Source organism: Nycticebus coucang, chromosome 5 (assembly GCF_027406575.1).
Source record: "Nycticebus coucang isolate mNycCou1 chromosome 5, mNycCou1.pri, whole genome shotgun sequence".
In the NCBI taxonomy this organism is placed as follows: Eukaryota; Metazoa; Chordata; class Mammalia; order Primates; family Lorisidae; genus Nycticebus; species Nycticebus coucang.
This window is the reverse complement of record NC_069784.1, coordinates 140,741,344-141,027,683: the sequence shown is the minus strand read 5'-3', so window position 1 is coordinate 141,027,683 and position 286,340 is coordinate 140,741,344. Positions and strand designations below refer to the sequence as shown.

The following is a 286,340-nucleotide window of genomic DNA, read 5'->3' as shown; positions in this document are numbered from 1 at the left end:
AGTAGGAGCAGGCGAGGAAGGTGGGTGGCTGCACATACATTGGTTCTGTGCTAAGAAGAGGAAAACAAGCAAAGTGAGCTTTGTTTATGAACTGACTGCCATGAACTTCACAGTTTCCACAAGTACCACAATGGATGCATGACCCTTTCCAGAGTGCTGTGTTTATTTCCAGCAGCTCGATGCAAAACAGGGAGCAAAGCTGGTGCCACTCTCTCTCCTCTAGGGCAGAGTGAAGTGGAGACCACGGTCAGAGCCCCTGGTTACTCCCACTTTTCTCAGAATAGGAAACATGAAATTCTCAGTTTCTCCTGCTCAGCTAAGGGACAATGACTAAGTTCTTACTCAGGTGGATCATTGATAAGCTTTAAGAAGGAAAAATATAAAAAACAGTTAAATATTCTTGAATGTCTTCATTTACTATATAAACATAGATTATATATATATTACATATATTCATCACAATACTGTCGAAAACAATGGTAAAATGGTTAGAAAATAATCATATTCTTTCACCCTCTCCATAGCTATTGAACAAATACTTTTCAAGTAAATGTAATTATTATTTTGATAATAAAAGTAGTTTTCCTTATGTTCTTTTTGCAGATCATAAATTAAATTGTTTTTTCTTCTTTGAGTAATAGTTAAACCTTGGTTATAACTTGTTCCTTTTCTTTTGGATTTAAATATTTTAGAAGTCAAACCACACCCTTCTAAAGCATGGTCTAAGGTAGTGCTAGATCTGGGGCTGAACCTCAAGATTTTAAATGGAAGGTGCTATACACAGAGATAAAATTAAACTCCATTTCACCAATGCATCAGCATTTGAAGCCTCTCCTCTCCTTTTTCTCTAAAGTTCTGCTCAAATTTCATCTGTATAATGCTTTCTTTTTTCATCAGTTTTAGGAATTTAGAAACTAAAGTCTCAAAGACATAAAAAATATGTACTACTTAAATGCCTTTAGTAGAGAAAAGGGGGATTTGATTTCCTGTGGTCAATAGTCAGCTCTATTCTACACACCCAGGGGATTTTGCCTGGACTTCAGGTATGTACCAGACCACACTTTTAAGTCACTTGGGTTTCACCATCACTGTTTGTGACCCATGAAAAATGCAGCTCTCTGCTTCAGGGTGACTGTCAATAAGAGGAGGCTGGGCTGAGCAAACCATTCAAATCCTGAGCATTTATATGAATTTTCCAGTTAATGTCTTAACTTCCTACCAAAATCTTACAGGAGATTCCAAGAGCTGTCATTATTATCAATTAAAATGGACAATTAAAAAATTGATGTTCTGATAATTTTTAAATGAGCTTTCAAGTCTCCTGGCTTTTAGTCTAACAGACACTTCTTCAGCTACCCTGAGTGTGTTTCAGCAGCCACCTTACAATGTCTTCCCTCCTTGCTCATCAGCACAGGTTATGAGCCAGAGGGAACTAAAAAAAGAAGCAACCACATCAGTTATTTGCCTCAAAATCAAACCAAATATTTGTTTGAGGCTCCAAATATTTAGATAATCTACCCACTAATTTTTATTTTTCTTCATGTCTTGCACATCCTTTTGAGAGCAAAATGCCTTTTCCTCTACTTTATTTGTTGATTTAAATGTCTTATGTAAAAGGAAACAGTAACAGACGGATTTTTTAAATTTTAATGAGAACACTGTTGGGCGTAGTGAAAGACTTTCTTACCTTCTCCAATTTTTTGTTCATGGTGAAAAATATTTCATGAGTGACACATCAATATTTAAAAAATAAAACCACACTGCTTGTGGCTCCTTCTTTAAAAAAAAAAAAAAAAACAGAAAAGCCAAGTGAAAAGTGAGTATAAATTCTTATTTTTACATTTAAAAAAATCAAAGGTATTATATTGGGATTGAACTGCTATGTTTTTCCTTCTTTCCAGAGAAGTAGCATACGTGTTTGTGGATAAGTAACATCCCCCCACCAGGTGAGCAGAGTGGACAGATGGACACTGAACGTTCTTTACTGCCTCCCACTCACGCCAGTGAACCAGTGGGCACCATGGCAGGAGGAGAGATTTTGACAAGGCAGCGACATTGCAGGGTCCCCACTAACTCACCTAAAAAACTGCCCCCTGATGAAAGGATTTTCGGCAAACCTGCAGAAACATGATGAGCACTCGTAGGAGCAGGGTACATTTCAGTTATTTCCAGTATACAACAGGCATCCATGGTACCAGTAAAATGGGACCACACAGCAGCAGGACGCATTGTGTCTCCAGGACGCTCACAGCTAAGGAGCCCACAGCAGGGACTCTTTGATCTTAAGGGGGTAATCAAGGAAGTTCCAAGATAATAACCACAAGGTTAGCCAGCATAGTCATCTACAAAAATAATGCTTAAAAGAGCCTTCTAGAAAGAGCTGGATGACATCAGGACCAGCAGCAGACAGACACCAGCACTGCACACACTGCCTCACATGTGTCTGTGCATAGCGGGCAAGTCGCAGTTTATTTCTACACCCAAGACGCACGGGGGTCACAGAGATTCAGGACCCTCAACACAGCCACTGGCCAGAGCACCAACTCAAAAAAATACCCCAAACCCCGCTGGGGCTCAAGGTCCTAAAGGTCGGGGCATGTGGAAGAGCACCAAGACGCACACCCAGCCTGCCGGGCAGAGGCAGGATGGTGGGCACTCCCCACGGGGACACAATGACGGGGGTTAGGCCACTGCCCAGTAGCATCCGGCTCAGAAGCACCAGGTGGAGGTGTCCACTTGGGGAGGGAGAAGGGGCAGGTCACAAACACGGGGGGGTGGGTAACGTCACTCGGCTGTGTCCCATCAATTCCTAACCTCAGGGTTGAGTCTTCTTCTGTCCCCATCAGCTGATCCTATTGGCCTGCTGGAAGCAACATCCAGAATGACCACTGGCTGCAGGTTGTGCTGGGAAGACAGCACAGAAGGTGACTTGCACAACAAAGTTGCACTACCCTGCTGTGAGGTCCAGCGGCCACCCTTGGATTTATGTCAGTTCATGCACAGAATAAGGGGACCCCCGGGGCTGTCTCCTCACTGAGACCTCAGGGCAACATGGGCCTGTGCCATGGCCATTGCCATTCAGGAGAGACAAGAAAAAGACAGGTCTGGTTTCTCCTCTTCTTCAGCCCACAGTCCTTCTTACCCACATCCAGCCTTCAGGCAGACAGTGGAGCGCTCTCCCTCAGGCTATAGCTTCCCTCCAAGCCCTGAGCTGTGAGTCTGGACTCTAGCTACACAGGTCAGGCCAGGAGAGAAGGGAGGGTCGGGGAGGGTGGAAGGGAGGTTGCTCAGAGTCTCTTAGGGACAGACGTTGCTCCCGACAGGTGGCAGCTGGAAAATAAAGGAGGAAGCAAACCAGAAATCCCACTACGCTGGGCATCTTCAGAGTCTGAGTCCCCTCCTTAAAATAACTGCTACTGTGAACTTTTCAGAACCATTGGGTGGCTAATTAGTTTTTATTGTAATAGTAGGAGAAGCAGGTGACAAAGAATCTCTGCTTGGGAAATGTCAGTCAGTCTTGGAAACTTCTGGGCCTATCGGCAAACTTCTCAGTACACCCAGATTGAATAAGGACCCTGCTAGGTCAGTTCAGCAAGAACCTCCCCCAACCCAGTACCTAGTTGGATCCCTCGGCCTCACCATCCCAGGTCCGATCACCCCACCTGCCTTCAGCCGCATGGCCTAGGGAGGACCTGTCACCCATCACCCCTGACTCCCCTCTTAGCCTCCGTCCTCCCCCCACCCCCGTCCTCCGGTTATGAGCTCCCACTCCCTGCTGCCCCCCCCCCACCCTGCGGGCCCTGTGGCAGTGGCAGCAGATCCTGTGCCTGCTATGATGGTCTGAATAGTGTCTGCCATACTCAGCTTTACAGAGCTTCTCCCATTCTACATTTTTAATATTATTTATGTATATTTGTCGATTATGAACTATAGTTAGGCAACAAAAATAAATGAGGGAAGGAAGGCAAAGAAGGAAAGAGGCTTCTCATATGAAAGCAAAGAGACAAAGGAAACCCACCCAGCTCTGCCAGTCTCTGAACTGCTCTGTGCCAGGGGCTGGGCCACAAAGCTTCCCTCAGAATTCCAGTTTCCTCCTGGGGAGTCATGGAAATCACCCCAACTCCACTGTCCAGAGCATGGGGTGGTGAGAATTACTTGAGAGCGTCTTTCTCCCGCTACATGGACTATAAACACATGGATGGGGACAAGTCGTGGGATACACACAAGTGGTGGCCCAGTGGGCTCCAGCAGCCTTGTGACCTGCCTCTCACCCATTCATCGGGATGTGAGGGCCGGGGCTGCTGTGCTCGCCTGGCCTCCGTCAGGAAGCTCATCCCTCTGCCCCAGCAAGGAGTCCTTAGCAGCTTTTGGCCAGTGTTTATTTCCCTCCTCCTATTTATGTTTGTAATGAAGCTATTTCGAGAATGCTAACAAAATGGCAAGATTGGGGGGTGTTTCTTGCACCACCAAAAAGACCTGTTCTGCACTTAGTGCACAGATTTACTTCAGGAAGCTCCTATGCAGTGTTTCACTCATGGGTTTTAATTGTAATTCTGAGCTTAGAAGTTATAGCAACATGAAGATCAAGTGAGATTTTAAAGAACTCCTTCTCAAAGATAACGTAAAATGATACAGAAACAAATGATCATAATAGCTTCCTGCCCACTGTCTTTGTCCACTTGCTCCCTTCACCGGGTTCCCTGCCTAGAACTGCAGGGGCCTCTGAGGCAGAGATGGGGGCTGCGAACCACATGCAGGAACTGGAGGCGTGGGCTATTTAGATTAGCTTTCACCATGTGTGGGTCTTTAGTCATTTCTACACTTCTCCCACCATATTTGCTGAACATAATAGAGTCGTGTTAATCTGTTCTACTGAGTTCGTCCAACAGGGCTGTGTGCAGATGACAAAAATTAATTGTTTCAACCAATTTCTATGAAAATAAATTAAAACCAAAGTAGACAGAATTGACGAGTCTACTTACAATTATTTTAGAACCTTCTTGTCTGTTTGTTTCTGCTTTACAAAGCCAAACGCTTGGTTTGTATTTAGGATTAAAGACTCATGCGAATGTGCACTGTGTAGACACTACCTGGAAAACAGTAATTCTGCCCAACACAGGCCATACTGTAGGTGTTCTCCTGCCAGTTAAATGTGCCAATTCCCTGACACAAAGAACATCAGACGAAACACACGTTTTCAGAGTGTATCACTTAGAACAACTACCCTCTTCAGAAGAGAGGCTGCCTTGGGGTGCTTCACTTCATTTATCTTGCCGAGACGCTCACACACATTTGCCTTTGCTGGTTTTGATTTTATGTGAAGCTTTCTGTTTCATACACAGGGTCTGCCTTTGGAAGAATAACCAGAGAGAATGGGATTTCTGAACCTTTTTTAAAACTAAGGTTATACTTACTAGATCATCCAGGTACTTTGTGTAAAGAAACAAAATTTCTGCACTACATAAATATGCTTCTGGAAAAACATACTGTGTTATTTTATTTTTTACAGGTGAACTTAAAATGTTTCTACTCCTAGAATATTAAAGTGTTTGCATAGCACAATAACTAAGAAAATGCCAGGAAGGCTATGTTAACCAGTGTGATGAAAATGTGTCAAATGGTCAGTGTATGGTGCCCCATGATCACATTAATGTATACAGCTATGATTTAATATAAAAAAAGAAAGAAAACTTGCAGATACTATGTTGCTCAAGTTAACATGTTTTGTTCTGATACCAGAAAGCACACACTAACCTTCCTTTCCAAAGGACTATTAAATTACTAAATTTGTAATTAAATAATGTATTATATACTGTTTAGTCTTTTCAATATTGGTAAAAATCTTAATTAAATATCATTCTATTTAAGTAAAAGCACTCAGAGCAGCTGTTCTAGTAACTTAAAAACTACCTATGAAATTTTAATTCAAATTCCAGACAACAGAGTAGTATCTACTTTTTCATGATGTGGATATTTGGAAATCTGGGAGAAAAAGAATGTAATTTGATTCAGCACTGACTAAAAAGCCTGAGAAAAGAGTAAGAGGCCTCAAGACTACAGAAGATGAGAAAATTGCCATTCTCAACAGATCATACAAAGTGCAAAACTCCCTATAAAAAATTTTGTAAACATTCTTTATAAGAAAACAGTAACAGCTGTAGAATTTCTTTCTTCAAAAATTGTAAATGTTTATATTTCATAATAGAAGAGAAAATTAGATAATTCAAAAATATAAAATTCTGATTTCCTAATATAAGAGAACACTTTATTATTCAAAAACTTGTCACAAAGTTTGTTGAGGGAAAAGAAAAGACTATGAAATAATAATAGTTAATCACTCCAATATAATTACCATAAGGGCCACTGGCTATGTGGTCCATGTACCCCCCAATAAACAAGAGTGGAAGGAAAAGAAATTACATTTTCTGAAGACCATTCATGTCCTGACATTTACATACATTTCTTCAATTAATTTTCAAGCCAAAATGAAACTCAGTGATGTCTAGCAACAAGCTCATATTAGTTAATAAATGGCAGACCCAGAATTCACAATCAATGTCCCAAATTCAAATTCACCAACTTGAATATGTACATGATATGAGTGGTCTATGACAAAAATGAAGCAAAGAAATGCTTAATTTATTTGATGTAAAAATCATTATCAATGCAGAATGTATCCTTCCTCCTTTCTGCCTTTTTCCCCCCAGTGAAATAATGATGTTAGTAGATTGGGATAAATTCCTTTCTAATGTTTGCTTGGCAGATAAATAATACATATATAAAATTAGCGATCATATGTTGGTCTTCAAATGAGAAAATTATGAGTCCCTGAAATCTCAAAGTTAAGGAACCATTGTTACCTACCATCTCTTGTACCCTAATGATTTTTCTAGTTATCAAATACAAGCATTATAATTATTATTTTCATGGTATTATTTGAGGGAATAAAGCAGACTAAGTATATACACTTCTATAATATAAGTCAGAAACTTAAAAATGCCCCCTACCCTCCTTGAATATGAAATAATTTTCAGAATTCTCTAGAGAAAGCCCTAAAAACCACTTAATTGGCTTCAAATCAACGTCACAGTTTTTACAAGAATAAATACAGCTGAAAAAGTAACTTTCCCGGTAGAATCATTTTGTCCGTTTATAAAGATGAAAATGCAACTACTGAAGTTCTAATCAGAGACTCAAGATACTAATACACTGATTTCTGCAGGATTACTAATCCTTTACTACATCCTTTCAAGGGCCTACATTTGTCGCTAAAGGCAATTTTGATTAGTCTTTGAATCAGAACTTGACGGGCTCTGTAATACTGATGTTTCCCCTCGTCTTTCCGCATAGTCTGTCATCAGGACAACACAAGTCCGTCTGTAGCGCCACAGTCCCTTCCTCAGTGGCCCGGGAGGGCTGTTTTTCCATTTTGCATGGGTTGTTTTGCCTCCTAATCAGCGGAAACAATGATAAAGGCCCTGAGAAGGTCTGGGAGGCTAATGTGAAAGACAGTTTTAGGATTATCCAGGAAATGGTAAGGAGCTGCAGAAGAGCTGGTATGTGTCACACTGACTCAGGCCTGTGTCCCCAAGAGCTCCCCTGGGCTGGGCTCTGGGGCTTTGGAAGGGGCCTGGGGGTCCAGGAACTTGCTCAGCTCTCAAGTTTTTCTCTGCCTTTTGGAGAGGCAGACTTTGGTCTCTGTAAATCATCAAAACTTGAAATCTCCCGCCTATTGCAAAGATTTCAAGTTTTCCAAGAATACAACTTATAAATTGTTTTACTCCCATTTACCCACGTCTAAAAGATGGAAAAGTTAATTTAAATTTTATTTTTGTTTATTTCGAAAACATGCTCATCTTCTTCGTTCAGTCACATCAATTTTGTTTTTGGCCTCTGGAATGTAGGTTGAACTGGAAAATATTTGTGGTTTAGACAAATACAGTCTTATTGGAATAATAAACAGTTCATCAGGAGTACGTGGTGAACTTTAAGTAGTTTTTCACTGAGATTTTTACCTACTTGAAGTTTTCCCTTCTCACCTGCTTAGTAGTCAAGGTCCCTCGTGCGGGCTCCCCGGGTCTGCGCTCTTGGGCGAGGTGGAGGCTCTGCAAGTCCTGCCAGAGAACGCACGTCCTGCCGGGAGAATGCGCACGTCCTGCCGGGAGAATGCGCACGTCCTGCTGGGAAAAACGCGCGTGTCCTGCTGGGAGAAGCGCGCGTGTCCTGCTGGGAAAAACGCACACGTCCTGCCGGAACGGGCACGCCCCTGAGTCGCCTCCTTAGCCGTGGGGCTCTACTTCCTGTGTGCGCAGGGACCAGATCTTTGTCTTTCAGTGCACTGCAGTGGAACCCCCAGATTTCTCTGAGGGTGAAAGCTGCACTTGGGGGTCCCTGCCTTGGTGGACAGAGAGGCTGGAGCGGGGAAAGGATGCCTGGGAGAGGTGGGAATCTCCTAGCTCTGGACACAGCCTCTGAAACCTCTTACTCCCCGGGTAGATTTGCTCAGCCTCCCCCTTGGGTGCGAGGGCTGCGCTCCACGTTAGGTCTGACTGCCGGAGCGCCCTGGGGAGGGTGTGGAGCCCAGAGGGAGGTGGCAGGAAGAAGGGGCTGGGAACCGGGAACTGCGTGGGAGGGCCGTGGTGGGTGCAGCCTGGTGCTCCCGCCCTGAGGGGCAGAAGCTGCAGCTGTGGCCAGTATCTGAATAACACGAAGGTGCACACGGGCCGCGTCCCTTCTCCTCTCTAGGTCCCCATCAGCTCCCGGTGCCTGTTTTCATCAGCTCAGCACTGCTCCTTCACAGGGCCCAGCCATTCTCAAAAAGCCATGCTCAGAGCTGGACAAGGGCAGCAGGAAAGTAGGAGGACAGTCTGGCCTCCCAGAGAAGAAAGTTAAAGGGACTTGGCAGCAAACATGGGTTTTAGGAAACTGGTGACTCAGTTCATCCAGTCTGACCTGTTTTCCACAAAATGCAGTTCTCAGCCTGTGACACACGTGGAGTAATGGTCACAGTCACAGAGCAGTGCACACAGCAAGGGGCACGGACATCACAAGACCACAGTCACCACCACACAGTACCTGGAACACAGCAGGTGGCAAGTACTGTTGACAAGTAAAGAGAAATGGGCCTTGTGGTAACTAGGGTGACCTGTGACCAACAGGAGATAGACGAGAATAGTGAGGACCTCAGGGAACCGAGGAAAAACTCTTAACAGATAAATTATGGGGGGACCTGGATGAAAATATGCTTTTTACCTTGACAGACTAGATCCCCCATCACATCACACATCTCACTGGTCTCAGAGCTTTAAAAACCAGGCATCTGACAGGAGCAAACCTTCCAGGACTGGCCAATCACAGGGACATGGACCCTTGGGCTGGCCCTGGCCCCGGCCCCGGCCCCGGCCCCGGCCCCGGCCCCAGCAGTCACCCCCTCTGCTGCCTGCTTTCATCAAGTTTAATGATATTTGATATGCCGATTTTGTTTAGCTGACAGGTGTGTACAGGGTCCTTTGAACCCAGGAAGGACACATCTAGCTCTGGGTCAAGCATGCATTTGGTTTCAGTAACTTTTCTTTCTATTTCTTGATTGAATCTTTGGGGCTTAGGTCCCCACCCCAGCCTGGCTCAGGGCACCAGTCGCCTTGGAACCTCCACTTTCCAATCACAGTCCACAGTCACTTTCACTGACTACAAAGGAAAAAATATTAAGGGAGAGGGAGGAGAAAGTGCCTACCAAGATGCATGTGTTTGCCTTTATTTAAATCTTAATGGCTGAGAAAGGGCAATTATAGGAACAGCAGGGAACAAGCTTTTCTTTAACTGTTCCCATGTTCCCTAAGAGGCTCTTGCTGCACACGTGGGCCTGATACTCCCCACAGAGGCGCAGAAACTGCTGGAACCTGGGGTGGTCTAAACCTTGGCGTCATGTCCCCCAGCACGGGGAGGAGGGCACTGCCTGTGTGGCTCACGGGGACAATCTGGGGTTTGTGTGGTGTGGTCTGGCTCACAAATGAGCATTTCCTTTAATCAAGCACAGGAATGCTGTCCACCGAGCATCACTGCTCCCAGGGGCTGGCCTGTGTGTGGGGGCTGGGTAATCTTTCCAGGGCTCGGCATGCCAGCACTGTCCTGTCCCCCCAGCTCCTCTGCATCCCAGCCCTTCCCTTCCTTTTAATATAGTCTTTCACCCTGGTGGGTACCAGCTTCCTCCCTCTGAGGCTGTAGGTGGCCCCTTGAAGCTCTACTATCTCACACCTGGCTTCCTTCCCACAGCAGGCCGCTCACAGGGGTGCATGATTGTGGCCAACTTGTGGAGGCGGGGCAGCCTGGTGTGGGGAGGAGTTCTTGCTGTCACAGAGCCTCTGGAGGGCCCTTTCCAGAGGGCGCTGCAAACCCTCAAATCACAGACAGGAAGGACAGGCGAGTCAGTTGGGCCTCTTGCCACAGCTCTCAGCCTTGGGTGGAGTCACCTTGACTGGCTACCGAGTGGCACCCTCCTTCCCGTGATGCTACCAGGTGTGTCCCAGCCCTGTGAGTCTCGGAGTGGGCAGCTAGTGGTCTCTGGAGGAAAGAGCTTTCTGGGAAGACTGTTACTCGCCAGCTTGAAGAGGTGGGAAGCACAGAATTCCAGGCAACTTTATGTCCTTCTTACGAAGAAAAATATCTATACAAAGGCTTTTGGCAGAATATAAGTAATGACCTACCTTTCAGGAAAGAGCCTGACAAAAATAACAATAATAATAATGGTAAAACAGAAAGAACAACCGTCTTCAGAGCTTGAAAGCCTGATTTGACTTAGGTGCGATATTAGCAAATAACGAGAGAAGGTGGTTGAAGGGCAAGGGTCTGGGCACCACAGCAGCTCAGATGCTCGAGACAGCGTGAGCTGCAGAAATGGTCAAATGTGACCAGTAGCTCCGCAGTCCCAGGGATGTTTCCACCCCTCTCAGCTGCACCTGTGCTGTGAAATCTGGACGGGTTCAGGGAGAGGCATAGAAGCCTGCAGTACCCTGGTTAAGATGCACAATTTGTGATGAAAACACACGCCTTTGTTGAAGACTGTATTCCTTCAGTGTATCTTGATGACGAAGCCTAGTTTATTCTACGGAACCTGTGGCAGGAAGGAAGTGCTGAGATTCTGGACAGTGCAATAATAAATACCCACTACAATGGCAGTTCAGGGACCAACAGACGTCCCCTCCTCAGGGAGAACCTGGAGAGGTGCTGGCCAGCTGAGCCCTTCTTAAAACACCAAAGTCACCTGCAGGAGTCTCCTCACCAAACCCCAGACCAGACCCCAGCACCTGTGTGCAGCGGGCAGCTCACACTGGGCTCTTACTGATAGTTGAAATTGAAATTGTCACAAGCAGGAAAGGGGGAGCTGGGAAGGGGGCTCTGAAGGTGGCTGGGACACCTGCAGGGAGTATCACAGGGCCCGTGGAGCAGGGCCACACGGTGTGGGCTGCTGCCCGAGCACCTCCCACCTCCTTCTCCTCCAGGGCTGAGCACCCTTGTGCTCTCTTTGCCTCCTGAAGTTCGCCACGTGGTGGGTGGTGTCACTGTGAAGACCCTGTTCTCCGGCTCAGTGTGGTTAAATAACCTCAGTCATATAAGTATATGCAGAAAAAGCCTGAAAGAAAATACATCAAAATTTTAACAGTTGTTCTCTCTGAGTGGCAGAAGTGTGAGTTATTCAAATTTCTTCCATAAACTCTCCCGTGACCTCGCAATAGGCCAGTAAACACTGCGGCAGGCTAAGAACAAAGCATTTTGTGGCCTTCATCCCCAAACAGACAGACCTGCTCCATCTATAAATATGATTCCTGAGATCAATTGGGGGTGGAAAGTCCACAGACAAGAGTAAGCTTGGTTGTTCCAACCACGCTCAGCCTTTAATCAGGCGGGAGGAGGATGAGAGCTGCTCTAGATGAAAAGCAGGGATGAGGGGCTTCTGCCCAGCCACTGCTCAGCCCAGCTGAAATGTCCAAGGGCAAGACCAGAGCGATAGGAATGTCTGCCTCAGGCACCAGCCACTTTGTCAACTTCCCATCACATGACTCATCTGGTAGAAAATCACAGACAAGGTTCAAAGAGTACTGTGTCCACAGGGACAAACCTTTCTTGCACCAGGAAATTCCGAATTCTTCCTTTTACACACATTTGTCTTCACATTCTCTGTTCAGAACCAGATTCTATCAGAATAAAGAATGATGTGATTTCAGTAAAGGGAACATTCCAAGACGGATTACTCAGGAACTGTCTCTTGCCTGCCCTTCCGCACACCAGACAAGCCCAGGGCCTCCCTCGGGCCCGCGCCTGCTACACCTCACCTTCACTCCGAAGACGGCCCCTGATGCTTCCTTTGCCCCCACATCTGGGCGGAGGTTCAGGCGTCCCTTTCTCTTTCTGCAATTAGCCCTTTGAGGCAGGCACCAGTCTGCACTGGTCCTTGTCAGCCTCAGACCCCGCCAGAGGTCTGCCGAGGTGAAGGGGCTTCAGGAATTCATGGAGACATAATTGGATTCCTTCTTTCCTGGAATCTAATCTCAGACAACAGTTGTGCTTCATACACCATATCTCCCAACCTAAAATCAAAACTGTTTAATTAAAATAGACATTTGGGAAGTGTATTCCACATGTAAGACGCCAGGTCAGGAACCACCAGCTGCACAAAAGTGAGACCCCCAGTACCCAGCTGACATCCCAACAGTCTAACTTCGGACTTCCTCATAGCCTCACCCAGAAGAAAGAGCCTCTTCATTATGGGGTAGCCACAGGTCAGACTACCTTGCTCACAACGTAAAACTCAGTGAAAAACCCAGAATCTAAAATTGTATGTACAGAATAACCTCAGTCATATAAATATATGCAGAAAAAGCCTGAAAGAAAATACAGCAAAATTTTAACAGTTGTTCTCTCTGAGTGGCAGAAGTGTGAGTTATTTAAATTTCTTCCATAAACTCTCCCGTATTCCCTCAATTCTTGCCAGTAAACATGAACTGGATCTGTACTGAATACAGGGCAGGAGGCATTATTATTCTGGAAGCCACACACAAGGTGGTGGGAACTCACCCAGCACAATTTGGCTTTTTGATGACACTCTGCACTGGCATCTTGTGACTGTCCCGATTGACAGACTCCAAATCTGCCCCGTAGAAGAGAAGCTGAGAAAAAGAAGAAAGAACAGGCCTCTGGGTCCATCTTGAAACACTTTATCATTTAAGTTTTAACTATCACTTGAGCAAATGAGTCTGGGGCAGGTCAGTGCCAGGTACATGGGGCAGATGTGCCTCTGTGCCTTCCCGAATGTCACCAGCCCCCACCCTGCTGCTGGTGCCCTGGTTTGGACGTGGTTCCCTGCTGCCAGGAAGCCCAGAGCTTTCAGGTCCCTGCTTTGGTGCCGGTCCACTGGGTCCACCCTGTCGCCCACTCTGGGCTTCCTGGCCTTCTGGTCAGAGGGTGGGGGCGCAGCACACCCGCCCCCTCTGCTGACCTGGACTGTCCTACAGTCGTGCATCCGAGTGGGTCTCCTTCTCCCCTTGAGGGGTTGCTGTGGGAGGCCTGGGGCACCAGCAGGTGTGCTGCCCTGTATCAGCACTCAGGGACCCGCCACCGCGAGTGCTGTTGTCCTAACAAACTGTGTAGAAGTATTCACATGATAGACCCTGTCAGAAGAAGGGACGGACAGGTGATTTCACAAGGGATGTGTGAGCTTAGTTTCTCTAGGGGTCCAACCTCACCATCTGTGTTCACATGACTTTTCTGCAGGACACTGGGGTTACGAGAGCGGTTAGCATCAGTGCACCCCAAGGCAAATGCTGGGGTCGTCTGTGATATAGGGAGAGTCTCAGCCAGACCAGGAGCCACACCCCTGTCCTGACCTGCCACACAGTGCCCTCTGCCCCCCACCCCAGAGCCCTCCACCAGCTGAAGCCCTGAGAACAGGCCTACTGGGGATAGGGGTGGGCCCGGGCCAGGTGGGGGCACTGCAGTGGCCCCTCCATGCTGCCCAGGGCTCTCGGATAGGACCTGCATGCCCACAGCTCTGGTCATCGCAAAAGCTGTCAAGGGCTAGGGACACAGACACTGACCAGCTCTGATAGCATATTGTCAAGACTGTTTTTGTCTGAGAACATGACCTAAGCCCTAAAGCCATGGCTCATATATCCCCTCATCACCCACTTCCCCCCTGTCCCCACTGCCCTCATACTGTCCCCACTGCCCCCGCTGACCCCACACTGTCCCCACTGTCCCCACTGCCTCCCACACTGGTCCCAACTGTGCCCCACACTGTCCCCACTGCCCCCCACCCCCATGCCAGTTCCTTGGCCTGCACATGGGACCCAGGCTTGCTGACTGGTGCCTACACTACCTCATATGAAAGAGTAAGTCGTCTGTCTTAGCCAGGTGACCCCACGAAAGCCACATGCCCAACCAGGGCCAGGTGCCCTCCTGCCCACGCTGCCAGCCCACACCATGCCCCCAGCTCTGGCCTCCTGGCTGACCCCTGTGCCCTTGGCTCCACCCATTCTCACCCCTGGGCCTCTGCTGAGCCATAGCAGAGTCCTCAGAGCCTGGGCCTGTGGCCCTCTGTCAGCCCTGGGCATCCCACAGGCCCTGATGGCCTGGCACAGGTCAGGCCGACACCAGCCTCAGGACTTTGCACATGCCACCTGGGTGAAAGGGCATCTGCCTCACAGCTGTGGACAGCTTGGTGTGCCCCTCTGACAGGCCGTCCTGACCCACGAGTGCCCCCAGGTCCCCCTCCCTGCATCTGGCATATTTTGAGTGCACCTTCAGGGGACTGTCTGACCACCAGCCACCTGGCATGGAATCCTCTGGAGGGAGAGCAGTGCTCTGTCCCCAGTGGAGTCACCAGGACACCAGGCTGGGATCAGAGGGCTGGACCCAGGGACGCCACCACCAGGCAGAATTCTGCCCTTATCCTCACACTTGGTGCCAAGCAGAAAAAGTGACAATGATGGGAAATGGTTCCCAGAACCAAAAGGCACTTGATATTTTATTATTAATGACCAGTATAAAATTTTCTTTTTCTTTTTTTTTTTTTTTGAGACAGAGTCTCACTGTGTTGCCCTGGTTAGAGTGCCATGGCATCACAGCTCACAGCAACCTCCAACTCTTAGGCTTCAGTGATTCTCTTGTCTCAGCCTCCCAAGTAGCTGGGACTACAGATGCCCTCCACAATGCCCGGCTATTTTTTTGTTATAGTTGTCATTGTTGTTTGGTGGTCCCAGGCTGGATTTGAATTCGCCAGCTCCGGTGTATGTGGCTGGTGCCCTCGCAGCTTGAGCTACAGGCGCTGAGCCAGACCAGTATAAAATTTTCATTCTTTGTGAAGGCAACATGTTTAAAAACAAAGAACCTGCCAGATAGACTGCTTACTTTTTTTCAATGTCCAAATATCCCATGGATGTTGGTCAAAGCTGCCACTCAGTACCTGAACGCTGACACAGCAGAGTATTCAGAAGGACGTTCCTTTTGTGCTAGTTCTCTTTCTAAAGTTTAATGTCAAATTTTGTAATTATTAGGAGCCATTTACTTGCTAGATTCAATGTCCCATCTAAGCAAGTTCACTAAATTTCAAGCTTTCCCAGCCCATGGGATGGCTTTAAAGTGAACCTGGCGCCTCTGAAGAGACATAGCTTTTTCCTAGACAAAGTTTTATGGTTTCATTTTGTAACATTTAACTACATGTTTGATGAAGAAACCACAAAACCTCATGAACCCACATGCAGCAACGTCAGATGGAATACACCGATTCTGTTCTGGGCTTCAATGCTGCCATATGACTTTAGTCAAAACCATACAAATTAAGACAAAAGCTAAACTGGCGACCAAATGAGCAATGTGGAGCCCACACCAGCCAATGTGTGGGGCTCTTCAGGCCGTTTCTTGGAGGACCTTCCACGCACATCACTATGGCTGGGTCCAGGAAGTGACTATCCTCAGGGCTGTCATGCTGACCCACGGTCACAGGCTTTGCTTTGACACTGCAGGAAAATTGTGGTTTAATACATATTCCGAGAAATACGGAAACCCAGCAGGCAGGAATCCCGGATGTAGCCAGGGTCCCCTCCAGCACAGGCATGCAGTAGCTGGAACCTCTGAGAGATGTGCCTAGCACAGCTACCCGCAAAGCCCCATGCGTCAGGGCCAACAGCCCAGCCAGCAGCAAAGGAACCCAAAGGAACCCAGCATTGTTTTCAAGATGTTGGGGTTGGTCACTTTCCAAATGTAGTAGCTTTGTTGAAAAGGCCACTTTGGTTTTTAAGCCTTGACTCATCCATGCCTGTGAGGAGATAGGACTTGGGTGCAGAGTTCGGTCTCCAGGCAGTCCAGCCCCTGGTGCACTCTGTGCACGTGGCCTTCAAACACCTGGGTCCACAGCTATTAGAAAAGCAGTGACCAGCAAGCACGCACCAGCACCTGTGAATCCTGCATATCTTCACGGCACCCAGAGAGAGGAAGGTGGACTTGAGACACACATTACCTATGAGGAAGAGAGCAGGTGTCCCCATGGCCAGGAAGGCGGCCTGGGAAGGAATGCAGCTGGGTAACAGTTAGTGGAAGGAGACAACCGTTCAACTCTGGTGCCTGGACTGTCACTCGAGAGGCTCCTTACTGCTTCCTAAGGCTCCTTCCACCTTCGCCAACCTCAGCCCTGTGAAGAGCTCCTGAAGATCCCATATCCTGATGAGATTAAAATGGGAGCTCTTCCCACAAACATCAGCCTACATCCCTGTCCCTCCCTCCCTTGCGCCCACCTGACCTCTGCTTCTGGGGCTCCTGCCTCAGACTCCTCCTCTGATGCTCTGGGAGGGTGGGAGGGGGACAGATAGGAGGGCAGGGAGGAGAAAAGCTGCAAACAAGCCATGCCATGTGCTGTCGATCTGTGCTACCGCGGCCTCAACCCTGTCATGAACTTGGACATGTGGGGCCACAGACGGGCCCTCAGCGCACAAAGATGAGAGTGGCAGTTCCTTGGTGCCAGCCCGAGCAGAATGCAGGGAGCCCTGCTCCGGACCAGAAGTAGCTACACAGCCACTTTATTTTGGGGCAGGGAAACCAGGCCTTAGGAGAGACCCAGGAGGCACACAGACAGAAAATCAAGCAAAAGCTGCTACAGGGTGTCTGTGGGCCTGGTGCCCAGGACGGCCGCAACACCCTGGGGAGCAGATTGAGGGGCCTGTTTGGGACTAAGAAGGCAGGGCCCCTAGCCTGGCCTCAGGGGACTTGGCATTGCCCTCTTCCTGGGGCATCAGACGCACAAATGGCTTCTGTGTAGCATTCCGCAACAGGGGCTACTTTTCTTAAATCGAGCATAGGCTGTGGGCCAGCTGAGGTAAGCACCTGCTCTGTCCTTCCCGTGACCTTGCACATGACCCATCTGGATAGAGAGATGAAAAACCACCATTACAGACTGCACACAGGGGCCCAGTGGGTCCCAACCCCGCATTCTTCCTACTGCCTCAGGTGCCCCCGCGCCAGTGAGATCCCCGTTCTCTCTCCCCAGCATCTTCCGCTCTTATCTCTGCCACCCCCAGGCATTTCTCCGGACACTGTAACCCGAGTTCCAGTGGGTGAACACACCAGAACATTGCCCGTCACCACCGGCCTTGCTGCCCTCAGACCTCCTTTTCTTGCCAAGTTTCACTTCACCACCCAGTCTCCTTGGTTCCCCCGGAGCCTTTATTTACTTCTGATTTTTGACCTGACTGTGCTTGTTTTCTTAAAATAGCATAAATACATTTGTTTATGACCCAACACCAAGTTCAGACTTTCAAGTAATGATGACAAGTACACATCCACTGTCCTAATAATGTCAAAAAAGAAAACTCAAAGAACCAGACCCAAGGTAACGTCACCTCACGGGTGCAGAAGTGAGGCAGGTGTAGCAGTAACTGTACCCTTTGCCTATGACCTACATGTGTCCTGAGTGTCCTTCCTCAGAGCCCTACCTGAACAGCCACGACTTCCTCCTTATAACAGAAATATCAAATCATAATACAGATGGAGAGCCATGGAGTAAACAGACAAACAGCCACAGTGGGTGAAAATAGAGGAAGATTGAAGTAACTGATATTATGGTGAATTTGAATCATGGCTGTAGCAGGAATTCTTGCTAAATTTATATTAGGATATGATTACATCAGACATTAAAACATTAAAAAAGAAATTTATTTATTTATTTATTTTGAGACAGTCTCTGCCACCCTGGGTAGAGCACTGTGGCCTCCTAGCTCACAGCAACTTCAAATTCTTGGGCTCAAGTGATCCTCCTGTCTCAGCCTCTTGAATAGTTGGGACTACAGGCGCCTGCCACAACACCCAACTAGCTTTTTTTTTTTTCTATTTTTAGTAGAAATAGGGTCTTACTTTTGCTCAGACTGTTCTTCAACTATTGAGCTCAAGCAATCCACCTGCCTTAGTCTCTCAAGTGCTAGGATTACAGGTGTGAGCCACCACAGCCAGCAAAAATAAAGAGAATACTGAATGTGGGTTTTTTTTATAAGTCAACCTTTTAATAAACACAAATAATAACTGTGCCTATACTGTTCTGGGGACCCACAGGGACTTTGGAGATGGCAAAGATTTAACCTTCCGGTCAGCCTGGGGGGAGGCTTTGTTATAAGGATCAAACTCAGCTTCCGGAAGGTGTAAGTGTGCTGGGAGCTGTCCTTGGCCCATGTCCCTGCCGCATCCTTGCCCTTGGTCCTCAGCAGCCAAGTGTCTCAGGTTCCCAGCTTGCCCTCATCATCTCCTAACAGCATTAATGCACTTAGTTATTGAGTCACAGGCTTGACGAACGAAAAGGCAATTCTAGAAAAGCATAAAGCTTGAGAAGTTTTATTGCAATGACTTCATTGATTCTGGTTAAAATTATCCTGACCATTATAATATCTTGAGGCAACACAGAAAAGTATCCCTTGCTCAATCCACTACCCAGACATAACCGAGAGTATAGGTAATAACCACCCGACACAGGGCAGGACCTCAAAAATCTTTTTACTTTGTGCCCCTAGGGACATCTTAATTTTCTTCTCTTAATTTTCCCTCATCCTATTTTCCAATGACTTAAGGGTAAAGCTAGGGGAAATATGTTTTTATCCCAAGAACTATTGATATCTTCTTGTACCTGTCTGTTTCATTCCAGTTAGCTCATCTCTGGGGCTGAGATGGGATCCTGTCCAAGGGGAAAGGTGAGTGACACCACATGTGGGCACTTGGGAGCAAACATACCAGCCAGTGGCTAAGTCTCACTTCTTTCCCAGAAGCTAAACACATTCTGTTCCTAAAATTGCTGTCCTGGAGGGTAAAAAAAGGGTTGAGATCTGTCATTTTTCTTCCTAGAATTCAAACCCCAGGAGATTTTATTCCATCAGGGGACAGACTGGGAGGATCAAACACCACCTGGGGCTTGCACCCCGTAATAAACCTCAGCTGCCCCTCTGCTGTCCTGATACATATGTTGGACAAATCTGTGAGATTGTCTGCCCCACAGTCTGCATCACAACGCAAGGCATTAATGCTCCATGAGGAGACGGTGACACCCCTGTGAGCAATGCAGACATCCACAGAGACTGTACCTACCTATCTCTCACCTGCACATTTGGGTACTTTTCAGATGACAAATACAGGAGACTCTCTACATGAGTTCCCTGTGCAAATGTGACAGAAACAAACTTGAAAGTTACACGGTCTACCCTTAAGAAAAATTACCACTTCTCATCTCAGAGAGCAAATCAGGAAGTCCAAATATAAACACTCTTGCAACAATCGGCAGGCTCAGAAAGACCCACAAACCCCTTTCCCAGAGCTATACAGAGTCATTCCCAACTGTGGCTTGAAGGTTCAAGGCTCCACAGATAGATGTGGGAGGAGAAGGGCCACAAAGCCACAGCCTCTGAAGACTCCTGTCAGGGAGCTCCAGGAATCCTCACTGCTCGGGAGCTTGGGCACGGCACATTTGCACACGTCTGGACAGGGTCCACAGGGCCTGGGCGTGTGTTACCACCCAGCTCTGTGGTGACTGGCAGAGCCCCCAGGCTGTGTAATTAAGAACAAAAGACCCCGCTTTGCCCCCAGGAAGTTTCAAGAACAGGCTGGCTGACAGATTTCCTGAACTGCCACACCTGGGCTTGTCCATACTCAGGTAACTGTGCAGGATGGAAGGCGTCCAGGTGACCCCTAGAGCTTGGATACCACCAGGCAGCTACATTTCTCATTTGAGAATGTGTCCACCATTACTGTCCTGCTGAGGAAGGGGTTGAGTCTCCATGCCACACCCCCAGCCCTGGGAATTCCCTGACCCGGGTGCAGTTTTGCTGCTCAAACTGGTCTGTGTGGGCACTCTGAGTAAATGTCCTCAACTCAGTCATCAAGGTGTGGAGAGGCCAAAAATCCCAGGGCTGCTGGAATCCTGCGTCCCCTCCAATAGGATGTGGCCTTCATGGGGGTTACCTGACCATACATATGATGGCTTACTACAGACAAATTACTTAGTGGGAGAAGCGGGACTAGATAAACTACCCACACATTTTATTTTCTGTACAATCCACTTAACTTGGGCTTTGTTGTAACCATTTTTAAGTGAAAAAACATACAGGTGAAAAATGTCTTGTAAAAAAACAGTTTGATTCAGACCCACAAAGAAAGTATTCTATAAATAAAGAATTTTGCAAAAAGATGCAATTATTTATTAAAGTTTATATTAATAATGGAGTCTTTACAAGATCTCTAAATATCCCTGGGGGCTCCAGACTGGGGGGTAGATGGGGTACCAGCCTACAAAGGGGACTATGAAACACCAGGCCAGCCTGCCCTCCAAGATAAGAATCCGTGCCTCCCGATGCCTCCAGCAAGCATAGTAACATTCCATAGCACACCTGTGGCATGAAATGTGATCTGAGGGACGGAAGCCAGGGCCCTGAGACAGTTGGGACCAGTTGCCAGCCCTGGGCTCAGGGATTACACCTGCCACAGGCTCAGCCCCAGGACAATGAGGGTCATTGAAATTGTTCTCATCAGCAGCAGATAAGTTCCCGCAGGACCTGCAAACCCATGGTTTTGACTTAGGGCACATTTCAGTCAGATTCTTGTTAGATGTGTCAGCCACATTGGACTAATCTTCAGAAAGAGAGGTCACCGGGATACAAGTCTGTTTCTGATAGTTGTGAGATTCAGTCAAGTCTTCTACATGCACTTGGTAAACTCTATTTCATTAATAACCAATACCTCAATGTTTCCCCCACTTTCCCATTAGTTTGTAAGTGTTCTAGACGTGTCCATATAATCCTATGAGTTTACATGACGTAGAAGGCTTAAGAAACGAATAAGCAAAATACAGAGAAGACATTCAGAACAGGGGCCTTTGGGAGGAGTAAGCTGAACACTCATTCATCACTGACGGGGCATGGTGGCTACTGAGTCACATGTTCTTTTGAAGCAACATCTACAATAAAAGGAATGTATTTGTTGCCTGTGAGGCCAACTAAGAAATGACAAAGGGGAAATGTTTTCTCCCACCCACATCCTGCAGCGCGGATCCATAAATTGCATCTTGAGAAAAGAAGGCAGCATGTTTTGTGCCCCAAATAGAGGAGTATCAGTTTTCCATTTCTCTGACTGTGACACTGATCCCACCTATAGGGATGTACTCCAAATATGTGATAATTTTAAATATCGTATTAAAAGTTACTCAAGTCAGAGCCTCACTCAAAACCTAAGCTCCACCTCCTGCGACGGACAAGGGGAAGGAGCTGGGGGCTGTGAGCAGGGAGCCCAGGTGCCCTCTGAGCCCTGGAGGAGCAGGGGCAGGAATGAAGACAGCAGATGCTCTGGGCTGGGCTCACCTGCCGCACCCCCAGGGCGAAGGCTGCAATACCCCTGTGCAGCTGCCACCCAGGGGCTTGGTGGAGGGGGTACAAAGGACACTGCAATAATCTCGTAAAGCTCAACTCACAAAACTTGATACATGCTCACCTTTACTCGACGTTTACAGAAATTGACAAATGGATCTGGAGAGGATGTTGAAGTATGCACAGTTAAGACCTCCAAAGAGCTTCAATGGGAAGAACATCTGTACAGCTACGTAGGTGACCGTGAGACTAGGATGTGAGTCAGCGTCCAGTGCTGACCATTCAGGTGCAAAATATCCTCTCAGAAAGTGGTGGAGCAATATTTCATGGTACTGAGGAAAAATGACACTTAGTCTAGAATTCTGTACCTGCTTAAAATATCTTTTAATAGAGAGGGCTATATAAAAACATTTTTAATGTAGGAAAAGCTGAATTTGCTACTTGCAAACCACTGATGAAAGAATTATCAATGTGTGTCCCTCATCAAGAAAACTTAACCCACAGAAATAAGTGGGACACAAGAGCAAATGCTGTGAAAATGCTGAAACCTCTCAGCACAGCTAATTTTGTGTGTTTTATTTGTAACAGTGGGAAATGGGGATACACAGGTGGCTTTGAGACTAGGACATGCAATTTAGAGGATAACTAATGTGTTCTATCACACTCTGAGAACAGGGCAGGGACAGCAAATAACTCAGGACACTGTCAGACACTGTGAAATTAAATGTCAGGCAAAAACTGCTCAGATAACCTGCAACAGGGCAAGAACATTCTCCATAAACATCCAAGCTAACCAACCACAAGAGAAATGAGCTGAGGAAGTGGAACCTTACCACTCCAACGAAGCCAGGAGACAGGAAAGGAGAGTGAGGGAAGGACAAAACGCAAAGTGAAATCATTCTAGTCGCACCACAGCCACAGAAAATGCACCTGCTACAAGGTCGAGCCCTGGATTAAAATCAACAACCAACTACATGCTGTCCCTGAAGGAAAAAAAGCATTTGAGACTAAGAGGTAGAGAAGTTAACAACAAAACTCTGACATGGAAATATTAGTATAGGATAAAGTGAAGTCTGAGGGCAAAACGTTAAGCAGGCACAGAGGGTGCCATGGGTTGAATCACACCCTCCCACCCCACCTTCCCCTGCATTTCTTTCTTTTTTTTTTTTAATTAAATCGTAGCTGTGTACAATAATGCAATCATAAGATACAATGTGCTGGTTTTATATAAAGTTCGAAATATTTTCATCGAACTGGTTAACATAGTCTTCATGGCATTTTCATAATTATTGTGTTCAGACTTTTATATTCCACATTTAGTAAATTTCATCTATACCCTTCTAAGATGCACCGTAGGTGTGGACCCACTAATTACCCTCCCTTCACTCATCCTCCTCTCTTCCCTCCTCTCTCTTGCCCCTTTCCCCATATTCTTGTGCTGAGATTGGTTTATAGCTCTCATATGAAAGCTATAAATTAGTTTCATATTAGGGCTGAGTACATTGGGTACTTTTTCTTCCATTCTTGAGATACCTTGCTAAGAAGAATATTTTCCAGCTCCATCCATGTAAACATGAAAGAGGTAACATACCATGCTCATGCTGGGAAAAAAACAACATTGTCAAAAGAACCAAGAGATGAACCCAGCTACTTGCCATTATTTGATCTTTGACAAGCCAATTAAAAACATTCAATGGGGAAAAGATTCCCTATTTAACAAATGGTGCTGGGTGAACTGGCTGGCGACCTGTAGACGACTGAAACTGGACCCACACCTTTCACCTTTAACTAAGATAGACTCTCACTGGATTAAAATTTAAACTTAAGACATGAAACTATAAAAATACTAGAAGAAAGTACAGGGAAAACTCTTGAAGGAATCAGCCTGGACGAATATTTTATGAGGAGGTCTCCTTGGGCAATTGAAGCAGCATCAAAAATACACTACTGGGACCTGATGAAACTCAAAAGCTTCCTCACACCCAAGAACACAGTAAGTAAAGCAAGCAGACAGTCCTCAGAAATGGAAGAAGATATTTGCAGGATATGTCTCCAACAAAGGTTTACTAACCAAAATCCACAGAGAACTCAAACGTATTAGCAAGGAAAGAACAAGTGATCCCATCTCAGGCTGGGCAAGAGACTTGAAGAGAAACTTCTCTGAAGAAGACAGGTGCACCACCTACAGACACATGAAAAAATGCTCATCATCCTTAATCATCAGAGAAATGCAAATCAAAACTACTTTGAGATATCATCTAACTCCAGTAATATTAGCCCACATCACAAAATCCCCAAACCAGAGATGTTGGCGTGGATGTGAAGAAAGGGGAACACTTCCACACTGCTGGTGGAAATGCAAATTAATACGTTCCTTTTGGAAAGATGTTTGGGGAATACTTAGAGATCTAAAAATAGATCTGCCATTTGATCCTATAATTCCTCTGCTAGGTGTATATCCAGAAAACCAAAAATCACATTATAGCAAAGATATTTGTATCAGAATGTTTATTGCAGCCCAATTCATAATTGCTAAGTCATGGAAAAAGCCCAAGTGCCCATCAACCCCTGAATGGATCAGTCTCATTTATAACCCTAGACACCTCAGAACAGGGTAGTATTTTAATGTTCTATTTCTTTATTTGGGAATAGGGTTTTTACAGAGGAAATCGAGCTAAAATGAGGGCATGAGAGTGCCCTGATCCAACAGGACAGGGTCTTGTAAGAAGGGGCACCATGTGTGGACAGGGGCCCCCGGGCTAGAGCCCCCCATTGAGCCCACAGCCACCTTCCAAGGAGCCAGACCCTGCCGCACCCTGGTTCTTGCTCCTGGCCTCCAGATCTGTGAGGGATAAACACCTGCTGGTGCAGGTGGTCCACTTAGTGGTGCCTTGTTCCTACAGCCCTAGGGAGTCACCAGAATTAGCACAGAACATTCTGGTCAGTAATGTAGCCTCAGAGTGTGTAAAAGCCAGGCTGATAGGCTGCAAAGGGGGGATGTGAGCTACGGAGGAAATCTCAATACAACATGCACAAACCAGAAATCGCGAATTAACACCAACCCTAAAGAGACAGTTACAGATTTCATACTCAGGGGCCAGATTCAGAGAAGGGCTCAGCCCTGCCTAAGCAGCTCTGCTTCTCTGCTGTGTTTAAACACCCAGAATGCAGTGCTGTCATGAAGAGGGTGAAGGGGGTCCCAGCGACAGGCGCTTCTAAGAAAGGAGACTTTTAAGTATCCCAAGCCACTTACAGGCTGCCTCTGCAGTGGAGAAACCTGGAGTCTCATCTTCTGCAAGTGGCAGGTGCCAATGTCACTGCATGTGGCTCGGACACCATGTCCCTCTGACAGGATGCCCTGAGGATGCGGGGGGTGGCGGGGGAGGAAGTCCAGTCCATCACACTCCTGCAGCTGTGGAGACACCGGAACCTAAGCATGAGCACATCTGAGGCATCGCTGTGACCTTGTCTCCCCAGGACCAGCCTGAGTGCCTCCGAGGCGCCTGACACTGCTCATGTCTTTGTCTGGGGTTGGCAGACACAGCTGAGCTCATGTCAGAGTCATGTAAGGAAAAAAAGGAAAGAACCAGGAATTGTTGCAGATATGCACGTGGAAGTACATGACATCGTGGTCGCTGGGCAGAACAGGACGAGGGATAAGAGAGGGCTGCTGCCCCTCTGGGAGTGGAGGGTGGGTTTCAACTGTCCTCCAGGGCCTGTTCCCAGAGCCACCTGCAGAGCCCACGCCGGGCCTGTGTGAGACGGCACCATCGTATCTGCTGATCACTCAGGTGTGCTGGGATGCAGAGGCATTTTCTTTGCTTTATTAGACCTGGGGCACCATGTCTGAAACATGCCCAAGAGGCTGTCCAAAGGCAAAATCACAGCACATTTGTGACAGACAGAATTGCGTTTGATTTATAATTCACAGACCGTGGCAGCCTCTATGCCACAAAATAGAATGGGTGCTCTCAATGGACAGTGGCAGACCAGTGGGTTAGGGGAGGGTGAAGGTCATGGTTAGGGTGAGGGGTTAGGTGTAGGGCTGGGGTAGGAAGAAAAAACAAGGGGGTCACAGCTGAGTGACTGACATGGTTACTTCTGGTTAAGTTGTTGTTAAGGTTGTAGCCGAGGCAGCTTCCTTATCAGGCTGATTTACTTAACTAGAATCTCCTGTTTTCAGAAACAATCTGTCCTGTTAGGGGCTCCAACTGCTTCCTCCACGTTTCAATTGACGATGTGGCTTTTCGTAAGAGTAGCCCCAGTTTAGTTGGTCTCGTATGCTGGAACCTGGTGCAGGAGCTCTGTCCAAAATGACAGCTTTTTGTAATTTGTTTTTTAATTTCAAAACATTACACAGGTACAAAGTTTTTGAATGTATGGATTAATTTTGTTATATTTGAGTCAGGGCTGTTAAGTGTGCCCGTCACCCAGAGCACCTTGTGCTCCTGAGGAAGGTTTTTGCCCACTCTGTCCTCCCCTCTGCTTGCTGTCCACTGAGGTTTTCTTTCCTCTGTGCACACGTGTACTCACCCGTCAGTACTGATTTAATAGCACACATGGGACTTGTTTTTCCATTCTTGAGATGTTTCACTTAGGATAAGGGTCTCCAGTTCCATCCAGATTATTACAGAAGGCTGTGTGATTCCATACACACATCCACCGTATTTTGTTAATGCACTCATGAATTGATGGACATTGGCTTCTCGTAATTTTTAACAAGGCGCAGAAGAAAGAATGACTTGTGAGTTTCAGATGCGTAAGTGAGAGAAAGAGCCAGGTAAGGCCAATGTGGTAAAAAGCTAACAACAGAACATGGTTATGTGGGAATTCTATGCACTATTCTTTCCATTTTTCTTCAAATTAGAGATTATTTCAAAATAAAAAGTAAAGTAAAATGCAATGTAATATAAAAAGATGATATAGTATACACATTAAGATTAATGTAAAAGGAAACAAAACTCAGCCACAAAAAGTCTTCACAAACTTCAAAGCTAGTACGTGTTTGTCACCGGGAGTGACGTCATATTGGAAATTATCATTAACATGACGCTATCAATGGTTTAGAAACTAAAAGAAAAAACCTCCCACATTCCTAGGGTAATCATTGGTTAAAGAAGAAATTACAGAATGAATTGCAAAGTGTTCATAGCTGAGTGTTGATGAGAACGCTGCTACCGAGATTGTGAAGGGCAAACAGAAGGCGAGGCGAGGAAAGCACGCACCCCTCGATACGTCTGCTAGGAGAGGGAGGCCCCCAAACCAGTGAGCTTGACGCCCACCCCCCAGACTGTGTTGGAACCACAGGTGCTTCCCGTCTCCTGTCTGACTGGCTGGTCACCGAGGTCCTGGCAGAAGCAGCACTCCCATCGGTCCCTCTATGCCTACGGGGCGCTCGTGGGCCCCGGCTCTGCGCAGCTTTGCAGACCCCAGCTCCAGCTGAGCGGTTGCTCCTCTTTACCCAGCTCTGCTGTGGTGGTTGTTTCCCTTGCTGGACACAGCATTTTGTAAGATGATTTCTCTCTTTGCCTCGGTTCCTGGGCCATGTGCACGCGTGGCTTTCTCTGCAGCTCGGTTCCTTCTGTGGCCATCTGTGCACCAACTCCACCTTGAGTGTTATCTTGTTTCTTCAAAATTCATGTCCAAGTTGTACTGACTTTCTAACTTATTTACTTTTATCCTCTTTTACTAGTTGTGTTTTGTAAACCATGAAACAGTTTTATATGGGGCTGCCGTTGACTTAGGGAAAAATGTGACTGGAGAAAAAAAGGAAAAGTACCCCATAATATTTATTAAACCTAAATTAGCCACACTGATTTGTCAGGAAATGATAAAAGAGCCTGCCTCGTTATTTCTCATTCTTCAGTTATCAGCCCCTTTAATCATGACCTCTGAGAATCTTAATATAATTCTTCTAAGTACAAATACAGAAAGTCTTCAAAAGGTAGCATGTGTGTCCACAAATCAAATTCTGGTGATTCTTTTTGGCCCATGTTAAGCCACATTAACCTGTAGATAATTTTTAAGCACTTTCTAAGCACTGCTTTATTTGCACGGCCTAAATAGAGTTGAAGAAATGTAGTAACTATTTTTCTTCCTAAATGTCTTCATTATGTTTTAGATATTTTGAATTTAGGAAGTCTTTGAACATGTGATTAGGCAGCATCTCTCTGCTCCTTAATCTTTAAATTCATGTGGATTTCAAAGGAAATTGTGTTTCATATGTTTTTAATTCCTTTATTCTTACTGAAATTTATCTAAATGTTACTTTGGGATAGTTATCTAATGCCCTACAATTTCTGAACTTTTAACTATTTTCCCAAAGTCAGAACCTTATGTTTGGAAAAATAATTAGCACTGAACCCTACATATTTCACCTCTGACCTCATGGGTTTTGTACACAGGTAAAGGCCATTCTCTACCAATATTGAGGATTTGATATCTGACGACGTTTCCTGTGGCCATAGGTGAGGGGAGGGCATGCGGGCTTCCCGACATTCAGAGGAATTGGAGTGAAGGGAAACTTCAGGTGGTCTCCCTGGGCCCAGATGGCCATGGTGTGGCCCCCGGGCACTGGGCACAGGGCACCTGCAGGGAATCACTGCCCATCACATGCTCAACTATGTTGGAAGGAGACCCTGTTCCTCCAGAAGTGAGAGCCTGGGTTGGACTGAGGCTGGGACAACATGATGAGGACTCGAGGGGGACTCTCCTTTTTCTCTTCTCCGACAAGACACTTTACAATTTTCTTCCCAAGTACAAATAAGAGCAGCAGAGCCCATGTGCTGGAGAGCCCCTTCTCCAGCCCCCGCTAGACTTCCTTGGGGAAGACTGGGTGTAGAAGCCGAAACAAAGGTGCAAGAAAAGGTGTGTGGAAGTGCCTCACACAGAAACAGGCCCTTGCTCTTTCCCGCTTCACATTTTACTTCAAGTAAAGAATGTGGTGAAAGTGTTCCTCTGACCTCCAGGGCCTCTGCCCTTCCGCCCTGCAGTCCCCCCCAGGAGCCTTGTGTGCTTTTAGGTGAGAAGTGAAACAGCCCGGAGGCACCACAGAAGCCACATCTCGAGTGGGACCTGGGGTCCCAGGGTGTGGGATCCACGTTAAACGAGACACCCAGAGGCAGAGGGATTCAGGAAGAAAGATGTAGATGCATGTCTCAGATTCCTCAGTTAGTAACAAATAAACGTATGAGCCCTGAGTCTCCTCATTTGAAAAGTGCAGATAATACACCTGCCCATCTTGCTCCAGGGCTGAATTGGATCATAGTACATGAGAAAGGAAGGAACGCACCCAAGGGGTCTGCATGCGCCGAGTCATCTCACACTCAGTGCTGCCCCAATGCCACGGCCCCCTGCCCAACACATCCATGCTGACTCAGGTAGGAGCTGAGGCCACTTCCAGTGGGCTGCAGGTCCCAGAGGGGCCCGAGTCAGCTTCCATAGCAGCGGGTGGTACACTGTCTACATTGGGTCACCTGACATAAACCCTCTCATTTATCCATTGAGAAGGTCCTGGCTCAGAGGCACTGTGCTCAGTCCAGAACAAAAGAAAGTTGAGATGATGAAGCTGGGGGCAGCAGCTGCTTTGCCCAGGATCAGAGGAGAGGCCTCCTTTGCTCTTGTGCTGGTGTCGACTGCCACTGTCGGGGCAGCAAGGAGGGAGGACAGGAGAGGCACAGCCACTGCCCAGAGGTCCACGCCCTGCTCTCCACAGTCCACTGATCTGATGGACCCTGCTGGACATAGTCCCCTTTACCTACATGTCCTTGGACCCCCGGAAGCCCTTTGGCCCCAGGGAGGAAGTGCTGACCCCCTGTGGGGCCACGAGAACCCCCACAGGAAGCTCTGCCTCCACTATGACGATTGCCCTGTGCTAAGCCTGAGGCCACATGGCTAATTGTATGGTCTGCATCAAAGTCCAGTCTGTGTGGTGAGAAGTAGCTCGGGAGTGAACACAGCATTGCAGTGTGACCTTTCGTACCCACAGAGTTTCCAAAAGACCGTCAGAATTCTTGTCCTGGAGCAAGCTCAGTGAGCAAGGTCCAGGCTGGTGTTGGGGGGACCAGCCAGTGACCTCTGGGAAGAGTGAGACACGGTCTTCTCATGAGATAAGACACTGCCGTGTGGGGGCTGAGCAGCTGGTATGTGCAGGCCACTGATGATGGTTCATTTCAACTCCCCCAAGACCCTGCCCCCAAGAGTCATTCTTTCAGCATTTAGTGCTTCTGAAAATCCCTGTAGTCACATCAGAGCTGAAGCTGGGAAGACCCTGGGCCATGCGGCCACCTGGGCGAAGCTCTCACTTTTCCAGGAGCAACCACACAGCTGTCCAAGTGAGTGTGGAGTACGTGGCCACCTGTCACATGCTACAAGCCACTTCATTTCTGGAACAGGGGCAGCTGGAGCACATTCTGTGAGGGTCGTCTCCATGCACAGTGGGCTGTGGCCACAGGTTTCCCTCAGGGAGGTTCTTAGTCTAGTGAGTTGGGTCAAGGCTCACACATGGGGCACATGCTCATGCCCAGCTGGAAGGGAATCCTCGGGACGTTAGGATTCTGACACATCAGTGTCACACCTGCAGTGAAGACACCTGGGATCCTGCAAAGCATCCAAAGGCATTGCTCCCTCAGACCCTCAACTGGGGACTTGGAGGAAGCCAAGGGCAAGAAATAGGAGGCCAAGAGTTTCCCCGTAGAGGGTGCCCCCCCCTCCTGAGCCTTCTCTGACACCCCAGGGGGAGCTTGTCCAGGCAGGACGCACCCCCAGGAAAGAATGAAGCAGCAGAGCTGAAGCCACAGGGACAGCAGCCCGAGTCATCCTAGAAGGCCTCCTCTCCTGAGCTGTGAGTGCCCCACGCACCAGCTGGGAGCCACCGTCATGAACCCCAGGATAGGGAAAGCCTTCAAGCCATGGAGTAAGTCACAGGGCCTAAGCCTCATGCAGATGGCCAGAGTTTGGGCAGGGCCACTCACTGAGGCACAGTTAACATGCCACTGACTGACTTCTCCATCACCCACAGGCTTCTCTGCCCAGCATCCCATCCCCACAGCCTCCATAGAGGAAGACTCACTTATTACAAGTCCAACGTAATTACAAGGTGCAGAACACCTAGAAACGGCCATCCTCCTGGCCCTGGACACTGGTCTCATTAGAGGTCTGCAGTAGGGGCCATGCAGCTCAGGTACCACCCATTGCTGAGGGGTCCCGACACCCTCACCTGTAAAACAGATGCTTCGTCTCCACAGTGTCATTGACCTCTCTGGATCTGCCACTGATGCAGGAGAAATAGAATGTGGAGGGTGTCAGGGAGCCAACTAGTTAATCACAGACGTCAGGGTGGGTTTGGCGAGCCCTGTCTTTCTATGCCCACAGGGCTTGTGCAGAATCTGCTCCGCATCTGGCCAGGTATCACATGAGTGTGCTGGTGGTATGCTGGCTGCTCTGGGGTACCCAGATTTTGGCCAAACAGCAGTCAAGAAGTTGTTATGAAGGTATTTTAAATGAGATGAACACCTGTACTGTTAGAGGTTGGGTAAAGCAAATCATCCTCCATACTGTGGGTGGACCTCATCCGGCCAGCTGCAGACCTGAAGGAGCACAAGGCTGAGCCCTGGGGGAAAGGGAGCTCTGCCTTCAGACAGCCTTTGGATTTAAGATGGCAGCCTTTACTCACACCTGGGTCGCCAGCCACCAGCCTGTCCTGCAGGGAAACTGACAGGCCCCACACTGGGCATGGGGACTAGTGGGTGCTCACAGGGACCAGAATCCCAAGGGCAGCTTCCCCAGTAGGCCCAGGGTCATGTGGGGACATGGAGCAGTGCCAATCACCAACCCATGAGGGTCCAGTGCCTAGGATCCTGTGAGCAGAAATTGTTCACTTTGAAATGGGAATAACGTCACACACAAGAATAGTGATGGGTTCCATGCAGCACAAGAAGGGAATCAAAATTTAGGGCAAGACTTAGGCTTTGTCCAACACTCCCTGATGGTCGTTGTAAGTGAACACCATATGAGGTTACAACTGGCCAGGGGAGCTGCGGGTTCTGCATCCTTGGAGGATGACGGGTTCTGCAATATTAGTATCCTCTTCCACTATCTTATAGCCACAGGAGGGGGTGGAAAACGGACCCACCTCACCAGCCAGGTTGGCAACTCAGCCAGTTGTAAGTGCTGACAGGAGCCTGCGGTGCATGGTAGCGGGTGGCAACCCTGGCCACATTCCCTCCAAAGGCCATGGTAAGTCACTCAATCATGTCTATCTACTCTTTTAATTCTGGACACACTTTTCTGCTGAGTCTATAATTTAACTAGACATAACTATACATGACACTTAATCACGTTTATTCGAACCCTGGCTTAAGTACATGAGCGATCCAAGACATTCTTTGTGGATAAATATCGAATACCAGAACAGAAGAGGGGATAAAATTACCTAACAGGCCCTTCCCATTACTAATTTCTTTCATCTATTTGAAAGAAAACTAGTTGTGACATTCACTCTTGCCACTTGACGGGGACACCACGCCCCGTGCGTGGAAAGCAGGAAGCGGCTGTCTTGCGGCCCTGCGGGCCTCTGCCTGCCGCCTCCCTGTCTCTGTGCAATGTCGGCAGCAGGGAGACACGTGTCTCTTTCATCTCTGGGTCTGTAGCAGGACACGGTGATTTCAGAAGAGCAGTTAAACATGAAAACAGACCTCAGAAAAAGACGCATCCACCTCCGTGTGCTAACTCAAGCCTCATGGCCCCCATTTTACATGCGTGATTGATGCCAGCCACAAGCCAAGCCCCACATAAAACATTTGCAGCTGTGATGAACACCGCTCTACATTTGCATGTTTTAAAGAATTCCCGGGCAGCAAAATGTGGAGCTCATTTTCTTTTAACCCTTTTCCTTTGTGAGCCCACAGTGTGCTGGGTGGCTTTTGATGTGACCCATGAGGACGCGTGCACTTTGGCCAACCCATGCTGGCCTTCGGCGTGGCGCTCCCTGGTTCTGGTTGGAGGGTCAGTGAGAGTGGAAATCCTGACACAGCAGCAGGTCAGCCTGGATTTGGATTCAGGTTCTGCCTTTGAGCAAACCGTGCAGCTTACAGAGGCACAGTGGTCTCCTAACACTCAGACCCCTGCACAGCAAATCCACTCACCAGGTGGGCAATGCATGATCTGGTGAGCAGGCAGGGCCTGTAGACAACAGCAGCTGTTTCCCTCCGGTTACCCTGTCCCTTATTTCTGCCAACTGTGGTCTAGCCACATCCACCTGTTCCCTGGGCCCCACTGGCCCAGCCTCAGTCTCCAGATGCAGAGGCTGAAGCCTTAGCCCCCTGAGCACTGGGATTCCAGAGATGGGTGGGGCTGCTCAGGAAGTGAAAGCTGCATCTTCGAGTTTTGATATCAGCTTTGCAGGAAGGCAAGGATTTGATATGGGCAGAGAAAAAAATGTCAACCCAGATAAATATCTTGCTACTAGAGTCAGAGTCTTGGGTGGCATAATAGGTCATTGGAATGTAGCCATTCAATGCTCAAGAAAGCTTCTATAAAGCTTCTAGTTCTCTGATGGTAGCTTTTTGATTTTAAAAAGGAGGGTTATACAAGAAACTTCTGCTTTAATTTAAAAAATAAAGATTCTTTTTTGTTTTGTTTTTAGCTACGATGAACCAACAACTTTTGACAACTACCAAAAAAAATTAATGTGATCCCTTTGCTACTTTCTTTACTGTCCATGAGTTTGTGGAATAAATTAACTAAAATTTACTCATTCTATCAGCCAAATCATCAAAAGATCTATAGGAAGTGAAATAAAAATATTAAAGCCATACTATATAAAACTTCCAAAGGGAAATTCATCTCTGCTGTGGCTCAGATTTCTTTATTCTATTGAAATCTGCTGGTGATTTGAAAACGGATGTTAATTTCTCCTCCCACTTTTTCATTGAAGTTACCCAGCCTGCCTGTGAATCTGTCTCAGGACCCACCAGGAGCTGGTCTTAGGCACATGGCGTGTCCGCATGTGGGGGATTGGAGCGTCTGATAAGAAGAGGGCAGTTGGGTTCCCAGGACAGTGGGAAGGGCTGTGGTGGTGTCTATTCCAGGTCTGGCAGCACCGTCATTTATACGATGTTCAGTTCTCTTCATTGTCCATCCCTCCATTACCATCACTATTCTCTGGACACCATTCACCTGCCTCCCTCCATTCTTATCCCAAGTTCACCACATGTTTCTCTGTTCACACTCAAAAGCTCCATGGAGAAAACCTGCCAAGGACAGTCTCGTGTCCTCCCAAATTCATGTGGTGAAGCCGAACATCCATGTGATGGGCATTGGGAGATGACTAGTTCAGGTAAGGTCATGTGGGCCCTGACCTTGTAAAAGGAGACTGCAGAGGGCTGCCTCTGTCCCCACCATGTGAGGCCACAGGAGACAGTGCCACTGGCAAGCCAGGGAGAGCCCTCCTGCCCCCCAGAGCTGCCCCTGACAGCACTGGGCCCTCAGACTGCAGCCTCCAGAACTGGGGAAGCATTCCTATTGTCAGAGCAACCCTCGGCATTCTGTTGTGGCAGCCGGAGCAGACTGAGACAGAACCTAACCAAGGGCAGAGGGTGGCGTGTCCCTTCAGGCAGGGCTCCTTATAAAAGCACGTCAGTGTCCTAATGTTCAAAGTGGCAAGGCAGGTATGATGTGGCTGCTGGTTAAATCCATGGTGTGTGTCTAAAGGCACCAGTGACCCTGAGGGAGTGTGGGCATCCTCTGAAGCCATCCCTCGGTGGGACACTGGACGCCTGGCTGGAGCTGGTGGTGCTCCAATCCAGCCGTGCCAGTCCCTTCTCCAGGGGTGACAGGTGAGCAAGAGGAGGGACATCCCTATCCCAGGTAGAGGCTGCACGTGTAGGGTGGCTGTGCATTCCCACAGTAGCACTTGAAATCAGATAGACACACCTGACCCTCTTGGAGGTCACTCAGTCTCTACATGAGAGAATGGTCGAAGCCAGCTGACAGCCCTCCCAGCACAAACCCAGGCACACTCTACTTTTTCTGGTACATCATGAATTACAGCCAGTGCTGGAAGAACCCTGTGCCCACGGCTGTCACTGTTACTTGTGAGTCTCCTGTTCTTGTCTGCCTTAGAACATGCACCCCGAAACGTTGATAGAAGCAGAGAAGTCATTCCTTCTCTGGAGTTGAGGATGTTCGGAAGTGAAATACTAAGACATGGGTATGTTGTTCTTTTCTTGTTTTAACTGGAATGTTTGATTTTCTTAAAAAGACAGTGTAAACCCCTGGTGTCTATCCAGCCGTGTTCAGGCGTCCCTGCGGCATGCTGCGAGCCTCCACACGTCCGTCCAGGTCTCAGGCTCCTGGTAGGGAAGGTTCTGCGTCTATCTCCTCCTGTAATTTCCAGATAGCTGGTCCTGCGCTGGAGCAGCAGACAGCCAGAGTCTGGTGATGTACGCAGACCCTGCCCCTCGCCAAGTGGGTTTGCGGGCTGTCAACCCCAAAAGAAGCTTCAGCCCACAGAAGATGTATCTCAGAATCATCTAGAATATTCAGTGCATGTTTCTCTGTTTCTGAATGAAATGGACACATGCATTGGTGGTCAAAGACAGATACTCACAGGGCCTATGCCAACAGCTTCAGGAGTTACGTGTCTACTTACATAATAAGGAGACCAAAGACCTGCAGAAATAACCCAGAATGGCACAGGCAGTGGCTGGAGAAACAGTCAGTTGCTGACACAGCCCAGGAAGGGGACTTGGAAGCCCTGGGATGCTGGTGGACAGAGGCACTGGGGACAGAGGCACAGATCCCTGGGCTCCCAGGAAGAGGGGGACAGGTGAAGGTCACCAGCTGCACGGGACCACCTTGGGCACAGCCACTGGTATCCTAAGGATGGACCCTGACGATCTCATTTTCTAGGGAAACACCTGAAATCCAGAGAGGCTAAATAAAGTGCAAGGTCACAGACTAGTAGAGCACAGGGCTGAACTCACCCCAGGTCAGCATTAAACCTGCACCAAGGGTCCTGCACAGCCTCCCTTCTTCATAAAAATGCTGTCATTCACTCGTCCACTCACTGGCTTTCAATACACGTGACTTGACCTTAGTAGGTACCCATATTGCTCTGCTAGAAGTGAAGAAAATGTTTAAAAGAGGAAAATTGTGTGACTGCAAACGGTAGAGAAAGAACAGAAATAGACCCAGTGTCCTCACACGCCCAGGAATGCTGGCAGTGGCCCCTGGGAAGTCCTGTGAGTGGGTCCATCCTGCCAGCAGCACTTATAAGTGCTTCTCATAAGAGAAAACTTCTGGAAGGAAACCACTTTGATTGATTGGAAATGCATCCAAATTATAATCAAATAAGAACACTTTGGGCTCACTGCCAGAGGATATTAATCTACAGGGCTTTTCAGCACCCTAAAAGTAACCAGCTGGGATTGTTAAAAGGTCTTCCTTTCCAAGTTTTATGTAAATGAATGATTTGCCTTTTAATAGTCAATCTGCATTTCATCAAGAAGATAGAACACAGCCTTCATGCCTTCCTCTGCAAAGGAGCCAGCCAGTAAAACTCAAATTTGTTAGGATTTAACAAAAACATAAGTTCTTCTACAATTTTTTCTAGGCATGACATTCCAAAGAACATGAAGAATAGTGTGCCCCCCACCTCTGTGTCACAACGAGAATGCGAAAAAGAGAAAACTCAAGAGGTAAGAGTTTGTATTGACTGAGAGATGTGGTGGCGCAAGACAATGGGACGTGCCCACGAGGAGGGAATACATGAATCAGGAGGGGTTCTTGGTGGGAACTGTGAGGTGTGGGTAGTTCTGTGGTGAGTCTGAGGGTCTGAAACGGATGGCCATTGTGACTTAACTTAATGACAATGTTTGTAAAGATGTATGATCAGTGGTATCTAGAGGTACCTGTCCTTTGCAGATGCACTCAGCATTGGGGCTCTCAAACTTAGAAGAACTGGTAAAACGATGTTTATTCATATCAAAACTCACAAAGGACACTCAGAGTCCCCATAATGACTAAGAAACAGGACCTGTCTCCTCCTCCTCATCGGAAAGCCACTAAGACAGGCCAAAAGAACAAAAACACCAAGTTCTAGGAATGATTAATTTAGGATAGAAACAACGGCTCCATTGCTCAAAATCTAGATGAAAGAATAATGCAAGTGATGGGCAAAGTGAAGCCTGCTGAGGCCTGGTGAGGAGGGCGTGTGAGCCGGGGCATGGGCGGCTGGCTCCCAGCAGTGTGGCGGCCACTCCTTCCACAGTAGGAATTCCACTACTGGAAGAGTTTCCTTACTGATCTTTCCAATGATCTTCTGTTACTGTTGTTGTTGTTGTTGTTGTTGTTGTTATTTTTATTATCTTGCCTAGAACATGTCTTGATAATGGTAATTAATGACAGGATATAATTTTCTCAATGTCACATTTAGTAATAGATACATGTTTCAGATAAACATATTTAGAAAAGTCAAAAATAATTATCACTAAATCTAGGGAGTGGGCAGAGGAGATACAATAAACCACAGGTTAACAATCTGCAGGGAGGATTATTTTCATCCATCCATTGGAACTGTGGTTTCTGAAATCCTCTTTCATGCGATTATTAGGTGCTATGGGGAATAGAAAATGCTGGAGTGGAGGCTCTGCGTAGGGAGGGTCTCACCCGGAGGTGCTGTATTTCTGGTTTACTCCAGATCAGGCTCTGCGTAGGGAGGGTCTCACCCGGAGGTGCTGTATTTCTGGTTTACTCCAGATCAGGCTCTGCGTAGGGAGGGTCTCACCCGGAGGTGCTGTATTTCTGGTTTACTCCAGATCAGGCTCTGCGTAGGGAGGGTCTCACCCGGAGGTGCTGTATTTCTGGTTTACTCCAGATCAGGCTCTGCGTAGGGAGGGTCTCACCCGGAGGTGCTGTATTTCTGGTTTACTCCAGATCAGGCTCTGCGTAGGGAGGGTCTCACCCGGAGGTGCTGTATTTCTAGTTTATTCCAGATCAGGCTCTGCGTAGGGAGGATCTCACCCTGGAGGTGCTGTATTTCTGGTTTACTCCAGATCAGGCTCTGCGTAGGGAGGATCTCACCCAGAGGTGCTGTATTTCCGGTTTACTCCAGATCAGGCTCTGCGTAGGGAGGATCTCACCCTGGAGGTGCTGTATTTCTGGTTTACTCCAGATCAGGCTCTGCGTAGGGAGGGTCTCACCCGGAGGTGCTGTATTTCCGGTTTACTCCAGATCAGGCTCTGCGTAGGGAGGATCTCACCCTGGAGGTGCTGTATTTCTAGTTTATTCCAGATCAGGCTCTGCGTAGGGAGGGTCTCACCCCAGAGGTGCTGTATTTCCGGTTTACTCCAGATCAGGCTCTGCGTAGGGAGGGTCTCACCCCAGAGGTGCTGTATTTCCGGTTTACTCCAGATCAGGCTCTGCGTAGGGAGGGTCTCACCCGGAGGTGCTGTATTTCTGGTTTACTCCAGATCAGGCTCTGCGTAGGGAGGATCTCCCCCTGGAGGTGCTGTATTTCTGGTTTACTCCAGATCAGGCTCTGAGTAGGGAGGATCTCACCCTGGAGGTGCTGTATTTCTAGTTTATTCCAGATCAGGCTCTGCGTAGGGAGGATCTCACCCTGGAGGTGCTGTATTTCTAGTTTACTCCAGATCAGGCTCTGCGTAGGGAGGGTCTCACCTGGAGGTGCTGTATTTCTAGCTTATTCCAGATCAGGCTCTGCATAGGGAGGGTCTCACCCTGGAGGTGCTGTATTTCCGGTTTACTCCAGATCAGGCTCTGCTTAGGGAGGATCTCACCCTGGAGGTGCTGTATTTCTAGCTTATTCCAGATCAGACAATGGTAAGGGTGGGTACTGCCAGAAAAGCTGCCTTTCCTCACCGGCTGGAATGTCAGAATCGCCCTGGTCTGCCCTTATTCACTTTCTCTTTCCCGGGCGATGAGGCATTTAACAAAAGGCTCGGTGTGTTCAATCCAGGGTCAGGAAGTCGGGAAGTTGTTGCCTAAAGAAAAGGTTTGGAAGCAGCCTCAGAGGGAACCCAGTCTGTGGGAAGGGATTGCCTCAGCTCGGACCTGAACATGCGGAGACTCCAGAACTGACAGGGCAGGACCAAGATCTCCACCCAAGCTCCCAAGTCCACATTCTAACACCACCTTAAACACACACTTGCATTATTTAATTTTGCTTTTAGAAATACATTTCTTTTATAACATGGCTCAGTTAATAAAATTATTTACCAAATTAGACCATTTTCCATTTTCCTAGGTAAAAAAAAGTATATTATTTGACATTTTAAATTTATTTTTAGAATGGGAGAAGATATTTACAGGTTATGTCTCTGACAAAGGTTTGATAACCAGAATCCACAGATAACTCAAACATATTAGCAAGAAAAGAACAAGTGATTATCAAACCTTTAGTTGTGGCAAGAGATTTGAATAGAAACTTCTCTGAAGAAGACAGGTGCTTGGCCTATAGACACATGAAAAAATGGTCATCATTCTTAATCATCAGAGAAATGCAAATCAAAACCACTTTGAGATATTTTTATTTTTTTGGAGGAAGAATCTCACTCTGTCACCATGGGTAGAGTGCCGTAGCATCATAGCTCACAGCAACCTCAAACTCTTGGGCTCAAGTGAGTCTCTTGCCTCAGCCTCCCAAGTAGCTTGGACTACAGGTGCCCACCACCATGCCTGGCTAGTTTTTCTATATTTGGTTGAGACAGGGTCTCACTCTTGCTCAAGCTGGTCTTGAACTCCTGAACTCAGGCAGTCCACCCACCTCAGCCTCCCAAGTGCTAGGATTACAGGCCACTGCACCTGACCTGTTTGACATATTTCAAATAGTAAAACTTAGCTCTGGGATAATACTTAGATGTTATGAATATGCAAACTGGAACTAAAACTTTCAGAGCCTCACCTCAGGGTATACTCACAGGTGGTTAGAAGCAATAAAAAGACACCTCCCCTCCCAACTCCAGAAGCCACAGTAGGTTGAAAGACTGTGTAAAATAAATCTAAAGAGAACATAAAAGTTCCATCTTTTGCAACAAAGAACCAGCATAATTTCATTTGTTCTGAAGTTAAAAATTAACAACATAGTATCCTTGCTATGTTACACGCATGAATTGTCAACTTTTTCAATACTTAGCCCTCAGATGTCTAGAGAAAATAGGCAGAGAAGTAGGCATTTATTTTACATAAAATACAAGTTGGAATAAAAATCCTTAGGTGTCAAATGTGCCATTGAGCCTGAGAAGGTCCTCGTGTTGAGTACGACCAGCTGCCTGCCCAGGGACCCTGCTCCCCCAACTTCCCGACAGAACACCTGTGTTCTTGGATAGCAGATGCCAGGAAGAGATGCTGGTGAGAAGCCGTAGAGCTGCCCTAGATGGGACTCGGGAGCACTGACATCATGAGGTGTCCACAGTCAGCCGTACCCTTCCAGTCTGCCCTCAGTACTGTCGGAATGGGTCACAAGGACACACAAGCCCTCTGGGCAGTGTGAGGATGTGAGGACACAGCCTAACTGCAGAGATGCGGAACAGAACTCCAACAGGTGGGCCACTCTGGCCAAGCCAGCATAAATGTGTCTGATTTCTCCCTGTCCTCCTGTGAGCTGAGAAAAACAACTCTGTGTGCTTAGGGCACTGTGATTTGGAGTTTTATTTCCTATTTCTTCCAACTAAGTCAATTCCTAACCATTCTGAGGAGTCAGAACAAAATTTCCACATTTCCACTTTTAGTGAGTTTCCTTCTGGAGGTGACCAGCTACTTTTAGCCTGATATATATCACTCAGGTATTTGGATTCAATTTTATGATCTTTTACACTTTTTCAAGAGAAAAATTCAGAATTGTTTGATACAAAACTAAATTTGAGCTCATGATGCCACCTGTTCAGTGCCTGTTTCACACCAGGCGTCTGACTGGTGTGTTCTCCTGCTCTGCCCACAGCAACTCTGAGAAGGAGGCATTAGAACACTCTCCATACATCAGAGGCTAGAGTCGGAAGGGCAGGAAGCTGCTGCATCAGAACACTCTCCATACATCAGAGGCTGGAGTCGGGAGGGCAGGAAGCTGCTGCAGGCTGTGCTGGTAGAGCCCGGTGAGGCCCACAGTTCACCTGCATCCTGCTCCATGCCGGTGACCTGGGGTCTGCGGCTACAGGAGTACCCTGCCCAGCCCTCCAGTTCTGTCATCAGGAGGCTCAGCAGACCCTGTGTGTGCCCTGGCATTTGGGCAGTGAGGTTACATCATCATAAGGAACATTCTGAACCCACCATTGCCTCCTGGACACACTTCTCTGTGCTGTGACTCACTCTGGACCATGTGGGGGCTATGGCCAGTAGATATTAGTGGACAGCTCACAAGCAGAGGCTTGATATATGCTTGTGCTATTGAACTTTCTTCTGTGTCAGTCACAGCTGTGTAAGAACATCCCCTCATGCCCCACAGGTCTTACCTGTGTCCCTCATAAGGCGCAGAGCTGCATCCAGTGGAGCCCAGACCAGACCGACTGATCCCTGCCAGCACCAGGTGAAAATAAAAATTTAAGTCACTGAGTTTTGGAGTGACTTGTTCACAGTGTTATAGTAGAAGATGGCTAACACAACATTTTAGGAAAAAGAAATGCCACAAATAGCTAAATATCTAAACATTCAACATTTTTTTTCAAATTTATTCTATGTGTAAGTGTGTATTAGGGAGAAAACTATCCTTCCACTATCATCACCATCACACCATCATTTTTTTTTTAACCATCACACCATCATTATCACCACCATCACCATCATCTTCACCGCTACCATCACCCCATCACCATCATCACCCATCATACCATAACTATCACCACCATCATCATCACCATGATCACCACCATCACACCATCATCACACCATCACCATACCACCAGCATTATTACCATCACCACCATCTCATCACCATCACACCTTTATCACCTTCACCATCATCACCTTGACCATCTCATCACCATCACACCATTTCACCATCACTGTCATCACATCATCATCATGACCGTCACCACCAGCATCACTACCACCGTCCCGTCATCATCATCATCATCACAGGACCTGAGTTTTGGATACACTTAAACTGTTTTTCTTCAGTAACTTTGTTGTTTGCAGGATTTGATTTTACAATTGGCGGTTTTTGATCATGTTAGTAATTTCTGTACATGGATTCCAAAAAGGGTGCAATCTTTTACCTTGATAATTAAAAAAACTCTGAGTGTGGCATTCATGGATATGATTTATGAGCTGGCCAGTATGCTTCTAAAATAAATCTCCAACTAGGAGGTTTCTGCCAAGCATGCAGGAGAGCCTTTTCACAGGTGAGTAGGAGGGCGGGGTGGCCTGGGGGAGGCCGGCAGCTTTCACTGGAAACAGCCACATTGTGTAGGTAAGGGAACACATTTATGTTTTGGATTTGTAATCTCAGTGTCTTGCAATGAGAACCATCTGCACTGGCTGGCTGCCTTCCCCACGCCACCCTCCCCCACCCCACCCCCGTCTTTGTTCAAGCTCCTTCAGGCTCCTCAGCCGTGTCATCCTCTCCTGCCTGCCTCAGAACCCAGCTCCAGCCCCCTTCTCCAGCAGCGTCTCCTGACACGGCACAGCACCACGCACGGGCTGGGCTTTCAGCGATCACTCTTTCCAGGCAGAGAGAAAATTGTCAGAGGGCTCTAAGAGGAGGGAGGATGTGTGTCCAGGAAAGAAGCTGCCGTGAGAGTCCCCAGTGGGACACAGTGAGGGCCTAACAGGGAAGGAATGCTGGGCGTGGAGTTGGAACTCGAAGGGCACGGTCAAGGCTTCTGGTTGTGTGACTCTGAGAATAGAACGGTTTTAATCAACATATAAACTCTCCTTCTGTTCCTTCCGCAGACCCCATCACACATCGCAAGCAGGAAGTACAGTGCTGAACTGTGAGTCCTGACGGCTAGCTGCTGCACACGCAGTGTGTCCTGTGTCATCTCATATAATCCCCACTCTGGAAAGAGAGTACGTCGCCTCACCCCTGCTGTGCAGAGGAAGAAACTGAGGCACACCCAAGGCAAAGCCACAACCTGGGGGCAGAGCCAGGATCCAAACTCATTCTGGCCACACCCTGCCTTTGCCCCGCTGACAGAGCACACCTTAAAACTCTAAATACAGAGTTACAAGACTCTATATTTAGCTAGAAAGAAAAGACCAATTACAGTTTTAATAACATATTTTATTTTAATCTAAGAAAAGTGATTAAATTCAAAGGTCAGAAATATAAAAGATTATCCAAAAAGTTTAGGATCATAACTGTCGCTTAAACAATGTTGACAAGTACTTGAGTTGTACTTGTTTACTTTGTACAGTTCAAATAACACACCCCATTCAGTATCTTCTCTGTACTCATCCACGGACACCACTTCACATGTTGTAGTTTGGGTGATTTGGGCCAGGAAGATTTTTTTTCCAATCAAAATTCTGAACTGAGATAGCCTCAACTTGCCAGACCCACCTCTGGGACCATCCTCCAAATGGCTCCTCGGGGACAAAGGACGAGAGCTGACCTCCGCCAGTTGGGGCACACACGGGCAGGCCAGTTCTGCTGCCCACAGTGTGGGCCTTCCCTTGTCACCCTTCCCTCTCAGGAACTTTCCCGTTGCTAAGTCCTTGCACCTTTGAGGCCTCCAGGAAAGAATGAAAGGAACGTGGGGACAGCAGGCCCTTCTTGCTGCTGAGATGAGCACCTGGGGCCCAAGTCCTGGCTGTATCTCATTAAGGGACTGTCCATAACATCTTCAGATGATCATTTTACCTCCCTGTGGGTCCTGGGGTAGGCCACAGTGGAGGGAAGTGACCATGTGTGGGAGAGACACAGGCAGACAAGTGAGCTGAGCGGTCAGTGACACCACAAGGGACTTACTTTCCTGAAGAAGGGCTTCCCTCCGGGACTCCCTCAGCAGAAACAATTCTCTCCAAATTTAACAGCAGGATCACTTAGAGCCCAATGCTCTCAAACAGAAGCTTGACATAGAAAAACAAAGACAGTTTGAAGCAAACTGTCACCATTGTTATGTGAAAATATTCTTTCCTACTGGGGAGCTACCTGCACTAAATTCGATTGCATTCTTGGCTGCTAACTCAATGGTCTGAGAGTGATCTCTGGAAGGCAAAACAAAACAAACACAAAATCCCAAGAAACAAACTGACCCATGGCAGTTAACTGCAGAACGGGCCAGCAGCATGTTACAAACTTCTGTGGCATCGTGGCACTCCCCATAGACAATTCAGAAGGCCGCGAGCACAGCGGACTGTGGTGACTGTGCTGTGCTGTGGCTGCAGCCGGGGAGCCTCCCACTGAGATGTCTGTTACAGTGTGGAGGAGCAGAGAAGGGAGCTCCAACGCATGCAAAATTCATCTCCACCAAGCACAGATTTCAAAGGTCAAAGCAGGGCACATACATTGTATGTGATTAATTTTCTGAAGCCAGCTTTCCATTTTTCACAGATTAGAACAGTCTGTTTAAATATCTCATTTCTACAAAGTGAATTTACATTTAAAGTACAAAGTGCAAATACTATGTGTTTTTGTTTTTGTTTTTTTAATTGCTCTTTGGTGAGGGAGTTTCCCACATGTCTAGGAACGGCCTTGGATGCCTCAGCCTTTCATCCTTGTTTCCTTGGCTGAAAAAAAGAAGAAGAAAAAAAAGAGACATCTTATTGAGAAACTTATATACTCATCTGTGAAGAGTGAGCCTTGCCCTCTGGAGATAAAATAAACTTACCTGGTAAAAATGATGGAAAAGCAATACTTATAAAACAGACGCAACAAGGAAGTATGCTGTGCTGACCATTTTATTTATTTATTTATTTATTTTTCTTTTTTGCAGTTTTTGGCCGGAGCCAAGTTTGAACCTACCACCTCTGGTATATGGGGCTAGCACCCCACTCCTTTGAAGCACAGGCACCACCCATTTTAGTCATAAGGGCTGATGAAAACAATAAAGGTGTTTTGGACACTGGTAACTTCCTGACACACTCCTTCCTTTATTTAATTAGAAACATTATGCAAAATATATGTTGAGAAAATTACTCAACATATATTTTGAGCAGTTACTTTGAATATTGTCAGTATACTAAATATTCTACAGAATCCCTCCCATTACAATCACCATGGATTCATTACACAGAAATCATCTTAATAATATAGTTTATGCTTCAAATTCAATAAAGGCATAATTGATTTCTTAAATTTCATATTTCATCTTTTCCATTCACTATCTTATTCAAAAAAAATGTGACTTGAAAAGTTTGTTTACTGTATTGTATATGGCTTATTTTTCCAAATGTTCCAATTCTTGCAAGTGTTAAGTCAACCTGTGTTTCTGTTTTCTTATTTAAAATAATTAAACTTTAAAGTTTAGAAGCCTTCTGGGTTGGCTTTGATTTCCCCTGGAAAAGATCTGAGGAGGTGATGAGGAGGGACAGCGTCTTTCCACACTAAGCCAGTGAGAATTTCTGTTTTAATTAGGCAAGAAGAGCCCTTCAAGCACTTCACTGGCTGCTGAGTTGCTGCAGGAGAGGATTGGCTGACACTTGCACCTGTATAAACATCAGCCTGGTTGTGTGGCTCTCATCACTTCTGAGTGGGAGATCAAGGATGGCTGCTCCCCTTCAGGCATCCTCCTATCAGCCCCACCTTTGATATTTCTTGTCTGTGGTTATTCATAGAGTGAAATGCTTTGGTGGTTGGTACTATTTTATTCTTCAAAGAAGTATTTATTGCCTTCAATTACTATGCCATGTGTAAGCCAGCTGGCCTGGCCCTCAGGACTCTATCCTGGGGTCCTAGTTTGCAGTAACAGGCACTGAAATAATGGCCTGCAGGTCAGTATATCCATGCAGCTCTGTACTAAGGGTGGGAGAAACCACCCTAGTTTCTTTCTCTGGGAAAAGCTGCAGAGTGAGGCTTGTGTTTTGAGTTGAGTTAATTTCAGATTAAGGGGTGCACACGTGTGCAGCGATTGCCATTGTCTAATGAAAACAACCCTCTGGAGGTCTTCGGAGCGAGGGCAATTGCTTCCAGACCAGCCCTGTTTTAAGTGCAAGTGATTTGCGGTGGGATATAAAATGTTAAAACCATAAACATTTGCTAAACAGAAGAAAACGTCTCACACATCTCTCCTAATGAAATGGTTTTAAATTACATCCAAGGTGTGTGTTGGAGGTCTCCACTTAAAACCCACAATAAATACAGGGGCCTGGCTTAGGGAACGTCAACCTGACATCAAACAGGTGCAGACAAAATCAACAACAAATTGACTTGAGCTAGTAAGGAAAAGGGCTTTGCCTTGGCTTTGATGAGAGCAGAAATGAGCCCACTCATGTTTATCTTCTGGAAAATGTTCTCCGCGTGTGATAGGTTGTGGCTTGGGTGGCTGGAGGGCACCCTTGAATTGCCCTCGAATTGCATCCTTGAATTGCATATGAACAGAGGTAGAGCAGAAACACAAACATATGTTTATGAACACACAGCAGGAAGCCGGAACCCCTTTTGGAGCCCAACACTTGTCTCATTAGAATATCTGGATGAAAAGAATAGTCAACTAGTACACCCAGAGTGACTCCTGTCCACATAGCCTTAACAAAATGTAAGAAATAAATTACAGACAATAGTTTTATAAAGCCATCTCCACAAAACAAGGGAATTCACAATTTTAAAAAATAATATAATGGAAAGTTTAGATTAAAAAATTAAGGCAAAATCTTTATGTTAATGATTCCACAAGTTGATGACTTCAGATAGCATTTTACAAGGCTGCTTTAGTTCCCGCAGGGAGTTATAGGTGCCTCTCCCAGACTGTGCATTTCTTGGAAAGGACTTATCCTTTGCAAACTTCATGACTGAATTTTCATTGTCTATAATTAAACCATTGTCTGTAATTTTCATTGTCTATAGGTTATGATATAGACATACTCACCTGTCTATTAGAAGTGGTTTCAGCATTCCTTCTAGGGGCTAGCAGGAAAGACAAAAAGGATATTATTAAAAATAAAATATTCTTCATTTACTGAAAGATTCCACACAATTTCAGGAAGGGGTCCATATCACTTTATGAAGGTGTTATCAGCTGGCAAATTTATTTACATAAGAAAAAATATAAGCAGTCCCTTGATCTCCGAGGGGGATTGGTTCCAGAGTCCCAGCATAGCAAAACCTGCAATGCTCAAGTTCCTCATATGAAATACACAGTATTTGCAGTTAACCTATGCACATATTCCCAAATACTTGACCTAATTCACTGCAAATTCTCTGTAAATAATTTTTATACTGTATTGTTCTTGTATTATTTTAATTGTTACATTCTTATATATATATATAATGTGTATATATGTCTATTTATTTAACATTTTACACCTGCAGTTACTATAATCTGCAGAAGTGGAGCCAGCAGATATGGACAGCACTGTGCACTCTGACCACAGGAGAGCTGAGTGGTGGATTATAAGTCATGATGAAGACATTTTCTTTTTCTTTCCTTTCTTTCTTTCCTTTTTTTTTTGAGACACAGTTTCACTCTGTCACCCTGGGTAGAGTACCATGGCCTCATAGCTCACTGCAACCTCAAACTCTTGGGCTCAAGCCATCTTCCTGCCTCAGCGTCTGGAGCAGCCAGAACGACAGGCACCTGCCACAACACCCAGCCAGTTTTTCTATTTTTAGTAGAAATGGGTCTTGCTCTTGCTCAGGCTGGTCTCAAAGTCCTAAGCCCAGGGGATGCACCTGCCTCAGCCTCCCAAAGTGCTGGGATTACAAACGGGAGCCACCATGCCTGGCCTAGATATTTTCTGATACTGGAAATGCACTAATCTAATCTTAGAAGAGTATTTTATTTGGCCCCAAACTCCAAGGTAAATCCTCTAACTGTGGAGACCCAGAGGCTTCACGCCTTTGCTCTTCTGGGAACGAAGCCTAAACTAAGGCGGAAGTTAACAAGTTCTCTGAAGTCTTTTAGTTTTACATTAAAATCATGAAAAATTAACCTATTTGGCTCAAAACAATTTTCCCCTAAAACTTCAAGTAAAACTGAAGCCAGAGGGAGGCTCTGGTTACTCGTGTGGCTTCACCTGCCTGCCCAAGACGGCCCAGCCCCTCGGTCCACTCCCTTCTGCAGTGGCTTCGCTCTTCCGTGTCCTAGGAAACGTCCGGAGCCGCCCGCCTCCCTGCTAAGCTCTCAGCCTCTGCTCTCACCCCCCACAGCCTCTGACCTGCCAGAATATTTTATTTAAGATTTAGTAGGAAAAGCACTTTTTAAAATATGTGAAAGGAAGGGAAATCATAAGTCACTAATTAATATTAATGGCACAGAATTAACAAACCATCAAAATAAACATGCACCGGTGCTGCAGGGATGAGTGAGGCTACAGGAGAGAGAAAGCGAGAATGGGTCTCCCAGCCCTCGAAATCAAGTTCAGACAGCGGGGGCAGTTTACATCATGTGGTGTCAAATGATATTGTTTCCAGGTGACCTGGCAAACAGCACTCTAGCTGTAAGGCAGTATTCTGAAAGGAACATAGCTAGCATGACAATTTGGGTGAAAAAGATAATTTGGCCAAAAATGAACATTTCCTAATTGCTGAATGTCTGTGCAAAGGTAATTTCAGAGAACTATGTGGGCATGTTGTAATCTTGTCTAATTTTTTTTTTCTGAATTCTTTAGAACTATGTCCTTTCTTGGCTTTATAATCTTTCAATCATTTTCAGGCAATTATTTCCTTTTTACATTTTACATACTGAAAATTTATTTTTTAAAGCAGTTCTTCAGACCATTGTCATTAGATTGCTTTGATTGTATCATCTGCACAGTTATGAAGTGAAGTATACTTTATGTTGCTGTAAAAATGGATAATTTCGTTCTTTCTTTCTTTTTTTATTTAATAGAGACAGAGTCTCACTTTATTGCCCTCGGTAGAGTGCCGTGGCATCACACAGCTCACAGCAATTTCTAACTCCTGGGCTTAGGTGATTCTCTTGCCTCAGCCTCCCGTGTAGCTGGGACTACAGGCGCCCACCACAATGCCTGGCTATTTTTTTTTGTTGTTGCAATTTGGCCGGGGCTGGGTTTGAACCTACCTCTGTTGGGTACATGGGGCCGGCACCCTATCCACTGAGCTACGGGCACTGCCCTAAAAATGGACAGTTTTAAGTCTCTCCCTAAGTCAGTGAATCTGCTGTACTTTACATGCCGCCAAATGGGAACGCTTCCCAAATTGGACTTTTGATGCTACAAACACACCTTCTTTAGAGTGCCTCATTAATAGTGAAAATTTAGAACAAACTTTTCAATATATCTTATTTGCAATAATTTAAACACAAATGCTTTTGTAATTTCTTAAAATAAATGTGATTAATTTAGAAAGCACATATACGTATTATGATCCCATTTTGTAGAGAAAAGTTGTAGCACATACATACATAGATGCATAGAAATGTTTCTTGGAAATGTATGAAATTAGTTCTGCTTATCTCTGAGAATTAAGGTAAAATTTTTTACGTTCTTCATTTTATTTCTCAGTTTTTAGAACAAACAATGCATTGGTCATAGTGAGAACAATATAGGAAACAAATGAAACTAGTACCGTTTGAATATTTAGAGGATTGCAACTAATTTCTTCCTGCATTATTTAGGTTTTTCTGATTTTTTAATGTTTCGAGGTAGAAAAAATAACTAATAATAAAATGGGGAAAAAACACAGTAGGAAAAAGCTTAGAAAAATTCTGTAAAGAAAATAAAAGGACGGGTAGGGTGCCTGTGGCTCAGCAGTTAGGGTGCCGGCCCCATATATGGAGGGTTGCGGGTTCGAACACGGCCCTGGCCGGTTAAAACAACAGCGACAACCACAACAAAAAAAAAGCCAGGTGTTGTGGCGGGCACCTGTAGTCCCAGCTACTTGGGAGGCTGAGGCAAGAGAATCACTTCAGCCCAAGAGTTGGAGGTTGCTGTGAGCTATGACGCCATAGCACTGTACTGAGGGTGACAAAGTGAGACTCTGTCTCAAAAAAAAAAAAAAAAAAGAAAGAAAGAAAAGAAAAGGATTGCGAGATCAAGGAAATGTTTGTGTATATTTACCAATGCTCGCTTTTGACCAAACTGCTACTTTCACCAAATTGTGGCCTTTCCTTGGCTACTATTATAATAAAAAAAAACAATAAAACTCTGACATATCAGATTATTCAGACGGACCTAAAAAAGTTAATCAACAGTCTGCAGTGATAAACATTGCTAATAGTGACCATGATGCCAGGAGAGCTTGTGTGAAGATCCATCAGTCATTCCCCTCTTCCCTGCCAGGGGCTCTGCGCTGTGGGCCTGTCCCTGCCTCTGCAGGAGGCCTTGCAGTGTCCCTGGCCCAGTCTCTGGCTCCGCCAGCATCAGGGGGACACCAGCTCTGAACACTACTCTGCCTGAGTTGTGTGGGTGGCCCAGCCTTTCCTCCTCTGGCCTCTGCCATGGGCACAGCATTTCCCCAGGATGCCTGGAGCTAACTCGCCCCCAGAGCGACTGGTGGCCACCTGCAGTGTTACATTACAGGACCAGAGTGATAGGCAGACTAGGTGGAATCCCAGGCCACCGAGATTCTGTGATTGCTCCTTACACAGCAGGCCCTGTGACAGAAGACCACCTGTTGGTGACAGTGTCAGCAGTAGAGCCTGAGCCACCCAGCTGCAGGATGGGCAGTGCCCACCTGCTCCCTCCCGTGGGACCTCTGAGGTCTCCCCAGCTGACCCTGCCAGGGAAGGGGTACGGCTAAAACTGCAACAGGACATGAGTTTGGGAGCCTGAGAAGACGCCAAAAAAAAAGCAGCAGCAAGGGACGTGGGGAGGAAAGCAGCTGGTCTGAACGTGTTTCCCGAAGTCCATGTGATGGAAACTCGGCCTCAGCGCAGAGGTGTTTGGAAGTGCGACCTCTTGGGGTGGTCAGGCCCTGGGGGCTCTGCCCACTAGAATGGGCCTCCTGGGCCCTCTACAAGGACAGCTGGGCCCCTCCTCCTCGCCCTTTCTTCGCCCTTCCACTGTGAGAGGACCAGTGAGAGGACCCTCGCCAGAGGCCACCCTTGATCTTGGACTTCCCAGTTCTACAGAACCCTGAGAAATATGCTTCTGTTGTGACAAATTGCCCATCTCGGTTATCCTCTTAGAGCCCCACAGACAGACTGGAACACAGTCCCAGAGCAAGAAGGTGAAGTGTCAGGAGAGCTGTGAAGGGCAGGTGTCCAGCACAGGGCAGCCGGCAGAGTGGGCACCTGGTTTCACACCAAGTGTCTGGGAGGCCACAGGGGCACCCTAGTCTAGATGAAGGAGACCCAAAATAAAGAGTAGCTCAGAAAGGAGATGATCTCTCAGCCCTCTAACCTGCTGTAAGACCCAGATCAAAGGGCGGAGACTGCAGCACACTGAGTGTCCCCATCTGTCAATGAAAGTAAAGCAGTGTCTGTGCTGCAGCCTCATCATCCCTAAGATGAAGCAGGGTAGATCCAGAGCCCCTTCCAGTCCCGGGGGCAGTTCAAGGTGGACACCATGGCCTGCAGGGCCGAGTCGGGAGTGCTAGTCCAGTGATGTCCGTCCTGCTTGTCTTGTTCAAGGCCAGAGACCCTGACGGAGGTAGAAAGTCTAGATAGGGGTCCTCAAACTCGGCCCGCGGGCCACATCGGGTGGTGTGATTGTATTTGTTCCTGTTTTATTTTTTTTTACTTCAAAATAAGATATGTACAGTGTGCATACGAATTTGTTCATAGTTTCGTTTTTTTTTTAAACTATAGTCTAGCCCTCCAACGGTCTGAGGGACAGTGAACTGGCCCCCCGTTTAAAAAGTTTGAGGACGCCTGGACAGCGATGTGGCTTCACTTCCTGTCAGATGGCAGAAGGACCCAGGTACAGCGGGCGACCCCCCTGCACACAGAGCCTCCCATTTGCCATGTGGTCTCCCGTGAGTCATCAGGACGACAGGAAGTATAAGTGCCCAGGAGCCAGCAGACGCCTAAAGAATGAGGCTGGGTTTTCCAGAACTGACTTCTGGCAGAGAAATTAACAAGGAGCCGTTTCACAACCACAGGGCCCACCTCAGCTGGGTGATGCTGGGGGACTGCCATGATGGGTTCTGTATGAAGCTACTGCCCTCAAGAACCCTCGGTCCAGGGGGCCCCCAGGCCGGGCATGGACAGCACAGAGGTCAGCGTGCCAAGCTCATGCTGCTCCTCCAGGGTGAATTGATAACAGAAAAAGAGAAACACAAAATACCCACAGTGTGGGACAGCCCCAGCCCACCCAGCGCCCTGTCGTACAAATGAGGAGGTTGGGACCCCGCATGAAGTGGTGTGTCCAGCCCACACACAGCAGCCGTCTGGCCCTGGGCCTGGCCTCTGAGGCCTGACTCTCCCATGTGTGGACACTTGGGCTCTCACAGTGGTGAATGGTCTCACTTCCTGTAATAGCTGGGAGTCAGGACAGGGACCCCCCCCAAAAAAAAAAAATTCTATAGGTGAAACAGCTAAAGCCACTGGGATAACTGGCCTAAACAGCGGCCGTTATTTGACTGTTGTAAACTGGCCTGAGTGTGAGTTCCTGCACTGGGCGGGAGTTGTTGCCAATGACTCCCAGATTTGCACTTCAGATACCAGAAGGCTAACACCTTTGGAAATCCCGCCACTGTGCCCTGAACACCAAAAACCCATCCCGAAACCAGCACTCAGCTCCCGTTCACAGGAGCAGGGAGCCCGTCTGACCCCGGGCGGGCTTCTGGCGTTCTACTATTATTTGTGCACACAGGAGATCTACAAATAAATAGACAATTCATTTTTCTTGTGCCCTCAGACCGTGAGCACAAGCTACAAAGTGTGAGAAGCAAACCGCACAGGCAGCTGATGCCAGCACACAAGTGTATGGTGCGTAAAGCTCTTACTGTGCCGTTTCCTGGTGTTTGCCTTGCCCTCCTCCTTGGTGATGCCCAGGCAGCCCATCAGCTCCTGCACGGAGATGGATTTGTCGTTGTTCACGTCACAGTATTCAACAAACTTCTTCACACACTTCTTGGGCTTTGACTTTTTCCGAAGGAATCTCTTAAAGGGCTTGATTTCCTTCTTGCCGATGTCCCCGCTGGAGTTCCTGTCCAGCAGTTTGAAGTACCAGTGTACCACTCTCTCCTCCAGCGTGTGGCTGGGGTCGGGTTCCGAGAGCCTGCGGGGGCGCAACTCAGTCAGGACACTGACCACGTGTCTGTCTCTCATTTGCCCATGGCCCCCGGCCAGACTCATGCCCCTGCTGTGCTGGGCACCGTCCTGCAGCCTAAGCCTGCACCTGTCACGCATTGGTCCTCATGACAATTTTAAACAATTATGTAGAAAAGAGACCTAGCAGACATTTTTCAAGTTAGTTTCAAAATTGCAACTCATGTAGTGAATTTGTGCAGACCAATATACGGATGTGTGTGGCCATTGGAGGGAATATCCAACACTTGAAATGCCACAGCATTGCACTCGGGCACCACCGTTCTGAGCATGACCTGTAGAAAGTGAGCTCACCACATCTGCTATGGAGGTGACACCAAGCTGCATCTACAAGTTACTTGTCAGAATGTGTCTCAGGCTTCAGAAATCACCTTCTGAACAGCATGACTGTAACTGGCGCTGCTCAGTCATGCAGCTGAAAATGGGAAAAGTGGCAAATGTGTGGCTAAGTATTCTGCCATAGTAAATCACGTTCTGAGAACTTTAAATGTTTCCAATCGTAGTATCTAAAATGCAATCTGTAGCTCTAAAGTGCATTCCAAAATGCAAAGAGGGAAGGAGGCACTCTCCCTCTTCCTCCACTGCCCTAGCCTCCCCACCACCAACAGGGACAGTGACCCTGCCCCACGGAACCCCTGGGAATCCCTGCCCCAGGCCTCCAAGATTTAGATGCGTCCTAAGAAAAATATGCTAAGCGCCTTCTTGTTGTAGAGACAGCACTTTTTCTGAGGGCTTAGTATGTTCAGAGAAGCTGACAGGGTCTCAGGTATCTAAAGGTTAGACTGACTAAGCGTCCCAGGTTCCTTCCTTCGAATCCAGGGCCTCTGGCCACTCACTGTCCCAGACACACAACTTACCTGCCGGACGGGGAGGACGGGTCAGACACAGCGTGGACCATATCCGTAGAGAGCGCGTCTAGAACACTGGTCAGAAACTCGTGCTTTTTGGCACCAGGACAACCTGGAAAAAACAATGTACATGTTTTCATATTTCACAAAACTTACCAGGTATGATGGGATTTTTCTGTAGTAGAAAGAAATTTTTTATATTTGGAAATTATTATGTTGGGCTACCTTAACATTAATGAGCTAATCTACATACTTACAAACACATTACAAATACATAGATGTTGAACCACAGTTTACTGTGACTTCTAACATTCTTTGAGTTATTATGTGAGATGAAGATTCACAGGCATTGACAGCTTATTGATGGTCAAAACTGCAACCCCAGGGAGGAGGCGGTACTGCCCGTGAGACACCTGACCCTCAGAAGCTCTGGACACCGAGAGCAGACGAGGGCGCTGGGGTCCAGGTGTGCTCCGATGTGAGGCTGCAGCTCACCCTGGCCTGGGCACCATCCCAGACCCAGCCTACTTCTCAGAAGCAAAAGGAGACGGGGATGGGCTCTGCACCTGACAGTCGAGCGGGGTGTGGTACTCATGATTTCAGAGCTCAGAGCTGCTCTGTGTGGACTCTCGGCTCCAGGAGTAGCTTAGATTCAGTGTATCTAAACTCAACGTTCCTCAATAGACCTCAACACTCAGACATCAGAAAACTGCCTTTTCCCTCTCACCACATCCTCTGGAATTCCCCGAAAGGCCTGCGAGAGACATTCTTCTCACCCTGAACTCAGGGTAGCATTAAAAGGAGCCATCAACTCACTCTGGGGTTGTTCCCTCCTGAAACCCCTAGGATGGGACGCCACAAATGATGAGGGCTGTCCCCACCATGGCTGTTCCCACCGTGGCTGCCTTCCTGACACAGTGAAGACTCCCAGTAAGTGACCATGGGACAAATAAGCAAAAGAAAGAGACAGCGGCATCGTCCTTGCTTTGCTGATGAGAGCGCAGGCTGGCCGTCACACAGAGCTGGACGGCCAGGAGGGGTGGGGCGTCTGTGGACTCCGCTCACTCTGGGGTCAGCTGGTGAGCAATGTCCCAGTGGCTCCATCCTCTCTTTTCACTCACTTGGGTGTAAACATCAAGGCAGAGGTGGCAAGTTTGGCTCATATATCATTTATATTTTGTTTAACAAATTTTTTTTTCTAAAAATGACCTTAGAACTGAGCATGACAGAAAAAAGAAAGGAAAATGAAGGGAGGATCCAACTGGCATCAGGTCTGAGGGCTGCAGGCCTGCCGCCCTCATGCCTCGGACTCCCTGGTGTCCACTGTGCACTCTGGGGTGGTGGGATGTGCACGGGCTTCATGGAGACCACGTGCCAGGCGGCCACGCCCCTCAGACACTAACATCTCCATAGAGCTAAGCGCTCTGGTTTTCATAAGTTTCCTTCTGACACTGGTTTTTAGTATTATTATTCCAGTATATGCTGGTTCCCGATAACAGGAATGCATTTATGCCTGTTTTCACTTCATTAATGCACATGTCAGAAAACAGATGCAAACCATTAACGGGGAGGTGGCACTGGAGAGTGGAAAAGGCTGTTTGTCCCCTTTGCACATGACCAAAAAGCAGATTACAATCTATAGAAACACCCATGGCCACGAGAAGACTGCTACTTTCCAAGAAAAAAGTAATTTATCTCCTTAGACATTCCCTTGGGAAGACATAAAAGCTGTGGGAGGTGGTCAGCAGCTCCTGCCCTGTGGCAGGCAGTGAACCTGGACCCGGATGCCAAGCTACTGAGTGGCAGGGACCCCACTGGAGGGGCGGGGACCCGAGCCTGCAGTTTGGGGCCTCCCTGGCTGTGCTTGGAAACTCAGGATGGAAGTTTAAGTTATCGCCTGTCTGCAAGGGCTCAAGCAGCAGGCCCACCAAGGACACCCCGGCAACTGCCCCGCGCTGGCCCATGGGGGCCTATCCTGTGAATTCCCAACCCTGCATTGGCCTCCAGAGACCAAGAGGAAACTGAGGTGTAGATGAAGAAAAACTTGGTTGTCTAGCTGGGAAGGGGTTAATGTGTTAGGTAATTCCCGGAAGTGACCAGGAGCAACTTCAAGATCGAATCATGCTGGTATGTGCCAGGGCAAGGACTTTAACTGGGCACACCAAGGGACTCTGTGGCTGCTAATTTAATCATGTCTCCTGAAATGAGGTATAGAGACACAATATTTTTAATTAGAAAATAATACATAGGCTCAGCTCCCGTAGCTCAGTGGTTATGGCAACAACCAGGGCTGGCAGGTTCGAACCTGGCCTGGGCTTGCTAAACAACAATGATAACTAAAACAACAACAAAAATAGCCAGGCATTGTGGCAGGCACCTGTAGTCCCAGCTACATTGGAGGCTGAGGCAAGAGAATCCCTGGAACCCAAGAGTTTGAGGTTGCTGTGAGCTGTGATGCCATAGCACTCTACCAAGGGTGATATAATGAGACTGTTTCAAAAAACGAAAACAAAAAAAAAGAAAAAGAAAATAATACATAATATATATTCATATGAATCAAACTCCAGGTTAACATCATATGTATAGATGTAGGATTCTAACACAGAAAGGACAATTTAACATAAAATGTGTAATCTACTTTTAAAACAAGAAATACTAAACCATTCCTGCTCAAGTCTATTCTAAAGCCATGGGTAGATTATGGGCTGTGAAATGCTCAGATCCTCCTGCTGAGGAGCTCATGTCACAGCAGCAGGGTATTCAAGTCCAGAAAAGAGAGCATCTTGTATCTTCATGTACAGAGACACTGAACTTTATTCTGAGGAAAGAGGAAGAAGAAAGTGACTCAGCCTCTGAAAGGCAGAGCTGCCGCACCCCTGACCTGAGGGGTTGTCTGCCTCAAGCTTCCTGAGACGTGTTGTGACTGAACCACCAGAGGCCACACGTGACATCCACCTGCCACAGAAGTCCTGTGCTTAGTGTCCATTTGGCCAGCAAATCACAGGACCTGGAACAGGCACTGGGACCCCGTGGTGAACGATCAGGAGCCTACATGTCCTGTCGTCCTTGTACCGTCTGCCCAGGTGGCAGGGACTCTGGCTTTCCTGAGAAGCACAGCTGCTGCAGTTTTAGGGACAGCTGCCCCAGAGAGGGGCACAGCGTGTGTTGTCTCCAAAGTGGCTAAGGGAGTCAGCAGGGACGGTGGTGCCTCTTACTGGAGCTTCATTACTGAGGCACGTGTGGCCTGCGGAGGTCGGGGACGGAGCAGAGTTTCATTTTAAGTGGACTGGACGTGCGAGGGGGTGGCAGGGAGGGAGACCACCCCTCAGTTTGTCTCACATTATGCAGCGCCTGCCTTTGGGAAGAGCTGCCTCTTTATGGAAGCAAGAGGTCCTTGTCATGTTCACCCCAGAAAGTGGAACAGGGATTTTTCCTTATGATGAATGATTGCGATTCAAAGCTATTTCTGAAGGGGAAAAATAGGCAAATAAAAATGTAAAATTGGAAGAAATCAATAGGAAAAAGCCCTACATAATCCATTAAAGTATTTACCATATAAAAAATGACAGGAATACCCTGAAATGAAAATTTCACCACCACGATACACCCAGTCTTGTGCTGGACAAAAGAAACACCATGGCTTGGAGTAAAAAAGGAAACCAAGTAGCCCGCCTGTCCCCTTAGACACAGGGGACACCACTCTCCTCCTGACAGCTCTGCCAGGTGCGTGATGATCGCAGAGGGAGACCGTTCGCCTCCTGCCCTGGGGCTCTGGGGAGTGTAGACTTCTGTCCCAGAGAGAGGCCCGCTGACCTCAGAAGGCCGAGGAGCTGGGCGGAGCAGGGGTTGCATCCTCCCTGTCCTCACCTTTCTTCTCACGTGGTCACCGTCCACTGGAGGATGACAGCGTTCATAACACCACTCTGTCAAAGGGTTGCATCAAGGCCACAGCCTACAGATTCCATGACATGACACAAACACCCTGTTTATTTTGGGACGGTTCCACTCACAGCTGTGTTCTCCAACTCTCAAAATAAACATGGAACAGAGTGGAAAAGTCTTAGATCATCAGAGGTGTGACACACGGCAGCCACACATACTCTCACACATACACATGTGCAAACACATACACACTCAAGCACACACATGCTCACACTCACACACAGGCCACACATGTGCCACACATGGTACACACTTTCACACACTCACATACGTGCACAGAATCACACTCATATATGCACACAGTCACACTCACACACATGCACACACAGGCACCACACAGATTCTCACGTGTGCTGGAGTGCAAGCACCTTCGCACACACTGCACCCTGAGAGGGAGCCCCCGCCATGCTGGGTCCTGGGCTCCACAGAGGAAAAACAACCAAAGAAACATCCAGAGAGAGAAAGGAGACCAGGTCGTTCTTTTCTGAGCTAGAATCAGATTATCACACCAGTTATTTTACAAATCTCTGGCAAAACCACGCAGTGGATGGCTTGGGCTGGAGAGGCTCCCCTGCCCCACTTATCTGCAGAACTGGAGTGAAGCTGTGATGTCCTGGTGGGTTTCTAGGGGAGCGCTGGGCCCCACCCCGGCCTGCCCACACTCAGCGTACCTTTCCTCACCTTGTCCCCAAGACGTCCATCTCCTGCTTGTCCCTTACGAACCAGGGACTTCCCAGGAGCCTTATTTATGTTTAATACTTTTTAAAAATTGCCTTTTGCTCCTTAAATATGAACATGTTCTGTGTTTTCTATGAAAAGCCCCAACTTTAAAAGCCAGAATTTTTTCTTTTTTTTGTATAAAAATTCCTGACTTCAGGAAGTTCACTTACACAGTTTCTTCTTTTCCCTTTGTTTTTCCAACACAATTCAGTACCTGTGCCCAGCCCAACTTCCTCACAGCAGTACCCATGAACACCTCCGCCTCCTTCCTGCCACTGGTACCCCCAGTTCTGCCCTGAAGGGAGTCAGTGCACGAAGGGGAGAGGCTGGGCGAGGCTTCCTCATCCGCAGGCAAAAGGAGAGTGTGACAACGTGACGACGGAACACACCAGACTGCTCTGTGCTGACGTGTCTGTGCAGACCCCAGCAGGTGAAGGCCAAGGGCTCCTGGGACAGGGCCCAGGGTGGAGAATTGGATTGAGACTGGGTCTTCAGACCCCAAGTGTGAGTAATCTAATAGGTACGAAGTATCTGGGGACAGGTGGCTTAAAAACTGTTTTCCTGGTCTGAGGTTTGTTATTTCAAATGTACAGGCAATCACCTACTTATCCACTCAGTGTCAACTCTGATTTGGAAGTCAAATAACTTTCATCACGTAATTAACGTGCACTCTGATTCATCGGCTCAGGAGATGCGGACACCGGCCCACCTGCTGTGAGAGAAAGGAACTCTCCTAGGAAGTCCACGAGATGATGAAACCGGGAAGCTGTTTCTCTAGATTTGGGACAGGAATTTGTCCCCCACACTGAGCGCTGGGCTCTGCATCTCAGGCTCCCAAGCAGGGGATGCCAGGTTTGGGGGGTTTCAACTCTCCCTTCATCCCAGGCTGTCACTTCTGGGCTAAGAGAAGCCTGCAGGGTCCTGCTTTTACAAATTTGCTCAGAACTTTAATGTAGGGGCTGAGATCTCTCTTTTTTTTTTTTTGTAGAGACAGTCTCACTTTATGGCCCTTGGTAGAGTGCCGTGGCCTCACACGGCTCACAGCAACCTCCAACTCCTGGGCTTAAGCGATTCTCCTGCCTCAGCCTCCCGAGCAGCTGGGACTACAGGCGCCCGCCACAACGCCTGGCTATTAGGGCTGAGAACTCTTAAAGGCCTGAGGTGGTGGCCTTAGGTGGGGACCCAAAGAGAGGCCCTCAGGGCCATGAAAAGTCTCCTGGTAAGGCCTGGTCCCTGGGGTCTGAGCTGCCCCATCCTGGTCCCTGGGGTCTGAGCTCCCGCATCCTGAGGGAAGTGGTTTGAATCCAGGAAATCTCCAGATTCAAACACACTTGTAGGCCACTCTTTTTTCTCCCTATTTTAAGAATTTATCATAAAAAAACTGAGAGTTTAGTGTTTTTTTTTTAATTAGTTAATTACTTTTCTATTTCAGAACATTAAGGGTACATGTGTTTTGTATACACACTTTTTTCCTGTACACACTGAATCAAAGTTATGGATGCCGGGCATGGGCGGGCACTGTACCCCGCAGGTGTGAGCTCGCCCATCCCCTCCTCCCCCAGCTTGATTTTCACTGAGATTCACTTCCCTGTATGCACTTCAGTGTGGATCATTTAGTTCCAATTCAGCATTGAGTACATGTGTTTGTTTCTCCATTCAGTTAGAAGACTGGTTTCCAGTTCCCTGCGGCTGTCACGGAAGAAACTAGACCTCCATTTCTCATGGCTGAGTAGCACTCATGGTCTGTGTATACGAGATGTTATTAATCCAGGCACGTCCCGTGGGCACTTGCATTGTGCCAACTGCATCACTCCAATTGTGAATGATGCAGGCGTCCTTTTTAAAAAATGACCTTTCCCCTTTGGGTATATACCCAATAGTGGGGTTGGTGGATCCAGTGTTAGGTCTACTTTAAGTTCTCTGAGTTATTTCCAAAGAAAATACGTTCTGCACTAGTTTGCAGTCCCGACAGTGTGTAAGGGCTCCCTTTCCTCTGCATCCACACCAGCATCTATTGTTTTGCAACTTTTTAACATGACCCATTCTCACCGGGCGGGTGATATCTCAGTGGATGGTTTCAATCTGCATTTCCCTAAAGATTAGAGACACCCAGCATTTTTCATGAGTTTGTGGCCATCAGGCTGTCTTCATGTGACATTTCTCTTCATGTCTTCCGCCCACTTTTTAGTGGGGTTATTTGGTTGTTTCTTGCTGGTTTGCCTGAGTTCTTTGTAGCTTCTGACTATCAGCCCTTTATCAGATGTACGCCATGTGAATATTTCATCCCATTCTGTGGGTTGTCTATTTGCTCTTTTGGTTGTGCCCTTAGCTGTGCAGAAGCTTTTTAATTTAATCAGGTCCATTTATCTTTTGTGTTGTTACTGAGATGGCTTTTGGGGTTATCTTCCTGAATTCTTTGCCTAGGCCGTATCTGTAGGATGTTTTTTGGGTGTGTTATTTTCCACAAGGTAATACGAATATATTTTTAGAGTTAAAAATGAACAAGAAAATGAGATCTTTTGTTGCCTATAAGGATTGAGAGAAATAGAAACAACCTGTTCGTTGTTAACTCAAGAAACATGCTGATAACTTTCTCTCTGCCACGGGTTGAATCTTGCCTAAAGTCTAAACGATCTTAAATCTTTTAACTCTAAGATGAATCTTAGGCACCAGGATTTTAAGTCCATTTATTTAATCTAAATTATTTCAGATTATACCTATAGAGTCAGCTGAGTAGCTTGTAATTTTCTTTCTACATTATCTTTATTTGAAAGTGGGGACTCAATGGAAAATATTTGATTTGTTCTTTCTTTGTGCGTTGCTGAGTGCGTGGAAAAAGTGCAGAGTAGAGTTTTGACCTTGAATCTCACTGATGGCCAGGAAGACACCCCCTTCGTGCCAGACAGAGAGTGTGTGTGTCCCCGGGTAGGAAGCTCTTCTCATGCAGCCGAGGAGGGAAAGGACGCACCGGATAAAACCACGTTCATTAGGCTGATCATTTAGAAAAGCGACTAGAAATAAGATTTCATCCGTACTCATTCTTATACTTTAAAACACAACAATCTAGTAAACAAAAGAAGGAAAATACCTATGGCTTCCCCAAGACACCCCTGCCTGTCCACGGTGGAGAACCCTTACACACCCCAAACCCCACAGACGTGCGTGAGCACATACTTCCAACTTTGGGGTTATTACCATTTGTTGAATTTGAAAAGTCTACTTCAAATCATGATATTACCACCAGCTAAAAAAATACTGCAATCTCCCATTTCCCACACTCAGCCAAAATACACAGCTTTTTCTACCTAGTACCTTCTTGTTTATTAATCATTGACCTTCTGAGTTTTGCTCCAAGCATGACTTTTCCTCAAGTGCTTTTCAAGGTATGTGTCCAGGGCCCGGGGGGCCCAGCGCGTGCCCCCAGCTGTGACACACTGCCACACCATCTATGTGTAAAGCTTTACGTGTGGGGTTGTGTTCACATCTCTGACCTCACGACAATCTGGCAAAATCAATACACGTATCAATATTGAGAGAAGGAGAAACTGAGGCCCAAGTCACATGTGGATTTTGTTACCGAAGAATTAAGATCGCATTGCACTCAAGGCTTGTGACCTCCTTAGGGGTGGGACATGATGACGGATATGATTTTTAAGTGCCATGTAATAGGAAAAAAAGTCCCACCAATGATGGTTAAAAGCAAATCAGTTTAAATTTTCTCATGCCTGTTCATACTTTAAAAAAGGCACTAAAGAAAAAAAAAAACATGAAACTATTCTAACTTAAGATAAAAGAAAATCACACTTCTTGTGTATTAACTTTGTCTTTTCTATCTTCATATTTTTTCTGTTTAGATTTTATTTTTTTATTATTCTAAATAAAGACATTCATAGGCTTTAGATTATGCCTTGATGAGTAGACTTTCAACAATACCTGGATAAAAACCAGTCCGTGCCTAAACATCAGTGCCCTGAAGGAGTTGGGAAGTCACTGCAGGGAAGAGGTGACCGAGCAAGTCCAGGCCCTGGGTGGACGTGCTGGCAGGCCGTCAGCCTCTCCCACTCACCGTGCCCAGCACTGCTGGAAACGGAGGGTCTCCTCTCTGCAGCATTCCAAGAATTCTTTCCCTGTGACTTTAATTCTCTCTGGGGTGGGTCAGCCCTGGGTGTGCATTAGGAATTTATCACAGCTAATAAGTTAATTGTGAATATTTATCTTGGAGAACCATGTGTATATTTCTGGAGTATTCCTGCATTTCTCAAGTACATGATGTTATTCAAACACTTAGTTGGTAACAATTTATTAACAATATACTTGGTGAAAAGCACCATTTTTGCCCTCAAATACCGAGTTTTGGTGAAGAGACATGGAAAGTTGATGGTGGTGCAAGGAGGCTCGGAGCCCTGGCAAGGTGGGGACCACACAGTGCAGGCACTTCAGGAGACACCCAAGGCCAATGTCACACCATCTGCAGAAGGGTATGTATTTGAGGGCAGATGTTAAGGAGGATTTTTCTCCAATGAATACTTGTCCCAAGGGCTAGGACTATCCTGGTGTCCTTCCAAGGCTTTTCTGAATTTCAGAACTTGGTTCTCATGTTCAGTGTTACTCAGCAGGACGAAACAACTACTCCTGCCAGGATCTTCTCCTGAGCAACATTTACAGAACATTTCCAAACTACCACGACACTTTCAGATAGAATGTTTTAGAGGTTACTGAGAAAGAATAACTTCCACTGTTTATCCTCAAACACTCGACCACTTGCAGCCCTCGGGAGTGGTTTTCACCTCGTGTTCTGGGTCACCTACAGCTGTTCCGGTGCCACCCTCGGCCCTGACTCCTTAATGAAAAAGGACCAGCTGTGCAGGGGAGGAGGGAGAGCAGCTTGTCTTCAGAGCAGGAAACGAGGAAACAGAACTACGAACCCACAGGAGCCAGCGTCCGGTGAGAATGAGACTGACCACATCACATGCAAGGCGTCTGGACGTCACAACACATGGGATCCGAGCTGGCTGGTGTGGTGTGGTGCTCACGGCCTGGCTTCCTGGTTGTGAATCTGTGATGAGCTTCTCAACTTCATCATGCCTGGCTCTCTGCTAATGGGCTGAGCAGGGAAGGCTGCTCTGAGACCGTTTCTGCTTTTTGTTGAGGTTTCACCACCTCCCTGCAGGAGTGAAGCCACCACGTGCACAGGTGCCACACAACGGTGCCATCACTGACATCACACAGGGCTGGCAACTGGGGCAGTGGAGCATGACGCTGCTGCTCTGCTGACGCGGGGGTGCTGCCGAATCCGTGCCTCGCCTGCTGCGTCAGACAGGTGCTCACGGACAGAGGCCTCCTGTGCTCTCAGACTACATAACCCGGGCACAGACTGACCAGGTACAGGGTGGGCTCTGCCTGGAAACACCGAGGCCCGTGAGGTCCAGACGGCAGCAGCGGCCCCATCCCGCAGCCTCATGGCTACCTGGCCCAGTGGAAAGACAGAGTTGGCAGGTTGCTCCGGGCCTGGCGATGGCACCAAATATGCACAAAACAAACAGCCCAGAGAGAACTGAACCGTGTCCAGATGTTCAGGCCGACGCTTGCATTTTGTTGCCTTTTCTCCCCCACACGTGCAGTTTAAGGAATGCTTTTAGTACAATGGAGAAACTTTACTTTCCAAACTCCTAGTTCACTGACTTTGAATAGTTAGCGCCACAGTATTGCCCCTTTTGCATCTTTTATGAGCAATCTGAGAAAGAATATGTCTTCACACCAAGATAGACTATTTAAAAACCATAAATGTCTAAAAGTCCATTTATGGTTGTCATAAAAAGTAAGTGCCCCCTTGATACCGCACTAATAAATTGTATTCTATAGTTCCAATGACCTTGATTTGATTTCAAGTGAGGTTGCATTTTACTGACTGTTAAAATATAAAGAGCAAAGAAGCAGCTCCCTGAGCGCCCTGCAGTGTCCAGTGCAGGGTGGGCTCTGTTGTTGTCCGTGCTGACTGCAGTGGGCTGGGGATGCTTGCGTGGAGCATGTCCAGTGGGGAACTCTGCAGGTGCTGGGCCCAGGGCCTGCCTGGCACCCTCAGCATCTGTGGAAGTTCCTGGCCTCGAGACCCCACTGCATCTTCTCTCCCCAGCTTCTCTCTTCCCTGGTCTCACAACTGACCTGGTCAGCTATCCCCACACCAGCAAGCCCTGGCAGGAGTGAGTGGCCTCCCACAGGGGACCCTCGCGCCCCCACAGCCCCTCAGCACCGTGCGCAGATGGGGTCTGTGACGAACTGGCAGAAGGAGGCAGTGTGACAGTGACAAGGGCACTAGGAAGCCAGCCAGGGAGTCTCCCAAGGCTTAATCACCCAGGTGTGTGAGATAACAGCCTCTTCAGAAACCTACACAAAACAAGGCTCTGCCTCACGCCCCTTCCTAAAAAGAAGCTACCAAGAAACCCTGCACCTGCTGCTCCCGAGAGAAACACCGCAGGAGTCAGGGCTCCTGTGTGTCACCCGGGCTGTGACGGGCTGCGCCCCAGATTCTAGAAACAACATCAGGACTCCCAAAGGACAGGGAACTAGGCCATGTCTGCAATCTCTGTAATTTCTTATTTTTTAGTTTTTGCAATTTTGAAACAGAAATGAAGGATGAATGTTGAAGTGACTCTGAGAAAATGCTTTCTGAGCAGATGGGCCCATTAACATGGACGGACTCCATCAGTCACAGTGGAATCAAACTCATTCAGAACATTGGCCAGAATTTCTGAATTTTAAGAACAATTTCCAGTTTTAATTAATTTTCAGTGAAAGGATTAAGTTATACTACCGTTAGAAGGAATGAGCTCAGGGTTCTACAGAGTAGGGGGTGGGGGAGGCATCGGCAGCTTCCAAGAGGGACATCTCAGCCTCCCGACCTGAGTAAAAGGTTCAGTGTGAGGTGGTGGATGTCCCAGCTGCCTGATTTGATCATGACACTTGGTATATAGGTGTCAAAATATCACATGTACCACAAAAATATGGCCAACCATTATATTTCAGCAAATTTCCTTAGAAAGTTTCTGCCTCAGAGAGTCTTCTCCCCCCACCCCCGTGCAGGAAGGCAGTTTGCAGTCCTGCGCTGGGCAGAATCGGGACCACTCACACAAGTTGGGTCCTACCAGAGCAGGAGTCTGGCTACATTCTGGAAGGGACGTGTTTTAATTTTGTTCCTATTGCTATGCATGCCACCCAGATCCCACGGCTCAGGTGGCAATTTGGTAAATGAGACCTGAAACTGTGGCTGCATCTAAATAGAGAATGCACCGTACTAAAAATTTCAGCCTCTGAAATGTTTCTGGGGTGATGGAACAAGCCCTTAGAATTCTGTTTTATTAAAATGAGGTGGGTTTTTTCCACCTAAATTTGTAGAAGAAGCCAAATCTATACAAAGTACATATGAACAAAGACATAGGAGAATCATTTTATTCCTCAAAAAAAAAAAAGTCTGCTTCCTCCTCACATCACCTCATGCTCTGGCCAGGTCTGAACCCTGGGTCTCTCCCTTGTGTGAGTCACACACGGTGACAAAAGCGCGCAGGCCACGGGCCCCACAGCTGTCCTCAGGGGGAGACCATGTCCAACCTGTACACGTCAGCCCCACTCTCCTCCCGCATGTCCCTTTCCTGGGTGGTTTCATTGGGGGGCCTGTGAGGGGCTGGACACCGAAACATCCTGATCCTCCCTCCAGTAGAAGCTCAGCGGCCGCGTTCCCCTCCACCCCCGGCACTTTGCCCCTGAGCGTGTCCTCCATGCTCTGCCCACCCTCCCTGGAACATGCCACCACCACCACTTTCAAACAGGCTTCCTGCAGCTCCATGCATGGAATTCCTGCCCCTATCCCAAGCTTCCAGGCCCACCCTAAAATGAGACAATGATGACAGCAGACTGGAGCTATTTTAATGCCCCATCACCAGAAGGGTAAATAAAAACATGTTTGCTTAGTGTCGAACTCCCCCGTGCTCCTTTCCAAATAAAGGTCCTGACACAGTGCCTCTCACCACGCATCCCCTCAGCAGGTACGAGCAGGTTCTCCGTGGAGAACACAAGGTCATAAGGGATTCATGTTCAGAGTTTCTATTTTTGTCAAAAAATGCTTAATGATGTCATTCAAAGAGAGTATCACTCTGTGAGTAGGGTGCCAGCCACAGACAACAAAGCTGGCAGGTTCAAGTCCAGCCCGGGGCCTGCTAAACAACAATGACAACTGCAGCCAAAATATAGCTGGGCTTTGTGGCAGGCACCTGTAGTCCCAGCTACTTGGAGACTGAGGCAAGAGAATCGCTTAAGCCCAAGAGTTAGAGGTTTCTGTGAGCTGTGACGCCACAGCACTCTACTGAGGGTGACATAGTGAGACTCTGTCTCTATTTTAAAAAAAAAGAGTACCACTTCTCTTGGTACGATAGTCTTTGGCCCAAACACCTGAAGTGAGTCCCGCAGTCCTTGCCAGGCCAGAAACTGGCCAGGTACGTGTACAGATAACAGGGGACAGGGGACCTTCCTGGGCAGGGCAGGATGCTCCTCCCGCTCAGTGACCAACAGAGCATGCTCTGTGCAAACACAGTCACACAAGTGGCCTCTCCAGGGTCCACGGGCCACAAGAGGCTGCTCCTGAGTTTCAGCAAGGAGGCTTCCCACATCTTTGTTTGTAAGAAGCAGTTTTAAATCAAGGGCACTGCAGTGGCCCTGCACAGATTGCTCTTAATCTGGAATCAGACTGAATGTGGAGACTCCATAAAGGATTCCAAGTCTGGAGAAGGCAGGGGATAGGAATTGTTCATATAGGAAAATGCCCATAAAATGTTCTCCAGCACAACTGCGTGCCATGCCATGATCTTCTAACAAGTTTAAAGTGATACAAAATGTGCATTTATTTCTTAAAAGCCATGTGATGTCATTGATAGGAAGAAGCAAGGCGTACAAATGTGTAATTCTATTAAGTGAATTACTGCCCCTGCCCTGGTGCTGTGACCAGGTGAGGAGGACATAGGATTTCAACCGTCTCACAACTGCAGGACCCATGTCTAGGCTGGGGACATGCTGATTACAGAAACCATAACAACATCCCTGACAGACACACATCATCCAGCTCCCAGGGAGGCCCCAGCTCCAAGAGCCAAGTGAATGTGTGACGGACCCCACCAACTTCACGCTGAAGATCTTACTCAGACTTTCTCTGTCTCTTTGTGAATGTGTGACGGACCCCACCAGCTTCACGCTGAAGATCTTACTCAGACTTTCTCTGTCTCTTTGTGAATGTGTGACGGACCCCACCAGCTTCACGCTGAAGATCTTACTCAGACTTTCTCTGTCTCATTGTGAATGTGTGACGGACCCCACCAGCTTCACGCTGAAGATCTTACTCAGACTTTCTCTGTCTCTTTGTGAATGTGTGACGGACCCCACCAACTTCACGCTGAAGATCTTACTCAGACTTTCTCTGTCTCTTTGTGAATGTGTGACGGACCCCACCAACTTCACGCTGAAGATCTTACTCAGACTTTCTCTGTCTCTTTGTGAATGTGTGACGGACCCCACCAGCTTCACGCTGAAGATCTTACTCAGACTTTCTCTGTCTCTTTGTGAATGTGTGACGGACCCCACCAACTTCACGCTGAAGATCTTACTCAGACTTTCTCTGTCTCTTTGTGAATGTGTGACGGACCCCACCAACTTCACGCTGAAGATCTTACTCAGACTTTCTCTGTCTCTTTGTGAATGTGTGACGGACCCCACCAACTTCACGCTGAAGATCTTACTCAGACTTTCTCTGTCTCTTTGTGAATGTGTGACGGACCCCACCAGCTTCACGCTGAAGATCTTACTCAGACTTTCTCTGTCTCTTTGTGAATGTGTGACGGACCCCACCAACTTCACGCTGAAGATCTTACTCAGACTTTCTCTGTCTCTTTGTGAATGTGTGACGGACCCCACCAGCTTCACGCTGAAGATCTTACTCAGACTTTCTCTGTCTCTTTGTGAATGTGTGACGGACCCCACCAACTTCACACTGAAGATCTTTCTCAGACTTTCTCTGTCTCTTTCGGACATGGTTAACATACTCTTGTGTCCATTCTCAACACGTCAGCTTTAAAATTACTAAATGTTAGATCCTCCATTTCTACTTCCTGTGTTGGAAAGATAAAGGAAAAACAAATACAAAACCATTTCCTGGTCCCCCTTGCATCCAGGCGGTCTGGATAAAGCTGGCTGGGCCGGCAGAGGGTGCCCCTGCCACCACTGCGGCTGCGGGTGAGGACGCGTACCCCAAAGGTGGCAATAACAGTGGACTCTGTCTCCAGCTCTCTCGCTTCCTGGGTGTGAGTGGTGGTTCTGCCAGGTAGCAGTGCCAGCGGGACCTGCCAAACCCTGCCATCAGAATCACAGTGACTGGGACGGGTCAGTGGCAGACTGTCCATCTGCCCTTCCATTGCAGTTGGGAGCCAGTACCTCTACTTTCGTGGGTAGAGCCTCTGCCAGGAACACCTGCATGCTGCCTAGTTCCTGACCTGTTATCTGGTACAGATTAAATATAGAAACCTGTCCAAAGATGTAATTATTACACATGTGACCAGCTGGTCATGTAGCTGTTGCAGTAATAGCATCTACAGCCAAGGTACCTTATTAGGAACAAGAAGGCACAGATTTAGGAAAATGCTGACTGCAGCCTGAACTGCGTGCCACCCCTCAGCCCACCCTCACTGCTCTCAGAGCCTCAAGTTGCCATCATGAGTTGGAGTCATCCACTTGCGCTGAGCTTAGGGAAGCTCACCCTTAACTGTGGCTGACAAATGGCTCCCGGAATTCAGGGTCACTGCATCAGGACACGCTGCTGTGTTTTGCACAGGCTGTGTGCTGTCTCCATCAGTCACATGAGGACAGGCTCAGCGTCCCTATTGCTTCGTTGCCAAATCTTAATTTTATGTAGAACTGCTTAAGTGCTTTCAGATTAGAAGGATATAAATTAATCAGGGAGTAAGATGTTTGTTTATTTGTATTCACCTCCTGGAGTGAGTTGAAGTGAAAGTCCTGTGTGAGTCTCACCCACAAAACTGTAAACATTCTACTTAGCTTGATTCATGTTTTTCAAAACTACCTTTAGACGAATGCACTTATAAGATAGCTGCCTTTAAAAAATAGTTTATAACAGGAGACACCGATTAAAATGCAGACATGAAATGCAGGTGCTGGTTGGGAGGTTGGGCACCCACGGTGAGGGCCAGAGGACCCCTGGGAGACCCTACTTGGGGAAGGAAGGCATGGAAATTTTCTTTCTTATTTTCTTTAGCACGCACATACACACAACTATTTGCTTTGTCCCTCAGAGGGTTTTGCATGAGCTAAGTACATGTTAAATCCCCCAGTGGGACCATAAGCTGCTCAGTGGCAGGAGCACATCTTGTGACTGCCCGGCATCCTGCCTGTTAAATTATTTATCACCTAGACTAGAGCATGACCAGTCAGGCCGCCCTCACCGTATCTGAGAAAAAATAGCTCTAAGATTTTAAATAAAAGAGAATCCCTGAAGTTTCCCCGAGGAGCCCGGGGCAATTATAGGACCAGCTCCTGGCTCTTTCCACAGGGCTGGGCTCTGCAACCCAACCCCCAGAGTCTTCCATGTCTAGAAGAAGTCTGGGCTACTGAATCTTTCTTCCAATGACATCTGAAAACTGGCACCTGAAGGTCATGGACCCTTCGAGGCGAATACAATGAAGTCTTCTTTATAAACCACAGTAAAATCCTGCTGAAACAGTGCTCAGGGAGTGACTAAAAGCCACATGCTTTTTAAAGAAGCAAAGCAAGTAAGACCAGCCTGACAGCTCCAAGCCCTGCTGGACCCGGAGCTGGAGCAGAGACCAGAGACTGTGGCATCGGTGACAGCCGTTTCTTTGACACCATGGAGCATTTAAATTGGCACCATTTCCCCTTCAGCAAACGCTTCCAAGTGATCTTGGTGCTCAGACTCTGCCCGTCTTGGCTCTTCAGCCCACCCCTGGGAAGCCCACACTCCTGCCGGTGTCAGCGCCCACGTCAGCCCCACGTCAGCCCCAGGGCTCAGACCCACACATTTCTGACGTTCTGCACCAGTGTTCTCTTTCATGCCTGTTATGGACGTGAGCTGGGCAAGAAGTGTCAGAATTCTGAGGCCTGCCACATGCTCTAAATCTGCTGACTCCCTTGGGGGAAGAGCCCTATAAAATAGGTATAAGTGTGTGAATTTTAATTGTACCCAATGCTTGATGTGCGGTTAGCACGAGGGACAGCCTGATCCAAATCTCTCGATGAGTCACACCCTTTCCTCTTTACCTCTTCACCCAGGAGTAACACAGGTTTGGAAGGTGAGTGAGTAGGTTCAGAGAAGTGCCGAGCAGGCTGCAGAGCCCGAGTCACGACCACACACGCCCTGGATGCAGAACCAGCCCCAGCCGCACACACACCGTGCTGTTGCCCCAGGACAACTCCTGCCACCTCCGCCCTCCTCCTCCAGCCTGGGCCACATGCTGTGCTGCTGCCCCAGGACAACTCCTGCCACCTCCGCCCCCCTTCGCCCTGTTATGCCTGGAAGGCACATGGTCTCACAGTGCCCTGTGGCAGCAGCTGTGCTGGTTTGCATTTGTGGCAACTCTTAACACACTGTTGACTTTCTCGCATTTTCTTTTCCACATTCCTGAATAGAGCTCGGGCCCCTGTGCAGAGGCCAGGGGCTGCCTCCGCAGCTCAGAGCCTGTGCCCGCAGAGCGGTGCTGGGACGCTCTGAATGTGGGCCCCACCTCCTGCACTTCCACACGCTGTGGGCTGCATTCCCTGACATTAAGGAATGAGGGAGACGCACATCCAAACTTTTGGGGAGGGCATGAATCATATACATACAGAATCCAGGGGTTTCAAATGTCAAAATATTCCACACGGGTATAGTTCTCAAGGTTCAAATAATTATCTAGACATAGCTCAACCCCCATATTAATTTTCCAGGTTATCCACAGCCTTGCTTATAAGAGGAGAGAATCACAAAAACTATCCAATGAAGAAAAATGAAGCATTTCAATCCCGTCCTCAAAGAGAGTGGGAACTAGGCTCATCTGGCTTGCCCTCAACACTCCACACATAGCGAACTCAGCCCTGAGCTAGAGGAGCTGCTCCAGGCTGCTGCCCAGGTGTCCGGGGGAGGGCGAGGCTCTCCTGGTCCTGCAGGCCCAGGAAGAATGGGCAGGGCCCTGAAGGCTGTGCCAGGGAGCCCCTTGTTGGGTACCACACGTCAGTGTGTTTCCATCTGGTTCAACCAAGTTTGCAGAAAGCCATCAGGTCATGGCCTGCACCAGCCTCCCCAGTGTGAACAGGAGCCACACCACCATAAAGTCCTGGGCTGCATGAGCCTCCCCCAGTGTGAGCAGGAGCCACACCACCATCAGGTCATGGGCTACGCCAGCCTCTCTCCATGTGAGCAGGAGCCACACCACCATAAAGTCATGGGCGCCAGCCTCTCTCCGTGTGAGCAGGAGCCACACTACCATCAGGTCATGGGCTGCGCCAGCCTCTCTCCGTGTGAACAGGAGCCACACCACCATCAGGTCATGGGCTGCGCCAGCCTCTCTCCGTGTGAACAGGAGCCACACCACCATCAGGTCATGGGCTGCGCCAGCCTCCCTCAGTGTGAGCAGGAGCCACACCACCAACAGGTCATGGGCTGCGCCAGCCTTCCCCAGTGTGAGCAGGAGCCATACCACCAACAGGTCATGGGCTGCGCCAGCCTCCCCCAGTGTGAGCAGGAGCCACACCACCATCAGGTCATGGGCTGCGCCAGCCTCCCTCAGTGTGAGCAGGAGCCACACCACCAACAGGTCATGGGCTGTACCAGCCTCCCTCAGTGTGAGCAGGAGCCACACCACCATCAGGTCATGGGCTGCGCCAGCCTCCCTCAGTGTGAGCAGGAGCCACACCACCAACAGGTCATGGGCTGTGCCAGCCTCCCCCAGTGTGAACAGGAGCCACACCACCATCAGGTCATGGGCTGCACCAGCCTCCCCCAGTGTGAGCAGGAGCCACACCACCAACAGGTCATGGGCTGTGCCAGCCTCCCCCAGTGTGAGCAGGAGCCACACCACCATCAGGTCATGGGCTGCGTCAGCCTCCCTCAGTGTGAACAGGAGCCACACCACCAACAGGTCATGGGCTGCACCAGCCTCCCCCAGTGTGAGCAGGAGCCACACCACCATCAGGTCATGGGCTGTGCCAGCCTCCCCCAGTGTGAGCAGGAGCCACACCACCATCAGGTCATGGGCTGTGCCAGCCTCCCCAGTGTGAGCAGGAGCCACACCACCATCAGGTCATGGGCTGTGCCAGCCTCCCCAGTGTGAGCAGGAGCCACACCACCATCAGGTCATGGGCTGCGTCAGCCTCCCTCAGTGTGAACAGGAGCCACACCACCATCAGGTCATGGGCTGCGCCAGCCTCCCCAGTGTGAGCAGGAGCCACACCACCATCAGGTCATGGGCTGCGCCAGCCTCCCCAGTGTGAGCAGGAGCCACACCACCATCAGGTCATGGGCTGCGCCAGCCTCCCCAGTGTGAGCAGGAGCCACACCACCATCAGGTCATGGGCTGCGCCAGCCTCCCCAGTGTGAGCAGGAGCCACACCACCTGTCTTTAGTGTTTTCAGAGTCATTTACAGTGACATCAAGGAAGAAAGACATGGTCATCTGTGTATCAACTCTGAAATAGCACAAATGTGAGGATGGTTTGTAAAAGGCTGGAGAGCAAAATTTTTATAGCTGTTAATTAGAAACTATCACAGTGGCTAGAATGTGGAGGCAACACCTGCAGGTGAAGAGCAGAGGAGGAAGGTGGAGTCTTGCATCTGGGCTGTGCGACTGAGTCCGTGCGGGGTCGTAGACATCCAGATAATCACTGATTTAAACATATTCAGTGAAAGATGGATGCGTAGACAAGCTTAAGTTTTATCAACGCTCTTGAATGAAAGCGCCACATCTGATGAGGGAAGACCCATTATTTTCACATGTGCTTTCTGGTTTTGCACTTTAAAAACAATTATCTCCAAAAAATTGACAAGGATAGAAAAGTTACTGATTTTTGGCACAAGTATATTCTGGAAACTTTGCTCTAAGACTATGTATGGCTGAATGTTTTTGTAAATTCATCTCATGAAAGAGACACTCAATACTGGGATGGATGGTTAATAATCAATGCGGATATTATTTCTGATATTCCTGAGTTCAACCATTAATTATGAACCAACTAGGTGACAAAAAGCTTACACCCATTAAAATGATTCAGGTGAAGATGTTTTTAAGATCTGGGGTCATGATCCTGTTTCATATTTACAAGGCATCGAGTCTGGCTTTGCTGGGTAAGGGGGATGGTGCCACTCGTGGCTTTGGTGACACGAACTAATCTTTTAAAACTGTTGGGACCTAGGGCCTCTGGTCTCTAGTCACGCACACAGCAGTCCTGCCCTCGTCCAGGTCTGTCACTGCCGTTCAACCAGCAGACAAGCCTGAGCCTGTTCTGGAGGACACAGCCCCAGCGTGAGAGGTCAGGAGAAGGAGGGAGGTGGAGAGAAGCCCACACATGAGACTTCTCATGTGCAGCCACATCAAGGGCTGTAACTGGGCATCCCGCCCTCCTCACAAGAACAGGTTTCAAAAACACAAACAAAAGCAAGCAGAAACGAACCACGTCCATCATCCTGTATTCCTTAAATATAAGATTTTCCTAGACCCATGCTCCTAGTTTTATCAACTGCAAATCCTTAAATTCTCGTCCTTGCTCTGTGGCCAAGGTGCTGATCCTGCCTGGAAGGTCACAGCTTCCTGCCCATTCACATCCTTCTCATTCTTTATAAATTCACTCCAGCCCATTTCCTCAGGAGCATGGCTGCTCCCTGCAGCCAACCCAAGCTTCCTTCCCTCCCTCCAAGTTTCCAGCATCAGCACGTAAGGACCTGAGGAGCCAGGCACGGCACCCAAAGTCAGACGGCAGCTCTGGTGTCCTCCCTTCTGCATGTGTTCCAATTCAAGGAGAATCAAAAGAGCAATGGGGACATTTTAGGGCAACGGAGGACACAGCAGATGTCACAACGTCGAGAGATGTGCAACTCAGCTTGGATGAAGGGACAGCCCATGGCCCAGGTACTGCTGGAATTTGACAGTGTCAGACATTGTGAGCACAAAACTGCAGAAGCAGCACAGCAGGTGCGTGTCGCAGCATAACCGAGGCGATGTCCCCGCACGTCTCCGCAGCAAGCAGCGCTGTGAGATCACATCTGCCCCCAGAAAACACGGGTGAAAAGCGATTGGGAGCCCCTTGCTGGCCCCAGGCCACTGCTGAGGTGACGTCTTTGCACGAGACTCATCCTGGGCCCTCTCCAAGCTGGCACAGACCAGGAAAGAGGGGACCCCACAGAGGGCCCTGCCGAGGGGAGGGCTATTCGGGGGGTAGGGGGGCTGAAAGCCGTCAGTGGACTAAGGAGAGGTCTTCAGAGGGAGGGACTGAGGGGCTCGGCGGCACCACCAGGGGAGCCTGGGCCTTGCTCGCTGGCAGGCTGGTGAGCTCTCAGCAGGCCCTCTGGAACCCTATTAAATAAGCAAGTGAGAGTAAGAAGTGGGGCTTGCGAAAAGGGGCATAGCGCAAACGAAAGCGAAATTTATGTTGGAAACACACCGCGGGTTTCACATTTTCAAACTTAGGCTATTTCTCCAAGTTATACACTCCTCTTGTTTCCCAACGTTGAAGCTGTGTTTATTATCTGCAGATCCCTGTCGTCCCGACCTACAGACGCTTTTAAACAGACTGTCACCCACCGTTACTGACACAGGAAACAGAAACCCAGTTCCACTTGGGAGTGAAATGCTTTACTTAATGCTTCAATGTTTATTCATGTTTTTTTCAGGTTATAGTAATTCATGGCAGAAATATCTTCCACAACCCTAGATTTTTATTTGGGAAGTAACCACAGAATGGCTGATTTTTCTCCCTACAGGATAACTGGATATTACTGTTTTGCTTTCAAGAACATTTTCGTCACAACTAGGCCCTTTGTTATATCAAGCTAAAATAACAACAGAGACAGAGAGGGCCCCCACAAAAAAATTGAGTTTATTCAAGAATGAACAGAGGATTGCAATCCTGGAGTCCATGTGCTGGGGCACCCTGGGGAGGGGCCGCAGGTGGTGGCTGCTCAGAATCACGCCCACGGCCCAGGGCACAGCATGGCCTGCTGTGTGCCTCCATGGCAGATGAGAGAGATAGGCTCAGAGCTGAAGTCCATTCTGAATCTCCTGGAGACAAGCAATCCACCCATCAAGCGGGAACCATATTTAAATAATTCCTTGCTCGGATGGATCACACTGAGCAGCTTTCACAATCACTAGGTTTTATACTTTTTGGTTGTCTTGCAGTTAAAGAATACATTTTTTTTTCTTCTCAATATTCCACCCACAGATAGCAAAACAATTACCTCTGGGTGGAAACTATCTTTCTTATGACTTCACTGATGTCCTAATCTGTGACCTTTGTGTCTTTACTCTTCTATGGCATGACAAAGCCAGCAGATAAGGTGATAGCTGTCTGCAGGACCGTGTGAGGAAAGGCGGGTCTGCATTTTTCAGTATCTGCATCATGTATGCTTGTGTGTGCTTGCTTAACTCCAGAAAGACGTGCAACACCTCACCAAGTGTACACACTATTCCACAACAGAACTAAATATAAATAAACGAAAGGACGTTAACATAGAGAAATGATGGGAAGAGAAAGTACTGACAGGAAATAAGAATTAAGTTGGCCTTCGAAAGGCATATTTGGTATAGTCAGAGCCCCAACTCTGACTTCAGTAGCTAACAGGAAGAGAAAAAGCCAATGAAAACAAAGCCACAGAAGGAATTGAACACTGGAGATAAAACACCCCCTCTTCACACTGACGTAGGAGGACTCCCTCTGTGCCCCCAGGGTAATGCTGTGTCCTGCCGCTGACAGAGTCCTCACCCACATCTTGACTAACAGCACAGTTTTCAAAGGGCAGTTTTACAAGGTGTTTCTGTGGTGTGCTACAGTATGACCTTGAGGTCAGTAAAATCAGTCCCAGCAGAGGAAAATCGCAGCTCCCTGCTGCCCAGAATCAACGCACCAGCAGGGGAGGTGCTGGTGTCCTTCAGGTGCACTCTGTCAGTTTGTGTCATGGGCGAGGACTGGCCAAACATCAGCTCCCAGCTTCAGGGGCCACGAGTATATCTCTGAGGTTGGGAGCTAGGAGCCCAGCCAGGCACTGGTGGGGAGAGGAATGTCCTTCCCTGGCAGAGGCAAGGCCAGTCCTGGAGAACTCTCGACCAAGCTCATGAATCTGTACGACCAGACCTTCAGCCTAACCATGTTTTAAGCAGGTGCAGCCACACGTGCCCTTCAGCCATCGCCTGAAACGTGCACCTTCCTGGTAAACTCTCCACCACAAGCAGGCTTGGTGACAGCAAGGGTTAAGCCACTATGCAAGTCTGCTAACTGCACGCCAGTAAATGACAGTGTTTAGTTTCACAACAATTGACCTATAGTCCTAATTAGAGAGTAGGGACCATGCCTTTTATGGCCCAAAATTATGTAAAGTAGGTTGTAGTAGAAAGTTGTAGACAACAAGGACGAAACCCAAGTGGCCACAGGCATGTTGTAGAAATGTTGCTGTCAAGCATTCCCATCAACTGTGTCCCGAGTCTGCTGTGGCTCCTTCCTAGAAGGATGGGAAAGGGCAGTGGCACCCCACGCTGTATGCCCACTCTGCACTGACTGCCTCCAGTAAGCTGAGCTCAGCTTCAGAAGTATGGACGCCAGGTCGGTTATTCTCAAGGAGAGAAGCCCCAGAGGCTGGGGTGAGACTCACTGTTCTGACTTCTCAGGCCAGCGCGGCCAGGCCTTTGCCTCCACATATGACATGGAAACGGGGACTCAGCCAAGAGTCCTTGGGAGGCGCGAGATACGCCTGTACTGCCCTGGTCATGGGCCAGGACAGTCTAAAAACGGGAAGAATTAACTCCTCCAGAAGTTAGAATGTTTTCTGACCAGTGTAAGGAACCGTAAAGTGCCGAGATTGCTCCATTCCACCCGTGCAGGTGTCTCTGGGCTGCTGGAGACATTCCTCAGATCACAGGCTTTCACTTTTCTTAGCAAGACAGCTCTTACCTTAACAAGCACCTGGCAAAGTCAGATCAAGCTCCTCACGCCTGCATCCGCGAAGGTGCCTGATAGGCTGGGAAATGTGTAAACACAGAGTTTACATTCTCCTCCATGGGTCGTTGCCTTTAGGGCTGAGAAAACCCAGAGCCCATCTGTCTTCCCGGGGCCTGCGCTAAGCTGGTGCCACCAGGATGGGGAAGGATGAGCCATGTGGAGCGTGGCCTGCAGGACCCACGTGGGCACAGCCATATGGCCTGCCTTTGCCAGGTGTGTGCCCTGTAGAGTCACTGGGGAAAATTGTAGTTCCCAGCAGACAGTGCACAGAGCTGAATGGTAGATGGCCATATGGCCAGGTGTTTGCTCCCTGGATTTGAGCCTGTACTAATTTTTAATGGATAAAGAACAAAAAATGTGAAAAATAGAATCACCAAAAACAAACACCAAGAAAAAAGGAGACCTACAACCTAAGAACAGAGAGAAGGGATGGACTTTTATTCCACACTGGGCCCAGCAGGCTGTGTGCCCTTGGGGAAGTCACTCACCCCTCTGGGCCTCAGTGCTCACTGGAAGATGGCGGCTTTGGCCTGGACACCTCCTAGGTTCATAGTCTGGGCCAGCTTACCCTCATTCTCAGTCACTGACCCTGTCATGTCTGAAACCCAGGCAGGGACGTTGAGGGTGCAGTCTGGAGCATCACCCCCGAGTGTCAGCCTTCTAGAAGGGTCACCGTTGGAGGCTCCATCCCAAGGACTGAGTCAGATGGGAGCCTTTGACGTGAGAGTGGTCCGAGTTCACCCACAAACCTTCACATTCTTCCTGGCTGGGAGCCCAAACACCTCACTGCCTGGGACAGCAAGCGCTGAACAGGAAGCCAGGAGGAGAAGAGTGACCAGCACCTGTGAGACTCAGGGGACACTGGAGGCAGAGAGCCCTGGGTTCCTCTCGAGACTCCGATCCTCTTTCCAGTTGGACACAGACGGTGCTGGTGCTGAGTCTCTGTATTTGTGAGTCTGTGTGTTCCACAACGCAGGACGATTTCTTCAAGCTCCTTCAGTCATCAATCACAGCAGGTGTTCAACAGAAGCCTCACCTCGCGATGCACACCACACTCCAGGATTTGGTTCTAGCAAGATGCTTCTGAACAGTTTTGTTGATGTGTAACTTCAATTAGCTTCCACGTGGTTTAGAGAAGTCCCTTCAACGCTGCACTGAGACCTGCTAACATCGGCCTACTGATCTGAGACACAGAGAGAAACACAGCCTCAGGGAGCTGCTGTGAATATTCCATGAATTGGCATATCAGAGCTCCCAGAAAACACCAGGTTCTCGGTGAATATTTGCTCTCAGGAATGTCATGCTGGTGGCAGGGCTGGTGGGGCTGGTGGCGCTGGCGGGGCTGGTGGGGCTGGTGGGGCTGGTGGCTACTGCTGCTATTTCTTCTCCATCCCGTGATGGAAAAGTCCTGCACAAAGTCTGAGGCCTCTGTTCTTCTATTCAGCTTCTCACGTCAAAGCCTCCCAGGCAGGTGGCAGGTAAAACCCCCGGCTGGAAGGCCCTGGGCCCCAGGCAGGTGTCCCCTCCCCTTTGCTGTCCCTGCAGTCACAGCACACACAGCTCAGGCCTCAGCATCAGCTATCTCCTCGGCTGACCTAGTCTTGTGTGTCTCTGAATTACCATCTGCAGTAATGTCAGAGTGACATTTTAAAATATAGAATTAATTATCCACTTTTCAGCCTAAACTCTCACAGGACATAGTTCAAATTCTTTAATAGGGCACGGTTTGCATCCTCAAAAACCTCCAGTCAGGGCACAACATAGTAACCTCACTCTGCTCCATGAATCTCTGCTGGCCTCTTGGGCTTCAGATATTTGAAGAATTTCTACAAAAAAAGCCCTGAATGATAGAGCAAAAACATAGAGATCACTTCTCTGTGTGAAGGTAGAGCTTGGCTACTCTGTACGTGGGTGAGATGTGGATGTCAGAGCCTCTCTGTGGATTGGAAGGGGACACAGAGAGTGGCTCTGCTGGCACATACCAGGCTGGCCGCCTGCAAGGTCAGTCTCGCTCATGACCTGAGAGCACCCTGCTGTCTGCAGACCATCCTGCCCTCAGAGGCGGTCAGTCAACCAGGCCTCAGAGGGGTGGTCAGTCGGTCTTGCACTTTCCTGTACCTTCTGGACACCTGCAGCAGGCACAAGACACCACTTTTGCAGCAAAGCATTTTGCATCTCACTGCCTCCCTTTGTGAAGGAGACTGTCTATGAAGGTGGCAATAAGAGAAACAACTTCAAGCTAACGGTGGGGAGACAGCGCGGCCAGGCTCCCTGCTGCTCTCGCCTCTGTTGAGTTAGAAATTAAGTGGCCAGCCAGAAACCAAGCAGAAGTGTTAAGTAGTGAGTTACTATTTAACAAAGTAAAATCTTAAATAAAACACTGACTTTAACTGTATTTTTACAATCTATCAAAGGATACCTCCACTCCAAAATATTATTTCATGACAGATGATGTATATTTCCCAGAAGATTTTTAAAAATCTCAAAAATCTGCCCCTTCTTAGATTTAAGAGACTTTGACGACAAATGCCTTTTCACATCAGCCAGAGGTGCTGAGATTTCTGAGTGGAACAGAGAGAGCTGCCCCAGATTCTCTCTGGAAATAAAGGTATTATTCATTTACATAAGTTAATTAAATAAAAGACGGATAAAGGGGACAAGAACTCAAAACTCTGAAACCAGTCTGCTGGAAATCATTCAAACATTTTATCTCAGGAATTTCTGAAATTAACAATTAAGGGGCAATTTATCCTTCTCTGCCAGAGAAGAAAAGCATTGATTTTTCTTCTGGGAAAAAAAAAATTGATTTTTTTTGTCCTTTATTTGACAAATCAGAGGAGAACTAAGAAAAAAATAAAATCATGCTGTCAGAGAAAACATTCTAGAAATTTCCATGCCTGTTGTTACTCGTTACCAACCACGTTTTGAGAAGTTTTCTGCCATCGCTGGTCGTCCAGGAGTGTCAAAGGAGCCTGACACTGGGCTTATGTGCTGGAGCACTGTGACCTTGGTCTGTCCAACTACATTCTTAAAGATCAAGTTATCAGGAAGGACCTAACTCAGTCGCTGCTATCCTGGGCCATTTCATCAGTCCTGACTCTATTCTAGAAGTGTCCTGGCCGGTATTCAGCCTGGACAACGGGATGTGCCTGTCCCGAGGCCCCCTTCACATCTCCTGCAGAGGTGGTTTTTCACCCTCTCCCACTGCTCTGCTGATGTCAAGAATCTCTCAGCTGTGTCTGCACCCTGCCCAGGCGCCTGCCCCACACAGGGCTGTCCAGGGGGAGCTGAGATATTCTGACATTGGCACCAAATCTAAGAGTAGCTCTTAGGAGTTCTGCCCTCACAAGTTCAGATATAAAGGGAAAGCAGCCCTACAGCAGCAGACCTGGACCTCCCAAGCCCCGGCACCAGCCGTGTGTACAGTAGGCACGTGGTAAATAGCAGTAAATATCTATCGGCACACAAAGTTCAAAAAGGGGTATGTAATTGTGATGAGGAAATACAGCAGTGAGGGTGTGGTGTGGTCTGGGCCTTCTGACCAGCTTTGGAATTAAAAATCCGTGAGAATCAGGACTGTAACTTCCATGTGAGAACAATACAGGCTTCTGAGGGTTGGGACTCAGACAGCCAAAGAATGTTGAAAGCGTCTGAGTTGCCTCAGGGGGTAAAGAGGAGAGCTCAGAGGCAAAAACTACAAGCAGGTAACGTTTGTCTCACGTGTCACCAGCCCTGGGAGGTACATTCAAGGACTGGAGGCTCCAGGGGTCGCAGTCAGTCCGAGAAACAGGCGTCCCCGAGGAAAACAGGCCCTGGGCAGTGTCACAGTGAGGGGTCTGAGACAGAAAATGTGGAAGCAAAACGGATCTTTCCAGCTACTCAGCTGCTCACTGCTCACGGGATAGATGGCTGTGAGACCTCCAGACCCCAGGCAGAGCCTTCCCTATGTGGACGGGCCAGATTCCGTCTCACAGTCCCCCCATCTCCCTCCCACAGGAAAGAAGGGCCTTTCCGACTCATCCCGCTGGGCTGTTACGAACAAGTCTTGCATTACAAGCCTTTCACTTGGTTATGGTGGAGTCTCAATAAATTCAGATTAGATCTGAGAAATGTCTGCATTAATAAAAATGAGTTGTGAGCCCATTAAAAGCAAACTTATTTTCAAGTGCACACCATGTTTGGAAGGTTTTTAAAGTGGTTAATTATACTGCTTTAGATATACTGCTTTGATAAAGAGATAGGAATTATTTGCAATAGAATAGCAATTGTTTAGCAATTAATTTAGCATATTTGATGGTGTTGGAGAACAGTTTATTCTCTAGAGTTATTTAAACTGTCACTGCACTATTGCTAACACTATTAATTTGTCTGGCAGATGCTTTTATATGGTTAGTATAAATCTAAACTTCATTCTTTTCTCTTCTGCAGAATCATAACATTCAAAGTAATGGAGGCCAAGATTTTACTATTCTGATGTAATCAATAATGTTCCCTATGGTCCGAGGAGGTTTCTAAAAAAATGCCACTTTGGATTCAAAAGTGGCTTCACAGGAAAATATAAACCAGCTCCAGTCACATTTCTTCTGAGATCCCGGTGTCACCATTATTGCCCAGAATCCAGACACTCTGGTCCCAGCTGACAACCATTTGGCTCAGGTCACAGGTCACCTAACACTTGGTTCTCTATTATTTTGGCAAATTCCTGGGTATTCTCAGATTAGGATACTTATTCTACTTTTATATTCAGAACCAATTAATCAAACTAGAGCCTGTAAATTATAGAAATTTAAATTTTTTACAAAAGCATACCATGCTTTCCCCACTTGCAGCACCATTGCACTTGGCTGGTGCTCGTTAACTGGTGTTGGTCTAGTCACAGCTGCGAGCGCTGCAGCCTCCCTGCCACAACTGATCTCCCACACACCAGCCGCACAGGCGCCTGCCGGGTCAAGAACCACACTCACTGAGGCCAAAGGGCAATTCCTACCCACTGAGGATGGGTCCCCAGGCTGTGCTGCATGCACCCCCGTTCCTGTTCCCCAAACTGGTTTTTTTTTTTTCAGTTTTTGGCTGGGGCTGGGTTTGAACCCACTGGCTCCGGCATTTGGGGCCAGCGCTCTATTCTGTTGAGCCACAGGCACCCCCTGCCCATCCTGTTTTAATGGCTAAGTCTCTCCTGTGTGCTCTGTAAATGCTCCCACCTGGGCTGTTTGCAATCGAGGGCCACTTAATGACTTCCAAGACACCTGTGGCCACTTATCTGTAGAGCCCCCCCAGCAAAACTGAACTTTGAGGGTCCATGTTCTTCAATTAGGAAGTCCACGGTGCTGACAGCGGAGCACTCAGCTGAATGCAAGTAGCTTCCGGGAACTCCCAGGAGGATGGCACCTCTGCAGAGTGAATTTATTAGGGCTGATCAGGATCTTACAACTCTCAAAGTGTATTATCACTGGTAGACCCCACACACTTGGCCATCCTTGACAGGGTGTCCACAGGTGACAACCTGTGCCCTGGGTGCTGGAGTCCTTCTCCTTGGGAGAGACCACCCCACCAGCCTGAGAGATAGGCCTTGAGGTTCTGATTCATCAGAGCTATAATATTTGCTTGTTTTTATCTAATGTGTAAGAGTGTCATGAATTGAGATCTCTGTGCACCCCTTGGTGGCACGTCCTGGCGCGTGAGAACTTGTTTCCTATATGCAGCCAGACCGTGTGGACACAGCGTCACACACCACTCACTCAGGTCCACCCAGACGTCACAGTGCTGAGACACGGAAATCGCCTGACACCTTCCCGTAAGTAATTTACAAATTTTGAGTTGATGTTTATTCTTCTTGGCTCTGCATGTTAAGGAAAACAGAAAGCCTTAGTTTCCTTAACTCAGCGGTTCTTAACCTGTGGGTCGTGGCATTAGGAAGGTTGAGAACCACTGCCTTAACTTGTCTTTATTTGCTTATTTCATTGTGAATGACTAATTCCAAAAATTTTCCCCCAAGCCTTCTCCAATTTCTCCTCACTTTTTAAAAATGGAGACAAAACATCAACTGGACTAAATATCTGAACAAAACTCAGAATTCGGCCACGTAGCACCATTTTACTGTTTTTTGTTTTTCTTTCCCTTTTATGCCCCTACACATATTTGCACCCTTTTCACTCCTCCTTAAGAGACAGTAGGTGTTACATAACAAGCTCACTTAGCACCCTCCATCTACTGAAGCTTTTCCGTAGTGTCTCTGAATAATTCCTTAAAGCACATCTGTGCGGTGGAACCAGCATTTCAGGATGTTCCTACAGATGCTGTCGCCTGAATATCACATACTCCCAACGATCTGACCCCATAGAGTGGCACCTAGTCCCATCTTCTGAAGTCTCTGGGGTGGAAATGGTGTGTGTGATTCCTGTAACAGCTTTTCATCCATAGCTGTCTTTCCTCAGTACAGCTTAACGAATGGGCCGTTTCTTTGTCATGTCTTCTTAAAAATGGAGTTTTCTTCTAAAGCGTTAGCAATCTTTTTCATCTACAAATTTAATTTCACATTTAATCGCTAAGCCTAGTGATGTAAAATAAAGAAACGGAGGCACAGGCCATGCTTCCAGCACTGCCATTTAGCGTCCTCCCTCGCTTACCCACAAAAGCAGAGCTGAGCTTACAACGCTGCATCAACAAGTGAGGTTCCAGGCGTCGTGGTATCAGACAGCTCAAGGAACAGGCTGCATTTTAAAAACCTGCTGATACACCCATACCTTCACCCAACCTCCTTGGGAGCTGCACCCCCACCCCAGCCTTGAGGTCGGTGGGGAGATCACACCCTGCTCCCAGGAACACACCTGCCAAGGGCACCATGAGGGGCAGCACCCACCAGGCTGTCCCCCACTCCCGATCAGAGGTAACTTGTCCACAGCGTAACACTTTGTGGCTCAGGTAGAAGTTAACAGACTTGTGTCTGTGAGTTCAGTATTTGAGCTGACAATGGAAATCACAGGAGCCGACATATTAATGGACAGACTATTGACCAGAAGGGGCCTCCAGGCTGCAGATTGAGCTCGCTACCAGCTGCCGCCTGCCCTGTGAGCCGCTCTGCAAGTTGGAGTCACAAATACAGGAGGAGATGCCGGGGAAGTCGTGCTGGCCCTCCGCCCTCTACCCTCTGCAGACAGAGCCCAGAGGAACAGTGAACATGACACCACCCTTCCCAGGGACAGCCTGGGCCACACTCTCCACACTGGTAGCCCCTCTTAAGACTCCGATGCTATGGATCCTTAAAATAAGCAAAACCTCCTCGTCTCTCAGAGCCCACCAGTACCACTCCACACAGAGGAGCCACTGTGGTCTTAAAGTAGCAAAAGACAAGCAGCACAGGCTCGGCAGCTCCCGCCTGTGATCCCAGCACTCAGGAAGGCCGAGGCAGTGGATTGAGTGAGATCAGGAGTTTGAGACCATCCTGAGCAAGAGCAAGACCCATCTCTACTAAAAACAGAAAAACTACCTGGGTGTTCTGGCACCTATAGTCCCAGTTATTTGAGAGGCTGAGGCAAGAGGATCACTTAAGCCCAGGAGTTTGAGGTTACTGTAAGCTATGATGCTACAGCACTCTACCCAGGAGGACAGAGTGACACTCTGCTAAAAGAAAAGAAAAGAAAAGAAAAACAGCGTAGAATCCTTAATTCGCATGTTCTTAGATGATGGTGAGGGTACAAGGCCTGGTCTCAACCTCTTGGGGACCACGTGAGGCCCAGGGTGGAGTTCACGTGTCCACACCTGCATGGCTGGCTGTGCCCTGGCTGTCCTGGGGTGGACTTGGGGTGAGGAGGAGGAAGCTGAGGGAGGTGCAGCTGTGGAGGACACCCCCGTAGGGCTGCAGGGCTCACGGCACAGCTGCGTGGGGTCCTATAGCCCTGCAGCTTCTGGGGCCAAGACAGAGCAGGCCTGCCACTTCAGGATGCCACCTACTAGGGTCAGGATGCCAGACAAGACCACATGGGCCAGAACAGGACGAGGTGTGCTGTGATGCCTTTGTCCAGAGTTTCTACTGCACGAGCTTCAGACTTTTTTCAAGATATGACAGTCCTGCCAGGAAACCCACAGACCAAGATATGAATCTTCCAAAGTCAGAACAACAGCCCAGATCTCAATGTGCAACTCTGTCTGCTGGGTCAGGGTCTCTTTTTCCACATGGTGACATGTTGGCCTCTCGGGAACAAATGATCTTTTGCCATGAGTCGGGCTGAGCTGGAAAACCTGCTAACTCCCCCACACGTGACCAGAATAAATACCTGGCAGCCGTCAGCCCCACCCCCAGCAGTGAATTATGTGTGAGAAGATTATCTGCTTCACGTGGAAAACAGAGGGCCCTTGTTGGACAAAACATAGAAAAGCAGCTTAAAATGAAAACTGTACCTTTGAAGACGTATCAGCTCATATGTTACTTGTAGAGTCGTTGCTGTTATTTTGGAAATAAGATTTCTTCTATCAAGAACAGCTTCTATCCCACAGTTATTTTAAGGCCTACTTGTTTTTTCCTAATATGGATAATTAAACTGGTGAAGCGGTCATGAGCAGCACACTCCCAACCATCGCCTTACAGAACAAGCTGAACTCTGGCAGGCTTGCATGACGTGGCTTGGATACCAGGGAGGCCTGGTTTTGGGGGCTGTGTGTGAGGCATCCATGTCCCTTCAGTGACAGCCTAACCGCCCTCCTCTCCTACCAGTAGGGCAGCAGTGTCTGGGCTCTGCCCACTGGTACCTGTCATGTGTGCCTGGCCTCCATCTGGCACGTCGGAATCTCAAAGCAGACAATGGCATCATTTCGCCTTCTGACACATCAATGAGCAATTTGTTCCCACCAGATAAATGACCAATCCAGTCTTTAATTAAGAATGCCAGGCCAGAATTGAATACCCTGGATTTCAGTATGAGAAGATCTTCCTACCAAGTGCCCACACGAGAGGTGACAGGTCACATTGTGCTGTTGTCCCTTTGACTAATGAAGAGTAACCCTGACCACATGTTAAACATCACACTCCTGTAACACACGTGAAGACCATGTGCAAACATGCAGCATGGATGACGATAGAGCTTTATGTAATAAAAAAGTTAAGCATTGTGGACCCTTTAAGAAGTGTGTCAGTGGCAGAGGACAGACAGTCAGAGGTGTACGTGATGTGGCAAGACTAGACAGATCCAGCAGACAGCACTGGGGCGGCTTCTCTGCTTGTGGGTGGAGGGACGAGCTGCCCACCACATGGCAATCTGACTTCTGAAGCCAGAGCCTGCACCAGACAGCTCAGCAGAGAGCGCCTCTGTGACAGGCTGCCTGGAGCAGCCGTTCAGCCACTAGCCAGCACCTCCTGAGGGTGCCACAAACCCTCCCCAAGGAAGCCCCCGGGGGCATGTGTGTCTGAACTACTGGAATCATGCCTGCCCACCCCCAGGGGTACACAGCAGCATGACTCCCAAACAATAACCAAGCTGGTCACTCACACAGTGTGAAGAAAGTGCTGCCTCAGACAAAGGCCTCAAACCTGCCCCCGAGGAAGGCACTGGGCAGATGCCCAGCCAGGAGCCGGGACATGCAGGGCTCAGGACAGGCAGGGAGAGGACGGGATAGCCAGGGAGGCCAGGGAGGATTTGGTGCCAGGGAGGAGCTGTGTTTTGTTCCCTGTGTCAAGCTAGTCGTCCCAGGTGCTGTCAACAGACACAGAAACGTGAGTGGAGAATTTGCATGTTGTGGGTACTCTGGCCGTCTCTAGCTTTGCTCATAATCAGAGAAACATCTTCATCTTTCACAGTTTACAGCGCTGTGTGTCAGTGAGAGTGTGAGTGATGCGGGAGACACAGGTTCCAAAAGGAACGACCACAGGAAGACCAAGGTCAAATGCTCTCTAAACAGAGAGGGCCCAGAGTGATGGGCATGGTCTCTGAGACCCTGGCTAGACATACACAGCCTGAGATAACTAATGAAGAAAGAAGGTCAAGATGAGCAAGCGCATCGTACTGCTGATGTCAAGGTCGCAGTGTGGTGTTAAGAGCTCTGCTTGGAGCCACCCCCTGTCTTTAATATCAGGAGCTGAGCCACCCCCCATCCTCAGAGTCAGAGGCTGAGCCACCCCCCATCTGCAGGGTCGGAGGCTGAGCCACCTGGGACAGAACACGGCTGAGCTGGTGGCCATGTCTGCCTGTGTCTGACCACACTCTCCGACCAGGCAGCAGTTTTTAATCTCCAGCATTTCTTATAAGTTTCACAACAGGTCTCAGGCTTCACTGCTGAGGTAACCGTGTGTGGTGTGGGGATTTTTTGTGCACGTCATTTTCTCTTTCATGTCTGATCTTGGCTCTCAGGACCCTACCCCCACCTGTGACAGCAACCTGTGGATGCCCTGAGTGTCCTACCTACGAGACCCTCCAACCCTGCCCTCTGCTGAGCTTGTTTTCATAGAAACCAGGGAGAAGTCTCAATGTGGTGGCAGCCAGGGGGCCCGACCCGGGACACTCACCCTGCAGCTGGCGGCCCTTGTACAGGTCCCTGGCTCTGGCGGGGTGCGCCCTGGCCGTATTGTCACATTTTGGTTGCTCATACCTATAAGGGAGAAAAGACAAACACCTGGTCTGAGGCATGGACACTGTGTTTCCTCCATTTCTCCAGGGTCTGCAGAAGTTGATCTCACTGTTAAAAAAAAAAAAAAAAAAAAAATCCACTGCTGGTCCCAGCATCACTGGGACCTACAGAAAAGCTCTGGTGGGGCAGGACCTGACGTCCCAGCAGGTGGGTGGCTGGCTGCCCCAGCAAATCTCCTGAACTAACGGGGGAGCCAGGGCTCCTCAGACCGAAATCAGACAGCATGTGACACAGCTGGTGACACATGCGTCCCACAGCTCTTGACAAATGCCTTCTCTGCTCTGATGCTGTGGTGTGGGGGACCCAGTGGGACTCAGCCTGTCTAGGGAGGACACAGGTGGCTGAAATAGCCACATGTGGCCACCATGGGCCTCTGCCTCCCAGAGTCCTGACTCCAACCCAGGGCCAATCCACCCAGGGCCAGCTTCTTTCAGCCGGAGTTCCTCACTGTGGCTGTCATCAAGCCTAGTCCCAGATGATGGGGGGCATGAGGAGACACCAGGCAGGACCATTCTGGGACATAGAGGGGTTCTCGGATGGCAACCCCAGCCCCTGTCCCTGGAATCCCACCACCTGAGGTGCAGTTGTCGGTAACCCCCTCATGAACTGAGGGGCACTGGGGTTGATTCCACATCTTTGCAACTGTGAATTGGACTGCAATCAACATTCACGTGCAGGTGTCTTTTTGATAAGATGACTTCTTTGAGTAGACACCCAGTACTGGGATTGCTGGATCAAATGGGAGGCCTGCTTGATGTCTTTGAGGAGTCTCAGCACTGTTTTCCACAGAGCTTTGCTGATTTGCAGTCCCACCCACAGCTAGAGCCTTCCTTTCTCTCTGCGGCCACTCCTGCATCTGTGGATTTTGGACTTTTTAATAGAATCCATTCTCATTGGGATAAGGTGACGTTTCGTTGCCGTTCTAATTTGCATTCTCCTGATAAGTGAAATTGAGCAATTTTTCACATGTTCATTGGCCATTTGTCCATCTTCTTTTGAGAAACTTCTGTTTATATCTTTTGCCCATTTTTAACTGGGATTGTTCATTTTCCTCTTACTGACTGTAGATTCTATATTTAAATTTTTATTGGATGTCTAGGGTGTGCTTATTGTCTTCCATTCTGTGGACTATTTTCTCTATGGATTATTTTCTTAACTTTGTAGGAGCTGCTTGAAATTAAAGAGTCTTTGCTTTTTACCAGTTTTCACATTCTAACCCAAAGCCATGAGCTCATGTTCTTTGGAATTGTGTGTATATGGGAGTGTGTGTTTATTTGTGTTAGTGTGTGTGTGTAAAGACAAAACCTCACCAGGGGTAGCACACACAAGGACCCAGCTGGGGTTGGGCTTGGGAAGCTCAGGCTTGTACCCAAGAACGATGAGCCTGGAGATGCTGGGTACCCCTGGGTAAAAGATCCTTACTTCAGGCTGTAGTTGGTGTCAGTGGGGCAGGGTGAGGTTGGGGTCGATGCCTGGGATGGAGGGACACTTTCACACCCAGAGCCTGTGGAATGTGAGTTGCAAAGAGATGAGTAAACCCCTCAACACCTGATTAGGGGACCCTGAGGCAGGTGTCCTGTGTCGAAGGACACCCCAGAGCTCTCTTGAGTCAAGAAAGTGGACGCTGACGGGGACTTTGTGTGGTACCCCAGCCCCTTGGGGATCTAGCACTCTCCATCCACACAGACAATATGGTCACCTCATTTCCTGTTCCCAGCCTGAATCTTCTGATGCTTGGCCCGGGATGGCCATTCTACTTTTGTTCCAAGTTTGGGCTGGAGATGTGTCAAAAAGCCCATCACTGATGTTGATATTGAAATGCACATTTGAGCAAAAGTATTACCCTCCCTACGAGAGTAGTATGAAAAGCCTGGAACTTGCACAAATGGTATCAATGCCTTTGACATCTCAAATCTAAAAAGAAATTCAGATTTGATGTCAATCACCATTCTTTTTAACAGAGTGTTTATATTAACCTACTTCTACAAGAAAAGAAAAATGAACATCCTTTATCTGGGTTGCCCGCCATGTAGCAGGCTCTCTCCCAGGGAGAAATGCAATTCATGCCATGTGGCTACCTGTGCACGTCAGTGGGGGACAGCTCTGGAGTCAGGGACACGGATGGGAACAGAAGGCAGCTGCACAGGGAAGGGCAATCCTTTCTCTTCTGGGCACGAATGCAGTCACTGGCAATTGGCCAGATTCACTCTTAATCTGAGAGCCCATTCCAGCCCTTCCAGGTCTCTTCCCACTGTTACTGGCCAGGTCGAAAGTGCCCTTTGCCCCAGCTTGGCTCTGACAATAGGTGCCTGGGCTCTGTCCTTCACAGGATTGGCAAACCATGGCCAAGATGTCGATTTCAACACAAAACGGCCAGAGAACGAGGTGGTCCTGGGGCCTCTGTTGCACCCCTCTGTCCAGAAGCCCCTCCAAGCAGAGACTCACCCAGGGGAGCCGCCTCCCCCGAGGGTGCTGTTCTCCCAAGTGGGGCTTTTTCATTCTCTTGCATGGAGACATGAGGAGAGAGAGCAGCTTGTAAAGGAATGATGTTATTTTTATAACTTTTCACTGTTGATGAATTTTTAAGTTTTTCTTCCCCATCGGGAAATACAGAGGATGATTGAGGAAAGCACTAGAGCTGCCGCCCAAGTACAGTTAAAACTGTGTGGCGCCTCCCCGTACCTGCTTATTTCAGAAAATCACCTTGATGGGACATGGGCTATGCACTCAGCAAGCAGAAGGCTACGACTCGGCAGGTTCACAGCACAGGCAGCCGGAAACGGGCCGGGGGGAGCCGGGGGGAGCTGGCTGTGGCTCATCTGACACTACTCCCCAGGGGTGATCTTGACTGAGGCCCCAGGATGCAGGTCTACCTGGATGGGTTTAAACACCCCCACTTTTCCTGTCAGCGATGGGTTTAGCCAGGGGCATATGATCCATGGAGTTGATCTTCTAGGGGACTTCCAGAGAAGTGTTTTGGCTTCTAAGGAGGAAGGAGGTGGGCTCCTGTGTCCTCTGAGCACTGTGCCATTGGGATGAGACGTCAGGTCTGCCGCAGCTATCTTGTGACCACGAGGGGTCCTGCCTGGGGTCAAGCCCACAGCAGATGTCAGAGCAGATCTGGGAGATGTGTCCCAGGCAACACCTCCAAACTGAGCTTTCTGCCCTCTGTGCCCCTCAGCGAAGTGCCTGTCTGGTTGTTTACACCCATCTGTTAGGTTTCTCCTCTCCGTACTTAGAACCCAAATCTTCCTAATTGATGCACCACACCTCCTGCTCAAAACTGCCCCAAATCTGGCACTGGGACCTCTGCTGTACAGTGTCTGCATGTCAGAGCAGACACTGTACAGCAGGCTGTCTGGTCAGGCTGTCCCTCTGCGACGTCCTTCCCTTGCTCCCTGACTCAGTGTCAGCATTTCAGGGAATTATACCCTAGCCATTCATTCGTGGCGCTCCCCGTTCCACAGTCCCTCTCCCGATTCTTGTGAATTTTCCTCCAGAACATTTGTCATTGTGTAGCAGGTTTACTTATGTTTGGCCGATCTGCTGATGTTTCAGGGTCTGTGAAAGCAGGGGCTTGTCTGTTGGGGTCACTGACTGGTGTACCCCTGGCTACTAGAGCAGTGCCTAGGACTTTGTGGGGCTTCAACTGTTTACTAAATAGAAATGAATAGACAGGAATGGGTGTTACTGCAGGGCAGCTGAGAGATCCCCTCGCTGCTCACTGGGTCATTCCAGCAGCTTCTCCTGGTGCTGGAGTGTGACCTTCCTTCCATCCAGGCAGGGCATCGAGGCTCGGTCCCTGCCATGGCTTCACTCTGCTGTCCCCTGGGCCCACCCAACGATGTCCCTCCTCTAGTCAAGTACCCCCAGCTTGCCCCTCTGGGTCTCTAAGCTCCCCACACTCTTCTTGGAGTCCCCAGGCCTGTGACCAGGTCCATGACTCAGAGAGGCCTGTCCTGGCCGCCCTGAAACTGCCCCTGCTAGGCCCCACAGCCTGCCCTACTGTGTCCCTCACCCATTCAACTGTTTGCACAAGTAAAAGACACTCCAGGGGTGGGGACTCTCCCCTTCTGCTTTTCTAACAAAATCAAGACTTTTTTGGACATAGAATCTGCTCTGAGTGGTTGTGGGTACCAGGGAGGTGACCCCAGCCCAGCCCGGGGTGCTGGAGAAGGGAACACGATGGGCCTGGCCCACTTGTCAGCTTGGCCAGGCCAGGGTCGGGTGCACAGGGACGTCTGGGCCAGTCCAAGGGAGGAGAAACAGACCGTAGGTGGGCGGGAGGATTTCCTTACTATCAGAAGAGAAACAGTCTTTTTCTTTAAAAGAAGGTGTACATACAATGTCTTCAGAAACTGTGGCAGGAGACTTAAAACACACTGTGAAGTCGAGATGGCAGAGCAGAGAGGGGAAAGTGGCTGTCGCGATTAAGTCTGGGGATTTTCAGCAGTGGGGAAAGCAGCCCTACCGTGAAAAGCTCCTTGTCTGACGTCCCCACACAGGACACAGAGAATAGACCTAGCTGGGGGGTGGCTGTCCCCTGCTTCTCCTCCCCCAGGAGAGGGTGTGTGAATGTTGCTGATGCTGAGTGAATGAAAAATAACAAAGACAAAAATACAGCAGGGCCCTAGGGAGACTGCTCTGGGGGTTAATTTAAGGCCGTTTCTTGAAACTGAAAGAAGAGAGAACTACTCCCTCCTGTAGGAAAGGGCAGGGAGTAAGAGCTCAGCACTTGTCTTTCTAGCACAAAACCAGGATAAAGTTGGGGAAGAATGAAATGGGGGCAAATGGAAGGGAAGCGGGAGCCCACATGCCCAGTGGGTGCTCTGTGAACATGTTCAGAGGTTCTTCAGAGACACCGTTGTCAGCGCTGGCCTGATCCCTGCAGGACCTCAGTGGCCAGTGCGAGGCAAGCGGCTGCCAGTGATCCTTCACCTCCACTTAGCTGCAGCTGGTATGAGCCTGAGTTTGGGGGCAAGCATCCCCACATGCAGAGTAACCAGGCCGAAGTCCTGGTGTGCAGGAGCACCACTTCCCAGAGCCCCTCAGAGAAAGAACAGCAGCCTGCATACATATGCACAGGGACCAGGAAGTCTCAAACCAGAACCCTGAGAAGATTTACGCTCTCCTTGAGACACGCAGAGCACACGTGTTTGAAATAAGTGCTGGCGTCAGCCCAGCAGAAGCCATGTCTCAGCAGCTGGCCTCCGCACTCGCCTGGAACCCGCCCTGTGCGGGCTCCTCCTCTGGGTGCAGTTCTGAGCAGGTGCAGGGTGAGCGATGGCTGCAGCCGACAGGCAGGTCAGCCCCAACATGGCCGTTCCCCAGGCATCAGGGCCCTGAGCTTTGCCACACAGGCTGGAGATGACATCGTGGCTAAATTTGATAAGACTTGAGAGGTAATGTTTTCATGTTTGTGAACTGTTTTTATATAAATCTCAGACAAAAATCAAAAAAAGGTGCATAAGAAGAGCTGTGGAAACATTTGCACTCACGTTTACACTATTTCCTCCGACAGGGAACTCTTGCTCTTCAGGTGCTATTGTGAAATTATTTGCTTTGCTCAAACTCACGCAAAACCTGAGTGAACAAGTTGTTTTTATATTCCAGACCCCTGAAAACTGCTTTGACCCTGGCCCATCCCACGTTCTCACTTCTTTGAAGTGACAATTTCAGGGCCCATATATCTGTACAAAGCCTCCCTGGACTCCTGCAGCTCAGTCAATGTTGAGTTCCTTGTCAAAGCCCCGGGGCCTTCGCAGCACGCAGCCTGGCCTGGCACAGGGAAGGCCATGGCCCTAGAGGAACTCTGTGCTCTGGTGTCTGACAGCCTCAGCCATCACTTTTTCTAGGTGGCCCCTGCACGGAGAACAGAGGATGTGGCTGGTGCTCAGATAGCCACTGCTCGGAGGCTGACAGTCCAGACTGACCCTGCCCAGTAGGAGCTGGCGCCACAGCGGGTAGAGACTGTGGCAGGTCCTGGACACAGAGGAGGGCGTGCCTTCCTGCTGTTCACGCCCCTGAGCCCCTCAGGCTCCACTGTGGGTGCTTTACCTTGTGGATGTGCCGGGAATGGGGCGTCCTGTGTCCACCAGGACACACCAGCAGTACCCCGTGGAGGGGTGGCACTGCACAGGCTTGTAGAGGCCACCGTGTGCACACTCGGGTATCACCACGTTCTCGTTCTTGGGCTGCCTGGCTTCCTCCAGGGCCGACTGATGTTCCTGGTCACAGGACGAAACTGCAGTGAAGAAAAGAGGCAGAAGCATCAACAGAGCCCAGGGGGTGTCTCATATACAGAGCTTTCTGGAAAGTGCCACCGGGAAGACACAGAGAATGGGACAAAGAAGGGGTGGTCACTCTAGGCACGGTCCATGTCCTGGTCCCATCAAGTCCAGGGTGCTCCCATAATCGCTGACCTAAGGTGTCCTTGAAAAGGATGGACACTCTTTCCTTAGCACATGGTGAGCTCACAGTCAGCACACAGTCACCTTGGACAGGTGATCCACAGGTAGACCTGGCACCCAGACCTGAGGATGGATTCCTCCAGGCCCCAGAGCCACAAGCCAACGGCACATGTGCCAAGTGCCCCCCAGAGAAGAGCATGTCTGGCCTCAGGACACCCCTTGTGCAGCCCCTCTGGAGAGGGCAACCTGGGTGAACACCTGCTTTCCCTCCACAGGCCTCCCCCAGGCCCAGGAGAGGCTGAGTCTAAGCAGAACAGGGTCTCCACATCTGCAAGTTAATTAGCACAAAACAGGGCAAAGTTCCTCTGCAATATTTCTGAAGCAAGCTTTGCTACTGGAAATTGGCAAAGAGTAAGAGTCCTCTGTCCTTACTGGACAATGTTCTTACTGAGGTCTGGGGCCAGGCATGGTGCTCTGTGAGCATGGAAACTCATTCACGTAAAAATAAAATAGCAGCTTTAAAAGTGTCCAGTATCGAGCATTGCCACGTATAAAAGTCTGTGTCTCTGTGTGTTAATAACCTCAGTTTCTCCTTAGTGTTTAGACATGTGTAATTATATTCATCTTCTGCTCCAAACAATTACACCAAGAATAACTTAGACCAGTGGTTCTCAACCTTCCTAATGCCTTGACACTTCCTCATGTCGTGGTGACCCCTGACTGTATTAAAGGGAACTGTATTAATGAGGAACTGTATTAAAGGGTTGTGGCATTAGGAAGGTTGAGAACCACTACCTTAGACTGTGTGTGTGCTGACACCAGACCTGCACACACATGCCTGGCCGGCTCACACCTGGGGGGACAGATCAGTAGTGTCCAGGGATAAAGTCTTTCCCTCACCCACTTGTGGCGGCAGCAGACACGCCTGGCAGAATGGCCCAGGGGACAGCCTCTCTGTGCAGGCTGAAAGAGGAAACTTATAATAAGAGGAATCACAGGGTGAGGTGTCAGGATCTCTCCCAACGCTCAGTGATTAAGCCTCCTTGAAACAGGCCAACTGTGGAGTACAAGGTTTCATGCCCATAAGGGTGAAAGCGGGAAGTTGGGGCGCCTTAGGAAGCAGTGATGTGTGGACTATGGTTCCACGACCCTGCTGGAGCCCCGAGGTGCAGGTGCCAGCACTCAGGACTATCCTAAGCTGGCACCCGGGATGGTCCCGAGGGCTGAAGATACCACCTGTGGAGAACCTGGCCTGCCGCCATGTTCTCTGCGTGCCGCGCCACTATCAGTGCTTAAAAAAAAAAAAACCCTGGCTCACAGCCATCTCTCAGAGCAGTTCTTTTGAGGAAATAAATCATAGTAATAACATGGATTGTTAGAAAACTGCCTACATCTTAGCTTCTCTGAGAACTATTTATAAGACAAGAATAACTGCATATGTAATTTTCTGATGTGTTATTACTGACTATATTACCAAATGTTGCCATGAGAGTTTTGTAAGTATATAATTTTTGTGTATTCACTGGAAAAAAACATGTTACCTTTCAGATTCTTCCCTATTCCTATTTCCGTATGACTAAGATTATTTTCCGACTGTGGGCTCATCGCTGTACTCAGCCTGGTGAAACAGTGGATGACAAGGCTGGCCTAGTGTCTGCCGACTGACATCTTGCAGAACAATCTCAGAACCCAAGGAGCATTCAAATGTCACAACTGGTGCTCAAAATAGGTTGAATGAACATTAGAGAAAAAGAAATTGTTCATCGGCTGAAGTTTCCTGTCAGTCATGTCTAAGCTCTGCACTTTATAGATTTTGCTTAGCACATGCACGGATGAGTAAAAGCAAACCCTCCAGTGTGGATGCCGTTATCTTAAGAAAGTCAAAAAACAGGCCACAGACGTGAGAAGACAGTCTTGACTCATGTATCTGACAAAGATTCCCAATTATATCAATAACTCCTACAGACTAATACAAAAGATGAAAAACCCAATCTAATGTTTGCAAAGTTTACAACAGACACTTCAAAATGAAAGAGGTGATTGAACAGTAAGGAGTTAGACAAACTGTTCAACATCATCAGGGAGACATTGCCACACACCTGCTGGGGCCCCAATTTCAAGCACCCACCCGGTGCTGGCCGGGCCAGGGGATGAGGGGAGCCCTAGCGAGTTCCTCCTGTGAGTGTAGATAGTTAAGGCCACTTGGGAAATCTGCTCCTTTTATTTATTTCTTCAGGAGTAATTAAAACACACATTCACAAATGACCAGCATGAGAATGTGTTAAATGTGAGGTATCTATCTCCATTTATAATAGCACCAACCTTTGAGGAAAAACAGAACGTCTATTATTTGGGAAGTGCAGAAACAAATTGCGTGTGGTTAAGGTATATGATTATGTGTGTGAATTACAGGGATGAATATGTAATACGTGCAACCCACAGGGGTGAATCACAAAACTGTTACACTGATCCAAAAGGGATGAAAATAAAGGGGTCCCCAGTGCATTATTCCACTTATGTGAAACTGCAGAACAGAGAGGGGTAATATGTGGTGACTGAGGCATCGGCTAGGACGCACATGGGGTTGTTCTCCCGGGAGGACGTGCCTGCCCAGGGCAGCAGGACGCCTGGCTGGTGCATGGCCCACACGTACCTCACTGCACCCTGGCACTGCACCGCCCCTCTGTGTAGCTGTCCTCAGCAAGCACAGTGGATGCTGAAAGCAGCCTTACAAAGTCCTCTGTATACATATAAAATGAGAATTCTTCTATAAATTTTTTTTTTTTGGTTTTTGGCCGGGGCTAGCTTTGAACCTGCCGCCTCTGGCATATGGGACCAGTGCCCTACTCCTTGAGCCACAGGCGCCGCCCAAATTAAGAATTCTTATAAAAGATGAGAAGATATTTGTCACTTTTTAATTGGCAATTTACCTTTCCCTTTTGGTATGTCTTACAGTGGACAGTATCTCAGATTCAATGATGTGCAAAAATACATGTGAAAATATTTTTAAACACTTCAGTTCCCCTGAAATAATCCTTAATGAATGCTTCTTTTTTCTCTTTTTAAAAATTTTTTCGCAGAGAACTCAGTGTTGTAAGACGTGAGCACTCTATTCAACAAAGAGTTATTACCACAAAACGTGGTATAAAGAAGCAGACGTGAGAATCAGAAACCAGGCCAAGTTAGACTCGACATGTGCAAGTTTAGCTTTGTTTACAATAACACTCTGGGCCTTGAAGTGCTGACTTTACTGGCAGGAAGAAGTTCTCATTAGAAAGCGAGAATTAGACCACAGAATGTGTTGAATCTCTCTAGGTCCTTTGTCCAAAGGACTTGGGTTAAGGCAGCTGTGACTTGGCTTTCTCACCCAGTCTGTGTCTCTTGCTCTGTCTCAGCTTCCTTGATGAGCCTCCCACCAGCCTGCACATTTCCTCTGCTCACCCCAAACCTTGTTGCTACTGGCTGGCCTGATGCCCGTTTTCGCAGGCCTGCCGCACTGTACTGACGTGCGTGGACTGGAGTTTGTTTACACCTCATGGCTACTGCCAAGTCCCAATTACCACAGCAGCAGCCACCTGGAAGGCTGGGAACGCGCCGGTCCTGAGTGGAGGCCCTCCCTGTGGCGCCCAGCAGCCCCCCTGAGCTCTCCCCACCCTGCCTCAGTTTGTGCCCACTCAGGATAAAGACACCCTATTTCCAGGGATGAGGGCACCGTGTGGGCCCACACTGTCCTTTCTCCCTGTCACATGGCTTTGCAGCTCTCCCGATAAGCCTGAGTGCACTTCCCTTGCCAGAGACTTTGGGCTTTAACATGTGACCTGTGGCTATTGGGCGACCTGGCCCTGACCCGAGTGGGGCCCAGCAGTGCTCAAGTGCCAGGATCCGCCTCCCGGCCTGGTGCCATGAGAAGAGGACCTCTGGTCTCCTCACTCTTGCGAGGAGGGAGAGGCAGGTGAGCCAGAGCCCTGCAGCCTGGAGCCTCCAGAAAGCCCCCAGGTCAGCGAATGCACGTGGGGCAAACACACCTGTGACTGGTGACACTGGGGGTGTCCGTGTGCGGGAAGCTGTGTGGCTCAGTGGTCACTGTGTCTTCAGGTTCAGAGGGCAGACTGATGTCTTTCATTATTTTCATAGCTCCTTACAGTATTTCAGAATTATCTTACCAAACATTCTGAGGTGAGTTCCCAGGCATCATGTCCCAGGTGCTCCGCAGCCTCTATCCCAGCCTCAGCCCCTATCCCGGCCTCAGCCTCAAACTGCCGCCAGTGGACACCAGACACTGGCCAGCTGCACCTATGCCAGGTTAAGAGCTTCCTCAGTAGAGGAAACCAGCCATGATTTCTAAGAGTGCCGCGGCTCTGGGGCATCCCCTAGAGCGGAGATCTTCAACTGGTGTATCATGAGAGCATCTTAGGTGTGCTACAAAAAGCTTTGAAGATCATTAATTAAATTATTTTCAAAAGAATTTCAAAGCACAATAAGTATATATTTTCTTCAACTCTTTTTTTTTTTATCAACATAATTTAAGTGGATACAGAAGTTTAACTATAGGCTCAAGTGTGCTGTGAGATAAAAAAAGGTTGAAAAACACTGCTTTAGACAAAGGGTCAGTTTAAGGTGGTGACTGTCATCCCCACAAGGGATAATGACAGCTTTAAGCAATCTGAGGCCACAGACACATATGACATAGAATACCACACAACTCAAACATTAACGAACCGAGATGAAACACACGGGAAACATAGCAGAAGGCAGCGATCAGTGAGCACCAGCTGCAGTGCCACCACCGCCACTCAGCGCCAAGGGTCAGCGTCCCCGAGGAGCTCACACACTGGGCACACCAGCCTGGTCAGCACACGGAGTAAAGGATGCCTTTTCTGCTTGTTTCATCCTTGTTCTACTAATTTTACCAGAAACACAAATGCTACTGGGTCCATGTGATGTAAATTACTTTTACATAAATACTGAATACAAACATTCTCACAGCCAGTAGACACTAAAAGTTTAACTGTTATCTATAAAGGAGGTTTGGGAAGCAAAAAAGGAAGTTAAAAAAGAAGAATCCCACAGCGCGGCGCCTGTGGCTCAGTGAGTCACACCAAGGGTGGCGGGTTCGAACCCGGCCCCCGCCAAACTGCAAACAAAAAATAGCCAGGTGTTGTGGAGGACGCCTGTAGTCCCAGCTACTCGGGAGGCTGAGGCAAGAGAATCGCCTAAGCCCAAGAAGTTGCTGTGAGCTGTGATGCCACCGCACTCTACCGAGGGTGACAAAGTGAGACTCTATCTCTAAAAAAAAAGAATCCTACATTTAAAAATGTTCAGCTGGGTATGGTGATTCATGCCTATAATCCTAGCACCCTAGGAGGCTGTGGTGGGTGGATTGCCTGAGCTCTGGAGTTGAGATTGGCCTGAGCAAGAGCAAGACCTTGTCTCTACTAAAAACAGAAAAATTAGCTGGGCACTGTGGTGGGCACCTGTAGTCCCGGATACTCAGGAGAATGAGGTGAGAGGATCTCTTCAGCTCAAGAGTATGGGTTGCTGTGAGCTGTGACACCATCGTACTCTACCCAAGGCGAAAGTAAGACTCTGTCTCAAAAAAAACCCCCAAATTTCACTGCTTCAAAATGAAGCAATAAAGAATTTGTTTAATTGGACTTCACTTTTCTAAAAGCACATGTCTCACACAAACAGGGATTGGAGCTTCGCCTGTGGCTATGAGGGCTCAGGTCAGTGTAGTGGAGATGCTCGGTGTGACCAAGAGAAGCCGGCTCCTGTAGGCAGAGGCGAGGGCTCCCCAGGCAGATTCCGGGGCTCCTGCAGGTGGAGGCAAGGGCTCTCCAGGCAGATTCCGGGGCTCCTGCAGGTGGAGGCAAGGGCTCTCCAGGCAGATTCTGGAGGAACCTCCAGAATGAACCCATGGGTGGGGGCTGCCACCCTGACAAGAGTGAGCCCAGGGCACAGCGGTCCAATAGCCATGAGCCGGCCACGCTTCCATCCCACACAGCCAGGTCTGCCTTGGACACGTCCACCCGGGCTCAGGGGTTGTGCCTGCATCTGCTTCCTGCAGAGAAGATGGACCCTAGCTTGGCTCTGCCTTCAGAGCTTATGGAGACGCCCAAAGCCCTGCCAGAGCCCCGGCCTTCTCCTCTGGGGATGTTGGGAACTCTCGGCCTCCTCCACCCACCCCTAGTCCCCTGTCCACAGAGCCCCAGTCGCCTCACAGGGGCTACACCCCCACTGCACTGGTGCTGCTCATAACTTATTTTTCCAGCAGTTTCCCTTCGTGTCCTAAGAGATTAAGAGATACAAACTTATAAGGCTGAGGAGGGGGACGCTGAGGAGGGGGACGCTGAGGAGGGACCATTACTGGTAAAGACATGTCCCAGCTTATGTTCAGTGCTCTTTGTAAACCCTGATATCTGCTGCCAGTTTAAGTCACAGAATAACTGTTTTCAAATGTTTAGCTGCAAAACGCTACAGCTCAGTGGAGACCCGACCATGCCAGGCTAACCCTGGGTGGGTGTGGCTGCCGGGAGCCTGGCAGGGCCTACACTGCTGGGCCCAGCACGATCCCCAAACGCTTCTGGCACCTTCCTTCAGGGCCTGAGGGTCGGTTTAGTTTGAAGCCCTTCCTGACAGGGGGAAGCCTGGAGAGCCCCTTTGGCAGACGTGGTCAGAGAGGACAGATTCTAAATATTTAACTTGTGCAGATCAGCAGGGGCCACAGAAGACATCACCCCCAAGGGAGAAGTCACCTAATAAGGAAGCGTTTTTGCTCTGGTTTATGCAAGGGGCAGTTGTCGGCTGCATGCAGCCTCTGCATATTTGTTAAGTCCAGGGGTTTGTTTTGATTTGAAAAGAGGAGGGCCTTCCTCCAGGGGGTCTGTAGATCTTCAAGGAGGTCAGGGAGGGCAGCATCCAGTGCAGCAGGGCAGCGCATCTGCGCAGTGTCCTGAGTGCTCACAGGCCTGCCACCAGCAGGAGATCCTGGTATTTCCCTCTCAGTTTGAGCAGAATCCTCTGGGGTATCTGAGCCCCAAAGGCACCTGCAGATGTTCGGGTGGAAGCCCCTCCTCACTGCCCACACCCGTCCTGCACATCTGCACCTCTGTGACTTGACTCACACCGGAATGCTCTCCCACTCTGCAAGGCCCTGGCAGCACGGCCCCCATAGAACACCACGGCTCCAGGCCACCTCTGCCACCTGCTCCATCACAGGGTCCCCACAGCCTGCTGACAAGGGCCACCCCAACCTGCTGCCATGGCCCTGCTCACTGCTGCCCATCCAGCGGTGCCCTCAGGCCCTGGACTGACACCCTGACCTATGGCTGCATGCCAGCTGCACTGCTTGGCCCCTGCCTAGAACTCCAGTGGGTAGGAGCAGGGGCTGCGGGGGACAGAAGCTGCATTTCTTTTCCAGGTTCTTTTCTGGTCTGGGGAGAGTGAGCAGCCCTTGCCTCCCTGTGGTCAGCCCCTTGGTGGGCATGAGGCCTGAGACCACCCACCTCCACAGAAGGGCACATGGCCCCAGCATGGCCAGAGAGCAGTTTCTGTCCCTCTGGTAACTATAGCTGGTCCCAGGGTGGACATTAACCCAAGAGAGTCACTAGAGATAAGTTTTGGAACTTCCATTTTTTTAAAAGTTTCACTGGATTGATTTGTCAAGATGAGTAATAATAACATGCCAGGCTCCCGAGTGCAGGCAGCTGCCGGAGGATGAAGCTGATGAGAGTGATGGAGGGAGAGACAGGCCCTGGGGCCCAGCATGTTGCCAGATGCCAGAACATGCAGGGGTCCTCTGGCTGAGGGTGGAAGGTTCTTCATGTTAATTATTTTTATTTGTACTACAGGCCCTTGCTACCCACACAGCAGAGACAAATGGCCCTCACACTCTGTGTCTTCCCCTGCCTGGCCCACAAATTGTCACCCAGGGACCCACAGTGTCGGCCTCCCCGGGAGCTTACATAACCCTCACCCCCCAGAAAGTGCCCTTTACCAAGACTGGGGGGCTCGGGCGCACACCCAGTCAGGCAAGTCCGCCCATACACTCGCCAAGTCAGAGAACAAAGAATAAGTTTCCAGAGCTTTAGACAGGTGGATTCCCCCAGAACTTTCTTCAGTCCTAAGGAAATTTATCCCTGGAAGTAATCCCAGAAGTACAGAATGTTGTATTGATAAATGTATTCCTCACAGAGCTGTTTATACCAAAACATCAAACACAGTATAAGATCTGTTCTTAAGAAATCGAATCAGCAGACTATGTCCTATGACACAATAGGATAAAGCAGAAGGGTAGCAGTGTGCTGTGGACAACACCCCACGAACACGAGTGTCACCGTGCACAGACGTCACTGGCAGGACTCGCAAAGACTCAGCATTCCTGGACCCAGGTCCAGCAGACCCACTGGGAGGCCCCTTTCTGCAGTCACCTGTGATGGCCATGTAAGTACAGCACTTTAAGGAGCATGGCTGTGGGCCACACGGAGAAAAGGAGATTCCCTGAGGCAGCTGTGTCACACCCTTCCCACAGGCATGGGGAGCCGCCTCCAGATTATGAATCCATAGACATTTCACCTGAATTTTCCTTGATTGCTAATGTTTCCTGCATTAAGCACATGTAATTTTTATACTAACCAAACAGATGTTTACACACCAATTATAAACTAGTACATTTGCCCCCAGCAGAGCCCACCCTCGGGAGGTGCCCCCAGCAGTGTGACAACAGGAATGGGTCATCCCAGAGGCTGCCTGCAACGCCCGCACCACCAGGAGCCCAGAGACGCTGAGCCCAATCCTGAGGCCTGCACGGCTCCGCTACCCTCAGCAGCTCACAGGCCTACCACCAGCAGGAGATCCTGGTATTTCCCTCTCAGTTTGAGCAGAATTCCTCCGGGGTATCTGAGCCCCAAAGGCACCTGCAGAGGTGTGTGCCCTTGGGAAAGGGAAAGGGATGAAGAGAGAGAAGAAAAGTTTGTAAAAAATACACCCGCCCCCAAAAATAAATGAAATAGAAATAAATACAAGGAAGGATGTAGCTATGTCCCTGCCAATAATTACACTGCTTTTCATCCATCATAGACATGCTTGAAAAATACTTCTGGTAACTACAACTGTTCCCTTTCAATTTATTTTATTTTATTTTACTTTATTTTATTTTATTATTTAGAGACACAGTCCCCCAGGTAGAGTGCTGTGGTGTCATAGCTCACAGTAGCAACCTCACACTCCTCGGCTCAGCGATCCTCCTGCCTCAGCCTCCTGAACAGCTGGGATGACAGGCACCCGCCACAATGCCCAGCTATTCTTAGACGTCTCTCGCTCTTGCTCAGGCTGAGCTCCTCCAGCCTTGGCCTCCCAGAGTGCTGAGATTACAGGCATGAGCCAACATGCCCTGCCCCTGCCTCTCGAATTTTCTTTTCAAATTATTTTTGAAATTATTTGGAGTCTTGCTCCTAGGTTTGTAAATGTCCCAAAAGCCTTGTGGAGACACTGTCCAAGGCAAGTACTTCAAAAATTCTCATCTCATAGCATTTTCTTTGTTGTCTCTGTTTTTTTTCAAAGACAGACACTTCTCCAGGGTGTGGAAACGTAACCCATGTATAGTACAGAACACAGAAATATTGGCTCATTCTTAAGACTGAGGGTCAGTAGGAAAGTACTCTGTGACCAGGCCTGGTAATCCTGCCAGGCTGACAGTTGTCCCCAAGAGCCTGCACCGGAAAGTCAGCTTTCTCACCACGAGTGTCTCCTGGACAGATCTAACCTCACCTTTCCTTACTTCAAGACCTTGTTTCCAGTCACTTTTAACCCTACTCCCGTTCAGCCACTCACTCCTTGGCTGTTTATGAATATTGTTAAGTCTTAAAACTGTTTCAGAGCCAAGAAACAGGATCACACAACTATGGTCAACTGATCTTGAACAAAGGAGAGAAGCCGCTTGGGGTGTGATAGAGACGGTCTTCCCAAAAAACGGTGCTGGAACGACTGGACACCCCCATCAAAGCAGAAACAGGAAGAACTGCATGCGGACCCAGATGGTTCACCTCTGGAAAAATACACCACAGACCTGAGCGACAAATGCAAGGCTATAAAATTTCTGGAAGATCACATGGGAGAGAGTCTTGGTGACCTTGGATTTGGTGATGACTTTTGGATGCATCAGAGGCACAGTCCCTGAATGAAAACACCGAGAAACTGGACGTCACTGAAACCAAAAACTGACTCTGCTTCACAAAGGTTGCTGTTAAAAGAAGACGAACCACAAACAGTGAGAGAATATTTGCAAACTCCACATCTGATTAAAAACTTATATCTAAAATATACGTATAAAGAACACTAACAACTCAACAAGAGGAAATCAACCAACTGAAAATGGTTAAAAGATCTGAATAGAGCCCCCGGCAAAGAAGACCCGGATGTCAAATAAGTGTGGGAAAGATTCTCGATACTGAGTCATTAGGCAAATGCAACAGAAACAACCGCGAGACACCACTACAGACACGTCACAATTGCTAAAATCCTGATGCTCTGCCAGCCTGCAGAGCATGGAGCTCTCATTCAGTGTTGCTGCAAGTGCAAAATGCCAGTGGCCCAGCTGCTGGGGAGACAGTGGCAGTGTCCCACAAAGCTACATGGCCTTGCCACAAGACCCGGCAAGTACGTTCCCAGGCATGCAGCCAGCTGCACTGACACCTGTGGCCATAAAAACCTACCTATGGACCTTCATAGCAGCTGTATTCGTATTTGCCCCAAATTTGAGGCAACCAAGATGTCCTTTAAAAGGTGAATAGCTAAACCACAGTACAGCCAGAGGATAGCACATTATTCACCACTAAAAAGAAACAAGCTATCAAGTTGTCAAAAGACATAGAGGAATCTGAAATGCCTGCCAGTAAGTGAAGAAGCCAGTTAGTCTGAAAAGGCCACACACCACGTGATGCCAGCTGCCTCACGACGTGGAGAAGGCCAACTGCAGAGACCATGGAAAGATCAGAGGTTGGCGGGGTGAAGGGAGAGAGGGTCAGGTGGAGCACAGAGGGTTTTAGGGCAGTCAAGCTGGTCTGTGCAGTGCTGTGACATGGAGACAGGCCACTGGGTGTTTGCCCAGACTCTCGGGGTGCTGCAGCAAGACAAAACTCCAATGTAAACATGGAAATTACTTAATAAGACAACGTATCAGTGTGGGCTGTCAACTGCACCCTGGGTACCACGAGGATGCAAAGTGTCAGTACCGGGGAACTGCTGGGCAGCACTGAGGGCTATACAGGGACTCTGCCTTCTGCACAATTCTGCCATCAACATAACTGCTCCCCAAATAAAGGATGTTTTAAATATAAAACAAAATACTGTTCTACTACTGAAGAGAAGATGTTGAATGCTAAACTCTAACAGCAGACACTGTCTCGCACTGCTCGGTCCTGGAGCGGCCCTGTATCCATCTTCAGACAACAGTTCTCTAACCTAATCAAGACCGCTAGTCCCTTAAACCATTTTGGTCTCTCCCTATCCTTTCATGTGCTCAAAACCCTAAATCTTTACTTTGTCACCTCGAAAAATGTCACGTGCTACCATAGAAACCTTGCAGGCATTCTGCATCATATGAGCATCTGGTAAATATGGAATTGGAACATGGCCTGCAAATTACAAAAAGGCACAACAAGAAAATAAAAGGCATTAGGTTTTGGGCGGCCCCTGTGGCTCAGCGTGTAGGGCGCCGGTCCCATATGCCGGAGGTGGTGGGTTCAAACCCAGCCCTGGCCAAATTAAAAAAAAAAAAAAAAGGCATTAGGTTTTAAACACAGATGTAAGACATCAAACAAAGAAAAATACCTTACGTAACTCATCAGCTGACATTCTACCTGAATTTTCCCACACTCCCATGACTCAGCTCAAGGGAAGTCTGTTTGTGCAACATTGCAAATATCAGAAATTGAAGCATAGGACTCACATAAGATATCTTAGCATCCATAATATAATGATTGAAAATGTTTAAAATTAAAAAATATCGTCCCGGCATAGTGGCTCACGCCTGTAATCCTAGCACTCTGAGAGGCCAAGGTGGGTGGATAGCTTGAGTTCATGAGTTCAAGACCAACCTGAGCAAAAGCAAGACCCTGTCTGCACTAAAAGTAGAAAAACTGAGGCAAGAGGATCTCTTGAGCCTGAGTGGGAGGTTGCTGTGAGCTATGACAGCACAGGACTCTACCCAGGATGACAGCTTGAGGCTTTGTCTCAAAAAATAATAAATAAATAAACAAATTTATTTTATTGTATTTATTTATTTTTTGTAGTTTTTGGCCAGGGCTGGGTTTGCACCCGCCACCTCCACCATATGGGGCCAGTGCCCTACTCTTTGAGCCACAGGCGCCGCCCTAAAAAAATTTTTAAAAATCATTGAGCTAATAAAATCCCTCTTCCTCCCAAGCATTCTACAGGAATTTTCTCAATTTTTATTAGTTTTATAAGCTGCCTTCTACAATGAAGAAAGCATATATATATATATATATATATATATATATATTTTTTTTTTTTTTTTTTTTTTTTTTGCAGTTTTTGGCCAGGACTGGGTTTGAACCCGCCACCACTGGTATATGGGGCCAGTGCCCTACTCCTTTGAGCCACAGGCGCCACCCCAAGAAAGCATCTTTTAAAAAAAAAAAAAAAGAAAGCATCTTTTTGTTCCTTGATGCAAGGTCACAACAAAACAGAAAAACAAACTTATTTCCAAGTTTCCAAACAAAAGAGAAAAAGACCTTTTAGTTGAGACTAATCTCTTGGAAAATTTATTTCCCAAGTTCAAAATGTTATGAGCCGTAAAAACATGAGGTTAGAGAGAATGTTTCATAGTCCGGGGTTTAATTATAAATAAAGATGTTGGGCCTCTCTCCACTTCCCACCAACATTCAGCCTCTTTTGCAACATCTTCCTAAAGCCGTCACATCTCGTGGCACAACCAAACGCGCTGTACACCCTTCATTTTGCAAAGCCCAACTCTGCATTAGAAGCGTTAAGATCTTAATAATAAAGGCTAAAAATTCCTTTGAGGCTTTTTAGCTTAGCTGAAAATTACAGTTCCGAAAGCATATTAAATCCATAAGCATGCAAATTAAAGACAAATCATCTATTATAAGAATTTGTTATAAAATGTTAAACGTTTATGCTTTATACACAGCAAATATTATTAGAATTTGCTCTAAAAGCATGTGTTTTTCCAGAAACTGTGGGCTGTGTGGAAACACACAAGAGCTCGAGGGTGCCGGGAGGAGCCCCTGCCTACACAGGTGACAGGTGTTGCCAAACCCTTGAAAATATACCAACTCCTTTCTTAGTTACTTGGATTGGACTGTACTTGGCTGGTTTTCATAAAAATAGAAAAAAGAATGACAGGTTAAAAATAACTATTTTATATAAAATATCAACGACTGTGAAAACCAGTAGCAAAATTTGGGGAAAACTCTCAATTTCATCTTCAGCCAACATTTGATGCCCTGGAATAAATTCCATTCCAGTTCAAAATGGAAACTTGTATCAAAGATTGGTGAGAAGTCACCCACATGCTTTCATCAGCATCACTTTCCTGTACTGGACTACAGAAGTGTTCCTGCTGTAGAGAGACATTTCAGTGGAAAGATGCAATATCCAGAACTCGGGGTGACTGCAGAAAGAAGGTGAGGGCAGCAGCCAGTGAGGGTGGCCAAGGGCAGACCAGTGGTCAGTTTTACCTCCATGCCAAGACTTTCTACCAACAGGCTTTGCTATGACTGCAAAAAGTTCAGGTCTGAGATGCCCTGATAGCAGTAATTTTATTATAGATTCAAAATTCATATTGAAACCTTAACTATCAAAGTGACTATATTTGAAGCAGGGGCCTTTAAGAAGTGAATTAGGGATAACCGAGGTCATAAGGAGTGTGGGGTCCTGCTCCAGTCTGACAGTGGCCCCCAAGAAAAAGGAGGAGACATCGAGGCAGTGCACAGGGGAGGCCCGGGAGAGTACACAGGGAGCAGGCGCAGGCCACATACACAGACCTCAGTAGAAGCTGGCCCGGCAGCCCCCTCATCTGGAACTGCCAGCCTCCAGAACTGGGAGAAAAGAGATGTCTGCTGCTCAAGCTGCCCAGTCTCTGGTGGTTGTTACGCAGCTGGAGCTGACTCATTCACTATAGTAAACATATGATTCTTAAAGAAAGCTCATGGGAGTCTTCCCTAATTAAATACTAGCTAAACAAAGGTTGTCAACAGGGAATTATGTTTATTTGCAGCCAAGGTTGTCAGATAAAATACAGATGGCAGGTTACATTTGAATTTCAGATAAACTTTCTGTACTGGCAGAAAGGTATAATTTTTAGTGTAAGTTTATCCTGTGCAAAATTTATATTGTTTAAATAACATTTCATCTGATTCTTCCCCCGTTCAGAGTTGCTATGGATGTCACTTTTAACCAGAGTCATCAGCTTAAAAACAAATTCATTTCAAGGCAGAAGGGGGAATTATCCAGTGGTATGAACTTCAAATTCTTCCCTCAAGGTCCAGGTTAATCTCATGTAAATAGAATGTATAAAGCACATGTGAAAACTGAGCACAGCAAAACTAAGGCCTTCATACCATGGGAGAAGACCACTGGTTTCTCACGAGGGGTGCCAACCTGCAGACTGGGAAGGTGGCGGAGCCTAAATGGGAGAGTGAGGCTTGTGGGGAGGGATAAGACCGGACTGAACCTGAAAGGGTAGGCAGAGTACAGATATTGAGCAAGTCACAGGAGGAGCTACAGGTGATCATGAGAGGAGGTCATGTGTATATGTGACAGGCAAATAAATTACATAGTCACATGTTCACTTTGGGGCGAAGACTTAATTACAGGTGTCACCATTATACCAAAAGGTGAGTTGGGGCCACGATAGCCCTCAGTGTGCACCCTTGGTGACCAGTCAGAAGCAGCCCATGATTAGTAGTCTCTTCTCTGGAGAAAGTTCCCAAGATCAGCCCCTTGTCCAATCAAAGCTGTCGCTAAGGTTGTGGAATGAGGGGTCAGTTAGGCAGGGTCTGGCTGCCTGCATTTCATCTGGTGGCTCCAGGCAGGTGCTCACTGAGCAGTTAGAGCATTGGTTCTCAACCTGTGGGTCGTGACCCACAGGAACTGTATTAAAGGGCTGTGGCATTAGGAAGGTTGAGAACCACTGGGTTAGAGGAAAGGGAACCCTACAGCTTAAACCAGGCAGATGGGCCTGATTTAACCCATGGCATGGCTGTAGGTCCTATTAATCATTGAACCTCCACTGCCACAGGAGTCCACGCCATCAGGCCTGCGGTCTCTGCTTGGACACCGATGCTGGTCAGGTGTGTCTGAAGTCCACGTGGGAGGACATAGGAGGCATCCTGGCCTCCAGTTCCTTCATAACAGGAGCTCAGTTGTCAAGGTCTCTCTGTCCTCACCTTGGCCTGGAGGGGCTTCACCCAGTCAGTTTGGGGGCTTGGGATTTTACTTTTAGTTCTCAAGTGTATTTTTGCAGAGTGATGTGGGGGCAGGGAGGCCCCTGGGTGAATTCCCAGTGTCAAGGGCAGCCGGTCACCACCCCCCTCACAGGAGCCCAGCTCTGGCTAACCAAGAGGGGTGTGGTTCGGGCAATGGTTTCTTAGATATAACAACAAAAGTACAGGAAACAAAAGAAAAAATAGATAAATTGAACTTCACCAAAATTTAAAACAATATGCTTTGAAAGACACCACCAAGAATGTGAGAAGGCAACTCAGAATGGGACAAAATATCTGCATATCATATCTCTGGTAAGGGACTCACTTTTATCTAAAATATATAAAGAAGTCTAGCACTCAAAGCCTTCAAGAAATGTAGTATTTTGCTTTATACACAAAACTATGAGGAAAACCTTAAAATATATCCAAACATTATTGAAAACAGTTAACATTCTCTGTAGTGATATACTAATTTTAACACAGAAAAACCACCCGAGAAGCTGCTAAAAATGATGTAACTTCAGAGGCCCAGCTCAGAGACTATGATGCCAGGTGGACCAGAGCCTGCAGTTTAATAAGGTCAGGGGTGAGGTGAGCAGGTAAGCTGGGGGGGTCTGGCCAACATATAAGTGAAAGGCAGAATTCTGAGCCTCCTAAGTTGTATGCACTGGGCTGCAGCATCAAAAATGCTGTGACCCAGGCACCTTATGAATAACAGAACTACTCCTCACAGCTCTGGAGGCTGCAGCCCAGGCCTGAGGCACTGACAGGTTCAGAGTCTGATGGAGACCTGCTTCCTGGCTCACAGATGCACCTCCTCACCTGTCCTCACATGGGAGAAGGTCCAGGGGTCCACTGGGTGGTGATAAGGACACTAATGCCATTCATGAGGGATCACGCCCTCATGACCTACAAGGTCTGACAATTAAGTTCAAGAACTCCTCCTAGGAAAGCGTGCTATATACCTCCTGCTGAATATCACTACAGTCACTTTTGAGGGGCTGTGCACTGTCACCAGCGCCTAGTCCACCCTTCAAAGCACTTTTGGAACTCTCTTTCTGGAATGGTCATTAGAGCTGTCCTTATATTACCCTTGATGTTCTGAGTGTCATCAAAATATCTTCCTTTTAATATTTCCTTTATCTTTAGGTAAAGAAAAAAGTCACTGGGGACCAGATCAGGCATATTGGGGAAAGATGCCAGACATAAAGGAACACAGCAATAGGAAGGGTGTTTCAATACAGTAATTTGATTACTGGCTAAAAATGCCTTCACGGACTATGCCATGTGAGCTGGTGCATTGTCATGATGCAAGAGCCATGAGTTGTTGGCCAAGATTTTCAGTTAGCATTTTCCTAACTGTCTCTCTATGGATGTTTACTTGGTCTGCTATGCTTCTCCACTTAGCAATGACTTTGACACACAATTCAATGAATTATTGCAATGTCTTTGTCAGTTAGCTCACGACTGGCCACCCTGACCTTTCTTCATCAATGACACCTTCTCTCCCCTCACAAAAACATTTAATCCATTTGCACACTCTATTTTCTTCATGTCATTATCCCCATAATTTGGACTAATATTTCCCTGACGTCACTTCCACTGTGGCCAAGTTTAACAAGGAATTTACAAATGTTTATTCGATGCTCTAATTCAAGTTCTGATATTCTCATGACAGCACACAAAATCACACAACAATAATAATAAACACCACATCACACATCAACACAGACACAGCTGTGAGACCCTGATGTACCAAGGCCATGAAACCTTACGAGCTGTCTGTGCAGTGCAGCATAAGTGCACAGAGCCAAGTTCAGGAACTTAATTGTTAGACTCTGTAGCCACTTCCCCAGAGACCCCACCTCCTACCACCATCACATCAGGAGTCAGGGTTTCAACATGGGAGTTTTGGGGAGACAAACATTACGACCTCAGCAGAGTGAAAACACAAGTACACAATAACTTCAACGGAAGTAAAATTAATATCTGTACACACACATCTTCCTACATGTATAAATGCATGTGTGTGTTTAATCATAAGAATGTTGTAAAATAAAAAGTGAAAAATATTCTTCTTAGGAAAGTGTCTCAGGAATGGAAAAAAAATATCCAATGTACTCAGTACTACTGTGAAACCAATTTAGAATCACTTACACTTGCATATGAAGAATGAAACACAACTATAGCCCAGGATGAAGGAGGGAAGGGGAGGAAGGGGGTGGGTGGGTCCATAGAGGGAGGGTTAGTAGGGGGACCACACCTATGGAGCACAATCCAAGTACAAGTTGGATCTATCAGGTGTAGAACACAAATGTCTTAATGCTGTACTTGGGTAAATGAGGTGAAGGCTATGTTGATTAGTAGGATGTAAGCACACCAATTTGTACAAATAATCAACACATCGAATCCCATAATGGCATAAATGTATTTATGATTAATGTACAAATGACTTAATAAAAAAAGTTAGCAAGCGATCAGCATAACTTAAACACAGGACATAATTCATGCAGAAAGATTGTGCTAATATTTTCTTTTCTCTGAAGACCTGGTCACAGGCTCAGTTGGGCCTGATGCAGCAGAGATGCCCAGCTGTTCCTCTAAACCAGCGTGTTCAACCTTTTTATCACATGGCACACTTGAACCTATAGTTCAACTTCTGCACACACTTATGTTGATCAACAAAAAAAGAGTAAAAAAAAAAAAAGAATATACTTACTGTGCTTTAAACTTCTTTTGAAAATAAGTCATGATCTTTAAAACTTTTTGCAGCTCACATAAGATCCTCTCAGGCACACCGGTTGAGAATCACTGCTCTAAACTAAAGCCAGACTCTTCCTCCACGGTAGTAATTTGCTGCAGGTGCACAGGGGACTAAATTCCCAGCCGGCCTTCTGGTCAGGGCGCCCACAAGCCTATCTGTCCCGTGGAATGTGAGGGATGCAACTGTTCCACTTCTAGGTGGGCTTTCCCTTCCTGGAACTGATGTCCTTGGATGTAAGGCCCAGGAGGATTGGGGTCACAGAGGGGAGGCACCTGGATCCCTACATGACCACGTGGAGAATTCGCCACTAACTCAGTGCCCTACAGGGAAAGGGGCAGGACATTATCTGGCAAAACATTGCCCTGCGGAGCTGCAGAGAGCCTGAATGGTGGGGATGTCTTTCTACAGGCTCAGCTACCCTGCTTGCTGACCCGACTGGTCATTCAGAAATGTATGCCTTCAGCGATATACTGGGACATCAGCAAGTCACCTGGATCTTCACTCACAGTTTAGATGGATTTTTGCATTTTTTATGTGTGCTATGTAAAAAGGGAAAATATCTCCTCACACCTAACACGAGGACCTCATGAACACAGGCCGTCCCACAGGAGCATACCGCCGAGGGCGGGCGGGGGTAGGAGAGGGAGCATTCTCTCCCTGATGTTATCTGAAGCTCTGAGGGATGTAGTGACACCATCTTCAAGCCTGTTTGTGAGTACACAGGACCTTCGCATCACTCAAATGTTCTATGTTTTGATGCAGATGTTGAATGTTGAACATATGGTCATCATTGAACATATGACTGAATACGATCTTTTGAAATGCTTTCAAATGATGACTTCTTGCGTTGCTTTTTCATCTTAAGCACACCAGCCTGGTGTATTCTGGCGTGTCACTAGTGTGATTTTAGTCTCTATTTGCCCGAGACAAATGTGGGATGCAGGCATAGTGGGGGAAGATGCCGAACATAAAGAAACACAGCTAGAATAAAGGTCAGCTCTGTTAGAGGCACTGAGCTATTGTCAGGTAAAAACAATCAATCATGCTCAGTTGTAACATGATTCCTGGGGAATGAATCAGATTCCTCAGCAAACGAGTTAACATTTTTTGACTCCTGGGGCCAGGCGCAATGGCTCATGCCTGTAATCCCAGCACTTGGGAGGCCAAGGTGGATGGATTGCCTGAGTTCACAGGTTTGAGCCAGCCTGAGCAAGAGTGAGACCCCGTCCTCTAAAATTAGCCAGGCACTGTGGTGGGTGTCTGTAGTCCCAGATACTCAGGAAGCTGAGGCAAGAGAATTGCTTGAGCCCAAGCGTGTGAGGTTGCTGTGAGCTGTGATGCCACAGCACTCTACTGAGGGAGACATAGGGAGACTCTGTTTCTTAAAACAAACAAACAAACAAAACATTTTTTGACTCCTGGTGCAATCTTAGCTCATCACAGCTGCGGAAACACAGCAGGCACAGCAGAGTCCTTGTGAGTCACTGCTGGACAAAGGTGAGCAGTGAAGAGCAATGACCTCGTTAACTGCATTCCATTAGGGAGGAGGAAGGCCTGGTAAACATATTACCCACCCAACATATCTGCTCACAGCTAGGGAAGGAGTGGGCGTTGACAGCAAGACACGGGTAGAGAAAAGAGCCGCTGGCCCGCGCTCCTGGGCTACATGATAGAGGCATCCTGGCATTGTGTTTCCTGAGGGACCCTCCATCACTGCTTCAGTACCAGTCCTCCCTGAGTCTTCACGCTAACATGTGTGAGGACCATTGAAACAGAATCTCTATGAAACCAGTTCAGGTACATTTCCCTTCTCAAGGGTACGAAGCAAAAGAATGTGTTTCACTTGCTCCTGCTTCAAGCCAGGTCAGTCCTTGGGACACCACACAGGAACTTCATTGCAGTCGATAAATCTCACTGCCATTTATCTGAGCGTAACAATTTCCCACCCCTGGCTTCTCCAAAACCCAGTCACCTTACAAAGAACACACACACACACACACACACACACACACGAGTACACATCTCAGGAGATGTCCTGAATCCCTGCATCTGTGCAGCCAGGCCCTGCTCTCGGAGTGCACAGCTGGAAGTTAATTCCACTCTCACTCATGGGCTAGACTCCGGCGGGTCCATCCAGACTGCACTCTGGGGGGTTCCTGTGAAGCTGATCTCATCCTCGCCTTGGTAAAGATCAGATGCTGAGACTCAGAGAGGGGAAGTATACCCCTCAAGGTCACACAGTGGGAGCTGCCAGTCTGTGCCTGCACTGTGGGGTTGGGGGAGGATGAGGGAGACCTGAAACCACAGCAATGGCAACCCCTGCAGGAGGGGAGGTCCAAGCAGGCTGAATGAGGGGCAAGGTCACACACATCTGCCCAGTCGGGTTGAATATGGAAGAAGGCGACACACACCCACAATCTCACTGGTTCCCTGTATTCCCTTGTGCATAAAATCTGGGTTCTGGAGCACAGGGCATCCTGACGCACTGTCCAGGTATGTGGGTTCTGCCCCTCTCTTCTGCCTCCCTTGGGGCCATGGGGTTATCCTGAGTTGAACAGGGAGGAGACTCCACGCTGCTTGCAGGGGCCAGAGGGGAGACACAGAGCTCTCAGGTGAGCTTCTGCCCTGTGCTATGTGCCATGAAGTCACATCCAGAACCTTCTCCCTCCCAAAGTATAGGCCTGGTGAGAAGAGAAATGCCCACACCTGACGGGCTGGCCCTTGGACAGACGCAACTGCATACAGACACTCTGTGCCGTGGTTATGGGTCTGCAAAAAAACCTTTAATCCCAGACTTCATTAATTCAATGGTGAATTGAATCTCATTTTTAGAAAATACAGTTAAGTCAAATAGCCTCCTTTGTATGGCGAGCGCTCCAAGGCCTGTGTGCCTCTCCCTGAGTGTTTTCAGTCCCTGGGGTCTAGTTCTCTTGTCTGTCCTGTCTGTCTTCTTTGTTTATGTTGAAATGCTGGGTCCTGGTTATTGAACTGCAGTCTGACTGCATATCAAAGTCTGAGAATTAAATATGATTGAAATTACGAAAATTAATTATCAGAATTAGGAAAATCAGATAAATTCAGCCATGCATATTTTAGGTAGGTTAATTAATTTTTTTAAATAACATCCTTTTAAAGACCATGCTAAGAGGAGGTATTTGATTTATTTCTTTTTTTATTTTTTAATTTTTTTGTAGAGACAGAGTCTCACTTTATGACCCTTGGTAGAGTGCTGTGGCATCACACAGCTCACAGCAACCTCCAACTCCTGGGCCCAGGAGATTCTCTTACCTCAGCCTCCAGAGTTGCTGGGATGATAGGCTCTTGCCACAACACCTGGACATTTTTCTGTTACAGTTTGGCCGGGTTTGAACTTGCCACCCTCGGTATATGGGTCCAGCGTCCTACCCACTGAGCCACAGTTGTCACACCTATTTGATTTCTTTTGATACAGTATTTTTATTTCCTCAAATGATCAAAACTTTAAAACTTAATAATTTAATTGATGTTTTTATAATGTCATATTCAAAAACAGAATGAAAAAAACTAATTAAAAGTAAAGTATATTTTGTATTGTTTTCCCCTGAGGAATGCAATTTAGCATGATTTATAGTAGAATCAAAAGACAATTATCTTTTGGCACTAATTTTAATATGTGCAATAAAACAAAAATTACCAACCATGAATAAAGCATTGTGGTATTTCCACTGGGGGTTCTATAAAACTGCGGCCATCCTGACATCAAGGGACTCCAGACATAAAGCAGGGCTCTTTTTAACGGCCTAGGGAGGGAGACGTATTTTTCTGCCGAGGAGGAGGATTTTCACAGATGACAAAACATGGGCCTTTATGTTTTTCTGGCTCACAGGCACAATTTTAAAGGTCGATAAATGAAGAGGCCGGCACAGCTCTGGGTCATCAGGGGACAGGATGGAAGGTGAGGGCCCTGGCCTGCTGTCTGCAGCAGGAGGCAGGGACCCCACGGCCCCGAGGGTCAGCAGGCTCATCTCTGGTCCCAAAGGACCCTTAGGTTTTGGAAAAGCCTTGGACAGTGGGAGAACCTTGGTGCTTTGATATATGAAGATTGGGTACTACACAGGGTGCTGCTGGGACTAAGTTGGAGCAGCTGTGGACCCCTTGGTCTCCTGTCCCTGCTGGCCAGTGGCTCAGGCTCCATCCAGAAGGGAAGAAGACACACTGCCAGGAAGGGCCTGCTCAGGGTCTGCTGAAGGCGCAGAGACCCAGCCTGCCCCCACTGCTGCGCCGCGCCCCAGCTGGAGCCCCTTGCTGGGAGCTCACTGGAGCCTCTGCCCGGCACTATCCAGCCCTGGTTTTCTACTGAACACACAGTAGAGCCCCTTTTAAAACTGCCTGAAGACTCGTGCCCTGGGGACCATGTGCCCTGCTTCAGGGACAGCCACAGCAGCCTAAGATACCAGGCAAAGAGAGACTAGTTTCAGGACCGACCTGGGGGTCCCCCAGGACCAAACTCTGATAGAAGCAAAGACAAATCCCTGCCCTGGACAAAGCATCATAGGCGTTGTTCAGCTATGGGTCTGAGTCAGGGGGTCACACTGGAGAAAGAAGGGTTGTCTGGGGCCACACATTAAATACACAAACACCAACAACCGCTGATGAGCAAAACTAAAGGTCTGTACGTGATTTCAATGCCATCTGCCACCACGATAAGCAAAAAAGAACTCATGTAATCCACATGAGGCCTCTGGGCTACAGGCTGGACGCCCCCTCACTCCAGGGAAGTAGTGTTCAGTGGACAGGCGGCAGGCTCACATTACGTGCTGCCAGACTGAACCAGCCCAGCCAGCAGCCAAGAACCTGAATGGCTGCCCAACTGCAGACCACCACATCTGCAACCAGCCAGGGGACTGTGCAAGGATCCACGTCGGGCAGGTCATCCTGATATTCACAGGGGTGTCCACCTCCCACAGGTCCCAGCAAAGGCCTTGTGACCTGAGCTGACCTCTCCATGCCTGAAGCTAAGCAAGTGCAGGCTGCCCAGGGCCTCCTGGGTGGGGCCAGCCCAGCCCACGGCTTCTAGCTTCCCACTTGTCTTAAGTTCACGTTCCTTTTTCTTCATCCCCTCCACACCCTCTTCAGCACTACATCGAGGCCCAGGGCAGGACCCTCAAAACACTGATTAATTGGTAGAAATGGAGAGGAGAGTTTTAACCTGAATTTAAGAAGTCTTTGTACTTAGAGCAAAGATGGTATGATGGTGGCGATCTGGTTTTTGGTATTCTGTGGAAGTCGCGGCTCCAGAAGCGAGTCTGATAACAGCAAGCAGGTTCCCATTCTTGGTTTTTGGTGAAAGACAGCGATGCTACACGGGAGTCCAGACACAGTCATTTTAAGGACAATTTTTCAGTGCACTCATCCACTGAATAATCTCCCTCCAAAATTTTACAAAACCAGCCTTATGTTAATTTCAACTTCTTCCCGTTTTGTCAAATTCTCTTTCCCACTGGGTGTGTCACCATCACCATGGCAAATGATGGGAACCAGTACCTGCCACGTGGACAGCCAAGTGAACCCATCTCCTGACTCTGGAGGTAAGAGCTAGATGCTTTTGTTCCAAAAGGTCACAATCACATGTCTTTTCTCTAAAGAAATCGAGTTTTTTATTATGCATGGACTATAGACCGCTGAGCACATGGGTCTTTGTAATTCATGGAGAGTACCCCTGTAATTCTGTGATGATCTTAACAGATTGTCCAGCTGAGAAAAAAATTGCAGTGTCCTCTTCAATACTCCAGACTGGGTATGAAGGAAACCAGGCAGAAATCCAGAAAGTGCTCAGTGTGCCACAGGAAGAGGGCCAAGGAGATTTATATCTGATTAATAAGTGGATGTATGAATAAATTTCATATGATTAAAAAGCATCTTGCAAAATGTCTTATCTGATAAAAATCTTATAATCAATTTGTGTATATTCTGATGAACAGAATAATAAAACTGAGTTTAATAAGATAATTCAAGATAGTAAAAGCACACTCAATTTTATATTGACAGGGAAAAAATAACAATACCTTCTCAAGTAACAGCAACTTAACATTTTACTTGTTTAATTAATATTTTTTGATTCACATAATGGAAGTGATATTCTTACTAAATGAACCGAAAGGAGAATATTTTATTTATATTTATGTTGTAGTTCAGTCAAAATAATTTCAATAGTCAAACTGCAGTGGCACTTAAATTAGCTCCCTTTCTAGAATCCATTTGGTTACTTTTCTTTGTTTCCCTTAGCTTATTTAGAAAGAACGGCAAACATCGAGACACCTTTGGAGCATAGGAAGATGCAACTCTCTCTCAAAAGTTTAATAAATGAATATTTACTGGGTAGTGGCTGTGTGTAATCTTTCGTAGACCAGGAGAACTTTACTTTTGCTCTTATTTTCATTTTGCCAATCATATTCTATGTATATGGCAACAAAATTAATGTATTGTTTTCAAAAGACTTATGGGGAAAGCACTACTTTTAGCTGATATAAAGAAGCATCAGAGAAAACAAGAAAACAATGCATTTCCAGTTTGGCCTTCTCTACAGAACGTGAGGGAATATTTACTGACAAGCTATGTAAATTTTTGAAAATAGAAAATAATAAACAAGTCACAAATTATTTATGTTTTGTTAAATAAATGTGTCTATATTTGCCAAAGATGATTATAAGTTAAACTATTATTTTAACATAAAAGTTAAATACAAATGTAATGATTCTGATGTTTGAAATTTCCATGACAACAACGGTCATTCTGCAAACTCTACAATGATTTCTCATTTCATTGTTTAAACTTAATAAATTAAATACTATTTTTAATGTCTTAAAAATACCAACTAGGTCTTTCTTCAGACTCTTAAAAGAACATGTGTCTGGACAAACAGCACTAAACAAATATATAACCCATAACTTTAAGCTCCATGTCTACAATCAGTTCAATGTCTTCCTTTTGTGTTCCCCTCACTTTGGCTGATTTAAATCAAATTATAATGTGGGGTAACTTACATAAACTGGAATTTCCTGAAACATTATTTTCAATCCTACTAAATACTCAAAGCCTGCTCAGTTTTTGTTGGTTAATTATAATTGGCAGGTCTTGTAAATGCTTGGAAATCTGGTAATAGCAAGTGAAAAGAGAAACTCAGAAGTGTCTTTCCACGAGCTGATATAAAACTTTCTATGCCAAAAGGATGTCCTACCAAAAATTAAACTTCTTTTTAAAGAAATACATCTTGCTGGTTATGTTGTTTATACTAGTCTCATATTTGCTTTTCAAATGAAGTTTAGGAGTAGCCATATTGCTTTCAGGATCTACCAGTAGAAACATACAGTGTTTTAATTTAAATTTCACAAGTGAAAAAACAAAAAACAAAAACCGGACTGAAGCCAGCTTCCCACAGAGGCTCCCATCCAGAAAGAGAGTTAAAGGACAGAAATTTAGCAAGTAACTTGGTGGATTTGAGCTGCACCAAGAGTGAAGGTTGAAGAACGCACATCAACCCCACTGAGGCGAGCTGCAACCCCAAGGATAAAAACAAAAGGTACAAAATCCATCACCAAGCAGACGGGAGTCCCCTCCCCCATGAGAATGGCTCAAAGTGCCCCACAAACAAACAAGCAGAGTTCAAAGTTCCTCCCACTACACTCCACAGGAGAGACACTCTAAAAACTGGACCTACCTCCCCTACTAGGGTGCCACGGCATTCTCCTGACAGGCATAAAACTGTATATATTCTCTACCTGCAACTCTGAGCTCCCAGCTCTCCCCTCCACTCTCACTCTGAGATCTCGAGGCCTGTCCCCCAGGAGTCCAGATTCTTGGGTGATTTCTCGAGGGGTGTGGACAGGGCCTAAACTGCAGCTGGTCAGTGCTGACTCTGGGGCACAGGAGTGAGGAGAGGACAGTTGGCTGGGAGGGAACCATGCCGGAGCGGCAGTGCCCCGAGGCACAGAGCAGCAGCCATCTTTTAGCAACAATAGGGCTCACTCCCGGATATTCCAAAGCCACAACCCCTGTCTCCCTGGGCAACCAGAGGAGGCAGGGCATCTACTCAGGTGGCAACTACCATGGAACAGATCTGGGACGGAAACACAGGCCCTGTGAGTAAAGGGTTTGCCTGAGTTGGTACCGGCCTGGGTGGAGTGCAGGGACTAGAAACGCACATGCAGAGCTGGGAAGTTCCCAGGGCGGGGCTGACCCAGAGGACGGCTTTACTGAGCCTAAGACGCACCCGGCCCTCAGGGGATCATCAGCCTATAGACAAAGGAAGACAGGAGGCTAGAACTGACAGGTAACCGAATACAAACCTGTAGGAGCAAAGACAGGGCATGAGGTGCAGGCTCTGGGAACTCAAAACAGCTTCGCTTCTGGAGGGGAATTTAGCAGGGACAGAAACAAATTCCCTCAAAGTTGTTCTGTTCTGTTCTGTCAGTAATATCATCAGGGACAGGGCTAGAACTGAGTGAACACCCCCCAGCCTCCATCAAGTGCCCGAGGTTGTCAGGCCTCACCTCCCCCTGCTAGATAGAGACAGAGCGCAGCGGCCTGGCTGAGCAGAAATAGATTTCCTTGTGATTCAAGCAGGTGCAAACCCCTGGAATATCTGTTCATTACAGGCAACTGGGTCACAGCCCGGTGGGGCTATCAGTGACTGGGTGTGACAGAGGTGCAAGGTGGGGAAGGAGGCATCAACTTTCCCAGACTGATCTATTTGCTGGGTGGCTCCTCCTGACTCCACGCAGCACTGGAGCAAGTCATATCTGAGTAATCACCAGACCCCTGCGATCCAGTTGCCAGAGACTTTTTAGACTCTCCCACCTGAGACAGGTGCTGACTGAGACAATTTTATTTGGACCTTTCAACTGAGCCAATTGCCTGAGGACTATTCAGGTGGTGCCTTGGGTGTGTGGTTGTAGGAAGGTTTGATTTTCCTTTTCCAATTGTTGCCTGTGGGGTGCGGGGTGACTTAATTGCTGGTATTTCTCCACAGTTGAGACTTCAACCCAGAGTAACTGTTTCACTAGGGTCAAACAGAGACCAGATGAAAACAAGACAGAACCACTTGGCCCCACCACACCAAACAGGTCCCCAGTTTCTCAGGCCATAGCACTGTATGGGTTCTAGACAAAGCTCCAGGGAAAAAAAATCACATGGTGTAAAACAATCATGGGGTGGAATCAGCGGAAAAACTCTGGTAACATGAATAACCAGAATAGATCAACCCCCCTCCCCTCCCCCAGGAAAGATATGGCAGATGTAACTGAAGATCCCATTCATAAACAGCTGGCCAATATGTCAGAAATCAAATTCAGAATTTGGATTGCAAACAAGATTAATAGAATAGAGGAAAATTTGGAATTAGAAATTCGAGGAGAGCGCCGGCCCCATATACCGAGGGTGGCGGGTTCAAACCCAGCCCCGGCTGAACTGCAACAAAAAAATAGCCAGGCACTGTGGTGGGCGCCTGTAGTCCCAGCTACTTGGGAGGCTGAGGCAAGAGAATCGCTTAAGCCCAGGAGTTGGAGGTTGCTGTGAGCTGTGTGATGCCACGGCACTCTACCGAGGGCCATAAAGTGAAACTCTGTCTCTACAAAAAAAAAAAAAAAAGAAATTCGAGGAGAAATTCAAAAGTTGTCTCAAGAATTTAACAAATTTAAAGACAAAACCACCAAAGATTTTGAAGCACTGAAGCAAGATTTTGCAGCCCTCAAAGATCTGAAAAATACAGTAGAATCCCTCAGTAACAGAGTGGAGCAAGCAGAAGAAAGGATTTCTGACATTGAAGACAAAGCCATTGAACGCTCCCAAACTCTCAAAGAGGAAGAGAAATGGAGAGCAAAAATGGGTCATTCTCTCAGAGAGCTCTGGGATAATTCAAAGAAGGGTAATATCTGCCTCATTGGAATCCCTGAAAGTGATGAAGTGGCCTCACTAGGCACAGAGGCCCTTCTCCATGAAATTATGAAAGAGAATCTTCCAGACATGCCAAGAGATTCTGAAATTCAGATATCAGACAGTTTCAGAACCCCAGCACGACTCAGTCCCAATAAGACATCCCCCAGGCATATCATAATTAACTTCACTAAAGTTAACATGAAGGAGAAAATTCTGAAAGCAGCCAGACCTAAGAAATCCATTACCTACAAAGGGAAGAATATTAGAATGACTACAGATCTCCCTGCTGAAACTTTTCAAGCCAGAAGAGGGTGGTCATCAACTTTTAATCTCCTAAAGCAAAATAACTTTCAACCCCGGATCCTGTATCCAGCTAAACTGAGTTTCATTTATGATGGAGAAATTAAATACTTTAAAGACATTCATATGTTGAAGAAATTTGCCATAACCAAACCAGCTCTTCAGGATATTTTCAGACCTATCCTCCATAAAGACCAGCCCAATTCTCTACCACAAAAGTAAATTCACTCAGAAACTTTTGATCAAACTCCAACTTCCACAGTGGCGAAAGGATTAAAAATGTCCACTGGACTTTCAAAAAACTCGATACTCAAAATTTTACCAGACTTATCAATATTCTCCATGAATGTGAATGGCTTAAACTGTCCTCTAAAGAGGCACAGGTTAGCTGACTGGATGCAAAAACTCACACCAGATATTTGCTGCATACAAGAGTCACATCTTACCATAAAAGACCAATACAGACTCAGGGTGAAAGGATGGGTCAACCATATTTCAGGCAAATGGTAATTGGAAAAAAGCAGGTGCTGCAATTCTATTTGTAGATACAATAGGCTTTAAACCAACAAAAGTAAGGAAGGATAAGAATGGTCACTTCATATTTGTTAAGGGTAATACTCAATATGATGAGTCATGGAAAAAGCCCAAGTGCCCATTGACCCACGAATGGATTAATAAATTGTGGTATATGTACACCATGGAATATTATGCAGCCTTAAAGAAAGATGGAGACTTTACCTCTTTCATGTTTACATGGATGGAGCTGGAACATATTCTTCTTAGCAAAGTATCTCAAGAATGGAAGAAAAAGTATCTAAAGTACTCAGCCCTACTATGAAACTAATTTATGGCTTTCACATGAAAGCTATAACCCAGTTATAACCTAAGAATAGGGGGAAGGGGGAAAGGGAGGGGAGGGAGGTGGGCAGAGGGAGGGTGATTGGTGGGATTACACCTGCGGTGCATCTTACAAGGGTACATGTGAAACTTAGTAAATGTAGAATATAAATGTCTTAACACAATAACTAAGAAAATGCCAGGAAGGCCATGTTAATCAGTGTGATGAAAATATGTCAAATGGTCTATAAAACCAGTGTATGGTGCCCCATGATCGCATTAATGTACACAGCTATGATTTAATAAAAAAAAAAAAGAAGAAAGAAAATACATAAATAGCCATAGGACACACACACACACAAAATTTTTACAAGCTCTAACTTGTATGACACAGAAGCAAGCGAAATAAGATAACTTTTGAAAATAGGGTGACAAAAACAAAGAAAATTCCGTCTCAAAATTTCATAAGAGAAGTCTAGAAGCTGATACTTTATACAGTAGGGACACTTGTTCACAATCATTTCTGAAAAAAATTATATAAATATGTTTTTTAATTTTCCTGTTATTTGTGTGCGTGTATCTGACGGGCAATGACTTGTATTTTGCCCTTCTCATCTCAGCCAAGAAGGATGAAAAGAAGGCTCCGTCAGTGACAGATGCAGCTAAGTCAGAGACTCAGGAGTGAGAGGAGTGAGTGAGAACCCTGTGGGCAGAGACCACACAAGAAGAGCACTGGGCCCTCCCTACCTGACCTCCACTCTGAGCCCCCTCAGCTGCCTCCTGCAGCTGTGAACCAGCGAGCACTCCCACCAGGCAGGGTTCTGGAGGTCTCCACCTGACCTCCACTCTGAGCCCCCTCAGCTGCCTCCTGCAGCTGTGAACCAGCGAGCACTCCCACCAGGCAGGGTTCTGAGGTCTCCACCTGACCTCCACTCTGAGCCCCCTCAGCTGCCTCCTGCAGCTGTGAACCAGTGAGCACTCCCACCAGGCAGGGTTCTGAGGTCTCCACCTGACCTCCACTCTGAGCCCCCTCAGCTGCCTCCTGCAGCTGTGAACCTGCGAGCACTCCCACCAGGCAGGGTTCTGAGGTCTCTACCTGACCTCCACTCTGAGTCCCCCTCAGATGCTTCCTGCAGCTGTGAACCAGCGAGCACGCCCACCATGCACAGTTCTGAGGTCTCCACCTGACCTCTACTCTGAGTCCCCCTCAGATACCTCCTACAGCTGTGAACCAGCGAGCACCATGCAGGGTTCTAAGGTCTCCACCTGACCTCCACTCTGAGTCCCCCTCAGATGCCTCCTGCAGCTGTGACCAGCGAGCACCATGCAGGGTTCTAAGGTCTCCACCTGACCTCCACTCTGAGTCCCCCTCATATGCCTCCTGCAGCTGTGACCAGCGAGCACCATGCAGGGTTCTAAGGTCTCCACCTGACCTCCACTCTGAGTCCCCCTCATATGCCTCCTGCAGCTGTGACCAGCGAGCACCATGCAGGGTTCTAAGGTCTCCACCTGACCTCCACTCTGAGTCCCCCTCAGATGCCTCCTGCAGCTGTGAACCAGCGAGCACGCCCACCGTGCACGGTTCTGAAGTCTCCACCTGACCTCTACTCTGAGTCCCCCTCAGATACCTCCTACAGCTGTGAACCAGCGAGCATTCCCACCATGCAGGGTTCTGAGGTCTCCACCTGACCTCCCCTCTGAGCCCCCTCAGACGCCTCCTGCAGCTGTGAACCAGCGAGCACTCCCACCATGCAGGGTTCTGAGGTCTCCACCTGACCTCCTCTCTGAGCCCCCTCAGATGCCTCCTGGAGCTATGAATTAGCAAGCACTCTCACTGGGCAGGGTTCCGAGGTAGCGGGTCAAATACTAGGACTCAGGCATTTCTTTTCTAAAATCCTTTAAAGGATGAGCCAGTCAGGAGTACAGGTGAGAGAAAAGAGAATTCAGCTACTCTTAGGATTCTAAATTTTAGTAAACCTTTTGGTTTTTCGGTAAGTAGATGTTAAAAACACACTTTGAAGAAAAACACGTAACTGCAGATAATGAAGCATTAAGGCAAACAAAGCCTTCCTCTGTGAATATTTGCAATTTTTTTCACTCAAAGCTGATCATAGAAAACTCATGTTAAAGATTCTGTCCTCCCTCAGCAGCCCTGCCTCTTTGACCCTAGTAAGAATTGGTGAAATCTCCATTTGGAACGGCAAGAAGTGTACAGCAGTCACCCAGAGCTTACCTGAGAAAGACAGAGCGCCGGTTTTCGTGAAAATAGTCAAAACCACTAAGGACGGAGCACCTGCTACTTGTCCACAAAATATCAGAATAGTCAGTTTCAAATGGCAGAAGTTCTACAAGGCACTGGTTTATAGCAAACATAACCCACAAAATTGGATGGACTTTAAAATAACCAAATGTTTTGACATCTCTGAAATTAAGTCTAAAGGAAATAGTAATGAACATTTGGATTTTATACCTAAAACTATAGTTTGTTTGACATATACAGAGACATTTTTTGAAGAATTTTAAAAATTTAATTAAGACGACTAAATTTGAAATATACTTTGGTGGTTGAGCTGGAAGAATTATTTTCATGATTCAGTAGCCAAGGAAAAAGACATATAGCTGACTCTTCAACAGCAAAGGTCTGGACTGCATGGGTCCAGTTATACACAAGTTTCCTTTCACCTCTGCCCCAAACAGCAAGACCCCTTCCCCTCCCCTCCCCTCCCCTCCCCTGCCCTCCTCTCCCCTCCCCCTCCCCTCCTCTTCCCTTCCCCTTCCCCCTCATCTTCCCCTCTCCTCCCCTCCCATCCCCCTCCCCTGTCCTCCCCTCCTCTCCCCTCCCCTCCTCCTCCATCTTCCTCTCCCCTACCTTGCATTACTCAGTGTGAAGGTGACGACCATGAAGACCTTTACAATTACCCATGTCTGTTTAATGACCAATAACTGTGCTTCCTCTTAATTTTCCTAGAGGCATTTTTTTTTTCTCCAGTTTACTTTATTGTAAGAATGTGGTCTATAATACAGGTCACCCATCTTACCTGAATTCTTGTTGGTTTTGTTCTGTCGACTTTTAACCTGCTCAGTCCAGAGGGTGGGATATCGTGACGCGATATCTAGGGAACCACAGGGAGATGGTGACTGTTTTGATCTCATTATAAAAGCACAAAGTTCTGCAATTAAACATTTCAGCAAAAAACTTTGATAAAATAAATGCACTTTGTGATTTTTTTAAAGAAACTGTTAAAATTATTATATGTGTGAGACGAAGAAAATAATAATCTAGTATTTAAAATATTATTTTAGCATATTTTTCTTTATCCAAATGTATAATTAAAAAGCCATTTGGATCCAGACAGGTTTTACTTTAAAATAAGTGGGTTTTAGGACAGAATCTCCATGTACAAAAACATATCCTTGTGTGGTAAAGACGGTTACTTGCATAACACACATGGTTTTTGCTCAGTTAAAAGATACATATTGCTGCTAGATGTAATATGTATAACTTTTGCCTAAAACTTTCCAGGAACACATCTTTTGTAGTAAGATTAATAAGCAAAATTGCAATTCTATTTCTACTGGGTCACTGTTACGCCTCTGAGAACACAGACTGGGGGTTTGAATTTCCATCTGCCATTTCCACCCACATGGCCATAGGCAAATGATCTCTGTGACGTCCCGGTGGCCTGGTACCTGGCTGGAAGGCTGGATGAGCGAACAGCAGAGCACAAGGGACTCTCTTAGTGCCAGCAAGCTGTCAGCCACCAGCTACTGTGACTGTTGTTACTTTAGAGGCTCCACACAACTCTATATTCCAAATCTTTGATTTATTTATAATGTGAATGTTTTATACTTTACCTTCAAATCCTGTTGCCCTTTAACCTGAGAATCTGTTATACCTTAGCAAATACCTAAGACAGCTTCTCAAAGGTAAAAATCGGACATCTACCCTTGTTACGACCGCTTAGCAAGGCGTGAAGCATGAACAGGGAAAATGGCATAGGTGAGACCACAGCTTTTTGAGTTCAATTGCACAGTTTATAATTTATATTATCACAATTATAAAATGTTAACTCCAAAATGTTTGTTCAAAAAGTAAAACTATCAGTGCTCAGCTAATGAAAAACACTATGGGAATATTTAAAAGCCCCCAGACCCAAAGTCATCAGGAAAAATAGTGGGTGCCTCATTAGTTGGAAGCAGCCCAACACAACGGATTTTTGTTTGTTACTTTGCTGCGCTGTCTGTATTTAAGGTGTACAAGGTGGTGCTTTGACACACATGGACATGGCGGAATTACTTCTGCAAATTAACATGCAAAATTAACATGCCCGTCAGCCAGGCATCTGCCCTTGTGTGTGGGGTTCAGAAATTCTCAGGGTAGGAGACACGGTCATCACTGTGTCCCTGGCTCTGCCCTCGCCCACCCTTCCCTTCCACTCCATCCATGTGCTCCTCTCCCCGTGTAAGACAGCTCTCCCCCATGTCTGCCTGCTACAGGGCACTGTGCATGCCGCCCCCTCCCCTCTGCCTAACCTCCCTGCACTGTGCATGCCGCCCCTTCCCTGCTGCCTGACCTCCCTGCACCGCCTCCCAACCCTGCAGCTCACCTTCCTCATCCCCTTGAGGGTGTGTCTCCAACGCTGGAGCCGCGGCATCATCTGAATTCAGAACGGAAAAGATTTGCAAGGAGACTACAATTATGAGAGTAAGTGACGTAAGTGTGCATACCGGATGGATGCAAGGATTTGCATGCAGCCCCTCCCCAGAGTTACCAACACCTCCCAGCCCCCAGCACAGGCGCAGAGGCCCAGGCTTGAATGAGACAACACCCTGGTGCTTTGAGGAGCTGCCACTTAGGCCAAAACTGAGTTCCAGGAGGGAAATGTTCAGTGAGGCTCTAAACTGGGGGAGCCAGTGATGGGGCATAGGGCAGACAAGGCACAAAAATAATTAGGGAAGGGAAGCCAAGTCAGAGAGGCCGTGAGCTCTGGTCACCAGAGGTCATGAGATAGGTCAGCCGGGCTGGGCAGAGGCTGGAGGCCTCACACCACACCCTCCTGGTTTGCCCAGGTGGGAGGGCATGGATTAGGGTACAGGGACACACACCTGCAGATCTCCATAGAAGGGTGCCCATAAGACCCCAAGGCCATCTAGGGGGCTATAGGGGCCAGAGAATGGAGGGACGCATGGAGTGGACTCTGAGGACCTCCACAGCCACCTCAGATGCTACACGCCTTTCCCACAAATAGTCTTGTGTTAATTAACCTCAAAGCACACTTTGTGAGGAGCTTGGAGACCTAACAAGGGTCCTTCCCCAGATTTTGGGCCCACCAGGAGGCAGTGACAAGGCACTGGTGGGCTCCCAAGAACCACCCTAATGTTTTTACCCAAGCTCGATTACATGACTCCTGGCTATCGCTTGGGATAGAAACATAAGGAAAGAGGAGACAGAAGCAGGGCTGGTGAGGCAGCTACAAATCTCAACCTCCACAGCTGTCCAAAGAATAAAAATGAACTTTCTCGTCAGGATTTTTTTTAGGGGAAAACCAAAAATGGATTTAAAAAAAAAATCATCAGCACTGCTCAATCTCTTGAAAAAAGTTTGTTAACTGTCAAAATGCTGACAAAGACGTAACATCACTTGTTTGAAATGATCAACTCTAACGTGGAAATAGCCATAAACTAGAAATGTTTTGCTCTTAAGTATTTTTAAATATTTTGCAACCTTCTTCTAAGAAGATGCAATGAAATGTGAAACATTTAAAACATATTTAACATATCACAGGTCTTAAGGAAACAAGAAAAAGTCTTAAAAGATCATGTTTGAAAGTTTTTTGGAATGACGACAATCAAATACATTATTTCTCGTGTGCATTTTTGCTGAGACCTAAACAGGTCTTGAAGTCACCATCCTATTCCTAAATCACGAGGCTGTGCCATTCAGGAAACTCAGCTCACTAACCCTGGCCGTGCGGGAGGGCGTGGCCCAGAGGACAGCCTTGAGTGACGGCCGCATCAGAGGTCACCTCTGTCCTTCCTCCCTCCTTTAGCAGGTCAGCCAGAGGCCACACTCCATATCCTCATCCCCAGAATAGCTAATCCCAACACAGCAACCCCACTGCAGCCACCAGACTCAGTCTTAAGGAGATAAAGTGAAACTCTTAGAGAGCCACGGGCTTTCTCTCTGTGTTCCCACTGTTAGAGTTTGCTGAGAGTCTTGATTCATCTGTGATGAGCTTTGTTGCTTAATTTCAAACATTCCTGCTGTGTGTGTGTGTTTCTAAACCAAGGGCTTCAGTGAATGAGACTTGTTCTCCGCTTAAATTCACCTTTGTGCCCAGGTACCAGTTCCCCAGGGGTTTCTCACAGTGGGAATGATATGAACTGTAATGAGCTCATTCTGCAGTTGGAAGATGAGGGCAGGTGTAACCGGGACCTGCTCTGGAAAGTGAGATGTTTCCCCAGCCATGAGGCTTGCTCTGCCCCACGTCACACCCGGGAAATCCTTCCTTTCTCGTGAAGCTGCTCCCACCTCTGAATCCCCGGTGAGCGAGCGCCCTCCACATGGGCTGGCTTCACTCCATCCCTGTTGCACTGCGTCTCAATAACACGCACTTTATACATGAGCCCCAGGGTGGGGACACGCCTGCCAGTCCCTGTACATGAAACTGTCTTCACATTACTTCTCTTATTACTGGGTACTAGACCCTACATCAGAAATAAGAAAAGCATCTAAGATCTTAGTACTAAAACAGAATTTCATTTTGTTTTGAAAATAACCTCAGACTTTAAAGGTTGACATGAGAGGAAAGCATAAATGTGTCCCTGAGATGAAAAGCTAGTTGGCAAGACAGGAGCAGAAGCCCAGGGCCGGGCGTCCTGGCAGGTTCAGGCGACCGAGTGCCACTGAGACAGCAGCCTGGAGGTGTAACGGGAAGACGGCAAATTATCTCAGCTGGTCCAGTTTGTGCCAGCCTCAGAGGCAGTGACTGCAGGACATGGGAAAAGCATTCCTGCTTCTGAGGAGTTGGTGGGCGGAGGATTCTGTGTGGAGCAGGGTGCAGAGCCTGCCAGCTCCAGGGACCCAGCTCAGATGCTCCAGCTGGTGCCAGGCAAGATCTACACGTCGTCCCTACCCAAGCCACGTCTGAGAACCCTGACTTGGACCCAGGGAAACTGGCAATGGGTTGAAGGAATGTTCATTGAAGGAATAAAGAACTGACAAGCTATTTGGGCCCTCAGTGTTCACACCAGCATGTGTTTAAGTTTTAACCTTGAGAAATTATTTTTTTATTTATTTGTGTGTGTGTGTGTTTTTTTTTTTTTTTTTTTTGGCCAGGGCTGGGTTTGAACCCACCACCTCCGGCATATGGGACCGGTGCCCTACTCCTTGAGCCATAGGCGCCGCCCTTGAGAAATTATTTTAAGCCAAGGCTGGGTTAGATGTTATCTATCACCACAGTTCATTTTAAGATAGCTACCTGTTTTTCCTGTGCCTTCCCGTTGGGGTAACTTTTCATTTAGGGAACCTAAGAGATGGAAATAAGAAATGAAATTAGTTTGGAGTAACAAATGGTTATCACAAATTAAACGATACAAATATTTTGCTTCATTTTGAAGAAGGAACAGGGTTTTGGCACTTTCTAGTTAAATTCTGTAAGCTCTTGAGTACCCTGTGGGGACATGGTCACCTAATGTCTGGGATCCCAGACTAAGAAACAGAATTAGATTCCACTTCTGGTGCTAAGTGGTGAATGCGTCCAGGAGGCCTTTCCCCACGTATGACTGTTCCTTCACCGAAAAGGTCACCTTAACACACCTCACCAGGCTGGGTACTGAGGCAAATTAGGTGAAAAACGAAATGTTTTTTAAAATAATAAACTGTTATACAGCTAAAGACAATTAAAAACCCTGGTTTCATCTTGATTCTGATTTATAGATATGAAAATTGAGAAACTACAGGAGTATAGGAATTATACTAACTATAATAATTTGTGCCAGAATTTTTAACATTTATATGATACCAAAAAGATTTATATTATAAATGCAAAGCTATAGTTCTTTCTTTTCCAACAGAATATTTGTTTTGTTTTTCATAGATAAGAAATGATTTTGAAACAACCAAGTATTTCTTGATAACCTGCTCTGTGATTCAAATAGTTTGCAACACAGAATTTGAAGGAGAGCTTGGCAATATGCTCCTTTCCTCTTCCAACCAACTAGCTCAAAACAAAAAGACCTCTCCCAAACCTACTGCCTTGGCCTCCAGCATCGGAAGACAGCTGACACCACCATCCGAGTCAGTGTGGGCAGAATCCAACTACAAAGGACAGCTCTTCTCTGCCACGCACTTTTGGGAGATAGGATTTGCTGAACTTCAAAGTATCTGGAGCAGGCCTGGTTCCAGGACACAGGGGGAGGATGGAGGCCTGGACTTCAGGGGTGACAAACACAATGCTGTAGGTGGCAACCACTCTGCAAACCACAACCGGTGGCACCTTCAGCAACCGTCCCCAGATATAAGGACTCTGATAAATAACATTCCCCAGATTTCTGGACACATTTGATTTTCTTCCGCTTGTGAGATTTCATCCCATTTATACGCTGCTTCTAAAGGGGTATCTATTTTAGCATTTGGGGTATATATTTCTGGTGGAGAAAATCACAAAATGCAATGTGAGGAAAATGCCCCGGTATCACAAGGAATAATGAGCTATTGAGTCCTGTAGTTCTAAGCACCTGGTTTATACAACTACACTTGGCAATCACTACTCATTGAGAAAACAGCCCAGTGGAGGGAACAGTGTTTTGCTGAGAGTTGGTGGTCAGAGAACTCACTTCACAGGAGAATGGAGGGGTCCATGTGGGGGGCTGCAGCGGATGGGCAGCCTGCTTGACTGGAGGGATTCCCAGGGAGTGTAGGTAAGCCCACCCATGATCACTCCCTTCTTAGAATTCCACATCCAGGCGGATTTACAACATCAGACAACTGTGTCTGGGGCAGTGTGGGGGAAAAGGAGTCATAGGAAAAGGGGCGCTGGGTGGGCCAGGACCCGCAGGGGGACAGGGCCCTTACAGCAATCACGTTTTATGCCCCACTTCAGATGTGGATGCAGCCTGCGCACCACTGTCCTGCTCCCACCTGGGTCTCAGGCACTGCCCTGAGCCCCCTGTGGGGCTGGGGGAGCACGGCCAGGCCCCATGGCCCCTCTCCACACACCAGGCGGGACCAACCAGAGGGCTCAGTGGAGAAGGGTTACATGGAAGGAGAATGATCCATCACCCACGTTCCTGAATACCCAGGTCAAAGGATCCTCCAGACCAGAGGCCACGGCCGCCCCCTGCCCTGTGCTGGGTGAGCTCTGCCCCAGCCAGTGTGGAGAGGCACTCAGGGTCACCCCGACTCCTCACCCACCTGGCTTCTGTCAGATTCTGGGGGCTCAGACACACCCTCTGTGCCTGTCTCAGGAGCAAGGGGCTGGCATGGCCACACTGTGCTCACATAGGACATTCCAGACAGAGCAGGTGACCTTGCCCTGAGACAGGGCTGGGAGAGGTGCTGGCAGGCACTGGTGCTGGTACTGGCCCGTGACCATTCCCGGGATCATGCTGTGTGTTGGGACAGGGCTCTCCCAACGGGTCCCAGGAGGGCGCATCAGTGCCACCTGGACACCTGCTACAGCCTCAGGCTTTGTCCCAGACCTGCTAGCTCAGACCCTGGGGTGGGGCCAGCAATCCAGACTGATGCACAGTGAGATTCAAGGAACAGAGTCCAGGCAGGGCTGGGCTGTGCTTTCTAAAGTCCTCCTCCTTCCACGACTGGGTGGTCACTGTCACCTCCAGCAGCCGGCCTGCCCTGGCCCTATCCTGCCATCACCTCCACCCTGCATGTCTCCCTGGCAGCTTCTGAATTCCGCGGGTAGGGAGACCACACAAGCCAGTTGATTTTCACTCAGTGAACCTGTGTGGTAAGTGCAGCCCTGGTTTTTACTCATTGTGGGTCTAATGATCCTGGCTTTGAATAGTGGGGTTCCTGGTTAGAGGTATGTCAGACCAAAGCAATGTTCTGAATTTCTTAATTTCTAAGTTGAGACTCTGATTATGCCAGATCTGAGCATTTATTTCTCTAAAATTGTAAAACAAGAAAATACATAAATCATAAAGTATTCTTTACAGAAGTCAAGGGACTATTTCTGGACTAACTTCCCGTGAGCGTCAATTCTAAAGCTTGTGCTTTACACACGTTTCCATGTTAAGTCTCACGTATTTCAGTGGAGGGAAAGCAAGTGAGTGCAGCTCTGGCTCCCAAAGAAGCCTCACACATTTTAATAGTTTCACACCTTTCCAGTGTGTAACTATCATAGTTACTCACAGAGGAAAAAAACATGCTGTTGGCAGTACCCATAGCTCAGTGGGTAGGGTGCCGGCTGCATACACCAAGGCTGGTGGGTTCAAACCGGCCTGGGTCAGCTAAACAATAACGACAACTACAACAGAAAAACAGCCGGGGGTTGTAGCAGGCGCCTGGAGTCCCAGCTACTTGGGAGGCTGAGGCAAGAGAATCGCTTAAGCCCAAGAGTTGGAGGTTGCTGTGAGCTGTGACGCCACAGCACTTTACCGAGAGTGACATAATGAGACTCTGTCTCAAAAAAAAAAAGTGTTATTAAAAAGGTGTAGTATCTGTCTAAAAAATAATAAGAATGAAAACTAAAATATTTGTTTTTATGTGCATAAAATAACTCTGAAACGACGCTCCCAATCTTTAAATGGAGCTATATTAATTGGAGCCATTTACTCCAATCAAAAACACCTCTTGATCTAAGAAAACTTTATTGAATATTAGAAAATACAAGAGAAAAGTCTTGCGTGGGCTGAGGATGGTAAAAGAAGGGTTATAGGGTATTCTGTTAAGCTAATGCGGGCTTTGTTACAAAATAGCCACTAAAGGGGTGCCCATGCCTCAAAGGAGCAGGGTGCCTTCCCCATATATTAGAGGTGGTGGGTTCAAACCCAGCCCCAGTCAAAAAAAACTGCAAAAAAAAAAAAATATATATATATGTATATGGAATTTATGGCACAGATATTTTAAAAATATTTTTATATCTGTTTAAGAAGAATTTTACTTAGATGTGAAATACATCCAAAGTATTAATCGGGCAGCACCTCTTTTATTTTCCAACCCATTCAAAGATGAAATAAAGTACTTTCCATTAAAAAAAAAAAACAGCCACTAAATTAAAAGTAAAGTACAATAAAGGCACAGATTATAATAAAAATGCAAGTATTAGGCTCTGGGAAATAGTTTTTTCCTGAAAAGTAGTACAATTAATAAATATTTTTCTTGAATAGTAAAATAGTAACAGCAAAATATTGTCCATCTAGCTGGGTGAAGTAGCTCCCTCCTGTAATCCCAGCACTCTGGGAGGCAGAGGCAGGTGGATCTCTTGAGCTCAGGAGTTCAAGAGCAATCTGAACAAGATCAAGACCCCATCTCTATTCGGGCATTGTGGTAGGCACCTGTCATACCAGAGGCAGGAGGATCTCTGGAGACCAGGAGTTTGAGGTTGTTGCGAGCTATAATGTCATAGCATTCTACCTAGGATGAAAAAGAGAGACTCTGCCTAAAAAAAATATATATATATGTATAGTCAATCAGAGAGCTGACTATTTCAAAGCTAGGTCAGAATTTCAAAAGAAAGTGGAGCAGACAGAGTCCAGGCCCCAATGGGCCGCTGGGCCCAGTGAGCACTGGTGACCCCACCCAGCAAGGGCCGTGCACCTCGGGTCTGTGCGGGGCAAAGCAGGGTCCTCTCATTCCCAAGAGCCGGCCAAGTGTCCTGTGTAGGTAATAACGACACCCTGTGGTGGGCTTTAACATTTTACTTAATTTTTAAAAAAATTCCATATCAATTAAACACCTTAAGAAATTTCCACAATCTGGAACTTTTCTGGGAAATTTTATAAATCCTGCCTCAGCTGTATCCAATTACTATTTGTCTCATCATGGACATAAAGTTTTGTCAATATTAAAAACGTGTTATAAAAATGTGTTATTGGGTAAAAATAATTCATATTTTTCTCTAAAATGCCACAAGTTTTTTCAATAGACAAAATTCGGATTATATTTTCCCCAAGGTTGACATTGGAATCTGATTTCCAAGGTTATCGATTCTCACGGTTCTCACTTCCATGTGGAAAGAGGCTCACTTTTCAGGGCATTTTCTGTAGCCTGTTAAAGTTTTTCTTTGCATTTCCTTGTCAGTATGTTTGAAATATTTTAATAGATGCCATCTTTTCAATAAGAGAACGGTTCAGCCTAAAGAGAAAGCCATTTTGAGGAGAAACAAACAGATAAAATCAAGTTCCTACTGACACTTACCCTTTCCAATCAATTCAAGCAAAGCAACTTGAAGTCTGCATTTTAATAATTTTTATAAAGGAATACTTCAAAGACGTTAGTAACTAACCACAGCTGTCTTGTTAATTTCAATATTTGGGAAATTTAATCTATATGTTTCTTTCAAGATCCTCAGCTATGTAGGGTCCTTAACATAGTACCAAGGAAATTCATGTGAAAAAATGAAAAATACAATTAGCTTCTCCTTACAAATCAAAATTTCTAAGAAACCATTTAGGGTACTCCTACAAACCCCAAATACCATCATTTCAGATGGAGGCCAAATTCAGAAATCACAGTTTAGTTAATATACATCACGTAGCTAACGGTATTAAACGTGATTCAAAGTCCTCTGTCACTTCCATTAGGGCCTCCCCCAAACCCAGGTTTAGAAATCCCTGGGATAAGTGACCATGATACCCACAAGCAGAGACTCACATTTGGACCATCAGAGTAAACTCCTGGACAGACCAGGACCTGCTCACTCCTGCCACAGGTAATACAAAGACTTCAGAACCAAATTGTACATTCTGATGTTACAAAATTTTTTAGGAAGCAAACAGGGTCAGATAGAAGAGTCCCTCTCCCACACTGTGAGAAAAGTTGCTGACACATTTGTACAGCTAGGCGGGGTCCAGCCGGACAGTGTCCGCTCTACAGGGACATCCCCTGGGACTGTGTGCACAGGGCCTGGCCCTTGGTATTGAAAGGCGGGCACCTGCCGCCGCACCCCAGCTGCTTCTGTTTCTCATCCGTAACTCGAAATCTGTAGCTTCTTCCAAACACGCAGCTCCAGCTGGGCTACGTAGGAAGACTTTGGATGCTGAAATATTGAAGACTCCTGCGTGCAGGTTCAGCTGACTGTACCTTCAACCACTTTGCACCTGTGCCAGGAAGACGCTTCTTGGCCAGGGCACACAGCTGCAGAGGAGAGATGAGATTAAAAACTTGAAGATACTTCCAAACTGTAGAGAATAGGCCAGCTACAAAAATCCTCCGTTAGAAAAAAGGCCTTTGGGCGGTGCCTGTGGCTCAGTGAGTAGGGCGCCAGCCCCATATGCCGAGGGTGGCGGGTTCAGGCCCAGCCCCGGCCAAACTGCAACCAAAAAATAGCCAGGTGTTGTGGCGGGCACCTGTAGTCCCAGCTGCTCGGGAGGCTGAGGCAAGAGAATCGCGTAAGCCCAAGAGTTAGAAGTTGCTGTGAGCTGTGTGACGCCACGGCACTCTACCCGAGGGCGGTACAGTGAGACTCTGTCTCTACAAAAAAAGAAAAAAGGCCTTTGCTTTTATTCAGCTCTGCTCCTGCCCGCAGCAATGTTAGTCTTCAAATCTTTGGAGAAACAAACAAACAAAAAGGATATCCCTGCAGAAGGCACACAGATCACCTATATCTCCAGGGAGGTGTGAAGCCCGGACCTCCACCTCCAGCATGAAAGACGTAAAGCAAACACTCAGTGCAGACCCTGCTGTGCACCACACCTGCCCTGAACTCTGGGCACGAGGTGACTCCAGAAGTGTAAACCATCTGCAACTCTGGCAGGTCTAAATCAACAGTGCTCTGCAAGCAAAGTGCCAGAAACCCCTGCTCCCAGCAGGGCGAGACAGATAATGCAGAAGGAAGGTTTGTGGTGCTCAGCTGAAACACAGTTTGTCACTGACCTCACAGCTCACCCCCAGAGGGGCTCTCCAAAAAGCCCTTCATCTCTGGGCTCACCCTCTCCTGTGCCTGACTAAGGGCATCTGGGGAATAAATGGTGGGGACCAGCCTGTTCTGCCCCTTCCTGCCACAGGTCCAATAGGATGCTTCCATTATTCTTATTTCTCAGGAACCATCTCTCCTGCAAGGCGGTGCCAGACACCTCTGAGCAAAGCAAGCGGCACCCTCTCCGCCCTCTGCATCCAGTCCAGACCACCTGCTCCTCACCAGGGACATACTCAGAGAGCCGCTGATGCCGGCTTAGTTAATCAGCAGTGAGTGAGAGTGGGCGGGAGAGGCCTGCAGGTGTTCTAGATACCAGGGTGTCAGCAGAATCGTTTACTGAGACAGAAGACGACTTTCTTAGGAATCCCACCATTGTTAAATAATTCAAAATCATTAGAAAGCAGGTGTCAGTAGGGTTGAAGGGGCTGGATTTGACACCCCCAAACTTTTGGTGCTATTCAAAATTCCTGTTGATCATGCCCCAGTCTCCACTCCGAAGTCACAGGTTTTGTTGGCTGGAAAGAAAGGCAAGGCCTTCACTCAGCAGCTGTGCGATCTGAGCCACGGCTGTCGGCGCCAGGTTGACCATCAAAGATTTGTGGTGACGTGGTTAGAGCTATGGACATGAACGTCCTTTCAATTCACTGAGAAAATTCAATGTGGCCTGGGAGGGGCAACTCCCACCTTCTTGTCCCTGAAGGACAATTGCTGGAGGCCAGTTCCTTGGACTGCCCACACACTGGACCTTCATTCGGGACTGGGCAGAGATGTCAGCTAGTCACAGTGCCTCAAAGATGGGAGTTATAATTGGAAGACCATATTTAAACTCATGTTTTTCTTATAAATAAGGAATTGAAGGCCCAACAAATTTAGATATTATAAAGCAGCCTGGCTCTGTGACTCCTGGAAGGAACAGCGGATGGGCTGTATCTGGAGGGGGTGCGGGTTATGGAAACAAAGTATTAGATCTACTGCTTACAACCCTGAGGCTGAGGAACTTTTCCCACCTGGGAGCAGTAGGCGGGCACCCAAGTGAGGCTGCTGTCAGGTGCCGAACGCAGGGCCCTGGGGGCCAGCGCTGTGCTCCTTACTTCTACATGGTCACAGCAGGTGCTCAGGACCCTGGTAGGAGCTGTCCTCTCCACCCCTCCTGAGCACCCCAACACTCCTTAGTTGTGGGGTCTCAGCCCTCCCTGATCCCGGGGCAGGGTCCTCTCCTCTCCTACCTCCTCCCACCTGCCCTGAGTGTCTCACTTGGTTCCCCCCCTAAAAATCCTCAGGGAAGGTATCAGGTCAATGTTAATCTATGGAGAGAATCCAACCCGGGGTGCTCCCCCTTGCAATGGTGTTTACATGTTTTAACATTTTTAATTTTTGAAATATTGATATTTACACCCTTCAGAAAAGTACACCAGACATGGATGTGCTCACAGTGACCCACACCAACCAGTGACCGCGAGGACAGCGCCCAGGGTAAGGGAAGGTGTCCCAGCCCAGCGCCTCTTTCCAACCACAAAATGCCCCTCCCAGAAGCACCCCGTGGCTGTCTGTGTGGTGTCCCGCCCAGGGCTGAGAGCGTGGATGGACTCGTGGTTAAGGGTGCCTCTGTGAGCGACTCCTTTCACTCCTGAGGGCCACACCACTGGGGCGTATTCCCTCTGCAGTGTCCATCATCACCCTGCAGCACAAACCCAGCACCTGCCGTTGCTCTCCAGCCAGAAGCTGACGGACCCAGGCTGGTTTCCAGTGTCTGGCTGCCACAGGTCTCACCTCTGGGGACACTCCCAAGTCTCTCTTGCTACACTAGTCAACGCCCTTCTCCTGGGCTCACTCCTGGACAGGAATAGCTGGGCCCCAGTTACCTATCTACAAGGGGCAGAGCTGATTTTGCGAGGGGCATTTCCAGTGCATGCTGCATAGTAGGGACAGCCTGTCCTCTGTCCCCTCTGGGAGGCACAGAGACAGGCTGCTTCCTCTCCGCTAGGTGGGCAGGTGTTAGAGAATCTCCCTGGTTAATTGTCATGTCCCTGGTCCTGAGGATACCAAGCACTTTCTCCCATCCTTACTGGTCCTTTCTCTTTCCTCTATAAAAGCCGCCTGTTGAAGACTTTGACCATCTTTCTGCAAAATTGTCTCATCATCTCTGATAGGAATTTACCCACTTTACATTGATGGATTCAAAATACCTAATTGTGAAATAAAGGTACCCATCCCCTTTTAAAGGTCTTTCTTGGACAGCTGAGAGGTGACAGGATTGGGGCCAGCCCCCTGACCAAGTCCACTGGAGTCTCCCAGGGCACAAATCCTATTTCCCTCCCCACGTGGCCCACCTGGCGTGTTTGCTTGTGTTCTAACAAACACACACAGATGCACATTCTAAGCATTTAAATTACTAGAGCTCATTTAATCTCATTTTCATATTTCTATAACTTTATGGAGTGCACTTATGGTAAGCGTGGTGTAAATTTGATTGGCAAAAGATAATTCATTGAATGCTGAAGTCGACTCAAATTTACTGAACTTGGCAAACATCACCCTGTCATTGGCAGAGGGTGGCCATGTATGAGCTGCAACGTGCCCAGAGGATGAGCTCCCCACAGCACACATGATTAATCACAATCTCAGACAAAGCGATGCACCAGCTTCTGCTCCTCTGCATTATTTGTGAGGGTCCTGCCAATATCTGGGAAGAAGCTAAATTGCACAATGAAAAGCTTGTAAGTCCCTCCTGGAATGGAGGGCGCACTTAATCCTCCCATAACTCTCCCTTAAATTTCAGAATTCCTCAGCGCTTCACCACAGATCCATAAAGTTTCTGAAACTGTTCCCAACACGACACCTGTGTTTCCACACCCACATGCACAGAATAAAAGCATGGAGTGCAGCTGGGGGATTAAGAGAGCTTTTCCATCACACTGTAGGAGATTTGGAACACACTGGTCATACCAACCAGGAGGACCAGGTGTGAGATGCCACCTGCCAGGCTGGCAGTGAGGGCACAGCCTCAGAACCACATCTCTAAGTGGCACCTCGGCCAGCCCGAGGCAGGTTGCTGGGGGGACGCCCCTCTGGTCCGCAGCCTCTGATCTGAAACGCGCAGCTTCCTGCTCAATAGCATTTTCCACCTAACAAATGACAGACTTCAACGTAAAAGAATATTCTTTCTTCCCTTATCTACTTCTTTCACCAAAAAATCCACATGAGTAGTTTAAAAAAAAAGGTAGAACATTCCTATATAGAGAATGTTCCTGATACCTGGCTGAAAAAAAAATAATAGGAGGGCACAGTACACAGATTCGACTCCAGAAACAAAGCACTCTGTAGAGAGGCACAGAATCTTCTGCACAGGGTTTTCTAAGAAAGCCCTTCAGACCCTACTTAATTTTTCAGATGGCATCACTAAATCGCGGAGACGTCCACTCTGCTCTCTCCTCCATAGAATAAGGCCCAGCCCTGCACGCTGCCATGGGGACGGGACAGCACCTGAGTGGAGCTCAGCGTCACACGGTCACTCTGTTTTTCTTTTTCATTTTGCCCATGAATTTGTAAAAGAACTACTAGATGCAAATGTCAACTTACTAAAAATAGGTTTTCAGCACTTTTTAGGCCCTGAATGACAGAACGGTTTTTAGAAATAAATATGTATTGTGAGTTCCATGTTCTGCATACCCTTAGGTCTTTCAGTAAAGACCAGTGAATAGAAACGTGTGATTTTGAGTGACTGTGAATTATAAATGTTCTCATTCTCACAGAAGCTGCCGGCAGTCGAGAGTCTGACCTGTTTCAATATTTTACCAGGGAACAATGTTTTATGCTTTATTGTTGTTATATAAAGAGGTTTTGCCTCTTAACCATGTAACTGGGGAATTTGGATGGATATGTCATGAAGTACCTGCATAAACGGTCTGTTAACTTTCCCCCCAAATTAGTCAGACTGGGGCTACGGATTAAATGGAAATGATCTGAATCATCTGCAGTATTTTTAATAAAATATTAAGGGAAAAGGTAACAGTTCATGGACCCTGACCCTGATAATTTTGTTACTTTCAGCACATTAAGCCTTCTTCTGAGTTGTGAAATAACTCAAACCATTTGCATATTGGCCCATGAAGAATTACCCATACATATAAACATACATATAAAACCTGAAATTTTCACTTTCGTGGCCAAAGAAAACTTTTGGTCACTTCCTCTAGTGACTACCGTTTTGTGGTGATTCTTACAATTAAGATTCTGAACCACCAACCTCTCAAGATCCAGTCCCAGGTGTCAGCTTTGGTGAGCTGCGCTTGCCCCCGTGCAAACACGGGTCTCTGCTTTTCTCCCCTTACAAACAAGGTTCTACGACCTCAGAGGCTTCATCCAGTGACCTACCCACCCCGCCACCATTGCTGACCATCCACCTAAACGGAATCTCCTTCTGGACTGCAACGTAGGCGAGATGCTCAGAAGACGCAGCAGATTGTTTCCCACAGAACGTTCCTCTCCAGAGTCAATCGGACCTACCCGGACACCTGGGCGTCTTGTGGGCCACGGCCGTGCCGCTGATAGGCCTTCCGTTGGGTGTGACACACCAGCAGTAGCCTGTGTAGCTGTGACACTGGACCTGCGGGGAGGAACAGACAGGTGAGGTCTCCTGGGGCTGGTACCTAGCACCTGGCGGTGCGAGGCCATTTCTGCTCCCCACGGATCATCTCAGAGAGATCTCAGTGCACCCCATGCTCTCTAGGCCTCTGCCCACTTCTTACGGCAGTGTACTGCTTCAGACCAGGATTGGAGGGGAGGAGTGACTACAGCGCCCACACTGTGTGTGCAGGGCACCTGGACTGTGCCTATGAATGAAGAAACCCAGGCCCAGAGAGGTCAGGAGACTTGCTCAGGGGCCTGTAGGACCCTGGCAGGGCTGGGGCAGGGGGCTAGTGTCCAGCCACAGGCAGGGTGCAACCCACCCCAGACCACTAGAGGCCAGAACCAGGTGCCTCCTTTAGCATCAACCTCTGTGTTTTTCTCTCTTTCTTTCTCTCCTTGCCTCTCAAAGGTCAAACAATTATTGTAAAAACATAGAACTTACATTAGTATCTGATTGGTCATCGACATGGTAAATAGCAGGCTCTCTTTTGCATTTCTGCCATAGTGTTAGTTGGCATTATATTTTAGAGACTTTTTCTTAATAAGGAATAATAGCTTTGAAAACACTCAAAGTAAGAACCAGTAAAATGACTTTTTTTCTTCTGGGTACATAGCTACTTGGACTCTACCTTGCAAATTCAAACAAAATAACCTGATCATTTGTACCCTTAGTGTTAATCTGAAATTAAAAAAAAAAAACCCTCTGGATGGCACCTTCCACCACCAATTTGGGCATAAACCTGGCGTGGCTCAGGGCCTGTCCGTGAACCCATCAGGTCAAATCGCTCCTGGCACAGATGCTACACAACTTCCAGTGTGTGCTCTCACGTAATTAAAATTAAACCACAATTAAATTCCAAGCAGTGAGCCAGGTTGGCAAGGTCTAATTAGCCTCTTTACAGAAGCTGCTCCACAGGTAGACTCACACAGTAACAAAGGTGTGGACGGCAGCGACACTGAGGGAACACCAGAACCAAGTACACGAATTCAGGTCTGTTTAGCAACTTAGGCTCATTATGAATTAACCCTAAAATGGAGAATAATGCTGCTCCCTCCTACCCCTGGCCTCCTGCTCCCCGCACTGCCCCGTGGCCCACATGCAGAGGTCCCCAGGGTAACCTGGCTGTGCCCCCTACACTGCCGCTGGCCCAGGTGCAGAGCTCCCCAGGGTGACCTGGCTGTGCCCCTGCACTGCCCCTAGCCCAGATGCAGAGCTCCCCAGGGTGACCTGGCTGTGCCCCCCGCACTGCCGCCGGCCCAGGCGCAGAGCTCCCCAGGGTGACCTGGCTGTGCCCCCCGCACTGCCACCGGCCCAGGCGCAGAGCTCCCCAGGGTGACCTGGCTGTGCCCCCCGCACTGCCGCCGGCCCAGGCGCAGAACTCCCCAGGGTGACCTGGCTGTGCCCCCCGCACTGTCCCCGGCCCAGGTGCAGAGCTCCCCAGGGTGACCTGGCTGTAGGTGCCATCTTCGTTGCATTCTGGGATAAATACTTGCTGGAACTCCTTCCGAGCTTGCTCCTGGGTATACTTCCTCTCGGCCACACACCTAGACATGTCTGCAGGAAAGAAGGAGGGGGCAGCCGTTATGCAACTACTGGTGGGTACAGGAGACACCAGATTGGAGTCCAGACCCCAGGGCGGCTCCCAGCATGTTGCTGAGCAGAGCCCCAGGAGGAGGGGTAGAGCTGTGTCTGTCCGGGGGGAGGGGTACAACAGCAGGGCCATTCCCCACACTGAGTGTGTACAGGCACTGAGGGTCTGCCGCCCATGGGGACAGGTGGACCCTGCTTCCTGGAGGTGAAAAAATGATGGCTGTGTGGCCAGTGAGGGCAGGCCCTCCCTAGTCCACCGACACCCATCGGTAATCCAGAACCAAGTCCAGACAGAGCAGGGGCTGGGTCTAGAAGCCACTGTTAAAATCAGACCTAATGGAAGGTTCCCTCATGGGGACCTTCCATGCCCAGCCTTGTCCAGCCCAGGGCCGCTGTCCTCACCAAGGCCACCTCTGCCGGGAACTTGCTCATCGCCTTCCTCTGCATCTGAGTGTCCTGGGACCTCAGAGTGGGTAGCAGCTCCTACCTCAGCCAATTTCACATGGAATGTCAGGCAATCGGGGAGACAAAAGGGATCCGACATCCTGAAACACTCCTCTGCCCCCCAAAGGCTGATGGATCATGTGAACATCACTGTAGCATTAAAAATCTTCAGGAAGCACCACACTGTTGCTGCTAATCAGGAGGTGTCCCCGGGTTGGGGTACAGTGGTGAAGGTGGGAGGGTCTAAACACTACTCAGAAGGTGTCCCCAGGGGCAAAATATGGGGTGAAGGTGGGAGGGTCTAAACACTGCTCAGAGGTGTCCTGGGGACAGGCTATGATGGTGAAGGCGGGAGGGTCTAAAACCCTACTCAGGAGGTGTCACCAGGTTGGGGTACAGGGTGAAGGTGGGAGGGTCTAAACCCTACTCAGGAGGTGGCCCCAGGTCGGGGTACAGTGGTGAAGGTGGGAGGGTCTAAACCCTACTCAGGAGGTGTCACCAGGTCGGGATACAGGGTGAAGGTGGGAGGGTCTAAACCCTACCCAGAGGTGTCCCCAGGTTGGGGTACGGGGTGAAGGTGGGAGCGTGTAAACATAGACAAGCCCATCTGCTCTCTGGGAAAAACTGCCCAGGAGACAGAGACATTCAAACCAACAACACAAGACCCGTGGGTGCCATGGGGGAGCATCTTTCCTCCTTTCAGCACCCACGGGACAGGACTGAGGCATCTGAGGACCCCGAGGCCCAGTGGTCGCTGACGCTGTTTTCAGACGCAGCCCACAGGGCCCGACTGTCTGACGTGGGAGGACAGAGGGTGTTCTGAGGAACAGGCACCCCAACTTGAGAAGGAGGTCACTCTGTGTGCTGGAGGCTGCAGGCCCCAGGACACCACCGACAGCACAGGCCTGACTCCTTGGGTGTCAAGTCACAAAGTTCATTTGAATTTAAAACTGGAAAGGAATCTCTTTCCTGATGATCTCCAGTCCCCAGGTCTTGAGAGAGCGTAAAGGCCTTTCTGACTCCAAGAGGCACATCTTCTAGGGTTTTCCCTCCTGTCTTCAGATGGTGACTTTTTGACTCCCTTGTGGTTAAAAACCGCTGGCTGTGACAAAATGCTGTTCTGGGCACCAGCTCAAGGTCGCTGGCTCTTTGTGGTGGCTCTGACAGGTGCAGTGTGCTGAGCACAGGCTCTGCCACCACGGGTCCTTCAAAGCCGCTACCCCACCTGTCTTGGGCTTTTGCAGAACCTCTGGGCAGCAGGAGGAGTCAGGGGCCTGTCGTCCTGCCTGGGGCCCCCAGCCCAGGGGTGCATTTTGGCCCGGCTGTCTTGGCCATGTGTGGTTTTAGTACCACCTGTGTTTTAGCTGAGAAGAAAGGCTCACTTTGCTGGACTTCTGTCTTTTGGGTTTTTTTTTAGTATAACTTGTGGTTTTGACCATCCAAACGGAAAAGAAATACAGGCTCTAGATTGCAAGGTCTCGGGGCAGAGTTCAAATGATTTCTAATATTTGAGCCATCATGGATCACACCGGAAGAGCATGAGTTTTCCAAACAACCTGAGGCTTGGTCTGGCCCGGACTTCTTTCCAAGACTTCATATTTTCTGCTGATCAGACAGTTCTCAAATCTGTAGCTGTTGAGTTCGGGAGCACATTGATCCCAAGCTTATGTCCAGCATATGGCAGACCAGCTCGTCACAGGAAACAACGGAGACAGAGGCCGGAGGCGATGTGCCTGTGCACGGAAGCCACAGGGAAGTCAGCAGTTGCCTGGCTGAACTAAAACGCTGGCCAGGGAGCCTCCTGTTACAGCTTGTTGGCCCATTTCTTATTCCTTATTCAAGATACTCTGTGTTACCTCAAGATCTTTACTTCTGAAAGGTCCAAAGAGCAGCTGCCAGATCAATTCCACTGAGAGGCACAAACCACAGGGGCTTTCCACTCAAACACGGTAACATCTCCCTTCTATTCCCACCATCACTGTAAACGACTGTGAGCTTACTGTGTACACACCGTAGTCTAGATTAAACGTCCCTCTTCATAAAAATCATCATATTATACACACCCTCAAAATTATATTATTTCCAACTTTCTAATTTTTTAATCACTTTTGAAAGAATGGAATAGAAAGCTCCATTGTTCTCCCCTTGAAACTTAATTTACAGGTGATACATTTCTAACCTAACTACATTTTTACTGTATATTATTTTTGTAGTTAAGTTAAAAATTAAGCAGATCCCTAATTGTTCAGTGACCTTGTTGAAAATCTCGTCTGGATACTTTCTTGCCAATTGTTTGGATATTAAATCCCCCAAACAAAAGCAATATAATTTTTTATTATGGTGCTACTGCATATAACAACATTCACCATTTTAACCATTTTTAAGTGTCCAGCTTAGTATGTTCAGAATACAGTACAACCTTTACCTCTACCTAGTCCAGAACATCTTCCTCACCCCAAAAGGAGACCCTTTGCCCATTAAGCAGTCACTTCGCCTTTCCCTCTCACCCCAAGCCCCAGACTTTTAATCTGCCTCTGTCTCTATGGATTTGCCCATTCTGAGCATTTACTATAACTGGAACCCTGTGATCTGTGCCCTTCTGTGCTGACTTCCTCCTCTAGCCGTGCTGTTTCCCCGTTCCCCTGAGGCACAGCCTCCCTGTGGCTGAATGGCGCCCCACTGCCCACCATTACTCCGCTGACCGACACTGGGGTTTCCCTTCTTTTGGCCATTACAAATAATGCTGTTATCCACATTTCACATGCAAATTTTTGTTTGAACATCTGTTTTCATGTCTTTTGCGTGTATGCCTAGGGTAGAATTCATGGGCCATCCGGCAATTCTGTATTTACCTTAGAAGGCGGCACCAGATGTTTCGTACAAGGACTGAACCATTTGATGTTCCAGTGACTGTGGAAATGTATTCCAATTCTCTCACCAATATTTATTTTGTCTTTTCTTTTAATTGTCATGGCATCTTAGTGGGCATGAAGTGGTATGGCATATTTTGGATTATAGTACTTCTTTACTTGGTCAATATTGACCTCATGGGAAAACCTATCTTAACTGAAAACTATAATATTAATATTTTAATTAAATATTATTTTAATTTAATCCTCTAATCAAAGAATTTAATCACTTTTCACTAAACCAGAGAAAAACTATCTGATGCAAATTTGGTTATATGTTTTTGCTCTTCCCTGAAAGAGTCGGGGCCTTAACCCTATAGATTTCACCGTGGTGCTCGCCAAGGCCTCAGGAACAAAGGCTTTTAATAAAAACTTTTTATGTAGTTTTGGTTAAGATTTTTATAAGCAATTCATTCCTAGCAGGTTGTTGGGTTTTTTTCCCCTCTTAATTACAAAGTAAAATAGTTTCAGTGGGCTCACAAGTTTGTTTGTGTATCAGGCTAAGTTAGTCATGGAAATTATCAAAATGCAGTGCTCGTGACAAAGCAGAATAAATTAAGTTTTAAATGATTATTTCTGATAATGGTCTTCTTTTAAACAGGAAAGAAATAACTTCCTACTTTTGCTCTTTCAAAATAAGATTAAGCAGTAATCAGAAGAGAACTTTACTGAACATTTTACATAGAAGAATTTTGGAAAGCAACAATGAAAAGGAACAGTTAAAAGGGAGCTTTACAGGAGCTTCTTCAAATCCAGGTCAGGGAGCGGTGATATCAGTAGGTGATCCTGACCTAAGCCTGGGGAGCTCCACTGTCAGGGACTCGTGTCTCCACCAGAACAGGGTGATACAAACACACCAAGCCAGACAAAAACGAGTCCAGGCTTCTCCGAGCTTTCCCAGCTTTTTCCGTTTATGCCAGAGATCACGTGTGGAACCTTCCTTCACCAAGCTTCCTACTGCAATAGGCAGAGACTCTTGGGACATGTGTGCTATTATTGTGTCCCACTCACATACAAAGAATGAGAAGCTGTCCTAGACGCTCTCCTGGTCAGCAGGTGTACTGCACCTAGACTTGGCATGGCCACTGGAAATGGTCATGGGTGTCCACACTATGAGGTCAAGGTTGGTTTCCACTAATGTCTCCTCATGACCAGTGCAGGGCTGCTGTGGGCACCATTGGTTTAAGAAGACTACAGACTGAGAGCACAGGTGGCTCCCAGACCACGGATGCTCACTGGACCAAGAGCACAGGTGGCTTCCAGACCACGGATGCCCACTGGACCAAGAGCGCAGTTGGCTCCCAGACCACGGATGCCCACTGTACCGAGAGCGCAGGTGGCTCCCAGACCACGGATGCCCACTGTACCGAGAGCGCAGGTGGCTCCCAGACCACGGATGCCCACTGGACCGAGAGCGCAGGTGGCTCCCAGACCACAGATGCCCACTGGACCGAGAGCGCAGGTGGCTCCCAGACCATGGATGCCCACTGGACTGAGAGCACAGGTGGCTCCCAGACCACGGATGCCCACTGGACCAAGAGCGCAGGTGGCTTCCAGACCACGGATGCCCACTGGACCAAGAGCGCAGGTGGCTCCCAGACCACGGATGCCCACTGGATCAAGAGTGCAGGTGGCTCCCAGACCACGGATGCCCACTGGACCAAGAGCTCAGGGCTCCCAGACCACAGATGCCCACTGGATCAAGAGCGCAGGTGGCTCCCAGACCACAGATGCCCACTGGACCAAAAGCACAGGTGGCTCTCAGACCGCACAGGCACACTCTCCCTTTGCAGTGGGGAGATAGGAGCCTTCAGAGCAGTGTACCACTCATCTCTACTGGCAGCAGATGAAGGCAGACATGGTGGTTTAAAAGCTGTAATTTTTTATAGACCCCTAAAGGCCAGACTCAGGGAAGAATCAAGGATGCTGGGCTGCAGCATCCCACCACATGGACAGCACATCCTGCCCCACCCTGATGGATGGACGTGCTGAGACAGGAGCTGGCACTTCCCAGCAAGCTGCCTCTCCCACTGCCATAGCTAAAGCAGCAAACGAGCTCATCTAGCAAAACCTCCTGACTCAGCTCAGATCTGGGGAGAGAGGGACTGACATCTTCATTTTAATTAAAGATTCTCATGGCAAATGAATAAATGCAACAACAAAATTATACTAGGCTACCCCTATGTATATGGTGGAGGTTCCCAAATTCTAAAGGAAAAATTAAGGCAAACTTCAAACCATTGCTAGAACATATTACAGTATTCACATAGAAACAACTGAGCATAGACGTCTCTGCGATGGTAACTGTGATTGCCAATGCATCACAATAGATCATTAGGCAAGTAGCCACCCCGTCCATCGTTGAGAAGTTTATCACTTCCCAGAGTGGGGAAGCCCGTGAGGCTGGGCTGTCATCTCCCTGCTCTGTGACCACAGGTGCCACCAATGCAGACAGAGGAGGGTCTTAGTGTTCAGTGACATTCCCGGAACATCCTGTTGTTTCTGATCAAGGCTTGAGCGTGACAGGAGGGCACCACCACTTGTTATGTCTACTTCAGTCTGTAAAGAAGGGCATTTCTAAACATCAGACCTATTAGAACACAATAAAAGAGTTAAGATAAACACCATACGGGTAGAGTTTCTACAAGAGACAAGCACATATAGGACTGGGGTTGCCTCAGACACCACATCTGTGGGGAGGTGGGGAATCTGACCTGGACACTGAGGTGGGGGGCTGGACAGAATCTCTCTTTCTCTCTCTCTCTCTGTCTCTCTCTCTCTCTCTCTCTCTCTCACACACACACACACACACGCACATAGGCACATCCTCACAAACACATGCACATAATCACTCACATATACACACTCACAAACACACACTCATATATGCACACTCATATGCACACTCACAATCACACATACTCATGTTCATACGCTCACTCACATATGCACACTCACAATCACACACACACACTCGTGTTCACACATGAACACTCACAATCACACACTCATGTTCACATACTCGCATATGCACACTCACATTCACACTCACATATGCGCACTCATGTTCACACACTCACATATGCACACTCACAATCACACACTCATGTTCACACTCACTCACATATGCACACTCACAATCATACACACTCATGTTCACACACTCACATATGCACACTCACAATCACACACACTCGTGTTTACACTCACTCATATATGCACACTCACAATCACACACTCATGTTCACACACACTCACAATCACACACTCATGTTCACACAATCACACACTCATGTTCACACACTCATAATCACACACACTCATGTTCACACTCACACATGCACACTCAAAATCACACACATACACACTCTGTCCCACACGCATACTCACATCTCATTCACCCACACACTCCCTCTCTCTTTCAAATGCCCCACACTTTGCTCCCAAGAACACTCCTGTCTCACTGAAGACTGTGAGGAAGGTCAACCCCAGACTGAGAGTGACCCAACCATGTCCACACTAGGCGCCTGTTTGTGAGTTAAGGGCCTCAGGTGAAGCTGAGTGGTGACGGCGTGAAGCCTCCAGACAGAAAGGATTCCTCATGTTCCTCTGGTCCAAGTCCTTACTTCAGAGCCAATAGCACCAGGCTCCTATGACCTGGCAGGTGACACTGGAGCGGGATTCCCAGTCTGGTCCTCCTCACATTGTGGCTCTGAAATTCTGGGGCCTGAGTGGGCATCTCCCCACAGCCATGCAGAGCATAGATGTGTGGAATGTGTGTTTGACCAGACCAGCCCTGCCCAGCCCCACCAGGCTGAGCTCACCCTGTGGGGGATGGAGGGCCTCACTGCTGCTCTTCCTGGGGACAATGTGTCTGCCACGGCCACTCCAAACTGGTGATGCCTGGGCACATTGGAGGTGGCTTACCAGGAACACCCCAGATGAGCAACCCCCAGATGCCTGCAGTGCCACCAGCCAGAAGCACAGAGCAGTCCCACTGCACAGCAAGAGATGCAGAGAATGTCCCAGGAGGCTGCCACACACAGGCAGGGTCTCAGCACACAGCCCCCGGGAAGCGACAATCTCGGGGGAGCAGGCTTATCTGAGAAAGTCCTGGTCACAGCAAACCCAGCCTCGGCAAAGGCCCCAGGCAGCACCACCAGGGTGAGCTGCGCCTGCTTCACTCTGGGGTCCCCTCTGAGACCTCGTGGTACCAGTGATGCCAGTCACACCTCCTTTATTCACAGGTGGAGTGTGGGTCTGACCCCCCTCGTGACCGTGACCCCCTGCACGTGGGTCTGCTGTGTGCCCCACACACGGACACTGTGGCCACACCCTGGCTGCCCCGTGATGGCCTATGCTCCCTCCACACGGTTGGCTCCTTCTAGAGCTCTTGGTCTTGCAAATCTCCAAGGAAGTTGTTTTTGTCGGACATGTTATAATTTTGTTTCCAGAAATCTCAAAATAGTTCCAAGGTCTCCTGGCATTTGAGTATTCTATTGTTTCCTTTTTCTATTTTTTTTTTCTGGCTTTTTTATTTACTGCCAGAGATTTTGTTAAAAAGAAACACAGTTCTGATTGTCTTAGATCAAAAGAAAAATATTAATGTGTTTGCTGAGTTATGAAAACAAAATTTCCACAAATTTCTATGAAAATATGAGAAAAATCCACTAGTATAAACCACAGCAGTTCTATTCAAGGTCAATGGTTAGATCATAATAGGAAATGCGTGAAATATTTAAATCCAATTTAATTAAATGTGGACCAAAATATTTTAATTTTCGTTTCCAAACTCATACATCTAAGAGACAGGCATACAGAATATCACCCTCCAAAAGCATGGGACGCCCCGGAATGCTGAGGGCGGAGAAGCCACACACCTGCGCTGGTGTCCACAGGAGGCGTCACGCCGAGAAGCTGCCCTGCTGCCTGTGCTACCCGGTGACCCTCACCTTGGTGGGGGGCGTTCTCACCGGGCCCTGCCCTCGGCCTTGCGATATTTATGCACTATCCTTGCAGGGGAGAGAGGGACCCAGGGCACAGGTTAGTCATCGGCTGTCAGGTGACTCGGCTGTTCCGTCAGCCAGGAACCCCAGTTGGCTCACGCAGGATGTCAGGGCCCACAGAGATGCCTGCCCCCGAGCAAGGCCCTCACCATCCTGGCTTCTGGCCCCCTACAGCCCTCTGTAAAGGGGTACTGGAAGCAGAGCCCCTAAGCCCGTCCTGCAGTGGAAGCTGGGTCATGAAAGTGCCCCTGCTGGGCACTGTGAAGGCCACAAGGCTGGGTTAGCATCTGTCCTCAGGCTGGTGTCTGTCCTCAGAGTGGCATCTGTCCTCGGGTGGTGTCTGTCCTCAGGGCTGACATCTGTCCTCAGGGTGGCATCTGTCTTTGGGGTGGTGTCTATCCTTGAAGTGGCATTAGTGTTTGTGCAATGGCAGCTGCAGCTCTAAGCAAATGTGACTTTGGAGTCCGCAGGCATCCTCAGACTCTTTCTGTCATGACCCTTTGATTCCAGCCAACCTCACTTCTGCAAGGTAAATGGTATTTTTGCCTCCTTCTCCTCTGTCACAATTCTGTGCCACAGCATCACGACATAAAACTTCTTCAGTGCAGGAAATGAAAATCCCAACTAAGGTAACTGTCTAGAAAAGCCAGTCTGCATACGTGGGATGCGCATAGACGGAAACAAATACAAATAAAGGAACATGGACATTCCCAAAATGACATCTATGTTTAATTCCAGTTCACCCTCCCTGTTGAGAAGGAATCTGACCTGGTCCCTGCACAAGGGTGAGGTGGGGAGCTAAGGTCAGAGGCTCAGGAGAGGCCGAGCCAAAGAACGGGTGGACGGGCAGAGGCTGCAGGTGTCTAGTCCCCACCCAGGGAGATGGGCCAGGGCTCTGGCCCTTAATTAATAAAACCCTCGACCTGGGCCCCAGAGGCAACGGCTCAGGCCAGGGACCCCATGCAGCCCCTCGGTGGATACCCGACAGTTTGTCTTGGAGAACATGCAGGGAAAAGGAACATGGAACTCAGCATCTAATAAAGTGCATCACTGCCCCACTTCCGTAGCATTCAGCTTTATAAGCTCAGACTTCACAGGCAATTGCTTCTAGAAGTTTCTCTGAAGAGTACATCATCTGAATTTAATTTTTTCTCAAATTGTTTCTCTTTTTTCAGCACAGAGAACAGAGATTTATAACCACAGTTAACGAATAAGATCATGCCTGGATTTTCCTCCCGTGTATGCGTCTGGTGCACGCCAGTCATGTACCTGGTCCCGTGCGCACTTCTGCAAGGCAGGACCATGCTGCTTCCGTGGCTAAGCCCATGGTGAATCACAGCAGATAACTGTCTTTCCAGCAGGTGTGTTAGAGCAGTATGCGCAGAGTGGCCTGCACAGGCTGTCCCCAAGTTACAGACATCTGACCTGTGTGCCTCTTGCACTTATGAACGGGGGCTATGACAAGTAACAGGTAAAAGTACCAGTTCCAACTTACACACAAATTCAACTTAAGAACAAACCCAGAGAACCTGTCTCATTCATAACCAGGAACTGCCTGTAGTTGGACAAAGCAAGCCCTGGAAGGAAGCACTCTGTTCCGGGTGCATGTATGTCCTGGATCTGAAAATGCTTCCTGAGATCTCTGTCGAGTACAAAGTAAACAAGTTCCCAGCATTGAGGCTGGGTGGAGATGGGCTTGGGGACCTGTGTGCATGGCCCCCACAATGCAGGCTGCACCAGGTCTGGGACAGTCACCCTTCCATGCCCAGGAGGGCCCTTTGGCCCACATGCGCCATGCCTGGTGCCCTGCCCTGCACATGTGGGGCACCGTCCTACCGCAGTGTCACCAGCTGTCCCCCTCAAAGGAAGGTCTGAGGACAGCTGGGCATGTGGGCATCCAGCAACACACTATCAGGCCATACCACAGAGAGGAGAAAAAACAAACCTGTTATCTACAAAAGTTGTGAAGAGTGTCTTAGGCCTCTGCCACCACAGAGGAAGCTGGGACAGTTTCAGAGTCTCGGTGTACGTTCACTGTTCAGACGTGTATGTAGTTCAGTGAAATACTTGCAAATGCAGTTATCTGAATTATGTTCATCTTTCATGGGAATCTTCTATAGAAAAGTATTTTATATTTGTTTTTAATATTTTAAACTATTTTTCCCTACTAAAGTAAAATTTAACTTGTGATGACACTGTTTTTTTTTACAAAAAAAAAATAATTATAGTTTGTTCTTTAACACGTTTCCAGGGCACCAGTACTTTCTGTCTGGGCTAACCTCAGAAGCAATCCCTTCTGCTCTAATCAGCGGCTCAGCACAAAGGTACCCTGGGCAGCAGTCAGTGTTACCATCTACAGCTATTTTCCTTTTGTTTTGTAATTTGATTTGATTTGATTGCTGAAATAACTTGGATTGTGTACGTCTAAGACTTGCAACGTGAGGTTATTGGACATGCACAGATCATACGATGGTTGTTGCTCTGGTGAAGCAGAGCGACACATCTGTCATCTCCGTTATACTAAAACAAGAATATCTAAAACCTACTTGGGTGGGTGTGGCCATGGGTGTGGCCATCAGCCATAGAAACTGACTCTTCTGGGTCAAGGAGAGAGCAGGTCCACGTGGTGTGTGTCCAGAGCGCAGCTCTCTGAGACCCCAATTCTAAGGGTGGGGGGTCCACCAGTGGGACATTCAAAGCACCCCAAGGAGCAGCCTCATCCCAGGCCACCCGGTGAGTAACTCTGCCCCATCCCTCTGTCTGTCTGTCCCTTGTCTCTCTGTCTTCCTGCCTTCCTGCCCCTCTGTGCCTCTAACAGAAGACTCGTCTCTCCCACCTTCTGTCCCTCTGTCCCCATTGCTCTGTTCATCTGTCCCTCTGTCCCTCAGTTCTTTTGTCCCTCTGTCCCCTATCCCTCTAACCTCTGTCCCTTTGCCTTTTTGTCCCTCTGTCTCCCATCCCTCTGTCCCTGTGTCCCTCTGTACCATTATTTTTACTTTCATATCTTTAAACTTCATGTTTTTGTATTCAGAAATGATATAATCATTGCAATATGTTTATTTAAAGTATTAGTCAAACTTTTTTTGCTACATTATTTTCTTGCAAACCCAATAGCATATTGAACTTAATGAGTAAATTAAAGTTACATTTTCCACTTGAAAGTAGCTGATTTCTTTCCTTTTTTGTGTCCTTTTTTAAACACCCCAGGATTGAAGAACAGCAAGACTGATCATGAGCACACACCTGTCGACCTGCAGCCTGGGCACACCTGGCCCAGGCACGGTGCAGGTGCCAAGGGACAGATGAGGCTGGGCACACATCTGCATGCAGAACAACAATTTGCATCTGCCCTGGTCTGCCTACAGTGCTCTGCGGTTTTCCATGCTCCCCAGGTGAGTGCGAACTCCACGCCCACCACTGCGGCCCTCTGCCACCTGCTCCACTAGCCCCTGCCAGCCCCTCTGAGTCCCACATACCACTCTGAATGGGATTCTGCCATGGTTCTTTATGCTTTTCTTAGATCAAGGGAAAAATAACACCATGGTGTGAAGAACATTTTAGAAACAGCATCTGACCACAAAATCAGAAGGGGCCTCTCAGTCTGCAGTACCCTTCTCTCCTACACCTTCACATTCAACTTTACCTTCCCTGTGGATCCACCTGACTATCTACTGCAGCTCCTGCTCCAGCCCTTCTGTAGCCTTTAATGGCTGAGCATCCTAAAATACTTTGAATAAACGTGGTGGCAGAAAAAGTCCTTGGTTGTGAAGCCATCAGCATCAGCAAAGCCACGGATCCTTGCTAAGAGGAAGTCTGGCCATCAGTGTGGGTGCCCATGGATGCTGCTGGCCAGCAGAAGCACAGGGAGACAGCTGAACCAGATGGCTCTAAATCTGAGCAGATAGAGACTTCTTTATAATGTCAGTAGGAGGGACTCTCAGGTTTAAAGGCCATGGAAAAATTCATCTTTATCATCAGAAAAAGTAGCTCACATCTGTGTTCCTAGTGTCACATGGAATCACTACAAGAAAGGAAGTGTGTTCAGAACCCGGCTGAGGGCTGAGGTCACACACACCCAGTGGCCGCAGCTTGGTTTTAAGAGAATTTAAAGCTAAATCCAGACAGTGCACAGCACCCTCTCAGAGGGGCTTTCAGTCTGTTTGGTCTCTATTCCTATATACAAGAGAAAGAAGGTAAATTTTTCTGAAAAATGATTCTATTTGTGTTTGAAAAATCAGTGTGTTTTAGAGAGTTGAACCCCTCATTAACATGGGGGGGCATTTCAGTGTTTAACTACAAGTGAACTATTAAACTCTAAATCTGCTTTTTAATTGTGACCATAAAAAACTACAAGTCTAAAATTATAACCAAAACAAAAAGTAAACACTGTACACACCACGACCACCTCTTACCCTGCACATCCCATAACAATCACTGAACAGGACATGGCCACCACCTACCCCACACATCCCATAATAATCACTGACAGGACATGGGCACCACCTACCCCACACATCCCATAATAATCACTGACAGGACATGGGCATCACCTACCCCACACATCCCATAATAATCACTGACAGGACATGGCCACCACCTACCCAACACATCCCATAATAATCACTGACAGGACACGAGCATCACCTACCCCACACACCCCATAATAATCACTGACAGGACATGGGCATCACCTACCCCACACATCCCATAATAATCACTGACAGGACATGGGCACCACCTAAACCACACATCCCATAATAATCACTCACAGGACATGGGAACCACCTGCCCCACACATCCCATAATAATCACTGACAGGACATGGGCATCACCTACCCCACACATCCCATAATAATCACTGACAGGACATGGCCACCACCTACTCCACACATCCCGTAATAATCACTCACAGGACATGGGAACCACCTGCCCCACACATCCCATAATAATCACTGACAGGACAGGGGAACCACCTACCCCACACATCCCATAATAATCACTCACAGGACATGGGAACCACCTGCCCCACACATCCCATAATAATCACTGACAGGACATGGGAACCACCTGCCCCACACATCCCATAATAATCACTGACAGGACATGGGCATCACCTACCCCACACATCCAATAATAATCACTTACAGGACATGGCCACCACCTACCCCACACAGCCCATAATAATCACTGACACGACATGGGCACCACCCACCCCACACATCCCATAATAATCACTCACAGGACATGGGAACCACCTGCCCCACACATCCCATAATAATCACTGACAGAACATGGGCATCACCTACCCCACACATCCCATAATAATCACTGACAGGACATGGGCACCACCTACCCCTCACATCCCATAATAATCACTTACAGGACATGGCCACCACCTACCCCACACATCCCATAATAATCACTCACAGGACATGGGAACCACCTACCCCACACATCCCATAATAATCACTTACAGGACATGGCCACCACCTACCCCTCACATCCCATAATAATCACTGACAGGACATGGGCATCACCTACACCACACATCCCATAATAATCACTGACATGACATGGGCACCACCTACCCCACACATCCCATAATAATCACTGACAGGACATGGGCATCACCTACCCCACACATCCCATAATAATCACTGAACAGGACATGGGCACCACCTACCCCACACATCCCATAATAATCACTGACAGGACATGGGCATCACCTACACCACACATCCCATAATAATCACTGACATGACATGGGCACCACCTACCCCACACGTCCCATAATAATCACTGACAGGACATGGGCATCACCTACACCACACATCCCATAATAATCACTGAACAGGACATGGGCACCACCTACCCCTCACATCCCATAATAATCACTTACAGGACATGGCCACCACCTACCCCACACATCCCATAATAATCACTCACAGGACATGGGAACCACCTACCCCACACATCCCATAATAATCATACAGGACATGGCCACCACCTACCCCTCACATCCCATAATAATCACTGACAGGACATGGGCATCACCTACACCACACATCCCATAATAATCACTGACATGACATGGGCACCACCTACCCCACACATCCCATAATAATCACTGACAGGACATGGGAACCACCTGCCCCACACATCCCATAATAATAACTGACAGGACATGGGCATCACCTACCCCACACATTCCATAATAATCACTGACAGGACATGGGAACCACCTACCCCACACATCCCATAATAATCACTGACAGGACATGGGCATCACCTACCCCACACATCCCATAATAATCACTGACACGACATGGGCACCACCCACCCCACACATCCCATAATAATCACTGACAGGACATGGGAACCACCCACCCCACACATCCCATAATAATCACTGACAGGACATGGGAACCACCTACCCCACACATCCCATAATAATCACTGACAGGACATGGGCACCACCCACCCCACACATCCCATAATAATCACTCACAGGACATGGGCACCACCCACCTCACACATCCCATAATAATCACTGACAGGACATGGGCACCACCTACCCCACACATCCCATAATAATCACTGACAGGACATGGGCACCACCTACCCCACACATCCCATAATAATCACTGACAGGACATGGGAACCACCTACCCCACACATCCCATAATAATCACTGACAGGACATGGGAACCACCTACCAAACATCCCATAATAATCACTGACAGGACATGGGAACCACCTACCCCACACATCCCATAATAATCACTGACAGGACATGGGCACCACCTACCCCACACATCCCATAATAATCACTGACAGGACATGGGCATCACCTACACCACACATCCCATAATAATCACTGACAGGACATGGGAACCAGCTACCCCACACATCCCATAATAATCACTGACAGGACATGGGCACCTCCTACCCCACACATCCCATAATAATCACTGACAGGACATGGGAACCACCTACCTCACACATCCCATAATAATCACTGACAGGACATGGGCACCTCCTACCCCACACATCCCATAATAATCACTGACAGGACATGGGAACCACCTACCCCACACATCCCATAATAATCACTGACAGGACATGGGAACCACCTACCCCACACATCCCATAATAATCACTGACAGGACATGGGCACCACCTACCCCACACATCCCATAATAATACCTGACAGGACATGGGAACCACCTACCTCACACATCCCATAATAATCACTGACAGGACATGGGAACCACCTACCCCACACATCCCATAATAATCACTGACAGGACATGTGCACCACCTACCCCACACATCCCATAATAATCACTGACAGGACAGGGCATCACCTACCCCACACATCCCATAATAATCACTGACAGGACATGGGCACCACCCACCCCACACATCCCATAATAATCACTGACAGGACATGGGAACCACCCACCCCACACATCCCATAATTATCACTCACAGGACATGGGAACCACCTACCCCACACATCCCATAATAATCACTGACACGACATGGGAACCACCTACCCCACACATCCCATAATAATCACTGACAGGACATGGGCATCACCTACCCCACACATCCCATAATAATCACTGACAGGACATGGGCACCACCCACCCCACACATCCCATAATAATCACTGACAGGACATGGGAACCACCTACCCCACACATCCCATAATAATCACTGACAGGACATGGGAACCACCTACCCCACACATCCCATAATAATCACTGACAGGACATGGGAACCACCTACCCCACACATCCGATAATAATCACTGACAGGACATGGGAACCACCTACCCCACACATCCCATAATAATCACTGACAGGACATGGGAACCACCTACCCCACACATCCGATAATAATCACTGACAGGACATGGGAACCACCTACCCCACACAGCCCATAATAATCACTGACAGGACATGGGCACCACCTACCCCACACATCCCATAATAATCACTGACAGGACATGGGAACCACCTACCCCACACATCCCATAATAATCACTGACACGACATGGGCACCACCCACCCCACACATCCCATAATAATCACTGACACGACATGGGAACCACCTACCCCACACATCCAATAATAATCACTGACAGGACATGGGAACCACCTGCCCCACACATCCAATAATAATCACTGACAGGACATGGGCACCACCCACCCCACACATCCCATAATAATCACTGACAGGACATGGGAACCACCTACCCCACACATCCCATAATAATCACTGACACGACATGGGCACCACCCACCCCACACATCCCATAATAATCACTTACAGGACATGGGAACCACCTACCCCACACATCCAATAATAATCACTGACAGGACATGGGAACCACCTACCCCACACATCCCATAATAATCACTGACAGGACATGGGCACCACCTACCCCACACAGCCCATAATAATCACTGACAGGACATGGGCACCACCTACCCCACACATCCCATAATAATCACTGACAGGACATGGGAACCACCTACCCCACACATCCGATAATAATCACTGACAGGACATGGGCACCACCTACCCCACACAGCCCATAATAATCACTGACAGGACATGGGAACCACCTGCCCCACACATCCCATAATAATCACTGACACGACATGGGCACCACCCACCCCACACATCCCATAATAATCACTGACAGGACATGGGAACCACCTACCCCACACACCCCATAATAATCACTGACAGGACATGGGAACCACCTACCCCACACATCCCATAATAATCACTGACAGGACATGGGAACCACCTACCCCACACATCCCATAATAATCACTGACAGGACATGGGAACCACCTACCCCACACAGCCCATAATAATCACTGACAGGACACGGGCACCACCTACCCCACACATCCCATAATAATCACTGACAGGACACGGGAACCACCTACCCCACACATCCCATAATAATCACTGACAGGACATGGGAACCACCCATCCCACACAGCCCATAATAATCACTGACAGGACATGGGAACCACCCACCCCACACATCCCATAATAATCACTGACAGGACATGGGCACCACCCGCCCCACACATCCCATAATAATCACTGACACGACATGGGCACCACCCACCCCACACAGCCCATAATAATCACTGACAGGACATGGGAACCACCTACCCCACACATCCCATAATAATCACTGACAGGACATGGGCACCACCTACCCCTCACATCCCATAATAATCACTGACAGGACATGGGAACCACCCACCCCACACATCCCATAATAATCACTGACAGGACATGGGAACCACCCACCCCACACATCCAATAATAATCACTGACAGGACATGGGAACCACCTACCCCACACAGCCCATAATAATCACTGACAGGACATGGGCACCACCTACCCCACACATCCCATAATAATCACTGACAGGACATGGGCACCACCTACCCCACACATCCCATAATAATCACTGACAGGACATGGGAACCACCTACCCCACACATCCCATAATAATCACTGACAGGACATGGGAACCACCTGCCCCACACATCCCATAATAATCACTGACAGGACATGGCCACCACCCACCCCACACATCCCATAATAATCACTGACAGGACATGGGAACCACCTACCCCACACATCCCATAATAATCACTGACAGGACATGGCCACCACCCACCCCACACATCCCATAATAATCACTGACAGGACATGGGAACCACCCACCCCACACATCCAATAATAATCACTGACAGGACATGGGAACCACCTACCCCACACAGCCCATAATAATCACTGACAGGACATGGGCACCACCTACCCCACACATCCCATAATAATCACTGACAGGACATGGGCACCACCTACCCCACACATCCCATAATAATCACTGACAGGACATGGGAACCACCTACCCCACACATCCGATAATAATCACTGACAGGACATGGGCACCACCTACCCCACACAGCCCATAATAATCACTGACAGGACATGGGAACCACCTGCCCCACACATCCCATAATAATCACTGACACGACATGGGCACCACCCACCCCACACATCCCATAATAATCACTGACAGGACATGGGAACCACCTACCCCACACACCCCATAATAATCACTGACAGGACATGGGAACCACCTACCCCACACATCCCATAATAATCACTGACAGGACATGGGAACCACCTACCCCACACATCCCATAATAATCACTGACAGGACATGGGAACCACCTACCCCACACAGCCCATAATAATCACTGACAGGACACGGGCACCACCTACCCCACACATCCCATAATAATCACTGACAGGACATGGGAACCACCTACCCCACACATCCCATAATAATCACTGACAGGACATGGGAACCACCCATCCCACACAGCCCATAATAATCACTGACAGGACATGGGAACCACCCACCCCACACATCCCATAATAATCACTGACAGGACATGGGCACCACCCGCCCCACACATCCCATAATAATCACTGACACGACATGGGCACCACCCACCCCACACAGCCCATAATAATCACTGACAGGACATGGGAACCACCTACCCCACACATCCCATAATAATCACTGACAGGACATGGGCACCACCCATCCCACACAGCCCATAATAATCACTGACAGGACATGGGAACCACCTACCCCACACATCCCATAATAATCACTGACAGGACATGGGAACCACCCACCCCACACATCCCATAATAATCACTGACAGGACATGGGAACCACCTGCCCCACACATCCCATAATAATCACTGACAGGACATGGGAACCACCCACCCCACACATCCAATAATAATCACTGACAGGACATGGGAACCACCTACCCCACACAGCCCATAATAATCACTGACAGGACATGGGCACCACCTACCCCACACATCCCATAATAATCACTGACAGGACATGGGCACCACCTACCCCACACATCCCATAATAATCACTGACAGGACATGGGAACCACCTACCCCACACATCCCATAATAATCACTGACAGGACATGGGAACCACCTGCCCCACACATCCCATAATAATCACTGACACGACATGGGCACCACCCACCCCACACATCCCATAATAATCACTGACAGGACATGGGAACCACCTACCCCACACACCCCATAATAATCACTGACAGGACATGGGAACCACCTACCCCACACATCCCATAATAATCACTGACAGGACATGGGAACCACCTACCCCACACATCCCATAATAATCACTGACAGGACATGGGAACCACCTACCCCACACAGCCCATAATAATCACTGACAGGACACGGGCACCACCTACCCCACACATCCCATAATAATCACTGACAGGACATGGCCACCACCTACCCCACACAGCCCATAATAATCACTGACAGGACACGGGCACCACCTACCCCACACATCCCATAATAATCACTGACAGGACATGGGCACCACCCGCCCCACACATCCCATAATAATCACTGACACGACATGGGCACCACCCACCCCACACAGCCCATAATAATCACTGACAGGACATGGGAACCACCTACCCCACACATCCCATAATAATCACTGACAGGACATGGGCACCACCTACCCCTCACATCCCATAATAATCACTGACAGGACATGGGAACCACCCACCCCACACATCCCATAATAATCACTGACAGGACATGGGAACCACCCACCCCACACATCCAATAATAATCACTGACAGGACATGGGAACCACCTACCCCACACAGCCCATAATAATCACTGACAGGACATGGGCACCACCTACCCCACACATCCCATAATAATCACTGACAGGACATGGGCACCACCTACCCCACACATCCCATAATAATCACTGACAGGACATGGGCACCACCTACCCCACACATCCCATAATAATCACTGACAGGACATGGGCACCACCTACCCCACACATTCCATTTGCTGAAAGGAGAAACAAGAATGATACAAAAGTAAACTTTATTGAGAATAATTTTTGAAGACTTTGGAACAGAATCTGAAAATATTTGTGTAACTTTATGTTGTGATGTTAGAAAATGTTCTTCAAAAAGAACATTCAAGAAGTAAAACAAAAGACTGCTCTCGAAATCTGTAGAAATTATTCTTCCTTACTGCGAAAGAAACATGCAAAAATAACTCAAGCTTTCGAATATAAAAATTTAGCAAATCTGAAAATGAACCACTCATATTGGCATTTTTATGATGCATCTGCCAATCTTTGAAACAATAGCTCCCAAAGCTCACCTTTGCAGTTCCCTCGGTATGCAATCTCTAGCTGGGGGTCTTTGCACTTGGCGCGTTGAAATTCACAGCGGGATAAGAAGGTTCTTCCGTCAGATGCACAGAGAGGTTTCTGGGGAGAGCCCGCACAGTCCAAGCTACAATCTTTGTCTTTATCTTGATCAACTCTCAAAAACTTGGGGGAGAAAAAAAAAAGAACCCATACAAATTTAAAGAAATGCTCTGGAAAGTAACAAAGTAACAAACTAAGACCATTTCATGATCAGGGAATGAAACCACAAGGAATGACACTATTTAGTTTTTACCACTGCCAGAGACATCATGTGAACCTCTGAAATTTCTGGGCCATCATCTGTTTCCAAAGCCTCCATCACTTGGCAATTCTCTAAGTCAATATTTGCTTTCTGATGTAAATGACACACAAAACCGTTTACTTCTGGGAGAGGATGCACACACATTCTGTTTTGCCTTTAATATTCTGAGTGGCAACATTTTTCTTTTAATTTGTAAATTCATTTGCTGAATCTGCTAATTTACTTCAACACTCATATCGTACCCTTGTTTGGGAAGTTACAAGGGTCCGGAATGTCCAGTTGGAATTGGGAGGGAAGCCTTCCTGACTTAAAGGGCACCACAATTTCATCTACATTCTCAGAGTCCACTCATATACACCTGTTAGGACTATTGTTTGCTGAATAAATGATTGTCGAGTAATCCAGTGATCCCTTGACCCAGAGAGAGCTTGCTGACTTCTGAGGAAATGCCTGATGCTCACTTGCTGAAGGCAGCGTAGGGAGAGGCTCCCACCAGGACCCTTGTGGGGGGCTACAAGCAGGAAGATGCTCCCCCTGGAGCCACTCTGCACACCACTTACTGTTCTTTTAAAAAGGGCTGCCTTGAAGATTACTCATTTCATTTTTAAAAAATTTTAGATTAGGCAGCTCCTGTAGCTCAGTGAGTAGGGCCCAGGCCACATACAGAGGCTGGGAGGTTGGAACCCAGCCTGGGCCAGCTAAACAGTGACAACTACAATAGCAAAAAAAAAAAGCCAGGTGTTGTGGCAGGTGCCTGTAGTCCCAGCTACTTGGGAGGCTGAGCAAGAGAATTGCTTAAGCCCAAGAGTTGGAGGTTGCTGTGAGCTATGGCACCTCAGCACTCTACCCAGGGTGACATAGTGAGACTCTGTCTAAAAAAAAAAATTTTTTTTAGATTAATATGGTGGTATATACAATTAGGTTACACAGCTTGCTTTTGTAAGGTTCTGAGTCACAGCTGTGTCCCTTACCCAATAGGTGTGCAGTACATCCATGCAAGGTCCCCATCCATACTCAAGCTCTAGGGGCTCAGGTGAACTTGACAGGCAGTGGAAGAACATAGCACATAAAGTGCTCTGAATAAAAATACGTGTATTAACTTTAAATAATTTTGCCTAATACTACACATAATTTTTTTAAGATATTACATTGAAAAAAGATAAAAATTAAAAAATAAAAGAAAGATTAGCCAAAATTTCAAGATGGAGCCAAAGTGAAAGAGTGAACAAGAGACCCTGTGGGGATGAGGTCACATCCCTCAGGGGCCCCAGCCCGGGTCCTCAGAGCAATAGCCGTGGGGCAGGCAGGTACGGCTCACAGCTGGAGGCCAGCAAGCTGCCTGGCAGTGGCCACTTTCCAGCTTTTTGAGTGAAAGCTTGAGCCAAGCGGCAGGTGGAGTCAGGGCTTTCATGTCCAGTACCAAAGAGAGAGCTGTTTTGAAAATGTGCTCCCTCTCAAACAGCACGCTCTAATTTTTCATAAAAGATCACCTGCTAAAACAAGACGTGTTTAGTTTAGCAAAGAGTCAAATGAAAATAGACTATAGCCTATTCAGGGTTGTGCAAAAATGTGTGTGCATAAGCACCTTCTTTCCATGGCCTTCTAACCACCAAGGAGCATCATGGCGCATTTTCACTTCACCCCAAACGCATTTAAGTTTCCTAGGAGGGTGAAGCAGCCCAGGAGGCAGGTGGCACCTGGGGAAAAGGACTCTGTGGGCCCTTCATCTTACCAAGTCACCCACCCACTGAAACGCAGCTTCAGCCTCGCAAAAGTTTCCCATTCCTGTCAGCCCTCTCTGTGCGAGTCCTTGGGAGTCCTGAGAGCCTGTCTCACATCCCACAGCTGGTCCGAGCGGACAGAGGGACAGAGAGCAGGGAGGAACGAACACATAGTCAGGGTCAGTCACAGGCCCTCTGGTGTGGAGCAGGAGCCCCCACAAATAGCTGCCTTCTAGTTTAGATGAAAAGACAGAATAACCTAAATCCTGTTAATTTTTATGTTTAAGAAATGATCTATTTGCATTTCCTAAAACTCTAAGTGAGGAAATGCTGGGGGCTTAGGTAAGACATTGTAATTATCATGTTCTCTAAATGGGAAGAGGCAGCCTCTAAACTTTTTATTTGAAAAAAAGAGCCTGGTATTCAAGCATTTGGAATTTGACCATAATTCTTGATAATTTAATAGTGTAGAACTAACAATGGGAGTATTCTTCCTCAGAAATAGGAGAACGCATTTCATGCACACATTTCTCCTGCCTCATGTACAATAGCCATTAAATTTCAAGGAAGACAGTGCATGGTAGAACATAAGCTTTTAACTAAGTCATATTTATTAATAAACAGCATCTGTTAAAGAGAAATAAATATTCCTTTTCTAAAGAATTTACTATTTGTTGAAAGAACTTGGTGGAGTGTCTTCAAACCAATTCAAGATCTAAGGCACTTTGCCAAATTTAGAATGCAATCAATTAGACTTTGAGCAACTTTATTAAAAAAAAAAATCCTCAGCATTTCAGGTGTTTCCCTTCCACAAAGCCAGGCTATTTGCACAGGTGCAGGGCAAGCAGGTGGGAGAAAGCTCTGGGTGCACAGGAGGTGTCTTTGTGGACACCAGTAGCTCCTAGAAGGCCAAACAATGGATCAAAGATATCGTCTGTGTTTTCCTTAAGAAATTCCTGGCTTTAAGCCAGATTAAAAAGTTCGAAACAAAATAGAACTGTTTAAGCTATTTAAAAAGTGAATTAAACCATTCTTCAAATCTTAACATGTATAAATTTTCCCACCATAGTATTGATACTCTTTTTTACTGATTATGATATAGCATATTATATCATATGAGGCAACATTAAGAAAATTTCATCTCTGAAATGCACAATTCTGTAGCTATAAGATTCCAAAAAGCAGGCACTTTCTAAACAGCACAGGGACGTGAAGATGGCTCACTCCAGGGTGGAGGCGCACACAGGGATGAGGGGGAGCCTTGTGGGGAAGGGCTCTGGAGGGCTCAGTGCCTGCCGGAGAGAGTGACCAGGGACGCATGCAAAGGTGGCTGCAGGTTCAAGCCTGTTTTAAAGAGTAGTTTCTTCCATTTTAAAGCTTGGATTTTCTCAGGTTTCAGGAAAGAAGATTCTAAATTGATGATGCCAACATGAAAATTGGTTTTTAGAGCCAGCTAAGACACTTTCTCCCAGGGAGCTTGCCGCTTCCCTCACTCACTCATCCAATGGAGGTAACTTACGCCACTTGGAATCTTAAAAACACTTTATCTCAGAGTTTCTATCATCTCTGCCTCCAATCTTTAATTAAGAATAAATCCTCATCTTTATAAAGTAGCTCAAAAGTCAAATCTAGCTTGAATTGAACATAATATTTAATTATTAAGTGAATACTTTCTATAAAGGGCATATTGTTTGATGACAGAAGGTGGGAATTCAGAGAAGGTCCTGACCCAGCAGAGCTTAAAACCTAGAGGGCAGAAATGAGATCCACTCACGATGGCCACACCACAGGAGACAGAAACGAGGTCCACTCACAATGACCACACCATATACACCATACAAGGAATAACCTACGTGCCTCTTGGGGTGGGGATAAAATATGATTTGGAAGACACATGTTTTCTAAAAGATCATCTGAGAAAGCCAGAGAAAACTGGATGAGATGTGAGCTGGAATTGCAGGAGACAGTCGGTAGATGTAAACCCACGCAGATGGTGAGGAGAGGACAAGCTCCCTCTGATGAACTAAATCAAATCACAACATTCACCTGGGGCCAGCTCACGCTGGACTCTGGCCACTGTTTGGTTCTCTGCAGGACACTTAGCAAAAGTCATAACCAGTTGAGATCAGCTCTAAAGCAATACACTGAGATTTTCTACATTTTCTAATTCTGCAATTGCTCCAATTTGCCTATCTGCACAAAGGGAGTAAAAACTCTGTCTACCTTGGAGGTAGCTGTGAGCATAAAGTAATGAGGCTTTACAATGTGAACAAGTATCACGAAGAACACCGTGACGTGGGGGGGGTGTGCTCCTGGCACTGCCGGGCCCCTGATGGAGTGGGTGGGAGTGGCCACACCCTGGGGGAAGCATTCTCTGTGAGAGATGGATGGGCTCTCTGCAGATGTCCCTTCCTTCTTCCTAGATGTGGGAAGTGAAGACACTGGCCCCTTGGCTGCTTCAAGGGAAGTTCATCTTAATAAGTGCAGGAGGTCGACAACTAAGATCTGAACTCATTCATCAGCACTGACAATCACTGTGGTTCCTGTGGAGATGCTCCCACTGTGAGCTGCACCAATGCCAAGTGCCCCGAGCATTTAGGCCCCTTTTTGCCTTTTACCTTTCAGAGCTTAAAAACTATTTTATTAGATGCTTTTCTTATAAACCACCATGACTAGATTAAAGCTATAAACCCAGCAAACAGGCAGAGGTGGTGGAGCAGCAGACAACGGGTGTGGGAGGGTGGAGGCCGCCCCAACACACAGGTGGGAGAACCATGCAGACTTTGGAGAGGGCAGAATGGCTGAGTGACCGAGTGGCCAAGTGACCAGTGTGCCTGGAGCCACATGGGCCTTAGCATCTCCATTTGTGAGATGAACACAGTAACACTGACAACTGTTTCATCAAGATTACTGTGAAATAAACTGAGATAACAGGCAAGTAACATGCAAGAAAATGTTTGACACAGAGTGAGATATTTGCAGTGAGCTCCGATGCAGACACCAGCCTGCTTGCTCTGTAAGCATGGGTGTGTGTGCTGCCGCCTCCCAGAGCTGGGACCTCAGCTCTGCTGGGGGAGCTCCTCAAGCAGAAGGAAAAAAGGGGGCAGAAATTAGGGGTTCAGGAAGATGTAGCAGGTTTCTGGGGGAAGACTCAGAAAGATCAAAGAAGACATAGGAAGAAAAACCTAGGGTTCTGGAAGGCAGCCCCTCAAAATCAAGCACCAGGAGGACCCCCTCACCTGGGAAGCCAGGCAGACCTCCTGGGGAGCACTCACACCCAGGAGACTTCACCTGGGGAGCCAGGCAGGCCTCCTGGGGAGCACTCACACCCAGGAGACTCCCCTCACCTGGGGAGCTGGGCAGGCCTCCTGGGGAGCACTCACACCCAAGAGACTTCACCTGGGGAGCCAGGCAGGCCTCCTGGGGAGCACTCACACCCAGGAGACTCCCCTCACCTGGAGAGCAGGGCAGGCCTCCTGGGGAGCACTCATACCCAGGAGACTCCCCTCACCTGGGAAGCCAGGCAGACCTCCTGGGGAGCACTCACACCCAGGAGACTTCACCTGGGGAGCCAGGCAGGCCTCCTGGGGAGCACTCACACCCAGGAGACTCTGCTCACCTGGGGAGCTGGGCAGGCCTCCTGGGGAGCACTCACACCCAGGAGACTCCCCTCACCTGGGGAGCTGGGCAGGCCTCCTGGGGAGCACTCATACCCAGGAGACTCCCCTCACCTGGGGAGCTGGGCAGGCCTCCTGGGGAGCACTCACACCCAGGAGACTCCCCTCACCTGGGGAGCTGGGCAGGCCTCCTGGGGAGCACTCATACCCAGGAGACTCCCTTTACCTAGGGAGCCAGGCAGGCCTCCTGGGGAGCACTCACATCCAGGAGACTCCCCTCACCTGGAGAGCAGGGCAGGCCTCCTGGGGAGCACTCACAGCCAGGAGATTTCCCTCACCTGGGGAGCTGGGCAAGCCTCCTGAGGAGCACTCATACCCAGAAGACTCCCTTTACCTGGGGAGCTGGGCAGGCCTCCTGGGGAGCACTCATACCCAGGAGACTCCCTTTACCTAGGGAGCCAGACAGGCCTCCTGGGGAGCACTCACATCCAGGAGACTCCCCTCACCTGGACAGCAGGGCAGGCCTCCTGGGGAGCACTCACAGCCAGGAGATTTCCCTCACCTGGGGAGCTGGGCAAGCCTCCTGAGGAGCACTCATACCCAGAAGACTCCCTTTACCTGGGGAGCTGGGCAGGCCTCCTGGGGAGCACTCACACCCAGGAGACCCCTTCACCTGGGGAGCATGGAAGGCCTCCTGGAGAGCACTCACACTCAGGAACTCACCTCACTGGGGAGTCTGGCAGGCCTCCTGGGGAACACTCACACCCAGAAGATTCCCCTCACCTGGGGAGCCGGGCAGGCCTCCTGGGGAGCACTCACACCCAGGAGGACTCACCCCAGCAAGCTGACACTTCCAGGCAGGAGATCTGGCCATAAAAACACACAAAGGCCATTGCTGTTTTTCTCTTTATTTACCACACAGCCTTTATTGTTTGTTTTAGTGGACATAAAACATTTCATAAGTGCTTTTATAGACTCTTTACTGGCTTTGGTCCCTTGGCCAACTTTTCCTGCAATTCCTTGGCCCTTTCCCCCTCACCTTCTCCCAGAGAGGCGGTGTGGGCTGGCTCTCTCTGCAGCTCCCACCTCCTCTCCCCAAAAGTGCCCTTCCTGTCCTCTCCGCTCCCTGCCTCCACATCCGTACACTTCAGTGATGAGAGTAGACATTTCTGAGACTTGTTTTTTAATTCGTGGAGACATTTAAGGAAACTCTTGGGTTGTTAATTGTTCCGGGTTTGTGTCTATTTGAGATCCCGTCGGCACTTTGTAATTCTAAAATTCTTTTCTTTTCTTTTATTAAATCATAGCTGTGTACATTAATGCAATCATGGGGCACCATACACTGGTTTTATTTACAGGACGTCATCATGGTGATGTTACCTCAATGTGAGAATAATCTTGGGCAGCACAAAGTTTCCTTACTCAGCCCTTAGCCATCGTTCTCATGGACCTCGAGTCATCTGCACACACAAACACCCCGTGAAACTCTGAAATGGACCTGGGCCCCTGCTCTGCCTGGTGGTCTCGTCACACCATTGATCAGTCAAAAGTATACGTAGAAGGTTGACCCAGGGCCTGGGCTGCATTAGCGTAGCCACAATTAAGTGCCAGTTTCTCACTGGCACCCCCAGTGAGAACGCAAGGATGTGCCAAGGAATATTAACGGCTGACAGGCTTGGGATAACGGAAGAGCATTTCAGTGGACACTCAACCACCTGTTCCCAGCCCGTGGAGGCTAACTCCAGGGTCACAAAGGTCTCCATACGTCCAGGCAACCTAGGTGTCCCAGTGTAGGCACTGGTCAGCTTTGGGGCCCAATGAGCAGTTGTTGCCTAAAGAGCTCCGCTTATGCGGCCTGGGCGGGGGGGGGGGATCATGGAGCTACCAGACCAGCAACAGAACAAGACAAAGTGTTTGAGAAAACCAAAGTGGGAAGATGGCACCAGCAGGCAGCCCTCCAGGAAGCTCTGTGTCCCCACACATGGCCATCGTCCTTTCCACCTGACCATGTCCAGGAGGCAACTTCATCACCCTTTCCTTCCTCCCACCTCCTGTCCCCTTCCTCTTGTTCTGCCCTCCCGACTGTTACAGAGCAAGACTGCAGGCGTCACCCTCCGACCTGACGATCCCCTGCAGTAAAGGGCCTCCCCACGGACAGCAGGCCAGAGGGAGCTGAGTGGGGACTGCCCCACTGGCTGCCCTGAGGCTCTGACCCCTGGCCTGGGGCCCAGCTTCAGGACCTGGTACCTGCGGGCACCTCAAGGGCTTCAGGGAGAAAACTGATAACTCGAGATTATGTAAAAATGTGATTCCCACAAAAAATAGAAAGAACAAAAATACACAAACATTTTGTTCACGTATGGAAGAAAATTAAACTTTCAGAGGAAACACACACTTAGAATTCCCTGCTGAAGCTCAACCTGCCTTCTGAGCTGAGGGTTCAACTGTCACGACTGCCCCTAGAGTGGCCTCTTCATAGCACGGTCTGCAGGACTCCAGGCTAAAGCACGCAAAAGGGCAGATAAATGCCAACGTTTACTGCCAAACACAGCCACTCTACCCAGACGTTGATCACTCAGTGACACAGGTAAAGAGGGTGACGAGAGGAATCCACAAGTGACCACAGTCCCAGCGCAGACCTGCGCAGAGTGGCAGGAGGTCTCTGTGCTCACATGCAGGGTGGTCACCGGCTGCACATGCCTCGTGTTCCACAACACAGAGTCTGTCTTGGCAGAGCTCCGGGCAGCCCAGGGACGTTCACGTAACTGGCACCTACATGCAGGGGCCCTTGTCCATCCCAGGACACGGTGACACATACAGTCCAAGGTGCAGGGGGACCATGTTGCTGGCGCTTGGTGTGACCATGGGGAGGAGGAGGAGAAAAACTTTGGATGCGTGTGTGCGGTGCTGGCCCCCACATCCCCAGCCGGCCAATTTCTGTGCTGAAAAGCAGCTCCATCTTTATGACAACAGACATTGTCATAGGTTTAGACCTTGTCATAGGGTTATAAGTCCCCCAGCAGCTTCAACACGGTCTGGAGCAGCTAAACTAACTGACCGCAGCTGCCGTTTTCCTTTTGTCCTTACTTTCCCTGGAACAGCAAATGCATTTGTGAGGAAATGACATTTTCAACGGCACGCAGCCAGCAGTTCTTTATCCAGGCCCCTGCTCATTTCAAAGCATTTAGAGCAAATTATACTAAAATACATGTTGGAGAATCCGAGAGGAACCTGGAAAGCAGGGAACTGAATCCAGAAGCGGAGATACCAGATAATTTGTTTCCTGGCCAAACCTCAGTGGAGACTGTGCGTTGTACGGTGAAATCATTTCCACTGAGAGGCATAACTAAAGGATTAAAAATAGGAAACCAGAGGACAAACCCCTGCTGGAGACACTGTCCAGGGCTCAGTGAGGCCACCTTGCCCTCCTCTCACGCAGGTGAAGAGCAACTGGTCGCCCGTGAGTGTGTGACAGGCATGAAGACACACATGCTGACATTCAAAACGAAAACATCACATGAAGGCTGGAGGCTTGTGTAAGGGTCAGGCAGCGCCCAGGGCCGTGTCTCTGGTGTACAAGGTGCCTCGGGCTGCTCTAACTGTCACCCAGTCCCCACGTCATGCCCAGCTGGTTCCTGGTCTCATCTGCTTAGGGCTTTCTGTCAAGACCTTGCACAAAGTCTCAGCGAGGATTCTCCCCGTGACCGTGCCTGGAGTGGAAGGCACCTGGGCAGTGCTCTCCACACACCAGGGCAACCATGCTGCCCACAGGGCGTGGGAGTCCTGTCTGCCATTCATGGAGGGAGCCGCATGCCCAGTGCCCAGGGCAAGCAGGGAGGGTCCAGGGAGGAGAGGGGGCTGGAAGCTCCGGATGTCCATAATCATCACCACACATTGAAGCTACCACCACCACCAAGGGCAAGGGCCATGGCTGCCCCAAGACAGAATGCTGTGAGGGGTGGTAGCCGGCGGCTCTATCATGGAAAGGACAGGTGAAGCAGCAGGAGCTCACAGGGGACACTGGGGACAGACATGTGGCTCCTGGAGGTCATTCTCTAGGGTCTGAGAGGTGGTGGGACCCACATCCCTGCCCTCCACCCAGACCATATCACCTGACCCAAACGGGCTGGACACCAGCGCTAAGAGCTGCACACCCACCCCACCCCCACGCACAACACTGACTCTGGACGGAGCCCTGGACACGCGTGGGGGTGGGGCAGCATCTGCCACACCCCTCCCCCGTCATCCCCGTGTCCCGCTCCCTAGCGAGTCCTCAGGGTCTGATCTTGTTCTTGCTCCAACAGGGCTGTGCGGGCTCAGGTCGGGCCTGGAAATCCACTCATCTGCTCTCACCTTGGGTCACACGTTAAGACAGATTCTTCAAATTTCTGACAGTCTTTGTTTCCATTAGGAGATAACCAGGCATGTGGTCCTTCCAGGAGAGCTCTCCGCATAGCTCCTGGACCACGGCGCTGCCCGTCACCACTCCAAGCCATCACCTGCTGAAGTGCACAGCCACAGTCCCAGCGATAGTGCGAGTGCTCTGGCCATGGGCACCACAGCAGGGTCATCGCCAACACCTCACTGCCTCCCAAGCGCTGACAGGAAGAACTGCCCCAACTGGAAGGTCTCCTGGCGGCACTTGAGGTCTGGGGTCAGGCACAAGGCTGGCTCTCTGTAGTTCAGCCACCTGTGGGTCATGCCCCTGTTGTCTTGAGTGTTCCCTAGCGAGAAGGTACAGTTTTTTACATCCAAATTAACTAAAATGAAATTCAGTTTGAAAGCCAGTGGCCCCTTTGCTCTAGCTGCACCCCGAGCTCCCAGTGGCCACCTGTACAGAAGCTGAGGTTTGAGACAGTACGGGTTTTAAAGCATTTCTGTGATTGCAGACAGCTCTCAGAGACAATGGTACCTGGAAGCAAGGATACAAAGGCAATTACTTTCCAAACTAGCTTCCTAAACTCCATTTTTTTCCATAAAATGCTGGAGAAATGAACAGGTATAATGAGACCAATAAAAATCAACTCTGTAGCTATAGGACTAATTTAAACAGATCCAAAATGCTGAGAAAAGAACAAAAAAATTATCTTAAAAGTCACACTTTTAGTTATAGAGAAAAGAGAAATGTTTTAATTACAGGAGGAAGAAAAACTTGGAGATTTTTACAGAGGAATAAACAGGATTTTGAGGGACTTGGGAGGCCTTTTAAGTTGCCGTATGGGAGCATTGCACGGTAGGAGAGTAGGTGTGGGCCTCCTAGCAGCCAAGGCCACACTCCCAGCAGGGCCAGGCATCTGTGTGTGGCCCAGAGCCACGAGGGCAAGTGAGCCCACTGCTGCCCAGAGACAGGGCCACGGAGCCGGCAGGGGAAGACTGCAGGTCAGCAGCATAGGTCGAGGGGACCCAGCTCTTCCCATGGAGTCACCCTGGGTTGCTCTCAGCTCAGTCTCACAAGCATGTCCCAGGTCATTGGGAACACCAGCCCCCACCCCAGTACAAGCCCACTTCATTTCTCATGACTGAATACTACCCGTATTCACAGAGAAATGAAAGGCCACCACCAAATATAACATCAAATCCAAGTGTCCAGAGGAAGATAGTAGAGTTCTAGAAGTGAACCCAGCTCTGTGTGTAAGACCAGTGGACACCAGCATCCTGGGGCAGCATGCCTCGGCTTCAGAGAGGACAGCACTGGGATGGTCACATGAGCCACCCACGAGGCCCCCAGGTAGAGGAGGGGCTCCCCCTGATGCTGGCCTCAATCGGTGAGAGAAACAGAAAGCCCTGCCTGGTGTGGAGTATGCATGAGACACCAGCTCATCCTCCACGCTGGGCCCGGCCAGCTTCCACTCTCAGAGGAGGTCCCAGGCACCCTGCTGCTTTCGGAACGGAGCCTGTGTCCTGGGTGCACGTGTGAGAAGACCCAGCTGTAGGCCAGGAGAGAATATGGGCACCTGCCTATAGCACACCCTGGCTGCTGCAGGCTGGAGCTGGGGGGCTGGAATCACCCCCATCCCGACAGAGACTCGTATCCCCTCCCTCCTGGGGGCTGGGACCACAGCTGCACCATCCTGCTCAGCCACTTCCTGCCGTCTTTCCGTCACTTGGTGCTGGGATCGGGCTGTTCCAGCCTGGGCTTGCCCCTGTCTTTGGGGGAGCGTTGGCAAGCACCATTGTGAGGAAAACCACGTTCCTCCATGTACATCCGGTCCAAGTCCTAGGGTCCCTGCCAAAGGACATTGACTAGATTCTTAGCAGAGGGAGTCAAAGAGACACAGCCACCCGCCAAAGTGAGGACACATCAGGGAAGGTCCTTTGGGTGCTCATCCGTCCAGAAACCCATCGGTGGGCCCTGGAATCCTAGCAAGCGGCTTTAACTGAAGTCCAGAAGATGCTGTAGAGGTGTCGAGCTCAGAACGGTAGGAGAGGGGCGACAGGAGGGGACCCAGCCACTCCTGTTATTGATCTGGTAATTGGCATTGCCGTGGGTGTGTCTGCTGAAACCTGGGTTCCGGGTCGCCGCACCCCCCACCCACCCAGGTACTGCCCATTCCGTAAAGAGGAAAATTGGTTAGAGGAAATTTAGACTGGTTAGAGGAAAAGTGCTCTTCCTAACATCTGGTATAACCATTTAACAAGCTTGCCAACATTTAGCCCAATATGCCTGGAACAATGTCAAACCAAGAAAACAATGAGGTTCATAATAGAAGCAGAGACAAAACTTTAGGATGGTTCCAAGGGCATCAGAGTGGTTCTCTGAGCCCACCGTGTGGGCACCGCTGATGACAAGGGACAGCTGCACAGAGTCAGGTTTGGTTAGAAGTGTCCCTTCTCTGGAAATTATTATCAAAAAACACTGAAGGTCAAGAATTAATTAAAATAGCAACAGTAAAGACAGTTAAAAACTAGACACATCTGACCAAATAAATCCTGAGATAGACCACATTTTTTCTAAGCTGTCATTTAACTGGGAAAAGAAAAACTAGTGCTTATATATTTTTGTAAAAAAATAAAATAGTGTCCACATTGTCAACTTGTTTGTCCAAAGCTAATTTTAACTAACTAGAATTTTATATCCCTAATATATCAAATTAATTTTAAATTGCAGAACTAATAGGGAGCCAAGTCTTACCACCATGAGTGGCCATCTGAGAGCCATCTCAGCCTTTATGGTTTGAAGTCAGTCTTCCTCTGGTCCTAGGAACTTTCACCTCACTCTACTGTCTGGTCATCATTCAAGAAACATTTGACCTCATCACTGTGCAAAGCCACATAATATCTTACGCAAGGTAAGTTAGCAAGTAACAGGAATTAGGTTTTTAACAAATCTATACCAAAACAGATCAATGTTCAATCAGTTATCCTTCAAAGAAGTCACTTTTGATACATCTGAACTTTCCACAATTTAGTTTTTATTCAAATTTGGGAACTCTTCCTTTGAAGCTACTTCATAATTTACAAAGAACTCAAGAAAAGTCAATCTTACTAAGTCATGAGGTGACGTCAAAACACCAAGAATTCTCTCCTGTATAATCTCATTTCATCCTATCAACTTCCAAGATGCCAGGAAACGTGTCCTCACTGAGCAGATGGCCGTGTGGAAGTCAGAGAAATGCCATGTCTTGGTCAAACTGCCCAGCGTGGTGCTGGGATAGACATCAGATCTTACAGACACCACTCAGCACTGCCCACGGTCTGCCCATGAGACGGAGCTGTCTCTCAGAATGTCATGGGGATCACATCACCTTTGACTGCAAACGCACTGGGTGCTGCTTCTGCTATAATGGCTTTCATTTAATCTCAACGGTAATGACCATGAGATTTGTAACCAATGCTGACGCTTATTTTTCTGGCTGCACTGCACTGCATCACCGATTTCCACACAAGGTGAGAGTGATTTTGTGCAGTTGCAAGTAATCACTTCTGTTTAGCCAGTCACTGTGAGAGCTGGTCCCTGAGTGGGAGCCGATCCAGGCTGGGAGTGGAAGGGCTTTCTTCCCATCAGTCTTCTATTCTGTCCTCTCAAATGTAAGGTGAATTTGAAAGTGTTGGCAAGGGCGGTGACAGTCTCATGAATTAAAAACAAGCATGATGCATCAGTGTGTACATTTACTTGTATCCTTGTATCGTTGAGAGAAGGCGCCCAGGCCAAGGTATTCTCATGCCAATCGCAAGCTGAAACTTTATTTCATATGCAGTGGAGCTTCCTAATTTAGATAGATGATGCATTTTTGCTTTCATGAGAAATTTTCCCTGCCAAGACACCTGTAATATTTTATTCACAAGTAAAAACATAGGAGACTTACCCTATTTGAGTAAATTCTTTACTAATTCCAGATGCAGACCAATAAGACGGAGCCGTGTTCAAAGTTAGACAGTGAGATTTATCGAAGAGAAGAACAGAGAGTCAGTGTGTGGGTAGCCTGAAAATGGCTAAAAATAGTATTTCAGTTTAGTTAGCAGAAAGGACAGAAAACATGGAATAGACAGCTCACTCTCTGCCAGGTTTACAATTGAATTGCTGTGTCGAGGCTCCCTCCTAACTTCAGTGCAACACGCCAACAGGCCAGCTCTCTGAAAATAATAAAATACAGTCTCAGACAGAAGTCTGAGAAGATTATGAACATTCCAACAGCTCATATGCACAGATATTTTAACTGGAGTATCAGATCAATATTTTAGTTTATATTTTCACCAGATGTTTTGTTGTTATTAGCAATAACAGGTTTGATCTTTAGATACATGCACAAATCTCTGACTGACGATGGTGAAAGTTGTCCCTGAGGACCTGAGGGCTGAGTTGGCCCCCAAATACTGATTTAAAACATGCGTCTGTGGACTGTCTCATCATGGGAGTCGGAAACCAAACAGGCCTGCATGTCCCTGTGGCCAGAGCCTTCTCGGGGGGTCACCTGGCCCCAGGGGCCCCTTTCCCAATCTTGCTCTGACCTCACCCCATGATTCCAGTGTTTTGGAAACTAACATCTTCACATGATTGTACCCTCCAAAATTTCACATGCACAAATTAACTTGTGATTGTAATTTTAAAAAAGTCAGTGTCTGTTCAGTCCTGTATGTCACTCAACTCCTCACTCTTTAAACCTACCCAGCTTCCCATGTGGGCCTGAACCTAGGACTCTGCTTCACTCAGGCATTATAATTTTAATGCAGTTTTTTCCTTTCTTAAAATGTGTATAGACTTTTTGACACCCTCTGAATATGCATAGAAATTACAAAAAAAAAGATTCAAAAGAAGAACCACGTCTATAGACTGTTTGCCAGGTGCACATATTTTTTAAGCAGAAGACAGTTTTTACATTAACTCTATTTGCAGTCACAGTGGTAGCTCAGTGAACACTGAAATGCACTGAGCAGGATCAGCCTCCGTTACCAGGGCACAGCTTCTCCTACATTCTAAGGTGCAGGCAACTTGTCCATTGCCCCAGTGAGTCGCTAATCATAAGCCAAGAATCGGTCACTTGCATCTACTGAGTGAGGTTCAGGCATGCCCACCTCTCCTCCCAGCTGAGAGCAGAACGCAGAGGCTTGGGGAGCATGAGTGGGACACGAGGAGTGGAGCCTGGAGGTGGGTGCAGCTTTGAGTGGAAAAGAGATGGACCAGAGCCCCAGCTGACCAAGGGGAGGTACAAGCAGCCAAGGTGGGCAGTGTGGGCAGAAGAAGAGGCTGGTGTCGCAAAATATCCAGGGCCGCAGAGGGGAGAAGTAGAGGTTTAGGGAGCTCCGGCTTACCAGAAACATATGGCGATGGGATGTATTGAGGTCAGATTCCCACATTAGGGACCACTCTGCCACTTCCCCAAGCCCCCCACAGTCACTCCAGGAAAGGGCAAGCAGGGACTCACACCAGCAGCGTGAGTCTGCAAACTCTCATCTCACCAGGTCCCCTGCAGGCCACCTTCCAGCCCACTCTCAAATGAGACAGCCCCGTCCCCCATCTGCAGCTCATGGCCCAGACAGGGCTACACTAAGCAGCCACCACTGAGCAGTCACCACTGAGCAGTCACACTGAGCGGTCACACTGAGCATTCACGCTGAGCCATCACACTGAGCAGTCACCATTGAGCAGTCACACTGAGACATCACACTGAGCCATCACACTGAGCCGTCACACTGAGCAGTCACACTGAGCCATCACACTGAGCAGTCACCATTGAGCAGTCACATTGAGACATCACACTGAGCCATCACACTGAGCCATCACACTGAGCAGTCACACTGAGCCATCACGCTGAGTGGTCACCATTGAGCAGTTACACTGAGACATCACACTGAACCATCACACTGAGCAGTCACACTGAGCCATCACGCTGAGCGGTCACCATTGAGCGGTCACACTGAGCCATCACACTGAGCTGTCACCACTGAGCCGTCACCACTGAACGGTCACACTGAGCCATCATGCTGAGCTGTCACCACTGAGACGTCACACTGAGCAGTTACCACTGAGCGGTCACACTGAGCCATCACGCTGACCGGTCACACTGAACAATCACCCTGAGCAGTCACACTGAGCTGTCACACTGAGCAGTTACCACTGAGTGGTCACACTAAGCCTTCACGGTGAGCCGTCACACTGAGCTGTCACGCCGAGTGGTCATACTGAGCTGTCACACTGAGCTGTCACACTGAGTGGTCACACTGAACGGCCACCACTGAGCAGTCACACTGAGTGGTCACCAATGGTCTCCTGGTGCTCAGAGGGGCTGTGAGGGGCTCCTGCCATAGGGTGATGGCTTTGCTTCTGATCTGCTTCCAGGAAAAGGTAGCTCTGTGAAGGCTGAGGCCTTACCCTGGACTTTTACTCTATAATAAAAAGTTATAAGACATGGATTTGGACAGCAAAGAGTTGGAACTAGGAGTATTATTTTTTGCAAAATGCTGTAGAACCACAATCAAATATGAACAAACTAAACAGGGAGTCAGATGGGTTTTCACATCATCAGCCTCCCCAACACCCGGGGCGGGTCCTGTGTGAGTCACGTCGGTTTGGACGTGTTCTTGACCAACACTGGCTTGAGGAAAGAGGCCTGGGAGCCAGCTCTGCAAGTTTCTGAAGGAGACTATCTCTGTAGACTGAAGATGCCAAGCCAGGCTTCCAGCCTCTGCCACTCAGACGTGAGACCCCAGGCAGCACTTTCTAAAATTTTCTTTTCCTTTCTCTCTGGTTCATGGCCAGAGGAAATGTGTGGCTCGTTTGTAAACTCCAAATGCAGATCACGGACAGAAGCAAAGTGATCTGAGCATTAAATCAAAAATGCAGCTGGATGGATAATGTGTTGCTTTGAGAATTTAGACATTAAATTTCCCTGTCTGCCATTAGAGTTTTTCCCAATGTTTTGGGAAAAGATGTTGTATCTACGCAAACCATTTGTTCAGTCAACATGAAGTCAGCCTCTTCTGCGTGGCAGGCAGTGCTGAGCCAGGGATGCGTGACGAACAGCCCCATGGTGAGAAGCCGAGTTACTACACCACACACCTGACTCTGGCCCCAACTTCCCTGTACTTTTGGTGACCCAGTTTTGAATTGCTCATAACATTACAAAAATCAGTCTCTTCTATGGAGTGCTTTTGAGTTTGATGAACGGTCATAAGAAGTTGTAAGGGAGACTTTAGAAATTTATTACTTATTCAAACTCCTAGAACTTTTTAAGTAACAGCTTGACTGAGATATAATTCACCTGTAATACAATTTATCCATTCAAAGTGTACAATTCAACATGTTTTTAGTTTATCACAGAGTTGTACAGTTCAATTACACAGTCAAGATTATTCTCATCATCTCCGCCCCAAACCCATAACATTGGCAGTCACACCTCTACCTGCCCACAACCTCCTCAGCCTTAACAAATGATTAATCTGCTTTCTGTCACTGTAAATTTGCCTACTCTTGGGATTTTTTAGAGAGAGACTCATGATGTATGGTCTTCATGATTACTTTCAGCATAATGTTTAGCATGATGTTTTTAAGGTTGACTCAGGATATGATGTGGATAAATACTTCATTCCATCATATGAATAAATAGCATTTGATAAATGTTGATTGATAAATATTCTGGTAGAGTCTACCTTTTAGCTATGATGAATAACGTTGCTATGAACATTTCTGTCATGTTTTTGTGAAGACTTTTTCTTTCAATTCTTCTGAGTATATACCTAGAAATGGAATGGGTGGATCATAAGATAACTGTCTGATTAAACTTGGGAAATGGCCAAACCACTTCCAGAGCCGTTACATAATTTAACATTTCCCTCAGATGGATATGACGTTTTCTCCACATACTCGTGAACATTTGTTACATTCTGTGAATGTTTAATTCCAGTGAGTGTAAAGTAGTATTTTATTGTGGTTTTTACCCAATGATTTTTATTGTGGTGAAATACACATAACATAAAATTCACCATCGTAACCATTTTTAAGTGCACAGCTCAGTAGTGTTAAATACATTCATGTTGACAACCATCATCACCATCTGTCTTCAGAACCATTTTCATCTTGGAAGACTAAGTCTTTGAACTTATTAAACACTAACTCCCTGCTTCCCCTCCGCTGTCCTTGATTCTACTTTCTGTCCTTAGGATTTTCACAACTCTAAGTACCTTATGTAAATATAACCACGCAGTATTTGTTTCTTTGTGGCAGGCTTGTCTCACTTAGCATGATGCTGAGATTCCTGCCATTGCGAGTGTCAGAATTTCCAAGGCTGTGTAATATTCCATTTCACACACTTGCCACATTTTCTTCATCCATTCATCTGTCAGGGCCATACATACATTTTATTGTACGTGTTTTTCATCTTCTTGGTGAAGTTTACTGCTAAATACATTACTCTTTGATAGTGTTGATAGTATTCCAAATGGAATTGTATTTGCAATTTCCTTTGTGTATTATTTATTGTTAGTATTTACAGACGCAACTGATTTTTGTATTTTAACTTTGTATCCTGCTACTTTGCCAAATTCATTGAGTAGTTCTAACAGGTTTTCTGTGTGTGTGTATATATGTACTAACTTGGGTTTTTTACACATAAAATCATACCACCTGCAACAAGTGATCATTTTACTTCTTCCTTTTCAATCCACGTGCTGTTTATTTCTTTTTCTTGCTCTGGCTAGAAATTCCAGCATGATGTTGAGTAGAAATGGTGACAGCAAGCATCCTCTCCTTCTTGTTGATCTTAGAGGAAATGGAGTCTTTCTCCATTGGCTACAATATTTGCAATTAATTTTTCAGATATGGCTTTTATTATGTTAGAGTAGGTTTTTTCTATTTGGACTTTATTGAACATTTTTATTATGAAAGTGTGTTAAATATTGTCAAAGGCTTTTTCTTCATTTATTGACATGATCATGCTTGCTTTCCTTCATTTTGTTAATTTTGTGTATTATTTTGATTGATTTTCATATGAGAACCATCCTTGCATTCCAGGAATAAATCAAATTTGATCACAGTTTATAGTCATTTTAACATGTGCTGAATTCAGTTTGCTAGCGTCTTGTTGAACATTTGGCATTAATGTTCGTTCGGGATACTGGTCTATAGTGCCTTTCTCTGGCTTTGGTACCAGGATAATGTTGGTCTCAGAATGAGTTAGAAAGTGTTCTCTCCTCTAAAATTTGCAAGAAGATTGAAAATAATTCTTTAAAGGTTTGGTAGAGTTCATGAGTTGAACCATTAGGTTCAGGGATTTTCTTTGTTGAGAGATTATCGATTATGGATTCAATCTTTGTTATTTTTTACAGGTCTATCCATATTATCTATTTCTTCATTATTTAGTCTTGATAAATTTTGAGTTTCTAGGAACTTGTTTATTCTATCTAGGTTATACAATTTGTTAGCATAACATGTTCACGGTGCTCTCCTATAATTCTTTATATTTCTGTAGAAATGATTTTTCTCTATTATTTGTCTAGTTTCAATTTCATTTATGTCTGCCCTAATCTTTATTATTGATTTTCTTCTGCTAGCTTTGGGTTTAGTTTGTTCTTCCTTTCTAGTTCTTCAACTTGTGAAGTTTGGTTGTTGATTTGATTTTTCTCATTTTTAATGTAATAATGAATAGCTGTGAATTTTCTCCTTAGCACTGCTTCTACTCCACTTCATAAGTTTTTGCTTATGGTTATTATGGAATGGAATATTCTTATGGTTATTATTGGAATGGAATATCTCTTATGGCTATTATTGGAATGGAATATCTTTTTCCATTTTTTCCTTTTTATCTATTTGTGTCATTGGACACAAGTCCCATAAGATATAAAGTGAGTCCCTTGTACGCAGCATCTAGTTGGATTATATTTTATCCATTCTGTCCATATTCGTCTTTTGATTCAAGAGATTAATTCATTTACATGTAAAGGAACGTCTGCTAAAAAGGGACTTCTGTCATTTTACGGTTTGTCACATGTCTTATAACTTTCGTGTCCCTCATTTTTTGCATTTCCTTTACTGGTTTGTGTTTAGTTGACTTTTTGTATTGAAAACATTTAAATCCCTTTCTCATTTTCCTTTGTATCTATTCTATAGATATTTTCTTTTTGGTTACAATGCAGATTACATTTAATATCCTAAAGATAGAACATTTATACTTAAATTTATGCCACTTATCTTCAATAATATACAAAATCTCTGCTCTTTTAACAGCATTTACCCACCCGTTTAATTGTTGATGTTACAAAATCGTATCTTTATACTTTGTGTGCATAAAACTCATAATTTTTTAAAATGCATTGCTCTTTTAAATTATGTAGAAAGCAAATATAGGGTTATAAACCACGATTACGAGAATACTGTCTTTATAATTGTCATGTATTTATGTTTGCTGAAATCCTTATTTCTTTTCTTTTTCTTTTCTTTCTTTCTTTTTTTTTTTTTTTTTTGCAGTTTTTTGGCAGGGGCCAGGTTTGAACCCACTACCTCCAGTATATGGGGCTGGTGCCCTACTCCTTGAGCCACAAGTGCTGCCCAAGATCTTTGTTTCTTTATACAGCTTTGACTTACTATCTAGTGTTCTTTTATTTTACCTTTCAGGGTTCCCTCAAGCATTTCTTGTGTGGCAGGTCTGATAGCAAAGAACTTCCTCAGCTTTTGTGTATCTGGGAACATCTTAAGTTTTGAACAGTCGTTTACTTTTGAAGGACAGGACAGTTTTGGTGTTCTTAGATGAGGGTTTGTTTGTTCTTCCTTTTAGCATTTTTAATATGTATATGTATTGCTTTCTGACCTGCAGAGGTTTTTTTTTTTTATTAAGTCAAATACACGTAGATCATGAATACATTCATGCATATGTGGGGTACAATGTGATTTTTTTTTTAATCACCTTTGACTCATATGCCACCAGTTATCATCATCGGTTGATTTTTTTTTAAAAAAATACAATCTGATGTGGGTAGATCAAACCAATCAATATAGCTTTCACTTCTTTTACTTGATTATTGTGCCAAAACATCTATGTTCTACACTTGCCAGATTTGACTTGTACCCTTGTTATATCCTCCATAGGTGTGGTCCCGCCTTTTACCCTCCCTCTGTCAAACCTTCCCCATCCCCTCCCCTCCCTTTCCACTCCATTTCTCTCCTTCATCCTGGGCTATAGTTGTGTTCTATCTTTCAAAAGAAAGTGTGAGTAAATATAAGTAGGTTTCATAGAAGTACTGAGTACATTGGATACTTTTTCCTCCATTCTTGAGACATTTTACTCAGGAGAATATGTACCCGATCCCTCCATGTAAACATAAAAGAGGTAACGGCTTAATCTTTTTTAAAGGCTGCATAGTACAAGTGCCCATCGACCCATGAATGAATTAATAAATTGTGGTATATGTATACCATGGACTACTATGCAGAGTTTCTGAAGAGAAATCTGCTGGTATCCTTATTGTACAACCTCATATGTGAGATTCCAGAGTTTCTGAAGAGAAATCCGCTGATATCCTTATTGTACACCCTCGTATGTGAGATTCCAGAGTTTCTAAAGAGAAATCTGCTGATATCCTTATTGTACACCCTCGTATGTGAGATTCCAGAGTTTCTGAAGAGAAATCTGCTGATATCCTTATTGTACACCCTCGTATGTGAGATTCCAGAGTTTCTAAAGAGAAATCTGCTGATAACCTTATTGTACACCTTCATATGTGAGATCTGCTCCTCTCTTGCTGTTTTCAAGAGTCTGTCTCTCTCGCCTTTTCAAAGTTTGATTATAACACGTCTGTGTCAATCACCATGAATTAACCTTATTTAGAGTTCACGGACCTTCTTGGATGATTACATTCATGTTTTTGGTCATTTTCTCAAATACTCTCTCCTTCCCTCTCTCTCCTCCTGGGACTTCTGTGATGTGTATGTTGTTCTCCTTGATGGAGTCTTGCAGGTTCCTTAGTCTCTGTCTACTTTTCTTCATTTTTTTTTTTAATTTCTTCAAAAACAATAATTCACCTTGCCCCATCTTTAAGTTTGCTGATTGTAACTTTGATCTGCTCAAATATGCCTTTTAATTTCTCCATTAATATTTTCCATTTTAATTATTTTACTTTTCAACTCCAGAATTTCTTTTTGATTTCTTTGTACGTTTTCTGTATTTAGCAATATTTTTTCTTGTCCATACATTACTTTCTTGCCTTTCTTTACATCTCCCTTTAGTTCCCTGAGCACTTTTAAGATAACCATTTTAAAGTCTCTGACAAGTAAACCTGCTGTCAAGTCTTTTTCAAGGACATTTTCCCTTTGATTTATTTTCTTTCATTGAATAGGGCATATTTTCCTGTTTTTTTGTATGCCTTGTGATTATTTTGTTGAAAACTTGAATCTAATAATGTGATAACTTTGGAAATCTGAATCTTCCTTTTCCCCAGGGCTTGCTGGCTTTCCTGTTACCTTTTAAAAAACATTTTCTTTATTGTTGCAGGTTATCTCTGTGCCAGCGAAGGTCTTTTCAGGCTTTTCCTGAGCCTGGATCTTTCTCTGGCTACATGTGGTCACTTTCTAGTTTCCCCCCATATATGAAGTTGTTTTGAAATGTTCCAGTGATTGACTGGCTCCCAAAAGAGAAAAAACAGAAAAATGAAGGATAGGGATAAAAAGTGCACCAGTGCTTTAAATCTGCTGGAAGTCACTTCAGCCAGAGGAGAGGGGCTCGCCACAGTGAGGAAGGATGCGAGGACCGCATCTCTGTCTGCCTCTCTGGGATCACGAGATACAATCAGCATTCAGCACTATCCCTGATATTTGGAAGACAGTTCAGTGTTGCTCACGGTGGCTCTCTCAAACTGAATGCAAGCTGCTCCTGTACACACACATCTGGGGCTGGGGGAAGGAAGGCAGCTGCTACTGTGCTGAGAGTGAACATCAACTGAAATTAACCAGACTTGACTGCCCAAGCCTTCCCCTAGATACGGCAAGTCCTTAACTGACTCCAGAGCTGCAGACTCTGCCAGGGAAGTCATTATCTGTGTGGGAAGCAGACCCGAGTGCTTTCTGCTCCATTTTTTCCTAACCTACAAGCATTTTCAATTTCTTGATTCTCTTTATACTATGAAACCGAGATGGCTTATACACATACTTTATAAATACATTTTCAAACCTATATATAGTTTTGCTGACACAAATATAAATCAAACATTTTATCTTCAATTGCTAATCAATAGCAGAAACACTCTTTCAAGCCAGGGCTTTTGAGACCAGACACTGTATTTTATTCAATGTCTGAGGTGCAGTGGCCAGTCCTGCCCCACCAGCATTTCCATTCAGGACTTGAGAGGTCCACAGAATAGAGAAAGGTCTCTCTGCTGTGCCTAAAATTTTCCACTGTACTTGTCCTTTCTCTTAGTAGAAAACTGAAGTTACAAAAAACCAAATAATCATACTTCCCAGGAGAAACAAAGAAATGATTGGAAGTCCATCTGAACACTTCTTTAAGAACTGAGGTCCATATTACAAGCCCAGAGTATACATTTTCACGCTCCATAAATCCAAAGGTAAAGAATAAGGTCTGGAATCTCAGAGAGATGTGCAAGACCAGTGACTGTGGCACGAGGTTGCGGTTAGCAACCTCAAATGCGCAGTCCACACATGTGCTGAGGTTTGGCTCTCTGAGCAGCTCCCAGCCTCATCCTGGAGCGTGGGCTGAGTGTCCACAGGAAAGCTGCTCTTTAAGGATCTGAGCCCATCTGTTCTTCATTGACACCAAGGTCTGAAAAGAGCAGACCCACATGAAAATGAAGCCACATCTGCTGCAGCTCCTAAAGTCATCCAGCCTTAACCGGGGCTCGGAGACACTCTAATTTACCTCAACTTTGGTTAAAGGTTTGGAGTCATTGGTATTATTGCACACAAAAGTCTGTAATAAATGTAGACTCTTAGATCAAAAACCAAGGAAAACAAATCTGCTGATTCTGAACTTTAAGTAGTAACTTGTTCCAAGCAGTTCCAAATGTCTCATAAATGCAGAAACCCTAATTCTATGATATGTGCTATTAGTAAAAGCCTTAAAATGTTGATGCCCTTTGCTCAACTATTTCACACCCAAAATACGTGTGTTAAAAAATCAGAAATGCATATAAATATTTCTGTATAATGTTGGTCTCTGCAATATTATTTTTAGTAATAAAGTAAATGTGAAAGAAATTAAATATGAACAATAAGGGTTTGGATGAATAAATCTACATATCAGAAATCTATTAATTATTTTAATATCATGTAAAAACTATAGAAAGCATTTTCTATATATTTTCAAACAAAAATACTTTAAAATGCAAATATAGACTCTGACCACAATTTTATACACACACATTCACACGCAGCACCCCCGACATGGAAGGCTGCAGAGTTTTCTATGCTAAAACATTGAACCAGCTTCTAATTTCTCTGCAGTAGTATGACTGGAGTTTTGTACTTTTTTCTTTATGATCTCATAGCTTCCAAACTTCTACAAAGGATCTGAACTATTTTTCTTTAAAAAGAAAAAAGCTATTCATTCTCCATGCATCTTTTTACTTTGAATTTATGAAATATTTCAATCCTACTGAAAGTGTGTAACTATATGCCCATCACCCAAAATACTAAGGTAAAAAAATAAACATTAGTTTTTAAAAAACAATAGCAAAAAGTAAATATGGCAAATATCCAATAAAAAATAGAAATCACATTTCTTTCCCTCTTGCAAATACACGTAGATGTCATTGTCTCGCTATTTGTGATCACCCATATATAATGAAAATTGTGAGTCAAAAATATACTCCCCTCATTATTGTCACCACTACTCTTTCCTGTAGTCCCAGCTGCTGTCTGCACAGTTGGGGAGCAGGTCTCAGCCCTCTGCCCCTCTGGGTCTGTGACTGTGACATCGCCACCTTCTCTCAAGACCACATCTCTGTCTTCCTATGGGAAGCCATCACTGTCCCCTCCTCTCCCAGGGTCCCCACAGACTTCATGGAACTGCCCTCCCATTTGCACATGGGAGCCCGAGTGAGGTTACGTCCCTCAGGAATGGGGAGCAGCGGGCTGTGCTGGGGCTGAATGACATTTCACTCATCCAAGCATCTCCACGAGTGCCTGGTGTAGGAGTTGCTGCTTTCCACATTTTGAATGAAATGCAGAATGAATGAGTGAATTTATGCTACTTGCACAGGGGACAGAGAGGAAGGCAGCAGCTATAGGCCAGGAGCTATAGGTCTGGCTGCCTGCACACATACTGCCACTGGGCTCACCCAGGTCTCGGAAAGGAACAGCACTGCCTTTGTCACACCCGAGAATCGAACTCCCCAATGACCATAGGAGAGAGCCAGACACCGATGCAAATCACACAAGGGCGTTTATTCAGGCTCGAGCCAGGGCTGCCAGCATTCCCAGATGCAACTGGGGCCGAGAGCGCTGTGCTCGTCGCCCACAGGGTTTTTATGCGGTGGTTATGGGGTGAGGGGCGTGGGAAACAAAGCGTGGCCTTTGGGTCGGTTATCTCTTATGCTGACACTAGAATTTAAGGCTGATAGGGTCCCGCCAATCTCAACGGCTTGGGGTGGGGGGTGGGTTCTGACGCACTCCAGGAGATAGGGACGCACTCCGGGAGATAGGGAGGGGTGTGGTTTACTATGAAACGAAACAAAGGGTTTTCAGGTTGTTTTTAAAATGGAGGACAAAAGCCTGAAATGATGAAAAGCCCAAAATGGCATCACTGGGTCCTTCACCTTTACTCAACAGATGAGGAGACAAGACTTCAATAGATTAACCAGCTGGAAAGGACCCCACAGTGGAGCCAGGACTGGAACTCCAGTCTTGGATTTCAAACTCTTTGCTGGATCCTGGTTTTCCAAATGAGGAAAGGCCTGACAGAGGTGTGTAAGGTGCCGTTGACTCACTCCAGAGCTGCCTCGTCTGAGACAGAGTCAGTCTCTCTTACCAACTCTGCTCCTTTTTCCTTTCTCTCTTTAAAATGTATCTGGGTCCTTAGTCACATTACTAAAAGTAGTTTTCTATGGGATCAACAGCACAGTATCAGTAATACATCCCAATAACTATGAAACCACAGCCCAACAGTTGACATCTCTTCATGCACTTCAGTGTCCAAATAGTGAAGCATTTAACATTACTAAAAAGGCTAAGAGGATGTTGTTAATTCCATGGTTTCTAATCTGAACAGTGGCAACAATAACTGCCATTTTCTGGATTGTCACCCTGGGCTAGTCACCGTGTTTCACCACGTATATGACGGGGATGATGCCCCACTAGCTTGTGCAGTACGCAGACTGTGCAACTGTGCCTGGTGGTCTTGGCTGTAGTGCTATCAAGGAGATAGTTTCATATGCATCTGGAGGCTGGGCAGATACATTTATAAATTATCAGAATGCAGATTGTATTTAAAGATACAGACATGTGGGTGGCGCCTGTGGCTCAGTGAGTAGGGCGCTGGCCCCATATACCGAGGGTGATGGGTTCAAGCCCAGCCCCGGGCCAAACTGCAACAAAAAAATAGCCGGGCGTTGTGGCGGGCACCTGTAGTCCCAGCTGCTCGGGAGGCTGAGGCGAGAGAATCGCGTAAGCCCAAGAGTTAGAGGTTGCTGTGAGCCGTGTGACGCCACAGCACTCTACCCTCGGGCGGTACAGTGAGACTCTGTCTCTACAAAAAAAAAAAAAAAGATACAGACATGTGGCATTATAAGAGAGAGAGCTTGTAGACAGAGGGCAGAGGGGCCGGACAGAACCAGCAGAGTGAGCTCAGGTGCAGGAGACTGGCCTCGGAAGGAGGCTGAAATGGGTCAATCAGCTCAGGGACAGAATCTGGGAGGTGCTGGCATCAGTGAGACCCAGATGGAGGTGCCACAAGGAAGGGGCAGTGTGCTATTCAGGTGCCCCCAGAAGACCGTAGGCCAGCGGATGCCCTTAAAGCAGTGGAGCCTTCGTCATCCCTGTCCCTTACCAGGGCATGCAGAGGGCACCTGCAGCATTGGCCTTTGCACCTGTGAGACACACGTGAAGGTGTGAGCTGGGGGAGGCCATGCTCTGTCTGTCTTCCCTCCAGGGCAGCACCTTCCCGCTCGCAGTAACTGCTTACTGCTGGAGGGAGGGCTCAGCCACTCTCTCAATGCACGCACAAACAGGACAGAAGGATTTGTCCATCATTGACCCTCACATGAGCTCATGTGGTGAGAATAGCGGACTATATGCTCAGTTGTTCTAGATCGCAAAGGGACCAAGATGAAGTTAGGCCTGTGAGCTATCTCATGTCACACGGCTGCTAAGAAGCAAGGGCCCAGGCTCTGCACCCCACTCACTGCCCGCACACTTGCAGAACTCTCCCTCCCTCCAGGCAGAGAGCCTGGCCAGCTGTTTTATCAACTCACTTCCACCCCAACTGTTCCCTTCCAAAGTGGAAATGACAGGAACTCACTGGCACAAGTTTAAGATTTGGTCTATTTTCAACAAGGACGCAGAGTCCTCAGCCTCTGTCACCTGCAGCACGACGGCACTTCTGGAGACCTCCCACATGGACACCTGGAGATATTTCAGGCAGAATCAGGATCTGCGTCTCCTTCTCCTCCAGAGAAGAAGCAAGAGGGACAGCGTCTCTGCACTGTGAAGAGGATGTGAACAGTAAAGCTCCTGGACCCACTGAAGGAGAGACAGCAGCAGCAAATAAGGGCTGTGGCAGAGGCAGGGACCCGCCTGATGCAAACAGGTGGCGCCTGGGCACAGTCTGCACCCTGAAGGGCTTGAATTCTTTAACTCACTATTCAACACCCTTAGTGACCCAACACCATATAAACTTCAGGGGATTCACATTTGCCCACATCCCCTCCCACACTCTTCCCCAGTGCAGAAGCCCTGGGTAGACTCAGCCTGGTCCCTCTCGCCCTCCTCCCACAGAGCTTGGCTCTGGGGCAGCCTCTGAGCTCACAGGTAGGGCTGGCTTTGCAGTCCTGGTCTTGATCGTAACACACCAGAACACTTCTCACAGGGAGCAACTTCCAGTCTTGGTGACCACTGGATAGCGGGGGAGAGAGTGTGTGGAGGGGAATCCCGCCTGGTGCTGTGGGGTCAGGGAGCCCGAGGGCGATGAGACAAGCACATGATGCGGCAGGAGTGGAGGAGTGTCCCCAAGGGTCCCAGCGTTCCAGTACTATTTCCACATAAGAAATAAGGGTTTGTGCATCTTCTTTGTAGTATTGGTAAAATATGAAAAGAAAAAAATATTTTGATTCCAAAAAACTGACCTTTTTTTGCATTGTGGCCTTATTTATGCCTTAGAGAGAAAAATGTCTATTTTCATGAAGGATGATTCCTTTACTAAAGAATCAAGATGCCTAAATCAACAGCAGCTAAATATTGCAGCAATATGGGAGGTTCATCTGAATCAACATGAGCGATTGTTACATTAACCAGCCACACCCATAATTCAAAGATAGAAGTCTACAGCCCCTTCAATAATCTCCAATCCTTTTTCCCCCCCTCTTTTATGGATACAATTTTGCTCTTTGGCCCAGCTGCAGTACAGTACCAGCCCCCAGCTCGTGGCCTGAAGCCATCTGCCTGCTTCAGCCTCCCAAGCAGCTGGGTCTACAGGTGCGTACCACAGCACCCACTGGACCTCTCTGAGTTGACCACCTAAGTGGCTGTACCAAACTGGTCAACTTATGGAGGTGGGCACATGAGGAACTTGGCTATACTGACACGCCCATGTGCAGCACGTCCAGTCAACGAAAGGAGGTGGTCAAGGTATGGGGGGATCAACTATTAGAGTCCTACTACACTTTTAAAAAAACACTTTACTTTTTTAAAAGGATTACTTTGAAAACCCTTAATACTACTATTGGAATAAAGACAGACATGTAGACCCATGGAATGAAATGGAAAGTCCAGAAATCCACCATCACATATGTGCCCACATGGTTTTCTACACGGATAACAAGGCCATTTGACAGAGAGAGCACAGTCTTTTCAACAACATGTATCTGGAAAACTTGCTACCCACAAGCAAAAGATTGGAGTTGGACCCCCACCTAATACCACATACAAAACTTAATGAATCAAAGACCTTATGGCAAGACCTAGAACAACCAGGCCCTAGAAGAAAACAGAGAGGAACAGCCCCAGGATGTCGGCTTTGGCGGTGACTTCTTAGATACGAAACCAAAGCACAGGCCAAAAAAAGTAAAAATAAATAAATTGGACTACATCAAAATTTAAAACTTCTGTGCATCAAATGACACAATCAACAGTGTGAAATAGCAACCCACGGAATAGAAGAAAATATTTTCAAATCATGTGCTAAAAAGCCTGATGGTTCTGACAGAGGTGTGCCTTCCACCAGAAGGGCCGCTGAGTCACACCGTCACACCAGCCAATCTGGGGGAAATGAATACATTTTAAATTTACTTTTTTCTAATGTACTCCGGTACACAAAGATAAGGAAGAAGACAAAGGCACAATTTCATTGAACAAACTGGAAATTTCCATTCCATTTTCTTGAAGAGATGAGAGAGCATCTCTAATGAGGCTGTAAATCAGGCATCTTGGCAACACTTGTAACGTGGTAAGCGCTCTTTGTCTTTGTAAATGTCATCTGCCCTGACCAGCTATGTTGGCAGGAACGGGGGCTTTGCTTATTTTTACCACAAAAGCTTGTGATTTGGCTTTCAGTGCTGGTCTGAATTTGCATGACGATTCAATTTGCTGAAGTTTATTGATTTCAGGGAACCATTTAAAAAGAGAAAGATTTAGCAAACTGCTTCTGTATTCAAACCCTGAGTCTTTGAATTCTATTGATCCCCCTAAGTGCAACCAACCAAGTCTTCCTATTTTTATAAACTAGTGAACCCATTTCTGTTTAAAAAACACACTAAATTACCCCTAGCAAGGCCTATCCCTCATTTCAGTTTCTTGACTGGCAAATGTACAGCTCAGTCAGGACGTTTCCAAGGAAATAAAAACTAGGGGAGGCCAGTGCAGCCGACGTTACCTCCTCTGACCATGCTGTTCAGGGAGCAGTCGTGAGATTCTGGAAGGGCCTGCTCTCATCTGTGGATAAAGACTCTTTTACCAGCTGGGGGTCGGCAGAGCACTGGCCCTCCCTCTCAGAGCAAGGCATGTCAGCCTCTTTGACACCAAGCACAGAAGGGCAGTGTGGGCCGGTTCTTCAGTGGGTTCTGGTCCAGAACACAAGGACACTGCTGGGAGAAACAAGGACGCCACTGGGAGGGACTCCATCCGTCCATCAAGGAGGGTGGGCGGAGCTGTCCTGTAGAGTTAACCCCAAATGCTGACTTCTGTTACCTAATGGTAACAGAAGCTTATTTACATTGTTACTATAGTTTCCTTGGGGGACCAAATGAAAGTAGAATTCTCAATAAAACCACTTAGCTTTTTAAACTACTATTTAGAGATGCAGAAATGAGTTTCATACATAAAGAAAGAAAACTTCAAGATGAGATCACCATTCGGAATAATTAAATGTTGCTTAAAGCCCATGACAGGGGAGGGTCTGGGGGAGGGAAGGGGGCACCCACACATTTTGAGCAGAGGGTTCCTTGGCTCCCAAAGTTTTGACAGTCACTAGCCTGAACACTTTAGAAGGTGTGCTGGGAGAATCCCAGCGTGAACCCCGAGCATCCTTTCCCTGCTATGATCACTGTGAGAAGTGAGATGCTACCTGGATATAAACGTGGGTGGGCACAGACAGCCTGTCCCCAGCCTCTCACTCCCATTGTGGCCTGTGATAAAATCCAGCCACAGTATCTAGTTGAGCCTAGGGATAACCAAGAGCACAAAATTCAAAGGTTCCTGGTGTGACTTTTATCACAGGGTTATTATTAATAAAATGCATCTATTATTTCTTAAAAACAAGCATAATACTTGGTGCATCCTAAGAAATACAGATACATTTTTCAGCTTTTTGGGCTACAGTTTCATTATATATATAGTAAAACTTCTTACATAACAGAGAATACATTGAATTTAAGAAAAATTTAAGTAAGAATAACCCATGCTAGGAAATCAAAAGGAAGATAATCCCTGATCAACGGGGAAAGTAACCGAATGAATTTACTAAGCGCAATTTTACATGGCTTCATGGAGATATATTTCACACACTATAAAATGCATCCTGGTAAAAACTAGAATTTTGATTGCATTCATTTGGTTGTTGATCATTTTCACACTGTGGTGACTATAGGAGGCATTTCCCACTGTGACAAGGACCAAGGCAGTGCTGCTGACATGGAGCCTGTCCAGTGGCCACCAGAGCCACCAAGCCTCCAGGAGCACAACTCTAACTCTGAGGTCCTGCCCTGGGTGCAGAGCTGGGGGCAGAGGAGACAGCCCCAGACAGAGCTGCCTTTTCCTAAAGGAATGTCAGAGGCGTGGAGTAGATTTACAGCCCCAGGAGGCTGCTCACCATTCCTTGGCCCAACTGAAACATCCTAGGAAATCCAAGTGTTGAGAGGATCCTGACTTCCGCCGGCTCCCCACTGGGCCTCCAACCCACACCCTGGCTGGGCCGGCCAGATAAACACCCAGCAGGTGGCCTCTCCTGGATCTGGGGTTCTGGAGGATTCATCCTCTGGGACCAATACGGACAGCCCAGTCAGAGAGCAGGCACAAACAGCAGGACAGACCAGCTGCGTCTGAGAAGCACAAGGGGGGGTGTCCAGTGACTTCATCCAGCATCCAGCAGGCGGGGCCTGACCGTTAATCCAGGTTCCAACTGCCCAGGCAGACAGCTCAGGCTTCCCCACTACCAACTCCAGCCCAGCCCAGCCCACCCCATGAGTCTCAACAAAAGCAGGACTCAGGCTTCAGGGACAGCACCTCACTTCATCCAGAGCGCCCCGATATATCATTTGCACAAAGAATATCTCTCAGCAAGAAAAAGAATACCATTTCTAAAATCACAAAGTCATACAGTAATTTGTCCCACACACAACCCAGAATGACTTATACTCTCTTAGCAAATCTCTTTCATTCAGCTGTTGGCTCATCAGTCTAGAATTTTGTCCCTAAATTGCATCTAAATCTCTACAATTAGAGAAAATTTTCTCATATGGACTTTAGAAATTTGGAGGGAAACAAGTGTCCTTGAGTTTTCTGTCTTGCCACCTAGAACTTAAAAGCAAAAGTTAGACTTCTCCCTATAACTGAGAGTTAAAAGAAAAAAAAAAAGACTAAAGAAAATAGCTGCAGGGTCCAGGCCTGTATTTCACTGAGTAAAGAGTAGATAAACAAATGAGGAAATTCACTTTTTTGTCAAAAAAAGAAAAGAATTCATGTGTTGAAGCTTTGGCAAAAAGTGACAGATTAAATGACTCAGCAAGAAACTACAAATGCCAGTTAGATTCCTTTTCTTGGACAGAGCCGATCTGATCCTGAGGGGCATCCTCTGCCCAGGGCAGGTGGGGAGGCCTCCCGGAAATATGAATTCCTCTTTGGGGCAGGAGTGTCTTGAGATGTGTGGGGCCCAGTGATTCAGTCCGCCTGGGACCAACATCCGACGGCCAAGGCACGTTGGCTGGGGGGTTTTCTAAGGCTTTGAATACACGTCTGTGCCTGCTATCAGATTTGGAATTTTCCACCATGGTACATGATTTTTATTCTTCTCCCAAATGTTTTTCTTTAATTGTTTCAGAGGTACCTGTTTGTAGAATAGCAGAATAAAGCTAACTTGTACAGTCTGGGGAGAAGTCTGGAAACCTTCAAAATATTACCACTTACACATTCAATAATAAAGATTTTTAAAGAGCTATATCACACAATGTTTTCAGGTTTGGGTTGCTTGGGGTCTATTGAAAGTACTATGAGAGTTGCACCTGGCACTTTGCTTCCTAAGCCTTAGATACAGAAGGTATGTTAAAACAAAACAGAAAACATCAACAAAAACAGGAAAACCTGACTGAACATGCACGAGACTCTATATGTGAACCAAGTGCTGATAGTGATCCTAAAATGTGTTTTTCTTCCTGGAAAACTTGTCTATTCTGTCACAATGAAAGTAACACATGCAGCCCTGGCACTTAGATGAGCCGCCTTCTGGCGGACTGCAAGCACAGGACACCACCGTCAGGTGACGGGGACAGAAGCATTGGAGGAGCCACCCCCGGGCTATTTCCAAAGAAGAAGAAGCCTGTAAATCTTAGTGATAAAATGCGGACAGCCCAGAACCCCTCCAAGTTCTATTTTAGCCAGTGTGTCTATGGGGAGGCCCTTGGCAACCTGGCCCCAGTACCGGGCCTCTGGGCTCCACCTGGTGCTGCCCGTGATATGGGGTCCGTCCAGAGGTGCTAGGAATGAGACCCTTTTCCAGGAAGGTCCTGCCCGTGAGCACAGGACGTCGCTTCACAGCACCTCACCTTCCTTCTCCAACCCGCAGACCTCTCACCCCCTGTCCTCACACTTGCCCTCCCTCTGGGGATGGGCAGCTCTGCCCATCCTCACTTTTCTTCCCATTCTATATCAAATACCTTCAAAAGCTGACACGAATTAATTGGAAACATTGAAACTAGCTAATTTTACTAACTTCTCAAACCGTTCAAACTAACTGATCTTCCTACACCTGATTAAGGCACAAGCTCACGTGTGCTGTGGCGTGAGCTGGTCAGCAGGGGCCAGCTCAGCTGCTCAGTCATGTTTATTCAAACGTTATGGAACTATGACCTGCTCATTTCTTCAAGCCAGTGTTCTAATCTACTAGGACGAGACTGTCCTTAGGGTAAGTACTGAAACACAGGGTCGATTACACCACATTATGAATATGAATCTCACCCTGCATTTGAATGTTTTCTGTGGTTGGAGTTCTGTCCAGGGACATGTTTTGAGGATGGAGAGCTGGAGACCCTGTCTCAGGTCCAGCAGGGTCCTGCTGGGTGGCCATCTCTGAATGAGAGCCCTGTCCACTCTCCTGTAAGAACAAGGTCACTTTCTGATCCAAAATTGTTCTCAAATAAATGTGGAGGCCTCCTGCTGGCCAAATTTCAGGGGATTGAGAACAATTTCCACCCTTCGTGGAGGCCTTTGGATCTCAGACATTACAGCAATGCCAGTTCCTGATCACCCACTCAGCACTTCCCCCAGGGCTGTTCTTGCCTCTGACCTCTTGTCGAGTCACTCAGCTTCACATGGAGAGCTGGCAAAGTGAATCAAAGCACCAGAGGCCAAGTCTTTTCCTGAAGGGATGGACGGCCCCAATGACACAGGGACTCCTGAACCCCAACGTTCCTCCGCAAGTCCTCTAAACCCACTCTTCTCCCTCCCTGTCTCTCTCTGTGGCACCACAGCCCACACCTCTGAGGAGCATCCCAGTCACGTGACTTCACACCCTTCATCCTGATCAACTAGGGGCAAGTGCTGAGCCTGGGATTCCCACCAAGGAGGACAAAGTCGCAGCCACCTGCCTGGGCAGCACCCAACTTCAAGAGCTGGGAAAACGTCAAAGCAAAGGGGAGGCTGGAAGGACCTCTGAGGATGGGGGCCGAGCCTCTGCAGTGCAGGAGGGACAATGCAGTCTGCAGACAAGGAGCTGTTCCGACAAGGACTCATTGACACCTTCATTGCAGCTTCACAGCAAAAGTAAAATTTCCCCAAGGACGATTTGTTATAGCTTAGCATGGAACATGGAACATGGAAATGATCTTAATTACACTTCATGAAAAAGGAATCCTTGTTTCCTAAGGAGCTGGCTAAATGGACAGTGACCTGCACAGGGAAAACCACCCAAAGAATCCTCTATGGGTAAAAACTGTTCCAAAGGGAAGGAGAGAGTCAGTGAGAGGCAGAGGGTCTAACTGAATCCCCAGGGAGCCACGGTGCATCTTACTGCTAAGCTGACCCTTTACAGGCTTTGCACTCTTGACTTAAAATACAAGCACTTCTCAAATAATAGCAGCCCTGAATAAAATGTTCACAGGACAGGAGAGCCCTTGCAGCAATCCAGGTACAGAAACGCCACTGCAGGAAAGGAGAGGTGTGTACAGTGTCCTTCACTGCTGTCAGGGATCCACCTCTGCTCCTCTCAAACAGCAAACCCCTACCCTCCTGGAGCAAAGACTTCAGCTAGCGTCCAAAATGTATAATAAACTGCACTAAAACTCAGTATCAGACTCTTAGGAAATACTGAAAGGCGGCTTTAGGAAAACAGACACAACAGTCAAAGCAGAAGTCACTGGAATACTCAACCTTAGTTTGTTTTTAGATATTCTCTAAAAGATATCCAATAACATTTTTCAAGTGATTCGCTTGAAATTCATAGTACCTCTAACACCATCAGGAAATGAGGTAAATTTTTCTTATCCTTCCAACCAAACTACTGCCTAAAGCCAGTGCACCCTACAGACACCAGCCTGACGTTCTGTGTTCAGAGTCACGGTGCCTGCTGGTCCCCCTGCTCCTCACCACTGGCCCAGCGCACAGGTGATCACTCATCATTAACAAGCATGTTGACCAAAGGAAACCCACGATGTGCTCACATTATCTTGTACCCTGGGTGTTAACAGGAGATGTTTTTGTCTGTTTATGCATTTCTACCAAAGTAAGTTCTTCAGAATAATGAATGTACCATATCAGGAGAGTTTGGACACAGAAATCAAGGCCAGTGTCAATGTTACAGTGTGACCATAACTGAACTTTGAACTCAAGCCCACAAAAGAGTTTGGCAGGAAGTTGGAGAGGCAGAGCCCACGCACCGGGCTGCCGGCCTGGCTCCAGCCCTGACACTGAGGCTGGAGTGAGTCGACCCCTGAGTATTACTCAGTTAAACAGGAGCAAAATGTGGTACACACTCCCATCATGACAATGTTTTCAAAACTCACACAAGGAAAGTCTGGACGGGGACACCCGGACGTGCCCGGCAATGCTGCTTTCAATCAGCTCCCTGTTTTCAAGATGTCTATGAGGTTGTTATATTCCTTGGTTTTCTTTAATCTCCTTAGTGGAACATCCCAAAATTTCATTCTAAACAACTGCTGGGAGGATTGGAGGTGAGGGAATTTATCTCATTGAAGTTTTATAGGCATTTGAATAATGGGCCTTAAGTCTGTGACTAGTCCTCTGCATGTGGCCCTGTAAGTCAGGACAAATGAAGCACACCAGAGAACACCTTCTGGGTCAAAGTGAATTTTATCTATGCACTATAAATTAAAAGGTATCTTTGAAGATTGTCCAAAGAGTTCAAAATTCCAACGAGAGGAACATCCATCAGTCAGGATAATTGAAGCCAATTGCTTGGAAGAAGTGTGGCTGATTGAGAGATGAGGGAACAAAAGCCCAGGGGAAAAAATCAGGTCGACACCAACTGCCCGGGCTGGGGCTGTTCCCCCAGGATCCCGCCCACCCAGAGCCCTCACTGGGCTCAGACTGCGTTCCCTTCCGCACAGCAGGGACAGAGGGGATGTGGACGTCGACTTCCGTGGACTCTCACTTGGAGTGTCCCCAGCATCATGAGATGAACTCATCTCCTCAGTCTCTGGAGAATTCCCTTTCCAGATGTGGAGGACACGTCCTTTCAAGGCTGGCCTTGGACAGTGTGCTTCCTGTAGGTGACCCAGATTTCTCCACTGTGAACCCAATCAAGGCTGAAACCTTGATAAAAATACGTCCATGTGACTCTAGGCCCCGCCTAACCCCAGACTCAAACCATCGGCTCTGAGCCTCTAACTGATATAACCCACGCTGAGTGTATCTGTCCTATTTAATCTCTCAGGGCCTGGGATGTACCCAGGCCCATGGCTGTGTGACATAACCCATCACGTTAACAGGGCATGTCCCTTAATCCAGCTGTGTCTCAGTTTTCTCATATATGAAGTGGGAACAGTTGGAATGTGCCCTGGGTAGGTGTGTCGTGAGGATTTACCTACTCTGGGTAAATCATTTCAGGGCCCTGAACACAATTTCCATAAAGTTAAAATTTGACATTATGCTAATTTCTGTGACAGTTAATAAAATAAATTAGCTTTTAATTATTATAAAATGAAAGTAAATATAATAATATGCCTAGCTACATGTCCCCAGCTTTTTGCTTCCCTTACACTGTGGAGGGGACATTTACGCCAGCCCAGAGTTCAGGATGTGTTCCAAGCAGCAGCCCTGGCTGTTAAAGAAAATAGTTAAAAACAAACATCAAACTCAAGGCTCAGCACCAGGTGGGCTGTGGCCGCAAATGCACTTGGTAGCCCCTCACTGAAGCCTCAGACTGCTGGGCCTGGTGCCTGTTTCCCCCTCAAAGACTGGACTCTGCTCCAGAGCCACGAAGTGCCGGTGTTAGAAGGCCACACTATTGTCACACAGAACTGGGCCAAGAGAGCACACTCTGTCCCACTTTGCAGCACAGAAGACTGACCCAGTGCTGGCCCAGCCTCCAGTGAGTACGGGCCTGGGACTCACAAGCAGAGCAGTGCTGCCCCCACCCCCAACCCCCTGCAGCACCTGCTCCCAGCAGTCACAACGGGCCCCTCCCCACCCCCCAGAAGATGATATCTATGTCTCCTGCCTGCTGGCCACCAGGCGTCTCTGGTGCAAGTGTCCACAAGGGTCCCTGCACACGGAAGCCTCAGAACAGACCCAGCCTTCCCATCTCACCAGCAGGATTACCTCCAATGTTCCCGGCAACTAAATCTTTTTAGAACAAGTTCACAAGGCCCGTGTTGTACTAAAACCCACTCAGAGTATGTTGCCGGACACACCTGCAGTGCCTATTTTCCCGCAGCTGGGACAGGCTGCCACCAGCTGTCCACAGCTCTCCCAGAAAGACAGCACGTGGCTGCAGGAGTTTTCCACCCAGAATTAGCCACAGAACACTGAGAACAAGGAAGCAGCATGGCAGGGGGGTTTCTGCCACACAACTGGAAAGGGAAAGAGAAAGAAAACAAAACCCTTGTGGGGAAACTCCAGCATGTCCCTGGGCTGTGCTGGTGTCCTGCCTCCAGGGCCTGGCTGATCCTCATGCTGGTCACCCCAGAGGGACAAGGCTGCGCACTGGGGCCTGGCCCTGGCAGCCACCACAACCATGGCTTGAGGGACATGTTGCCCTCGGCTGGAACTCCGTGAAGATTATCTCACTGCTAACTCGTGTGAGGATCTGGTGCCCTGTGTTTGTACAGACGAGGACTCCAGGTCCCTTCACGATGGCAAGTCACCTCACAGACAGAACATTGCAGCTGGAGTGTCTGTATGCGAGTGCCCTGGTCACTGAAGCCTGGCCCTCAGCCCAGCCCCCGCACACTGCGCCAGCTTGTTTATGGCAGGCTGGTGGGGCGCAGGGCTCACCTGGGGGCCGGGGTGTCTTTTAAGTTTGCTTTTGACTGTGCAATGTGGAGAGGGGATGGTACCCTTGGAGACTCCCTGGGCTTTTGCTCAAAGCATCTAGTGCATCTTCCTTCCAATATTCTCTGTGGACAGCAGAGGAGGCACCATCTGCAGGGGACAGGGCTGCACAGGGCCAGGCAGGGGTCGGCCACCTGCGCAGTGATGAGGGAGGTCTGAGGACGTGCAGATCAGGCTCTGCCACCTCTTCCAAACCATGCATCGTTTTGCCAGAGGAAAGCTGGAGTGTGCCATAGAATGCCAGCCATCTCCACCTGCATGTGTGCGCTTGTCCCCAAATGTCACTCCTGAGAATGCCCCGCGGCTCAGCAGTGGTTCTCCCTGAAGCTCGCACCTCACAGGCAGCAGCATGGGTCTACTGAGCTCCCTGGCTGTGACAAACATGATGCCTCCTCCTCCAAGCCACCTGGTTCCCCCTCCGTGCTCTAGGACAAGTTCTCGGCTTACCATCTAAAAGGGTACATCAAGAGTCCTCTCCTGGAATCCCAGTTTCTCTTCCTGTTAACAGTTATTTCTTGAGCAAAACTCTTTAAGCACTGTCCTTAGGCCAGTGGTTCTCAACCTTCCTAATGCCACAGCCCTTTAATACAATTCCTGTGGGTCGAGACCCACAGGTTGAGAACTGCTGCCTTAGGCTATAATGACCCTTCCCCCAGGCACCCTGACAGTCCAGCACCACTGCAAAGTTCATGTGTGAAGCCCACATCCACTCTGAAGCTTCAATTCTGGGATTGCCCAAAAGAAGGAAGCCCCACTTCAGTGACCATCAATGGGCACCAGGAAGCATTTCTTCTAGAAGACCTTATCATGGGGCTGCAAGGGTCTTAGGGGATGGAAGGACAGACCAGGGTGGACCTGCTAGGCCACTTCTCTTTGCTGCCTGGTCCCCATGGCCAGGTCACCGTGTACCCCGAAGGCTACCTATGCTCAGCCATTTCCTCCCTGGCCAGAGTCCTGAGCTTTTCATTTGTTGATACCTGACACATGGGGAGTGATGTGGTGACTGGGTCCTTTCACCTGGGTTTGTAGAGAATGTGTCATCTTTGTTTTCCTCCATGTGGCTGAGCACCGGCACTCTGAGCAGGTTGATTCTATCACCTGTGACCTTATCCCCAGGGCTCTCTGCTTGTGCAAGGTTGAGGTGGGTTGGTCTGTTCTGAACTCAGCTCTTTCCCTGTAAAGTCTGTGACCTACCTCCAGGAAGCAGCCATTTCTCTGTTCTTGCTGTGACATTTGACATCAGTAGTTCTGAGTCATACCCCAGATATAATGATGAAATCTGTGTCTTTTCCTTTGCTTTTTAAAAAATGACTAATTCAGCTATGTAACCTTTTAAAGGTAAGTATCACATGCTTTTCAGAAAGTAAATTCTGAGAAAGGAAGAAAGGTTAGCATGAGTGAGAACATTTTAAAGTGGAAACAAGAGGCCAGGAAGGGCCGGCCTCTCACAGTTGGAGAAACTGAGGCAGCACCCCACCACTCACCCACCTGCTGGGCTAGCCCTGGGTCTGGGTGGCCAGTGGCCAATGACCTTTCTGCCACCTCTATGAACCTCCCCTCCAAATTTATCATCTCTGATTCTGCTCAGACAGAGCAACTTTTAGAAGAAAAAGCAGCAACATGTGAAAACTTTAAGGAGGTGGCTGAGGCCACATGTATACAAGCTACCCAAACACAGCCATGCAGGAGAGCTGGCCACAGAGAGGAGAGTCACAAGAGCACAGGAGTGGTCACGAGCAAACTGGACAGACTCGACAGGGCCTGAATGACAGAGGGACAGGGACACAAGACAGAGAGTGAGAAAGAGAGACAGGGAGAGACAGAGACAGAGTGAGAGAGACAGAGACAGTGAGAGACAGGAAACAGACATAAACAACAAGACAGAGTGAGGGACACTCAGGGAATGAGAGAGAGATTTAAGAGAGACAGAGAGAGATTAGCCTCGAACTCTCCAGCTTTCTTTGCCAGTGAAATTCTTTTCTCACTTGTTAGATCTGATGGGAGACCTAGAGATGAGGGCTGGGAAGACAGAACCACCGGGAGTGACGTACCCTGAGTACAGGGCAGGCCCCGAGCTCGCTGGCCCCACAGCCTCTCAGGGTGCATCTTCTCTGCCCCTGTCCCCAGTAGCTGTTTAGCAAACCTCTGTACACACAGATGCCCTCCCTGCCCTGAACCCCACAGGACAGGAGTCCCTACCACCCCAGTGTCCTGCTCAGGTCCTGGGGACTCTGCTGCAAGACAGAGGCTGTGGCCCCCAGGACCACCTGCTCTCACAGTCCCTGGGAGGAGCCTGTCTTGCCTGAAGCTGGCAGAGGCCCCTGCTCTGACTGCCGCCCTGGGCAGGATTACCGGAGTCACCCAGGTCAACAAGCAGATGGACAGCCTGTCGGGCCCAGTGGATTGGAGACGAGCTGCAGGCTCAGAAGGAGACCAGGACCGACCTCACAGAGGACCTCCACCCGGCTGCTCTGCCCATGACTTCTAAAATCAGAATTGGTCAGACAACTTGCAGGCATGTCTGGTACTTCAAAAAGAAAACAAACAAAAAAGGTGACAGAAATATGGGGAAAAGGAATGATGATGTCACTCTAAATGGGGCCATGAATGATTTTGAAAAATTTTCCTTCAGATTTTTGGATACAAAGAAATATGAGTAGGGTTAAAAATGGTTTCTAACCATTTCACCTGAGGCCTCAATAAGAACGAGTCTACTAAGAACATATCTAAGAACAAAGTATCTACTAACAATAGCTCTAATAAGAACGTGTCCACTAGGAATGTACCTAATAACGATGTATCTAAGAACGTACCTAATAAGTACGTATCTACCAAGAACATATGTAAGAACAATGTATCTACTGAAAATATCTCTAATAAGAATGTATCTAGGCCAGGCTTGGTAGTCACACCCCGAATCCCAGCACTCTGGGAAGCCAACGCAGGTGGACTGCGTGAGCTCATGAGTTCAAGATCAGTCGGAGCAAAAGCAAGACTCCAACTCTACTAAAATTAGAAAAATTAGCCTGGTGTGGTGGCACACACCTATAGTCTCAGCTACTGGGGAGGCTGAGACAAGAGGATTGCTTGAGCCCAGGAGTTTGAGGTTGCTGTGAGCTAAGACACCAGGGCACTTTTCCCAGGACACAAAATCAAAAAAAAAAAAAAAGAGTATCTAAAACGAAATGGAGATTGGCCACTTATCTTCCCCAAATCGTCTTTCTATAAAGCTTGTGTGAAGACTATTGGGAAGCCTCAATAGGAAAAGCAACACGTTTTGATTGGCTGCATTTATTGTTCTCTTGGGCTAAAATCCATCATAAAAATGGCATGTCTGAGAACTCCGGTCATTGGAGAATAGTGAAATATAATATTGATTTAGCAAATAAGATAAGTTAAGCCATCGATTTAAATAGAACCTACCCACAACAGCCCAGGCCCTACAGACAGCCCCACCTCACATTCCTCTCCATATTTTGGTTATTTTAAAACCTAAACTCTACCACAATAACTTAACACTTTGTCTGACAGTTGGGTAGTAATACTGGACTTAACTTGCATATTCCAGACTTCTAAATAAAGTCATGAGAAAGAGCAAGTAAAAATGTCCCTGTTTTTTAATTTCCTAATTTAGCACTTTGCATCATAAGCCAAACCTTTAAAACTGGAAATTCAAACTCATAGGAAGTGGCAGGTCCTTAGGCTATTTTTAAAGTCAGTGTGGCAAAAACTCTGCTGGTGGTGGTAACCCCAAACCCACCTTCAGACCCCACCAAGGACAGCAATTAGCTCCTCTCGAGCTCCCTCCTGTGGTTGATTCAATAACGCCGGGAACGGCAGCTTCCAGAAAAGGAAGAGGGCTTCCTTCCCACCCGGCTGAGTGCTTACACCTGGGTGTTTTGAGTGTAGCATAAAAGGAAGGAAAGATGCCAAGAGACAAAAAAAGAATTTGCAACTCCACCTGGATTATGTCTCTGAATAAAAAGAAAGATCTATCTTTGGCAACTCCCTCCAAGAGATAAATCTTTTAAGAATGAACTGATTAGCATAAGCCCGTATCTGTGTATCCAGCAAAGCGTGAACTTCACAAACATGTAGGTTCAGGTTAGAGCTATGGCTCACTTTCTATACCCAGAGGCATTTACAAAAATCTAATGTGCATATACCCAGGAGAAACACACTCACACATAGAGCTACTTGGCAGGAATGGTAGGAGGACGAGTGAGATGCTGTCTGTGAAAGCACAGAAACCTGTCCCTGTCGTATTTTAGGAAAGAAAGGTACAGAGTGCAAAGACAAATTATTATTGAGTCCAGGCCTCTTCATCCCTGGTAGCAGATGCAGCCATCCTCTTACTTAGAAGAACACGTACGTGTTCCAGAAAATAGCCTGTGCCTGTGGTGCAGTGAGGGGGGAGGGTAGAGCAGACAGGAATGAGCATCAGGAGCTGGTGTTCTCAAGGTGTCAATTATTGGATTAGTGCAAGATTGTAGAGTAACATTTCCAGGTACACACTCCAGAGTCCAATTTAGGACTTTATTGATGATTTTTGAATCGTCGACTATGAGGAGGGGGAGCTATAGGCAGGAGAAGCAGACAGAGGTCTCCAGGTCTCCGGGGCTTTTCCCAGGGCAAAGAATCAATGCAGCAAACGGAAATGAACCCTCCCCCTCCCCTACCAGTGGTGAGTCCTGGCCAAGCCCGGCCCTCGGATGCACTAAGGCTGATACATTTACAGGAAGAAACAGGACTACTCAACACCTTGGCATCAACTACAGGGGACATTTCCAGCTTAGGATAATAGAATCAAGATGAAAATTTAGTTTGTTTTCTTTTTAATTTAGTTTTAATAGGTATAATATATAAAGTAGCTTGTATAGGTTCAAAATATTTTTTAAAAACCTACTGGTAGAGACTGGTCTAACAGAATCTCGAATTTGGTGAGTCACTTAGAAACACTAGCCAGCCGCAAACTAGTGCCGTTGTAAAAGGTTATTTTTTGTATCTAGTGGCCAATTGCTTGTGAAATGTTGTGTCTGGTATTGAGGGCTACATTCTTAAAAGGATGTGGACCAGTCGGAGCCTGGTGGACCCAGGTTGAGAAATATGCCCTCAGGCTCTGAGATGACTCCTGCAGACAGAAAGTCACTTCAGTGACACACCTGACTTCAGTGGTGACACCACCCACCCCTCCTAGCACCTTCCTAAAGCTTCAGTGGCAACCTGACTTCAGTGGTGACGCCACCCACCCTTCCTGAACACCTTCTTGAAGCTTCAGTGGTGACCTGACTTCAGTGGTGACGCCACCCACCCTTCCTGAGCACCTCCCTGAAGCACTCGGAGTGCTGGAGAGGGGCCTGAAAAGGGGCAGAGGAATGGGGCAAAAACAGATGTGCTGGGAAGGGGTCCTGTCCTCCTTAAATATTTAAACAAACAGCCCTTGGAGCAGAGGACAGCAGTGGCTTGTTCATTCATTAATAGATGCACTTTGTGGAGATGACAGGACTCTCAGCCACACTGCACCAAAACTCCTGAGAACCCTTGCTGGCGACTTCTTACATAGGCCCAAGGAGAGTGCAGGCACCGGGGTGCTCACATCCTCCCTCTTTTTCAATGTTTAAAACTTGATGTGTGTTTTTGTCCTATAGACAAAGGCTCAGGCTATCTTTGCAAAGGGCCATGGTGACATGTTGTTCCGTTCAGCTGAATAGAAAGTGCTGCCGTCACCTCCCTGCTTCGTCCCTTTGTCCTCACTCTTCTCCCCCTCCCCCTATAGAGAAACCACCGTATTCACTGACACTTGTCTTCACTGGAGGACACAGGACTCCAGGATGCCAGCACTCGTTCCACTCAGTGGCGGTGTGACCATGGCACTGTCTGTTTTTGCTTTGAGCAGCCATCTCACTGTGGAGACCATGACAACCCTTCCTAAAATGGGTAAATTAACATACTTAACTTGATTGTTCCCGGACATGAAAGTACAGGGGGAAAGCCCAGCCCCACTGAAGTCAGCACAGCAGAGTGCCCAGGGCAGCTGCCCACACAGGGGCTGCGCCTGGAGCCTCCCTGCCCAGAGCTGGCCATGAACTCTCAAACTGCCATTTCCCAGACAGCCCTGAGCCTTCAGCCACCACAGAAGGGGACAGCACTAGCCTTTCCTCAAGGGATGATTTTTAAAATTTATTTTAATTATACTGGATTTTTCCAGATTCTTGATTACACAGGCCCACATTCTATTTTGGAATGAATGAATATGCAACTGAAAATGAAAACATACACACTAAATTCTGCACAATTATTTTCATTCAAATCACTAAAATTATTTTGTAAATTATAAGCATATATGCAATTTTCTTTATTATTTTGAAATTTCTACCTCCTATGTAATTCTTTCTTATAAATACAACTGACTATATCTTACGAAGCCTTTTTACTACAATTTGATTTCTAATGTAAGGAAGAATAGTATTGTGATCAATATAAATGTGATAGAAGTTTGTAATTCTGTGATACTACTTTAGACAGACAGTGGGACCTCCATGAGTTGACCACCGAAGGGACTGTAACCAGCCAATATGCTGAGGTGGGCAGCGTGAGGACCAGGTGCTGTGCTGGCAGGCACAGATGGTGCATGGCCGGTCTAGGAAAATTAGGTCCACCCAAGGAAGCGGTCAGTGTAGGGAGGTGCCAGCTATGAAGGTTCTACTCTATACATTTTCTTAATGTTATAAAAAATTGTGGCATAGTAAAAAAAAGAGAAAGCATTTGAATAAAAATCATGTGAAGAGAAAAACTGTTACATAAACATTAGCAAATGGAACGCAGGAAACAGAAACCATGAGGAAAAGGCAAGTCTGTCTTCTTCTGGAGCCCAAAAAGTGGTTAGATGTGAGCAAAGGAAAAAAGATAATTAGAGATTAAAAATCGAACATTGGGGTTAGGTTTTCAGTTGCTTATTAGAGCTACAATAATCAGCACAATCACAGCATAATAAAATCATGAACTTGGAAAAGATTTGCTGAAATTTTTTGCCAAACAGGGAGACCCCTCTAAGGTAATATCAATCTTACTGCCCTGAACTATAAAAGTACCTTCAGAAGATAGAATTTCCAGCCTACTCACTCCAATAATCTACCTTTCTATCATCTCTCAAAGTGCTACAAATACATTTATTAGTCCTTTTAACTTTTCCTTGAACATAAATATGAACCTGGGACTCATGGTGCTCATCACCATAGACACGAGCATGATGTCCCAGGGAGGACAGCAGCCAGCAGGACCTCCACGAGGCTCCGTGGAGGTGGCCAGGCCTTCTCTGCTGCTCCTGAGGCCAGGGAGGTGAGGAGGGAGCCCCACACCCAGGTTCCCACCAGGGCTCTCCTCGTCCAGCTCCAGGAGGCTTTCATGGGACAGAACACCAAAGAGCTTCTTCGTAGGGCAGGGGTATTTTTCTCTTTCACAACACAGCCCTCAATATCATTAATTTTTCTTATCCTTACTCAAGAATATTGGAATGCCTCTGTGTGGTCTAGGGAATGATGATCATCATCTTTGTCCATGATGGGCTGATATATGGAATGGACCAGGCAGGAAAAGTCCTAAGAAGCAGGTACTGTCTCTAATCCCCAGAAGGAAATTGGCTCCCTATGGCTGCACCTGCCTGGTACAGAGAGAGGATTCATGTATTTCTACAGCCTCGATTACTGAACGCAGTAAAAGATAAACAAATCCCACACACACTAAGGCAAGTTCGACTTATAGACTACAGAATTTTTTTTTCTTTTTTTCTTTTTTTTGCCAAGAAGAGGATGAACCTGTTATCAAACAGGCTCAAAACACCCGGAGTGAGCTGGATCTCGCAGAGTGCCCCACAGTGAAGTGTTCTGGACCCTGGATCAGACGCATGCAGGTCACTGTGTTTACCTACAACTTTTCATGCTTTCCGAAACTTTGTCGTTACTGTAAGACTCTGCTGGCAACCTCAAATGTTAATAGTTTGCCTACTCCCTTCCCCACAAACTCTGCCCTGTACTTGTGGCTTGGTAAGGATGGCATTGGTAAGACCATACTGGGGGTAGGATGACCACAGGGGCCCTCCCCCCAGAGAAGCTCAGCCCAGGACAGGGCCTCTATGGAGGGGATCCAAAAACATGTTGAGCAGAAAGAATGTGAGGAACAGAAACTAAGAAACAAACCCCTTATAGGATCTCAGCTAATGCTGCATAGAAATAGTCACATTGACCGTCAGTATTACCAGCAACAGGAGAAGCAAAGGGAGTTCCTTACAATTTGGGCAGAAAGAGACAGAACAGGTGACAGGGACAAGAAGAAGGTGAGGCGAGAAAAGATACATGCTGGAGGGGACAGAGCAGTGCACCTGCCGTGCAGACCAGCCCCTTCCCTTCGATGGCATTTACATTGGTGACTTTGCCACACTGTGCTGTACGTAATAAAAATCTACATATAACGATGGCTCATCAAACAGAAGTCATCCTCAGACCGTCACACGAGAATATCTATTGCTTTCACTTTTGATTATTTAGCCCATATGAAATTATGAGTAAAGAAACAATTTACATTCTGAGATCTTTCCTTTTTGTGGGCTACAGATAAATGTCCCATCTATTACCTTTACTCACGCTCTGAAGGAACACAGTGACTAGTGGTGGAATCTTGTCCCGTTCCTCAATACCATCAACTGGGGAAGCATAAAAATGATAGTTCTAATCTTCTATGAATAAACTCGGGCAAAAAAGAAAATTATTTCTTAATTTTTCTTTAACTTCAAAGTCCTGCTAGAAACTTATTATCATAAGCTTGTGTCTTGTACGTGTGAAATGGTCCATCGTTTAATACAAAAATATACGAATATTACAACTGAGCTCTGACTTAGCGTCCCACAACCCCAGATTGTCACCAACGCTTGTTTTCATGGAGAACGGCTTAGAACTTGGTTCTGTTCTGAGCCCTGGCACTGACTTTACACCCATGTTCACTCCCTGCACAACTTGTTAGGGCTTGAAGTTTCTCATGGTTTTAGTTATAGTCTTTGATTTCACATCAAAATTAGGGACTCTTCCAAATGTTGGGGTTTTCAGTGCTGTGTGAATGGGTTTCTAAGTGGAAAATTTTAGTCTGTGTTTACTGCCCTCCAGAACCAGATTGGGGCCCATCTTCTCCTAATGAGTGAACTGGGCCTCCCCAGGGCATCACGTGCACTCAACACACTTGAGTTGAAGAAAAAGGGGAAAACACAGTAACTCCCTGAGTATTCAACACTGTGTAAGATCAACATCAAACAGGGTGACGCATTCATTCCACACCACGACTGCTTTAGAAGTGAAAGAGCGTTTTTACTTTTGATGTTTCAGCAAGATCAGTATTAGATCCTGTCACAGACTTGCCAATAATGAAACTTTTTTAAAAGTTTATATGTGTCATACCTGTAACCCCAGCACTCTGGGAGGCCAACGTGGGTAGATCGCCTGAGCTCATAAGTTCAAGACCAGCCTGACCTAAAGTGAGATCCCATCTGTAAAAATAACTGGGCATTGTGGGGCGGGGGGCGGGGGGGCACCTATAGTTCCAGCTACTTGGGAGGCTGAGGCAAGAGAATCACTTGAACCCAAGAGTGAGAGGTTGCTGTGAGCTGTGATGCCACGGCACTCTACCAAGGGTGACAAAGTGAGACACTGTCTCAATTTAAAAAAAAAAAGTTTATAAGTAGATAAATATTGTTGTCTTTCAGTGTGAGTAACACAACCAGGGGTGGAAAATAACCACTTTAGGCCTTGTTACACATTCTCCCGGGCCAGCAGCAGACCACCCCTGTGTGCCAGACCCTGAGTGAGGAGGTGATGGTTCAGAATGGAGGTCCTCAGATGACATAAAGGTAGTGCAGAGAATGTCCCCTGAAGAAAGAAAAACAATTGCAGGTTGAACTTAGAAGTGTCTGAACAGCTTTGTTTGTTTGTTTTTTGGCCGGGGCTGGGTTTGAACCCGCCACCTCTGGTATATGGGGCTGTTGCTCTACTCCTGTGAGCCAGAGGCACCGCCCTGTCTGAACAGCTTTGTATCCAAGGCTCTCTGACAGCCTTTTCAAACCTGTTTCCCCAACCCTGAATGTGGGGAAAGCAATGCCTTTGCTGAAGTCTTGACGTGGACGTAGGAAATCATCAGTGCTGGTACCAAGAGAAGACATGAGTTCAGCATTCTAGGTATGGACAAAACGCCACTTAGTCACTTCTGAAATCAGTCAACGGGTACTGACCCCAGGTCGTGTTGTTCCTCATTGCTCCTGAAGGAACATCTAGGAATCAGCTTACTGGTTGGGACATCAAAATTCACATGACCACATCTATGACCAAGTTGGAAGGCTGTGATCATGTCCATTTTCTCTTTGAAAACCATAATTATGTACCCAAACAATTTACACTAGAAATTGTTGCCTGTCTCAGTCATTTGCAAGAGTTAAAGGAAAATGGCCTTGGAATGTTCCCACTTCTTAAAGGACAAATAGACTTGGATCCAAATTAGCTCCTGTTAGACCCGCTTAAGAATGCCAATGTTGACTGAAGTGACACCAGGGTCTGGGAGATGACCAGCAGGTGATGCAAAGCCATCGGAAAGTCACCGGGAAAGACGCCAAGGCCCTTATAGTGCTATTTATAAAGAATGACTTTTTTTCCACCAGGGAGAGAAAAAATCACCAAAGAAGCTTCTCTCAGTGGTTAACAACAGTCTGGGGGGGTCATGCCAATGACACACCCCCCAATGCTGTGCTCACACCCCACACACGTTCTTCATGGAAAGAAAAGACACAGGGCCTAGAGAAGCCTGGTGTGCCCCCAAAGAAGCCGAGGAGTTTCTCTATTTCTAGACTGGAAGAAACAGATGGAATAGGAGGATGCAGAGAATCTTGTTTTTCTCATTTGCCTGGTAAGTCTTCACGACTTACCTCAATTAAGCTCACTCACCAAGAGCCCAGGCGAGCATTCTGAGTACCCAAGAAAGAAAATCCAACGTAAAGCCAATTCAAAACGCACCTGAATAACACTGTGTAAACAGATAATTACGGCATTTACGACTCTCTCATCTAGACAGTGGCAGGGCTGCCATCAAAACTAATGTTAATTGGGGAAATAATATGCATTGGGCATATTAAGAGCCTTACCTCTAATCCTCATCACATCACAAGGAGATATTGTGACTTTACCTTCAGTTTACAAATGAAGAAAACGGAAGGTCAGGAAAATGGAAGTAGCGTGCCTAAGGGTGCCAGCAAGAGGAGCCGTGACACCTGCCCCCTGCGGGCAGAGACTGCCCCTCTGATTAGTAAAGCCAGAGGCAGAGCTTAGAAGGGAAGAGGTAGATCTTACAGACAGGCCTTTCTTTGAATAAAGGTCCCTGGGAACAAAAGAAATTGCTAAACACCAGCAAGTGATTTGAAAGGGTAGCACGTATATATATTTCACACATACACACACACACCATGTTTAGTATTTCCCAGTGACCAGTCAAATCTCATTCTTACCTCACATACTTTGTAACCAACTAATTCCTGATTTTCTAGATTGGGGAGTGGGTGGGAAGTGATACACCAAAGTATTTTATGGCTTTAAACTTTTCTCCTGGATGCAGAAAAGGCATCCTATGGTATCTTCAAGGGTCATCTAAAGGCAGAGTGTTCTTGGGGAGTGCAGTCAGTGGGTGTCAGCCCCCACAGGCGGCTTTGGCACAGCAGCCCAGGTGATGCCCGGAGCACTCTCAGAGGCCAAGGTGAGAGTGAAACTGAACAGCTAAGCAAGGAAGGGGTGTGGGGAGGACAGGGAGACCTGCTGCCTTTGAAACTGTCCCCATTACCTGACTCTTCCTTCCCAGGTGGGCCAAGCCTGGAGCCTCCCCCCAGGGCAGCAGGCAGAGGACAGACTACTTTTTGCACTTGAAGAAAATCTGGAGCAACTGTACCCCCTGCTACAGCTCTGGGAGGAAATGCTACCATCTCTTTTTCAGATGTGGTCTCAGTTTCTCACCACCGTCCCTGAACTTTGGGGGAGGGGTCTGCATTTATGTGTGTGTGTCGGGTGCAGATGAGCACACAGATGAACACAGACCGTCCAGGTACCTGAGGGTCCCGTCTGGGAAGACAGAAGCTCTGCAGGGGGTGCTGAGCCCCCAGCCTGTGAAAACTCCCTCCAAGCTCCCACTTGGCAGTTTCTAATCTTCAAGTCATTTGTGAGACACGAGGCAGCCACTGAGGGCTGCACAGAAGAATTTTAGGTATGAACAATGAACTCATGAACTGCATCCCCTCACACTGCTGGGAAGGAAGGAGGAAAATAGAGAAAGAGGGAGAGAAAGGAAACAAAGAGAAGAAAAGAAAAGAGAGAAAGGAGGGGAAGGAGCCCACAACGCATCAGATGAAAAGCAGACCCTGCCCGCAGCTTATTTCAACCACTGTTACTTTCAATACACAAACACCTTTAGGACAAGTCCTGGCCGCTTAAAAGCGCCTCTCCACCAGGGCGTCCTCCCTACCTCGTGTTTTCTCAAGCACTTGTTCAAAGACACATTTAAGTGGCATCTTGTCGTTTGTGGAGATTGCGTTGACTACGGTTCGCAAACACTGCAGGCCCACGCGGTCCGCCCCAGCTGGGCGCTGCAGACGCCGGCCTCGCCCGCCTGGGCCTGGCTCGGACCCCCGCGCATAGCTCCGTGCTGGGCACCGCGAGCCTCTCCCAGCCGGGCGGGTCCCACAAAAGCTGCAGCTAAGAAAGGAAACGCAGGGCGGGCGAGCGGCCGCGGTGACCCGCGCTCGGGAGCGCGCAGCATCCCTGGCCGGGAAAGCAAGGCCGGGGCGGCGGAGTAACAGCCTCCGCGCTCCAGCTTCTGTCCCAGGAAGAAATGAAAGGCCCCCTGACCGCTCCTCTGTTCGCACTTGGACAAATGAAAAGCTAATCTTTATTTTTAATGCCGTCTGATTCTAGCTCCAGCTCGCTTGGAGTTTCTCTGGGAGGGTCAGGTCCACAGTGGGGCTCGTGGCCAGTATCCCCTTCATTCAGCCAGCAGGCGGCCCCTGGGTCCGCGCCGCGCGCTGGCTGACACCCACAGATTAGCCGCGTGGGGTGGCGTGGCCCTGGTCCCGGTGGGCCTCCCCAGGAAGGTCTGCCCCGCGGGCGCCGGCGCTCCGAGACCCTCTGGTTACCCCGCAGGCCCCGCCCACCAGTGACCTGCAGCCGCAGGGCGGTCGGGCAGGGCGCACCCCAAACTCCCACTCACCTGCGGCTGGTAGGACCTTGAGCGTCCAGCACAGCTGGCTGAGACAGGCAGGGGTCCGGGAGGGCAGCACTGGAGGGGCCCGCTGCAGCCCGGGCAGGGCCCCGACAAGAGCTACCCCAGGAACCATCTCAGCCAGGTGGCCGCAGAGCCCAGGCGCGCACGCCGCGGAACCTGCCCGGTCCCACCTGCTCCAGCGGGCGACCGGAGCCGCCATCGCCCCAAGGCCACCTGCGCCCGTGGCCCGGGTGCTTCCATCGGGATGGATCGCAGGGACCCGGCTGGGGCCAGCGCAATAAGACTGCATGGCTCAATGGCCAGGACCCGGCAGTCCAGCCTTACCGTGAGCGCTGAAAACTTCTGCGCGGACGCCAGCGGCAGCAGCCCCGCGAGCAGCGGCAGCCAGCAGAGCTGGGGAAGCAGCATGGTGGCCACGCAGGGGACGGCAGGGCTCTCTGCCCGGAGGGCACGGGCGACACTGAGCAGTGGCCGCACCCGGCGCCCTGGCACGCCGGCCCTGGAAAGCCGAGTGGACAAGCGCGGCTGGAACTGCTGCGCGACCTCTCCTGCGGGTGGTCCAGACCTGACCAGCTCCCCGTAGGCTCCGGCGCGGTCCTCCGCGTCCAGTGCAGCTTCGCTGCTCCTGTCAAATACCCCTGGAACTTCCCGGATCCTCCCCGCCCGCCCGCCTTCCTCCCCCTCTCCTCCCCCAGCCCCACCTCCCCGCGCCCGCCGCCCCGCGGAGCTCCGCTCCTCTGCCTGCTGGGGGCCAGGAGGCTGCCCTGGGCGCGGGTCCCGAGAAGGAGAGGGGGGCGGAGGAGCCAGGAGGGCTGCGCGTCGCCTGTTAGCGCTGTTCACGTGCCTCCTCCTCCCGCGCTCACACGCACACACGCGTGTGCACCCGGCCACGGGACACACTGCGCCCTCCTTCCGCCCCGGGACACAGGCTAGTCCACACAGGACCAGCCTGGAGACCTTGCTCATCCGAAGGGTTAAGGCGAAGTCTTGGCCTGGCCCTACCCTGTTCTTCTCGACCTCTGACTCTAACGCCAGTTGGTCTGGCCTGAGTATCTCCTCTCTGACAGATTAGCGGGCTCCCCAGCAGAGGCACACCGTCCAGAAAACACTGGGCCCCCCGGAAGCGCGGCCCAGGCAACTCTGCCCAGGTCAATCCACTCTCTGACTTAACTGCAGCCTTGGCCCTCAGCAAGGCTGGGGCCATGTGGCTGGCTGTTGGCGCACACAGATGTAGCTGCTTTAAACAGCTCTGTCCAAGCCTCCCAGGTGTCTACTCAGAGGGCAGAGATTGTGGAGGTTGTAAACTCATCCGCAGAGACTGCCTTGGAAACCAAGAAAGTTTTGCACACCCAGGTTCTGGATAATATCCACTGCGGACAACATTGCTGAAATAGTTTAGCCTTGGCTTGTAACTTTACAGGAAAAAGCCCTAATTCTGTCTCACACAGAAAGCCAAAAGACTGAAGATTTTTAAGAACAATGAATCAATTGATCTGTCAGGGTGCTGGGGAAAAAACAATCCAGAAAATCCAAGTCTGATTTTCACCCTCCATCTAGTCCACTGCCCCGGCCATGAATTTTCAGGGTGGAGGGCTGCACCCACAAACTCTGGGACCAGCTGCTGAGGGTGAGGAAGCCATCCTGTCCCAACCTGTCCCAAGCTGGGGGACAGGGGGCGGGGGGAGGGGGGGGGAGAAACTTCACACTTTTATCAGGAAAGTGGTATCTATCAACAGTGGAAAGACGGGGAAATGTACCTCTTCCTGAAGGGAGCCTAGTCTGAGAGGTCACCTTCAAATTCCAAAGCCCCAGCCTCTTAACACGTTCCTCCTGGTCTTGAGGACTTAGAAGGAAATTATAATAAAACTATTTAGTGCCTGCCTATGGGTCCAGAAACACAGGTGAGCAAAGCAGCTGCACGTGATTAGGTAAATAGGGACAACTATTAGGAAACTTTAATGTAAATTAAAGACAAAGTAAACAAATCCCACATATCACTGCCTAGTTCTAAGATGAGCCAAAGAAGAAAATTTACATTAAAAGCTGACATGCCGCCTTTAAAAAATATTTGCCACTAAAGATTTCTTACTTTCTATTTTATTGAGAGTGCTGGAAGTCGATGGCTGAAATATTTGATATTGTGCATTTTTCTATAGAACTCAAAAGACTGAAAACTTGTTCATTTATTCACCCTCGTCCACTGTAAAAATGCAGGTTAGGGAGTAGCCTTAATGAATCCCATTCTACAGATGAGGAATAAAAGTCAAAGAGGCCAAATGTCTCAGCCAGGTCTCCTGAGCACAAAAATCAGGACCAGAATCCAGATATTAACACTTACACATTAAGTGTAAGTGAGTGCACTTTACTTTCTCCAGAGGGCAAAAGAAAGCTCCTTGGCCTTCAATGCCCTGGACTCCAGAATCTCAGCACATTTTCTACATATCAACTCCAGAATCCTCTGGGAATTCCAAAAAGATAAATGCAATGTATTTGTCCAAGATTCTGACAGATTAGGCAGGGTTTCGGCCTTCTGAAGCCCTTTAAAATCTGGATTAATTCACAACTCCTTCAAGACAAATTTTAGTTTCTCAAAGATCCTAGAAATGGAATTTAAGGAAATAATCAGGTCCCATTTTTTGGAGGAAAACTATACCTTTATTTAAAAAGCTAAGAAACAGTATGTCTGTCTTTCATTTTTAAGTCCCCAAGAAAGTTATCACTGGCGTGGTAAGGGCTATGTTAGGAAGAATATGCAAGTAAATTAACTTAATTCAAAGTTAACCAGGAAGACATCAGCTAGGCTTTCCAAGAAGTTCCTACAGGATGCAGGAGGAAGCTCCCTTCTCTTGGATGTGTGTGTGTGTGTGTGTGTGTGTGTGTGTGTTAGTAAGTGATGTAGGACCCATTCTCATATACGGCTTACGGATCCAGAATTTAAATTTCTGTCACTGATGATAGTTACAATAAAGAATAGAAGAGAAACTGAACTAGCTTCTAGCTATTCTTACATGTCTAAGCCAGCGTCCCCTCCTGGGCCATCAGTACACTGTGTTATCATGTCCATGGCTCACTGTTATGGTAAAACTGCAAAAGGATTTCAATCTTGTTATAGACATTATATAATGTAATTATTATTTCTGGCTAATTTGGGTTAAGCTAGAGAAATGTTGTCAGCTATTTTCCTACCCCAATATGTGAAATTTAACCAAATGTTTCTTTGTTGATTCAATGACTCCAAAAAATTACCTCTGTCATCATTCTGAGTGTCAATTGAATGAGAGGGGACTGACCACTGTCCATAGTCTGAGCATGACCCCCAGCCACCAGTCACCTGCCAGTCTCTTGTTTTATTAATATTTTCTCCTAGTTTTTACTTACTCCCAGGAACAGGGGTCTCACCAATCCCTTCAAATTTCTTAGGAGAAATCTATCCTTTCAAGCTACCTCCCGCTGCCTGGCCAGAGCACAGTCAGTCCTGGGCTCTCTGAGCCCCAGTCCACTTCTTCATTCAGATGACCTTCTTCTTCCTTTTATTTTGTTCCCTTCAGCCATGGGTGAACTATGCGTGATCCCCACATCAGTCCCATGCTTTTAGCCTGAGCTCTACAATGCCAGAAACCTGTCTGGCATTGGAAGGAGCAGATAGTCAGCCCAGGACAAACTCACCTGGACCAGAACTGCGAACCGTGGCTAACAGGTCACACTGGAGAGCGGACGATGGTGGAATTGTGTATTGGAGCATTTTGCTCAAGAGGCCTCTTCCCTATTTTAATATCCTTAAGTAACATAGAATTTGAATCTGTCCTGTGCTCAATAAAATAATTGAAACAAATTTAATCTTCCTCCTTAAGATGTCTTAGGGCAAGTTTTATGACAACATAATTCAAGTTTTTAACAGAAATTTTTAAAAACAATGGGAATGTTCTGAGTATTTTAAATACTTTATCTAATTAACCCTCACAGAAACCATGAAAGGATGAGTGTGCAGGGGATAATAGTAAGACCTTAGGCGATCACAGAACGTGCCCAGATTTATACAACTCCAAAGTGGTAGGAGCAGAATTCAAGTCAATTTGAATTTCAGGGTCTGGAATTCTCTCCTGCAATGTTCCACTTCTTGGAAACGATGGAAGAGCCTTGAAACACGGTAGGACGAAGCACGGAGCTCCAGAACCTGCTGCCTGGGCTTGAGATAATCAGTTCTTAAACCTTTGAAACTTCGAGACGTGATGAGAACATGGGTCATTTCACCCAGAAAAATGTGTGTATGTGCTCGTCTGCTGACTGCCTGCCTGCCGATGCTTCAAGCTCGATCCCCAGACCAAAAGGAAAGCACTGTGCGGTTACTTATGACTTATTCACAATACTTTAATCTCATTCTAGTGTTTCCCAAGTTAAGGTTTAATGTTTCCTAAGAATGCTCTGTGCCACAAAGCCAAACATGAAACCGCTCCATTCACAGCGGAAACCACCCCTCCAGAGCTGATAGGGGACACCTGTGCCATTGTGAGGGGACGCAGTTCCAGTGTGGGAGATATACACCGTCGGAATGGCCAGTCTGGCTGAACCTGCCATTACACAGCCCAGATTTATTGCAATCTATCTGTTATCATCGTGTCCAGAAGCCAAGTTTTCCTTTCCATTCATGAAAGGAAACTTGTAGAATATATCGGGTACAGAGTTAATAAACGCGGATCCCTGCCAAGACTGACTAATCAAGGTACAAGGTATGTTCAGGGAAAGACAATGAGAACTGAGTACATTCATAGCAACCAACCTACTCTAAACCCACATAGTCTAAACTAATTTTGCATTTTCCACCCTCTTATCCCAACCCAGGGGTCCTTTTCTCCTTTCTTCATATGAGGCTGCCTTTAGGGAAAAAAAAAATTTTTAAATAGCAATGGAGATTCAGCTTTCCAGGAAACTCTGGAGCAGCGTGGACCACACAGAAGCAATTGATGCCAATAGAAAGCGGTGTAAGAAGATACCCCAATCAAGAAAGCTTTGAATTCCCTTCAGAAATCCTTCCCTTCCCTCTCTCCCCAGCACACAGGCCAGGATAGCATTTCATTAACTCTTCCCTAAAATGCATCATACAAAGATAAAAATACTTGAGTATTTCAGAAAAACAGCCTATTACCTGGGCAACATGGTAATGGAAACAGCAATGTGAGAAATAGCCTTTCCTTTACACCGGCAGCTGGATTTTACCTGCGGTAAGGCAGCCTTCACCAACCAGCTCTGCAGCAGCCTCACAACAGGAGCCCTCTCTGGCATCAGCGAGGGAAGCCACAGGCTTCTTGGTCTTGGCAGGTTTTGCCCCCATACCAGGCAAATTTCTGAACCCCATTCATTTCTATAAAACACTATCTGAAAGTCAGGATTCAGTTCTATGATTTCAGGCCATTTTATTCCTAGTTCTGTATGTTTGGGTGCTTTCTCACAAAGAACCTGTAAAGTAATGTAACTGGGAGGGCACAAAGGCTAATGAGGTTTCTATAGGTGCCAACTCCATGCAGAACAGGCACACGGGCTTATCTTCCGGAGCTTAGAAAGGGGGGTCATTACGTTCAGCAAATGTAGGCTGCGTGCCTAAGGCTCACACAGGAGTGCATGGGAGACATTGCACAATGAGCGAGCAGCACATCTGTGCCCAGGGGACATGGAACGGAAGGCCGCAGGCACTCTGCCGGCCTGGCGCGGCTGGCGGCGCTGGCAGAGCAGAGAATCACACAGCACCTGTCTGTGGCTCTCTGGCTCCACCCTCTGCAGTAAGGCTCTTGTTTGTTTAGGCACTCCGAGCCTTTCTCCTCTATATCCTCAGTAATTATTCATCCTTTTACATGTTTGAGCATCTTCAAGTACTTTGTTGAACTGTAAAGCCAATTTTTATCATGATTTACTGAAACACATGCAACAGAGCAAGACACTTATCTTCCAGCTCTGCAGGATGTCCAAATAGCTACAAAAAAGTCATCCTGGCATTGTAGCAGGCGCCTGTAGTTCCAGCTACTCCGGAGGCTTGAGGCAACGGGATCATTTGAGCACAGGAGTTTGAGGTTGCTGTGAGCTGTGACGCCACTGCTCCAAGTGACAAAGTAAGACTATCTCAAAAAAAAAAAAAAGAGTCAGAAAGTGTATTCATGAAAATACATCCTGATTTACTAAGAGCAAGTAAAATAACAACAATTCATAATACATCTGTTATCTAGAAGGAAGCAAATTAGTTCACAGAGACCACAGAAATCACTGCTAAATTCAGACAATGCAATTAACTTTGCAGGATGTTCAACATCAGCTTGGTGTTAGGTGAAGGAGAACTGGGCTGTGAAGGAGAACTGGGCTTCTGACTGCCTGTAATGTAGATGCTGTCAACGTAAAACTTTTCTGAAGATGACAGGTAAATGGCCAAAAACATCCTGTTGAAAAAATGGTCAACATCTTTAATCATCAGAGAAATGCAAATCAAAACCACTTTGAGATACTACCTAACTCTAATAAGATTAGCCCACACTGTAAAAATCCCAAAACTATAGATGTTGGCATGGATGTGGAGAGAAGGGAACACTTCTTCACTGCGGTGGGATTGTAAACTAATATGGCCTTTGTGGAAAGAAGTTTGGAGAATTCTCAAGGAATGAAAAGTTGATCTACCAACTTTTACTATTACAAGGATCTACTTATAATTCCTCTAAGTATCTTGTAATTCCTCTACTAAGTATCTACCCAGATGATCAAAAATCATATTACAACAAAGACATTTGCACCAGAATTTTTATTGCAGCCCAATTCATAATCGCCAAGTCATGGAAATAGTTAAATGCCCATGAATGGATTAACAAATTGTGGAATATGTACACCATGGAATACTACTGAGCCATGAAAAGGATGGAGACTTTACAGTCTTTATGTTTACCTGGATGGAACTGAACATTCTTTTTAGTAAAGTATCTCAAGAATGGGGGAAAAAAGTATCCAATGTACTCAATACTATTATGAAACCAATATATCATCATCTACACATCCATTTAAATGGTAAAACACAACTATAGCCCAGAAAGAAGGAAGGAGGAGGCTGGGAGGAAGGAGGGTATTTGGTGGGACCTCACCTATCAAGCATAATGCAATGGTACATTTCAAAACTACTGAGAGTATAGAATAAATGTCCTACCACAACAAGTAAGTAAATGAGATGATGGTTAAGTTAATCAGTCTGATTGAAGCATTCCACATCATATACCAAATCAGCACATTGTACCCTATAATTGTACACAGTTATGATTTAATTTAAAAAATTAAATAAGTGAGTAAATAAAAATGTGGGGGAAATTATTTAGCCAAAAGAGCATATCCTTCCTTTCATTTGGGGTTTTTTAATTATTATTTAGTATTGGTAATTCATATTAGAGGCAATTTCAGTCCTTTTTTTAATTTTTAAAATTTTACCATTTAAAAATGTTTTCAGACTATTTTTATGATAATTTTATTTTACATTTCTAATTTATTTTATAAATATAAAATATTGGAAAGACGGGCACACACTCCTCCCTTCCAGGTGACGGGACAGATGGGGCACCCACACCTCCCTTCCACTTGACAGGACGCGCAGGGCACACGCTCCTCCCTTCCGCGTGACGGGATGGACGGGGCACACGCTCCTCCCTTCCGCATGACAGGATAGACGGGACACACGCTCCTCCCAAGTGATGGGAGCAGTTTTTTAGGCCTAAGTGGATATCGAGGGAGACAAAAGGAAAAAAGCATGTAAGAAAATTTCAGAAGCTGGAAAGCTACAGAGAAGTAGGAAGTGACTGAAATGGGAGGGAAAACCCCAAGACAAAGCCAGACCCACCCAGCCCAGAGGACATTGACTGTGGGACCCAGGAAGGGCCAGGCAGGCTCCTGTACAACCAGAGCCCCAACCTCACCACACTTGGACCACCAGCCCTCTGCACTCTCTCACCCTCCACACAGACGCCAGGGCACCGGGAGGCAGGGCCTGAGTGTGCACAGGGGCAGCAGGGCTGAAGGGACACCCTTGTCCTCCCTGCTCTGCTCAGCCTCCCTCATCAGACATGCCGGGGGCCTGGGGACAGGAGGAGAAGAGAGGGAGGTCAGGCCCACAGTTAAGAGGTCCCAAAAGCGAATGGTGTGGAGGCGAGCAGAGGATGTTCTGGGGTGGGGGTGGGGTGTGCTGCTCAGGGGAGCAGCCATAAAACTATCACCAGCTCAAAAAAGAAATGGAAAAACAAAAAAGTCAGACACATAAGCCCAGAGAGAGACATAACTCCTCAGCTCCAGTCTGGACTCTTGACACCGAATGGCCAGTGGCTTCTGACAAGAAACAAAAGAGAGGAAAGAGAAAAAGGAAGCATCCCCACAGAAATATCAGCAAACACTGAGCCCTCGTCCCCACAGAAATATCAGCAAACACTGAGCCCTCATCCCCCAGAGAAACAACAACAAACAGGCACTTCAACACTGAGCCCTCGTCCCCAGAGAACCATCAACAAACAGGCACTTCAACACTGAGCCCTCATCCTCACAAATCCATCAACAAACAGTCACTTCAAAACTGAGCCCTCATCCCCCAGAGAACCATCAACAAACAGGCACTTAAACACTGAGCCCTCGTCCCCAGAGAACCATCAACAAACAGGCACTTCAACACTGAGCCCTCATCCTCACGGATCCATCAACAAACAGGCACTTCAAAACTGAGCCCTCATCCCCCAGAGAACCATCAACAAACAGGCACTTCAACACTGAGTCCTCGTCCCCAGAGAACCATCAACAAACAGGCACTTCAACACTGAGCCCTCATCCTCACGGATCCATCAACAAACAGGCACTTCAACACTGAGCCCTCATCCTCACGGATCCATCAACAAACAGGCACTTCAAAACTGAGCTCTCATCCTCACAGAACCATCAACAAACAGGAACTTCAACACTGAGCCCTCATCCCCCACAGAACCATCAACAAACAGGCACTTCAACACTGAGCCCTCATCCTCACAGATCCATCCACAAACAGGCACTTCAACACTGAGCCCTCATCCTCACAAATCCATCAACAAACAGTCACTTCAAAACTGAGCCCTCATCCCCCAGAGAACCATCAACAAACAGGCACTTAAACACTGAGCCCTCGTCCCCAGAGAACCATCAACAAACAGGCACTTCAACACTGAGCCCTCATCCTCACGGATCCATCAACAAACAGGCACTTCAGCACTGAGCCCTCATCCCCCACAGAACCATCATCAAACAGGCACTTCAACATTGAGCCCTCATCCCCCACAGAACCATCAACAAACAGACACTTCAGCACTGAGCCCTCATCCCCCACAGAACCATCACCAAACAGGCACTTCAAAACTGAGCCCTCATCCCCCACAGAACCATCACCAAACAGACACTTCAACACTGAGCCCTTATCCCCCACAGAACCATCAACAAACAGGCATTTCCAGCACTGGTGGGGTTCTGGCCACATCTAGTTCATGAGTCACTCCCCTACTTTCTATTTTCACAGTTCCACAGGCAGCGCTGCTGCTAAACTTCCGCCACTGGGCATCACTGTTCCCTTTTCTCCAGGTTTGGGCAAGGTTTTCCAGACCTTCTTGTGAGCTACTGAACTGTCTCCTGCAGAATCCTGTGGACAGTGTGTGCAAGGACCAAGCGCTCACTGACACACTTCCACCTGCTGCCCCCAAAATCGTACTCCTATAGAGATTGTTTTGTCACCACCACTTCTGGGTAATAAACTCTATATTAATTACCCTTTCTTTTCTTTTCTTTTTTTTTTTTCTTTCCTGACATGCAGGGTTTTGCTCTGTCACTCAGGCTGGGGTGTGTGAAGTCTGCCTACCTCACTGCAGCCTCAAATTCAGGGGCTCAAGCAATCCTCCCACCTCAGCCTCCCCAGTAGCTGGGACTACAGGTGTGCACAGCCCCACACCTGGCTCATTTTTAAATTTTTTTGTAGAGAGGGGCTCTCACTATGTTACCCAAGCTGGTATCAAACTCCTGGACCCAAGTGAACCTCCTACCTCAGCCTCTAGAGTAGCTGGGATTACAGGTGTGAGCCACCACCTGTGGCTGTATCAGCTACCATTTTTGTGGCATCACAAATTACCCCAGACAGTAGCAGCTAGAGAAAATGAGCATTTATTTCCTCAGAGGTTCTGTGGTCAGAACTTGGTGTGGCTCTGCTGGGTCCCCTGGCTCCAGGCAGCTTGAGGCCCCACTCAGGCCATTGGCTGGGGCTGTGGTCTCAGCCTGACCAGGCAGACACTCAGATAGACACACAGACACAGGGACACACATGGATACAGACAAAAGCACATACAGACACACAGAAACACACACGGACACACACTGCAGACCACACCCAGGACACGTGCATACAGACCTGTAAAACACACACACACCACAAACACAGATATGCGCATACGTCTAGCACAAACACACATTTTTTCCAGCCCAGTCACTTGAATTGATGCCAGAGTGATGGTTCCTGTGTCCCCTCCAGAGCCTGTTCAACCCCAGCTTTTCTGTCCCGCCCACAGGAGATGAGAGGAACCTTCGTAGTCAGTCTTGCTGGTCACAAATTTCAGAAAGAAATGGTCCCTATGTAGAGTCGGGGGCTCAGGAAAAGGCCCTGTGGAGAAGTGAGTGTGGCCTGAGGTGTGCCTGGGGTCAGAATGGGCCGGTGAGCCGCTCCTTCACCAGGGTGCAGAGAGGAAAGGAAAGCGGGATCCCAGTTCTTGGTCCCCCAGCAAGGCTCAGAGGCTACGGCAAGCAGATTGCAGCCACCACACAGCCACCGGCCGCCACACAGCCACTGAGAGTTTTGCCTTAAACACCTTTGAGGCACATGAGCTCTGCGCAGCTGATGACCAAGACCTGGCACTTTCTCTGCCTGACATTGCCAAGCCCCTCCAGGAGGACCAGCTCAGAGCCACCTCTCTCCACTTCTGTGACCCTTCTGTGGCCGCTAAGTCATGCATGGCATCTTTGAGTGCCTAGTGCTGTGGTGTTTCTCTTCTGTGCTGCTGTGTAGGGCTCTGAGGGCAGGAGTGGGGACCAGACAGGCTCCGGGGAGCCCTCAGTCCTGCTGAGAGCAGCTGGCTAGCCTGCAGAGTACAGGAGGGAAGGGCTGCAGTGCCCTGGGGCCCCGGGCCCATTACCACGAGAGTGCCCTTCCCTGCCCAGCACAGCGCATGGCATTTGGAAGACATTACCAGATGCCCATTTCAGCATGTGAGGGCCGAGGGGACAGATGGCTCAGAGCCGCCATAAATCCCACCTAAAGTCTCATGGGCAGAATTGACAGTCCTCCCCAGGCACTGGGTCTCCACCCTCCACCCTTGTCTGCGTCTCGGCTCCCGCAGGTTCTTCTCGTTACTCTGCGTTATTCTCCCTGCAGCCTCCACTCAGCTCCCCCAGCATCCCTGTCCACAGGGAATGGATCTTTTGCCAGTCTGGCCGGAAGGTCACACTTTTTTGTTTGTTTTTGGGTTGTCCAGGGCTCATCAAACTTGAGAACTGGCTGGATTTTCCCTGAGTCAGGCTCTCAGAAACCCCAGACTGACATTTCTGCCCTTTCGTGTCCTTGAACTGCTCCAGCGCCTGGACTGAGTGCCAGGCTGCGGGGTGGACAGGCCTCTCGTCCCACCTCCTCTGCCTGCCACCCCCAGCTCTGTGTCCCCTCCTGAGGGTGAGACCCTGTGACAGATGTGGCGTCTTGTGTCCGCAGCACCTCACAGTTCCCGGTTGGCACATGGTTTCTCTGCAAGTGTCTACTGAGTTGTGAGCCGACCAGAGTCCTGGGAAGGTGTCCTGTTGACCACTAGAGTGGCTGGGCTCAGGGTCACAGATGTGGAGCTGCCTCGGGAAGGATGGGCTGGGGGCTCCAGCCACAGCAGAGTGGCAGGTGGAGGGAGAACTGAGTGTGAGGCAGTGAGAAGGGCAGTGAGCAGAACGGGACTGGCTCAGCCAAGGGTGGGGTTAAAATGGTTATATGTGTAAGGTCAGACCCCGCTATGAGGAGCCTCACACTTCAGGAAAAATGTCTTCTTTTTTAATTTGATTTTTTTTAATTTGAGATTAATATGAGGATACAAATGATTAGGGTACATTGTTTGTGTTTCTTAGGTAAAGTTCAAGCTGCAGGCGAGCCCTCCTTGGGGGGTGCTGTGTACCCTAACCTCGTGCCCATTAAGTGAGAGCTTAGCAACTCCCCTCCCCTTCCCCCTCCCTCCCCCCACGCCCCCACTAGAATTTACTTGTGTTTTTCTTTTGTGTGGGTATGTAGTTGTGTATCTACCGGGTTCGTATTAGCACTGAGTACATTACATTCTTACTTTTTCACTCTGTGACACTTTACTAAGAAGAATGTGGCTCAGCTCCATCCAGGTAAATATAGTCATGTAAAGTCTCCATCTTTTTATGGCTGAACAGTATTCTATGGTATACATATACCACAGTTTGTTGATCCATTCCTGGGTTGATGGGCACTTGGGTTGATTCCAAAAAGGAAAAAAAAAAATCATCATTTTAATGGGAAGTGATAGAGCCACTCTGTTACTGAGAGTTCTCCAGAGAAGCAGACCACGAGGCCAAGCACAGATGCGGGTGCAGAGAGCAAGAAAGAGAAATTGCAAGGACTCGGCTAAAGCATCACAGGAGGCCAGCAAGTCTCCCCTCTGCAGGGCAGGCAGCCAACGGGAGGCCAGCGCCTTCCGGGGACAGGCTCCTTGTTCCTCGGGGACATCAGTCCTCTCAGTTCTTGCAAGAACTGTCTGCTCTGCCCAGAGTCCACTGACTTCAGGGTTCATCTCATCCAGAAAATGCCTTCACAGCAACATCTGGATTGGTTTTTAGCTAAACACTGGCCACCACGGCCCAGCCACGTGGACACATGAGTTGACCACCACGGCCACCATGTGTTTTGAGCCAGGGAACGCCACCAGCAATAAAACCTCAGAGCTAGAGCATGATGCATGCGGTTCTAGGAGAAGAGGTCTCTGGCAGCACCGAGTTTTATCAGCAGCGTCATAAACAAATGCTTATTAAATCGCCACCATGTTCTGGCACCACCCCAAGTTTTACTGCAAGGAAGATTCTCCTTCAAAGAAAAGATAAAACAGATAAGAAAATACAGTTGACATAGTTGGAGGCACAGCCTGACTCGTGTCCTGTCTGTGCCCTCTGCTTTGGCCTCCTTTGATGTCCTCGGCTGTGTTTAACGGCCTCAGGAAGAGGAGGACAGAGAAATTTTTTAAGATTTTATCGAGGTAGCACCACTTTTGGTGCCCTTGGCTCGTCCGCTTTGATGAAAGAACTGGCAAGAATGGAAGGACGTAAGTCAAAACGTTTGTTGTTAATGATAGGACCTGCTTTCAATTAATCATTCCTGTCGTATTTCATAACTTATAGATAAGCTTGGCCGTGGCAACAGAAGGAGACTAGATCTATGCAATAAAACATATTTCTTCGAATGTACACAAATGAAGGTCATGAAACCGCGCTGCACCCTGTCCACAGGGGATGCAGTAGGGAGAACAGAGGTGTCCTGACACGTGTCTGCAGGGAGAGGGGGCGGCAGGGAGGGGCCGTGCTCCCCTCCAGAGCCTGGCCCTCGTGAGTTCATTTTATTATACTTTCCCTTGTACTATGCACTTATAATTTAATATTTTCTTCTTTGAATGCCCCTCTACTCTTTGAGTTTCTAACTCCAATTTCTTACCTATGTCCTCACTGAAAAGGACAATGTCCAGGTGTGTGACATTTAGTATTTTATGACTTTAGAAGTGGGAGATTAAAGCACAAATCATGCTGCCCATCTGGTGCGTGTGTTAACCAATCCTTCAGCACTTGATCGCCAATATGAGTGGTTTAAAATCAGTGATAGAAATGAAAGTGCCTCGCTATGCTAAATGCTCTGCTCTAGGAATAGGAGGACATCGCCTCGCCTTGGCCAGCAGCAAAGCAGAAGTATCTGTGCCCGTCTCTCCTGTTCAGCGGAGCCCTGGGGCTTCCAGCCACAGCTGCACAGTAAGGACAAGAAGAGCAGTGTAGGTAGAACACGAAGGAGAGAGGGAAACCACCTCACTGTCCAGGTAATATGATGTCGATGCAGAAAACCCTAAGAGATTTACAAAAATAAATAATGAATAAGTAAATAAATGAACAGAAGACAGAAGACAACCTCCAGAGGAACAAGTGAGGCTATATGTGCATGACAAGCCCGTAAAAATCAGCCCTGTTTCTACATCTGATGACAGACATGTGGAAACTAAAATATGAGCCACCGCATCATTTTAATCACTCCAAAGAAATAAAGTGAAACAGACACAATCTAGAGGGCAGCGCCTGTGGCTCAGAGAGCAGGGCGCCGGCCCCATATACCGAGGGTGGCGGGTTCAAACCTGGCCCCGGCCAAACTGCCACAAAAAATAGCCATTGCGGCAGGCACCTATAGTCCCTGCTACTTGAGAGGCTGAGGCAAGAGAATCGCCTAAGCCCAGGAGTTGGAGGTTGCTGTGAGCTGTGACGCCACGGCACTCTATCGAGTGTCAAAAAGTGAGACTCTGTCTCTAAAAATAAAAACAAAAATTAAAAATCTAGAAAAGTGTGTCTAAGATATGTACCTGGTCAGACAATTAAGTTCACCACCTTGCCGCCCTGCGCTTACGTTGGCAGCGCTGTGCAGACAGCTCGTGGCTTCACAGCCACGACACATTTGAGTGTCCCCGTGCGTGGGAGCATCTTGCTGAGGGGCGTTCATTATTATTCATTATTGTTGTCATGTGTTTGTGTGTGCCATCATGAAAATGTCAGAGCTTGAGGCAACAAAAATTAAACTTCTCATTAAATTTGGCCAGGGGAGAAGTAAAATTATATTAATCCCAGTTTACAGGGATAATGTCATAAAGAAAATGGCAACGTACAAATGGATTAAACGTTTTTCTGAGGGGACATTAATAAGTAACACTGATGAAAATGTTGCAAAAATTCATCACATTGTGCATCAAAATTGCCAGCAGACTGTAAGAAGCACAGCAGACCATGTAAACATCAACAGAGATAAAAGAAATGGTCACTGAAAATCCTAGCCGAAACTCATGGCTCTCATATCACAGCGGTGCACCAGCTCACACCGCAGTGTCTGTGAGGAAGTTTTTAGCCAGTAACAAATAACTATATTGGACACCCTCCCTGCTCACCTGATTGGACCCCCAATGACATTTTCTTTTCCCCCAAATGCAGGAAATATTGAAAGGCAGACATCTGAGGACATCAGTGGTAATGACAGCTCTGATGGCCATTCTAGAAAAAGAGCTCCAAAATTGTTCTGAAGGGTAGACTAGGTGTGGGTACCAGTGCCTACCTTCCCAAGGGGGAACTTTGAAGGTGACCTTGGTGATATTCAGCAGTGAGGTAGCACTTTTTCTAGGATGAGTTTGAGAACTTAATTATCAGACCTTATATTCTTCAAGTGTACAATGCTGATGAAATAAATCAAGGAAGATTTGACGAGGACCTGTGAAGATGTGCTCTCAGGATTCCACAGAGTAACAATGTCCCTTCTTCCCAACTTGATTCATAAGTTTAGTGAAATTCATATCAAAATTCCACCAAGAATTATTATAGATATAGGCAAGCTTACTCTAAAATCATATGGAAAGGCCCAGATCAAGAATTACTAAAACAATTTTAAGAGAAAAAGAATAAACTAGGAGAAATCATTCTACTTGATGTTAAGACCAAACTTCACAGCTGGTCGTCAGAACAGCTTGGCCTTGGTGGGGGGAAACATGAAGATTGAGGGGACAAGATGAGACCCCATAAACAGATTCACCAAAGGAAGCCCCTGATTTCTAATGAAGGTGGAAAAAAGATTCAAAGGAGGTGAGTTCACCTTTCTACAACAGTTGCTAGTACGATTGGTCATCTGTAGGCAGGCATTTAAAACTAGGACCTCAATGTAACCTCGTACCATTCTCAAAAAATTAATTCACCTTTTAAAAACTAGATCATAGATTTAAATGCAAAGCATAAAACTATAAAACTTTTAGAGAAAGCAGAAGAAAATCTTTTGGAATTAGGGTATTATGGATTGAATTATGCTTCCCCCCAAAAAATTCATCTGTTGAAGGCTTAACACCCACCCCAAAACATGACTATATTTAGAGACAGGACTTTTAGAGAGGTGGTTTAGGTGAAATTAGGGTGGGGCCTGACCTGGTAGTATTTAGGCTTTATGGGTAGAGGAAGCGGCATCAGAGCACTCTCTCCTTACACACACGCGTGCACACAGGGAAAAGGTCACGTGAGGGCACAATGGCCGGCAACACCCAGAAAGAGGAACCCCACCAGAAACCAGACCTGCTGGCACCGTGACCTGGGACGTCCAGGCTCTAGAGTTGTGGAAGTAAATTTCTGTTGTTTGAGCCGCCTGGCCCGTGGCACCACCCGGCCTGTAGCACTTTACTGTGGCTGCCCCAGGGGGATGAAAACACAGGGCCAAGTAGAGACTTCACACCAAAAGCATGATCCACTTAGACATCATTAAAATCAAAAATGTCCTTCTGCAGAAGACCTGATGAAAAGATGAACACTTACAACTCACGTATCTGACACAGAACTCGTATCCGGAATGCACAACGAAGTCTCAGAACTCAGCAGGAAAAAAGTGAGCAAAACACAGGAGCAGACATTTCAGCAGTGGGGACGGCCCACGCAAGTAGGCACAGGACAGTCATTCAGCTGGGCCAGATACCAGGGGAGCACTAGTGACAACTGCAGGGAGGTGTCGGCACCTTCTCAGAACGGCTAGATTATTGACATAGATAACGACCCCAGCAAATGCCGGCTAGGGCACCGAGGAAAGAGCCGGCTGGGCATGAAGATGGTGCGGCCACTCTGGGCCATTGCCTGGCGGGAGAGGTGCCACCAATTCATCTGCCCTCAATTTTCTCCCTATTTGACTCTGTGGGAGGCTTGGATCACACATGGAGTCCTCATCCTGGAAGCATTTTGAATATAGCTTCTTTGCCTTTGACGCCCCAGGGTGCTCTCCAAGCAGCACCAGCCCACTGCCCTCTCAGGGCTGAGGGTCTGAGCTCTCCCCAGCCTCCTCTCCTGAGGCTGTTTCTAAGCATCCCCATCTTTTATTTCTCCTCTCTCAGAAACACTCTTGTCATCTTGTCGCTAAAGTCTATAAAATACATTATAAACTTTTTAGTTTATTTTTCAAATGCATCTAAGGCTGGCTGTGACCTGTATTTCCAGACCCCTGCGAGGACTGGCTGCCCTATGGCCCCAGCACCCACATGCCTGGTTCAGCGGCTTCCAATGACTTGTGCCCCAAACTTGTCAGATAAGGTAACTTCTCAGCACCTTTGTTCACATGTCATGGACTCTCCTGGGTTTCTTTCTCTGGATTAAGTTATCTGGTCATCCACAGGGACCTGGCCGAGGCCAAGTGCAGTGCTGGCCCTCGGAGAGAAGCGCAGTGGATCCACCAGCTGCCCTGCAGGGTCAGGGGAACGGAGACAAGACTTCTTTTCACCATGTACTCTGTGCCTCTTTAATACTTGAAATGTATACACAGATTACCTATTCAAAATGAAGGCATTTATGTTAATTATTGTTAATAACAAGTGTCAACTACAATTATTATTAATTTTATAGCAAATTGTGATATAGAAATTAGTGATTTTTCTGCACAACGATTTCACTGAGGATGGAAGACTTGTTTAATTCACTTGCTGCTGAAGCTCTTTTCTCGCCCTCGGCCGCTCTCAGCCCCTTCATGAGGCCCAGCCAGGTGCTTTCCTGGGACACAGTCGAGGATCCACCTCCACTTCTGAGAAAAATTAGCATTTTAAGAAAAGTGTACCTTTCCGCATATGCTGAAAACTATAAAATATTTATAAAACAAATCTAATAAGACATTAATAAATGATAATATATCTCACTTTCATGCTCTAGAAGAATCAATACCATTAAAATGTCCATACTTTCTAAGCAATCCTTACCAAAATTCCAATGACATGGTTCACATAAATAGAAAAAAACAACAGAGCCAAAATAGCCCAAGTAATTTAGAACAAAAGGGCCAAAACGAGAGGCATCAAGTCACATCACTGATGTGCCGCAAGAGTGATGTCCAGAGAAGTCGGCACTGGCCAGCTCCAGGCTTGCGAGTATCACGCTGGCAATGGGCATCCTCAGGAGACATAACCAGGGGTCAGCCGGAGGGGGGTCAGTCTTCCATTCCATTCTGATGGGCTGGGGCCTGGAGGGTGGGAGTGAAGAGAGAGAGACCTAGAAGCCAGCCAAGGTGAGGTGGGGGTGGGGGGTGAAGAAAGAGATGAAAATGGCCCACAGGTTTCCGGGTTGAGAGGCCGAATAGGTGGGGCTGTCACTTATCGAGACGAAGTACACTTATCCAACTTTGGAAGGACCATCTAGAATTGTGCTCTGGTGAGTTTCATTTGTGACGCCAAGTAGGCAGAGCACAGTGCGACCAGCACTCAGAGCACAGTGAGACCAGCACTCAGAGCACAGCGAGACCAGCACTCGGAGCACAGCGACACCAGCACTCTGAGCACAGTGAGACCAGCACTCAGAACACAGGGGAGACCAGCACTCAGAGCACAGGGGAGACCAGCACTCAGAGCACAGTGAGACCAGCACTCAGAACACAGGGGAGACCAGCACTCAGAGCACAGTGAGACCAGCACTCAGAACACAGGGGAGACCAGCACTCAGAGCACAGGGGAGACCAGCACTCAGAGCACAGTGAGACCAGCACTCAGAACACAGGGGAGACCAGCACTCAGAGCACAGTGAGACCAGCACTCAGAACACAGGGGAGACCAGCACTCAGAGCACAGGGGAGACCAGCACTCAGAGCACAGTGAGACCAGCACTCAGAGCACAGCAAGACCAGCACTCGGAGCACAGCGACACCAGCACTCTGAGCACAGTGAGACCAGCACTCAGAACACAGGGGAGACCAGCACTCAGAGCACAGGGGAGACCAGCACTCAGAGCACAGTGAGACCAGCACTCAGAGCACAGCGAGACCAGCACTCGGAGCACAGCGACACCAGCACTCTGAGCACAGGGAGACCAGCACTCAGAACCACAGTGAGATCAGCACTCAGTGCACAGTGAGACCAGCACTCAGAGCACGGGGGAGACCAGCACTCAGAACCACAGTGAGACCAGCACTCAGTGCACAAGTCTGCACTCAACGCCAAAGTGAAGTGACACCAGAGGTCAGGGGCTCACCCTATGGGGACTGTGCCCTGCTTTGTCAACACAGAGGTGGAGCTTTCTCCCCTATGATGCCTAAACAGGCCCCACCCTGCTGAGCTCAGCTGGGCTGAGCTGAGCTGAGGGCAGCATCTGGGGTGGTATGGCCACAGACTGGCCGGAGCCCCTCCCTGGTCCCTGTGCCCATTCAGACCACTAGGTCCAACCTGGGGAGCATCAGAGTATCCAGAGAGGACAACCCTCTGGGAAGTAAATGTGCTGCTTCCCCAGGAAAGCAGCTCCCCATGCAGCTCTGCTGAGGCCCAGAGCAGCCTCTCCGGCCTCCCTCTCTCAGGCCCAGAGCAGCCCCTCCGACCTCCCTCTCTCAGGCCCAGAGCAGCCCCTCCGACCTCCCTCTCTCAGGCCCAGAGCAGCCCCTCCGACCTCCCTCTCTCAGGCCCAGAGCAGCCCCTCCGACCTCCCTCTCTCAGGCCCAGAGCAGCCCCTCCGGCCTCCCTCTCTCAGGATCTATCATCAGCCCTGGTCCCGTGCTCACTTCCCAGGCCCCAGCCCCTCTCCATCCTCTCAGGAGGCCCAAGTAGATTTTTGGCTTTACACAACAAAAGACTTCAGAAGATGTTTACTCTCTTCTAAAATATTAGGCATCTCCTTGGAATCAGAGTGGGGCTCTCTGGGGACTTGATCTACTTCGGTCCTGGCTGGGGAGCATGTCCAGGAGGTGGAGACCAGGTCTGTGCAGCCAGCTGTGAGCTGCACCACTGTGTGAGCCAAGCACAGCGTCCATGTCTGGAAGGGGCCAGACAGCTCATCTCTGCTCCAGGCAGCCAGACCAGCAGTGCCAGACATGTAATTTCACCTTTCATCAACAAGTAAAAATTCTTGGCTCCTTTTACACCAATTTTGCCTCTTCTTTAACCCACCTGGGACATGCACAGCTTTTTTTTTTTTTTTTTTTTTGCAGTTTTGGCTGGGGCTGGGTTTGAACCCGCCACCTCTGGCATATGGGGCCAGCGCCCCACTCCTTTGAGCCACAGGCACCGCCCTATGCACAGCTTTTGACATGTCTTAAAGTAAGTTTGCTTTGCAAGTGTGATGGGCATTTAGGATGGGAGAGACAGGGTCCCTGAGAGTGCTATGTGTTTCTGCATCCACAATCTGAGCCCTGCTGGTGGGAGCCACAGATCCCTGGCCCTCAGCCAGCCCAGGCCAGCTGTCTACACTGCAGTGGCTCCTATGTTTATAGGACGGGTCTAGAATGCTTCCATGTTCTCCTGTCTCTGCACAAGCTGTAGGCCAGGTTCCGAGGCACCCAGCTGCCTGGGACGTCCCTGCCTGTGTCCTTTGCACACTGAGTCCAGCCAGCAGCATTCAGACCTTCTGAGGTTTTCTTCACAAGTCCAAGATCATGCCAGGAAATGGCCTCCTGGCAGCCTCCAGCCTGCTCAGCTCACCGGAACATCAGGAACACCCCAAGCGAGGCAGGTCTCATCACAGGCTGGGGCCAGGAGCTCAGAAGCTGAATTCTAACTCAGGCTTCAAGGCCAACATGCTAGTGCCTGTGCAACACCCAGAACCCCTTGACGCAGGGTACCCTCCAAAATAAATGTGGAACCCTTGGCAGGGAGGGACGTCTCTCCTTGTCTGAGGCAGGGTGCTGGCTGAGGGAGGGAGATGTAGAATCCCACGTGAGCAACACAGCCCGTTTTCACATAGTCGAGCTGCGTCAGCGTTTAATTAATGTTGATTTTTATCAAGTTTTTTGGCACAAGAGCACTTGATTTCTTGCCACACATGGAGAGGGCCACTGTCCACCCCATGTCCAGCAGCCTGCGTGTGGACATACGGGAGACAGGCCTGAGGCGGGGTCTGCAGGAGCTCTGGGACCACGGCGCTCACGGGCACACGGAGAGCCAGGTGCGCCTCGCCTGCAGTGAGCACCTGGAGGCCGCCTCGCCCCGCTCCGGCCCCCTCCTTTCATCCAGCTAAGAAGACGGTTCCAAGCCAAGCCTTTAAATATGTGATAAAAATCTAATGAAGAGTTCATGTGCCAAAAGTGGTTTGTATTTTTATTTTAAAGGTGAACTTCTCTGCTTGGAGCTTCCAGTATGGTGCCAGAGCAGGAGCTGTGAGTGTGGGCTGTGCAGCTGCCTGTGGTCTGCCAGGAACTCCCAGGGGGTCCAGGAACTGGTCCAAATGTGAGCAAGGGCATCTGTGGGGCCTCTCAGGGGGCGCTGGGGAGGCCGAGGACGAGGCAGGCCCTGGCCATGTGTCCCCAGAGCCCTGCTGTGCACATCTACGCCTCCAGCACCGCCAGCTGTGTGCCAGCCACCTCCAACTCCTGCCGACTCAGGGCTGTGGCGAAAGCAGCTTCCAGGGGCGGGGCCAGCCATTAGGTCCTCATGGAGCAAGATCCTTCAGTCCTGGCGGTATCTCTATACCACACAGCATTTCCCCACCTGTCTAAATGCTTGTGTGTAACTGAGTCGGGGCCAGGCCAGCCAGGCTCAGAGTCTTCCTCTGGGAACCAGGTCCTTGCCCCTCAAAGTGCCTTGCTCAGTAGGGTCAGGGTCACTGCCCTTCCTTCCCAGGGTCATGCTATTTCCTCCTGAGTCTGGAACATCCCTTTGGGGAGTTTGTGGCTGGCTGTCAAGTGCCAGCTCCACCTGCTTGCTCTACTGAGGTGGTCTCCTCAAGGCAAGGCTTCCACGCTAGCAGTCAGGGGGCCCGGAGCAGGGAGGGGTGGTCTGACCCTGTCCAGGCAGCTATCACACATGCGCCATCTCCCGGCCAGGAGAAGGAAGTGGGAAAGGGCAGGAGGTGCGAGTCAGAGTTCCCATTTCCAATTTAAGTTCTCTGTTAGGCTTGAAAACCCAGATGCAACATGGGGAGCACCCATTTCCAGCATCTCTAATTTTTTTTTTTGTAGAGACAGAGTCTCACTTTATGCCCCTTGGTAGAGTGCCGTGGCGTCACACAGCTCACAGCAACCTCCAACTCCTGAGCTTAGGCGATTCTCTTGCCTCAGCCTCCCAAGCAGCTGGGACTACAGGCGCCTGCCACAACGCCCGGCTATATTTTTTGTTGCAGTTTGGCCAGGGCCGGGTTTGAACCCACCATCCTCGGCATGTGGGGCCGGCACCCTACCCACTGAGCCACAGGCGCTGCCCCATCTCTGATGTTTTTGACGGGCCTAAGACCCTCACTCCAGGACCTGCCTCTGGGTGACCAATGAGCAGCCCCAGAAGCAGCAACCTTGGTTCCATCGTGTCATCCACTCAGTTCGCATGGAAGCATTCTGGAAATAACATATGGGTCCCCTCTGTGGCTGCAGATGCTGCTAGCACGTGGGCTTGAAGCTGGAACCATCGTGCTCCCCTTCTGGCATTTGGAGCACTGTGGTGCATCTCAGTAGCAGGTGGGCTGGGGCAGGTGAAACTCCACCTCTTAACAGAGAGATCTCAGGTAGCTCAGGGGATTGTGCAGGGACCTAAACCCCAACTCTGCTGGGTCTCTCTGCAGGGGAGCAGCGTCTTGGCCCTGTCACTATTTCTGAGAATGGTTACAGTTCAACCTTCTTGTGAACACACCAGAAGTCATTTACCTGAAAATATATCAGCAACTGAAAATAACATAGTAAAACAGAGAGAGACTTATGGGTGAGGGCAGGGAGTAGATTTCGGAAGTTTGATTGATCAGGGGAGGCTTTTGAAGGAGCTGAATTTTGAGCTGGGTCTCCAAGAACAGACATGAATTGACAGAGCCAGGATGGAGCGTGCAATGTGCCAAGGTAAACAAGCTGCCCGGCGGGTTCGCAGCATCCCTGTGCTGGGCGTGACCCTCCCTCAAAACAGAAGCTTATGCTTCCCTTAAGTTCCCTCACAGACCCTCATTATAACCCTACACTCAGTGACTCACAACTCTCTGAAAGCTATTTGGCTGAAACTATTCACTCTTTTTTTATTTCCAAAGGGTAATTTTGTGTGAATGTTTAAGACCGAACAAAATTGTGTTTTATTTTTGAGTCACGGGAGAAGGCATTTAAGAAACAAGGTCTCTGCTCTCCAACCTGGTCTCTGCATGGCAAAGCCGGTTATTTAGGCTCCATGTGCTTCTGCAGGGCTGTAGTCATGGCCTGTTGGTGGTGGACACCACCTTTTTTTGTATCTACCAAAGCACTACAGATTCACCATTTCTCTCCCTAAACCTTAAATATCCCCCCCTACCCCTACATAAAGCCTGCTTGATCTTAGAAAGGCAGAAATGGCTCACAGGTATCCTTCTGTGATGGCAAAAATTAAAGCTGAACCAAAGGGTCTCATTTATGGAATCAAGTCAGAAAGGATGGTCCAGAACAGGTTCAGTGACCATCCATCCCCAACACAGGGACACAGGGACACAAAGACCAGAGAGCACCCTTGGGGTGGTTCTCGGAAACTCCTGCCCAGCTGCTGTGGAGTCCACCACTCCCCCACTTCCCCTCCATCTGCTGAGGGAGGAACCTGGGTAGGAGGGGCGGGAGCACCTGAAGCAGTGGGTGTGCCTGGGCCCTGCAGAGCCTGGTGTCTGGTATTGCCACTCACCCATCCTGGGCCTCGTCCACATGGGATGTTTCTGAAGGAGGAGGCATCTGTGTTTGCACCCAGGGCAGACATGGAGAGCAGGGGAGTCTGCCATGTGCCCCGCACAGCTGGGCCAGGCCAAGCCAAGGGCAAGTGACCCTGTCCAGGACTGGGATTTCTCAGTGTGGGACCCAAGTTAGGAAGGAAAAAAGAAAAACAGGGAAGAAGCTGCTACACGGCCCCTCCCTACAAATCTTTTGTGTTAAGAAAAGAAAAATAGTGTGCAACCATGTGACTCCCCTTAACCCTGCTGAACTACACAGTCAAAAATGGTGAAGATGGCAAATTTTAGTCCAAATTATGTATATTATGTATTTGTGACACAACTAAAATTTAACAAAAAAAAAAAGGAAGGAAGGAAAACTAGGCCCAAACTCAGCATCTGTCTGTCTCTGTTCTCTCTAAGAAGGACCAGCTCCTCAGCCTTCTGGATGGGAAGCCCACCTCTCCATTCTGGAATAAGCTCTGCCTCGGACCTCCCCCCCCACCCCACCCCCGTCTGCACTGGCGAGCGCGCTGTTGTGCAACGTCTCTCGTGTTTCTTGCACGTCCAATCTGTGTTCCCACCAAGGTGCTCGCCCCTCGGGTGCAGGCTTGGCTGCGTCTCCCCCGCGTCTCCCCGGCGGGCCCGCCACGCAACATGCACGTGGTCAGTGACGAGACATACAAAGGAGGAGGCAGCATGCGGACGGTGAGGCTCTGGGGAGCAGCACCAGTAATTTGATATAAACCCAAAACTTTCACCTTATGTTTTGCCTCTTATCAGAATATTCAATAAACAGTTACATGGCAATAATAATTGGAGAACTGAAATCATAACCCTAGAAACAAACACAACATCCTAAGAAACTGGAAGGCAGAGGTTATGGATCAAACCTGCATCTAAGTTTCCTCTCTAAAAACTCTACTTGGCTAAAGGGATTTTCAAAGGTATTTACCCCCAAGCATGAGGAGCACATAGGAGGAAGCAGCAGCCACAGCATCTCCAGAAAGCAGGGGACTGCGCAGGCCGGCTGGGGGGAGCGGAGCCTCCTATGAGAGTCTCAGAAGGTCACACGCTGGAGGCTTGGGGAATAGGGCAAGGGTCAGGCTGAGCCAGGGTGCTGGTCAGGGGCTGCCAGACACACCACTCTCCAGGTTGAATCTTGGGGATGGCAAGAGAGGGGGTGGGTGGGCTGAGGGCTTCCACCACGCTGGGCCTGATTCTGCTCACAAAGGCTGGCACAAGTGACCTTCCAGAAAGGACTCTGGGACCCCTTCCTGGACATTGGTCAGCCTGAGGGAACGTCACAGCATCGCCATCCCCAGAAAACAACAAAGACCAAGCAGCAGCGCAGTGCACGCCCAGCAACCCGACGCTCATGGGGGAGAAATGTCATGGAAACCTCCCAGAATCTGAAGCCGCCCCGTTGCAGGGACCTACCAGTGTTCAACTCCTCACTCTGAAACTGTAAAGCATTTGGATCAGAAATAAGAGTCTGCAACATACAGAGGAAAAAGGAAATAAAAGCAACAGCCTGTTCAGGACCAGAACTCAGAACAGCTACCACCACTTCTAGAGCAAGAAGAAAACAGAGCAAGACTCCCAGTGCTGATGGAACATGATGTCCGAGCTAGAAATCTGGACGTGAACAAACTATCGACCAAATGTCCACCAGGCCTCGAAGACCTGGGAGCAGTTACTGTCTGTGATTTTCAGGAAACTCTGGAGTTCACTCTTTGACACAAGGGAACCCTGGGCAAAGGCTGAGGACAGTCCACAGTGGGGCTCCTCATGTCACGGCCATACCAGCAGTGAGTGTGCCGGCGACCACGCAGATCCTGGCCAGCACGGCCTCAGCTTCACCAGACCACCAGCTCTGTCCACCAGGAGAGCACAGCTGCCATTATGGACTCTGTGTCCCCCAAATGTGTGCTACAGGCAAGGCCTGTGGGGAGTACCTGGGGTTAGTGAGGTAACAGGGTGGAGCCCTGACCCCACAGGACTGGTGTCTTTACAAGAAGGGATGAGAAAATGCTCACTCTCTCCTCTCGCCCCGTCTTTTCTCTGTCTGTCTGTTCCTCCTTCTCTCTCTCTCCCTTCTCTCTCTCTCCCTCTCTCAGAAAAGGTCATGTGAGGACACAGCCACATGTCTACAAGCCAGGAAGAGGGGCCTCAGCAGGAACCAAATTGGCCTGTATGTTGGTCATGGCCCTCTGGCCCCAGAGCAGTGAGAATAAATGTCTGCTTTGAGCTGCCCGTCAGGGGTGGGGGGTGGGGGGGCTTGCTATGGCAGCTCCAGCAGCCTTGGCTGACCGTGTCCCACTTTGAGCTGGAAGGTGGTGGTGGCTGAGCTGGCCCTCCTCTCACCACCCTTCTGCCAGATCGCCCGGTGCTGGCTGAAACCAGTCCTGGGAGGCCTGTGTGGTGGCCCTGCAGCCTCCAGAGCTCATGCGAGTCCTGACAAGCAGCCAGAGTCCCTGGAGGCTGAAGCAGGATGTGGCTGCCAGGTGCTGTCAGCATTGGGAAGACCCCGCGAGGCAGGAACCACTGCCTGGTCCCCACCCCACAGGGGCTGTGGTTGCTCCTGGGTTTCTATGATACGAATCACCTTCGCATCCATTCACTGCTAAGTATTGATAAGATCATAAAGTGTTGATTACAGAACGGAAGAGAGGCTGTTTCATGTCTACTTATCCTGCAGATGTCTGCCTCTGTCAAAATCTCACTGCATGGGAGTATTGGAAGGCAATTTGGAACAGACCTATCCTAAAGAGAAAGTATTCTGTATTTTATCAAATACAAAAACAAAAGTGACAAGACATAGTGATACTGTCTTGTGACATGACCTGCCCTTCTTACATCTGGGGAACTCGAGATTCATGGGAATAACTTCTCAGATGTAATGGGGGTGGGGTAGACACAGAGACACAGGCACACACTGCATGAGACACAGGGGTGCATGGTGGGGCTGACGTGGGCTTCAAGTAGGCAGCAAGGGGATGGCCTGGCCACAGTCGGAGTGCCAGGAACATGCTGTCTGTCCCTCTGGGCGTATTTTTAGCTTTTCTTAGAAATACTTGAGCTAATCACTCTTAGACTACATATAATTCATGCCACAATTGCAGCTCAGGACTTTTCTATGAATCCTTCAGTGTTTAATGGTTTCTGCACTTAAAAAAAAAAAAAAATTCAGGTACGATCAGGAAAGGTGCCTAAAATAGAGAGACCAGGACCACCTGAGGATACCAAGACCCTGGGCCAGAGGCAGGGCTGACAGCTCCTGGTCCCACACGGGGTGCTCAGACCATGCCCACTTCTGTGTGGCCTGTCACCCAGTGCACTTGCACTGTCCACTGGGGCTGGCCAGGGCTGGGTGCTGAGTAAGACCCTCCTCTGCAGCTTCTCCTTTTTCTCTTCGATAACAAGATTATGGATCCTAGCCTTCCAAAGTGGGAAAAGAGGAAGCAGATTTCTGAAGAGATTAGGAAAAGCAGCATTTAATTTTACAATAACTGAAAAGGAAAGAGGGGTGGATGATGTGTTTATGCCATTTTCCACATCTGATCTGCACATATGGCATTTCAGGGAAGCTGCTGGGCTGGAGCCAGGCCCACCTACAGCTGTGAGCTATCTGAGGGCCCAGGGGACAGAGAGGGACCCACAGCCACGCTGAGGCATGTACATATGCAACTTGTTCAACGTCTGATCTCGAGCAACCCAGTATTGCTGGCTGTGCCCACACGTGACCCTGAACCCAGCTACCATTCATCATGACCTTGTCCTCTGTCCACAATGACGTTACTGAGGCTTTCTGGAGTCAGGCCCTCTCTGACTGTAGCTCTGCAACTTGCATGTCCCGTGACTAGGAGGCTCCCATCCGGGCTCTGTCTCAGCCCCTTGTCTGTGAAAAGGGGAGAACCGTTGCACTTTGCACTGTGCGTGTCCTGCCAGGAGTGGACGAAGGCTCATGCGGTCCCCCACACACACGCCCACTGTTAGTGCACATGGTGTGGCTGCTGTGCCCTCACTGGTGGCATACTGTGCACTGGCAACTGTTTTGAGTTTGTAACTTACGCCAAACTTATTATTTATTTCATCCTCAAAAAAACATCACCGTGAAGTAGTTGATGTTATTATTTTAGGGATGAGAAGCACCTGCCCAATTTGCACAGATTAAAATCTAAGCCCTCGGCTTCCAGAGGCCCCACAGAGGTTACCTGTGATAAGCTGGGCCCAAGGCAGAGCATAAGGGAAGATCTTACAAACTCAGGATCCCAGATCCCTTTCTGCCTAAGACGCAAGAGAGGGGTACAAGGAAACTGTGGTGAGGAGCTGGGAAAACAGAGTTTAGAGGGAGCAACCTGACCTGCCACCAAGGCAAAAGGTGGCCACAAGCTTCTCCTAGCTGTGCAGGTGCCTTGCAAATCCACACTTGGGGTCTGAGCAGAGCCATTGCCCCCTGGGAGACTACTGCCTACCAAGCTCCCCCATGAGGGCTGGTTCCTGAGGTGTGGGGCCCTAGCCATGGCTGAGGAAGCTTGTGAGGACCCCCTGGAAAGCCAGACACCTGCAAGACATCATTCTAAAGGCCAAACATGACTCTGCTAAGTAGTCAGCTACAGATGTGTTTTCTTTGAAGGAAGGAAGGAACAATTTTTCTACTGTATAAATGGAAAATGCAGCCCATAATTCCAGTCTGATTCCCTCTGAACAATCAGTTCCCCACACTGGCCTCAGGGAGTAAAGTGAGGACTCCTCACCCCCGGAGGACCCTTGGACACAGACATTGCCCAGTGAGTCCAGGTAGGATGGGCACAATGTCCATTTGAGCCCTCGGGAAAGCCCTGGGGGCTCTCTAAGATTCTCTGAGTCCTGCCGGGAGACTGGCTTCACTTCTGAGTCTGACACCAGCTCCACGCGGCTCCCCTTGGCCTCCTTGGACTTGGAGCTGTCCTGACATCTCTCAATTTCTCCCTGAAAGCAACCACAGACCCAAGACTTTGGCACACAGTAGGCCTTTTGGTGAAGTTTTTTGGGTCATAGGGGAATAGGTTATACAACACAGAAAACAAATCACAAATTAACTACCTCTGTTCTCCACAACTCTGATGTTTTAAAGTGATGAGCATAGTTGGGGTGTAGCTGAAGAACATCTCAGCAGGGCCCAGGGGCACAAAAGGTAAGGTGCTGCCCGCTACTCCAGCCCTGCTGTAGCTGCCTGCCCTATCTTAACCCTATTTGTTTCTGGCTTTTGTTTCTTATGTCCACTTCCATAATTCAAAATAATAGGCAGATGCCAAATATGCAGATGACACTAATTTTTGTTTAGTTGTTTTCATGGCTAATACATCATTATATTTTGAAAACCATACTATTAAGAAATATATAATGTGTGTGAAAGTCCCATCGTATCTTTCTCTAAGATTGTTCTGCTTTGGACACTGGACCTGCACCTCTTACCACTTATAAAAATTGACTCACATGAATAAAAGATTTAAACCTAAGACATGAAATGATAAAACTCTAGAAGAAAGTATGGAAAAAACTCCTGACAACATCAGCCTAGGGAAAGATTTTATGAAGATGACTCCATTGGAAATTGTAGCAACAACAAACATAAATAAATGAGACCTGCCCAAGCTAAAAAGCTTCTGCACAGCTAAGGACACAAAAAATAAAGCAAACAGACAACTTTAAGAATGGGAGAATCTGACAGATAACCAGAATCTATAGAGAATTCAAACTAATCAACAAGAAAAGAGCAAACAATCCCAACTATCTCTGGGCAGGAGACGTGAACAGAACTTTCTCCCAAGAAGACAGACGAATGGCCAACAAACACATGAAACCATGCTTGTCATCCCTAATCATCAGAGAAATGCAAATCAAAACAACTCTGAGATATCACCTAAGCCCAATAAGAATAGACCATTTTACAAAATCCCAAAGCTACAGGTGCCTGTGTGGGTGTAGAAAAGAGGGAACACTTTAGCCGGGCGTTGTGGTGGGCGCCTGTAGTCCCAGCTACTCGGGAGGCTGAGGCAAGAGAATCGCTTAAGCCCAGGAGTTGGAGGTTGCTGTGAGCTGTGTGAGGCCACGGCACTCTACCAAGGGCCATAAAGTGAAACTCTGTCTCTACAAAAAAAAAAAAAAAAAAAAGAGGGAACACTTATACGCTGTTGGTAGAATTGCAAACTAATACAGCCTCTATGAAAAGAAGTACGGAGAGTCCTCAAAGAACTAAAACTGGAACTTACATTTGATCCCAAAATCCCATTACTAGGTATTTATCCAGAAAAAAAAATCATTTTTACCATACGTACATTTGCACTAGAATGTTTCTTGATACTCAATTCACAATTGCCAAGATATGAAACAACCCAAGTGTCCATCAATTCACAAATAGATAAATAAACTGTGGTATGCGTATACTGTGAAATACTGTTCAGACATAAAGAAAGATGAAGACTTTGTATCTTTCGTATTGACCTAGAAGGATTGGAAGAACATCCTCCTAGTTACGTAAAATACCACAAGAATGGAAAAGCAAGCATCCAATACAGTCAGTACGGATGTGAAACAGTCGGTGAACAAATCACACAACCGCATGAGAGAAACCACAATTAAAGAAGGAGGGGAGAGGGGTGGGCAGCAGGAGGCAGGGATGGGACTTGTGAGCTCTCACCTAATGGGGGCAATGTAAGGGTACTTGGCACACCTCCTGGATGAAGGATTCAACCGCAACTTGGACTTCACCTAACAAATGCAAACAATGTAATCTAATCGTGTATACCCTCATATCAATCTGAAAATAAATAAACAAATTCAGTATAAACCTCGACAAAGAAAGAAAGAGAAAGAAATGCACCATGGTCATCTCTCTCTTACTGTGAACGCATCTGCCCCATTCCCACTCCACAGGCAACCACGCTCCTCAATGTGCCCCATAGAGTTTCTTTATATCCATAAAGAAAAATACAGATATAGAGTCTTTGTTCAGCCTTTTGGTACACTAGCCATAGCACAATGTATACACTATTCAGGATGTTGCTTTTCACTTAGCTGATTTTAGAAACATTTCTGTATGGGAAACTAGAGATATTGCTCCCAGTCAATTCCAGGGCATTCCATTGCATGACATACCACGATTTATCTAACCAGCCCCTCACTGCTGGAATCTGGGCCGCTGCTGTTTGGACATTATGGCCTGTGTTTGCAGGACGTAGGATAAATTCTGGAATGAGGGAGTTATTGGGTGACAGGGAACATCTGTGTGTCTGTACCTTTGGTTTATAGAGTTAAATCCCCCTCCATAGGGGATGAATATTTCTGCCTTTTGATATAGAAACTTTTCACAATTGTCTAAGTTGTCTAACTTGTGAAAGTTAAGAAATTTAACACCTTGACATTGCCTGCCTTGGCCCCTTTGTTACCTCTGACCAAGTTTGACAACCTCCATGCTTAGAGCCTCAACTGTAGAGATCATCTGTGGGTATCTTTCATGTTGTTTCATGTATAATGCAGTTTTGAATATTTCCTGTCTAGCATATGTAGTAGTGACAAATTCCCTTAGTATTTTCTTGTCTGGAACAGTCTTTATTACTCTAAATGATGAAACTAAGTTTTGCATTATACAAAGTTCTTGGTTGGTAGTTATTCAGTTTAAGAAGACTAAAAATGGAGCCCCAGATTCTTCCTGGTTTGTAAGATCTCTGCTGAGAATTCTGCTGTTAGTCTAATGGGCTTTCCTTTGTATCTTAGTTGTTGCTTTTGTCTAGTTGCTTGTACAATTGTCTTCTTCATTTTGACTTTGCCCATATTGATGACTATGTGTCTTGGAGATGTCTTCTTTGCTGTGATTCTTCGCAGTGTTTGATGACCATCTTGTATGTAGATGTTGGCATCTCTGGAGATACCAAGCAAGTTTTCCTCAATAATTCTCTTCAATTGGCTTTCCAATCTTTTTGCTTTTTCTTCTCCTTCACGGATGCCTATAATTCTTGTATTGGTACACTTTACATAGTCCCAATTTCTCTGAGTGAGTGTTCATTATTCTTTATTCTTTTTTCTGCATCTTTGCCTTGGTTTCAAGCTCTGAAATTGCTTCTTCTGCTTGGTCTAGCTTGTTGTTGAAGCTTTTTGCTGTATTTTTAAATTCTCTAAATTACGCTTTCATTTCTTTAAGTTATGTTATATCTTTTCTTATGTTTTCTATCTCTGTTTCTTTCCCTTCATATCCTGAAACATTATTTTGCTTCTTTGTGTTGGTTTTCCACTTTCTCTTCAATCCCATTCACTTTATTTGCCATCCATATTCTGAATTCCATCTTTGACATTTTGACAATTTACTATAGGCTAGGATCCGCTGCTGGAGCTATATTGTGATCCTTTGGGGGTGTCAAAACAGCTTGTTTTATTCTGGTTCCTTCTCATCCAAAATCTCTTCACTCGGCTGAAGACTAATGAGCTTGCAGTGCACCTGTCCTCTTCTGCTGGGAACTCTCCTACTTACTAAAAAGAAGGACAGGTTCCCAAGGTGGTACAGTAGTGTCCTACTATGAGGGACAGATGTACTGTAAGCATTTAACACTGCTGCTCTCCTGCAGCTCTTGCCTCACTATTCCCCTGTAGTTGTTGCTGGTGGTTCCATGTTGCAGAGTGAGTGAATATTCCACCTAGTTTTGTCAGCAGTGGCAATTCTCAGCCCAAGCCAGCCTGAGAGCTGGTCCACTTGGATCGGCAGGCAGTGGTATTTGTCAGCCTCTGCTGGCTTGGTGCAGCCTCACCCATACCTGTGGGTAGCAGCAATTGTCTACCTGTGTTGGATTAGGGGCTGCTGGCTGGGATCCATAGGTGGTAGCATTTGTTGCCCTGTGTACCATGAATAGAGTTCTACTCATGCCCTCTGGCAGTGGCAATTGATGGCTGTGCCAACTTAAGTGCTGCCCACTCAGATCCTGCAGCTATTCACCAGCTTGAGGGTGGCCCATCCATGCCTGCAGGCAGCAGTGATTGTCAGAACCAGAGCCTCCTGAATAGAAGTGAAGCCACATCCCCTTAGAGAAGGGTCCCTGCACACTGCCCAAAAACACTTGCTGTCACCCTTCCTCCCTCTAGAGAGCTCGATTTCTACCAGGGTAACTGTGCTTTGGAGAAAAGGAAATAAACAGAAATTTCAGGGACTACTGGACATAGCTCTGAGCTGACACTGATTCCAAGAGACCCCAAATGGAACCGTGTCCTACCAGTCAGAGTAGGGGATTGTGAAGGTGCCCAAAGCCGCCTCATGGTCACTTCCGCAGGTCTGGAATGCATAATTGGAGTGGACATGGTGAGCACCCAAGGAACGCCCACATTAGTCTCTGACCTGTGGTGACAGGCACAGCTAGATAAAAATCCATGACAGCTGCCTCTACCTGGAAAATAGTAAAACAGAAGAAACACCACACTCCTGGTGTGGGGCACAGGACCATGTCATCCTGGAGGACTTGAAGGAGGCAGGGGTGATGGCCCCCACTACACCCCCATTTAACTCCCCTATTTGGCCGGTACAGAAGACATGGGTCCCAGGGCATGGCAGGGAGCCGTGCTGAGCTTAGCCAGCTGGTAGCTGCAGCTATAATTTCTTTGTTGAGCAAATTAACACAACCCCAAGTACCCAGTGTGCAGCCATCGATCTGGCAAATGCCTCTTCCTCCACACTCATCCATAGGCGGCTTGCTGTCACTGCCCCACCCTGGGGTGTCAGCTCTCCAGCCCTGCTCTGTAATTTATGACGTGACTGCCACAAGACATCACTCTGGGATATCACATTGATGACATTGTGCTGACTGAACCTGGTGAGTGTGATGCAGCCACTCCCCTAGAATCATCGGTAAGACCTTTGCATGTGAGAAATAAACATGCAAAGGGTGGGAAATAAATCTGATATAAATTCAAGAGCTTTCTGCTTCACTGAAATGTATAAGGGTCAGTCGTGTGGGGCACTTTGAAATAATGTCCTTTATAAGGTGAAGAGAAGCTCGCTGTGTCTGGCTCCTCTTACATGCAAGAAAGAGGCAGGATGCCCAGTGGGTCTTTGGGGATTTTGAAAGCAACACATTCCTTATTCGGGTGTGTTTCTTCAGCCCATTTACTGAGTGACCCAAGAGGCAGATAGTTTTGAGTGTGTTTGTATGTCTACGTATGGCCTGGTTAAGTCAACACAAAATTAACCACAAGTCTACCCCTTGTCAACTTGTCACCATACACATCTCTCAAACCACATTTAATCTCAAAGAGAAGACAATAGCAAGATTCCTTAAGGTCTTAACAATGAGGTTATAACATGCATAGTTTTAATATATGCATGTCTACAACATCTTTGTTTTCTTCCTGCTCTATTCCCTTATTTAACATATAATGTATTCATTTTTTATCACAGCATTTATGTGTTGTTAATTTTGCATTACACTGCTTACGTCATGTGATGTCAAGAAGACGACTAGGCTCCACTCACGGACTTTCTTCCTCTTCTGGGGAAGGCGCTGGTGTGTTTTCTTGTGGGTGAAGGAGATTTGTATCATGTCAGGTAGGGAGGACATGTAGAGGGTGCCAAGCTGACAAAGGGTGGGGTGATGGTTGATTTTGTGTGACAACTTGATGGCCCACAGGAGATTTGGTTGAACATGTTTTATGGTCATATCCATGAGGATGTTCGGGGCAAGACAGATACTTGAGCTGTTGGCAGAGGAAAGCTATTGTTCTGCCTGACCTGGGTGGGCCTTGTCTACTCAGAGGATGGTCTAAATAGAGCAGAAAGGCTGAGTAAGAGGAAATTCCTGCTGTTTGTGAACAGAACTTTGGTGTTTTCCTGCCTTTGGATTCAAATCAAAACATCTGTTTTCCAAGCCAGGAGGAAAAGCCAGGACTGAGCCTGCCGGCCTCCAGACTGGACTGAAGCCTCGGCTCTTCCGGCCTTCAGCTCGCAGGCTGCCAGGCTAGGTACTCGGCAGCCTCCACAAAGGCATTAGCAACTCCTTATAAAATGTAAGGATATAAATGGTCTGCAATATCTGCCTGCCAAACCATCCACCCCATTCACCTTATTTCTCTGGAGAACCCTTACTGACAGTCATCAAGGGAGTGGAAGGAGACAGGGAGTGAGGAGATCCAAACTCTGGGGCCTGTGCTTCTCTCACATCAGGGAGGATGCAGGAGGCAGGAGGATGTAGGGCAGAGCCACTGGGAAAGAAGCATCACGAGGCAGGAGGAACACCGTGCAAGTGGGTGACCAGGACCTGTCGTGAAGGAAGTATCTACTCCAAGAAGGAGGGAGTGGTCATAGAAATTCTGCTGGCAGACCGGGAAAAGAGTGTGGAGAACACTCAGCTGGATTTAGCCAGAGCTCCTGGGAGGAGAGGTCTTCAGGGACCTTGTCCAGATCAGCTTCGGTGTGGGGGCACAAGGGCCTGGATTCAAGAGAAGCCAGGAGGAAAAGCACAAACCAAGCAGAGATGTGGAATTTGAGGGTTTCTGATGTGAACGTCAACAGAGAAACAGGACATTAAATGATGGAGAGTGAAGTTAGGAGGGAAGCTTTCTTTGAAGATGGAGGAAAATAGAACTTTTTGTAGTGACAGGAATAACGCAGACCAGGGAGGAAGTCAGGGGGCACTGGAGCGAGGTGGGCATGGTGGGGCCAGGTGTGCGGGGCAGTGACTACTCTGCGGCTCCGCCGAGCCTCGCATTTCCCAGGGTTTCCTTTGCTCCTCTTGCAGACAACACAAGCATACCCCCACTCCCCTGGGGTTTTCATCATAAAACTCTTGGACAGAACACACTTCCTCTTGAAGGTCTTCTTCCAGGAGCTCAGACTGGTTCTTCCAAATTGGCCTGAGGATTTTCCAGAATTCCTACTCAGCTGTACCCTGGTTTCTTCCCCATTGCATTCCTGGTTTAATTCCATTTCTTCTTAAATCAATCCCACTTCTGCCTTATTTTTGGATTCCACAAATGATTTGCTGGAGACTGTGTATGTTTCAGGTAAATGTTGTTTTCTTCAGCGTTTCTGAAAATGCCTTCATTTCCACCCCAACACTTACTGATTATTTGCTAAGTTTTGCATTCAAATCACTCTTCCTCATAATTCCAAAGCTATTTTTTTCTTTTTTTCCCTACAAGCACAATATTTTTTTATAGTAAGACTTTAGCAAATTGATTCCTAGATTCTTGTAGGTATATGTAACATTTTTTTTGTTCTTTCTGGACACTTTTGGTATCTTCTGACACTTGAGAATCTGAATTTCCCTATGAAATGACTGAGTATGATTGGTTAACAACTTATCCTGTTCTATATGATGCGTACTTCCAGCTTGAGAATTTATACCTTTCCTCAGCTCAGAACTTTTCTTCTATTATTTCATCAGTCAGTTTCTCTAACCTGTTTTTCTGTTCTATCAAAACTTTTTTTCACATTTTCCATCTTTGTCTTTTAGTCTTTATTCTGAGATATGACAGGTTTCTATCTTTAAATTTACTAATTTAATCTTTGACTATCTCCATTCTATTACCCCGTTTCCCCGAAAATAAGACATCCTCTGAAAATAAGACCTGCTTATAGGAAAGATAAGACGTCCCCTGAAAATAAGACCTAGCGCATCTTTGGGAGCACACCTTAAAATAAGATACTGTCTTATTTTCGGGGAAACAGGGTACTTGGGAGGCTGAGGCAAGAGAATCTCTTAAGCCCCAAGAGTTTGAGGTTGCTGAGAGCTATGATGCCATGGCACTCTACTAAGGGCGACATAATGAGACTCTGTCTCAACTAAAAAAAGAAAAAAAGAATAGTGTCCTCACTCGTCAGGGCCAGGGATGGTTACCTGGCATGCTCAGTACCAACTCACTTTCTTTTACTCTCATTTGAAGGGAGCTTTTAGGTACAGCAGTGTTTTTGAACCTTTTTTATCTTATAGCACACTTAACCTATAGTTAAATTTCCACTATAGGAAAGTTAGGAAATTTAAATTATGTTGATTTACAAAAGAGTAAAAAAGTAACATACTTATTGTGCTTTGAACTTCACTTGAAAATAATTTGATTAATGATCTCTAAAATTTTTTGCAGCACACCTAAGATCCTCTTGCTGCACTACCAGTTGTCTTATTTTCGGGGAAACAGGGTATTTAATTCTTTTGTTTAAAAAAATACTTTAATCACCTATATAGTATTTAGAAAAGTTCTCTTATTCTCTTACTATTCAGTTCTCATAGACGCTTGATTTTTATTATTTTTAACAATCATAGGAACACTGACAATATCATTTGATGTTTCTGGTTACTTTATCTTACACTTCCTAAGTCATTTCTCTTCTATTTTGAATCATTTGTTGTTTTGTCATGCTGATTGTTTCCTGGAATACTGGCTCTGTCAGTGGCACAGAAAAGACCCTCAATGGCTGGTCTGCATTTGTGAGTAAATGGCAAGATAAGTCAGTGGCATGTGGGAATTTCCCCAGCAAGCCCTTCTCCATCTCCACGCCCAGTTTTACCCCTGAGTATGAGCCTTCTCTTCTCCACTACGTCCAGTCAGGGAGCCTCTCACCTGTATTTTCACCCAGAGGAGAGCTGATTTCCCCCCTTGCTGCACTTTACTTCTGCCAGGAGCTCCAGGGCCAGGCACCTTCCTTTCTCATGCACTAGCCCTTACGTTAGAGCTGTGCCCTCCTTAGCACAGAGTCCCAGTCTCACAGATTTCCCTCTCTCGTCCAGGGCACCTGCCCTGCCTACTCCCTAAGAGCTTGTGTGCATGTGCCACAACCCTCTTGTGCTTCCCAAGATGCTGAATCCTTCTCCTGCATGCCCCACAACCCTTCTATTCTTTCCAAGATGCCCTGTCCTTCCCCTGGGAAGCTGCGTGCCCCACGACCCTCCTGTGCTTCCCTAGAAGCTGAATCCCTCTCCCGGGAGCCTGTGCGTGTGCCCCACGACCCTCCTGTGCTCCCCCAGAAGCTGAATCCCTCTCCCGGGAGCCTGTGCGTGTGCCCCACGACCCTCCTGTGCTCCCCCAGAAGCTGAATCCCTCTCCCGGGAGCCTGTGCGTGTGCCCCACGACCCTCCTGTGCTCCCCCAGAAGCTGAATCCCTCTCCCGGGAGCCTGTGCGTGTGCCCCACGACCCTCCTGTGCTTTCTGGGATGCCATGTCCTTCTCCACGTGGGCTTTCTCACCAGCCTGACATCCTCCTCCACCATTATATCCTTGGGTTTGGCCAGACTCCCTGCTCTGTGCTTGATTCTCCCTCCTGCTGTTTCTGCTTTTATAATTTCATTCCCTGATTTGTAACTGAATGAGCCCTGGGAAGAGCCGGGTGCTCAAAGGACACCCCTGTCTGGGTCTGCATGCCCAGTCCCTAGAAGCCTGACCCCAGGATTTCTCACCTCCTCCAGCCTCACTCAGCACCCCAGGCTCTGCCTTCTCTCTCCACCTCCCCACTGTTTCCTCTCCCTCCCATCCTCGCACCCCCACCCCAGCAGGACTCAGGAATGCCTGAGTACTCATCAGCCCCTCATGTAATAACTCACATCTCTCCAATGCATGTTGGCACTGCCCCCAGACCCACCGACCAACAGGGTTTATCAAGGTGTTCATCAAAAAAAAAAAAAAAAAGTAGGGACCCTGGAAGCCACCTGTATACAGGCAACTGTAACCATCGACAACAAGTTTTTCCCTTTTATACCCAGTTAAAAACAATTCAAATATCAGGAAGCCATGTTCTTTGTTAAAACCTTCCACAGAAACTGGGCAAGCAAGGCCCTCTTTGTCTTCTAAGATCTCTGTAATGCTACCTACTTCCTGACACTGTGAACTTGGGTTAGCAAGGACAGTCGTGCCAGCAGAAAACCCCTCTGGGACAGATGTGCTGTGACACAGCCTCCTGGCAGGGCTGGGAGTTTAGTTTCTCATCTTTCTGGAAGTACTAACCTCCAAGGAAGCCCCCTGGAGGGTGTTTGTGAGCCCGTTATTCTTGGGGGTAAAGTATAAAATTGATATTCATTGTTTTCAGTCGGTGAATCAGTGTTCCCTCATTTCCAGTAACATCTTGAACACATTGTGGGAGGATAAACAGATTCCCACTGTTCCCCGCTAACATTCCTGACCCCAATTGGCTGTCCAGAAAATGCACAGCACTCACCAGGCCGTCAGAGAGAGACTGAAGTAGATGAGCATGTCTACATCTGCTGTTGGACACCACCCCCACAGCACGTGCCCAACTGAAATGAACCTGAGTGCATGTGGTCTGCAGCCTGCAGGTGGTACCACTTAGTTATTGATGAGGTAATAGTATGCCCTGCACCTGTACAAATTCCATCACTAGGTGATTGGCATCAAGTTCCCCACTGTGCTGGGTGGGCCCCTGGAACAGACCCATCAGGAGGGTACCATCCTGCGTCCTGCCATCCAGGATGCAGAGTGTACTCCCACCTGTCCTGGGCAGTGTGGAGGGTGCTCCCTCGCATCCTGGGCGGTGTCGAGAATGCTCCCTCTCATCCTGGGTGGTGTGGAGAGTGCTCCCTCTTGTTCTGGCAATGTGGAGAGTACTCCTTGCCCTGGGCGGTGGAGCCCTGAAGTGTCCTGATTCTTGCTGAGTCTCACCTTCCACCTGGAGTTCTGTCTGCTCAGGGTTGGCCCTGGAGGATCTCTGGATTGGCTTCCATAACTTATTTCATTAGCTCTGACCTAATCAGTTTTACACATCCCAGGAAATAGCAAGAGCCAGATCTCAACATGGCAGGGAAAGCCACCAGGAAATGTTCCCTAGAAATGTTTCCCAGGAAATGTTTCTGAAAAGATTTTTGTTTCCTTTCCTGGCTTGTCCTACATCTGTTTTGTCAGTATAGTATTCATTTTGGTGTAATGAATGTTCCCTCCAGTCTGCTTGTCTTTACACAGCAAGCGCTAGCCCAGGATTACATTTTTATTTTCAAGACTATGGAGTATGGGAATAATCACATTGTCAAGAAGGTTTTAGGCAGAAATCCAAGGAAGATCCTGAGAACCCAAGTATTGGATATCAGGTTGACTGTGTTTCTCTAAGTTCATCTCTGCTCTGGGCGTGAGGAGGGCTGGGGGCCCTCAGACACAGCGGCTGGCGGCTTCCAGCACAGACACTCAGCACTGATCGGCACATGAAAGACTCAGAGACACCTTGGTTCAGAGGGAGTTGGGAGGATAAATTCCTGCCATGGACGGATATCTGTGAGTGCAGGCCCAGAGCTCACACCTGCGGCCCTTGGCCTGAGACTGCACGGTTGAGAGGCGCCGCACAGTGGACACTGCTCTGATGCCCATGTCAGGCAGCACAACCCCCCCTCCCCGCAGAGCAGTCAGTTGGTTGGCAATGCCACATTTCTGTAGAGAAAGGGGACACTGGTCCCCAGGGCCAGCCTGCAGTGATGGTGTCGCTGGTGTCCGTCTACCCACCCTAGTGTGCACAAACTACTGGGCTTTTCTGTTTATTCATTACACAGGCAGCATGCAGCGTGCTGGGCCTTCAGTATCCGTGTGCCTTAGTCTGCTCTCCCCAGAAACAGGTTTGAGTGCAGGTAGTTAACTTTGGAGGGGCCCTGGTGCATGGGCAAGAAACCACCCCAGAGGTGAACAGCCCTGTGGCTTTGGCACCAGGTACCATCACCTCCCCACTGAGTATGTGGGCTCTGGCTGAGTACAGCCCAGATGCCACCATGGGAAGGTGGCAGGCTAGGGCTCCATCCAAGGACCAAGAGGATGTGGGGCCCTGAGCAAGGGCCACCACACACCCTATCCTCACAGGTGCTCAGCCCTACATGATAAAGGGCTACCAAACCTGGCTGCAGGAACTGTCCTTTTTAATAATTTTTTGAAATGGTTAACTTTTCATATGCATGCAGGACACATTAATATTGTCTAGGAGATAAAAAGATTTCCAACAACTGAAAACTATTTCAATCCACTTTAATGCAAAGACAAGGACCAAGACTATTTTCAATTTGTGTCTCTAACAGAGCTCACATCTGATGGATGCTTGGAAAAAATGTTAGTTTAGTAGAAACTCCTGGCATTCTTATATCTTTATACACTTGTGTGTGCATTTTCTTTAAGTGGTGATATTTTAGGTTTCTAAGTTTTAGGTTAGTCAACTCAAAAGTCACTTCCCGAGCAGAGCTCACAGAGGCAACGTTGAATGCTCTGACAGCCAACCCGTGGTCAGCCCATGTGCCCGCCAGGGCGGCAAAGCCTCTGACCAGAATGCCCACCCCGCTGCCCTGGAGGCTGGCCACTGTCACGGGGGCAGAGCGGGCGAGTGATGTATGTTGAGTTGACAGACACAGTGGAGGAAACGTTTATTTTAGCACAGTAAGTACACAGCAGCCATCTAAACCTAAAGTAGAGGTTTCCAAACAATTTTTTTTAGCCTCAGATTCAGATTCCTTTCTTCAAAAGACATCTCTCCCAGAAATGCAAACAAAGTATGAGGTAAAGCGGGGCGATTCCCACCAAGGGGGCTGGGCAGCTGGAGCACGGCCACCCTCTCCTCCTAGGAGACCTCGAAACTTCAAGGAGCCCCTTCAAGGGACAGTCTGAACCAGGGGTCTGAGAGCTCCCCCAGGGAGCAGCAGACATACCCAGGTGTGGGCCATGTGACAGAAAGTGCAGGGGAGAGAGGGCACACTGCATCCACCCCAGGTTCCCTTGCTCCAGGGGCCTCTGGCTTGTGTCCCTAAGCTCTTTATGAGGCCACAGCTCTGCAAGGCCACTGCGAACTAAAAAGGGAACCAGCCCTGAGCTTGACCTGATGCCCCCCTGTCCCCAGAGAGTCCAACACTTAGCATCCCCAGGCCACACAAGGCAGCTTTTACACCCTGAGCTAAATCCCAGCTCCTGGTTGGAAAGTTCAAAGTTCTGTGCTGAAAGTCAGTGAGAGGGCCCGAGTCCTGGACATCTGACCAGGAAGGAAAAGCCCTGAGACCAGAGTCCGGCTCAGAACCGGCCCGAGGCCACAGAGGGCTAAAGTATTCCTGCAGGATATTTGTTTAAAATTACACAAGACAAGTGAAAACTAGGCAGGCAACTGCCCAAGGCTGCCCAGCCAGGTGAGGTCTGGGGAGTAAACCTAAAACCTTCCACCTGAGAATAATAATCATTTTTTTGGCTGGGGCCGGGTTTGAACCCGCCACCTCCGGTATATGGGGCCAGAACCCTACTCATTTGAGCCACAGGCACCACCGAAGAATAATAATCTTAACAAGTCGTCTCTCTGCACAGTGGAGGGAAGACAGGAGCTGTCTCTCCTACTCCGTTTTCTCCACTTGGTTTTGTTATGTGTTTGTATTCCCAGAGCTACTTTTGGAACCTGGAACTCAAATTGCTGAGACTCCAGAAGCGGGATCTGGAGAAGGAGAAGGCTCCCCTGGCTCTAAGTCACATCTGTCCTTCCCTTGCCTCACCCTCCTGAGAGAAAAGGGCAGGACACCCTTGCAGGACTTAGGGCCCTGGCTCAGCCCCAGGGAGCTGCACGCCCGCTGGGCAGCCAAGAAAAGTGGCCAGGCTGTGTGGGGACGCAGAGCAGGGCTGGTGCCTGAGAGGACACCTGGTCCAGGGCTAGGAACCCCCAGTGCACCCAGTCAAAGGCTGGCAGGGGACCCAACAGGCAAACTCCCACCAAGGACGGGGTATATTTCACAAACCGGAAGCAAGAACTCTGCTGTTTCCCAGAGAGCTGCTCTAACAGCCCAGCAGCCTCCATGGGACACGTGTGTCCTGGTCTCCACGTTCACACGCGTGCACAAAGCACCCGGCTCCCATGAAGGATTACGGGCTCATTTGCCCAGGAATGGTGACAGTTTCCAGTTTCAGAACCTGGGGCTATTTGGCCCTGTTGATATCCAGCTGGAGCAGACCTGGCAGGAGGAGCCTGTGAGGCAAGCCACACCTGGGCGCACACCTGGGCTGGCTCCCGCCCCAAGGCGCACCTCGGCCCAGGGCGCTGCCGCAGCTTGGCAGGATCTGAAACTGAAAGGTCACAGCCGGTCCCCCAAGGGCAGGTCTCTGCCTGCCAGAGGAGGGGCTTAAGTTATCTCTGTGCCTCACCCGACAGAGACCCTCGTCTCTCAGAAGGTGAATTAAGACTTGGTCTGGCCCCGCTGGGCTGTGCAGCACGCACACGTGCACCAGCTGGCTGGCCGGCCTGCCTGTGCAGATGCCGAGGCAGAGCTGGGACCCCACCGCACAGAACCGCCTCTTGCTTACACAGGGCAACTCGCAAATTCAGTACAAGTTCCTAAATGCCCCTGAGGCGTACTTACAGAGGGCCACCTTTCCATAATTGTTTTTATAGTGCCTCTGAACACTTTTTTGAAGTATAATGTGCCCAAATTCCACGGGCTGTTCCAGCTGCCATGTGGCTGTTTCCCCCTTAATAAGGTCAAGATATAAGTGCCATTTCCATAACACAGCAAAAAAAACGGCTTTTGCTAAAGAAGGGAAATAGGGTTTTTTTTTTTCTTATGGATATGTTTATTTTAGCTTGAGACACATAAACTTCCGTCACTTCTTTCACGTAGACTGCAGCTTACTCAAAGCTTGTAATGTAATAAATATAACTAATCCCCCAGGCTCTGGGAGTCCAGGAGAAAGGGCCCAAGGCCAGAAGGAGGGAGCCAGGCCCAAGACTTGGTTAGCACTGAGCCCGGGTCCCCCATACCAGTGCCCCGGAAGCCTCTCGGGGGCACTAGCCTGTGTCCTCGATTACTTAGGTATTTTAGGCTGTTTTTGAAATAACTTTGGTTTGATTAAAACCCAGATGCATTCAGCTGACTATGTTCCCTTCAATTTTTTAGCATACATTGATTTTCAGAGAAATGTAAGCCATGCATTTCTGATTCTCTCTGTTGCATCCAAGTCAGCCGGGGTGGGGGTGTTGCTAATGCCTTGAGCTGGCCCTGAGCATCCTGCACAGGGACAGTGACCCCACCCCCAGAGCCCTGTGTCCTGGCAGTCAGGAACTGTATCCCAAGGTCAGTAGGATCCGTCGTGGACAGTCTGTAATATGCACAGATTGAGTACATGTTTCAGCTCAGAACAAGACTGGATTTCTGTTGTTGTAACGTGTAACCCATGATTTGCGAGTGGTTTAGACTTGGAAAAGCATGTTTTCACCACCCGACTGACAGGAAGCTCCAGGGCGAGGGTGCCCCAGGAGGCTCACACCCCCGCCACTTCTGCCTTGCACCCCCAGGCTATTTCCAAGCTATCAGTGAAGGTCTGTTGATGGAAGAAGAAGAAGAAAGCAAAACTCCCATTTAAAATGTTCAAGTTAGCAAAACTTGGCCCTCCAGCTCATTGTCTCATCCCTGAAACCACAGGGCTCTCTCTGTCCTGAGGAGGGCAGGAGGCTGCTCCTGGGCAGGGCCCAGTGTCTAACCAGGCGACAGCCAGTGGCAGGCCCGGGAGACATGAAACTTTTTTTGTGTGTAAGTATGACTTAAAAGCAGGACAGCATTGATACTATTTAAACCTCACACTTTAGACTCTTTAAACTCCTGCACTATCTGTAAATGTGAGAACGCACATTTCAAACACTGGGAAGCTAAAATTTCACATTATCCCAACCAATTTACTCAGATTGGACATACCTGGGCCAAATTTTGTATGCAACACATTCCTTTAATTTTACAGGATTTGGCCTTTCTGTAAACCATGTTACTCTTCACTTCTCTCTTGCAAACAACAGACCCTTCTCCATGCTAATACTAAAACTAGGCCCTTCTCACAGCTTTCTGTGAGGACAGGTGCCACCTCCCCTGAAACACAGGCTCCCACCCAGAGAAGAGCCGAGAACCCAGATGACCCCTTCTCACCCGGCCTCGTCAGATGCAGCACCAGAGCTGTGTGGCCAGAAAGCTGCCTGTCTTTGGCCCCAGCATTTCCACAGAGCTTCAGTATTGACCAAGGAAGAGACAGTTTCTCACTGAACTTTGTTTCAGTGGGTCCCAAAATTCTGTGAGAGATTTTTGGTCAAATTGCTTCAATGAGAAAGCACAGATTTAAAAACTAGTGATTTCAGGGTGGCGCCTATGGTTCAGTGAGTAGGGCGCTGGCCCCATATACCGAGGGTGGTGGGTTCAAACCCAGCCCCGGCTGAACTGCAACCAAAAAATAGCCCGGCGTTGTGGCGGGCGCCTGTAGTCCCAGCTGCTCGGGAGGCTGAGGCAGGAGAATCGCGAAAGCCCAAGAGCTGGAGGTTGCTGTGAGTCCTGTGACGTCATGGCACTCTACCGAGGGCAGTAAAATGAGACTCTGTCTCTACAAAAAAAAATAAAAACTTGGGCGGCTCCTGTGGCTCAAGGAGTAAGGCGCCGGTCCCATATGCCAGAGGTGGCGGGTTCAAACCCAGCCCCGGCCAAAAAAAATAAATAAATAAAAACTAGTGATTTCAAACTGCCCCCCACATGTGGCCCATACAATGTTCTCCCTTCCCGCTGAAGGCTTTACCATCGCTGTCACTGACCCGTCTCTTAGCCCTGCACTGAGAAGACGGACAGCCTCCCTGCCCGTGACTCCCTCGGGACTATATATATATATATATATATGTATATGTACACACACACACATACATATATACACACAAAAAAATACACATGTGCACACACAAATACATATGCACACACACAAATATACACACACACAAATACACGCACATACACAAATATACATGCACACACAAATATACCGCACACACAAATACACACGCACACACAAATACACACACACACAAATACACGCACATACACAAATATACATGCACACACAAATATACCGCACACACACAAATACACATGCACAAACACACATACACATGCACACACACAAATATACATGCACACACAAATACACGCACACACACAAATACACATGCACACACAAATATGCATGCACAAACACACATACACATGCACACACACAAATATACACACAAATACATATGCACAAACACACATACACATGCACACACACAAATATACACGCACACACACAAATACACACACACAAATACACGCACACACACAAATACACATGCACAAACACACACACATGCACACACACAAATATACACGCACACACACACAAATACACACACACAAATACACATGCACAAACACACATACACATGCACACACACAAATATACACGTACACACACAAATACACATGCACAAACACACATACACATGCACACACAAATATACACACACACAAATACGCATGCACACACACAAATATACACCCACACACACAAATACACATAAACTTTATATGTACAGACACAATATACATGCATACTCGTATGTACATGCACATGGATGTTATATGGAGGGAGGGGGCAAGCAGTGTAAGTATCAAATAAACTTTGATTTAATCTGTGTTGAAAATAGCCACCTAGTCCTGTGTCCACTTTGGGGGAGGAACACAGCATTGCCTTGAATTAGACAAAATTCAGTGGAAAGAGGGAAAACTCTTTATATGTCTTTTAAAAACAAGCTCAAGGAGTAGGGCACCAGTCCCATATGCCGGAGGTGGGGGGTTCAAACCCAGCCCTGGCCAAAAACCACAAAAAAAAAAAAACAAGAAACCTTTTCAGCACCTCTTCAGCAAACCTATATTCTTACTACTCAGGACTCGCCCCTTAAAGCTGGAGATGGCTTCAGCTTTGTCTGAAGCTCATGCCGTCGAGCTCACGGGGAACACGGAGCCAATGGCTTCCTGCAGAGAAGGGAGCCTGGGTACAGGAAAGGGGATCATGTCTAGTGATGGCCTCTGTCACAGGACGGAGCTCCTGACCCTGTGTCGGGGTCCTGACAGAGTCACCAGACAACCAGGAGTGATGGTCTGGATGTAAGCTTGGCTCCAAGCATGGATCCTCGAGAGTTCCCTTAGCCCTGGGAGAGGCCAGCGGGGACCTGCCTCTGCCTCGTCTATGAGCAAACAGGGGCACCGGGGACTCGCCAGCCCAAGGGAGCTCATCAGCTAGCATTAGAGATGGAATTACTCCCGTCCACAAGAGATTGTTCAACTCACTGAGTCCTAGTGGGATTCAGCAACTCTGGCAGTTGAATATGAGTCAGCATTTAACCCAAGTAGAGGAGGAAATCTGAAAGATCTGCCCACCACCCCTCATGGCTATGACGAGCGAGCCGGCCGCACGCCTGCCAGATCAGGGCCCAGCCTGCTCCCAGGCCTGTCTGCATTTTCCCTCGTGCATCTGAGACAGGGCCACCTCCGTGGGCCAGGCTTTCATTTTTAAATTTTAACTACAGAAATAGTATAAATTTCAGAGTTTATGAGGCCCTGGAAAAAAGATATGCTCGTTTAGATATTCTAACTGATCATTATGTTGACAGAAGAAAGATATTTAAAAACAGACATGTGGACAGAAAGATTTTAAAAGAAAGGAAAATTGTTTTTAAAAATTGTTCCATCACACTGATCTCCTTCTAGAGACAGAAGGGCCAAGAGTCTAGATCTGGTGCCAAACTTCTGCTCTATGTAGCTATTAAATACAGGGCAAGGAATCCCCATATTGAACAGTCTTGGGAGTGAGACCGCACAGCACAGGGACAGTCCAACAGCAGAGGCTGAGAGAAGGGCCCGGGGCTCTTGTCTGAACTATATCACCTGGAACAAGCTCTCTTACTATTTAAAAGGTGGCTCAGAATTAAAGACAGCTGTCCTGGCTTTTAAGACTGCATCTTACTACTAAATATTTATGAGCCATATTCAAATAAGAGCCCCAGTTCTCAGCCTGAGGCTTTCAGTCGGGTGCACCTGCAAGTGGGTGTGGGCTTTTATGTCACTTGCCTGCATTCAAGCTCTGTCCTGTTCACCATCTCACAAGATTCAGAACATTCCATGGCTGCTGTTTTTTTAATTTTTTATTAAAAATTTTTCTTAGACAAGGTTGAATGTATTGCTAAAAAAAAAAAGAAAAGAAAAGAGAGAAAGAGAGAAGAAAAAGCAAAAAGAAAAGGCTATAAATTTCTAAATGTCTGCCCTCGTATTTCCCTGTCCACATGTTCTGAGGACACAGGTGCTCAGCACCAGGGGAACATGGAGACTGCAGGAGGAGCTGCTCCAAGAAAGAACAAGGGCTGTAGGGCAGCGAGGCAAAGTCCCGTCTGCGGGCTGGTCCATCTGACTCAGGAGAACAGAGGACAAGGCAGGTCACAGTTTCCCACCACGAGACTCGGGGACTGCTGACAGCCAACAGGTGTCACCTTATCACTTTCTAGCCACCTGCTAGGTGTTTGGAGAACGCTGCTTTCTCTAATCACCACCATTCTGTGAAGTGGGTGCTGTGACCTTCATTTTACAGATAAGAAATTTGAATCCTGTGTGGGTTGAGTGATTCCCCAAGTTCCCAAAGCTAAAATGTGTCAGAACTAAGATTTAGTCCTCCTAGTCCAACCCCATATCCAAGCCTGGTGACCTGTCTCCACTGAAAGCAGATTTCAGGAGGCTTTGGGCTGGCCACAGGTGGGAGTCCTTGTTCCCAGCCCTGTGGGACAGCTGGGTGGCTCTGCTTGACTGGGCAGTCATTCCACAACTCTGGGAAGGGGGTACCCAGGGCTGCCCATGTCCACAGAGACCCTAGAGCAGTGAAGCTAATGGTTTGTGGCATCAGAACCTTTTCGGCAAACATCATTCTTTGAAAACTCAACAAATAAGTAAAAGCAGAGTTGGTTGGTGGGGAGAGACTGCAAGGCGTGGCAGGACCTTCTCCCAAGAACCCTGCCCAGGGCCCATCTGGGAAACCAGAGTTCAGGGAACACACATAAAAGCAGCTGCCCAGGACGGCCACAAAGTCCAGTTCTGATGTTTAAGCAGCCACCTGGGAGGACCCAGAGCCCTGGACCTGGGGTCTGCTCTCAGCCGGGCCTGAGAGGTCTGCCCCTAAGTCCTTGGACAAGTAGCCGCCAGGAAGCTTCTGCAAACACCCTCTCCAGCCCCATCTTCAGCAAGGGGGCGTGGGGATTTGAGGTGCCAGCAGGTCTCAGCAGACAGCAGACCAGGGAAGGGAGGGTTCCACTCCAACAGTATCCTCTGTGCTGTCCTCTCTGATGGAGAGGACACCTGGGTGGGGTCTGTTCTTCACTGGCTCCACGTGCCTTCACCCTGAGGACCCTGCATCTGGCCCACTGGGCTGGACCCGAGCCCACAACCTCAGAGGCCACATGGGGCTCCTGCAGGTGGGGGGGGTGGCAGGGAGCTGGTGGAAGGAAATCGGGTTCCTTTTGTCTCACTGGAGTGATTGCCTGCTCTGGGGTCACTGGTCAAATCCCGAGACTGGGACCACAGAGGAGTCCGGGTCCCTGGGGTGAGCCAAGAACCCCAATTCCCGGGTCTCATGTTCCTGCATCTCCAGGACTGTCAGCACGACACAGTGTGTGACACAGGTGGGCAGGAGGCCCAGGCGGGACCCTACATACCCCCAGGTGGTGCCTACCAGGTTTCGGCCTGGCCAGTGGCTCATGTTGTGCTGCTGCCCAGTCCTTCCTCCTCCCAGGGAGGACACTTGAGTTACCGCCTTCTCACCACGGCTCTCATGCTGCCAGAAATACCCAACTCCTCGTCGGTAATAATTGTATCAGAAAGATCTACACGAGCCATTTGTATCATAAACCCTACTCCGAAGTTCTGTCAGGGACAGTTTAGAAAGGCCAGATTCCTATTTTTCCATTCTTTTAATGCACCATTTCTCCTTGGAGACTGCATAATAAAAATGAGGAGAAATAATTAATTTGCCAACTAGTCTGGGAACTCACAGGCAGAGAAAGCCCAGGGCTGTCTGAGCACCACAGAGATCTGGACGGCACCAGCTGGGGACACCTCAGTAGGGAGGAGAGAGGCCGGCAGCCCTGGGCCCACCTGGCTGCAGACCCTACCCTGTGGGCAGCTTCAAAAAAGGACAGGAAAGGTTTCCTGCCTCAGTCTCCAGGGCTGGGCAGACCAAACTCAGGCCCGGACCTACATCAAACAGGATGGGAAGTGACATGGCAGTCCCAGAGCCTCATCTGAACCTGATCCACAGCTTAGGGGTGGCAGGTGAAACAGCGCTACCAGCCAAGAGTCACAGCTTCTGGTGAGCGGAGCCGAGTCCAGGTCTTCCCAGGCGAGAGGAGCCTCGTGTTGGTCAAAATGAATTCTCATTGTGGACTGAGTCAACACAGGTGCTCTCTAACTGTCGAGAGCAGGTGAGGGTTTGTTTTCTTTTCCCTTTACAATCATCTCTCGCTTCAGTTCACATCTCAGCCCATGTCCCAGTGTCCACCGACCAGGAAATGTCACCTGGCACTTGTCAGGTGTTGAGTTTCCTTATCACAACTGCCGGCTGTGCCCGCTTATCTGGCCACAGGCACCTGTAAAGCAATAAAGCCCGTTAGGAAGCTACCAGAGCCAGGCTCCAGGGAGAGTCCGGCTGCCGGGATCACAGCGAGGTGGGCAGTGTGGGCGGCGGAAGGAGCCAGCACCTGGTCCACACAGGCTCGTCTTCACGGAAACCAAACATCGGTCATAAAAATGAGCAGCACCCAGTGAATAAGGCTCTGTCAGTCCTCACTGGTGGGGTGGGGGGGTGCTCCTCCCGTCAGCTGTGAGGCTTCCCCCGAGACCACTCTCACAAGACAGAGACATGGACAGCCCCAGACTGTGACTCGGGGCCCCTAGATGGGAGGGAGGATCCAGAAACCACCTCAGCGCAGGGACAAAGACCCCACAGGGGCACCTGAGAGCCTGAGGGGGTGTGCACCCAGCTCTGGAACCTTCCGGCCTCTGTCCTCACCAGTTCAGTCCTTGCTCTGACCAAGGCTCCTCCCAGGGACCTAAATCTGTCCCCATACTGTGCCCTTCATCATGCTCGAGTCCTCCCCCCCAGCCCTCCTAAGAACTGGGCAAGGGCCCAGGGTCACCGGCGGGGCGTCCCATTAACACTGGTCTTTTCGGAGCCAACAGCAGTTCAGAGCAGTGGAGCTCCAAGGCTACAGGGCTCCAAGAACACCTGAGTAGGTCTCCCCAGGAGGAGGGAGGATGCCGGCCCTGGGCCTATAGCACCATCTCGTGGTGGGAACCTGGCCTCTTGGTCTCCAGTTTCCGAGCCGAGAGCTGCCCTGGGCTGGCCTCCCTGTCCACACAGCCTGACCACTCCACCTGCTTGAATTGTGTCTCCCTGGGTGTCCATGAGTGTGAGCACATGAGAAACAAGTGCTTTGCTGATACACCCAAGTCAGGGTGAGGCTGTGCAGAATCAGGACTGGCCCTAGGTCAAAGGCTGGTGACACACGGACAGACTCTTGGGGAGGATGATTGTGTGAGGACGTAGGCAGATAAAGGTGACGCAGCCACAAGCTGAGGAGAGCCCCGGGAGCCTCCAGAGGAGACAAGGGAGGCTCCTCCCTGCAGCCTCCCAGGGAGCCACCAGCAGCACTGTATTTAGGCAGCCCTAGGACACTAGCACTCAGCTCTGTCAGGAATTCTGTGTTCACAGTCAAGAAACTTGAGGCCAGCCTCCAGGGAACAAAGGGGTGAATTCCTGCTCAAGTGGGTGGGGGGAACCATGGAATAAGAGACTAGGTGAGAAGTAATGGTGAGTGTCAACCTCTTTCTGGAGGTGACACTGTGTTCAGCAGCTCAGGGACACAGCCACGAGCAGGGCCACCACCCCGGGCTGCACAGTGCCCTCCACAGTGCCCTCCAGGAGGGTACAGAGGCTCAGCCTATCGGTCAAGGGAAAGCATCGAGGCTCAGACAGGGGTGCTGGGCAGCCACCTGGGACACAGCCCTGTAAGGGTCAGCATCAGTACAGTCCCCTCACCTGGAGCCCCGGGAGGAAGGGCAGCTGCAGAAGGCCCTATGTCTGGTCCATTCCCTGTGGCTGGTCCATCAATGGCCACAGAGCAGCTGCCCTTCCAGGGAAAGGTCTCCAAAGCCTAGGAAAAAAGACAGTTTTATATCTTTACATCCATGTTTCATAGTCGTAAAAGGAGGGTAACTGGGGAAGACAATAGAGCTTGGTTTACATTCGTCCTTTTGAAGAACAAATGTTTTTTGAAGCCAAAACAGTCCCACCTATGGCCTGGATCCAGTGAGGTGGGCAGGGCCCTGGAAAACTTCATCTCAAGACAAATGACTCTTAAACAGTATTTGAAAAAATCGAAACTCATGCAGAAATTCATGATGAACAAAAACACTCCAACTTTAAGTAAGGATGGTGTCAGGATGTTTGGGTTTTCTTTTTGCCTCCGGTTATAATATGGCCCCATATGGCATGACCCCATCTGAGCAAGGGTGTTTGTGAGTCCCTGGCAAGCCTGCTTTCTTCACCAGGGACCTCCGCCCCCACCCTCCATCTCCGCCCATCATGCACATGTGGCAAACTCAGCATCCATGAGCTAAGTGTTTACTTTTCTTAACAGACACAGCGAGAAGCAGGGACGGAGCGCATCTGCAGTGGTGGCATCACGATAAACCCCGTCCCCTCTCTCCTGTGTAATCCCGGGACAAGGGATTACAGCACTTCTGTGAGGGTAGTTGTGCTGATCAGGAAAGGAGACCCTGACACATTATAGGCTCTTCACATCACAGCCCCCACTGAGGCTGGGGCACAGGCCTGCGTGGGGGCCCAAGTGAGGAAATATTGGAGAGTCGCCCGTTGCTAATGATTCTTGTGAAAATTCCTGCTTGTAGATTTTTACTTCACTGAGCAATTCATAGACGGCATCGATTATCCTTGGTGTTGGGTCTTTCCCTGTGACCCCTGAGGTCTACTTTACCTGCAGGTCAAATTAGACATAGGGACGATATGAAAGGAAACATAAAACACTAATATGCATCTTCTGAAAGGAGGTAATTTTCCTGTCCAGCCCTGGAAATGATGAATATAAGCAAATTATCAGCCAGTTGAGACTGCAGGGGACATGTAGCTTATCCTAAGATCCGTCGGCCTCGCCCTGATCATGTGACTCTCTAGCAGCTGTCTCCTTTGGAAATTAGGATCAATAATTGCAACAAATATGCCCTGAGTAGATGTCACATCTGACCCTGTGGAATGAAGTGACACATTTCACAGTCAAGGACATGGGGGTGATGCCTTCAAATATTTGCTGCTGAAGGAGCTGGCTTTGCTTTAGAGCAGTGGTTCTCAACCTTCCTAATGCCGTGGCCCTTTAATACAGTTCCTGTGTTTTGCGATCCACAGGTTAAAAACGGCTGCTTTAGAGTTAAGAACAGTGAGAAAAGTTATCATAGGGAATAGGCCAGGCCTTTCCCCAAAGCCGGCCAGGCTTCCCTAACACTGGCATCTGGCCTCAGACACCTGGTTTCCTGCTGCGTCCATCCCCACAGACTTTCCACACGGGGCTCTACCTTGCTTCTGCCTCTTTCTTTTTCGAATGGCAGAAAGGGAATCCGGCAGCCTTGCATTTTCTGACCAAAGTTCATGACATTTTGCTAGCTCAGCAAAATAATGCTGTGTTTGCCTAACAGTTCTCCAAACCATGAGAAGGCCTGATCATCCCTGGCCCACGCCCCTACCCCACCAGCCAGGATGTCTCGGAGAAGCCCCTCCGGGCTCTTGCGCTGTGTAGCTGGCCCCCACGTCCTTCCTTCTGCCCTCCCTGCTGCCCTGCACAGTGACCTCTGGGCACCGGCTCCTGCAGCGGGAAGCGGCAGCTCCAGCTTGTGGACAGAAGATGCTTTGGGGCTGGACCTAACAGGGCTCTCAGGGAGGGGAGGGCGGGTTGAGCCATCTGCGAATACCCAAACAGCCCCCAGTCTCTTTCCTACATCTCACCTGGCTGGTGGGAGCCTGGACACAGGTGAGGACGGAGAACTTGGCCAGCGCGAGCTGGGCGTGCCCCCTGGTGGTGAGCAGCGGCATGGCCCTGCACAAAGCAGGTCCTGCTAGGTGGAGGCCCAGGTGACAGAGGCCTTGTAGGTCATCCACCTCCAGGCAAACGTTCTCAAGTAAACTCTCCCCTGATGTGCTCAATGTGAGGGTTCACAGCACAGCCCTGGATGAAGGGCTTAACTAAAGCTTAAACTTTACCTTAGAAACTCAAACAGTGTGACCTAATCATTTGTACCCTGGTATTAATCTGAAATATAAAAAAACAGAATTTTCAATGGCATGACCACGTTGCTCCTGGGCTGTATGCCACCTCAGAAGCACTACAGTATGAAACCTCCAGATCCCCCTAATTGCAACAATTTTTCATCCCATCAATAAAGTGACCGTATGACACCACTCACATTCACCTCCCTGTCCATTCTCTCCTGGCCACTAAAGGTATTTGTCACAGAAATTCATAAGTTGCATCTAGTCAGATATAACTTTATATTAAGGGGTCTGGATATACATGTTATAGGCGATATACCGTACAAGGTCACCCTCTGAGTCATCATGCCCAGGGAATGTGGGAAATTGTAGCTAACTGTACCTGTATTTACAAAATACTCAGTATGAAATTTTTTATTATTTATTTTTTTATTAAATCATAGCTGTGTACATTAATGTGATCATGGGGCACCATACACTGGTTTTATAGACCGTTTGACACATTTTCATCACACTGGTTAACATAGCCTTCCTGGCATTTTCTTAGTTATTGTGTTAAGACATTTACATTCCACATTTATTAAGTTTCACATGTACCCTTGTAAGATGCACCACAGGTGTAATCCCACCAATCCCCCTCCCTCTATCCACCTCCCCCCTCCCTCCCCTCCCTTTCTTAGGTTGTAATAGCTTTCATGTGAAAACCCTAAATTAGTTTCATAGTAGGGCTGAGTACATTGGGTACTTTTTCTTCCATTCTTGAGATACTTTACTGAGAAGAATATGTTCCAGCTCCATCCACGTAAATGTGAAAGAGGTAGAGTCATGGAAAAAGCCCAAGTGCCCATCGATCCACGAATGGATTAATAAATTGTGGTATATGTACACCATGGAATATTATGCAGCCTCAGTATGAAATTTAACAAACAGGTGGCCAACAATATTTAGACAATATTCTGTAATTTGTAAAATTTTAATATTTTGTAAATAAAGGTACATTTGGCTACAATTTCCCATTTTCCCAGCTATGGTGACTTGCAGGCCAACTTTGGGGATGCCCTGTAGTTTTTTTTGTTTGTTTGTTTTGCAGTTTTTGGCCGGGGCTGGGTTTGAACCCACCACCTCCGGCATATGGGGCTGGTGCCCCTCTCCTTGAGCCACAGGTGCCGCCCGCCCTGTAGTTTTATATGTATGATGAGCAGCACGGCCACAACACAGGCCAGGACACGTAGCACTTCAGAGTAGGCTCACATGTGTCGTCTTCATCCTGTATTCCGGGCGCCAGCCCTGCCCCAGAGCAACGCGGGACCCCTCTGGGGCTGGACAGCTGTCGGCATCGGTCCTCACATCTGCCTTGCAGCTCTGTCCTACTCTTATCCAGTTAGCTGTGAGAAGATGGAAGTTTCCTGTCTTTACAAAAAAGAGTAGTCTTTAAAAGTGCAATCCAGAGGCCCCACTGAATATTTTCACATTTAAAAACCCGAGGAGGCTTTGACGAGCCATCAGTGCACTTTTGTTTCCCCAAGGAAAGTCCTGGGGCCTCCCCTGCGCTGGGTGCTGGGCTGTGCAGTGCAGTGAGGGAGAGAAGGGGTTTCTGGAAGTTTCTCCACATTCTGGTGGAGGGCAGGCAGGGGGGCCCAGAGCCAGGCCGTGCACATGTGCATCTGCTTGGGTTTGCACAAGTGGGCACTGAGAGGGGGCTGGCCGGGGTGGGGGGAAGCAGCTGGGCATCTAGGAAGGCAGCCTGCGGAGGGGCTGCTGGTTTCACTCACCCTCGGGCTCTGTGGATTCACACACGTGCTGACTATCCTGGCTGGATGCCCGGCCCTGCCCTGTCACTGATGCCACCTTTTCCTGAATATGGCTCTGACCTAGAAATCCCAGCAGCTCTGACACAGTGAGGAACTTTCCCAGGAGCCTCCTTTCTGTGTGTGTCCCCAGAGGAGCTGCGAGACTGGACCTGACTGACTCCGGGCTTTGCCCGTAGCTCCGCCTACACAGAGGAGCACGTGGCCTCTGCCTTCCCCAGCTGGGACCCTGATTTTAGGAGACTGCATCCCTTTGTGTCCCAGACATCTAGGCCAGAAGTGACCTTCTTCCTTCTGAAATTCCCCCTCCTGACTGACGTATGGCCAAGTTTGAGAACCATTAAAAGCAAGACGACTTCTTTCCAAAGATCTTGTGTGTTCTTGTCTCCAGGAAAGATGATCCCATTCTGGTGGGAAGAGGTATTTGGTACTTTACAATTAAAAAACTTCAAATAATAACTGCTTTTCCATTTTCCCTTTGAAAGAGCAAGTGAAAGGCAAATTTGGGGATCACAGCTCCCCAGCACTGTTCTCTGCGTCCGAGTGTGGGGCTGCCTCTGGCAGAACATCTGTCATTCAAAGGAACACATTTTTTTTGTTTTGACATGGCTTTTGTCAGAACCGCACAAAAAAATTTGAAGTGGAATTGCAAAGTATTCAGATTCAAAGAGAGCCAACAGATCTGCAAATAATTTTCAAGATGAAAAACAAAAATAATAATAATGCTTTGAGTGGAGGTAGAATTTGATTTTAAGTACAGTTTTAGTGAGACCAGGTTTTCACCTAGAGGCTCCAACTAAGAACAGAATTTTCATCTTGGACTAATCTTGCCTCGCTAATAGTAAGAGGTATTACTGATGGTAAAGAGCTGTTTCAAATTTCCTGGGCCCACGTTCACAGGTACCATCTCTGGTGGTGCTCACCATGTGCATGGATGGGAAAGGTACAGTTAAAAGATGTCCAGGAGCATTTTGGAAACAGATGGAGTGAAGCAGAAATAATCCATCACGTGGCAAGAAAGGAACTCAGCCAGATGCAACACCCAGTCACCCTGACAGGTGTCCACACCTGAGCTCTACTCACCAGGGACTGCAGCCTGACGCAACACCCAGTCACCCTGACAGGTGTCCACACCTGAGCTCAGCTCACCAGGGACTGCGGCCTGACGCAACACCCAGTCACCCTGACAGGTGTCCACACCTGAGCTCGGCTCACCAGGGACTGCGGCCTGACGCAACACCCAGTCACCCTGACAGGTGTCCACACCTGAGCTCGGCTCACCAGGGACTGTGGCCTGACGCAACACCCAGTCACCCTGACAGGTGTCCACACCTGAGCTCTACTCACCAGGGACTGCGGCCTGACGCAACACCCAGTCACCCTGACAGGTGTCCACACCTGAGCTCGGCTCACCAGGGACTGCGGCCAGAGAGAAGAGTGAGAAGCAGTTCACAGCAGCACACTGAGAATAACATGGGGGTCAGGCCACCCCCCAGACCAAGTGATCAGAAACCGGGGCCCGCAGCCAGGCAGTGTGAGTGTTCTGTGAATATGGCTCTCTCAACCGCCTTCCTGTGATTTTCTTTGCTCTCTGTGAATCCAGAGCAATGTTAATTCTTAAAAGAATGTTTCTGAAGCTGTGCATAAATAAATTTTAAACGTTGAGATAGGTTTACTTACGTTTTTCTCATTATAGAAGATATTCGTTTGTTTTGCAATAAATACAGCCAATATGAAATATGTAAAATAAAAGATGAAAATTATCCAAAATCCCCTATCCAAGAACAGCTGACGTTTCCACCACCTGGTGATGATCATTCTGACATGTCCTTCCAAAATTTTTATTGTATATATTTCTGCCAAAATAAAATGATAATAGGCTCTTCTTGCAGCCAGCTTTACTCACTGAACCATATGAGCTGAGGTCAAGTTCATTATGCTCTTTGAGGGCTACACATAAGCTGTCGGACACTACGGCCAGACATGCCACCTGCAATCTGTGCCCTCATAGATGTTTTGTAGACAAGGGACATGCAACTGGGCAGGGAGCACAAGAGTCTCCTGCACCGGCTGAACTGGTCCCAGAAGTGACTCTGGGGCTTGAAGCCTGAGTGCCCAGACGGGTCAGTCGGAAGGGATAGTTTGTGCCTGGGGGCTGACACTGGAAAATCAGAACACAAGGGTCAACCCAGGGGAAGGGCCCCCCGGGAGAGGTCTGGACGTGGTGGTCTGGAATGAGCAAATATTCTTCAGTACATAGACAGGGTCTCTCGGTGACGCCCAGGGCCACAGCCCTCTCAGACCCAGATGCTTACTGGTATTCTGCCTGTGACATTTCTCCCCAAACACAAGACTCCTGCTTAGAAGACAGCTAGAAGAAGGCCATGTTGTCAAATATAGAATTTCTAAATTGTCTCTTTTTAGATGCCCTAAACGAAATGGAACAGAACATTTAAATGTTTCTTCTGAGGAGTGTTATGGGGGTGTGTGAGCCCAGACTCTTAACCACGGGCAGCGGGGCAACCCTGATGTGTGAGGTGTGTAGTGAGGCCCACGCATGTCTGGAGATGGCAGTGAAGAGGGGGCGACCGAAACCGTCTCTGACCTGAGCGACCAAGGTCGACCCTGTTGGTCGACCCTGTTGGTGGCCCTGTTGGTGGCGACCAAAGTCGACCCTGTTGGTGGCCAAAGCACCTCAGAGCAGCACTCAGGCCAGGCCACCTCAGCACTGCGGCCGCTCTCGTCCCAGGACCTGCCCTCTGCCTCAGGCTTCCAAACATCCAGGAGGAAATTTCTTGGTCCTTGCAGAAAGCCCTTCCCTCCAGGAGACAGGGAGTGCGACAGGTGCCCAGTGTCCGTAAGTGGAGCCCAGCTTAGATCCAGGCCAACTTTCAGGGCAGGGCAGAGCTGTATGTCACAACCTGGTCCCCAGTATCCTCCTCAGCAAACCAGTCGAGCCTTCCTTACAGCCCGGTGCCCAGAGAGCAGCCATGTTCTCTCGTCAGGGGTCCCCCAGGCCACACTCCTGCTCTGATCTTTTCTGCCCATCACTCCTGACCACACTGGACACTGGAGGAAAGTACCATCATGGTGAGATTCAGAGAAAACATTTCTATGTGATTCAAGCACTGAGCTGGTGGTCAGTGGGCCCCCTCCTTGCTGCCCTGGACATATTAGCACAGCTCACAGCCCACACTCACCCCGCTCCTTTTCCACCACCCTGGCCAATAGGCAAACTTCAGAGCCACTTCCCTGGATGCCTCCCAGGCCACCACCTTCACCCACTTCCCAGGACCAACTCCCAGGGACACCTCCCAGGGCCATTTCCCTGCCCCATTTCCTTGGTCTGCATTCCTGGGCAATTCTCTGGATCACCTCTCGGGACCACCTCCCCAGCTACCTCCCTCAACCACGTCCATGGACCACCCCGCCAGGCCATCGCTCAGACACCCTGCCACCCTGCGTGTTTTCTGACACAGTAATTCACCCAGGCAGGAGAGAGTGCTGGCGAAACCCCTCTCTCTCCGCTGCCTCTTTTGCCCCATGGGGGCTCTTCTACACCAGCCAGTTCCTAGGACATGCTGCGTCCCTGGGCTGCTCACCCTCCCTCGATAGCTGACTGACCCCACCCCATTCACAGGACCCGCCTATTCTGCCTTCTCACAACCGAGTGTTCTCTGTAGAAGCCAGACTATTTTTCAACCCCGTCTAGTATGTAAAACAGATCACCTTCACATGCCAAAATTATGTTAGACAAACAAAACATATTTGTGCTACATAAACGGCAAGTGCTTTCCAAAGGCGTTGATCCTGTCATCACCAGCACCTGCATCTCATTTCCAGCTTGGTCTCTAATCTGAATCATCAACTTTTAAATGAAAAGGGAAAAACAAAGCTTTATTTACTTTTTTCACCCTGGGGAGGGAAGGTGGTCCTTGGTGGTCCTCAGATAATGTCTTTCATATTATGCTCATTTGGAAACACATTTATAAATAATGGCTCTTAAGCAACTATAGCATTTTGAAAGCCCTGTCATTGAACACTGACTCCCCACCCTTCTTTCTCTTGCCCCCTCTCTCCCATTCCTCCCCCTTTCTACTCTTTCCTCACTCCCTCCACACCCCCTCCGCCTCCCCCATCTCTCTGTACATCTGTCTGTGCTTGCTGGACAGATGGTGAGAAAATCACACTGATCCAGCCGTTTGTATGGGGGAATATGAGGATGGGAACCCTAAAAGGCAGAGTTGGGTTCTAACTGGAAACATAAGCAAGTTTCTTAAATGATTCTGGAAATGGGTAACTTTGGGATAAACATGAGTTTTCCAAGCTGCTGTATGGGGCTGTGCTGGTGTTAGATGAGAACGTAAGGAATGTATTTCCCTTGAAAAAGTGCATCGATTTCTTGGACTTCACATCATTCTGGAGTATTAAGAGTAGAAATGAGCAGGGCACAGTGGCTCGTGCCTGTCATCTCAGCAATTTGGGAGGCTGAAGAGAATCCCTTGAGTCCAGGAGTTTGAAAATAGCCTGAGCAACATAGCAAGATCCAGTCTCTACAGAAATAAAAAAATTACCAGTGCTGTGGTGCGTATGTACGGTCCCAGCTACTCTGGAAGCTGAGGCAGGATCACTTGAGCCCAGGAGTTAGAGGCTGCCGTGAGCTGTAATGACATCACTGCACTCCAGCTGGGGTGGCAGAGTCAGACCCTGTCCTAAAAAAAAATAGAAAAAGGAGTAGACATGAGCATCCAGAAGCCTCCAAGAAAGCTGCTCAGTGAACCCAGGATTAGGCGCAGGCCGCAGAGCGTAAGAAGCACATGAAGGTCGGGTCCTGGTGAAGGGGCAGCACCCACAGAAAGCAGTTTTCCCGTGGGAGGGAGGGTGGTCATGACGGAAAGCGGCTCCCGGAGCCGCTCTCTGCCATACCAGACACACACTGTCTGCTGAGAAGGAACCATCCAGATACAGGCCAGGATCTCGGATGGGTGGAGCTGAAGCAAATGTCCCCAGCGAGGTCCTTATACCCCACAGTTTGAAGCCAACCTGGGCTGCAAAACAGCTGAACCAGGTGTGAAGCATCAATCTGCATGTCCCTAAACAAGGTGGACGGGCAGAGCCTGGTGCCCCCAGGGGAAATTCACACCCTGGGCACCACGTCAGTCAGCGCCAGCTCCTCCAGTCATCGTCCGGATGGGGTACCAGCACCAGAGGTGCAGGTGTCGGAGTGAGGCGGCCTTGCCAAGCCTCTGCCCGGTCTGCAAGAGGAACAAGTGGTGTGCACGTGATCATGCCTGTGTGGGACATCCACTCATTAAAAAAAAAAAAAAAATCAATGAAAAAATAAAACAAGACTTAATTTTGTAAAAAGTTACCTTCAGGTAAAGACAAGGAAGGGGATACCAGAGCTGGGGCAGAAGTGAGGCTCCTCTGCAGGCTCCTGTTTTATAGTTTTGTCTTAGAAAACACACATTTTAAAATATAGAAAGAAAATAGCAGACACCAAAATCAAAGACAAATAAAACTGAGCACATTTCAAGATTATCTCATAAACATGGGAAAAAACTATGGCAGGTAACTTTATTTTTTAGATTTTTAAACAACTATACTGAGGTGCAATTGGCATATGAGAAACTGCGTCTCTGAAGGGCAGAGGGCAGCATTTTGACGCAGGGAGAGCCGCAGGGCAGGGTGTGAGTGTGCACCACCCCGGGGGCCTCGGGGTCCCTCCCAGCTCCCCTGCCCACGCCAAGCCCTCCCCAAGACACCTACTGCTCTGACTTCTGTCACTGCAGATCACCTGCACTTCCCAGGGTCTAATATAAATGGGTCACACCCCAGCTCCCTTTCTCAGTGTGGCTTCTCTCACTCAGCACAACTAAAACATCTTGAGACCTGCCCGTTCGCTTCACGTCACTAGCAGTGCGTCCCTTCATGGCTGACTCATGTCCATTTTATCGACAAACCATGATTTGATGCTTATTCATTCTCCTATTGATAGGGACTTGGATTGTTTCTAGATTTTAGCTATTGCAAATAAACCTACTCTGGCCATCTGCACCCAGACACTGCACAGACGTCACTTCATGTTCTCCTGTGGGATGCCCAGGGGTGGCACAGCGGCATCACAGGGTGAGTGCAAGCTTACCTTTCAGAAAATGCCAGTTTCTAGAGTTGCATCATTTGTGTTCTCACTACCATGTGAGACAACCAACACTTGTGAGGAATAAAAACAAAATTCCAACTCCCAACTATATGAAAGAACCCCTCTTCGCTGGAGGACCCTAGACAAACCTTAAACTGAGCTCTCAGCCATGGTGGGACAGGAGGTCACTCACCATCCCCCCTCCCTTGCCAACGGCATCAGGCTTTATCCCTAAGCGTTAGGCAGAGACAGCCCATTGGAAAGACCGGCTCCACTGCTGACCTCAACCAGCCTCGTGATTGCCCTTTTCTTCTGCAATTTTGGCACAATTGATCAGCATTCCTTCCTCATAAAAGACCAGTGCCCACAGAGTGGTCCTGGCCAGTCCACAGAGGCTGTGCACCCAGAGCCTTCATGTCCTTCCTTCACCCTTTGATGTCAGAGGGCTGAAAACCGCACTCAGATTGAGTTAACACCACCGTTTTTGACGAGGATCCCATAAGTGGACATATGCACATTTCTCCTCTCGTAAATATTTATGACTCCTGCTACAGCTTGTTAAAAGCATGCATTTGTCCACCTGCTCAGGATAAGCTCCTGTCCCTTTACCCCTCCTCAAAGGCTGCTCTCAGTGTCTGCCCACGGCTACACTCCCAGCCTCTTCCATTTCCACGAGAAATAAAGCCCCCTTTTCAAGTTTAGGAACCTTGTTTTTCTCCACGGGGACACTTGACATGCTCATTCTTTGTCTTTCCCCCCATTTTAACACATGTGTGGCGATACCTCATTAGAGTTCTAATCTGTTGCCCTGATGTCCAAGGATGCTTCATAACAGCTGTTCTGCTTATTTGCCATTGCTGGTTTTTTCCCCAATTTTGATGGTACAGGTATTGTGGCCACACAGTAGCCTGCCGGGTTCGTAGGAAATAAACACTGACATTTGTAACAGTGACAGGATGGGGCTGCCACTTAGCACTTTGTTTTCAACAATGAGACATTTTCTCTGCTGCACCTCCAACTCTTCCGTGTATTTTTGATGATTTGAAAATAAAAAACGTAGTTTTAAAAATTAATTTTATTCTGCTTCCTAAAAAGTGGAGATTCTTGAATTCAGTCCTCTCCTGCTATAGGAAATGGCCCTTCAATTCTGCTGTTCAGAAATATTAATAGAAAGAACTCCATTCCTCACACATGCTGATCACGGGAGACTTCAGTTTGGGGGTATTACTTGCTTTGTGTTCAACTACAATTTTTTTTTTTTTTTTTTGAGACAGAGTCTCACTATGTCGCCCTCTATAGAGCGCTTTTCTGTCACAGCTCACAGCAACCTCAAACTACTAGGCTTAAGCAATTCTCTTGCCTCAGCCTCCCAAGTATCTGGGACTACAGGCACCTGCCACAACACCCGATTATTTTTTTTTGTTGTAGTTGTCATTTTTGTTTAGCAGGCCTGGGCCGGTTCAAACCTGCCACCCCTGGTGTATGTGGCCAGTGCCCTACTCACTGAGCTACAGGCGCTGAGCCAACTACAATGTTTTTTAAATAACCATACCGTTTTGGTTTTTTACTTCTCTAAAAGCCCAATGTCATGAAGAGTTTTCCCCAGGTTACATTAGTGACCATGGAATGAATCATGGAACTCCAAAGACAATTAGGTGCTCATAAGGCTGCTTTCTCCCAAGTCTACTCATTAAGGTGCGTTGAGAATTCCCTCTGACACCAAAGTAGTGATGGGTGCTCAGGGGACAGCAGTGACAATATTCACTTATACGAATGCCCTCCCTCAGGACCGTTGTGATTAATTGAAGTTTCCCATTGTGAGCACAAAGTAATAGCTGTTTTGAAAACATGGGTCTGCAGACACTAAGCATATCATCCACCCTTGAAAGCTCAGGGCCTTCATATGAGTGGTTTTGCCACTAAATAAAAACTCCTGTTTACTTACATCGGGTCCTATTGCCGCCAGCTGAGGTTAAAAACATTACTGATATGACCTGCATCAAACGAGTTACACACGCTCCTAAATGCTCAGCTCTCACATGTGCCTGCCGCACCAGCTTCTTCTGTAAACGCTGCATGGGAAACAGTTCTATGTGATTGACAGTAAGGAAGAAATCTGTTTCACCAATAATGCAGTATTTGTAAGCTAGAATATGAAGGTCACTTAATAGTAACAACAACTGGATGGTAGATTAAAAAAAGGAACATTTACCTGAGAGTTCCAAATTGCAGATACGAAGCTGACTCGAGTAAATAATGACAATCCTCTTCTCTGGAGTCAAACCGTGAAATCGGATTGTGCACGTTGGCTGTCTATCGTGAGTGCGAGGTACTTGGTTGCTACTCTATCCAACACACGCCCCCCGCACAGAACGCAGCCTTCTCAGATGAGCGCCATTATAAATACCACACTTTCCTCACACGTTGCCCCAGGTTAGCCCGCAGGACCGTGTGACATTTCCACAGGTACACCTGTTAAAGCCACGCTCAGCTGTCCTCGGCTGTGATGGTAAAAGGGACGCCAACGTTAGTAACTGTGCGTACGGCAGAGAGGAAGTGATCTATGAAAATAAAATACCCGTCTGCGTGGTTCACAGACACAGTTGTGCTTCTTTAAACCACCACCTTAGGCGGAAACTCTGGGTAGATTTGGGCCATATGTTGGCAAAAGACTAGAATTTTCTAAATATAATTTTGTTTTCTGACATGAAAATACAAAGCCTTCAATGGTGTGCTGACCCCACTCTTCTCACCCGGGTAGCCACTTCCTTCTTCCCTGGCACTGTGCCCTGCACTTGTGGGGTCTCCATGCTGTCCTGGGCCCTCCTGCCCTTGCTCAGGACCCACCACTCCGCTTATCCTCAGCTGCTAACATGTGCCAGGATCCCCACGGTGAAAAAGAGAATTTCCCTCAACCCTGTTTTCTCAGAGTGATTGCTCTGCCTGCCACCATTGTTACACCTGTTTTATTTTTCACCCCTTTACCCATGTGGTCTGTGCGTTTCCTCACAATCACATCACAATCAGTTCGTGTCCTCGGGTTACCAGGGACCTCCCAGTGGCCACATGGAGAGAGCCGTTCTCACCGGGTCCTCGGGTTACCAGGGACCTCCCAGTGGCCACATGGAGAGAGCAGCTCTCACCGGGTCCTCGGGTTACCAGGGACCTCCCAGTGGCCACATGGAGAGAGCCGTTCTCACCGGGTCCTCGGGTTACCAGGGACCTCCCAGTGGCCACATGGAGAGAGCCGTTCTCACCGGGTCCTCGGGTTACCAGGGACCTCCCAGTGGCCACATGGAGACAGCCGTTCTCACTGGGTCCTCGGGTTACCAGGGACCTCCCAGTGGCCACATGGAGAGAGCCGCTCTCACCAGTCTTTCCTGTTGATTTCTTGGTGTCCTTGGAATCTATCCACCACCAGCTGCCTCTGAAGCTCCCCAATGGAGCTCTGGCCTCTGACCTGCTATGGTTTCATCCTGACTCACCGTTCTGAACTTAACCTTCCCTCCAACTCCAGCATAGTCACAGCTGGAGCAAATCGCATCTTGTTCTTTGAATGCATCTCCCACTCCGGTGTTTGATACCCAGGAAGGGTGAGACATGCAGGTAGAGCTGGGCGCCTTGGGCCGTGTCAGCAGGTGGATGGACGCATCTGGGGCCTGGCCCTGCATGCTGCTGTGGGGGGGGGTCGTGGCTGAGCCTGGGACCCACGAGGCACATTGAGGGGCACAGCAGAGGGGCACAGAGCCAGTGTAAACAGGTGAGAAGTCCCCACCAAGCTGCCTAGACAAGGAAAAGGGGGAGGAGACACAGAAGAGTGGCTCCCGGGAAGTTTCTGGAACTTGGGGTGCTGTGATCACAGTGAGAAAGAGTGCAGCAAAATGGCCTGAGGGTGCTGACCCACCCTCGGAACCTTTGAAAGGGACGAGAACAGACTCCAACTCCTTTTAAATACATATTTTTTTTTTTGCATTTTTTTTTTTTTTTTTAGCCAGTGCCGGGCTTGAACCCTCCACCTCTTGTATATGGGGCCAGAGCCCTACTCCCTGAGCCACAGGCACCACCCTTAAATATATTTTGCCTATTTGAACACCACTTTTTCAAAGGCAAGGGGTCTCTTGGACCCAGCCCAGTTAGTTGTGGACTCCAGGGATCTACCCGAGTCACATCATAGCCTCACGCGTCTGAGGCACCCTGGGCATGAGGCTGGGCCAGGCACCCACGCGTACCTGTGAAAATACAGCAACAGAGGCCAGATTCAGTCCTGTCATAGGGAGAACCATCAGGAGGACGCGGGGTCTCAGAGGGACAGAACTCAGAGAGAAGAAACAGACCAACGTCTAGGGCGTGCCCATCGGGGGGCAGAAAGGTTGCCTGTGAGGTTGGAAAGCCATCAGGACCCTAATACTGGCTTGTCTGAAGCCAAGGACAATGAGAGGCTCAAGAAGTGTGGCCAGTGTCAACAGTTCAGAAGACGTTAACACAAAGGGCCAGGAACCCAGTGATGAATCCACTGGACGGGTGTCTACCAGACCTCAGCTCGGCCCTCTGGTGCTCCCACCTGGCGTCTACCAGACCTCAGGTAGTCCCTCCAGTGCTCCCACCTGGCGTCTACCAGAGCTCAGCTCGGCCCTCCGGTGCTCCCACCTAGCAGGTCTGCAGCTGCTACCACCTGCACACACCTGGGGCCCCTTGTTAGACCCACAGCTGCACCTTCCCCAGTCTCCAGGTCTCAGTCAAACTCTCCCGCCTCTATCTAGGATTTCAGCGGGGACTGCGCTGGGCATCTGACTGTGTTAAAACCCAACACACCCACTTCTACACCACTGCCTGGCCTGACCCACTGCCCTAGGTCCCAAACCAAACCTGCTCTGCCTCTGCCCACCACAAACACCACATCCCTGGGCAGGCCACAGCCCCTGACAACCAACTGCTCCTTGACCACTCATAGCAACTGCTGCAGACGACGTCTGCTCTCTCCAGTGGTGACGTCCAGGCCTCCCTCCACACCATTAGGGGGTAGCATGGGCTCCTACTAAGTGGATTATTCCTCAACTTTCCTCTTTCTGCCTAAAATACCCCTTTGTTTTTGCAACACCCCCCCCTCCAAGCCCAGCTCTGAGAGGATGTGATTCTCTCCCCACCAGGGCTGTGCAGTCGGGCTGCCCCCTCTGCCCATCCTTACCCCTGTTTCCCCAGCACCTCCCCCTGGTCCTCCCCCCATGAAAGGAAGGAGACGCCACATTCACAGACAGGGGCCGTTCCTTGAGTTATTTCAGGTGTGTGTCTTACAGTTTCCAGGAAGCACTCAACAGTCCCTGAACCGTGAAGGAGCCTGCCAACTGCCGGGTCCCATCATTCCCTTCTCGGCAACAATGAAAACAGGAACCAGGGCAACCCTGTCTGCAGTGAGAAGGGCTTGATTGATTCAGAATCAGCCACCATGGAATTCATTTCCTGCTTATTTTTTAACCATAAATTAGCATATTCCCATCTTAATTATCATAGGAGAAAGTTAACAATTGTAGAAATGATCTGGGCAAGTGGCTGTATAGGAAGTTGCAGAGCCAGTGTCACTGTCTACTAAGCGATTCATAATATTACAGTTTGTATTTTGGGAAGCTAATACCCAGCGCTTGACCTCCTGATGGTGCCCATGGAATTCTCATCCCTGGACCTGGCCACCATCCTGCAGCGTGGACTCAGTAGCCCAGTGGACAGTGGGCAGGGGAATGGGGCTGTGTGGTAAGCAGACGGTCCCACCTGGAGAACCCACCTCCCTCGCCACGGGACTTGGCTCCCAGGAGAACGTGCCCCAAGGGAGGGAATGCACACCAGGAGGGGAAAGGGGGCATCAGGCCTCAGGCTCTGAGCTGGACAGGTCCTGTGCTAACGCCCAGCCCCGCACCCCCATGCAGGAGACATCTCCTCATGCCCCGAGTCCCATGCGAGGGAGGTGCAGAGTGGAGAGCTTAAAAAACTCGTCAAAGTCAGAGAATATGTGATATGATCGTGGAGGCTCAAGTTTGAACCCTGGTCCACCTGAGGAGCCCTGCAGGGCAGGGAGAGAAGAGGACTCAGAGGTGAGGACAGAGATACGAAGAGAGGCCTGGTGGGCCTGGGGCCGGAGGGCATCTGCAGACTCCACACCATCAGCCCACGCTGGATCGGGTGGGAGTAAAAGGCACAGAAGTTCTGCCATTTGTAATTTGCTGAAAGTTTCCTCTCTCATAATAAGGAAAAGGATTCTTTTGGTACCTTTTATGGGGTAATTCTGAGCAGCCACGTCCTCCCCATCCTGGCCACCAGGAGGCGCCCGGGAGCCGCAGCTCACAGGCCCTTTACTTCTCCCTACCCCACCCCAGGAAAGAAAATCCACAAACCAGCCCCCAAGGCAGATGGACTGAAGGGTTCACATAAATTAAAATATGGGTTTCTTGACTGATTTTGCAGCATATATAGTTTCCCCGGGCTCTGGACTGGGGGACCCAGGCTGTATTACTGTTCAGCCACTACTGTTAAGACAAATATGAACTATATATGATCCAAAGTGGGTGATTTCTCTTGCGGGCATGAACTGAGAACAGCCTCTGTGTCTGTTCAGATCCTTCCAGAAGTTGTCAGAACCCGAACAGCAGGTGGTCCTGGGGCCCCAGAGCAGAGCAGCTGTGGGGAAGGAGCATCAGCACCTCCACTGGTTCCTGTCTTGCTGATAAACTCAGGCTCCTTATTAAAACCCCACATTCTAAATTAGGCAATAAAGATAAAATGTGAATTCTATCTTTGACTTTAATTCTCAATTTACTGGGCTGGAGAACATTTGAGAAAAAAATCACAGACTGTTCCCTGGGCAAGGGCTGAGGTTGTGACAGTGGTTCAACAATTGCTTCTGGAAAGCTACCTAACAAGAGAGCTCCAAAGCCACAGAAACATTTATATTCATTTACCTATAAATCACATAAAAGAATCCCATCTAAGGGAAAAGAAATTCTCATTATGGAAAAAATATTATACATAAAGATGTCCGTTCATCCAAGTGTCATTTCTAATAGAAATAGTTCAAAACTCTTCAAAGTCTTCAAATAAAGGTAGACTCTCCTGAGTCCTTCTACTCGGCGGAATATGGTCCCGACATTAGGGTTCTGAGAAGCATTGCGCTGGTGTAGGAACCAAGGCCAGTCCACTGAGCACGTTCTGGCTCTTCTGGGTTTTCAGATTTTATGTGATATGGTTATATTTATTTCCTGATTAAAAAATAAATAGGCTATAAACACAAAATCATGGTAACCATAAGATGGTGGTAAAAATAAATTAAATTTCTCTTTTTGTTAAAAAACTAAAAACAGAAATAGAATTTCCTCTTTTATAAAATATATTTTAATTATATTATT

At 48.0% G+C, this 286,340-nt stretch overlaps 1 protein-coding gene across 2 annotated transcripts; it reads right to left on the bottom strand.

The window, feature by feature from the left end:
* Window positions 1-43,098: 43,098 nt before the first annotated feature.
* On the bottom strand, window positions 43,099-217,620 carry SMOC2 (SPARC related modular calcium binding 2). 2 transcript variants are annotated; one of them, XM_053592572.1, is made up of 13 exons: window positions 217,300-217,620; window positions 165,225-165,396; window positions 144,408-144,514; window positions 142,837-142,936; window positions 131,713-131,760; window positions 128,839-128,922; window positions 127,270-127,344; window positions 94,596-94,782; window positions 88,417-88,499; window positions 54,022-54,124; window positions 52,840-53,114; window positions 46,859-46,896; window positions 43,099-44,561 (listed from the first exon to the last, which is right to left on the bottom strand). In XM_053592572.1, the coding sequence occupies exons 1-13, from the start codon at window positions 217,381-217,383 to the stop codon at window positions 44,544-44,546; spliced, it is 1,374 nt and encodes a 457-aa protein (XP_053448547.1). In that variant the 5' UTR covers window positions 217,384-217,620; the 3' UTR covers window positions 43,099-44,543. The 2 variants fall into 2 exon arrangements, with proteins under 2 accessions (XP_053448547.1, XP_053448548.1); XM_053592573.1 differs by having other exon boundaries at window positions 128,839-128,889.
* Between the last annotated feature and the right edge of the window lie 68,720 nt (window positions 217,621-286,340).

Bases quoted from the DNA above. Each gene is read 5' to 3' on its own strand.
- SMOC2 (XM_053592572.1), bottom strand. From the start codon at position 217,383: ATGCTGCTTCCCCAGCTCTGCTGGCTGCCGCTGCTCGCGGGGCTGCTG. The intron at 94,783-127,269 runs GTAAGATGGGTG...TCTTCACTGCAG, and splicing joins CAAAACCAACAAGAATTCAG to TTTCGTCCTGTGACCAGGAA. The intron at 54,125-88,416 runs GTGAGTGTCCCG...TGTTTTTTCCAG, and splicing joins CAAGGGCCGCCAGCTGCAGG to GTTGTCCTGGTGCCAAAAAG.